The following is a 239,582-nucleotide window of genomic DNA, read 5'->3' as shown; positions in this document are numbered from 1 at the left end:
ACCCAGGCATTCGCTTTGCTTTGATCACAGAGATGGTCAGACTACCATTAGGATTATGCAGTTTATTAAGCAGCTTTTGAAGGGCACGGTTCAAGGTTAAGGAAACACATTTCTGGCCCAGCAACTGCAGGGGGAGCATATTTGTGTGTGTGTGTACACTGAGAAGCAGACCAAGGAGACGGTGCGAAGCAGAAGCAAACATTGTCTGGCACTTATTGTGTCATGCTGGAATCCGGCTAAGCAGCCCAAGGTGGATCTGTATTGAGCTTGGAAGGTGGAGCATGACGGCAGTCATTTCACATAACTGAGTAAAGTGAGGAGCAGATAAATACACACAAACGAAACAGACATTCTCAAGCTCTTTAAGCAAGCACAATATTTCTCAAGACAATATGCATGATATGACGAATAGCATGTGTCTCCTTGGTGGATTGATGTGTTTTCAAATGGTCAAATTTACAAAAATTGAGCTTGAAAGTCAGAAATCTAGACTAGTGCTTATACCTTTGTGAATAGCAAACACTTGTAAACATACACAAAAGAGTAGGTTTACTTTATTATAATCCGATTCATGGTCTTTACATACTCTTAAGTGCCTTTGTGAATCCGCCTTGAAAATTCTTACTCTCTATTAGTTAAAGTGGAAAGAGGGCACAATCCTTTCCATTTGTACTAACTGTAAATGAATATTCTCTTAATATTTTCAATGTAGATGTTTTTAAGCCAATTCACAAAGTCCTGTGAAAGAGGAGTTCTGCAGGCGTTAATGCATACTACTTTACTTTCTCTGAAATGATGTAGTGAATACGTCCAGCAGAAGTTAAGCCCTGAATTTGCATGGAAGGGAATGGACATACTGTTTCATAAGGCCTCTTCTTTGCCCCTTGATTCGAAGCATAAGAAACGTGGCCACTTTTTATACTTTGAATACTTTAAGAAGTTTATCTGTACATCAATATAGTAGCCCTTGCATATCAATATTGTTCTAAATATAGTAGGTACCGTTCTGTTTCTGCAAGTGTTTTCCACCATCTCATTTTTTCAATCCGTCTGTTGAATATTAACCCGTTTATAGAACAGTTATAAAAAATATTGAATTCGTGTTTTTAAAATGAGGAAAGGATACTTGATTTACACTAAGAAGAAAGGCTGCGATGCCCTTTAGCATGCAGCTCGCATGTGAAAGTTTCTTGTGCCAGTTATATCCAAAACTCACCAACCACTCAGGAAAATGAAGTAGGTGGGCGTCTTTCGCAGGTCCTTTGTGTATAAGACCTAAAAAATGATATCCTGGCAAGGATTACAAGGTGCATCGTGATGTTCAAGAATCCGAGCGTGCACCCCTCCAAGTAAAACACTGCTCAGTGTTTTTATTTTTTAACACAATTATTAAACAATGTTGACAAAGAAAAAACATCATATACGGGGACTCCCAAGGCCTGTGTGCATTGTCGTAGCAGTTCTATATGTGAGGGATGTATATCTTAGAAATTATCATCAGATATTTATTACAAATTTCATTTTAGTTGCACCACTATCATCGGTATCCACCATTGTGTAGGCAGTTTCTACTCCAATTATAGTTAGTAGAACTATTTTTGTTGTAACATTTTATCAGTTTTTCCAAATAATCCACACCATGAATTGTTCCTGGTCTTTATATCACAGTGCAGATAAATCCCATGATATTGCAACTTCTAAACAGCTTCCAACTAGGCACACACATCAGTGAAGGTTAGACCTCCGCTTAGACGCATCTGAGCATTGGCGTGAAAAGAACCCCCTCCCCACCACACCTTTCCGCTTCGCCCCTACTCTATAAAATCACATCTTAGTTTGCTCTTCTAGGCTTCAAAAAGTCCCAAAGCTCACAGTTTAGTCGGGAAATCCCACAGCAGAGGCAGTGACGCAAAGTATTGAATAACACCCCCCAAATAACTTCAAAGGTTTTCTGAGAGTGCTACATGTTGTGCCTTAGCTTTTCCAGGATCATGGTATTCCATACATCCACCACCATCAATGAGCTCAGTGGAGGGTCGTTTTGCTTCCTGAACCTAGCTAGTAGGTACTTGGCTGCACCCAGCATGTGACGTACCACCACCCATCGCTGCCCTGTCCTTCCCAGGGTTCCCAATGGTCCCAGATGTAGCAAGACCAAGTTCAAATGGTGGGGTATTCGTATCCCCACAATACTATCAAGTGCCTGAGCACTTCCTTTCAGAATATGTGGATTTTCTTGCAACTTCACCAAATACGATATGTTGTGGCAACACTCTTCCCACATCTACAATATTTATTCAGAAGCATTAGGAAACATGGAGTGATCTATCACATATTGGTGTGTCAGATACCATCTCATACATATTTTAGATTATTTCTCTATGAAGCAAGCTGCCTCTTTCCCGTGTTGCAGCCCCAAAACTCCTATCCTTTTGTGTAGGACTTTTTTGGGCTATAGTGTTAGCCCAGTAGAGCAGTAGTATTTGGTGTGGGTTTGTAGCCTCATGCTCCTTGTGTATGCCTTGCCACCTCCCTATCTACATCATTTACATGCCAACAACAGTACCCAAAAACCCTTCCTATCACAATACTGCTCCTGTAGAGGCTTCAATAGCACTGCACCATCCTAGCAATCACATCCGAATTAATCTTTATCCAACATAGTCATATTCTGAAAACTCACTTGCTGCCTCACAAAAACAATGTTGATATTGATTTTACCCACTCAAGCCCCTTGCACCTGACTACTCTCCAACAAGAAGATCTATCCTCAGCCAAAAAAGAAAAAAGAAATCTCAATAACAACAAGATGACTAACTTATCTGAAACTTCCTAATCCAACAGTGCCACACTCAAAAGATAAGTGCAAAAGACTGAGGGCTAGATTTAGTGTTTGGTAGATGGGTTACTTGGTCACAAACATGACAGATATCCCATCTACCTTATTACAAGTGTGTTATATCCTATGATACTTCATATTTTAGGCGAGTAACCTGTCTGCCAAACTTTCACTCAGGCCCTAAATCAATTCTTCCTGTAGAAATTGAACAAAATATGAAATTACTTGAATTCCATTAAATACATAGGCAGAGACTATTCGAAGCACTTACCATCTCAGACCTCAAAAACAATTACATCTCCCTCAAAGCAAGCACAAAGGAATTTCGGCGCTGTACTCCTTTTTTGGGAATATCAGATGAGACACTGTTCTTATAACTCTCTAGTATACCAAGGGTCCTCTTGGAATAGCGGGCGCGCCCTGCTTTACTAATACCCATTGCCAAGTCACAGCGCCCAAAGACGTGGTACTCTCCCGGCCTCCACTCAGACATAGATCAAGAGGATCTACTTCTTCATGGATGGCTCGCAGAGGTTTTAGCTGTGAGACTGTGTTATTTTTCTAATGTCCATGTCTAACAATACCTGTGCATTATAGAAGTAGCATTCTGAGTGTCAGATTAGCAAGCATGATGTGGCTTCAGAACTCCAGCAAGAACTGGATTGCTGTCACCAGACACTAAACTCCATCTCATCAGGAGGATGGTGAGAGTAGCACTGATACATTTCAAGGAGGAAGAAGAGGGTGGTGGGTGTAGGGTAAGAGCAAGCAAAGCAAATGTAGCTTTACATACAAGAGTTATATGTAAACCTGAATGACACCTGTGCTTGGGAGTGAGGGAGAGACACGTCCTTGAAGGCTGTCTTATGGTGGGGCAGCTCCCCTCCTCTGCGTTTTGTTACTTTACAACTTATTAGAGTTACAGAAGACCTAGAAGAAAGTATATATGGCAATGGTGTAACAAAACTTGAAGTGCCCCTAAAAAGTACATGGCGGGGTCCCTCACGCTCCGAACCTAGTCAGGAGGTCTCAGGCCAGGGGCCCGCCGCTCGTACAAAAGGGTGCCCCCTGGAGCTCGGCCCTCCCGCACTGCAGGGTTGCATGAGCTATTGTTAAGCCACTCGGTCTCCTTCACAAGTTATCCTGGAATACCACCTAGATATTTCGGCTCACAAAATTACTGATAACAAGGTATGTGTAAATCTGGAATGCTGGAATACTACTGCATTACAAACAGAAATGTGGAACTGGTGCAGGAATCATATATACCACACATAATTCACCATTTTCCAGTCCATTTTTATCTTGACATTTCACTAGCTTTAAGCTTGTGAATTCTGCAGATATGTGTTGGAGCGGTGAGGATGTGGTATTTTTGCCTTTATTGTAATTCCTATTTTAGCCGGAAATTAGATAGAACTCTTAATTAGATCCATAGTCTCCACTCTGTCAGTCAGTCAAATTAACTTTATTCGGCACACAGCCACAAAAGTTTCGACAATCAAGCAATACAAATTTAAAATAATTTTTTTTTCGAAATAATATAAAAAAGATAAAAGTTCCTTTATAAACTAAAATCGTACTTATACATAGATGTAATAATGGGAATAAAATTTGAACCAATTTGAGATAAAAACAAGGAATACAGATCATTTCATCTCCCCGCCCAATTATTGCACTTCATAGCATTTCCTAATGCCCATTGCTGTTCTAATAAAATTTTAAAAAACAGTGCAAATAACCGGATTGATCAGTGATTGCAGATATCTGTACCCCTCAATATATGTACATGGGCGAATATTCAATAGTAAGGGTATCAAAAATCTACTCTGGGCTCTTTATAAAGTGCACAAAAAACAAGTTAAGTGCAAGGTGCTCTGGGAAGTTCTGTTGTCGCATGGGCAAGCAATAAGGTTGTCCGTCCACCCAGATTGTTTGGGAAACGCTACCAAACAGTGCAAAGTGCTAAGGCGGAATCTTGTTAAAAGAAAACGCATTGCGCTGTTTGTTGTAAAGGATAGGTAATATTGCTGATGGGCATGAAAGGGCAGCTAGGGCCGGGTGCCTCCAATTGTAAATGACGCAAATTTGCCCAGACCCTATACTCCTCCTTAATTATACCCTTTCCATTTGAAGGAATACTCGACGGAGTGTCAAAGTACTCACCCAAACCGATCTCGAATAACCTATCCCTCACAAACCGAAGCCAGGGGATCTTCAGAGACTTATCCAAATTAATACAGTCTTCGATAATCTCCCTGGAAAACTGTAGCTCTTCTGAATCCCAGATTTTGGCCCACAAGAGCAAAGGGGCAGCAGCGATATGATCTTCTATGTATTCTATCCCCACTTCCCGATGAGAAAATGAGGTGACAGAGCTGCTTGGGATCATCAGCAGGCGTTTTATAAATTTGTTCTTCACTACTTGTAGTGAGTGACTTCTTTGATAGCCCCATAAACCCACCCCATATGATGCGACTGACAAGCATTTTGCATTATATAAGGTAACCAGCTCAGGCACTGGCTTGTGGCCTAACTTATAGGCGAACCTAAAGAGCCCCTCCACTACTCTACTTGTCTGCTGTGCCCTAGCCGTGATCAGGGAGTCCCATTTCAAGTCCTTGCTAAACATGTTCCCCAAGTATATAAACTGGTTGGCCCTTTCAGTGGACATGCCCCTCACATTGAAACTTCTGGTTTTAACCTTTTTTGGGCCGCATACCATTAAGTAAGAATTTGAGAAACTAACCCTCAAGTCTAGCGCCACCATAAAATTAGTAAAAGCGTCCAGGGTGATTTGGAGGCTATTGGCCGTCAACGCCATGAGTACAGTATCGTCCGCATATGAGAGCAGCGGAACTGGCTGACCATTGGTTCGGGGAAAATCGATTTTCCTGCCTAGTAAAAATGCTTCCAGACCATTCATGTAAATTAAAACCAAAAAAGGAGCTAAGATGCACCCCTGCCGAACTCCCTCGGTTGAGGCAATGGGCTTTGTCCTTTCCCAGTATGATTCATATCTTATAGAAACAGATGTATTAGTGTGTAGCCTTTTTAGGAGCATGATTAGTGCACTCTCAAAACCCATTTCTGTCATTAATGCCCACATTTTTCCCCTGTTCACAGTATCAAATGCACAGGACAAGTCCATGAAGGCAAGGTGGATAGAACCACTCTTTGCCCTCAAGTACTTGCCCGTGATCAGGGACAAATTTAGGCACTGCTCTGTTGTTCCCAATCCCCTCCGGAAACCATACTGTGTCTTTGAGATGATCCCCCTACTCGTTGCCCATGACTCTAGTCAAACAAGAATTACCGTACCCAATACTTTAGCGGTAGAGTCAATAAGAGAAATGGGCCTATAGCAGGCAGGGTCATTTCTATTCCCTTTTTTAAACACGGGTACAACTATAGCCCCTTTCCAAGATGCTGGAATTGGACCAATCACCACTGATTTAAAACTTGTGTTAGCAGGGGTGCCCAAAGATTTATGTTTAACTTAAAAAGATCTAGTGGAACTCCATCTGGGCCAGGAGCTTTACTACTAATTCCCTTTGCGAGTGCCTCCTTCACCTCAAACACCGTAAGTGAGGCACTAAGCTCAACTCCCTGCGCCATATCGGCCGGGGGCTCCTCAGCAAGCATTGACAGTTCCTTACCATTTGGGATAAAGATAGGTGCAAAATGTAGTTCCCATGTATCATCCAGGATTAATTACTCAATTTTTCCCGCTTCCTCAGTGAATTGGGGCCGATTAATGTTGGCCCACAAGCTTTTACTGTCTCTAAGAGCACTAGCTCTCTCCAGGTCATTCCATGCTTTTCGCCTCAGCTCCTCTTTTCTTTCACTGATGGTGGTTTTAAATAGGTGTCTTACGTATTTTATTTGATCTGTATTGCGGGGGTAAGTCTGGAGGGCAGTTTTTAGGATCTTATGGGCTCTAGAACATTCTGCATTAAACCAGCGGCTCTCACGATGCTGCTGGGGCCTAGCTGGGCATGTTAGTCTATTTGCTACGTTAATGCTGAGCTGTTCAAAGTTCTGCACGATCATAGATGAGGAAGAATCCTGCTTCAAACAATCCATGATCAGGTCGAAATTAGATCTAACTATTTCCTCCTCAAAAAGTGTTGGATTTATTTTTCCCCAGTTTGCTCAAACACCTTTATTTCGATTATAATCAGTCGGGCGACCATCCCCCCCTGTAGTTCTAGCTATTACTTTAAGTGAAACAATTAGTGGGTTTTGATCACTCGCTATTTCCGGTTCCACATGAAAATCGCCCACCAGTGAGGAGCACTCCCTGGAAATAAACATAAAATCGACTGAACTTTCCCTACCTCCACCAACAAAGGTAGGGAACTGGACTGAGAAACTATTAGACAGGCTGTCCAAATTATTCTCAATGATTATATTATTCAGTGCTTCTCCCTGCGAGGTATGAATAAAATGTGCCAAAGGCTGACCATCTGTGTCCAAGAGGCCACAAACTCTATCATTGCTGTATTCACAGGCTATACAGTTAAAATCCCCCACCCATAAAACACATAGAGGTTGCCACTTCCCAGAAACTTTAGCGATTTCCATTTGCAAGGCTTTATTAACATGGCAGTTCTTTGGGTCGAAAATATTATAATACCAGTTTACAAGAAGGACTTTCACCTGGAGCATAATAACAATCATATCTATTGAAACCATTGAGAGGATCCTACACAAAAAAATGTTTATGGAAGCAAATCTAACTGAGAATAAGGTTACCAACCCTCCCTATGCCCTCCCCGACGACGATGCTTTTGCCAGGACATCAAAGGCCTGATAGCCATCCATCTCTATACTTTCTTTAGCCCACTCTCCTGTAAGCAGATTACATCGAAACCCCTGATGTATTCCAGCCAAATCTCATCTGTTAGTTTCGAGCGAATACTTGCTATATTCCAGGAGATTAATTTAACTGGGGGTATGGGGAGGACCAAATCCGTGTCCGGTGATATGACTAGTGGGACCGGTGGACTGGACGCGGGCGTTTGAGGCAACCCATCCCCTAGACACCTATTTTCAAGGCTTGTATTTGCATCCACCATAAACAATGTCGGGTTATTTGTGTCCTCCTTTTCGGAGAGACCAGCGGAAGTTATAATATGGTCTTTGTGGGGCTTTATGTTGCCATATGCCTCATTAGTCTCACCTCCCCTACATCCCTGTATAGGTGTCCTATTATGTCATTGTCTGTATACCCACCAGATTGTATAGTTAGTCAATCAATCTCGGTTAGGTTTGAGAGTGTCTCATACCTATTAGGGTGAAAGGAGGAGGGGCACATAGGGGGATCACTGATGTTTCTTGGCCAGGTTGGCCGCATATTGGGGGGTAAAATCTGACTGGGGGGTAAAAGAAACCCAAGGTCGAGCCTTTATCTGTTCAGTGGGTGAATCTTTAAACTGGTTTAGTGCATCATAGACACACTTTGCGTCGCTAAAGTTAAGCACAACACCGTCCCCTCCAATGCTTTTCTTAGTGCCACCAATACAGCACACCCGTCTAGCCATAATAATATACTCAAACCAATTAAAATGAGGTGGGTTTTTTTTTTAGCACCAATGAGCTGCTTTATTTATGAGACTCTGGCAGTTTTCTTTTTGGTTGGGGGATTAACTCGGGACCCCCGTTAGGATCAAGGTATAGGGGGTACTTTTTGGGGGCATGTGTAACTGGTCTACAATTTGACTCCCGCCTCGGGTACCATGTAAGCGACTATGAGACTTTATGTCTTTAACGGGGGATCTACCCCCATCCCTTAAATTAGAAGTGTTAGGGTTCAGAACACCTTGCCTCAAATGATGGCTCTGCGGGAGGGAGTTATCATGGGGAACAGGATTCTCTGTCAGCTCCACTAGTGTACTAGCTTTTGTGGTTTCTTGTATGCGGCCACGGCTTGGTGGGATAACGCTAAGGGGCCGCCCTATTAGATGTAACCTCTGACCGTTTGCCTCCATTCCCTTCGGCAATACCCCTTGACGGTGAGCCCCTCTCTGTTAAAATATGTGGCGAAGTTACTCCTACTGATACTGGTACTAGGGCTTTATAAACCACAGTTCTCTGCTCCTCAATTTTAGTTAGTCTCTCCACAATTGGAGCCAGGGCCTCCAGGATTAGGTTACTCAGTTTTCCAGTTAAGATGTCAAGTGCATCCTGCCCACCACTGTCTATGTATGTATGTGTCTTGTAAAGCGCACTGCTGCCCTGAGGCGTCATGGCGCTGTAGACCGCTGGGGAACCCGTCCTGGCTATCCCTGTGAGATGGTCCCTCCTGGGTATCTCCAAGGTGAAACCAGGCATCCCCAGCGAATGTGGGGGGCCGTTGTGGAGATGAGGCAAGCTAATGCCCAGAGTTGCCGAGTGTGTTCCTGGTTAGAGTAGGTACCGAGGCGAGAATTATCGAGTCCGTTTTGACCCTGGTCCACAACCCTGCCGCGTCAGGAATTGAACCCTGGTCCCTGGCCGATTCTCTGCTTGCGGATCTGCCGCCTCTAACCAGTGAGCCACACCTCTCCCTCCAATAGATGACTTAACAACTTTTTCTGCAGTATGAATTTGTTTGGATCTTTTAGTTTTGGACGACTGAATGTTTGCCTTACGGGCAGTCCCCGCCCTCTCTGTTCGCTTTCTCTTTCCTCCTGTCACGGGCAATTTGGCCGGCTCCGTCGATGTTTTGTAAGGGCTTTCTTCATCATCCCGTAGCCCTCGAGTCTCGCCCTGTGATAGAACAATGACAGTGGGAACAATAGGGACTTAGGGCCTATCCTCCTAATACTTTCTACTGTACCGATATGGGGGTCGTGATTACCCACTCAAGCCTCTCGCACCTGACTACTCTCCAACAAGAAGATCTATCCTCTGCCAAAAAAGAAATCACACCAAACAACCAGATGACTAACTCATCTGAAGCTTTCTAACTCAACAGTGCCACCCTCAAAAGATAAGTGCAAAAGACTGAGGGCTAGATTTAGTGTTTGGTGGATGGGTTACTTGGTCAGAAACATGACACATATCCCATCTACCTTATTACAAGTGTGTTATATCCTATGATACTTCATATTTTTAGGCGAGTAACCTGTCTGCCAAACGTTAACTCAGGCCCTAAATCAATTCTTCCTATAGAAAGTGAACAAAATATGAAACAACTTGAATTCCATTAAATACATAGGCAGAGACTATTCGAAGCACTTACCATCTCAGACCTCAAGAACACTTACATCTCCCTCAAAGCAAGCACAAAGGAATTTCGGCGCTGTACTCCTTTTTTGGGAATATTAGATGAGACACTGTTCTTATAACTCTCTAGTATACCAAGGGTCCTCTTGGAATAGCGGGTGTGCCCTGCTTTACTTTTACCCATTGCCAAGTCACAGCGCCCAAAGACGTGGTACTCTCCCGGCCTCCACTCAGACATAGATCAAGAGGATCTACTTCTTCAAGGATGGCTCGCAGAGGTTTTAGCTGTGAGACTGTGTTATTTTTCTAAAGCCCATGTCTCACAATACCTGTGCATTATAGAAGTAGCATTCCGAGTGTCAGATTAGCAAGCATGATGTGGCTTCAGAACTCCAGCAAGAACTGGATTGCTGTCACCAGACACTAAACTCCATCTCATCAGGGCGATGGTGACAGCAGCGCTGATAAGTTTCAAGGAGGAAGAAGAGGGTGGTGGGTAAAGGGTAGGAGCAAGCACATCAAATGTAGCTTTACATACAAGAGTTATATGTAAACCTGAATGACAACTGTGCTTGGGAGTAAGGGAGTGACACGTACTTGAAGGCGGTGTTATGGTGGGGCAGCTTCCCTCCTCTGTGTTTTGTTACTTTACAACTTATTAGAATTACAGAAGACCTGGAAGAAAGTATATATGGCAATGGTGTAACAAAACTTCAAGTGCCCCCCTAAAAAGTACATGGAGGGGTCCCTCCTGCTCCGAACCTAGTTAGGAGGTCTCAGGCCAGCGGCCCCCTGCCCATGGGTTCCCCCTGGAGCTCGGCACTCCCGCATTGCAGGGTTGCATGGGCTGTTGTTAAGCCACTGATATATTTTATTAATCATTTAAACACTCAGTCTCCTTCACAAGTTATGCTGGAATATCACCTAGATATTTCAGCTCACGAAATTACTGATAACAAGGTATGTGTAAATCTGGGATGCTGGAATACTACTGCATTACAAACTGTAACTGGGAGTCCAAACAGAAATGTGGAACTGGTGCTGGAATCAAACATACCACACATAATTCCATGAGTCCATTTTTATCTTGACATTTCACTAGCTCAAAGCTTGAGAATTGTGCAGATATGTGTTGGAGCGGTGAGGTTGTGGTATTTTTTCCTTCATTGTAATTCCTATTGTAGCCGGAAATTAGATAGAACTCTTAATTAGATCCATAGTCTCAGAAGTGCCAGTATTGTACATTAACAGGACATGTCCATGAGTAGTAATCCCCTAACTGTAGTGTCCTCCCCAGCCCAGGTACGCGCTAATGACTACACCACACATGGAGCTTAGTATAACACGTCTTTATTCTTCTGCGTGTTACTGTGAACTCAAAATTATAAACCGGCATTCACTTCACTATGCTCTAACGCTTACATCACAGTTCTACGGAGTCCATCAGGAGCCAAAAGAGTTACGTCATTGCTAACTCATATAACACGACATCTCCCCCTTTGTTAAATAAAAAATGTTTTGTTTTTTACATATGTATACAATTATAACTCTTCAATGAGTCTTTGTTGCGCTCTGATCACACGTTCTGACTGTGTCTTCGGAAACTGGGGACAGGCAGTCGCAGTATCCATGATCTGCATTGGTAATGTAGGTACACCAGCAGTGAGGGGGTCTCCAATTGCCCTTTCAGACCCAGTCCCTACATTGACATCAGTGCCTGACGAGCAATGTACCACATGTCAGAAATGTGAGGAAGCTCGCCTGACAGACTTCCCTGGACGTTGGACAGTCACCATGTGTCCTTTGCTGATCACAATATGAAATGGCTCAGCATCGAAGGGAGTATCAGATATCTGTTTTCTGGGCTAAAGGACAAGCACTCAATCTCCTCTAGTGAAATTAATGTCCTTCGCATAGCGGCGCTTATCTGCATAGGCTTTCATTTTTCTTTTACCACCCAAGTCTCTTAAACGTGTTTCTTCCTCAGTACGTGATCTTTTGTTGGCCTATTTATGTAACTTGGTCATCAGGGATCTCCCAAATATCAAAGTTGCAGGGCTGACAATTGTGGTTGAGTGAGTGGGTCAAATGGTAAGCTAGAAGAGTAGAATTTAAAACAGTTTTAAGGTTTAGCTGTTCCGATACAGCACGCTGAACAGCTTTCTTGAGAGTACTCATGAAATGTTCGACAAGGCCACTGGCCTGTGGCCAAAGAGGTGTGCTCTTCTGATGCTTCACATTAAGATGACTGAGAAAGTCTCTGAATTCTCGACTGTTGAAAAGTGTGCTGCTGACAGATTTTATGATTCCAGGAACACCACGTCGTGAAGATTCTGTCTGATCTCTCAATGACTCTTTCTTGAGTGGTGGACGAGAGATCTTCTATCAATGGAAGGCGGGAATTTCATCAACAATCGCCATCAGGTGATGCCCATTTTCAAGAAGATCGAAGAAGTAAACGGCAATGCATGCTTTCACAACTCTGACATGTTTAAGGAGTGTTCTGTGGTGTTCAATTCAAGGCAGTTGCATAGATGACAGGTCTTCAACTCTCTTTCAACTCTCTCATCGAGATTGGGAAACCAGGATCGGTCTCTGAGAGCTTGTTTTGTGGAAATGATTCCATGATGTCCTTCATGGACCACTACAATTATCTGTTGTTGCAGACTCTCCTGAATAACAAATCTCGAACCTCTCAGGATAACGCCTTCTTGAATAACAGACAGTTCGTCTCTGGCATTTTTAAACTTCTGGTTTTCACTGACACTGGTAGGAGGTCAAGTGTGCTAGTTCAAAGAATGATGTGAAATAATGTCCTTCAGTTTTAACATGTCACTATCTTGGCTCATGGTAGTGATAATTTGTTCCAATGAAATGGTAGCTGGTGTGCTTGATTTCACAGCTTCCGCTGTCTTAGAAGGGGTACCGCAGCAATGTAAAGGCACTCACGAGAAGTACTCTGCAGGGTTTTGATCTTTCCCTGGAAGGTGCAAAATTGTGTAGTTGTATTCTTGTTCTGTAATAACCAAAGAGCGTCCATCCATGTTGTTTGGACTATCTTTTCATTCTTTCCATTAGTTAGAAAACAGAATGTTTTCTTAAAATAATCCTCACCCACCAAGATTTCTGTTGGTGGCATGCTTCATCAAAGGGTTCTTCTTGTCCCGCTGCGGAACAGGGCATACTGTGACCGACGAATAAGTGGCAGCACTTTTGATCATATATTATGAAGAATTGGAAGGTATAAGAGTGGGAGGGTTTTACCTAATGAGAAAATAAAATTCAAAATACCTGGCTAAATAGTAAAAACATGAATTATTCTGACCTCTCGCTGGTATGGTTAAAAAGGGGAAATGAAAGACACAAGGTTCTGTGCATGTATTTCAATGATCTAAATGTTTCAAGCCCTACCCCAAGGCTTTTCGTCAGGACCACCTAATGATCCCTTTTACCACTCCTCTTGATAAATGATTCTCATGCGATTATCCACAATGAGAAAGAATAAATATATATACTATACAATACACAATCAGTAGTATTTATTTTAGATCTGAAAGATACCAGAGAGAAACATTAATCCATCTGAGAAGGTTATGAAACACATCACCATGTGGAACACGTGATATATTTTTCTCTCTCACCCGTGTTGGTGAGAAATCTTTTTTAGATGCACCCAAAATCAGGCGTGATAATTAAACAAACAAAGAAACAACACACTCAGCTTATTTGATGCCAGCATCCTTATTCTTTGGCGCAGTTTAGGTAGTGAATGTGGGCTGACATCAGTCGTAATAGGCTCTAGCACAACACACACATAGACAAAGGATACACATGTGTATATCTCATAGTTAGGTCGATGCCAAACTCTATATTTAAGAGGTCTATGCTGTGACTCTTCGGCTGAATTGTTGGCCAAGTCCTCTGTTTCCTGACCTCTCTCTCCCCCTTCTCTTGGTTAATGTTGTATTCTTGTAGTCATAGACCCCAACATTCAATGCGAGGAGGCATCTTGGCCCAAGATGGTCAGCAACGCTTAATGATCTGCCACAAGCATGATAGGCTTTCCATATAAGAATACATGGAAATGTTCACAAGCCCACACCATTGCTAAACTTTCTTTCTCAGGTTGTGAATAAGCACCTTCAGTTTGGGACAAACTTCTGCTGGCAAAGGCCACAATATGCCTTAGAGCATTTGGGTGTCCGCTGTGCAAGGATTGCATCTAAGCCAACGGGGCTAGCGTCAACAACAACCTCTTTATAAAGCTTTGGATCAAAGTATGCCATTTCATTAGCATTTTCGATAGCTTGTTTGATTCTCTTGAAACTTTGCTTCCATTCACTTGACCAATGAAATGAAACATTCTTTTTTGTCAAGTTTATAAATGGAGCACAACAGTGGCAAACTCTATATATCTAGAACAGTAACTGGCCATGCCAAGGAATGAATGTAACATGGAAATATCTTGTTGGTGATTGGAAGTTGACAGCGCTTGCACTTTAGCTGGATCAGGCGTCATACCCCCATAAGAAATTATATGGCCAAAGAATTTTAGCTTTGTCTTATTGAACTCTAATTTGTCGGCATTCAAAGTCAATCCTGCTTACGCAAATAAAAGACACACTTGTGTGAGAGCTTTATCATGCTTCTTTTGTGTAGCTTTGAAAACCAATATGTCATCACTATAATTAAACACATTCATGACAGGCTGTATGATACATTGAATGAAATCTTGAAACAGCTCTGCAGCTGATGACACACCAAAACTTAGTCTCTTGTATCAAACCAGACCAATATGTGCACAAAAGCTTGCAATGTACCTGCAACTCTCTTCGAGTTCCAACTGGTGATATCCTTTATTCAAATCAAGGCGAGAGAAAACCTTTGCACCATTCAATTGAATTATCATGCCTGCGATGTTAGAACCAGGATGTCGTTCTCGCTCATTTGCCTTGTTCACTTCATGCAAGTCAACGCAGATACGCATAGCTCCTTCTTTGTCCTTTTTGGGCACTACCACTATGGGAGAATGTAAATGAAAGGCAGTCTGTCTGTGTCTTTGCGCAATCTGACGGGTGCCCTCATTAATGTGTAATTGTACTTTCATAGTCTTGAGTTTTCCTTACCCATGAAACAATTAAGGAAATTGACTGACTATTTTGTGATAACATTCATGTTATAGTTCACTGATATTAGTCTCATATCAGCAGTGGTGTGGAAGGTAAACAAACAGGCACTTGACTCTCTACCTTGAAGTACACAAATGGGTGCTTGTACTTTCGTTTTCTTATTTTTCATCATTGCTTCAAACGAACCTTGACTATTTAATGGCATCGATGCAGCCCATGTATACACAATGGTTTAAGTCGTGGCAATGGAGATAGTTTGTTTCTCCTCAGACATTATGTTTATCAATGCACCTGTGTCGATAATGAAAGCTATTGATCCACTGTTTATCTTAAGTGTCATCTTCAGACAATGTTTAAATGACTTTGGTGCTTTCTCATGTCAACTTTTCTTGGACTTGTATTTTTCTTCACAAGCCGCCAGTCCAACATGCACACATTTTCCTTAGGTAAACATAGAACATTGCACAACCATTGTCTTCACTTTCTGTTGATGTAGATATTGATTAACTCTTTAATGATGATTTAGATAAAGATCGACTTCGTTTGGGGTTGATTTGTCCCAGTTGTTCTGGTCGCTTGGCCTTGAGGGCGTGCGTTGAGCGTCGCTTCTGAAGTGTTCTGGGGGCCATTTTGTCTTCGCTCCGTGACAGACTTCTTTTTCCCTTCGCCTTGCAAACTTTCACAAAACAGTTCTTCCCACAGCCTTTGCACACCTGTCCAATGGTGAGACATTCACCTTCATGTGGAAACAAAAATCCGAACCTGATGCACAACTTCTGCTTCTGTGGAGACATCACTCTGTGTCCCTCTGTCTTATGTTTTGGTTTACTTTTTACGTGCATGACTGACTCACCCTGGGCACATGCGGCCTCCATATTAGCAGCTTGATGATCAGCACACTCCTCAGCTCTGACAGCCATGAGAACTCATTCCAGACTAAGAGTTTCTCTCAGCATTTGTCATCTGAATGAATCTGACATGCACCCGTCAATAACACTGAGACGTATTGCTTTCTGATCATTAAATTCATTGAACAGTGTTTGATGAGCGTATCCAGTCTCTCAACAAATTTGTAGATGGTTTCACCATCGCACTGTCATTCTTGACTGAAAATGTGCCTTTCATAGTCTGGCATTGGACTGAATTTTAAATTCAAGGCTTCTTTGATTGGACGATATGTAATGTTGTCAACTTGCGGCATTTTCTTTATGACTTCTTATATAACTTTACCAGCTAGATTCTTAAGGTATTTGATAATCTTCTTGTTATCTGTTCCTTCTAGCATATCAATGAAATCATCACATTTCTCTATCCAATCAGTCCATCTGTCACCAATATTCAGCTTTTTGACTGTATCGAATGGTGGTGGTGGATTCAGGAAGGGGGCGGCATTATAACCATTTGTGTGATCGGCTGACACTGAGATTGGCCCCTTGTACCCTCTGTTCCTATCGAGAGCCTTCCTTCTACTCTCATCTCTGGGTGGATTGTTACTCCTCTAGTCTCTTCTATCTGAACCAATGTCCCTTCTGGGACCTCTGGGTTATACGGAGGTGGTCTCTCTGACAACAATCTTTCCAATAGGTCATCATCTATATCACTATCATCCTCTTCTTCTGGCTTTACGTTCTTTACCCCCTCCGATGTGATCAATAAGGGATACAGTCTATCTCCCTCTATCGCCTGTACTCTCCACCTTTTCTCCGCTGCATCCCATCTGGCATCCTGGAAAGCCCTGATCGACTTTTTCACCCTTTCCTGATTCCTTCCTCTGTCCCTATCATGCGCTGCTCTAATCCACGCATGTAGTGCTTCAAATTGTGTTGGCCTTGGCAAAAGTCGTAACCCCGCCATCACAGATTTCAACTGGTACAACACTGCTAACCTGAATGAGCCATACCTCGGGAATGCTAATTCTCCTTCACTTTGAGTCATTTTATGCCAATTTTCAAGCCAAATTATCGTATGCAATCCCACATTCTTTGCCATGTAATGTGCTGGAGTATCCTCAGGAGGAGCTTCTTCTCCCTCCCGAGTAACCACATGTTTGTCACATCTACACAATTCTCGAAAAACCTTAAAACACTTCATGATTGACAAAAATCGATCTCGCACACTGTTTACCTCTTGATGTCGAACCCTCCAATAACAGTGCGACTAACACCAACCAGCCTATCACAGCGCTGCACTCTCTGACGTCACCTTTCTTCGTTCGCAGCAGTTCCCTTTCCTTACTGTTTACGTCTCACGCCTGCACTCGTCTCATTCATACACTGAAATAACCGTTTGACCCAAACAAGTTACTTCTCTGGCTGTCCGTCCACAGCCTCTGACTGTTCGTCCACAGTCTCTCGAAATTACCAGAGTTGAGTTTCAGGCAATTTTGGGCCATCCATCCCCCCACGGCTTTCAACCTTGCCGTGGTTTCTTGCATCTCTTCTGGTCGTAAAGTCACCACAATTTGGGTGTCGTCCGTGTAGGAAGTCAAAGAGAACCCAAAGGATTCAATTAGGGGTGCTAGCGATAACACTTACACATTGAAAAGTGTTGGGCTCAGCGACGACCCTTGCGGCACACCACAGGGTAAAGAGAAAGATTCAGCTTCAAATTCATCCAGGGCCAGCGTTTGCATTCTACAGAGAGAAAGGAGATTCCAGGCAATGCCCTTGACTCTTATCTCGTCCAAACGGTCCATCAGCAAAGCATGATGGACCGTGTCGAATGCTGCAGATAAGTCCAAAATGATCAGTACGGCCTTCCCCCCTTGGTCCAGAATGGTCCTGATCTCTTCTGTGGATTTCAGGGTCGCCGTTTCCGTACTGTGGCCCTTTCTAAACCTGTACTGAGTTGGGTTTAGGGCCTGGGAATCCTGCAGAAATTTATTGAGTTGAGCATTCATATATCTTTCTATGATTTTTGCCGGCAGTGGTAATCTGGATATTGGTCTAAAATTGTTTGGATCGTTAGTGTCCAGGCTGGGTTTCTTCAGTAGGGGCAACATTGATGTATGTTTCCAGTCTATGGGAAAGTATCCTTCTAAATACATTGTATTGATGATGGAGGTCAGTTTCTGAGAAACTGGCTCTGCAGCTAGTTTTACTACCGAACTCGGACAAGGATCATAGGGGAAGCCTGACTTCACTTTCTCCAATAGTTTGTAGGTGTCTGATTCTGTTAAGAAGGCAAAACTGTCTAATCGGGGAGCGTCAGGATTTGATTTCGTCTGATCTGTTGCCAAATCGTTGCTTTTTTGGATGGGAAGTCGGAAAAAGTTAGAAAAATATTATTAACTTTATCGAAAAAGAATTTGGCAATTTTATTACACAGCTCTTGACTAGCTGGAATAGTCGGTGCGCATGGGTGGGCTATGGAGTTTACTATTTTAAAAAGCTCTTTAGACGAGTTTTTGGCTGATTTGATTCTATTGGTAAAATAGTCTTGTTTTGTGCTTTCAAGCACCTGTTTGTAGTACGCCTGGCTAGCTTTATATTCCCTTTTATCTTTTTCTTGTAACCTTACCTCCAGTTTCTTTCCAGGAGTTTGCAGGCCAACTTTTGGTCCCTCAGCTCCTTCGAATACCAGGGGGAGGAAGGCTGCTGCCTGGTAAGGCTAAGGCGTTTTATAGGTGCTGGCTTATTCCCTGCAGCTTCTAACCATTTAGTATATGATCTGGTTGCCTCATCCAGATTACTAGGTGTAGAGGTAGTAGTAAAGGTTAACAATTGGTGTAATTCCTCTGCTTCTATTTTGTTCCATGCTCTTTTTTCTGTATATATTGTAGATAATTTTGGAACTGTACGGTCAGGCAAAGTGAGATCAAACAAAACTGCTGAGTGGTCTGACCAAACTAAAGGAAGAATGCCCGTGAAAGAAAGCTGCAAATTTTTGAAAAGATGCCGCCTAACGTATGGCCGGCCTGATGGGCACCCATCAGCGTTTGCTCTAGGTTTCCACCCTTTATCAGATCAAGCAGACTGATGGTATCTGGGTCCGAGGCGATTCAAGATGATAATTAAAATTTCCTAGAATGGTGTAGGAGTTTGTGCTAATCCCCCTTTCCAATATGCTGCCTGCTTGTATTAAAAATCATCCTCTTGGGCCCGGTGGCCTGTAAATGAGAACGCCTCTAAAAGTGCAGTGGTGTGAAAGCTTAAGACAAAACTCAAACGCTTCACATTCCTCAATGGCTAAAGGTTTGAAGGACACCGTAATCGATTTATGGTACATGACCGTTAAACCACCCCCTTTCCTCTGTAGTCTGTTTAACGTGTAACAGAGGTGCTCTGGGGGTGTGGCCTTTACAATATCTGGTCCGGACGCCTGATCTGTCCATGTCTCGGTGATAAATGAAACGTGTAATTTTTCATCTTTAATGAGAGAGGCAGTTTCTAGCGAGTGGAAGAAGAATAAATTTAGGGATTTTCCATTGGAGGGCGAAGAAGAGTTAGGGAAGCCTTCCAGACCGAAAAGATAAGAAATTGAACTTTGCTAGAGGTCCCCCCCGGTTGAAGAGAGCAGCTGAACGGAACATTGCTGGATGAGAAAGAGACTTGTGTCAACGGAGACTGTACTGAACATTGAGAACATTTCAAAGATGGCGGAACCTGGAAATACACACCGTAGAGCCAAAATAGTGATAGGCACATTGTTAGGGATAGTGATAGCCGTTATGTTTGCAGTAGTAGTAACTTCATACATGGTGGCCCATAGACAGGAGGGGGAGGTTCAGGGAACACCCACACGTACCACTCTGAGACAGGGAGGGGTCACTGGTAGAGATCAGAGAGCTCAGACGCTTGAGGGGAGTCGTATGTTTCATATAGATTTGTCTCGAGCTGATTTCAAACTCAATGCTTATGCGAAGCTGTTGTATGAGTATGTTGATGCGATGGATGCGAAGGATTGTTATGTGTGCATGCAGTTGCCTGCCTCAGTAGACGACGGTATTAGGTATCATCATCTTCCATTGACATATGGGATTTCTTGTAGCCTATTGCTTAGTTTGTTTTATGACAGGAGACAGTTTGAGTATTTCTTTTCAAACTATGATACAGTACTTCCTGAAGTTCCGGCATACAAGAATTTGAATAAGTATGATTATTACAAGTCAGAGGATAGACTTCGGAAGTATTTCATACCGACTGTGAAGCTAGACACAGCCTATGCTCATAGACATAATTTGACATGTTGGTTGTCCGAGACAGAAAAGAAGTTCATAGCTCAGATAGAGGATAGGTACAGAAAACTGACTCAGACACGAGATACAGGAGATAGTCCAGTGGATGGGACGGATGAGGAGAGATTGCATAAATCTAAGGGAAGTTATGGACCGATTGCATTAGATAAAGTACAGAAGGGGAAATTGTGTGTTGCTTGTCCTCAAACTCCTAAGGAGAAAGTTCCAGTGGGACAGAGTACGCGTGATCATACTTTTACCATGGAGGACTCTGCTAAGAATTTCTTGCAAGGTCCGGTACAGTTGATTCCGACTGTGTACTATGTATGTGGGAAGATTGCCTATGTGAGATTGCCTGCGAATTGGTATGGGTCATGTTACTTGGCTATCATCTTCCCAAAGATTTATCATGCTGAGGATCTGAAGATGCTAGAGACGGGACGTCATTCTAAAGTGCGTAGAGCTGTGAGTGCAGGAGTAGTGATTGGTGATATATACGGAGCGACTATACCTAGTTTGGGCGTGGTCCTGAATGATGTGAAAATAAGAAGGTTGGCGACAGTGGTGGATGAATTGTCAATGAATTCGGCGAGGTCCTTGTTGTTGGTGAATGGAGAAATGTTATCGATACGGAATATGGTTTTGCAGAATCGCCTTGCGTTAGACGTTTTATTGGCAAAAGAGGGCGGAGTCTGTAAATTGTTGAAGGTCCAAGAATGTTGCACGTATATTCCAGACAATAGTAAGGACCTGTAGAAATACATTGTCAATATTACCACAATTCACAAGGAAATACTAGATCTGACAGAAGAGAATGTGTGGGAAAAGATTGGTCAAGGGTTTGGTCGCGTGGGAACTTGGTTTGCGAATTTGGGAATGGGATTTCTGGGATCTGTGTTGAAGCCAATCATAATTGCAGTGGTATGTGTGATCTGTTTGTGAGGACTCTTAAGAGCCTGAAAGTGGTATAGAGGGAATCGGGCCGAAAGAGCCCTCAGAGCAAATGAGCAGAGAATGGCGAGATTGCAGGACCGTCAATATCAGAATCTTAAAAGGATGGAAGGGATCCGACATGGTAGGATGGTAGCAACTGCAGTTTAGATCAGCTTTAATTCCAGGAGGAATCAGAAGGATGGTGTGATGACAGTTGTCATCAAAGGGGGGAACGGATGTAGCGCCTAAAGGTTTGAAAATTGTAGGGTTGCATCATATTCACTGTTAGTTGGCACCCGCATATAATTAATGTATCTTTAGTTATGCTGTGCGAAGTGTATTAAGAAATGTATCAGTTATATCGTCATATAGAAGTGTTAGAGATGTGAAATCATATTGTGAATGTATTCAGTAAAATGCATAACGATTAGTTCCTGTTTAATGCAATGTATTAGGCTAAACGTTTAACCTGATTGAATTAACTCATGTATGTCGTTTATCCACGTATATGAAAGAAAAAGCACTAAGGTTAGAATGTAATTTAATAGTGTGTTTAACCTAGTAGAGGCCCGAATTCACATATATCGTTGAGAAGAAAGGCCTGGTATTTCTTATGTTAGCTGAATGCGGTAGGCCGCAAGTGATTTATTCTAGTAGAGGTTTTGGGCTGCAGTAAATTGTAGAGTTAAAAGATGCGAAGTATTTCTCCATCCCATGATCTCACCGCAGGTACAAGGATAGTTGGAGAATTGTGGTGTAGAAGACCACTGTGGTAGATTTTGTTGACCACCCAAAGGAGATCGTGAGGTACCATCGATCACCTGGACCGAGATAGGGGGAGCGAATGTGTGAGTGCATGACAACTCGACGCTGGTCGTGGGTTGTTGTATGCGGATTTGAGTATTTGTAACCTATCAGAGGCGAACTTTCTGCCCAGACGGGGACAGACAGTTGCCAACCGAGGTCAACAATTTCGCTCACAGCCTGATCTCACAATCACTCAACATTCACTCCAACTCCGCAAGACATCACACAACAAATCAACACCGCAATCTACAACATCTCATCCTATTCATACTCACTCTAAGGACTGCTGCTTCCTGCCGCACTGCTACTCGCCGTCAATGTTCATCATCTGCCATCGTCTGCTGCTCACCATCTGATGATTCACCATCATTTATCGTATATGGGTCTCAAGGATCACTTATCTTAATCTAATCGTCCCTCGCTATCGGAAGTAACCATCCTCTGCTACCAACTGCTGGGGCCCAATTTTCTTGTTTACCATTTGTCTCCAAGAACCCACTCTGGCCGATTGAACCTTTTTACTTGCCCAATAGCGTAGAGGGAGCAAACACAATTATCAGAGAATACTTTCCTCAATTTGACATAATTAAGGACTCGAAACCCAATCTCTATTGCTCTCGGGATTTTATTATCAACAAAAACATCTGCAGATATAAGCACCTTAATACAAGGCACAACAGGTAAATAGGCACTAACACAAATGCTACTCTACGAAGAATCCGCATACGACTAAATATAAACAAAAGTACAAATTCTAAAAGCATGAGGTAGATAACTACCAAGCCAATGTCGATATTAGGAATCATTAAACAAAAGCATCTCTGTCCCTAGTCTATGCTGGATGACATCCCTACTTAGCGTTCCCTTGAGACCCAAGAAATCATGAAAAGGTGTCAGAAGTGAAACTCCCTAAGAAGTCTTCACTTAGTGAGAGTTCGATCTAAAGTATTCCTTCTAGCTCCTCGCCCACCTCTTCTCTCTGCTCTGGGCTACTCTGTTCTGCTCAACCCTCGGGGCGCTGTCCCTAATACGAAACCCCAAATCATAGAACATGCCCTCTGGCACACCTCCTCGACCAGGTCTTCTTCCAGTACTTTTCCATCCGACGCTGTCCATCTTCCATCGTCCATCAGCTTGGCATTGAGTCCCAGACACCGTCCGCACTAGGAGTTGCGATTGGCACATTCCAAAGTACTCCCATGTCTGGCTTCCCCCATAATTCAACTCTTAGACAAAGACCTTTTTACTAACGAACCAACTGTCCTTGCACCTGCGGTGAGATCATGGGATGGAGAAATACTTCGCATCTTTTAACTCTACAATTTACTGCAGCCCAAAACCTCTACTAGAATAAATCACTTGCGGCCTACCGCATTCAGCTAACATAAGAAATACCAGGCCTTTCTTTTCAACGATATATGTGAATTCGGGCCTCTACTAGGTTAAACACACTATTAAATTACATTCTAACCTTAGTGCTTTTTCTTTCATATACGTGGATAAACGACATGCATGAGTTGATTCAATCAGGTTACACGTTTAGCCTAATACATTGCATTAAACAGGAACTAATCGTTATGCATTTTACTGAATACATTCACAATATGATTTCACATCTCTAACACTTCTATATTACGATATAACTGATACATTTCTTAATACACTTCGCTCAGCATAACTAAAGATACATTAATTATATGCGGGTGCCAACTAACAGTGAATATGATGCACCCCTACAATTTTCAAACCTTTAGGCGCTACATCACTGGCGTACAGGCGTTACTGTGGTCCAACTTGCTGGTGATTAGGCCGTGGATGACAGTTTTTCTAGTGAGCTATCACCGGAACTTGGTACAGTGCCTTCAACTGTACTCCAATGAAAGAAGTAAACTTGATTTTACAACTTACATTTATGATTTGGAATCAATGTATTGTGATCATTGTTGAATTAACAATATGTTTTTTTCTGGCAATAGTGAGGCATACCTAAATATCTGTATGTAATGAGAGATGGTCTTCTGAATACATTTTGTATTCCTTCTCTATAAAAAATGACAATGTAAAACATTTTTTTCAAAAGCTGTTCACACGTCTGTGCTTGAACCCAAGTGTTTTGAAAGAAGAATTTACTTGTTTTTCTTCTCCTCATAGTTTGCAAATAGTTAACATCGTGGCTTGTGAAGAGAACATTTTACACTATCTTATTTATTTCTACCAAGGTTTGTTTTTACTGTAGAAATCAAAGTGTAAATGTAAATCCATATATTTGGCGCGGAGGTTTCCATTTTGTGACTGCTAGTTCAGGTCGCTATGGTTTTCTGTTCTATTTTTATTACTTGTTTTACTTGTTCATACCTGCTCTATTGGACCTTGTGACGCGCGGTTTTGCAAATTGATTCACTCATGTTTTATTTCTCTGACACATGACATTTTTCAAAGATGTTGGCCTTTAACAGGTAAACTCTACTTTGTTTCCAGTCAGTCCAAATCTACTAGCATTGTACCAGAGTCTTTCGCAATAAGGGAGTTACATTTAATTCTGGCAAATAAGATAACATGGGGTGATCGGCCAGCCATTTTTTACCTCAGGTGCCATTTTCAGTAGCACTTGCCTACACAGACTGTAATGTCCACTTGTTTGTGGTTAGCTGGACAGTAAGGAACTATTCAGAACTAGAGCTGATTTCAAGTCTACTGTAGGTCGCCTGTCTTTTAGTCAACTCTAGTTCAGTTGTAGGTGGAAGGAGTATCAAACAAAATTACTGTGCATTTTACAATGCAACTCAAAACCACTTGTTGCAGTTACAACAACCCAGTATGACCAACGTCTGATTTAGAGTATAGTAAATATATTTTAATTGAAAAGCAGGACTGTCTGTAACAAGAATACTGCAAATTGTTCATACAATCGAACATAAAGGAAGTAGACACTTTTGGATGTTGGTAATCAAATCTGACTGACTCAATCAGGATGGGATCTGTGTTTATGAGTTGTATGGGGGCAGTGTCAAAATATCTACATTTTGTCAGACAAAATAGTACTACAAATCAGATGATTTCTTGATTAATATAAAGATTTTCAGAACTTTTGATCCAACCCTCTATAGATGAGATGTAGCATCAGAACATAAGGTGGTAACATTGTATATAGCGTAGGCCTGCTGACTTTGTCAAGGTGGCAGCACATCAACATATATGAGCCAGGTATAGTGGCTTTGTCAGGGTGTCACCACATAATTTAAAACAGTGATCCCAAGGCCCCCAAACCACATTTGCTCCTGCGCGCACTGTACTCCAGCGCATAGGAGCCGTCATCTTGATTACTGAGTTCCTGCCATGTGAGAACAACTTGCATGCACTCCCGCCTGCGCTGTCCTGCTTATGTTCTACAGTCTAAATCCTTTCACTCTTCTATCCTTCCACTATCCCTTCAATCAAAATAACAGACTAACGTGTCCACTTCTCAAACTTCATATTTCACTATACTAATTCACCACTAATCCTCTATGGGTCCCAGAGTAGCATGGTACTCGCCGAAAAAGCACTGCAACACCTCATCAGGGGTAGCAAGCACTATGTAAATGCAAACCTTTTTCCCTATCCTATATTTCCGCTACCCTTCTCAATCCAAATAACTTACTAACATATCCACCACTCAAATTATTTTATATTTCACTATACTAATTCAACACTAATCTTGTATGGGTCCTGGAGTAGCGTCCTGCTCGCCAAAAAAGCCCTTCCACACCCCATCAGGGGTAACAAGCGCTATATAAATGCAAACCTTTTCCCCTCATCTATTCCTCCGCTACCCTTCTCAATCAAAATAACTGATTAACATATCCACCACTCAAATTACTTTCATATTTCACTGCACTAATTCAACACTAATCCTCTGTGGGTCCCACAGTATCTATGGGTTCCGGAGTACTGTGGTACACGCCACAAAGTGCTTCAACACCCATCAGGGGCAACAAGCGCTATATAAGTGCAAACCTTTTTTCCCTCTTTTATCCGTCCGCTGTCCTTCTCAATCCAAATAACTGACTAACCTATCCACCACTCAAGTTACTTTCATATTTCACTATACTAATTCAACACTAATCCTTTATGGGTTCCGGAGAAGCGTGCTACTCGCCGAAAAGCAATTCAAAGCCTCGTCAGAGGTAGTAAGCGATATATAAATGCAATTACAATACAATACAATCTATTGGGTAACGCCCTGTCAAAACAAGCATCGCTAGAAAGCAATATCTGCTGTTTTCTGGATAAGAAACAGAACTTCAGTGGTCTTTCGGGAAAACAATTCGAAATATCTGGAAAGCCTGGTCAACTTCAGTCAGATTAACATATTTATTTGTTTGGGGTCTACTTTTTGCACGTTTTCTATTAATTTAATGCAACACTTTAATATTGTAAAACACTGTACGTTTAATTGTTGTACCATCTTTTAAAACTCAACAGAAACAGACTTCAAAGAATGCCGTGAAATGATCTAGTCTCACAATGCCCCCCTCTCCGAATGACAGTGGCATCATCCTCACGTCTTGCACTGCTACGTGAGGGAAACGGTCCTAGAAGTAGCCGGGCCTGTTTGGCGCCATTGTTGGTCCATAGACCAGGTTGTTACAGAGACAGGAATGCAGAAATACGAAACTTTGAGGGACAGGCAAACCCTCGAGGTAGGAACTTGGGTCTGCCTACTCAGTCAGGCCCAATCATTACTTTCAGCAGACAAGAAGACAAAGAGAGTGGGCGAGAGACGGCGATGAGGAATTTGGCTCTGTCTTAGAGGTGCGTCACATACCGTGAGCCACCAAGAGATAGAGCTGTGTCCAAAGGAGTTCAATCAGAGATTCAGAGACAGAGAGACGAAGGAAGAAGGCCAACTACCAACATGGCACTGCCCCTGCTATCGCTGCTGCTGGCCGTCGTCGCTGTTCATGGCATAGGTACGTCAATTTCCTTGTCCGTTTTCTCTAATAAAAGGTTTGTATTTGGCAGCCTTTGGTTGTACAAGAATGTTGTGGAAGGGGAACAACATCCCATCTCTTAATAACTGGACGGAGTATGGCACTGATTGAGGAGAAAAATAACACATGCAGGCAGGTAAGTATTCTACCACCTTTGTATTCCCTGGCTCAAACCGTAGGGTACGGGATTGCTCACGGTACGGCCCCCATGGAGACAACACAAAACAATTTCAGTTGTTTTTATAGGGGACACCCTTTTAATTTAGGGCAACAGTGAATTGGCACAAGGCGCCCATGCCACGCCAGCTCGAGGAGAGAGCAACAGCTGCTTTCATTATTGCACTGACTTATACCTGACCTTCGTTTCTCGAGAGCAAGTACTTTTAGCATATAATGCCTACCAATATGCATGACGTGATTACTACACCTTACTTATAGTTCTCGTTGTCTTAACTCATAGTTCCTTTTCATTGTTTTTCACACTTGTATGAGTCATTGCCTCTGTACTTTGTGACGTAAAGCGCTCTGACACTCTACAATGGGATGAGAAGGGCTATAACACTCAAGAGAGGGGCTAAGAAGAGATGGGGGTCGCCATTGGAGGGTGGTTGTGAGGGAATCTGGGAAGATAAGAAGGAGGTCTTGGGTGGGGAGGGGTGCCAACAAAAATTGTCACGCGGGGCGTCACCAACCCGAAAGCCAGCCCTATCCCCAGATGAGTTACACCTCAGATAACTGCAGCCTGTTAATATCAGAGATGGGTTGCTGGACAGCTATATACAGAAGCTTAATGTAGAAGGTGAGTTAATGTTCACCAGAGATACATTATGTGTATTGATATGAAGGTGAGTGGTACTACAGACTTACACAAAGTGTTTATCAACGTGTACATTAAAGCTTGGGCACATGAGCAGTGCTTACTTAGTAAAATAATGAGTTCTGGAGCCCAAAGCTCTCCTCAGAAGCCCGTGGCTGGGAGGACGCGGCGTACCAAATAACAAGCAGCAAAAAGACAATGTCTCAACTGGTAAATCATGTAAGAGAACCATTAAGTACCAGAATTAATCATATTGCACAGGAAAGGGACAAGGGAGACCAAGGAGAGGGTGAAGGGTTGTCATTTGTATATAGAAGCACAAAATACAACTAAATTACAGTAACCATAACAACCATATGTGCACTGGGGGTGTCGTGGTGAGTGAACGGCGCAGTGACACAAGTGTATAGGAAACAACGTGGGGCGGCGAAGGGCAATTAAACAATGGAGGTCAAACAAAGGTATTTACAAGGTATTTACAATTACAAACATGATTTCATTATTTGTGAATGACCCTTCTTAATGCCGCAAATGGCGTTGTAGAGTCGACGGCGTTTCAACCTCTTTAGCTTGAGGTCATCATCAGGACTATGGTTACACGATTCATAAGGTAATCTGGTGACAAGGAAGGGAGGGTAAGTCAATCACGGGGGCGCTGTGGCGTCAGAGAAACAGGAGTTGGGTTACTGTGGTGCGTATCAGTTAGTGATGGTTCAGGCACCTGTGAGGAGCTAGAGTGTGCATCGTACTTGGCGGCACTCAGAAGCGTTGGTTCAGGGATAAATGGAATCGAGTCCGGCTGTGGAAAGAGGTTGCGACAGTCCAGGACGAGGAAACCGGGATCAGTCCGGTAGTAAGGGGCAGATTGGACGAATGAAGCGTCTCGGGCATTCTGCGCGGCGATACCAAATAACAAGGCTGCATAGTCTGGAATCCACGTCGGGCCACTTTAATTCACTATCAGACATTCCCTGCCTTTTTATCTTACTCTTGCAGGTTCCTGCTTCCTCAAGTGGTGACTGTTTTTCCACCTTTTTCTTCACCCTTTTTTAGGTCGAAGTCTAACTACCAGACAGCACAGTCTGGTTGCGTAAAGACATCTTATGGGCATTCTGAAAGCTTCCATGGGAATGCAGTCCAATAATTGCATACCATTGGCCTTGCGGTTTGTTACTCACATTTCCTAGTTTTCAAGTTGCTGGCTTTATTTGTTTTAGGCTGTCCAGCATGTCTTCGTAGCTTCTGAGGAGCAAACCTTGTTCACCATCGCCCTTTGTATTCTTCCACGAGTCCCGCTTTCTCCAAACAAGCCGTTCAATTCTGTTCTTATCTTGTCACATTTGCAGTGCATTCAAAGCTAGAGGCCAAATGTCAGACTCTGTCTAATGAGGGAGCTTGGTGTTTATTTTTCTTTCTCTGACTTCAAAATGAGAGGCTTTATGTGACAATCTTGTAAAGCAGTGGGAAAGAAAATATTTTTCTCTAGCACACAACAAAATAAATGAATTGTGCCAATATTTCAGAAGTTATCAGAACTACGAAAGCACAAATTATGTACATTTTGTTTTGTAATTCGGAAGTGTGTTGGAAACAAATATTTCAGTACAATCAAAACAAATCAGTACACTTGGTGGTGCCATTTTCACACGTTATCATTTGTGCGCTGTATAGTTTTATTAGTCAACTGTATGTGCAAATGTTATTGTTATTTCAATTGAAAATGCGTTTTCTGTGATAGAAGTGTGCAACCAACCGTGCATACTTCACAATAAGCCACTCCACTCCACTCCACTCTACAACACTCTACTCCACTCTGTGTCTCTCCATTCTAAGCCACTCCATTATACACTTGTCTACTCCACGACACAACGCTCCACCACTCAACTCCACGCCCCTCTATGCCACTTTACACTAGGCAACTCTAATCCACTATAAGACACTGCACGCCACTCCACTCTACGAAACTCACCTCCACTCAATGACACTAGGCTCGATGACACACCATGCCACTCTAATCCACTTTACTGTACTCTTCTCTACTCCACTCTACCCTATACCACTCCAATCTACCTCATTCTACGCCACTCCACTCTATGGCACTATGCTCCACCCTACGCCACTCCACTCTATTCTACTCCACTCTATGCCACTCCACCCTACTGGACTCTCCTCTGCGCCACTAACCTTTAGTCATGCTAAACAGCAGCCGCACTGGTGTACAAGTTGGCTAAACATATTGGCATCTTTGCTCTCTGGATCGACGTGGGACTAACCAGTGACTTTCTTGCCTTTCCCGTGCCAGCAACTCGCCGGACCCGCTGCGCGGGTCCCGCAGCGTCCAGTGAACTTCGTAAGGGCGCCTAGACGGGGTTGCCTTCACTGGGGTGAGCGTATCTGTACAGGGCTGCGAGCAGCAGGGGACTCCATTGCCCAGGAGTCCCTGCGAGCCCCATTGCCTACACCTGGGCTGCTCTCCCTGCACGACACGCCCCCCTGCATAGCTGTGAGTAAAAGCGGAACACCGAGCTCCCATCCCTGGGATTCATCTTTGCTCTCTGGATCGACGTGGGACTAACCAGTGACTTTCTTGCCTTTCCGTGCCAGCAACTCGCCGGACCCGCTGCGCGGGTCCCGCAGCGTCCAGTGAACTTCGTAAGGGCGCCTGGACGGGGTTGCCTTCACTGGGGTGAGCGTATCTGTACAGGGCTGCGAGCAGCAGGGGACTCCATTGCCCAGGAGTCCCTGCGAGCCCCATTGCCTACACCTGGGCTGCTCTCCCTGCACGACACGCCCCTTTCACCTACGTAATTTCCAAATTTAAGCAGCCACTCCTCCGCTGCGCAGGAGCGCGCGGGAGCGCCCGGGGCTAAGCCCGGGCAAAGGGCGGGCCGTTTGAGGCCGTTCGAGGACGGAAGAGACCGGACCGGGCCACGTCCCTAAGCTATACTCACCATATTTACTAGTCTTCTTTTTCTTATGAAAAATAGAGAGTTGGTTAAAGTTATTTGTTCTTGTATGCCCTTTAAGTCTGAGCCTTAGTCCGATATTATCCTATAGGCTGTTAACTACTTGCCCTGGGTCCTAGAAACTATGGTTGTAACGAGAGGAAAAAAAAACCGAAATTAGGGGGGACAGAGGAAAGCTACTGGGACCGATGGATGAGTTTATTGTTAAGGCAAACACATTCATTGACCAAAGCATTAGTTTAATTGAGGGCAGGGTGTCTTTGGATCTAGAGTTGGCAAAAAGGTCATCTTTAGGAAATCTAAGGCACGCAAAAACTCCGGAGATGCTGGTTAAAAAAGCGCCGATCTGTGAGGGTAGGCGTAGCCTCCCAAACAATGTGGACCTGTCGGCCTCCCAACTTTCTGATTTCCAATTAAGCCTGGATCTAGAAAAAACACCAGAATTGATCCCCGAATTTACCCCAGAGGAAATTAGGCAAACAAGAGGGAGGAGGGAGGGTGCGATAAGGAAACGAAAGGAAAAAGTAAAAAGTCCTATCCATCACGACACTAGCGTCCATTATAAAGGGAAGGATATAGCACCTCTCCATGCTGATTGTTTAGCTGACTCCCCAGCCATCAATCACTTCTCTCAGGATAACGTAGATCTTATTAGTGTGGAAACTTCTACTCATTCTCTATCAAGTAAAACAATAAGGGACAAGGAAAATTCACAACTGATAAATAACATCACAGACCTCTTAAAAATTTTCATTGCTCCGATCGAAGTAAGATTGTCTCAGATGGAGCTCCAGTTACTGAATCTTGTGAATATTTTGAAACCCAAGCAAGTGCAGGGGGATAAAAAAAAGAGGGGAATCAAGCAACCTCCTCAAAAGACGCCGCTTAGACAAAATAAAAAAGATGAAAAAGTACCTCCAGAAGTTCAATCTAATTCACTATCCACTGTACGAATCATTGATAGGGTATCGGAACCCTCTGCTAATATCACGATAAACTCCCTCCAGGGTAATTCCTTGACCACAAAAACTGTAGGTCCTAAAAATTTTGCCCCTAATACATCATTGCCTAAAACTAAAACTAATACTTTGCTATTAAATAAACCGGTCCCAAAAATAGTAGCACCGGGAATCAACAGAGCCGATACGGGGGAATCTCCCGAAATTAGATTGGCGGCTGACTTGCCACCGGAAGCGTCTCCATTTGTTGTAATTATGACAGGTGTCCCTGAGTTGGCTGACCATAATGCTGAACCCACATGGTCGCTGAAAAATAAGGTCCAATATTGGTTAAACAATAATCGCCCCATTCCAGAACCTGGGTCTTCTAGAATCCTGATGGTACGCAGAACCCCCTGGGTGGGAAACAGTAGGAAAACGATACCGGGAGACTGTATCTTGATCACATTTGACGATCCTAGTGTCACGTGGTTTTAGGCCACTCCCTATTTACAGTGCTAAGTTAGCTTAATCACGTTAGCTGTTGGAAAACCATCTTGTTGCTTTCGCTGCCTTTGCACCCGACACTGTTGTTACATGTTATTACTTTGAGAAATGCAGACTCGCTCTTGTCTCAAGTGAATGTTATTAATACATCCTTAACAGTTGCTAGTGCCCTTGGTCTGTACATCGAGTAAAGAACTGTTCTAGGACACTAGACGGTGCCGGCTGATTATGTTCAGGGTGATCGTACCACTGTTTAGTCACAACATGCACGCAGCTGCAAATACCAGAAAGTCGAGGGCTTTAATAACACAGCGCAGCATATTGTTAGAGCATTCGATAGAAGAGCTGTTGCAGAGAACACTGAGCTGATCCTGTGATGTGATACACCTAAGCTGATCTATACGGTATGGGGTCCCCTATGCAAGCCTATGAGACCTTCTAATAGTCTAATAATATTTTATTAGTAACTAGAGAAAGGAGGGTGGTTATTTTCCACTGTCATTATAATATGATCGCTCCTTTTATATTCTATGGTATTGTAACAATGTTAATGGTAATGATCTTAACCATTTGTCTACTTATGTTAGCCAAAGTATTGTTTAACAGGACTCGAGGTTTATGAATAAATTCTTTAAACTTTACTGTGTCTTAGTTATTCTGTTGTGGACTGATATCTATGTGCAAACGGGTATTTCGGGTTCCCACCATTCCTGAGAATAACTAAGTCGCTTGTTCTGGGTTGTCTATACATTGGGACCGCCGAGCTAAATCTCGGATAACGAATGTGACACTAAGCTAGTCGGATAAGGGGTTCTTAGTTCTGAGGGGAGTTTCTGGTACACCACAATTCTCTAAGGTTCTGGTTTCCTGCGCATAGTTCTGAGCATACGCAGAATCCCTACAACACTAGGGTGGTGGATCATATTTGCTCATGGGAATTCCCGAATGTACCTGGCGAAATAGGAACCAGGCGACTTTCTTTCTTTTACCCCTCCAGGTTTTCTAGGGAGCCACCTAATAATAATTATGTTCCTCCTTGGGAAATAGGAGCCTCAGCCCATGGTCCTTGGGAAACAAGGACTCCAGTCCTTGGTAGACATCTCAACCAATGGCAATTAGTGGGCCCCCGTTTCCGTGAGCATGGGGGTCCTAGTTACAATCCAGGACCACGTTACTGGGACGGAGGTCGAGCTGAGTGGAGCTCTCACACGCACCGGTTGGTAAATAGAGAGCAGTCCCAAAGGGAACCCTGGTCTAGTATTCCAATGGATAATAGATTCAGCGTCCTTGAAACAGTCGACTGACCACTAACCCCGAATAATCTTAACAAATCCAAGATAGCGTATCCAGCCCTAAATGTCACAACGACTTGTTTGGTAAACGAAGTTGTGACAAACACAGATCCGCGGCCGCTCCCCATCCTCTTCTGGAACGTAGCGGGTCTTCGTACCATGATTTATGATGGCTCGGCCGCGAATTTCTTCGAGCAGGAAAAGATCATTTGCTTACAAGAGACATGGTCTATAACGGAGCTTCACCTCCCGGGTTTTCAAACATACTTTACGCCAGCTGTGGGTGGTGGTACAGGTAGACCCAAGGGCGGGCTGACTACCTATATTGCTAACACACTAAAACATCAAAAACTGTCTGTAATTGTATGTGACCCAAACTTTCAATTATTCAATCTTGTTCTCAACAAAAATGAGTCTATCCTCTTGCTTAATCTTTATAATAACTTAGAGGACGACCAATTTTTGTCCCTTCTTTCCAACATTAAAGAGAAACTGACTCATAGTCTTATGATAGGAAAAGGGACAGTTCATCTTATTTGGGGTGGAGATCTGAATCTTCACCCATGCCCACACGTAGGAAAAAATAGATGTGGGATCGTAGATGAATTTAATGCTCCCATCATGCACTTTGATCATAGCAAAGTGGGGACCGCTATGAACAATCTCCTATTAGATCTGGAACTTGTAATAGCAAATGAGATAACTCCGGGGTCAAATTTTCTACAACCAACCTATGCGGGTAGGGGCTATAACACGACAGTAGATTATATTCTCATCTCGACAGCTTTGTCCCCCCGAGTTAGGTCCTTCGAGGTTTTGTTAAACCTCTTAAGCGATCACTCTGCTCTCAGGCTGGAGTTGTGTCGAACTAAGTTTCAACCTGTAACCGATGCCATAGCGACAACTCTTGCACAAAACAACCTAGAGTTAGGCAGGCAAAATGGTTATACACTAAAATGGGGGGTGATAAATCCGGAAGAAATCACTGGGAAACTGGTCAAGGAGGCATATATAAACATAATTACGTGCCTTGATTTATCGGAATCGGATGAAGAAGTATTAAATAATTTCCTACAAATACTAGATAAAATCAAGGCTCTTCTTACTTTAACGCCAAAGACGTCGAATTCAACCATCAGAGGGTGGTTTGATCATAGCTGTACCACAGCCTTAACTAATCTAAAGAAGGCTTTGAAGAAAACAGATAGAGTGCCGGCCAAGATCCAACTATTGAGACGGCAATATGTTTGTGCACGTAAGCAAAGAATCAATCAATTGAAACAAAAATTATGGGATGACTTCCACACCAGTGCCGACTCAAAGAATAGTTGGTCTTTTGGCGAACTGTTAAATCCCCATATCTTCTAAACAAAGATAGTGCAAAGATTGAAGTAGCTATAGATGAAGATACTTGGGTGGCCCATTTCTCCAAGATTTTTAAAGAGACAGAAACATTAATAACAGGAACGGAACCCACACTTTCAAAAGTTGATTACCCTATTCCCCTGTATTTTGATATTGCTGAGGTCTTAGCGGCCTTAGAAGTAAGCAAAAATGGGAAAGCCCCAGGCCCTGATGGGGTCCCAGTAGATTTGTTTAAATTTAATCTGGATCTCTGGTCTCCCATCCTTACCAGAGTGTGTACTGCAGCGGCAAAGGTGGGTCTGATAAAATCCTGGACTAACTCAATTATGGTCCCAATCTTTAAAAAAGGAGATCGGAAGGACGTTAAATGTTATCGTCCTATCTCCTTATTGGACTCTTTAGGCAAGGTTGTTGGCAGAGTCGTACTAGAACGACTCCAGCAGTGGGCAGAGGAGGGAGACATAATCTCGGACCTCCAATTTGGATTTCGGGAGGGGTTTGGAACGGTGGAACAGGCCCTTAATCTCAGCTTGATTCTCGGAAAATATTTCCAAGCTAAGAAGGAAATGGTTTACATGGCCTATGTAGATCTGTCCGCCGCCTTTGATTGCGTCTCACACGCAAAACTTTGGAAAATTTTGACACATATGGGAGTGGACCCCCCTCTGTTAGATTTTTTGAGAGAGCTATACTCAAAGGCATCTGCAAGGGTGCGTTTTGGTATGAAGGGGGAATTGACCGCGTCCTTCGGAATAGAGCGAGGGGTTAGACAGGGGTGTGTCCTTGCCCCCTTCCTCTTTTCTCTGTATACAAACGGATTAGAGGTGGAGATGTTGAGGGGGGCTTTGGACCTACCACGAGTAAAACAGCGCTTGATACCTGCCTTGCTCTATGCGGATGACGCCGTCATTCTGGCGCGTACTCCACGTGAACTACAGAAGTCCCTGAACAGATATGTCGATTTTATGGGTGGCTTGGACCTTCAAGTAAATGTTAAAAAAACTTTCGTCATGGTAGCAGGCAGAGGGAAAAAACGAGTAAAAAACATCTACCTTAAAGAACAACAATTGGAGGTGACCACTCAGTACTGCTACCTGGGAATAATGATTGACGATAGACTAAATTGGAGGCCTGCAGTTGAGGCTAGATGCCACCTGTTCAAAAGAGCTATAATGTCCCTGCTGAGTTTTTCACAGAGATTAGGGAAAAGGCCCCCTGTGGAGCTATTAAAAATTTATTCAGCCAAATGCCAGGTAATTGCCCTTTATGGAGCGGGAGTCTGGGGTTTTGCAGATGTTGGTGCCCTTCAGGTGGCTGAAAATACTTTTCTTAGATTCCTTTTAACTGCACCATCGAGTACCTCAGTTTATGCCCTCCATCTGGAACTCGGAATCCCCTATCTTGAGGATCTCTTAAGGATTCAACCATTGTTGCTCTGGCGGCGCTTCTGGATCTCTGACAAAAACGTCCTACCTCTGGAAATCTTAACAGACTCTATGTCCATTGACCATTCATTGGAAATAAAGTGGCTCCGATACATTAGAAACTTCTTTGAGGATCTTGGCCTGGAGAAATATTACTCCGAACCTAAAACAATTATTGAGCTATCAAAGAAAGAGCTGAAAAAAACAGCTCTAACTCATTTAGAGTCTCTGAGGCTGACATCTGAGTCAAAAAAATCCTCTGTCCTTCATGCTAATATGATTCAGATTACCTACAGTATCCAACCATACTTAACATTACAGATCAGTACCTATCATAGAATGCTACTGACAAGATTCAGATTAGACTTGTTTTATAGACTAGTATCCTTCCCTGAGAGAAATAGATGGGACTTAACTCCCACCACTTGCCCATGTGATGAAGTGTCAACGCAGTCTAACTTGCATACAATTTTGTTTTGTAAGTTTTATCATTCACATAGGAAGGTCTGGCTACTACCTGTATTAAAACAATGGGGACTAAGACAATGTCGTCCGGCAATGCTACGTCTCCAATTCTTAGAATCCGAACTGATCTGTTATCATGTCCTTAACTTCTTAAAATGCATTGTAAAACATAGGAATAATCTGTAAAAGTTTTGCTGAACTTAGTTCCTGATGATGATATGAAATTTTTTAGAATTTTATATTAATATGTATTTTTAATATGTATTTGTTTGTTCAAACATGCTCCTTTTATGGTTTTCAAATGTGAAAAAAAACGAATAAAGAAGATATTATTATTATTATATTGGCAACGCCAATAAATTGAATAGGCAAGACTAGCGTTTTCCCTCTCTCGCTCTCACGAAATGTCCAATCTGGAAAAATAAGTGCTGGTCCCCTAAAATGAGTGCTGGTTACAGTTATGTGTAACCATTGGCTCAAATTAAGCACTGCACATGACCTGTTTAAATAATGTCCCCCTATTCTATGTTTTTAAGTATTCAGAAAGACTATAATTTAACTTAGTTAATATTCAAGTGGTAAAAATCATACACCTGCACAATACTGATTTTAATACCTGTTTAAACCCTGGTTGTAGTTTGTTTCTTTTTCTTCTAGACCATCAAAGTAGGCTAGCTTTTGGTAACTATTGCATGATTATATTCCACACATTTTTCACTGTTTTGCATCATCTGCAGGAAGTCATGTTCAGCCTTTTATTATTTGTGAGATAGCCAAACAGCTGCTAGATATATAGGTAATTTGAAAAAAGCAAACAATATTTTTAATTTTATTTATAAAACTTTTTGTTAGTTTCGATACATAAACAACAAACATATATGGCACTGCTTCACCCAAGCCCACACCAGTACATGCGGCCCATTCTAGTGGGTTGTAGTATATGAGGAACAAAAGACAAAATGTGGAAACCTTGTGGGGTTATAAGTAATGGAAAGGATAGCAAGGTCTTGCAGAGAAGAGTCAATATTTGAGGTTCACAACTTGTTGGAATACCAAAAACCAAGATACGTTAAATATTCTCCCCGTCCATAAACAACAATATATAACCGATCATCTGCACCCTGCTTGGGTGATTCACATTTGGCAGGCATGGGGAGGGGCCGTCTGCGTGCCCCAAGTGGAGGTCTGTTTGAATTGTTAGAAAAAAAGCATTCATGGATTCAAATCAATACATATTGCACGATGCTGTTGCCGTAAGGGCCAAATATGATAATGAAAGAGCACATATGGAAAATAAATAGTGGAGATAAATATCGTGATTCCTTATCAATTAAACTTTGAAAAATGTACTGACAGTTATCTATTGAGTGGTAATAATAACAACTCACCGTATACCTTATATGGAAACCAGGAAAGGTTTTAGGACCAATTTACAACAAATATTGAAAACTGAATTATGTAACAAATTGATAGCACAGTATACAGAAAACCCACTCTATTCTACCCCAACCTACTCCACTCATATCTACCCAATCCACCCTACCCCGCTCTTCCATAATCTACCCCACTCCACTCCAATCTAACCCAATATACCTCACTCCTCTATATCCTATCTACCCAACTCCGGTCCACCGCACTCCTACCTACCCCAGTCCACCCAAATCTACCCCACTCCACTCTTCCCCACCACATTCCACTCCAATCTACTCCACTCCATTCTACCCTACCACATTCCACTCTACCCCAATTCCACCACAATCTACTCCACTCCATTGCACCCTGGTCCAATACAGTCTACCCTAATCTACCCCAGTTAAATCTACCCCATTCCAAACTACCCTCTTCCAATCCTCCCCACTCCAATCTACCCCACCCCATTCCAATCTACCCCACTTCACGACTCTCACTGTAAGACGCTCTACGACACGTCTTGCCACTCCACTCTACTCTACTGTATGCCCCTCCCTTAATGCCCCTCCACTCCATACCACTTACCCCACTCCAATCCAATCTACCCCAACCCAATCTTCACCACTCCACTCCAGGCTTCCCAATCCACCCCACTCCACTACACTGCAATCTTCCTCAGTCTGCGCCATGCCAAACTATCCCACCCTGCTCCAATTACATTCCATTTCACTGCACCGAATCTACCCCCCTCAAATGCACCCAATCTAGCCAACTCCACTCTAACCTACCCCACTATACCCAATCTACTCCAGTCTACCCCATTCCATTCCAATTCACCCCACATCCCTTTACCCCGATCTGTCCCACTCCACTCCAATCTACAACACTCAACTCTAGCACAGGGCAAATCTACCCACCCCATCCCAATCTGCCCCACCCCACTCTAAACCCACTCAAATATACCCCAATCTACCCACTGCAGTCCAATCTACTCCACTCCAAACCACCCACTTCATTCTATCCCATTCCAATTGACCTCATTCTACCCCACCCCATTCCCGTCTACCCTACTGTAACCCACACAATCTACTCCACTCCAGTGTACCCCACTCCACATGAATCTCGCCATCCACTCCAATCTACACCACTGCACTGCAATCTCCACTTCAATCTATCTAACTCCAACCCACTCCAATCTGTCTCACTTCACTCTATGACAATTTATCCCACACCAGTCTAGCACAATCTACCCCACTCCACCTCTGTCTACCCCACTTCACTCTAATCTACCCCACTTCAATCGTCCAATCTACCCCAATCTACCCCAATCTACCCCACTGCAATTAACCCAGTGTACTCCACTCTACTCCTCTCCAGTCTAGCCCACTCCAGTCTCCACTCTATCCAACTCCACTCCACCCACTCCACTTTACCCCAGTCTACCCCACTCCACTCTACCCTTCTCCAATCCACCCAATCTACCCCACTCTACTCCACTTCAATCTAGCCCACCCCACTCTACCACACTCCATTCCAAACTAGCCCAATCCACCACAATTGTTACCCTACTCCAATCTACCCCACTCCAGTCTAGCCCAATCTACTCTACTCCAATCTTCTCCACTGCACTCTACCCCACTCTACCACCTCCCTCTACCCTACTCTAATCTTCCCCACCCCATTCCAATCTACCCCACTCCACTCCAATCTGCTCTACTCCACTCTACCCCCACTCCAGTCTATCCCACTGCAGTCTACCCGAGTCCACTCCAGTCTACCCCAATCAACTCTACCCTAATCCACCTAATCTGCCCCACTCCAAGTACCCCACTCCACTATAATCTATCCCACTTCACTCAAACCCACTCCATTCCAATCTCACATATTCTAAACGACCCAATCTACCCTACTTTACTCCTCTGTAATCTACCCCACTCCACTACAATTGGCCCACTCTACTCTACCCCACTCTACTCCAGCCCATCCAATCCACTCTTCCCCACTCTACCCCACTCCTCTCTAATCTACTGCAATATACCTAACTCCACTCTGTACAAGCCTACTCCATTCCTATTTACCCCACTCCGGTCTACCACACTCCTACCTACCCCAATCTACCCAAATCTGCCCCACTTCACTCTACCCCACCCCACCCCACTCCACACCATGCCTCCAACGTTTAGCCATGCATGCTGAACAGTAGCACACTGGGGTACAACAGGGCTAAAACACATTGCAAATGCCACTAGTTCTCACATAAGCACGAGCTATTGGCTTTGCCAATGTGTTAGACCTGTCAGCCCTTTGGGTGGTCCCTCCTCATCATTATTTATTTTGTCCCACTTTTGCCTCAAACCCTGTTTGAATTTTTCCTTTTTGGGAACCACCAGACTTTTTCGTGTTGCTACAGATTCAGGGAGCCATTTTAGCTACCCCTGAAACTTCTGTCTGAGGGCCTGAAGCACAAAATGGTGGCCACCTGTGACATCACCAGCATCCACTGGAACCTACCAGCACCTTCCAGAACATTCCAGGAGCTTCCAGAACCCTGTGACAGTTGGAGACCGTTTAGAATGTTGGGAGGATAAGAGAGGCAGTTGGCAGTTGGAGCTGGCAGTTGGCACCTGACTGGTGAAGAGAGAGGAGCACAACAGTGAAGGAGGAAGGAGTGAAGCAGCAGGGGTGGAAACTTGTGCCTGGAGTGGGGTCCATAAACCCACCCTTGATACTTGTCCCTACTGATGGATCCCAGCCTATAGCCCTGTGTGGGAAGAAGACAGAAGAAAACCATCCTAAGGACCTGGACAGCAGGAACAGGCCTTAGAACCAAGAAAGCAGCAAGATCCTGACCTGAGAACTGGTTTCCCTGGAGTCCGGCGTCGAGTAGCCTAAGACCTGGAGCCCGAGGTGGAGAAGCGGCGCTGACTGAAGTAGCAGACGTCGTACCCGGAGCCGCCTGAGGTCGTGAGAGGGCGCCGACGGGGGTCGAGAGGAATACCAGAGGTCGAGGAGGAAGTGAACCGAGGTCGAGCGAGCGGCGTCATCGGAGGAGTGAAGTCCGCCCTCCGGAGTCGTCGGAGACCGAGGTAGAGGAGCACCGGAGGTCGGGAGTGAGGATCGCACTCCGGAGTCGCCCGGAGCCTGTGAGGAGGAGCACCGGAGGTCGGGGGTGAGGATCGCACCCCGGAGTCGCCGGAAGTCGACATCGAGGCCAGGCCGGCCGACGTCATCGGAGCCGAGAGCGCCATCGGACCGGAGCCGCCCGAAGTCGACATCGTGAAGAGACTGCCCGACGCCGTCGAATCGGAGGTCGAGATTGAACCGAGGCCACCGACATCGGACCGGAGCCGCCTACCGGCGTCGTCAAAGAACTGACATTGTGCCGAGGCCGCCGAGACCGAACCGGAACCGCCTCACGGCGTCGACCCGACTCCAGCGGCGTCGGAACATCAGAAAAAGGGCAGTAAGTGGAGTAGAGGGCGCCTAAGGCCCTGTGGAGACCTGAGAGACTGCTCTAAGGGGCTAGGGAGGTGCTGAAACCCACCTGACTGTGCCTGGGGTGAACTGGGACTAACCTAGAGAGGTTGTGTGGAGAAGGAAAGCCAGGGCATTGGTATTCCCCCCCTTTGATCTACCTCAGTTTAGGCCTCAGCCTTGTCCCAGCCAGGGAGTAGCCTCCCCCCTCAAGCCTTCCACAACCCTACAAGCTGTGCCTGGGCCAAATCAGCCCTTAAGAAGTGAAGTGTCAACTGATTATATGAGGGGGGCTGTATACTTGTAATTATTTATTGGGGATACTGTATTTATTGAGTTTTTACCTATTTATTGCTGCACTATATTTATAGGTCCACAGGACTTGTTGGTGTACAATATTTATTGGTACAGTATTTATTGCCTCAAAGTATTTAATTGTCTGTATATATTGCACTTGTATTTATGCCCTGTTATTTATGATCACCCCTATTTATTTCATCAAACAGCCAATATTTATTTGACCTGCACTAATTGAAACTTGCATATTGTGATTGACCTAGGTCCATATGTACGACCACATTTTCCCATAGACACAGAATGGGTAAAACCCTTTGATACATCTGGCCCCTATTTATTTTTCCAATCAGCAACTAAGAGAAAAAGATAAAGAAGAATATTTTCATAATTTTTACGGTGTAGAGTCGTTTTTGGAACGGATGCACGCATGGTTATTGTATGGGTATATTGTATGCTTAGCACGGCGCCTGTTTCCTGACCACTCGAGCCAAGCTACCACAGTGTGTCCGGAAGACCACCACCACCCCTTCTAGTGTGGGAGTGGTTTTCCAACATAAATTGGTGTTCAGTGGTGGGATAGAGCTGTGCCTACATATACTCAACAATAACTGTGGGTAGTCCATAGGCCTACACCGGGAGTTTTCTCACAGCGGCCTTCCTAATTGTGGGTTTTTGTTTTTTCCAAATTTACTCTGGTGGTGGGAGGAGGTATTACTAAAGGTACCCCCCTACATTGCTACTGCACAAAACCTGTCCTCTAACCTGAGTGGGCAAGATGGAGTTTGTACTGGAAGATTTAGAAACGTACACTGTGGCCCAACTCAGGGAGTTTTGCCAGCGGGAGGGGGTGTACTGTCCCCCAGGAGCAAAGAAGGGTGCACTCCAAACCAGCTTAAGGGCTTGGGGGGAGGCACGCCGAGAAAGCAAGGCTGAGGAGGAAGACAGGGATGGAGAGCCTGACCCCGAGGGGGCTGAGATGTACCAACCTGAGGTGGGGAACCTGTCAGCAGGGCCCAGGACACTTTCTAGGAAGGGCAGCACTGTCTCTAGTGGGGGCTTATCCGAAGTGGAGTTAGCAGATCGGAGGGAGAAAAGACAGCTCACATGGGACTTAGCAAAGCTGGAGAAGGAGAAGGAGGAACAGAGGATGGCTCATGAGACGGAGAAACAGAAGATGGCTCATGAGATAAGACTGAAAGAGATAGAGCTTCAGATCTTAAGAATTGGGGCACCAACTGTTCCTAATGGTGGCAGCAAAGACCAAGAAATCACCAGGGAATCCAAACCTTACCTGCCAAAGGACATAGTAGCTAGCTATGGGGCGGGTGACGACATCGCCAAGTGGCTAGCAGCCTATGAGGTCTCGTTGAGGGCCCATGGGGTTCCAGTGAAGTATTGGGGAGGAGGATTGTATAGGTACATGCCTCCAGCTGGTAGGGATGCTTTATTGGCCCTCGAAGAGGATGAGCAGACCCACTACCCCACCATGAAACTGGCGCTCATCAGAAAGTTTGGACTAACACCTGAAAAGTACAGACAGAAGTTCAGGGGTAGTCACAAGCTGGGCACACAGAATTGGGTGGACTTCCTGGACTATGCAAAGAAGACACTGGAAGGTTGGATTCAGGGCAGTGAAGTAAGGAACTACGAGGAGCTGTTTGACCTAGTACTGAAGGAACACCTACTCGAGAAATGTTTCCCTGAACCGCGGCAACACCTGGTGGATAGCAAGCTGACCAGCCCCCGGAAGCTTGCTGAGGAGGCGGACATTTGGGCTAGTACCCGGGTGTCCACAAGGGGGACTGGAGGGGATACTCAAAAGGCCGGACAGGGCGCCCCCCAGAAGAAAGAAGGAGGGGAAAAGAAAAAGGAGTTCTCCAAAGGCCCCCAAAATAACTTCCAAGGGAAGGGAACAGGATTCACCTCTAAGGCTAACCCACCCAGAAACCCTAATCCTGGCCAGAGTCAGCAGCCAAGGGTTGTCCATTGCTATGAGTGCGGTGGCGTTGGACACTATAAAGGAGATCCGAAGTGTCAGAAACGAACACCCCCTCCCACTGGAGGAAAGCCCCCCGGAGTAGCTAGTGTAGTGCTCGGGGAGGAGATGCCCTTAACTAAGGGAAGGGAGTGGGCGGGTGTCACTTTAGTGTCCCTGGGAGAACGGGAGATGGTTCCTAAGATCCAGGTGCCCGCAAATACCGCAAAGTATGGGCAGTGGGTCACCATCAACGGCCAAAGAGGGGAGGCTCTGAGAGACACAGGAGCCAGTATGACTATGGTGCGTAGTCAACTGGTGTCTCCAGAGCAGGTAATTCCCGATGTACTCCACCCAGCCGCGATGGCTGACGGCAGAACAGGTCACTATCCAGTGGCCGAGGTTCCCTTTGAATGGGGGGGGGTTGCAGGTTCACTTCGAGTTGCCGTAAGCCCTGCCGTGCCAGTCGATTGTCTGCTGGGCAATGACATGGAGCACAACGCTTGGAAGGAGGTGGAATACCGGACTCACACCGAGATGCTGGGTACACCTGACTGGGCCTGTGTTAGCACAAGGTCCGAGACTACCCGAAGAGGGAGTTCATTCCGGCTGGAGCCTGGAACAAAGGCCCAGCCAGCTGCCAGTCAAGGGAAGAACCGAGGACAGGAGGAGCCTGCCTCGGCGTCTCCACCCCGTAGGACGGATAGGCCACCGGAGGTGGTGGGCCAGGAGTCTGCGGAGGGGGATGTTACCAACCTGGAGGACTTACCCATCCCGGCCGAGTGGCACGTGGAGGGAGGCCCGTCCAGGGAGGAATTCTGCCAGGGCCAGAGGGAGTGCCCTACCCTTGAGGGGCTGAGGCGACAGGCCGAAGCCCAGGCAGCAGGGAACGTTGAAGGGAACTACAGTGGTTACTGGGAGGATGGCCTCCTCTACAGTGAACCCAAGGCACCCCTACATGGATCGTCACGAGCCTTGGTAGTTCCTCAACGTTATCGAGCCTTCCTTTTGGAGTTGGCTCACGAGATACCATTGGCAGGACACCTGGGGCAAGACAAGACCTTCGCCCGTCTTGTCCCACACTTTTATTGGCCTCAGATGAAAGTGTCGTCCGATACCTACTGCCGGACATGTGTGTCTTGCCAAGCCAGTGGGAAAACAGGGGTGAAGCTGAAAGCTCCCCTGGAACCACTTCCTGTCGTTAGCACCCCCTTCGAAAGGGTGGGCATCGACATTGTGGGTCCATTAGATCCACCGACTACAGCTGGTCACAGGTTTATCCTGGTCCTGGTGGATCATGCCACACGGTACCCAGAGGCAATACCTCTGAGGACCATAACAGCACCTGTTGTGGCTAGGGCCCTGATGGGAATCTTTACCCGAGTGGGTTTTCCCAAGGAAGTTGTGTCCGACAGGGGGACCAACTTCATGTCAGCATATATGCGGGCAATGTGGAAGGAGTGTGGAGTGACCTACCGGTTCACGACTCCTTACCACCCCCAGACCAATGGTCTGGTGGAGAGGTTTAATAAAACCTTGAAAGGCATGATCAGAAGTCTGCCTGAAAGCCTGCGGAGGAAATGGGACGTCCTCCTACCCTGTTTACTTTTTTCATACAGGGAAGTGCCACAGAAGGGAGTGGGCTTCAGCCCCTTCGAGCTTCTGTATGGGCACCCTGTACGTGGACCTCTTAACCTGGTGAGAGACGGATGGGAAAGAACTCCCAGAAAGCTCTACCAGGATGTGGTGAGCTACATGCTGGCCTTCCGGAGCCAAATGGCTAAGTTGTGGAAGCAAGCTTCTGACAACTTGGAAGCCAGCCAAGCAGTAATGAAGGCGTGGTATGACCACAACGCTCACCCGGTGGAGTTGGAGCCTGGCCAGAAGGTGTGGGTGATCGAACCCGGAGAGCTTAGTGCCCTCCAGGATCGCTGGTCAGGACCCTTTGAGGTGTTGGAGAAGAAGGGTAAGGCTACCTACTTGGTGGACCTGAAGACCCCTCGTCAGCCCCTGCGGGTGCTGCATGCCAACCGCCTCAAACCCCACCACGAGAGGCCCGAAGTCATCTTGATGATGGTGACTGACGGAGGAGAGGACGTGGAAAGCGAGCCTCTCCCTGATCTGTTTGCGTCTCAAGAGAAGGATGGGTCGGTGGAGGGAGTGATTCTCTCCCCATCTCTCACTCCTGAACAGCAGGAGGACTGTCGCCAGGTCCTGGGGCAGTACTCTTCGTTGTTCTCCCTTGTCCCGGGTAGGACTCACCTGTGCGTCCATGACGTGGACACAGGAGACAGCCCACCTGTGAAGTCCAAGATCTACCGGATGTCAGACAAGGTGAAGGCCAGCATTCATAGTGAGGTCACTAAGATGCTGGAGCTAGGAGTGATTGAACCTTCTAGCAGCCCCTGGTCCAGTCCGGTGGTGTTAGTACCAAAAGCTGCACCACCGGGTGCCCAACCAGAACTGAGGTTCTGTGTGGACTACCGGGGACTGAATTCAGTGACAAAAACTGATGCTCATCCGATCCCTAGGGCGGATGAATTAATTGACCGGCTGGGAGCTGCCCAATATCTAAGTACCTTTGACCTTACTTCGGGGTACTGGCAGATCTCTTTGACTGATGGAGCAAGGGAAAGGTCAGCCTTCTCCACGCCCAATGGCCACTACCAGTTCTGTGTGATGCCCTTTGGGCTCAAGAACGCACCTGCCACGTTTCAGCGCCTGGTAAACCAGATCCTCACCGGGATGGAGAGTTTCTCTGCTGCTTATCTGGATGACATAGCCGTCTTCAGTAACAGCTGGGAGGATCACTTGCGTCACCTGCAAGCTGTTCTCCAGGCCCTGAGACAAGCTGGATTGACGATCAAGGCCAGCAAGTGCCAGATCGGGCAGGGGTCGGTAGTGTACCTTGAACACTTGGTGGGTAGGGGAACGGTGCAACCCCTCCAGGCGAAGATCGAGGCCATCATGGCCTGGGAACCCCCCAAGACACAGACTGAGGTCCGAGCATTTTTGGGCCTCACGGGATACTATCGCCGCTTCGTGAAGGGGTACGGTACCATCGTAGCCCCTCTCACGGAGCTCACGTCCAAGAAACAACCTCGACGGGTAGTCTGGACGGAGGCTTGTCAGCAAGCCTTTGAGAGATTGAAGAAAGCCATGTGCGAGGCCCCGGTCTTAAGGGCCCCAGACTTTTCCAAGAAGTTCATTGTCCAGACAGATGCATCAGAACATGGCATTGGGGCAGTGTTATCGCAACTCAACGAAGAGGGTCTGGATCAACCCGTGGTCTTCCTATCCAGGAGACTACTTCCCAGGGAACAGAAGTGGAGTGCAATAGAGCGTGAAGCCTTTGCAGTGGTATGGGCTCTGAAGAAGTTGCGGCCATACCTGTTTGGCTCGCACTTCCTAGTTCAGACCGACCACCGACCCCTTTGTTGGCTGATGCAAATGAAGGGGGAGAATCCCAAGTTGTTGAGGTGGTCTATTTCCCTACAGGGGATGGACTTTCAGGTGGAACATCGGCCTGGAGTGGACCACGCCAATGCAGACGGTCTCTCAAGGTATTTCCGCCTTAGTGATGAGAACTCCCAAGGGGTTGGGTAGCTCTCCCCACTTTCAGCTGGGGGGGACGCGTGTTAGACCTGTCAGCCCTTTGGGTGGTCCCTCCTCATCATTATTTATTTTGTCCCACTTTTGCCTCAAACCCTGTTTGAATTTTTCCTTTTTGGGAACCACCAGACTTTTTCGTGTTGCTACAGATTCAGGGAGCCATTTTAGCTACCCCTGAAACTTCTGTCTGAGGGCCTGAAGCACAAAATGGTGGCCACCTGTGACATCACCAGCATCCACTGGAACCTACCAGCACCTTCCAGAACATTCCAGGAGCTTCCAGAACCCTGTGACAGTTGGAGACCGTTTAGAATGTTGGGAGGATAAGAGAGGCAGTTGGCAGTTGGAGCTGGCAGTTGGCACCTGACTGGTGAAGAGAGAGGAGCACAACAGTGAAGGAGGAAGGAGTGAAGCAGCAGGGGTGGAAACTTGTGCCTGGAGTGGGGTCCATAAACCCACCCTTGATACTTGTCCCTACTGATGGATCCCAGCCTATAGCCCTGTGTGGGAAGAAGACAGAAGAAAACCATCCTAAGGACCTGGACAGCAGGAACAGGCCTTAGAACCAAGAAAGCAGCAAGATCCTGACCTGAGAACTGGTTTCCCTGGAGTCCGGCGTCGAGTAGCCTAAGACCTGGAGCCCGAGGTGGAGAAGCGGCGCTGACTGAAGTAGCAGACGTCGTACCCGGAGCCGCCTGAGGTCGTGAGAGGGCGCCGACGGGGGTCGAGAGGAATACCAGAGGTCGAGGAGGAAGTGAACCGAGGTCGAGCGAGCGGCGTCATCGGAGGAGTGAAGTCCGCCCTCCGGAGTCGTCGGAGACCGAGGTAGAGGAGCACCGGAGGTCGGGAGTGAGGATCGCACTCCGGAGTCGCCCGGAGCCTGTGAGGAGGAGCACCGGAGGTCGGGGGTGAGGATCGCACCCCGGAGTCGCCGGAAGTCGACATCGAGGCCAGGCCGGCCGACGTCATCGGAGCCGAGAGCGCCATCGGACCGGAGCCGCCCGAAGTCGACATCGTGAAGAGACTGCCCGACGCCGTCGAATCGGAGGTCGAGATCGAACCGAGGCCACCGACATCGGACCGGAGCCGCCTACCGGCGTCGTCAAAGAACTGACATTGTGCCGAGGCCGCCGAGACCGAACCGGAACCGCCTCACGGCGTCGACCCGACTCCAGCGGCGTCGGAACATCAGAAAAAGGGCAGTAAGTGGAGTAGAGGGCGCCTAAGGCCCTGTGGAGACCTGAGAGACTGCTCTAAGGGGCTAGGGAGGTGCTGAAACCCACCTGACTGTGCCTGGGGTGAACTGGGACTAACCTAGAGAGGTTGTGTGGAGAAGGAAAGCCAGGGCATTGGTATTCCCCCCCTTTGATCTACCTCAGTTTAGGCCTCAGCCTTGTCCCAGCCAGGGAGTAGCCTCCCCCCTCAAGCCTTCCACAACCCTACAAGCTGTGCCTGGGCCAAATCAGCCCTTAAGAAGTGAAGTGTCAACTGATTATATGAGGGGGGCTGTATACTTGTAATTATTTATTGGGGATACTGTATTTATTGAGTTTTTACCTATTTATTGCTGCACTATATTTATAGGTCCACAGGACTTGTTGGTGTACAATATTTATTGGTACAGTATTTATTGCCTCAAAGTATTTAATTGTCTGTATATATTGCACTTGTATTTATGCCCTGTTATTTATGATCACCCCTATTTATTTCATCAAACAGCCAATATTTATTTGACCTGCACTAATTGAAACTTGCATATTGTGATTGACCTATTTATTTTTCCAATCAGCAACTAAGAGAAAAAGATAAAGAAGAATATTTTCATAATTTTTACGGTGTAGAGTCGTTTTTGGAACGGATGCACGCATGGTTATTGTATGGGTATATTGTATGCTTAGCACGGCGCCTGTTTCCTGACCACTCGAGCCAAGCTACCACAGTGTGTCCGGAAGACCACCACCACCCCTTCTAGTGTGGGAGTGGTTTTCCAACACAATGCTTGTTGAAATGCATGCATGTTTGATTGGACCTGATACTGTTTGTGTGCTGTTCAGAATAAAATGAATACATGATGCTGTGTTTAGGTTTAATCTTTAAACTAGAGCAGAGATCGGGCAAGGAGAAGAGGAAGAGGGGGAGTTTAGAGAAGCCTCTTTTATGGTTTCCTCCTCAGTGCACATACCACATTAATGGAGAGGCTGGAGAGAGATGGAAAGGGTCCAACAAGGGAGTTAAGAAGCGACTTAATGCTGATCCCTGCTGAGAGTATATTAGTAAACAGACGTTTCTACGTGTCAGCAGGTGCCTCAGTGCACCAGATAGCCTATGTATAATATAATCTAGATTTACTTACCTGTCAATATTTGTTTTTAATTTTGTCGTCTGTATTCTGTCTCACTAATATTGTGGGTTCTATATTCAGGGTGCACGCCATTTAGGATGACACTTTCAAAATGCCAAGTTTAAGAGGGCTATTAATTATACAACAGCTGCAGAAATATAATGTAAAAAGTGCCTTCCATTTACAAAAATGTCGACAGTTTTGAGTACTGGGTGAGGCATAGCGACAGTTCTGTAACAAGTTTAGCCTGCAATTGAAAGACTTCATTGGCTTCAGAAATGCGCTGCTATGCAGACCTGTCAGATGTATTACATGTCTCTAGCTGGCACTCCCTGAACTTCTTAAACGTGTCAGTCCTCCAAAGATCTTAATACCCCAAAGAACATGTCATGTTTTACTAGGTAGGGCAGCGAAGAAGCAATAGTCAGTGTTCTAAGGTAGCCGAGGCTAATAGATGTCGGGTTGAGTTACTAACCTTTACGTATTTCATATAACAATCACATGTATAATGCTTCAATGCTACTGATTAAAGCGTTCCATAATTAGATATTTTGTATCTGAAGAGGAATGACACTTGTGAGTGGGTCAGAATAAAAAGTGTAGGCAGGCCCACTTAATTGTTCCTATTTATTTTCTATTAGCACAAGATAGACTAGTATTTTCCATTGTTTTCACAAATGACTTATCATTTCAGTTTCTTTATGAAAATTTGGCGAATGTTTTCGGTGTAGGGGGAACCCCCTCCCCAAACTGCATGAAGAAAGACCTTTGTTCAGAGCCTCTGCATTCAAAGTTCACAAACCGACGGCTATTAAACCAGTGGAATGGAATGATATCATTTTGGACAACCGACACCATAAACTTTGCAAACCCATAAAATTCAGTGAATCAGGCACTAGCAAAGCACTGCAATGTTGCAACTTAATTAAAATGATTGGAACACACAGTACCGAACAGGCACATTTAATTTACAGCCACAGCTGAGTGGACTATGAAGAATAATTTGTGAATCAATTACGTACTCATGATGTTTCTGAGTCACAATAAGTTATTCCTCAGAGCCTGCTAGAGGAGGTGGTGTGAGTTATTTGTGAAATGATCTGGAGCCTTGTAATTATGCACATAGATGTGTTATTTATCGAAACGGAGGAACATTCCCTCTCATCTTGCATCGTGCCTACTGGTAGGTGAGGAGAGTGGAGACACTGCTGTTTCTTTCTCATATATCATTCTGAAGAGCTGCCTTTCAGCTTGGTTTTAGGATATACAACAAGTCATTTTAATGGAAAGAAAATCCAAGGCTGTGCGCTCTGCTCCTGAAATCCAAAGCCAGAGTATGATTGAAAACATATCTGGAGCACAGTGGAGCACAAAGCCAGGCACTATTCTAAGTCACGAGGGTGTAACAGAACAGAAACAGGAGGTCTCAGAATCAGGAGCTATGTCCTTTTAAGTTCTTGCTACAGACACCTTCTCCAATTGGGCGAGGCTTGTGCCCAATACTTTACACAGTATATTCATTTTTTGTTTAAATCTGTTTTTATTAAATTTTCAAAAGATTACTTCTTCTTGAGAGCCAACATACATCATTTAAATCCGACCATACATTGAACCATCCATCAATCTCGAATAAACATTACGGTTGGGCAGAGATAGTTCGGATATGCATGTAGATGGCATTGTTGAGTTAGTTACTAGATAAATCTCAGCCAGTAGGTCATGCCATCAATGATAAAAGCCACCGTATATTGAGAATGTGGTTCCATTGGTGCATTGCACAGAGTCTTTACAGGTCATTCAGCTCGGCCAAGTATACAGATGTTATAAATAAAACAAACAAACAAAAAACTCAAAACCAACAACAGCAGCATAGACCAACTTCTGTGTGTACGCTCCTCACCTAGTCACCCCCACCTCCCCATCCCCGCCACCGCTCGCAGCTCCCCATAGGTCGCCATCTCCATCCACTGCCCACATCGATGCCCACCCCAGGCGTCAGTTGGCGTATGTGTACCTACGTGGCACTGACGGGCTACCCGTCGCTCACTGTAGGAACGCCCCCCCCGCTCTCAGGTCGCCCCTCGGGGCCATCTCTCTCAATGTGCGTCAAGGCCTGAAGTAGACCCTCCCATTGCGCTGCTATAGTACTTTACACAGTATATTCATATAAGTAACACAGAGATAGTGGCCTTAGGGTCACCCCCCTTCAGTCAATGGCTCTCGTGTATTTTTCGTGGTTTGCCATTGCTTGGATGGCTGTCCATCAAGCACAAGGCATTTTGTTACATTGTCCCATTACTGTTTCCACTAAGTTTTGGTGATGTCCCTCAAAGAGTAGTCCTACACAATGCTACACATTCCCACAGCCTCAACCTTCCTCACTCCATGTCCTCGCTAGGCCCCTCTACCTTCTCTTTCTAATCAACCCCTCACTTCCATCATCCCCGGATCTTTGAATTTTATCTGGCCACTTTTTCCAAATAGGAAATTTTTAGGTCTCGCGCCTAGCGATGCAGTGCGTAGCGCTGCTCGCGCAGCAAGAGACCTCTTGTAGGGGGTTCCAAAATCGAGCCAGGAATCGCACACGCTTGTGCGTGTGCTTTTCCTTTTGGCTTACACTATTGGGCTTTGCGTGCGTGTTTTTTACAAACAGAGTACGCAATAGGCCAAAGGCGGGTGCATTGCTCCGCCCATGGCCTATTGGTGTCTGTTACGGGCACCGCCGGGCATGTGGTTTCAATTACCCTGCCCAGACGTGGGCGCGATAATTGAAAGCACATGTTTCGCTGTGGTGCGCGCGCGCACACCACTCGCGGGCTTCTTCGTTTTTGGATCCATTTCACATGGAAGCAACTAAATGAAAGAAGGAAAGAGAGGTGGGCTGCTCGCGCGCACCACTCGTTTCCTTCGGCTGTTGCTAGGGGTTTTTTTTTATATCAGAAGCTACCTCCCTCAAAGAACATCCCCGGATTCCCTTCCGGGCACCTGATGGCACCCCCAGGCAACCCCGACAGCTACTTCAGATTTTCTCTGGCCATGCACCGGCAGTTGAAGCCGCAGGACCGACGAATGTAAGTCTGCCGGTGTGGTTTATGCTGCTAAGTTACTTGCATTTTTTGCCAAGTGTTTTGAAGGAGGGCTGGTGCTGAATATTCTTTTCCAGAGGCGCTGTGTGTGCCAACATGGGGCGAACCTTTCTGATAGTTGGTGCTACTTTTCAAAAGTCCCCTGCCCCATTGCCTGCCTTGCAGGGCTCCCCCAGCGGGGAGAATGAGAGCGAATGTTGGTGATGCCGGCGCACAGGTTGTAAAAGAAGTGGACGCTGATTTGAGTTTTGTATTCCTTCTTTTCGAGCGGGTTGAGTGAGGGTAGCGAGAAATCAGCTGTCTGGTTCTTAAGTGTATTCCGATTAATACTTGGTTGCGGACGGTACATCTGCGCCCCACTTAGTTCTAAGTGCTATATAAATGTTACTTTACGTAAGCGCTATATAAATGTTACAGTGCACAGGTATGCCAGCTAATGTATATGGCACGGGTCCTCGATGTACAGGTTGTTAAGGAGGATGGGGGCGGGGGCTTGGACTGTGGTATGCGAAACCCTGCACAAGGCATAGGCAGGGCAATAGCAGCCAACAGACTCCCACCGGGCGAGGTATGGATGACAACAAAAGGCCGAGGGCTCCCTTCACCCCCGGGCAAGGCTGCATTGTCTTCTGTCCGGGAAAGGCCCAGCCTTTCCAAAACCAAACTCCAAGCAAGGCCTTTCCACAGGGATTTCTTTGTGAGCTAGAGAAGCATCTGAGAGGCTCCGAGCATGTGCTTCCCTCCCCACCGGTGAGCTCTGCTCACAGTGCGTTAAAGCATCCACGGCTTAAAGTGTCTCTTCCGGGTGAGGACAGGGTTTCTAGCACACCAAACCTCCAATTTTGTGCAGGCTGTAGTCAAAATTTCCTAACTGAAGGAGGCAGCATGCATAACCCCAACCAGTGAAAAGCAAAGTGATGTTGAAGTCGGTTCAGAAATTCACGTCCCCAACTCCATTACAACTCAACCTTAAGAGTGCCAAAACCTCCTCTCATACTAAGTGTGTAGTTGTTGTTTTCTGTCTAGTTCTGTAGCGTGAGAGGCCCATCACCTGACAGAATCGTCAGGCCATTCATTAGCTGGAGACTGTCCGCAGCCTTTGGGTATTAGAATGTAGTTATTGGTGAGCTCGCGCGCGTGCCTTGGTGACAGGAACCTACTCTGTGAAGTAACACTGACTTTAGAAGGGTGAAGGCCGCATCTTGTTGGCTATCTGGAAGGTGATGTCAGTACAAAGGGGGCGGGGCTTTTTTATCTGACAGGCCAGTATTTTTAGCCTAGCACTACACCAGGTACTTGTGGTGGGAAGTGGCTTGCAATATGGGGAACCCACATCTCAACTGACAGCAGCATGCAACAAAACTGTGTTCTTACACTTCTGATCAGCATGCGTAGGGCGACCAGACGGCATTTGTCACAGGACACCCCACTTCCATCTTGGGCTTTTCTGCTACTAATCAAAATCATGTTCATCAAAACAATTATTTTAATTGAAATTAGCCAAGACTGCAACTTCCAGAGAGCTCTGTATTATTAAATCAAAGTCCAGGGTTGGAGAGGTCCCGATGGAATAGTCTTTTGGTCAGTTCACGTCTTGACGGATTCCTGGGTACATATTTAAGCGCTTGTTAATTGTCACAAGCACGCATACGTACTTTAGTCGTCAACACAGGGTGGCCACCCTTTTAGCTCTGGGGCATGATAGACACCCCTCGTCTAACGCACATGCTAAAGGTTGACAGTTTGTAAAAGCCTTTATAGTTGCCGAGACGTTATTTGGAGGCAGCTCGCTGGCTCCAGGTGTGCTCTGGACTTTGGACCCACGGGAGGGAGGGCGCGTGTGCGCACTCATCTGTCTGGGTAAATGATTAAACTCGGGAGTAACCTCCTGCGTAAACAACCAGTCCCAACGACCAGCGCATGCGTTCATCGCCGTGTGGCTCCAGATTACAGGGAACGCGCCTCGCTGTTTACAGTGCAATTTCACACCCTGGAGGGCCCTTGTGAAAGTTTACTTCACACCAATAGAATTCCGGAGCGCGCAGCTGTACCTACGGTGTGCCTGAGGGCGTCCACAGAAGTGTGGCGGCTGAACACGCAGTCGTGGTGCGCACATTCACTGTGTGTGCCCACCGGTTGATATCAGTGACGGTGCCGCGTTCAAGAGACATGCAGGCAGCTGCCCCATCAGCGGCAGCTTCGCTCCCTGTGTTCTCTTCAGCTGAGGGCGTCAGGTTTCTTGTGAATCTGCGTGCCCGTCCGTGTTGTGACTTGAAAGTGAGATGGAGCATTTTGCTGCATGTGCCAGCTGCGCATAGCTGTGCCATGCAGGCCCTCCGGGCGCCTTTTAACCGTGGCACAGCCACAAACTTTCAAGCATCCACGGACACATACCAACAGTCACACTTTGTGTGCAGATATACCATATTCACTGTGAATGGAAGCCTAGGTTGGTGTGCACATAGGTACCACTGGTGCCCTGCACATCAGGGGTGCACGGTGAAGTAAAACACAAACTGCAGGTTGATGTGTAGTGGATGGGCACATGGTGGTGCAAGTGAGGTTTAAAGTGGTCCCATGTCAGGTGTGAGTAGCTATTCCACTCAAGGATTTTTCTGAGACAAAACGTATCAAAGAGAGAGGAAACAAGCATTTGCAATGCAATAGGTCTCGCATTACTGAAAGTTTGAGCTATTGGCGTTGCATTATTGTTTGCAACAGCAATAGCTCAAACTTTCAGTAATGCGAGATCTATTGCATTGCAAATGCTTGTTTATCTTCTCCCTGAGGATTGGTGTGTATCGTCCCTCAAGGATTTGTAGCATCTCTCTTCTTGCTTATTGAATACATAGTCCCCGAGGGACCACCCCACTCAAATAAAATAAAAGACGTTATCTTTTGGGGTGTTGCGATCTCACTTAAGCCTGCAAGAGCCAGCGCTGGCCCATAGACTTCCATAGAAGTCCAATGAGTGCCAGCACTGGATTCTTGAACAATTATTATTATTTTTTTTTTAAGTGGATGTCCTTTGGGGTAAGGGGGTTTGGCTGCCACACATGGTGGGGTGGGAGCAGGGCCTGACTACAGACCAGGCATTGAGGCCAACCTCAACTCATGCATGACGAAAGGCCATGCTTGGCGGAGGGTTGGCATAGTTAGTTAACATAATACAATCTTACTTTAAGTAAAAAAAAAGGAAACTAGAAATTCACTGAACAAAACCAAATTAATGATTTAGTTAGGTGAAAATGTCAGTATGTCAGTAAAAATGTGACATTTTAACTAGCAAAAACACTGAAATTCAACAGTTATAATTAACTCAAGTAACTATGGTCTGTGCCTTCAACACACACTGCTTATGATCTCACATATTGCAATGCTAATGACATGTTCTGTGACATCATTGATAACATCACCGATAACAACTGAAATCATATCATTGATGCCATCACTTTGAATGGCGAGGGCGCAAGTTATATTTCCTTGAGTTAACTATAACTGATGAATGCCAGTATTTTTTTAGTTTAAATATGCATGTCTGCATATCTCACACCTCATCTCTTTCCTCTTCAGTATCCTATTTCACCTGTCCTGCATGTACTTCCTTGCATCTCTTTCACTTCACCTATCTCACCACACACCAAACACCCACTCATCTACATGCACTGATTCACACACTTTTGCATATAATCACAGTTACTATTAGCAAACCTCACTATTGCTGTGTGCGCTCTGCAGAGAGGCCAATGATTAGACGAGTATGTATTCCAAACCCCTTAATGACTCACAGACAGGCACAGTGAAAAATGTGCACTGCCTTTGGCTTGAACTCCACAGCTCTCAATCATGGCTTAATTTATTAGCCAGCCACAATCTGAAATCACACAGACACGTGGATGCTACTGCTTTCACAGTACACACTGAACACGAGTAATTTGCTGCTTGAAAGTTTTTTACAGAAACACACCATCCTGAAAAAAATTCAAATACTCTTCGGGAATGCAAGAGTAAGTATAACGTGAAATGTAAACAGGAACAACATTGCTGTTCCCAGGCTGAGAGGGCATTGCCTGGTTTTGCTGGCTGCAACTGTCATGGGTGGTGGGGCACAAGTGGGGGAGGGGTCAGTACGTTTACAAATGGGGCAGCGGCCCACCAACCCAACTAGTGATGCCACTGTGTAGGGATGGAAGGTAAAAAAGGGCATGGTTAACTGGGTAGGAGGAAAACAACAAAGTGAAGGGAACGCAATCCCAGACGAAATCTAATATGGTAGGGTATAGCAGAAACCATGGAAGTTGCATGTGAGATACTGATATAGTAGCTTTGCTTTGCTTACTCCAGAAGTCCTGCCCCTAACCTGGAAGAGTTAGGGGCCCCTAATGAGGCTGTAAACCCCGTCTGAAGATCAAATGACAATTGACCCATGTCCTTACTTCCTGTCACATCTTAATATTCCTGACAACATTGCTTCTTTACAGAATAGCCTGGACCTACTGGATTCATCTTTGATTTGTTACAGTCGCCACATACGTCATTCCAATATCTTGCTCTACATATCCTCTTCCAACACCTACTAATTTTATTGAGGGGTGGGTAGATGAGATTATTACTGGGAGCAAACATGTTCTATATTCAGCGGGGCAGAGTTACAAGCCCTTTGCGACACTTTTGCGCCACCGTTGCATCACTGTAGTGATGCAGCGGCGGCGTAAAAAATGCAGCCAATTTACAACGTGAAACATCTAGGGAGATGCGTCACGTTGTGAAGCCTCCATCACATTATACCTGCGTCTGGTATAATGTATGCAGGTTGGGCGTTCCCACGCAGGAAAGCCTCGCAAAAGTGACGCAGTAAAATCTACAAGATATCATTGCATCATTTCTAGAATGCCACTGAGTCAAATCCTTATGCCTAAGGAGTGATGCAGTGTAGTGAGAATAGGCCTCAAAATGCCTTGCTTGAGTTGCGTCGTGCTTGCGACACAACTCCAGAAATGCATGACTTTTGCCCCAACAGATGCGTCAGAATTTCTGACGCCTCTGTCAATCCTTGCGCCATGGTGCGTCGTTTTGTAAAGACGGCGCATCCATGGTGGAGCAAGGGTTTCTCAGGGTGGCACAGGGAAAGTGACGCATCTCTACAGATGTGTCACTTTCTTGTGGATCTGCCCCATAGTACTTACTACCCCTGACAAGGCGTGTGTAACTCTCAGACTATCATGCTCCTTTGGGTCATGCTAAGTGAGACCTTGTAGAGCCCGTGTACGTGGAAAGAAGGAAACATGTCTGTGTGGATCATGAAATGTACTAATCCTGAGGCTTGCCAGCACACAAGGGAGGGCCCTTACACTTCGGTAAGAAATCACACTCAATGGGGAACTACCAACTCCTCCCTACCCTGAAAGAAATCACCAACACAGTGACAGAGGCATTGGGGCATAGATAGTGGGAATGTATATAGATTCAGGGGGATTAGGCGGGGATCACACCTACGACGGGGCTGATGCAGTGGCATGAGATTCATGCATACGGGCAGGAAACACACCAGTAACTGAAAAGAGAATCCCTACGGGTCGAAACAATGTGTGCAGTCTTTAAACATTGTGCATTTTTGTTATGAAGGCAAGCTTGCTAGAGTGGGCATGATTTGATTGGGTGTCGAGACACTCTACACTTCTTGGGAATGTACAAATATTCATGTCTGTACTGCAGTATATGGCAACTAAATAAAGGAAATGCCTATTTTTAGGTTCATCTGTATGAAAAGACCAAAACTATAATTTGATTTTCGCAACGTACTTCCATTCTTACACATATCATTTTTATTATTGTCTGTCCGAATACCTACCAGTGTTCCAATGGTTTTCTATCAATATTTGTCTAAGTACGCAGTATCATGCAGCTCATCATTTTGCCTAGACAGTGCATGTGCTGTTGCTTTGAGATCTTTGGTTTTCTAACAGTGGGCGCAGAGGTTGGTCATTCATTGCTTACCATTGGTTGACTTCATTGTCACTCTCATTTGCTCACTTCTTATTAGTCAGCTGCCATTTCTTCCTTCTTCCTCGTGTTTGTCCCTCCATTTCTTTAGGCACTACTTTTTTTGTGTTTAAGTACCCCAGAGTGTGTCTTTTTCAGCTGGATTCCATAGTACTTCTACCCCCTCTGCGTTTCTCCTTCCCTTTCTCCTTGATCCATGTTGCTTGCCCCCACCTGAATCTCATCTGTGTTGTTTGCAACCACCAACCCACCCTTGACCGTGTTGATTGCCCCCACCTGCCCTCCATCCATTGTTGGCAGTGTTCTTGCTTGACCCCCACTTGCCCTCCCTCTCTCCTTCTATTGTCTGTGTTACTGCTTGCTCCCAATCCGTTCTCCCCATCCCTTGTTGTCCATGTTGCCAAAGACTCACCCTACCTCCCTCTGTGTTGCTTATCACTCTGTCATAAACAAACAAGCATTTGCAATGCAATAGGTCTCGCATTTACGTGAGTTTGAGCTATTGACATTGCAAATAACAATGCCTTTTATTTCTGTTTCCGTTTTTAAAACATAAATAAAAAGCATTGTCATTTACAACGCCAATAGCTGAAACTCGCATAAATGCGAGACCTATTGCATTGCACATGCTTGTTCGTTTAGTAGGGGTTAAAACTACATTGGGATTTTTTTTAAATATATACTTGCTACATTGTGTACTCAAACTACAGATAAATTGAAATGTGCATATCAGATCTGGAAAAAAATTAAATATGCCTTTGAAGATGCCAAAGTACACCAAACACGAACCCATTTGTACATTCAAGAACACAGTTGCCAGTCTACGTTATGGCTCAAACACCCAGCACTGCTCACAAAATCAATTACAGTGGCCTTGTGCAAAAATATAGCTGCACCAATAGGAGATTGGCAAAGTAATCATGAGAGAATACAGTATTTATGGTACTTCTGATTTACAAAATGTCGAGCTTTGGTATAACATTCGTCACCATTTGATTTTTACAGCTGTGTGCACCCTCGCCACAACATATGCAAGCTTTTAAATACAGCAAATACCCATCAGTGGAGCAATTGCACACCCAATATTCAATAACAGGCCTGCCCATGGTAACTCATGCTGCATGTTCACACATGACCAAGACCTGACAGGCACATCAAGATGTGTAGGTGTAGGCACACACAAGTACTTAGCTTGCCTAGAACATCAGATCTAGATTTCAACCTGAAAACTGAACTCATTTTAACTGTGTTGCCATAAAACGTGGCTTAGGCATCATTTCAGTACATTAATCCTATCAGCAAACCACGTGCCCTCACCCGAAATCGCAGGGATCCCAAGAAAGTAATTCAGAGGACACGTCGAAGGTTCGACTGCTTTTATGTCTCTAATCACATGGTAATGGGAGGTAAATGCAGCAACCGAGATTCATTTCGTTATCACAGTTCTGTCATAACACAAGGCCCTCTTTGTAACCGGTATCTTCAATCGGACACGGACAATAGGTTATGAGAAATGAATAAATAAATAAAACAGCCAAGGGGCATGTGATCATTGTTCCTAAGATCATATCAACGATTGTGGGAGGACTGCAGCATGTCACGTAAAAAATAAACTCATTTCATCAGGGTTTAAGTCTTGTACTTTTAAATCACAACTCCACAATAACTTCGAGTTTGGAGTCATGTAACTATAAAAACATCTATAATACACTAGAAGACGGGAACATTAAGCCCTTGCCACAAACTCACGTCTGCTATCAGAGGCTTGCAGCTGGGAAATGAAAAGCGCCCCTTGCCACATGCACCGCAGCAATCACTGACCTCTCACTGAAACCGAGTATTGCAATGTTGAAATGAGTCCCGATGCAGAGCATTACTGCACGCTGAAATCCTACCTCAAGCCTGACAAGTTAAAGATTGGATGCAGAATAGGGCATGCATACGTTAATGTACGTTCATAGCTGGTCAGCGCAGCTCGTCGTTCCTACCACAATCCTCTGATCTAAAAAAACGAACAGCAGGTCAATCTTTATAAGGTTTGCACTACAGTACACTTGCACAAGTAAATAGTACACCTTAAATTACAGGTGGATACAGTTAGTGGAATGTACTTATTAAAGTACAGCATGCCATTTCTAAATGGTCAGTCAATTAGGTCTATAGTTTGACCGAATATGTATGCCATGTAATTTTATTATTTTACGGAGTTTTATATAGCGCGAACTTGACAAAAGTAGACATTATGCAGCCTAAACCCAATGAATTGCAGTATGCAGCCAAGATTCCAAATGGAAGTTTGACTAAGTCACTTTGTTTGATGTAGACTGAAAATATGAAGCGAAAAAAATGTGAGCGAACGGCGATATCTCGTCGTACCTAATGGTTTAAGTGTAGTTTGATCATGACCAATGCCCAACAAGATGATGAAAGTGCTGTGTACTGTGTTCATAATTTAAGATGTTTGTTTTTTAGCTTAAATAATAAATAAAAAAAGCCCGTTTGGTAGGACACAAAAGAAGCACGTAAATTGATACGGGACAGCAGTCGAGCGTTGTAGTCCACTAGATGTGTCCAAATTCAGAAATAAATGCACCCAAATTCTTTTTTGTGTATAGTTACAATTCCAAAAGGAGAAGATTAAAAAGTGACGGGAGGAAAAGTGGGTGCATGGGGTGGTTTGCGCAATGTGGGGATATCCTGAGAAATTGCTTATTGTTAAAGAACACCAGCTTTGGCAAACTGCATCCGTTTGGGACAAGGCATGTGGCACAGAAGTATTCTGGTAAAAACAAACAAGAAGGGCCGGGCGAGAAGGGAGGGGAGAATGCGAGGAGCCTGAATACAAGTGAGACGAGGGTAAAGAGAATGTCTCCGTGAGCCTTGTGCTCGGCTGGCGCCTCGGGCATGTTTACTATGGGAACACATGGGAATGCAAAGCCATTAATCAAGCACGATGGCTCTGTCTCCACTTCACGCCCAGGGAGGAGGGAGATGCAAGCAGAGCATCAAAGGGCTGGGTGAGAAGGGAGGGGGGAATGCAAGGGTAAAAGCGGCGAAAGTGAAAGTAATCGAGCAGAGCATCAAGGGGCTGGGTGAGAAGGGAGGGGGGAATGCAATGAGCAGAGGAGCAGCTGTGCACATGCATGTGATCGTGCACTCAAGGTTTAGGCCAGCCAAAAGACTGTGGGTAGCACTTTGAAAATCCCACATATAAAATGTCTCTTCGAGCCTTTGGCTCGCGAGACCTAAAAAAGGATATGATGTGGACAGCACTGGCTACATCATAGTATTTTTTCTGACACCCTCTGTTGTCCATGGTGTCCCCCACTCTCTCCCTCCATGTTGTCTCCCCACACACCCCTCTTTTCCTCTGTATTGCCTCCTGTACAGCCAGCAATAAAAAAATAAAAAGTGCTATGACGCTGGCTGCGCCATAGTGCTTTTTTGTCTTTCAGGCATTCTTTACTGAAGCAGCCCAGCTGCACAACATGGATAGAAGACATTGACAAAGCCAATAGCTTTCCCACAGGTGAGACCTATTGGCTTAGCCAGTGCTTGTCTACTGTAGGTCTGAGATGACCTACCGTAGAACTGCTGTGCTAAGCTCGAACCTACAAAATTATTCTATACTAAACACAGAGGCTAGTGTTAGGATTGCCTCTGGGTGTTGTTGCTGACACGTGAGTGGATAGATTTGCTCACTGATGTCTTCTGAAGCAGAGGTATGAGACTAGAGTGCTCTGTAGAACATCCTGAGGGTGGGGAACCAGTGGAGCAGCAACGCCCTACAACAGCTTTTAAATGACTGGGCAGAACTGGCTGGTAGTAGGTGGAGCTGGAGAATGGGAAGGTATGCCTTGCTGAAAGGTCAAATCCATATTGAGTTCCCCTTACATAGATCTCCTCAGGGCCGGCTTTAGTGCTGGTGGCGCCCTGTGTGACAATGTCTGTTGGCACCCCCCAATGACCACCTCTGCCACGGATTCCCTCACTAGCACCCTTTAACAGTGCCTCTCAAGTCTACATAACCACTGTCTCTCAGATTCATTTAGTTTTATACCACCACTCATACCAGTGTAAGGTGTCTGAGCACTTTATACCACACACATTGCACAAAGACAATCATATGTGTGTAAAACACTGTATATGAAATGTTACATCAGACAGGACTACAAGGGATAGTGTAGGAGTGGCATGTCATCGATACTGGTAGGAAATATAGTTAAAGTTCTTATTCAGGGAAGGCACAAATTCAGAATTTAAAACACAACATCAATGTTAAGGGTTCTCTTTCATAATAAGAATTGTTTTCTACCCAAATGAACCCTTTTCACAAGATTAGGAAAATGAAAGACTGGGCAAAAAAAATATAGCTTTAACATATACCTTGCAGTTTGCAGCAGCTCTAGGGTGACAGTTAATAGCTCAATGTTCTATATTAGGATTTTGAGTTAGAAACAACAAGTTTCTAAAGGAGCTCTCTTACAGAATCAGTAACCCACTGACCTATATGCACTTCGTTATCTACATGGTATACTTTCTTAGCAGCAGGCATTTTAACCCACTGCGCTACCTAAGGATGTGTTAAAATTTCCACTTGGCAAACCTCCGGTCTCTTTCCAGGGAAGACGATTAACCACGGGACTTTTCTTAACATTCTAATTGATGTCTGAAAGTTGCTGGAGGCCAGGAACGCGGCAGCAGGTGCTTTTAAAATGATACAAATTTTCGAAAATGATGCCCCCACCCTAAGTCAACGCCCGGTGCGGTCGCACCGATCGCACCGCCCAGGAGCCGGCCCTGGATCTCATGTATATTTAGCTGCAAAAATACAGTATTCCAGAGCACGTATGAATCCCACAGTAGTGAAAGAAAGAGGGTGCACTAGTACCTCTATAACAATCTATGACTAATAAGTCGTACCGCCCTATTACACATTCCCCTTTTCTCCTTTCTTGTATTCTTGTGATGATTTTTTGTCCCACTTTCGTTTTTAAAAAAAAATCAATTTAACGAAAGAATTTCGGATAGGGTTTTTGCTATTTTGGAATTTTACCAAAATGAAGTTTCACCAACCAGGACACATTGGGCTGGTTTTCTCCATTTGAGCTTTTTGCTGAAATGTATGTAGGTAGTGGACATTCTAGAAAGCTGCTATTCGACTGATCCTCGGGGACCAATGCTGGACAACCCTGATAGACACAGTGTATTTGTAGCCTAAGGTACAGTGTGGCGATGGCGTTATCAAGGAAACTTTAAGGCAAAGATACCCTGCCAGTTATATGTCTGTGTCTTCTGAGGTTTAGAAGAGTGTTAAGTCATCCAATCCAGGAAAAGTCTAAACTTCCCACTTTTTTAAGACAATCAGAGTTTACAGAGATTTTGCATAACTGAGTGCAATTTTTAACTGTGTTGTCTCTAGTACAAATTCAAGAAGTACAACAAAGTTAAAAGTGTGTGATGCGGACATATGTTTGCAAAATTCATTGAATTAGAAGAGATTTGAGGTGAGAGGCTGTTCAGAATACTCGCAATGTAACTATGCTGCTAGCAGATGGACTCTTTATGTTCAAATTATAGGACCATGAAGAAGGAGCATCTAGATTTAATTTGAAGATGGGTACCATACTAGTAATGAAAATGAAAACAACTGCTATGATGAGGGAACGAGAATACAAAATGATGCTGAACAACATCTGTAAAATGCAAGAGGGTGAGGGTTAGTTTAGGGGGAGTTCTATTTTTTTGGGCTAAGCGGCTTGACACCAGCCGAGGCTAAGGACTGAGAGTCGAGCCTTGCACAATGTCCTGGTTCTTTAGCTCATTGTGAAAAGGATGTCTGCAGCAAATACAGTGTGGGCATGTCACATCCTGGACAGGACTTCTCCAGTCTCACCGGATAATTGTCTGCCTATCTTTCAGGCCCTGTTAGTAGTGGAAACAATGTTGGTATCAATGCTTGAAGACATCCTGGTGGCGGAGATCTAGGGGAACTGCGTTTGCTCATTGTGCATGTTTGATATGGTGAGCTATGAATTATTCCATAAACGACTGTGACCTGTGGCTAATGGGCTCGCCAAGTAAACAAGTCATTTCTTTCCGAAAGGAAGCAGTGTGCCAAAATTGGACTGTTCCAATTCTATTAAGCCACAGTCAAACCGGTGAGGGCCAAGGGTGAGTTAAGCACACAGCAGTGGAACTCTATGTAAGCCTGTAGGCCTCACTCCAGTGACACAGGTAAAAATGCCTTTTCACTCCTACTGATCACTACACAGTATGCTGCAAACGAACGCACTTGTGCTGCTTAACTCCTGGCAAAGGCAGTACCCTTTCATCAATATGAGGGTAACGCTTTGGACGCCCCTTCTGATCCAAATAGACTGCAATCTGGGAGACAGATCTATGTCATGGACCACGTTCATGATCCATGTTTACCCATGACTGCAAAAATCAGTATCAGGGGTCCAGACAGCATTACAGTTCAGGCACGGAGGGCAGCGGTGCATGACTGTTACCATGCAAGTAACTTTTTCATCCCAACAGGCAGGTTAAATCTAACCTTTTCACAATGGATATGTAGATTGATGATGTGATTTAATTTGTCAGTATAACTTGAAAGGATGTGTCACTGAGGGAGAAAACACTTAGACAACTGTGTGGCTCTGATCATTATTGTGTATATGATGGTGATATGAATTGTGACTAATGTGTAATATTGTTGTAGGATGATGTATAAATGTGGCTTGTGATTGATGTACTACTGATCTAGCAAATACTGACAACTGGATGACGTTTAAATGATTGACTGTCTGAGGAGCTGTCTCCTCACCCACTGGCATGTGACAGGGCACCACGACACAATGACTTGAAGGGAGATGACGCTAGAAAGGGTAAATGGAACCAGAGTAAGAGGATGAGAGACATCCTCAACACTCCCTCCATCATCCCACAGACAGCAGATGAACAGGGGCCTGTATGTAAATGCAAAAGGAAAAAAGCAAATGAGAGTAAAGTTTGCACAAGGATATCTGTAACAAAAACATGAATCCCTAAGCTATCTTAATTAAACCTCAAATATGAGAGCTAACATTACATATAATGCGATTATACAGATACATTTACCATCCAAGATACTTGGAACATTGGAGGGGTGAGGCCAACTGCACTGGAAAATGGCCGCACGTTAGCTTCGCTCCGTTGCGCCACTCCAGATAAATCCGTTTTATTTAGACTTTCCCCGGCCACAAACACCTGCTGCGGAGCTCGTTTGACCCCGATCCTATTCTCCACCACCATGCTGAAGATTGGCCTGATTTGCGGCGCCTGAGCGGCCGTGGGAGCAAGAAGCGGTGCCGTGGGACTAATAAGTGCTGGGCATGGCGAGTGCCGTTTCGCCAAGCTGAATGTGGAATCTGAGGGGAAGGTGTGGTTCTTTACTAGACCTGAGGACGCCTGGGACTGGCTTGAGGGTTGGAGAACAGTTGAAAAACGCCATCGCAGGCCTGCTGGTGACAGATCCAACGGCGACAGGTCAAGCTCGCGGACCGGGTCTCCGCCGGGTGATGCTTCGGCGACGCAGAGCCCAACCGGGTAAGGTTTGGTGGCTTGACATTTGTTTGATTGACCTTTGATTGCTGGGGTCTGCTGAGTCGAGTCTCGATGGACGCACTGTGCCTTGTTGACATTCCACCATGTTCTATCTTTCCTGTGCTGTACAAGGCTTCACATTGTTCTCTTTTGCATTTCTGACGGCCTCTGAGGGGGGTGAAATACTTACATTTGTCTTCAGGCGACACACCTTTCTGCCATTGGTCCCACAGACAAGATTGACAGTTGAGGGTGTAGTGAGCTGTTCCGTGGTCAAATTGCCTTTTTGAACAATGACCTGATCTGGCAGACTGATCTGGCAGACTGATCTGGCGCCGACAGCCCTCCACTTGCCCTCTAGCAGAATGCAGACTCCAAATGTCTAGCTTGCCGCTGTTGTTTGTCCCAGTGGTGTTGGCATTGTTGTTTCTTGTATTATTCTTTGATTACAGTTTATCATATTCGATTTGCACACCAGAGGGTCGTATGCTGGGAATGCGCATGCTCTTACAAGTTGATGCTCCAAGAGGTGGGGTTGGATCACGTCCCTAATTCTGTTGAGGGTGGGTGACAGGCACTCTGCAAGTTTGGGGTGGCGGATGGTTTTATGGCCGCTGTGCAGGGAGGCAGGGTGGGAGGTGCGTGTTGGGTGTTGGGGGATCAGGGGGGTACTTTTCCTTTTATTTTTTTATGATGCTTTTTCTTATTTTCCCTTTTGTTGTGGGGTCGTGTTATTTATTGCAGCAATTTTCTGTACCTATTGTACTGTATGTCCACAACACGACACCATGGGGAGCACAGGGAGCCCACAGGGTTGCAAGCACTAGATCAGCTGCAACGTTTCGGAGCATACGGCCCACCATATGGCCACACGATGGGCCATCTTGTGTGTCCCACCCTCAATGCATGAACATTGACATGTCCTCTGTCTCTCGGCTTTACACTGTCCATCCCTCTATCTATACATGGGGCCACACTTAAGATTTAAGTTCTTAACATGGAACGTTAATGGTTTAGGAGATAAAATTAAGCGGGGAGTAGTCCTCCAATACTTGAAACGGCCGGCGCCAGACATTGTTCTTCTTCAAGAGACACACTTAATTAGTAACTCCTGCGACGCACTGAATAGATGGGGATACCGTCTGGCTGCCCACTCTGGGTTTACATCGGGCTATCGAGGGACGGGGTACTCCTACGCAGGGGGTGTCCATAACTAATAAACACGGTCTGGTCGGATGAGCAGGGTCGATATGTGGTGCTCTCCGGCACCTGGGAGGGACAGACCATCAATGTTATATCCGTGTATGCCCCACCTGGGATGCAGCGTCTTCTGCTGCGAGACCTCAGAACGCTCTTGCTTGACCTACCCCTGGGGCTGCTGGTGCTGTGGGGGGATTTTAACCTTGCTGTAGACGGCGTCATTGAACGCCTTCCATCCCGCAGGGACCCCCAAGGGGGGTCTCCATTGCCAGAGTTCTTGTCGGCCGTGGGCCTGGTTGATATCTGGCGGCCAATAGACCACACAGACCTCACATTAACCGGATGAGAATGGACATCAAGAATGCAATCAAAAATATAATGTAAAATACTTTTTCACATATTTATTCAAAATAATCACATATATCACAAAATATGTAAAATATTACAGAGATATTTAATAAAAAACTGACAGTCTCTAGATTTTATACACATGGAAATAAAAAGAAATTACTATTTTTTTTTTTCATGATTCAAAAACAGGTAAGATCAAAAAATACACCAATATTCATACAAAACAGTGCATTTACAAATTGGGAAAGAAAGAAAGGACAAATTGATCCTTTTCAAGCAGGGAAATCGCCAAATAAAGGATTCATCGGTTGTGACCACAGTAAAACATAATCCTAATATACAAGTCACAAAACCATTGTCATCACAGATTTTGTATGATTTCCTCTCTTTCAAGCATCGACGCGTTTCGGTAGGCCCTAATACACAGCCAACACCTTCCTCAGGATTTTTTACATGAGATCCCAATTTATATATATTTAAAATCTGAAAAAAATATACATAAAGTATTGTAAGTAACTACCGAAGTACATTTCTTTGAACAATATTTGATACATTCTGATGTCCAAAACTCAGGGGAAATACTAGAGACTATGTACCTTTTTTAGACTCGCGCCCGAGGAGAGCACAGCGTTTCAATGGGAACTCGGGGAGGGGTCAAATGAACAGGGGTCCTCCACAACAACAGGAGTACATGCGCACGAGAAGTCAACGCTACTGGCGACAGACAGAGCACCAGTAATAAATCTGTCTGATAAATCTTTAAATGACATGGAAATTAGCATCCTCAGCAAGGGCTTTAGTTTTTTTCCATCCACAACTGTGGATAGGTTTCAGCTGGAGAAAGATTTACGCTCTTTTTTTCGAAAAGTGAGACTGAGGAGATTTTTTGAGAATCGGGAAACCCTTGAACGTATAAATCTGTCGGGCCTTAAACCCAAGTCATTATTTACTCCCACTCTGGCTATGGTTGGGAAGAATATCGAAGTCTTTGAGTGAGCGGTCGAGAGTGATATTTACAATATCCTTAGTAAACAGAACAAAATAAATCTTGGACATAATATTAATAGAAATGAGAGACAGGCCCTAAATTCCCTTAAAGCAGATAGGAGTTTAACAATCAAGCCTGCAGATAAGGGTGGTGGGGTAGTGGTCTTTAACACCCTGGACTACGAGTGTAGAATGCTTAAACTGCTCAATGTTGAGGAACACTACAAGCGAACTAATGCGAATAGCTTAGAAGCTGTGTCTAGAGAATGCCTTGATCTTTTAAGAGAAGCAAAGGAAAATTCCTGGATCTGTGAGGACGAGTTCAATTTTTTGAACAACTTGGAGCCTAGAACTCCTGCCATATACGGCCTACCCAAAATCCATAAGAATAACACTGATCCACCAATGAGACCAATAGTGAGTAGTATGATTCCCTTTTGGAACCTGTTAGCAAGTACGTTGACCACTTTCTACGTCCTATTGTCTGTAGCCTACGATCTTATGTGAGAGATTCTGCCCATATCATTTCCCTTACTGAGGGAAGACCGTTCTGTGGAGAGACCCAGTGTCTAGTTACTCTGGACATTGAGTCTCTCTACACGAACATCCCACAGGGTGACACGGTTGATGTCATTCGTGATATTCTTAGGGATCAGGATTTGGGCGGAGCTAATGTTGACTTCATTGTTAGTTGTGTTAACCTGATTTTGAAAAATAATATCTTCTTATTCAAAGACGAGTACTTTAAACAGCTGACAGGGACCAGTATGAGGGCTACCTGTGCTCCGAGTCTGGCCTGCCTCTATGTAGGCCAGTTCGAGACTAAGCACATTTATAACGAGGTGGCCCCCTTCTTTAAAAATGTAGCGGGCTGGTACCGCTACATAGATGATATCTTTTTTATCTGGGAGGGTGCCGTAGAGAAACTAGAAGAATTCCTAGATTGGTTGAATCTGGGTGACCCTAATTTGAAGTTTACATTTCATCACAGCAGAACCAAGGTTGACTTTTTAGATATCATAATTAAGGATTCAAATGGAATTTTGGAGGTTGAGTTGTTTACCAAACCCATTGCCAAAAACACTCTCCTCCATTTCTCTAGTTTTCATCCTAAGTCCCAGAGGGACAGTATTCCCTTCAGCCAATTCCTTCGACTTCGAAGGAATTGTTCTGACTTACAGGATTTTTATAAACATGCAGATGATTTGAAACGCAAGTTCAAGGACAGAGGCTATCCAAAAAAACTCTTATCTCACTCCCTCAAGCGCGCCAGGTTCTATGACCGTGATGTACTGGTCAATAAACCTGTAGCCAGAAAAGAACCACCTAATAAGGTAGTGTTTGTGAGAACATTTTCCAACTTGAGTAATCAGATTAAGAATATTGTCAACAAGAACTGGCATATTCTTAATCATGATGAAGTGGTGAAACAGGAAAGACCTCCTTATGCATTTAAGAAAAATAGCAACCTTAGGGATATGTTGGTGCATACATACCGTGAAGACAGCTCTGATACCCAAAGGACAATTACTAACATTCCAGCAATTGGTAATGTCAGATGTGGAACTTGCAATATATGTCCTCAATGTATACAAACCAAAGAAATTTCACACAATGGCTGTACAATCCAATCTAGAACTCTCAATAACTGTAGAAGTAAGAATGTTATCTACTTTCTCCGATGCCCCTGTGATCTGGGGTATGTAGGGGAAACAGGGAGAGAGGTGCGAGTTAGGCTACAAGAGCACAGGTCAGCCATAAAAACTAAAAAACTCACGGCACCTCTTGTGCCGCATTTTCTTGAATTTGGAAATGGAGAAAATTACTTCTTTTGGTTTATCCTGGAAAAAGTGAAACTAGATAGGAGAGGTGGGAATATCATTAGCAAACGGAGGGCACGTGAGCAATGGTACATTTCCCATCTCAACATGGTACGTAAAGGATTAAACTCAAGAGAGGAATGGGAACGCCTCTTAGTGGCATGATAAGCGATAGGTGTTTGCTCTTACTTACGGATATAGGGTCAGACAAATATCTTTGCCTATAGAGAGGATTGGTTTCCCTACTCCGTAGTTAGCTAAGACTGTTGGTAATAAATGCGATTAGTCTGGCATTTCAGTCATCTTTGTCAAGAGATGGCACGATCACCCATTTAGGCCTAGTCGAAATAAAATGCAGGTTGGTTGATGAAAACCTCCCCAATATATAAGTATTTGCCAGATTGTTTCGTTTTTTGAATAAAACTCTGCTGGCTAAGATGTGGAGACGCCTTTTTATATCTCAAGCGTATATGTGCTCTTACACACTGGGGCAGCGGTTAATGCAGTTATTTCCTTAATGTCAATATGGGGATTGAATTAATAGTGGTCTGTCAGTGCAGTCAGTTATAATGATAACGAAAATAAAGCTTTTATTTATTGCTCTACTGTAATTAGTAGTAGCGAAGCGGGCTTTTTTTCATTTTTTTCATAATTTTTTCATTTTTCCATTCCCCTCAATTTCTCTATATTCTTTTAGAAAGAGATGAGTAGTGGGATTCGGTAAATAAAATAAAATAATAATAGAGAGTGACACAATGGACAGAAAATCGTTTTCGCCTCTTGCTATCCTATCAAGAACCACTGGACTCGGCTTAAAGAGAGTGAACATAGGTAAAAGAGAGTAAGTTTCCCCAAATGTATTTTCTTAGTAGACCAAGTAGTATTTAAATAGCCCGCGTTAGGGTGTATTTATAGTCTAAAGATGGCGACTTATTTGTGGGATATGTTTTCTCCAGTTGGAGTCTGGGTCCCGTGAATGAGCTATATATTTTTCCAGGTTATGAGTTTATAGGTGTAGGTTTGGGTATGAAACAAATAAATAGGTATACTAGTAGTGGAAATCCGAACTAATGATCCCATAGAATGTTTAACCACACTCAAATCGTCTGCTCAAGTGGTTGTTGATACTTTCAAGATGGCGGCCCATTTGCGGTCAAATTCATCTCGGTTCCGTTTGGTATCTTTGCCCCGGAAGAACCTCTACATTTCTGGGTCACTGGTGATATGCCGGTGTGTATTTAAGGCTCATCGTTTTCTCGTACTTCGTTCAATTGGATCGGAGGAAGTTATTCCGCGGACCACACCGGGCGTCATTCAGGTATGTGTGCAGACAGGACGTTGAGTAGACCGCGGTTGCTGCGATAGCTAGATATATCTCTTAATGGACTTTTCTTGTTTGTCTTTTCTTCGGTGTAGTGAGAGAACAGATCCTAGATTTGGGACGTTTTTATCTCCACTATCCTTGCTGAAGATTGACTACATAAATATTTAAGATAAAGGGTGATCTGTTGTGGATATTCCTAAATATCGGACGATTAGTTCAGATATTTTGCATTCGCTTTCTGTGCAGAGAAGGCTATGCTAAATAAACACCACAATTGTAGCCGTCCGATAGAGGAAATAATAGAAATATGTAGATAGCTTATGTGCTAGCCTATCCCTAAAATATCGAGCATTGGAAACAGACAGTTGCATTCGCACAATTCGACGAGCAGTCCGTTTGTTGTACAGAGGGGGATGTGGCTATGTCACAGAAAAACCGAAATTGTTGCCGTACAACAGAGGTAACAATAGAGATAGGTCATGTGCTAACTACTGCCATTGTAAGAGTAAGGAAGTAGCAGAGCGTTTACTACGCCAATACTATGGTTTAATTAGGTCATCATAGTTTTCACTTTGTTTCAGAGATCGATTCAACTAGTACCTGGGGTGATCTCTGAAGAAATGGAGTGACGGCCTGAACATATAAAAGACATCTGCATCTAGCACACACTAGAGGTAAATACTAGCACCATTGAGCACCGATAGATAAATTGGGTGAACTAAAACCTAAAGGGATATTTAGTATTCTATGTGTTCCCTTCCTCTATTAGGTATCATATTCCCATGAGACAAATACCCATGAGGACATCAATTGAATGACCCGTGTGAGGCGTTATGATATAAGCCACCAAAAAACGTATACGAGGTAAATCTAAGAAAGCCCATATACAGTGCGAATATATTACAAATCCTATTACCAGTGGATTGTAGCGTTGTTATAGGATGCCATGTTTTTGTCTAAAACAGGCTTTTTTGTTGAAACAGACCATCTTTGGTGACTGTATGTGAAGATAACGGATCAGGCTCATGTAAGAGAAATCATGATAATATCTACAAGGAAACTGTCCTGCATATATCAACTGTGAGTTCAATAACTAGATAAAAAAATTCACCGTTTGGTGAACACTATATGCTATGAATTACTAGCCAAGAAAGGACATCTCTATAAGATGACTTAGTTAACATTATTACTGCCAAGTAGCTGTTAAACATGATTCATGTGCACTTCAACCATTTCCTGTGAGGGCTAAGTGAATTCTCACTAACCAACGAATAGTATTAATACTTACAGATTATTGAGTGTTTGTGTGTTTGTCTCATAATTTTTAATGCATGGGATGAGTTTTGGACATCAGAATGTATCAAATATTGTTCAAAGAAATGTACTTCGGTTGTTACTTACACTACTTTATGTATATTTTTTTCAGATTTTAAATATATATAAATTGGGATCTCATGTAAAAAATCCTGAGGAAGGTGTTGGCTGTGTATTAGGGCCTACCGAAACGTGTCGATGCTTGAATGAGAGGAAATCATACAAAATCTGTGATGACAATGGTTTTGTGACTTGTATATTAGGATTATGTTTTACTGTGGTCACAACCGATGAATCCTTGATTTGGCGATTTCCCTGCTGGAATAGGATCAATTTGTCCTTTCTTTCTTTCCCAATTTGTAAATGCACTGTTTTGTAGGAATATTGGTGTATTTTTTGATCTTACCTGTTTTTGAATCATGAAAAAAAAAAATTTAATTTATTTTTATTTCCATGTGTATAAAATCTAGAGACTGTCAGTTTTTTATTAAATATCTCTGTAATATTTTACATATTTTGTGATATATGCAATTATTTTGAATAAATTTGTGAAAAAGTATTTTACATTATCTTTTTGATTGCATTCTTGATGTCCATTCTCATCCGGTTAATGTGAGGTCTATTGGCTGGTGAAATACATAGATCCAAGGGAGGTCTGTTTTTCGACTAAGGTCTTTTTTTGGTACCCCTCTCCTTTGGTCTAGGGGTCCCTCTCTCTTTGTTACAAAAAGATATCTGGCGGCGACTAAATCCGACCGCCGTGCAGTTTACATTTCACTCTAGTGGAGAAGTGTGGCTCAATGGTTAGAGCAGCAGACCCTGATGCAGAGGTCTGGCCCGGGACCAGGGTTCAATTCCCCGACTCGGTGGGTCTTGGGCTCAAAATTCCACGGACCTGATAATTCTCGCCTCGGTGCCTATTCCAATCATGGAGTCCCACTCTGCAACTCTGGGCAATAGCTTGCTTAATCTCCACAATGGCCCCCACAACGCTAAGGATGCCTGACCTCCACCTTGGGGGTGCCCAGGAGTGGACACCTCCCAGGGAAAGCCAGGATGGGTTCCACAGCGGTATTCGTACAAGCGCCTTGAGACCCTTGCGGGTGAGTAGTGCGCTATACAAGTATCAATTTACATTACATTACATTACATCTAGTGCCCATAGCAGTCAATCGCACATCGACCACATGTTCACCCATGCTCAAGATATTTGCATGTTTACTGACTCTAGGTGCTTTGCCCGTGGAATCTCTGATCATTCCCCCATTCTCGCAACACTTTCGCTCGCCAGCCCAGGAATGCGCCACCTTTACTATATAAACCCATTGGCGCTCAAAGTACCCCACGCTAAGTTGACATTACTCAAAGAAGCTGACTATTATTTTCAAGAAAACGTGGGGTCAGTCACCTCAGCCAGCATCCTATGGGGGGCGTTTGGCACTGTGATGAAAGGCAGATCCTTATCTTTGAAGGTTGGCCATGAAAGAGAACTTACCAAGCGAATCATAGAGCTTGAGGAGGATATCCTATCCCCGGAAAAAGCCCTGGCAATTACCCCTTATTCGGAGATGCAGCACTCACGATGGTGCGTCTCGATTACAATCAGCTCCTGACGGAAGCGGTCAAAGCACGGTATACATCCACACGCCATAATATATATGAACATGGGGAACGAACGGTTAAACTCCTTGCTTGGCTAGAGAAAAAAGAGCAATCGTCAAGATGGGTTCTCTCAGTGCACGGGGCCAACGGGGATACAATCACAGATCCCCAACAGATCGCTGATGAGTTTGTTTCTTACTTTTCGTCGGTGTACGCGCCTTCTGAGACGTCCCAGTCGTACGCGGCCGTGAACCTCCTTTCGACCATTAAAGTTGCATGTCTGTCCACACAGGACTGGGACTCCCTGGAAAGTGCTTTCACAGATGATGAAATCCAGAAAGCGATACAAGACGTCCGCTCGGGTAAAGCTATGGGACCCAACAGGCTCCTGATCGAATTCCTGAAGCCACTGGCTTCCAAACTTTCCCCCTACTTGCTCCAAATGTACACTGTTAGTTTAGACGAAGGGGCACTACCTGCTAATGTTCGAACGGCCTCTATTGTGGTCATCCACAAATAGGGCAAACCATTAGATGACTGTAGGGCGTATCGTCCAATCTCACTCCTGAAAGTTGAGGTGAAGATTTTAGCTAAGCTATTGGCCAACAGGCTTATCCCCTGCATTACGGAGCTCGTGCACCCGGACCAATCTGGGTTTATGCCAGGGAGAAATACAGCTTTGAATTTGAGTTGACTCCACGGGGTCCTGGGTAGACGAGATACAATTAGGGAGGATGCCGCTTTATTATCGTTAGATGCATCCATGGCATTTGATACTATAGAGTGGGAGTTTCTCTTCGCAGTCATAGATAGGATGGGTTTTGGCCCAAACTTCATAAAGTCGATCCAATTGCTCTATGCCCAACCAACCGCACATGTGACAGTCAACAACCACGTCTCAAGACAATTCCCACTGGGGAGGGGTACTAGACAGGGGTGCCCTCTGTCACCCTTGTTATTTGCCCTAGTGTTGGAACTGTTGGCGGTCTGGATCAGGGGAGACCCAGAGATTAGGGGGCTGAAGTGGACTGAGGACGACGAAGATCGCATCGCCCTGTATGCCGATGATATCCTCTTATATTTGGCCTCGCCCTCACGGTCTCTCCGCCGGGTTCTCAGTATATTCCACATCTTTGGCTCCCACTCGGGCTATACTATCAATTGGACTAAGTCCCAGCTTTATGTGCTGTGGGGTACGCCGCCGTGCTGCCCCCGTGAATATGACATACCAGTGGCAACAAAGGGCTTCAAGTATCTTGTTATTTATATTACACCGGACCCAAATTTGTTCTATGAGTCCAACCTGCTTGCACCCCTGACTCACCTTCGGTCCGATGCTAAATATTGGCGATCCCTTTCTCTTACTCTTCTGGGGCGTGCAGCCCTCTTTAAGATGCTAGCACTGCAGCGGTTTCTCTATGTGTTGCAAAACACCCCTAACAAGGTTCCTGACAACTATTTCACCGGTATTGAAGGTGTTGTACGTGGGCTGGGGCCCCAAGAATAGCTATGACAAAGTTGACGATGGGGTGGTATGATGGGGGTATTGCTTTACCCGACATGAGGCTTTATTATCAGGCCTCTCAGCTGGTTCCAATCAATAAATGGGTACATTGGGAATATGGCGACCCGAATTTTCGTACGGACCAATGGCTTCTGGGTTGGGGGGCTACTCTAGAGCACTCTACACAAACCCTCGCAAGCTCAACCTCACAGGGCGCATGGCACGCACAGTAGAGGTCTGGCAAGGCGTGAATAGAAAATTGGGGTGGTATAACACGCTCACAAAGGCCACACCGCTTTGGGAACCGGACCGGTTGAGCCAGCTTAGTAAATGCCCTGGTTTTGACAAGTGGGATATGATAGGTATCTCGACAGTGGGTGACATGTGGATGGGGGGTAGATTAGCCATATTTGCAGATCTGACAGAACAAATACCAACTAGCACAGATCGAGGTCTATCGCTACCTGCAAATAAGTAACACAGTCAAAGCAGTTTTGCCCAAAGACGCCCCTCTCCCTGAGGCCTCTCCACTGGAGGACCGACTGATACTTGACCCCATGCACAAAAAGGCCATATCTCTCACATACAAAAAGCTAATAAACAATCGCCCAGACCCCTTAAAGCATCTGCGACAACTTTGGGAGGCAGATCTGGGAGACTTAGAAGACGAGGACTGGCGTGATGCTCTAGCCTCTCCCAAGGAAGTGGCTATCCCTATGAGATTGCGCCTGGTCCAACTGAAGATCCTGCATCGTGTATATTTAGACGCAGGGATTTTGGTCATGATAGGAAGGAGAACTGACCCCCTGTGCCTCCGGCAATGTCACCAACCGGGGTCCTTCTTTCATGTTCTTTGGGACTGCTTGATAGTGCAACAGTACTGGAACAGGGTCAGGCAACAAATGGAGAGGGCGGGTGGTAAATCCCTTAAGGCCTCCCCCCAATTATGCCTTCTACATATCTGGGAAGCTACTGACTTAATTCAAATAGAGCAAACATGGGCTTCGCATGGGTGGGCCATTGCAAAGCGTAATATTGCCCAGAAATGGGGAGTGGGGACGGTTCTGACCCTACGCGATTGGGCAGTCGACATGGACAGGGCAATGCTTGCTGAAAAAGATGTCTTCAAACATAGGGACTGCCCCAAGAAATGGGACTACAAATTGGGGGGGGGTGGAATAGATACAGGGGTACCATTTGCTTTTCCCCCACAGTAGAACAACAACGTGAATGGGATAGACTGCTAGATGTCCCCGAGGCGAATGGTATGCCTCCACCCAGTACTGAATAAGGCAGTCACCTACATGCCGGGTGTCGGAGGGTGTGCATCTCGGTTTGGCGAGTTTATCATGCTATGTGTGAATTACTTATTGTATATGCCTGAAAGTTTTGGTCTGACGGAATGGAAGGGTCTCTACTGTGTCTCCCTGGTATCAAATGTATTGAAAACTGTACACATATGCTGTGGACTTATATACTGTCTTATTGCTGCATTATGTTTTTCTTTTTCTTTCCTCAATATAAAATGTTTAAAAAAAAAAAAAAAGATACTTGGAACATGGACCATTGGACTGGCCAGTATTTTCATGTCAAGGTAGATAAAAAAAAATAACAGAAATATCTCAATCCAGTATTTTTCCCTTTAAAATATAAACATGAAGCAGCAACACGATGACCAATCCTAAAAAATATTTTGAGCTATTTAGCCTATGTCTAAATATGTTTGTAATGAAACAGAGGCTGAATCTGTTAGAGGGTTTGACTCAAACTTCTATTTGTGTACTATCTTCTGGCCCTTAAACAACCTCAGAATATAATAAAAATGCCCAGTGTTGTTTAATGAGGAAGGTGAGAACTATTTCAGCAAATCTTCAAACAAGATAGGGACACCCACTGGATGCTCACAGGCATGGTTTGACTCTACAGCCAGATGCACCCCAATGGCACCAACAGATAGGTACACAACAGTGGGTGTAATGCTTCCGAAACATGAGCGGCACCTTCAGTACAAGCTTTCCTCCCTTCCGTAGTAAGTACAGGGCAACATGCAACCACCACAAACATTGGCCCCATGACCCACTGTCACACTGCAGAGGCAGAGAAGTGACAGTCTACCAAGAGTGTAAGGTAAGCGGGTGGTGCAGTGCTGCGGCTTTGAATACACAAATTAGAATGTAAATCCTGTGTTTGAAACTTCTGATATACACAAAGGGATTCAAATAGAGGAAAACTGATGCTGCAGTGGGGTACTGGCTTCAGTTGCTGAAGCACCAACACTGTGCTTTGATTGGATCATTATAGTCATCAACTCAGGCAGCCAATCCTTTAAGTGGGATTGGCAAAAAAGTGTAACTAGGAATCCTTTGCAAGAGGTGTGTCCTATGCAATTCAGGGAGTAGCTTAAGAGTTGAAGGCTAAAATCCTATGCTTTACAAAGCATGCCACCTTGCCAGTGTGAGTTTGTGTTAGTTCACCCAGACATATAACACAAAATTGCCAATGCTTGTTAGCGGTATCAACATAATGAATTTGTTGTAATTATCAGAATTTTAATTGTTTTGATTATGAATCTTTGAGACTTAATAAACATTTCTAAGTTCTGTGTAAGGGAAGATGTTTCAATGAATGAATGAATGAGGGGATTTGTATAGCACGCAGCTATGACGAAAGTGTCCCAGCGCTCAGGAGAGCAGCCGTAGAGGAGGTTGACATAGTTAACCTTTGAACAGATGAGCTTTCAATCGTTTCCCTAACAGCTTTTCATCAAGAATGCATCTGAGGGGGGAAAAAAGATAGAACCAAAGTTTAGTGCCAGAACCGAGCAGGCTCAACCAGCTCACTTTTTCCTTTTGATGAAGGGGGTGGACAGAAGACGGGCCGACTGTGAGCGGAGAGATCTTCTAGGGCAGTACAAGGCTAGTCTTTTCTGTAGGTATGTGGGGCTGGCATCATAAAAAGCTGAGTGTGCTATGGGAGGGGCTTTAAAGATGACCCTTTTCTTCACTGGCAGCCAGTGAAACTGGTTGAGATAATGACTGATTGAGGCAGACTTTGGAAGGTTAAATAGTAGGCGGACTGCCATATTCCGAATCTTATGCAGTCTGTGAGTCTAATGTATAGGATGTTGGCCTAGTCCAATCACTTCTGTTCCACTTCATGCCACTCTCCTCTGTCATCTCTCTTTAGACACTTACTTCTTTTTTCTCCCTTTAATATCCTCCATCTGCATATCGCACTCATCATCATTTACTGTCTTGTCACTCTTTTTCTGCACTTACTTCAATCCATCGCCTCAGTCCTCACTTCAACAACACCCCACACAACCAACCCACCAATTCAGCTTTAATCACTTTGGTGCTGTCAATTTTTTGACAGCTGTCAACCTCTTTCTCACTCTTTCATAGAAGATCGCAGTTACAATTGGCACACACTTGAACATTGCTCTATGCAATCTGTCGAGAGGACAAGGATTGTATGTGCATGACTTCTAAACACCTTTCTGACCCACTGACTGGCACTGTGAGAAATTCCCACTAACGTTCAACTTAGCTCCAAAGATCTCACTCCTACTCTGTGATGAACACTCACAAACAGAGGGAACTCACCAATGCTTCTAGGGGTAAACAGTTCACATAAAAGGCATATGTTCCATGAAGAACCTACCGAAATAAGAATCCACATTTGAAAAGCGCGAACAATCACCCGTAAGGGTCTCTAGGCGCTGGGGGCCGTCGGGAAGATTAAGCAAGCTCTTGCCCAGAGTCACATGGTGCTGGGCTAATCTGCCGCCAGCGATCGAACCGTGAAACCATGAACAAAAACAAATACTCTTAAGGAATACAAGAGATATTTAAAATGAAATGTAATAAGGGGCTAAGTCACTGTATTGAATTACCTCAAACATTTGTAGGGTAAATGAGAATTAAAACATTGTTTTTACAGCCCAATAGGGACCCATTTCAAAAACAGTTTTTCTTTGCTGTTGTATTTGAGAACTGGCAGGATCCAACTAACTTAAAGCCATGCAGGTAGCACACTGATGTGGAGAGAGCGACAGGCAGGGGCACAATCCGATTCATGCCCTCAGCCCTGTCTGCACATCACACACATCCCGGGCCCTGTATTCGAGGTTCGTGAGCCACTGGCTCTGGTTCATCGCAAGGTCCTCTTGGACTCTTTCGCCCAGTTGGCTTCTACCTGTCCCCAAGTTCTAGCCACATGGGCCAAGAACCAAGACACTTTGCGTGATCCTAGGCAAATATATTTTTTCGCCGAGCCTTCTTTTTCTTCATGTTCACATATGAGTACCTTCTAATGTGCAAGGTCAGGAAGTGTGAGGGGATATGAATGTTTGTGACTTCATGTTTTCATAAATACCTCAGAATGTAGCGCTATAATCCAAATTGTTAAGGTGAAATGCTTCAGCATGTTAAAGAAATACTGTATTCGTATTTTAGAAGCAAAATGATCATATTTTTACATTATGTTTGTTCCACGATTTTAATGTCACATATTTGAAGGGAGCGTCTGGAGCCAGGTGCTTGGCCCGGCTCTGACTCAGCTCTCCCTGTTGGTTTTTTGGCTCAGCTCTGACTCAGCTCTCCCTGTTGGTTTGCTGGCTCGGCTCTGACTCAGCTCTCCCTGTTGGTTTGTTGGCTCGGCTCTGACTCAGCTCTCCCTGTTGGTTTGCTGGCTTGGCTCTGACTCAGCTCTCCCTGTTGGTTTGTTGGCTCGGCTCTGACTCAGCTCTCCCTGTTGGTTTGTTGGCTCGGCTCTGACTCAGCTCTCCCTGTTGGTTTTTTGGCTCGGCTCTGACTCAGCTCTCCCTGTTGGTTTGTAGGCTCGGCTCTGACTCAGCTCTCCCTGTTGGTTTGTAGGCTCGGCTCTGACTCAGCTCTCCCTGTTGGTTTGTTGGCTCGGCTCTGACTCAGCTCTCCCTGTTGGTTTGTTGGCTCGGCTCTGACTCAGCTCTCCCTGTTGGTTTGTTGGCTCGGCTCTGACTTAGCTCTCCCTGTTGGTTTGTAGGCTCGGCTCTGACTCAGCTCTCCCTGTTGGTTTGCTGGCTCGGCTCTGACTCAGCTCTCCCTGTTGGTTTGTAGGCTCGGCTCTGACTCAGCTCTCCCACACTCAGCTCTCCCTGTTGGTTTGTAGGCTCGGCTCAGACTCAGCTCTCCCTGTTGGTTTGTAGGCTCGGCTCTGACTCAGCTCTCCCTGTTGGTTTGTTGGCTCGGCTCTGACTCAGCTCTCCCTGTTGGTTTGCTGGCTCGGCTCTGACTCAGCCCTCCCTGTTGGTTTGTTGGCTCGGCTCTGACTCAGCTCTCCCTGTTGGTTTGCTGGCTCGGCTCTGACTCAGCTCTCCCTGTTGGTTTGTTGGCTCGGCTCTGACTCAGTTCTCCCTGTTGGTTTGCTGGCTTGGCTCTGACTCAGCTCTCCCTGTTGGTTTGTTGGCTCGGCTCTGACTCAGCTCTCCCTGTTGGTTTGTTGGCTCGGCTCTGACTCAGCTCTCCCTGTTGGTTTGTTGGCTCGGCTCTGACTCAGCTCTCCCTGTTGGTTTGTTGGCTCGCTCACCTCTGCTCAGTTTGCCGCAACAGTGAATTAATATCGTTGTTACTTCACAGCACTGATCTGACTGTTACTGCCAGGCTATGACCTGACTATAAAATTAATAGGGGGTGCCCCTCCCCATTCACGCCCCCTAACTCTACAACCCTGGATCCTTATTCTGCATCATCATAGAACATCACACCTTCCCTTTCAGGCCCTGCACAGTCACATCACTGCTGTCATTCAGCTCTTCACACAATCCTAATTTAGGTCTGGCTAGAGGCGGTTTCAGTTGCTTGCTAGAGCGAAGCAAAAAAGGGAGATAAAAAGCATAGAGAGGGTCTTTCATTTGTTGAATACCCTCTTTAAGAGAGATGAAGTTTGGTCGGCCTTCAATTGGAAGAGGTTGTCTAGGGAGAGAGGCATTTTCATTAAGCTCAAGCTAGAGACAGCTTTGACTGTTTGCCGGAGGCCATGTGATAAATAAAAAATAATTATTCATAGAGGTTCTTTGTGTGGGCCCCTTTCAACTCCTCAGCAGTAACATCATCTGTAAGCAGGTCAGGGGCCACAGCAGTACACACAGCTTCTACCATGGTAGGAACAAGAGCTGTGACCACTGATGCCCCACAGCTGAGACAGCAGCGGCAACAGCACCTGCGGCCCCAGCAGTAACTACCAAAACAGAGACCACAACAGTGATCCCAACTGCGTCCTCATCAGAAAATACAGCACCAAAATCAATTGCCACCTTGACAGCAACAAAAAAAGCAAAAATTGATTATACCTTCGTTAGAACCACAACCGCACCAACAGGAGTCTCAAAGGTAGACATTTGCGCTGAAGCAGCCACCGTCACAGTTGTGGCAGAAGATGCAACAGTAGTTACAAGCACGACAGGCACCACAAAACTGATGACAGTTCCACCACAGCTGTAACCAAAGCAGCGCTCTTAAAATTTGTAAGGGTGCATTATACTCATGGATGAACTGCACTCGCATATATTCTGTTGTTTTGCTGTAATTTGTGTTATTAGAATGAAGTTGGGGCGTGGCCAGCATGGGCAACATGGTGGACGTGTTGTGAGACCGCTCCGCCACTAATCCCCTTTTATCCAACATAATTCTACGTACCTACCAGGCATCCACAACGTAAGACACTAGCAAAGTATAGGGCAAGCCCTCTGGACATCGGGGGAGCGGCGATTCCACTAATCATGCCGCCATACGAGAGCGGGAATAGGTGCTGGGCCTCAGCTGGGTGCGGCCCTGAGTCTGTGGGATCGCTGCACCGCAACTTGACTGCCGCACATGAGTGAGCCCACTGCTTTTCCCCCCTGAAGCGGACTGGAGTCTGGACCGGAGCGGCGGTGCTGACCGGAGGAGACTGGAGTGGGTGACGCTGTTGCTGGAAGGCCCAACTGGGGTCCTGTGAGCGGCCTGTGCTTGGGCCTGCCTCTGGGCCCGCTGTGGAGACGGAGGAAGAGTAGCCTGCTCCGTGTGGGCTGCCGGACGGCGGACACCCTAGCCTGCATTGCCTCCTAACTGAAGATGCCGGCTGTGCTGACTGGATGACGTGGGCTGGGCCTATCAGGGTCACTGCCGCTGCTTGCTCTTGGCTTGGGCGGGTTGCGGGCCGACACCTCAGAAGCGACAGCCGTACTGGGGCCCAAGTGAAGTGCTAGATTTTGGCTAGACCGTGAGGCTACTGTGCCTGGACTCAGCCGCAACACACGAGGGAGTGGAGGAGCCCTTCCTCACCCCTGAGGCAGACCGGTTGGGAGATCGAGGCTGCGGTGCTGCCCTGAGATGGGCTAAGGCGAGTGATGCCACCATGGGAGAGATCTGCTGAAGCATAGTGTTGGTGACGGCGTAGGAAGGACCTGCTCTGGGTGAGATGCAAAGTGGGGGACGCTGGGACCTGCATTGCCCGTTCCCTGGGAGCACTAGCAGAACCGCACAGACCCGAGGCTTCCCTCGGTCATCGCTATGACTTGCTGGTGGCGTAGGAATACTGGAAGTCGGGCAGACGTGACGAGGAGGAGTGCCCATGGAGAGGTCGTAGGGCACAGCAAGACGCCCCTAAAGGAACCTTGGTGGGGTTGCCCATGCAGTTGTGCGTGGAGCCTGGTATGGACATGGGCGGACCAAAAGAGGCACTGGAAGCTACGAGTGGGGCTTGCCTCCTGCTGTGATGGTGATGCAGAGGTATGAACCATAAGAAGGGTATATGCATAAGCTCATGGGCTCCCGTGAGCCGCGGATGGACTGAAAACATAGCTGTGACTTGGGGCATGAGAGGTGAGCACACAGAAGCACGTGAGGAGAACAAGCGGGCGTGCAAGGGAGGCAAATCACTAACCAGAGCACTGGTGGGAGAGGTCTGTCGTTAACCGCAATAACCGGTCTGGTGGCAGCACACCCATAAAGTGGGAAGTAAGGTCAACACCTGGAGCTACAGCCGTGTTCAAGTGGCGAGGGGTCACTGTTGATGGCCTTTATCAAAAGCGAGAAGAATTGTCATAACTAGGGCCAGTCCGGGGCATAAGTCCGAAAACCACGATTCTGTGGTGTTGTGCGGTGAGGCAACCGCTGATATGTGACTGTGAGAAAGAAGCACAGGGTTGCTGCTGTAGGGTGCGGGACTACGATCGCAGGGCAGATATAGGATGGACACAAATTAAGACTGCTGCATGATTCATGAAGGGACGAAGAATACACTTCACATTGTAATGTTGCTGGGTAAATTGTGAGACCATACCCGATGCCTGGCCCTGTCCCGTTGGAGGTTTGAGGCAGCTGGAATATACTGGAGACCTCTGCTGGACAGATGGGTCGAACTAGGGGAGCCAGATTGAGAACCTCCTTAGAGCACACTGGTTCGGCAGAAATGGACCCAGCACACTCACTGATGCAACAAAACCCCCAGCAGGATCTGCTAGAGCGCTCTAGAGAGTCAGTTAATCTAAAATCGACAAAGTTGCGTTAGATCTCACACGGCTACATGCAGATCATCGGAAACTGTAGGACAGAGTTACCATTGTCGAACAGGACATCACTGAACAGAAACCTGCTGCAGAGATCCTGGAAAAACAACAAAATGCGCATGAAGCCAGGATAAGCCAGCTAGAGGAACGAGTGGAGGCTCCAGAGGGCCGCTCCAGAAGGAACAACATCCGTCTGATTGGGCTGCCGGAGGAACGGAAGGCCAGGACGCATTGGCCTTTCTTGAACGCTGGCTCAAGGATATAATATCTCCCGATGCATTCTCTCTCTTCTTTACTATAGAATGAGCACACTGTATTCGGGGCTGCAGACCAGCGCCTGCAGTGGGGCGTGCCCCCTTATATTCAAGCTGTTACATTTCAAGGACCATGATATGTTCCTGCGGGAGACCAGGAAGATGCCAGAGATTAAATATGAGAATGTGAAAGTCCTTTTTTTCCAGGATTATACACTAAAGGTTCAGCGTCAAAGAGGATCCTTTTTCCATGTCAAGCAGAAACTCTGAGAACTAGTCATTACATATTCGCTGTTTTATCCTGCAAGGCTTTGAGTGGTCTCTGATGGGAAGTCGAGGTTCTTTGATTCGCCCCAGGATGCATGGGACTGGCTTGAGGTAACGGGATGGTTCACGGGCCCAGGCCAATGGGTGTCCCAGGCGGCAAGAATAGGGAGAAAGATGGCATACAGGATCGTCGCCGGGGATCCAGGCAGTGGCACCGGGTCTTGTCAGTGGTGCCCGATCTTGAACTAATTAGACAGGAACAACAGACGGCGGTCCGAGTGTCAGAGAGAATTGAGGAGGCCACTGAGACTAACAGTAAGGAAGGGACTCCGGTTCACTCATCGGAAGATGAAGGCACGTTGGCGGCAGGCCTGTCGGATGTCATGTCTCTGTGGATTCCGGATGTGACGCCGCAGACCCCGGATGGTATTGTATAGCGGCTGAGCCCTTGATACTGCCTCCCCTTAAAAATTGGATGCAGAAATGTTTCCTAGCGACATTTGGTACTCTTAAATATTACATTGCCTAGCGTAAGGTGGGCCGCACTTGTAGAACTGTATGTCCAGATGCTTGGGTTGGAGATAGCTGGGGGCTTCTGGGTTGCAGGTTTAGAGTGGCTTTACACCCCCTCATACCTTTCTTTCTAAAGGTAACTAGTTAACTTTTACTAATGGGCTGTTTCTTCTTCAGGGTTTGGGTAGTACCTCTATCTTCATGGGGACTGCTCTAATAATGTTTTATGGTTGCTGGATAGTGTTTTTTTTTTTTTTTGCAATATCAAGTTCTCATATGGGAGGGCTGAGTGATGATACCATGTTTTGTCAATTTGCATATACAACTGCACACATGGGCCAGGCTGCACTAATCGTTCGCTCCTGGCACTGTAATGACTGATCACACTATACTCACTTGGAATGTGCGGGGTCTCTGTACACCATCTCACAGGTATGCGGTTTATACTTACATGAAACAACATAACACAGGCAATGCCTTGTTGCAGGAAATACACCTGAACAGAGTTGAAGCAACCTTGCTGCAAAGAAAATGACGGGGTACTGTATATGCCACTGACTACTCTCTGTTTGCGCATGGGGTCCTTGTCTGGATCCGCCCGGGCACGTCATTCGCAGCACAGGAGGTCCTTGTCGACAAGGACAGCAGATATGTTTTTTTGAAAGGTTGCTTAGATGGACGGTTTGTACTACTAGGCAATGTGTACGCCCTTAATATAGATCAAGGGCATTTTCTTAGCTCGCTCTCACTAGAACTGACGAAGTGGTGCAATATACCGTGGTTGATTGGTGGAGATTTTAATAGTATCTTGGACACAAGTCTGGCCAGATCCTTCCCCCCCTTAGGTGTACTGCAGTTTCAGCTAACTCAACAGTGCTAGGTGCCTGGGTGCAGGGGTGAGACCTGGTTGATGTCTGGAGACATCGGAATCCTGTTGGGAGAATATATTCATTTTATTCAGCACCCCATACTTAACATGTGCGCCTGGACAGGTGTCTATGTTCACCTCATCTTCTTCCTTACGTGAAGGGCTCGGACTATTGGGGTCGTACGCACTCCGACCATAATCCGCATTAGATTGCACTGGCATGGGAGGGTGGAACACCTGCTATCCCCTCATGGAGATTGCAACTGGCGATGTTAGAAGATCCCTTCTTTCGGTAATCTCTTGGGGAGGCCATTGATGATTATTTTACGCTTAATGCGGGGTCTGCCTCGTCCACTATGATTGAGTGGGATGCCATGAAATCTACAATATGGGGAAAGTGTCTGGGACTGGATGCTGGCCTTAAGAAGAAAATAGACTCAGAACTACTGGCACTGGAAAAGAAGTTACTGACATTAGAATCCCAGGTTGTGGTGGGCACACTGGACTTGGCTTGGCTCTCGGGGGCACGTGAGAAGCATGAAGAGCTTCTTGAACGCCAACGGTGCCTAAGATTCGCGGCACATTCAGCGTCGGTGCATGCTAAAGCCGATAGGTCTGGACCTTTATTGGCTTTGCTGATTAAACAGGATAAAGTCACGGGACCCATCACTGCACTCTCGTCGCCGGAAAGCAACATTAAATGCACACAGCACGAAATCCATAGTGTACTGACCACGCATTTAACAAGACTATATACGTCGGCCTTGGTCACCTCCGAAGCAGCAATAGGCTCTTTTCTAGATGGTCTTTCATTCCCCACCCTCACTGCTGAACAACGCAGGGAGTTGGAGACACCAATTTCGTTGGAGGAGGTTAAGGGTACAATGCGTCTCCTACCTACTGGAAAGGTCCCTGGACCAGACAGCTTCCCCTACGAATTTTATAAAGCATTTGATAACCTGTTAAGCCTCCACCTCTTAGAGGTATATACCGAAGCCTTAGAAGGGGCCCCTCTCCCACCCTCCCTGACAGAAGCGACATTGATTACACTCCCAAAACATGACAGAGATCCCACACAGACAGGCGCCTATCGTTCTCTGGCATTGCTGAACGGGGACTATAATATTTTGGCAGGCATTTTGGCAGACCGGTTGGTGCTCCTCACCCCTCATCTGGTTCATCCAGATCAAAATGGTTTCGTTCTGGCCTGTAACATTACTCTAAATATTTGCAGGCTCTTCAGGGTGATGTGTAGCGCAGCGACGACCTGGACAGCAGCAGGCTGTATGGTCCTAGACCTGAAGAAGGCCTTTGACACAGTGGAGTGGCCTTACATGTTTGCGGTGTTGCAGTGCTTCGGATTTGGTCCATATTTTCTCAGTCTTGTTAAATTATTGTACGGAGCTTCCTCAGTGCGCGGCAGCCTTGGAACCTTATTCTCTGGGCCAATACCGATAGGGAGAGGGGCCAGACAAGGGGGTCACCTTTCCCCATTGATCTTTTCCCTGGTCATGGAGCCATTTGCTATGGCGTTGCGCAGAACAGCAGAACATTGGGGTATACCACTATGTGATGAAACGCATGCTGTATCTGTTTATGCAGATGACATTCTGCTTTATATTAGGAATCTGCAGGTGATTCCCCCCCGGTCATACTGAACATACTTAAGCAGTTTGCCTCGGTGTCGGGCTTGGGCGTGAACTGGGGAAAGTCTTGCTTGTTCACTCCTCATGTGGATGCCCCCCCACCCCCCTTGGTGGTAGATGGCGTACTGGTGGCCTGGCAGCCAGTTGTGTTCCAGTATTTGGGAATCCGGATTTATCACACTGACTGGGACCTCCTGGATGGGAACCTATGCAGGCAATCACTGCTCTGCCCTCTCAGATAGGCTTTTGGAAGATACTCAACCTTTCGGTGGCAGATAGGGTGGCTCTGATCAAAATGATGATGCTGCCCAGATTGTTGTACTATTTGGCTAACCTCCCGTTGTATCTGCCAGTTTTGTTCTTTCGGCCACTAGAGGGCGTGATGAGAGCTCATATGGAACCATACGCACTGTAGGGTGGCTTAAGTTAAGCTGTATTTGCCAAGCGCGCATGGGCGATTGGCCCTACCCAACTTAGAACATAATTACCTGGCGTCTCAGATTCAATGGATTGCGAAATGGGTAGCAGAATTACATCTCACGGATATGGCGGAAGGTAATCCTCCATATACACTGGAGCAGCTCCTCTTTATTTTTCACCCGTGCCCCAGATCACATTCCTTTCTCCCCTTACTGTCATACCCTATGCGCTTACGCTTTCATTATTGGGAATGCCGAGGGAGGGGGTTAGGGTTCGTGTGGTGGACCTTGCGGACTGGCAGGATGCAGGCATATGCACATTAGGAGAGCTCCATGACAGAGGTGCATTACTACCCTTTCTATCCTTGATTGACGAAGAGGGTATCCAGCAGGGGCAGTTTCTGAGTCACGCTGCTTGGACAGCTACACTGGGGCGATACTGGGGTAGTATGTCACAAGAATTCCCGACGCATCTCCTGGTACAGTACATACACGTGATGGGCAGAGGGTGACACCTTACAAAATGGTTTGTTCGCGAACATACCATGATCGATCTAACACCACTGCATGGCAAATGGGAGGCGGACTTGTCACAACCTAAACTATCCCCAGAAATGCAAGGTTCAAGTTAATCCAATTCTACATAATTCACAGGGCGTATTTAGCCAGAGACAAACTTAATAGATATTTTGAAAGAACAGACGCTTGCTGTCCACGCTGCTAATTTATGAATGCGGACCTCCTGCATATGCTTTGGTCGTGTCTCCGTCTGCAAAAATACTGGCAGGGTGTGACTCTGTACTGCATACAAGCACTGATAGGGCGCTGACGCACACTTTGGAGGCTTGTATTGTGGGAATATTTCCCATAGATAATAAAAACAGAGCAATATCTCCCTTTCTGGATCTGGGGTTGGCAGCGGCCAAGCGGCTTGTCACGCGGCGATGGAAAAACAATGAACCCCCACCACGTAAAGCCTGGACACAATCTATGTTAAATTGGGCCAATGTCGAGGCTATCTCTCTACTAAAGGAGGATACACTTGGGCTGCGCAAATATCCAATCTCGTCCGCTTGGAGCACGATTTTGACGGCACTCCAAGTGGCTACAGCTCTGGAAGACCCGATAGACACTTCTAATGTTATGTAAATATGGGATGTATACATACTGTAATGTGCCCAATTATTGGAATACTAAGAAATATTTGTTATCAGTTACTGAATACTGGCCCTTTATGCTGCAGTTCACGACTCATATAGACATATCTGGATTTGTCGCATTGGCATTCTTATGGTAACTGTAGAATGTATATTGTCTTAATGTGCAGTTCCTGCCCTCCCTTCCTTTCTTATTTTCCTTTTCTTTTTATTGGTTTATTGTTCAATATGTAAGGGTAATTTATAAAGGAGTTTGATCAACAACCCTGAAGAAACGGCTAGGCCGACTATAGTCATTGGGAGAAATGTAAGTGTAATGTAACTGTTTATGGCACAAGGCCTGTAATTCTGTTAATTCAACAGTATGTGAATGATATTGATTGATATAACCTAGTCTTCCTGTACTGAATTTCACTCATTGTATGGTATACACATGGACAGCTCGGCTAAGTTTTACCTATATTACGATATATTGGTTGTAAACGATTTGATTGTTGTAAATGTACACTGGTTCCAAATAATTCATATGTGATAGATATATGTATATTACAAATATGAAACTCAATAAACAGATCAAACAAAAAAAAATTAGAATGAAGTTTATATCGCCATATTAAGACAGTAGAATGAAATTTGTAATATTATATGCAGGAATGATCAGGATTTCGCACATATTTAGAGCAATCATGTAATCATGTATGTGTATTATGAATGTTATGCAAGAATAAATGTATCCACTGTTTATAAATGATTTGTATAGAGACTTGTGTATTGGGTGTACATTAAAGAACATTATTAGGTTAGCCAATTTTGTAGCCCTAACTTTCGTTTTTCTTAAGTTTTGCTTCTCCTTGTTTGCTCTCAAGTTAAAAGTTGATTAGAATGTATGTGTGTGTAGAAAGTTCCCTTTTGCCCCTCCTGCAGGTGCAGAAATTCGACCTCGTTATTTTAGATTTAAGAAGATACATGGGAGGAGAGGAATGTCTTTGAAGAGCTTGAACAGAGAGAAGGGAGGATAACTTTCGTGCCTGGTGAAAGCTGGGAACCAAGGTCGTCAGAGAAGACTTCAAATTAATTGGAATCTGTGGAAAGTTACTCAGGGAAGGTGTTCACGGAATAACTTACCATGTGATCTGTTAGGGGTGTAACTTTGTCTTTTTGTATTAGGCTCATGGACAGATTGGTAGGACTTCCTCTTTTGTCTGAGGAAAGGGACCATCTTAGAACGAGCTCCGTAGCTTCACGCTACTTGACCCATTTAACGTGAGTGCAGTTCTTGGGAAGCCAACACATGCTGACACCTTTGAGAGAAATTCTTTTGGGAAATTAGGATGGGATGCCACTTTAGAAGTAGAGTAGGGACAGATTATTCTTTATTTCCGGAAATACAAATGAAAAGGAATTTGGATGCAGGTTCTATACTCAGTTCTGCAATTCATTGTTCTGTGCCTATTGTGCCGAATGAACTATATTCGTAGATTGGGCTCTATATTAGTATTCATGTATCTTTATACTCTGATTTTGAGGTGTGTCTATATTCTGTTATTTTTGGCTTTGTAATAAATTAACAAAACATGAATCTAGAGTCTGTGGTCCTTTAGTCAGACGTGGAGGGGAAATGTATAATTGGTAACTTGTTTTATCCCCTCTACATTTCTATAGCGAGCAATGAAGACCATCGGCCGGGGGTTGCTAAGTAAATCTCGGACATAGAATCTGGCCCCATCAATTGCAATAGCAACCACAGCTGCCAGCATAGAAGGGACTACAGTAGTGATAACTGCTGTTTCCATGCTATGCTATAACAGTTGGAAGCACAGAAGCGACCCCAAAATGATTGCAGCTTCCAGTACAGGTACAACCATAGCAGATACCACCAAAAAGAGCACAGTTGCTTTTACTTCAGGCAAACCCCTGCAGTGACTTTAGCTGTAACCACACCAAAAGCTTCTGCTGCCATGAATGCAGGGACCATTGCAGCAACCAAGGCTGTAATGACAGTGGTGCTCCCCCCCCAGCAGCAACCACAGCTATCGCCATAGCAGTGACCAAAAAAGTAAAACCAGCTTTTACAACTGAACAGCCCATCATTTCCACAACGTCAGTGACATCATTTTTGTGGTATTATTGTAAAGTGGGGTGCTGAAGTGCTTGTCTGTTTCGATAGCATGCAACAGTGTGTCGTCGGTGTGTGGTAGAAGTGATGCCTTTGAGTTGAGCCTATGCTATGTGCATTCTAGTCCATTTTTTTTTTTGCTCACTGGGTCACTACAGAAAGAGATGAACCATACACAAATCAGCTTTCATCCTCTCTAATAGAACCAATCCAGCTGATAAAAACAAACAAGCATTGGCAAAGCCAAATAGTCCTGTTTAAATGGCCTAAAGCATTTAAATGTAGGCGTGTTCAAATTATTACAGACTATTAGTGCCTTACCACGTACAGCCTGCCTCTTTCTATACCTTTGTATATGCCCTCTTTTTTATTCCTCTGGCGTGTGGTGCCATGTAGCAGGTTACACAGTTCTACACAAATAATTGTACTTTTGTGAATGTCTGTGTTTTCATGTTAAATATTGAAGCCAAACCTATTTGATTTCCCAATGTTTGTCTTTTTTTAATCAATCGTCTAACTTTTATTTTGATATTTCAGCAAAGCAATTTTCAGGTTATTGCATATTGCTTCTGGTTAAGTGGCATTCAAGGTCCTTTTGTGGTGGTGGGTTGGTGGGACTTTTGCTGTAGAATAATGTATTCTGGTCATTTTCATGCCAAAGTTTCTGTAGCACATTTAGCTTCACATATATGTTTATACAGGCACACATTATGTTCATCTTATATAATTTACTTTAATGGATGACAGCATATTTTCACATTCAAATGAAGGGATGACAGAATTACAGCCTAGATATTTTGCAATTTGTTACTTGTGAAGTGCTCAGTTGACCATGTGGCTAGATTCGTGGTATAGAAGTACCTGTTTTAAATAATACAAAATAAATACACTTTAAATTCCATTGGTACAGTTGACTTCCTAGAACGTGTCACAACAGATTCCCCTGTCCACTCTTATATAAAGCCACTGACCTAGAAATCCCAATAGGACCCAGATAGGATCAATGCAGCCTGTGCTTAATAGATTCCAGAGCAAGCACTTCAGTTTAGTTCAGTTTTCAGGAGTAGAATTACTCACGATCAGTGCTTTTATTATATTAGAGGACCTGTTTTCTAATATTGCTTAACAGTACTCTCAATCTAAAGTATTCCACCCCTCCTGAGAAGTGCAGGTGCTCCCCCTTCCAAATTCAATCAGTGCAGGTACTCAGTGCCGGACGGTACCTGAACATGTAAAACACTGCTCATGGTAGATCTGTTACGAGGGGCCTGAGGTACGTTATAGTCGATTTTCACGGCACAGTGTAGATTCTGCATGAAGAACTGGAAAAGTCTGGTTGATTATTGTATAAACAATGGGATTTTACCCTTGAGAATTTACTCATGGACAAGAAACCCAAAGTGATCATAAACTAGTGATCCCCTCAAGCACATTTTTAGGTCTCGCATAGGCAGCGCATGCGCTGCCTCTCCGAGGCATCAAGTAATCAGTATTAGTGGTGAAACTCCACCCATTGCGTTTCTATTTGATTTGTCGCTTGCCATTGGCTAAATCTGGCATTGCTCTTCTTATCTCGCTCATTGATTGGCTGGTGGTCCGATACCTCACTTCCGTTTTGAAGGAAGCAGCACCGACCAACTACAGTTTAGTTCCGCTGCTGGGCTGTTGTCTTTTTATTTAGGGACTGCTTCCTTGTTTTGTACTACTGCTCTTCTCTGCACTACAAGCCTATCTCATGTGTTCGGTGCCCCTGCTCATCAGCACCTAATCTCTCCGTTCGCTGTTTCTGCTCCTATCCACATTGCTGCAGCTGCGTGTCTTCGTGCCCCTGTTTGTTCTTACCCCTTCTCCGTGTGGAGCACTCCACCACCGTCTCCCGTTGCTGCGTCTATCCCCATCAGCTGTGCGCTGCGCTCACTGCTGGTTTATATGGCTCCTTGTTTATCAAATTTCTGAAAAACACTTTCTCATCTAGAAATGTCACAGACGCTGTTGGCAAAGAGTTGGACACGTTTGGAATTTTTCAGTCGGTGAGCGCATGATAAAATCAAAAGTTCCTTCCTAATCGCATTATCACGCAAGAAGGTCGTGTGTGCCAGCACGGTTATAGTTTAAACTAAGGAGCACCCTATGGTTACGATATACACGTATGTACTTGTATATCAAACCACAATTGCATGGTAAAGCAAGTGCTTGCGTTTGCTTTTCTTCCATTTCTAACCACTCATTCACGTGAAAGCATTATACATGACATCACCTATTTTAGAAGATAAGGGGCTCTAGCCAAGGGTTTATCTCCCCTCATCATCACTGTTTATTTGTTTGACGCCAGCATAACGAAGACACCAATGGAGATGTCCAGGATTAAAGTCCGCGAGCTACGTGTCTCCATGCCAGCCCAAGCTTCTGATGCCTCCGATGGCACCCGATTTTTTCTTGCACCCCTTTCTGCTTGTTTACCTTTTTTTATGTTTAACTGCTCCCTGGAGAATTATTTAGAGGTGCTATAACAAATATATAGAAGCACTTTGCTGCTGAGCTGACTGAAATGTTTTATTTGCTCTGGGAAGGCATGTCTGTTTTCGCAGTGGAATGCGTGAGACTTCAGTGTGGCAGTGAATTGTTTCCTACGTGCTTCTCCATTCATCCTGGTGGCAGGGCTCAGTCCATCACCCATTCTGTGTCTAAAAGGGGATCGGATATCAAAGGCTCTAGTGAGGTTTCTGATTCCCGCTGATTGAATGGAAACTGAAGTTCTGCCTGGCAGCATTTTGCTTTTCATTGAAAGTCCATCGGTGGCTGACATTAATGCAGTTCTCCGTCAGCAGCAGGGCGCATACATAACAAATGCTGTGCTCGCCTTTACTGTTCCAAACATATTTTAATTTCAACTTTTGATCCAGTGTTCGTTTAAAAGCAAACGATTTCCCATCCGCATTTATTTTATGTTTTCTCAATCCTCTGAGAGGGGTTTAATCGTGTTCAGGAGGCTGTGGGCCCAAATTTGTTCATTTCTTCAATGACGTAGACTGAACTGTTAAGAAAAGGAATTATTTTAAGAAAAGGAATTCGCAAAGGTATTTCTATACATACATGCATTCTTTAGTTCCGTTCCAGTTCTCTCTTCTCGCTCTTTCTCCCTCCCTCACTGCTCTACATTTCTCCCTGCAGTCCATTATGCAAAGGATGACGTCTTTTTTATCTCGTGAACGACGTCTTTTTTATCTCGTGAACTAGGTTCTAGCAGTACTGGGCTATGGGCTTGTTTTATTCAAAGCAGAAGCATTGTCGCTAAGGCGAATATAAAACTTTAATGCTAGCCAGCGCTCACCTAAAATATCACTTATTCCCAGAGAGTCTTAGCCAAGTCACATGAAAAGATTAACAGGGGCTTCAACCCAATGTCAGTATCAGTAGTAGGGCCTGTATTAGAAAGGATATTTCCAGTGTTTCATGTAGCGTTTGTATGCAGATTCGAAGTGCACACTATTGTCCATCAGCTAATGGACACAAGGCACAGTCACATGCTGTGATGTGCCCAGGACCCCTCCTTGCTAGCTGTTGATGTTTGTTAAGGATGGAATTCACATAACAGCCATTGGGGTCTCCTTTTCAATTATGTGCACCGGTGCTCTCTTTTCTGACTCCTCGTGTTCGAAGAAACTGGGGTGTTTGCCATGCTTCTTTCAGTAGCCTCGTTTTTGTCTTGCTTTGGCAGAGAGGGCTGGTCACCTCTGCAGCGCTGTTTCTCATTCAGTCCACTCTTAAAAAGTCAGCTTGCTGCATGCAGGGTTTCTAATGTCCTATGCAATGCAATCTGTGTTGCTTTTAGTATTGTAAGCAACATTGCTTTTTAATTTTTTTTAACGCATTGCCATTTACAATGCCAATACTCCAAAACTCACAGTTGCGAGACCTATTGCATTGTAAATGCTTGTTGAAAATATTGTTCCCCCTGTAGAAGACAGCCTCTTCAACCAGCGGGGTTTTCTCTTGCATTCTTTTTAGTGGAACCAAATTAATCAGACTGTAGTTCTGCCATTGATAAAGCCTAGTAATTAGAAAGAGCTAGGTGAGGAACTATCAGATACTGCTCATGATAAAGTACTTATGTTTCAAAGAGACACTTGTGCCAATGCAATGATTTCTCATTTAATCCACTAAAGCAGATAGAACATTTGTTTCAATTGTTTGTGTGCTAATCCCTCCTTGTGTAAAAATATTGATTGGGCTCCTTAAAGGAACATTATCTTCTCACATGTTCATCAGTGATGTTGAGTGCTGCTTGCATCGGATGGTAGCTTCAAATGCGTATTTTTGAGGCTAAAATCAAAGATATTCTGTGGTGCGTGCACCAACCCCCACCTTCTAGTGCTTTAGTGTAAAGAGATACCACCAGGGCATACCACATATGCAACAAGAGCAAAGCAAGGTGGACCTGACCTGGATGCTGGTTATCAGAGTAAGGCTGCACTGAGGGGTGGTGGTGCCACCAAGGGTTTGGTCCTTGACAGTCTTTTTGTCAGTGAAGGGGTAGGAGTAGGTGTGTTCTCAGTTATATTCCTGACCACCTTGATTTATGCTAGCATTTTGGTATCTGGTGTCACTGCCCAAGGGTATAACAAAATATGGGCTTGGATTAGGTCCATAGGAGAGATGGTATGTTTTATTGTTAATGTCTGTTGACATGAAAGAAGCTTTTATGGCTTTTTTGTTGGGATAGCCGGTTAATAACTGAAGATTAGTTCACGATTCTCCATTTCATGCAGGGGGATGTGTAGGTTACGCATCTGGTTATGGCAACCTGAGATATTAACTTTTCACCTGAGAGGAATTTTTGTGTTCTCTTATATACCGCTCCAGCATTCCTGCACCCAAAATTACTGATATCGAGGGTATACGTAAATCTGGGGTTCTGAAATTGCGTGTAGTTCAGAGTTTGTACCCGAGGGTCCCCTGAAAAGTGAAGAATACTTTCACCGGTAAAACCACATTTTTTGGCCCGTTCACATCTGGTAATGCACTGGGTTTGAAATATTTGTGGGTGATTACCAGGACTGTGATAGTCCCACATTCCTTGTATTTAAAGTTCGGCCAGAAGCTCAAATGTGTCTAAATCGGAAATGACACAGTACCTGCGATGGGGGACTAAAAAGTAACAAGAATAATGTATTTGTCCAGATGGGTATGTCTTCAGTAAAAAAAATAGTAGGTCAATGTTAATGGCGCTGAGTCTCAGAATATGGATTGATTGTATGAATACTGAGGGTAGATTGGACAGGTCGAGAGAATAGCATCTCTGAAGTGGTGTTTGTGCTTCCTGCGGTCTGATCTAATTTGGAGCTATTTGTTCTAGGTTTGGAGAGCATTATTCAATCGTGAAAAACACATTTGGTTTCCAACATGTTGAGTTGCAAAAAAATCATTGGTGCAACATAAAAATCACCTTTATGTGCAAAAAATCCTGCATGTGCAAACCACCCGTAGGTGCAAAATCACTTTTAGGTTCAAAACTATGTTTAGCAGCACTAACTCCGCAGTTGCAATATCAGCAGGAGTGTGTAGAGACTGTTAGGAGCAAGTATCACATTTAGTCAAAAAACACAGTTGGGTGCAAAATTACATTTTGGTGTAAAAGCCCATTTAGTGGCAAAATCATGCAACCCATGATGATGGTGCAACATCAACTGGAGCAATAGTCACATTTTGGAATGCAAACATATTTAAGAACACAATCAACTTTGAAGCAAGAGCGAACAGGAGACACATTAGCTGTAATAGGGTGCATCAGTATCCCATCATGTTTGGTTGATAGCACACTGAAGTGAAATCACCCTTGGTTCAGATTCAGAATAAGTGTGTAAAATGTTTGAGTGCCAATCACGTTTCGGTAGAAAATAATTTTTAGGTACAAAATAAATTTAAGGTGCACAATCACTTTAACGTAAAATAAACAAACCACATTTGATGCAAAGAAAGTAGTATTTTAGTTTCACATTTAGGCCCAATAGCGTATTAAGTTGCAAAGGCACATGATGATGCAAACTATCCTGCAACCTACCATCTTCTACTTGTTTTACCCAATTCATCCATTTCATTGGTGTTCAGAAGATGTGGTCCGGCCACTTGCAGCGATGCGGTTCCCCTGAGCGACCGAACACAGTGCTGCTTTGTACAGCACACAGTGGCTTTCTACATCTGGGCAGCTTGGAAACATAGAAGTCGGCCACTGACTGCACAAACTTAACTGAATCATAATTGATACTACAAATAAATAGCTCTTGGATCCCGATTTAAACCTTATTTGCTATTCATATTTTAATTATATTGTCATATTTGATTTGATGTTTAATTGTGCATATTTATTGGTATATTGCTTTTTGATTTTTACGGCTGATGCAATAAGTGTGACTTGAAAGCTAGCACCTCTAGAGATTTACCTGTTGAAAGGGTGTAGGGAGATATACATTTTATTATAATCCTCATTCCGCCACAGGAAAGAATAAAAGCACCCGTGAAGGATGTAATCGTACCTATAGAATAGGATACACCCCACTGCAACCATTAAGAGAAGAACCTGGGTAGCTGACACCCAAGAGCATTCAATTAGGGCACGGTTTGGAAAGCCATCGCCTGAAGAGCCAGGCATGCCACACCAATGGTCCATTAGAGGGTATGGAGAAGGTCAAAAGCCGTGACAGAGGGCAATGCAGGTGGCCACATTATTAAGTTCCCTGCAGTTTTGCAGACTGAACTTTCAATTCTCATGATTTCCTTCTAATTTTCCAGCCCCGGGACTCTACCAGCCGCAGATCACGTCACAGGTGTATGGCGGACGGATGACAACTACCACCTTTGCCCTGGACACGCCGACCTGTGTCTTTAATGTGACAGATACCATCTATTTGCTGGTCTCCAATAACAACGGTAAGGCCTGTAAACTCTTCTGTGTCCTTAGTTTTGGAAGCTCTCAGTAGCACCCGCCAGAGTGCTGCTTAGCATTTTACTTCTGGAGTCTTTTGTGAGCATGCGCTTTGGTTCTCATAAAGCAAGCAGCCATACATGGTGTAGAGTGCATTGGTTTCAGGGACACTCTAAGGAGGATGAACACAGATTGCCCGCTAGGAGCATGCGGGCTGTGCTTCAAGCCTTGCTCCGCATCACCCCTTTTCTCAAGCTTCCCTCCTCCCTTGAGAATGCCCTTGTGTCTATGTCACAGTGCTATTTCCCGCTTCCATACAAAAATGGCCTTGTGAACAGGAATGGTGCAAGTGTTTCCAGAGTCGAGGCTAAACACGGAGCATTTTCGGGCCTTTGTTCATTCATTTGCCACCTGCACCAAGTGCCTCTTCCTGAATCCCCCTTTAATTCAGAATGTCTGGTAGCGGCTGTTATCAGTCCTATTGGAAAGCCAGGGCCTGCGCTACATCTTCAGACCTGGTGACTTTCACCAGGAGACGTTGGCCCGAGTCTGCTGGTGAAATTTCAGAGGAAAATCAAGAATTATCAGGAGAACCAGAACCTGGATTAATGATTCTTTTGGTGATCACTAATTTGAAAGGACCCCTCAGGTAGTGTGACCCCCTACTTCCAAGCTATTACAGACAACGTTTCCAGTCCTGCACTTGTGTGTGAACCTAATGCATTCTGTGTGTTGGAGTCTTGGCTTTCTTCCATTAAACTAAGTAGACTAACACACCTGATAACAGTGGGTCTTATTGCGATGTCGGTGGGATTGGGAACCGCCCAAACTTAGGTCGGCGGTTCTGACCGCAGTATTTGAATGCGACTGCTCATAGGGCGATCGGAAATATCAATTTTTCAATGGAAGCTTGTGCGGCGGGGGAAAAGGCCTGCAGCACAAGTTTCCATTGAAAAATAGTTTTTTTCGAACATCCATGCACCATGTGTGGCAGACACCTAAGCGGAGGGCCAGGAGGGAAGGGTGCCCTTCTAGGGGCCCCCAATGTCTCTTTCCAACAGCCTTTCGATGTCGGTTTACATGGAGAACGCATCCTTGCTGTGTTTGTTCTCCCTCCATCATTTGACCATATTGGTGGAGGAAGTGTTCTGACCAAAAGCTCAGTAAATTTATATAGGACTATACTTTAGGGTACAAAGAGTGTGGTTACATAAGCTGATTATGGCAGTGGCTCTGAATGGTGAGGCAAGATCTATATTATAATTCCTGTAATATTCTTTACAGATAGGAAGTTAATGTTAGTTCATATTTGACCAAGGTAAGTGCTGGGTGGCTGATGGGGAAGTTTCCACTCAGTTATGTGTCAGCTTCGGAGAGCCATACAGGCCACATGTTCATATCCTTGGAGGTGAGTCTAAATTGAACACTTTTAAAATAACCTGTGCTATGTACAGCGTAGTCTGAAAAGTGTGTACTATACTATCTTACATTCAGTGCGCAAGTGGACTATCTATTAGTAAATCAAACATGGCTATCAGATGACAGACAGAGCCGCCATCATGCATGAAGGAAATACCACCAGTATATGAAATTATCATGAAGAACAATAGGGCGTGAGGAATCACTCATATGTATGAGGACTCCTTAAACATGTTGGACCTGCATGACTACTCCGCACCCTGAATGCACATTCCTCCTATTAAAATAACCCTTGTTCCCGAACAAATTATCTTTCTACCACACCAAAGTACCTCATTCACATCACATTTCTGTGACTGTCAACAGCCTTAGTCTAAAGTACACACATCTCGTTTTTCTGAGTGCCTTCAATGCACCGGACCTCAACTTTGGGACTAGACAACTCATTATTGGCCTACACAGGATACCTGGTAACAGAGTTTTCAACAACAGGCAACATAACCACATCCTATCTTCTGCCCCTAATGTGGAGGGATCACCAAAATGCACACATGCAAAGTCAGAAAAGAAAGGAGAAGTAACACAATTTTTCCTTTTAATACCTGGTTTCAAAAGCGTTAATCAAAACCCTATCTCACATTTTATGTAGATAGGATTTTGTTTTAAAATGTGTGGGTAGTTGTATGGGAACACCTATGTAACACCCCTTGACGCTAAGTAGTCTCTGCACTGCCTTGCATGACTGTTAGTTAATTTTCAGAGTAAAACAAGCTTTGGTCTGGAAAGTAAATAATAATAAAATTAATTGTGCTGGTTTTCTCACTTTTATGGTGCAAAGCCATTGCAAAATGTTAGTAAATCACCCCTTGAATGTATTATCACCATGGCTTAACTAATGCTTGCTTCCTTACCGATAGCCAATGTAGCTGACTCAAGACAGGTGAAATGTGCTGGAACCTCAAGCGCCTTTCATTAAATGGACTTATTTCTTATTGTCAGACACTGACCTACAGCAAGAAAGATAAAGACAGAAAAGGGAAAAGAAGGAAGAAGCTACAGATAAAAAAAATGACAAAGGGAGAAAACAGCAATACAAAAGAAACTGCAAGAGTGAGATAAAAAGACCGGTGCGAAGGTTGGTGGAAGGAGACGAGTATGGAATCAAGTCTGGGCTGCCTTGGTATTCAGCATCGTGGCATTCAACAGCACTGTGAAGATGGGCTCCTGGGAAAAGCTTTAGGCCCCTGCACTTACGTTTAATTATTTATTTATTTTTACAAATGAAGAACCCAGTGGCCCATGCCAAAGCCTTTACAGTCCTGCCCTAGAACAGACTCTTTGTCTCTGATCCTCTTTCTATCTTTCTATTTAGTTCTTGTCTTCTTGGCCCTGAAATACCAGCTTCATGACCCTGTGCCCATAATTGTCCACCTGATACTTTAAGGAAATCAATATCACAGGTTTTCAATATTTTATATCCAAGTTGTTCTGTCTTCAAATATTCAAGTTTTAATTTATTTTGTCAGGATTTCATTTCATAGGAGATATGGGATCAGGTTTAGGATAAGCTGGGTTGGAGACTTTGGAGAACAAGGTTATGAAAAGTTGTGACACTACCTTGGTGCTGGCTTACAAGGTTTACCCACTTCCTGATTTAAAGACGGTTCCATGGCAGAAAGGGTGAAGCAGGCATTTAAGGGATTAACAAATATGAAAATGAGGCCTCGCAACATATCAGTAGTTGTTGTAACACTCCATATTGTACTAGTTCCCACCTGTTTTTACAACCCTAAAGTTTCTAGTTTTTTTCCCTTTCAGTTCCCTTGCATCCATAGGTTTGCTTACTCTGTTCTGTTGTTGTCTATATGGTTGCAGATATCCTCTCTCGCTTTTGCTTCTTCAGCTCTGGTCTGGTTTAGGTTGAGGTGGTGTCCAGGGATCTCTACGTGGTTTCCTTATCCCAAGGAGGTTTGTCACAGCCACTTCCACCACTTAAACTGCTAAGCCTGAGTCTTATTTGAACTGCTGCTGTATTCCCTCAAACAGTACTCCATACTCACCTGTGGCTTCTTCAGTACAGCATCAAATTCCCAAACTCATGTCATCAAGGCCTTCAATACCGCTCCTGAACCACTCAGAGACCAGTCCATAGTGAACTATCTCCCTTCGCCATCCGTCCCTGGATCACTACTGCTGGCGAGTAGTTCCCCCATCTCTGTACATGGAGATCATAAAGAAGACCGGATCCAAAGTGTTAGCTTCCATTCCACCACAAATCTCTTACCCTCCAATTTATTTGTGTTTTCCAATTATATATATAGAGGTATTTAAATGGCATGCATCTCGCTAGGGTATCATTTAGTACTGAACAACTGGCAAGAGCCTAGGAACCCCATTCAAGATTGTTTTTAATATCGGGCATAATATGAAGGTTCCTATTGTGTAGGGTCATACTGGTCTTCAAAGACCTATGTTTTCGATTACCTTTTAATTGCAGGATAGAAGGTGCAATTCCATCAATGGGGTTGCTGCTACAGACCCTAAGGGGTCCATTAGGATGTAGGGCGGTGGCACCTCCGCGGCGCTGGCGGTGCGGAAAATGCCTTTTTCCGCCCACGAGCAGCGGACATCACACCCGCCATATTAGTATGGTCAAACATAGGCCATTTCCAGACCACCGCGGTGCGACGTGCAATGCCAACAAAGTGTGACCGCCACCGCTGCGGTGGGAGCCAATGGAGACTCACCGCCGTGCAGAATGACGTCCTCCCCGCTCCACAAATTAGGATGACTCAAGCAAGCTGACACACCGCAGCGGAGACACCGCCCAACCAGAGACGGCGGAAGCTCGACAGCGGAGCAGGAAAGCAAAGTCCCGGTCACGACTGCCATGGTCCTAGCTCTACACGTCTTTCCGGTGCTGTACCTGCTACAACACCAGGAACTCATGGACTACCGCGGACGCCGCCGCAGGTACGCAACAACACAAACACAACACACAACACATGGGCTGACACAGGGTCCAAATCCACATCAGACACCCTAGGGGGACAGGGACACATCCACCAGGGCACCCACACATCACCTACCTGCCACAAAGTCACCCCGCTGGATCCTGGACACACAGCTACCGCCACCATGCAGCAATGTCCCGGCCACGTCACCGCAGCGGCGAACACAAGCAAATACATGCGCCCAATGCAGAAGACAGGGACAGTGCCAGGCATGGGCAGGGCACAAAGACCACAGGGCCACACCCCCTCCCACCACACACTAGCACACCCCATGAAGGCACATGCCATGTGCCCCTCCTGTGCACCCCATGCACAACAAGCCAGGGTAATACACACCCTGCACCACACAACAAACAATCATGGAGACACACACTGCAGGAGTGGCTGCACAGGAACACACAACATACAGCACAGTAGCACAGGGCCAGGGAAACGCACACAACGCCACACTCAGAGTAAAATCAATGAGGACAAGCAACAAATGAACACATACAAGGAATTAACATCCAAATGGACACACAGCCTGCACAGTCACACATACATACCACAGACTGACACACACACATACACACCCCACATGCCAACAGCAATGGAGCACAACACATATGGAAACCAAGGTGGCCTGCACACAAATGGAAGGCCATGGAGACACACAAAAAGCATGTGTGCATCACATCAACACAAGGAACAGAGCACAACACCCTCACACCATCAAAGCACACATGGCTGGCACAGTCTGTGAACACAAACCACAGACAGCTCAGTGCAACAACACAGGAAGACAGCAAGGCAAACCACGTATAGGCACAAGGATGAAAGGAAGGCCCTGAAGTCAAACTGTGAACAGCCACACATCCATACAACTACTTCACAGGAGTACACCGGCAGCACTACACACAGGGACCATCTACACACCTCAGGACTGACAAACACCAGTAAGAATCTACACACATACCCCCCTCACACCAGCAGCACACAACACCAGTGCCAACACACTGAAGGCTGGCAATACTTGACAGTCAATACACACACAAACACACACCCTGGGCTCAGCCACAAACATCACACACACAAACAACCACACACCCTGGGCTCAGCCACAAACATCACACACACACACACACATACACACACACACACGCCACCACAAATGTGGAAATAAATACAACAGACAAACACATAGCCCAACAGAAACACACACAGAGACACAACAACAACAGACATGCCCTGTGCAGCTAAACTGGGTAAAGGCAATGGGACCACAGACACAACAGGAGTTTACAACCTCCTCGCTCAGGAACAATGCACAGACAACACACCACAACACACACAAGAAGGGCACCCTCACAGAACAACACAGCCACAGCAAACAAACATTAGATGCACAGGCAGAACAATCACATAGCAAACACAGTAGGACATCGGGGGATGCACACCAGGCAATCACAAGGCAAGATACACACACAGGACAGTATGCACAACAAGCTGTGTGTGCGCACACCAAGCATACCAGACACACACAGACTTCAGTGACAGAACAGCAACCCACACAACACCATACAGCACAGCACAAAGACAACAGCACACCCAGGAAGTGAAGCAAAAACACAAACAGCACACATACATCCAACACAACACCCAGTAGATGCACAAGTCTGGGACACAAAGGTGGAAACAACTTGACCACAGGACTGGTCAGCACACACAGTTGAACTGCATATGACCAACCATGACTGACAAACAGCACCAGAACATCACACATGACCCATTGGGGAAATACCCTGAGTGACACATAGACCCTGGCCAAAGAACTGCACCACAAAGCACAGTATCACAAATGAAGTCATGGGGAGGCACACACACATACAAACCAAGGGGACAGCTCACACCAAAGTGAAGTGTACTGCATGTCAGTAGGGGACATGGCAGGAGTGTACCATACCCAAAGAGAGGGAGTGCAAACCCACAATGGGTAGGCAGCTGAAGCACAGATAGGGGATGGCATGACAACACACACAACATGCCACACAGGAGGCAAGAAGGCACCATGTGACAGCAAGGCATGAGAAAACACAACCACAATGGCAGTTTGGAGCAGCATGTCTGCACAGTCCTCACAAACAGCCACCAGACACATGGATGTGCAACAAAACACAACACTGACTTGCCAGTAACACTATCAGCATACTCACAAGTGACAAAAACAACAAGTAGGAGTCAGACAGAACTGCAAGGACACACCAACACACTACCCAGTGCACAACATCCAACTCACACATGGGCATACAACCACATCCACAGGGATGAACAATCAAAACAACAGACACACAACTCCTGGGTGACACATGTGTGTAGTTGACATTGCAGAGGCATGTACACATCAACACTTCCCACAAACTCACCCCCTTCACACAGCACACTACCTGGCCATCCAAGAGCACAAATGGAAAGTAAGCCATAGGACTAGGATGACTGGCCATCACAAGATGACCACCCACATACCCCACTGGGCACACATAAAGGAAGAACACACATACATGATGACCCTGGACAGCCTGCCTGCAATACTGTGTGCAGAAACCCATTCTGTGCTGGCAGTGACCCCCCCTGACATGTGTACAATAGAGCCAACATGAACTAATCAAGTAAATGACTACTGCTAACCATTCGAAATTGACACCATTGCCACCACAAGTATCTGGGTCAAGAAGAAATGAAGACCCTGTCACCCCTGAAAAAAAGAGAGTAAGTGAGCCCAAACATTGACCATGTTGAAGTGCCACACAGACCATGTGGCACGGTAAACCATTTACACGCAGTAAGGACACTGACAAAATAGACAACAGGAGAAACTGTCTTTATTCACATATTGCACAGATAGGTACAATGAAAAGAGAAGAGCAAGGCACAAGATGCAGAGCATTTCCATGAGAAGCTGCACGGGCAGGGGGCACACAGCAGTGAACGACAAGGCCAGTGGCCAGGACAAAGAGCAGACTGAGTCGATGAGAAGCTGCACAGGCAGGGGGCACACAGCAGTGAACGACAAGGCCAGTGGCCAGGACAAAGTGCAGACTGAGTCCATGAGAAGCTGCACAGGCAGGGGGCACACAGCAGTGAACGACAAGGCCAGTGGCCCGGACAAAGTTCAGACTGAGTCCATGAGAAACTGCACAGGCAGGGGGCACACAGCAGTGAACGACAAGGCCAGTGGCCAGGACAGAGTGCAGACTGAGTCCATGAGAAACTGCACAGGCAGGGGGCACACAGCAGTGAACAACAAGGCCAGTGGCCAGGACAAAGTGCAGACTGAGTCCATCCATGAGAAGCTGCACAGGCAAGGGGCACACAGTAGTGAACGACTAGGCCAGTGGGCAGGGCAAAGTGCAGACTGAGTTCATGAGAAGCTGCACAGGGAAGAGTTCAACACAGCAAAGAGCAACAAGGCCAGTGGCCAGTTCAGGGTGCAGACTGAATCCATGAGAAGCTGCACAGGGAAGAGTCCAATACAGCAAAGAGCAACAGGGCCAGTGGCCAGTCCAGGGTGCAGCCTGAGTCCATGAGAAGCTGCACAGGCAGGGGGTACACAGCAGTGAACGACAATGCCAGTGGCCAGGACAATGTGCAGACTGAGTCCATGAGAAGCTGCACAGGCAGGGGGCACACAGCAGTGAACGACAAGGCCAGTGGCCAGGACAAAGTGCAGACTGAGTCCATGACAAACTGCACAGGCTGGGGGCAAAACACAAGGCCAGTGGCCAGTTCAGGGTGCAGAGTATGTCCATGAGAAGCTGCACAGGGAATGTGTGCAACTGTACCTTTCCATGGTCAGCAACACAGTCAGGGGGCAACAATGTGCAATACAGGTCCACCTGTGTGAAAGAAAGGTGTGTGAGGGTGACTAACACTCAGACTTGGCTGTCAGGCGGACTGGGAGCTGGCTGTGTCTCGGGGACTGTCAGGGCACTTGACGGGGGAGAGAGTGGAACAGCTGAGGTAGAGCTATCAGTGGCTTGGCAAGACAGAGGGCTGCTTGGACCAGGTGGTGTAGTGGCACTTGGAGGTGGAGTCATGCAGACGGGAGACATGGTGTGGCTGGGAGATTGTGGAGGGGTGCCCTTCCACTTTTTGGGGATCCTAAATGGCTTACCTGACTTTGGATCAATGGCAAGTCACTCACCACCACAGCTGCAGCAGGTGCAGGTGCTGGCAGCCCCTCTGGTGATGTGCTGGACCCAGCGCAATGCTTTGCCTGGCTTCGCCTCTGCCCCCCTTCCCCTGTTTACTAGGTGTTACCCCTACAGTGCCCTCCGGCCCCTGCTTCACTAGGCTTGGAATGGGAGTTGAGGTGGTTGGTGATTCTGCCTTGGAGCCCTTCCTTAGTAAGTGCAGCAGTAGGGAAGGTGTTGGATAGCGGAGGGGTAGAAATTACTATTCTCATTCCAGTGAATGCAACAGTAGGGAAAGTGTTGGATAGCGGAGGGGTAGAAATTACTGTTCCCACTCTAGTGAGTGTAATAGTAGGAAAAATGTGGGATAGCGGAGGGGTAAAAATTACTGTTCCCACTCCAGTGAGTGCAACAGTAGGGAAAGTGTTGGATAGCGGAGAGGTAAAAATTACTATTCCCACTCCAGTGAGTGCAACAGTAGGGAAAGTGTTGGACAGTGGATGGGTAGTGAGTGCAACAGTAGAGAAAGTTTTGGATAGTGGCGGGATAAAATTTACTATTCCCACTCCAATAATTGTAAAAGTAGGGAAAGTGTTGGATAGTGGAGGGGTACAATATTACTATTCCCACTCCAGTGAGTGCAACAGTAGGGAAAGTGTTGAATTGCAGAGGACTCATTATCAATATTCTCACTCCAGTCAGTTCAAAATTAAAAACAAACAACATTCTAACAGCAATAAAAATATTTAAAAAATAAAAGACATTAAAAACATATATAAATATGTTAAACATTCAAATATAAATATATTTAATATTTAAAAAAAATAAAAAAACATATAGGTGCCGATTCCGATCCGTTAGAAAAAATTTGCGTACGACTCGTATCCGTATATTTTTACGTACGAATCGGACAAGTGCCCTACAAACGGCGAAGTACGATTCGTACGTTAAAAATACATACGAATAGCGTCGGGAAAAGTGTACGAGAGGGAGACGGACATTTTTACGTGCAAATCGTAAAACAGAAGTCCGAGCGCGCAAGTACGATCCGTACCGCCCGTCCGAATACACAACCGCATTTAAAAGGCCCCGTACGGAGCGAACGCAGTAGCACACATGTACACGGGTAAACTTGTGCCCGGATACGAGTCGTGCAGCCCCCCCTCCCCCCGCATATGTCAGCACCGTACCCCCCGTATGTCAGCACCGTACTCCCCCTCCGCACCGTACCCCAGGACCGTACCCCAGCGCCGCACCTGTACGCGCCATACCCCAGGCCCGTACCCCAGCCCCCCCACCTGTACGCGGCGCACCCCAGGCGCGTACCCCAGCCCCGTACCTGTACACACCATACCCCAGGACCGTACCCCAGCCCCGCACCTGTACGCGGCGCACCACAGGCCCATCTCCCAGCCCCGTACCTGTACGCACCGTACCCTAGGCCCGTACCCCAGCCTCCCAAATGTACGCGCCGCACCTCAGGCACGTACCCCAGCCCCGTACCTGTACGCACCGTACCCCAGCCCCGCAACTGTATGCGCTGCAGCCCAGGCCCGTCTCCCAGGCCCCGTACCTGTACGCACCGTACCCAAGGCCCGTACCCTAGCCCCACACCTGTACGCGCCGCACCCCAGGCGCGTACCCCAGCCCCGTACCTGTACGCACCGTACCCCAGGCCCGTACCCTGCCCCGCACCTGTACGCGCCGCACCCCAGGCGCATACCCCAGCCCCGTACCTGTATGCACCGTACCCCAGCCCCGCACCTGTACGCGCCGCACCCCAGGCCCGTCTCCCAGCCCCGCACCTGTACGCACCGTACCCCAGGCCCGTACCCCAGCCCCCCACCTGTACGCACCGCACCCCAGGCCCGTATCCCAGCCCTGTACCTGTACGCACCGTACCCCAGGACCGTAGTGCCTGTACGCGCCGCACCCCAGGCCCATACCCCAGCCCCGTACCTGTACGCACCGTACCCCAACACCGTACCCCAGCACCCTCACCCAGCATCGCATATGTACAGACCTTACCTACGCGAAAAAGACTCGTACAGAACCAGGACACTGTAAAACAGCACAAGGAGGGTCAATTCGACTCGCACAACACCACAAAACACGTCTACATGACAAAATACATCTCAATGACTGACCTGGCACATCCAAACAGGCAAACAGAGGCCCAAAATCACAACCACCTCTTATAACACACCCACCAAAAATTCAAACCCAGCCACACCCACAAATGGACCAATAAAAAGGGCCCACACACACAACCCATTAACCTTTGCAACAGACCCACTGCTGCCAGACCCCACAGACAAACAACTGCACCTTACTTACACCTTAACTACACCTTAACTTACATACCTTCACACAACCTCCTTCACAAACACCCCCTCTTCACATTCACACACACACTGTCACATTCACACCCACACACCCACAACCATCCACATCCACACCCTACACCATGCCCACAGACAAGAATCCAAAGTTCACAAGGGTGGAGCTGGACCTCCTTGTCAACGAAGTCATCAGAGTCGAGCCACAGCTGTTTGGAACATTGGTCAGACAGACCAGCATAGCCCAAAAAACTAGCCTGTGGCAGAGGATTGTCGATAAGGTGAATGCTGTTGCGCCCATCCGAAGGACCAGGCATGAATGCCAAGCCAGTTGGTACGATCTGCGCAGGGCAGTCAAGCGGAAAATGAACGAGGAATACGCCCAGAGCAACATCACTGGAGGTGGGCTGCCCCGCAGACCCGTACATTACCATCTGGGAGGAGAAGGTGATGGCCCTGCTTCCACCGGTGGGAGTACACGGAGTCGAAGGAGTCGCAGAGCCTGGTGAGTACACAAACTACTTACGTAACATGGGGGCAATGGCATCCACACCCCAAATACACCAAATGCACGCAACTACCCCCAAACCCTCCCCGGACACAACCACACTCAAAAAGCACGCTCATGCCACTAACATGTCCATGCCTCATTCACAAAGCAAGGCCATGCCATGTCCCAGGCTACACGAACCACAAACCCAAGAATGGATGTCCGGGATGCTGGGAGTGTGGGCCTCACAAAACACATTGTGACACTCAGAAACAGACACCAATGCCCTCAGCCCATATGGCCTAGGTACATACCCATGCACCATGCCCAAGGCACAGGGACGGGCAAAGTACTGACAAGGTAGCTGACACTTGGCCCTGCTGTATGCAGCACAAGGCCCTCCTGTGACCACTGTACACTCAAACACCAACTCCACTAGCTCAGATATCTAGCACAGGAACTCACACTCACTGTCATGCCAGCATGCACCATGAGGGGACAGACACATCACCTGAGAGACCCAATGACAAATCACACTACACACAACAGCAGGCCCGGTTACAACCCCCCTTACACAAACACACACCACTGGGGCAGGCAACGGATTCATCCTCTGTCACAATGGACATGTGACACAACAAGATCAATCCATAGCCAAAAAAGCATCCTAGCCACAATTCTACAGGTCAAACACTCAGGAGAACATATCAATCTGTCCCCCGCAACATACCCACCCACAAGTGGACATTGAGAGGAATGCTAGGCACATCCAACTACCTGGAGGAACTGTGCCAACTTGAATATGTCTGAAACATGGATGTCGCATGAAACAGCATTGACATTGTCTCTCTCTTACACACAGGGCAACGTCATGGATCTCCCTCCAACAATGGGGGGAACAATCACAGTCCCAGGCTCGGCGTGAAGATGATCCCACCGGCAGCGACGACTCTCACCACTCCGTGGATGACCCCGACCAACCTGGACCCTCTGGTGCCCAAGCCCCTGCAGCACCTGCTTCAGGTACATCTGTGCCAACCACCACCCCCATTCCTGCCATATCCCAGGAGACACCCAGGAGCCCTGCTCGCACTGAACAACAGAGCCAGTCTGACCAGGAGGGACAAGGTTCTCCGGGCACCCAGGAGGAGGCAAGCAACCCCGCAAATGCCATCCCTCAGGGGTCCCGTAGACCCGATGTGCCCACAACGGCAGGCCAGGCTCGTGTGGGCAGGGGTGGTGGGAGTGGAGGCAGGCGGAGGCGCAAACCTGACCAGCCAGCTGAGGGAACCGGTATGTCACACATACGACACATCCTGGACACATACCGGCGTGACACCAGGGGCATCAGCCAGGTAGTGGGGAGCCTCACAGAGATGAAGGGGACCCTCGACGAGATGAAGAACCTGCAGGCCGAGCAACATGCCAGTCAGCAACAACACCAAGGACGGATGGAGGCAAGACTGGGTGAGCTCCTGGCGGTGCAAAGGGACATAAGCCATTCACTCCGTCGGATCGCCGACAACATGGGCAACCCTCCCTGTGACACCAGGCGCAGACCAGCACCAGCCACAGGGAGGGAGGAGGAGGATTCGTCCGACGGAGCGTCCTAAACATCGTCAAGGCCTGCATCTGAGGGTCCCCGGAGGAAGGTGGGTCGTCCACGGAAAAGACCGTGAGAGGCAGCGGACCATCCATATCTCTCAGGTCACGTGGCCTGGCACCTGGCCCTCTGGCGCAACAGCAGCACCAAATCCAATGACATTCTCTGCCACATGGACTTGCTGGTCACAGTCTGACCAACACTGTGGTCTGGACTCTGATGACTTCAAATGCCAAGGATACCATCTCCCTTTGTGAACTTTGGATTCCATGCACCCGGTAGAGCACCTTATTTTATCTACCAAAACACGTACCCCACCGCAAATAAAAAGATTTATTTTGTATTATGAGATGTTGCAGTCATTTTGCATTAGTCCACAACATATGTGTGTGTAAATGTCAAACTATGCCTGAGTGTTGAACTAACTCCACTTATCCATGCCCTTGGATCTGAGTCTGGTACAGGACACACATGGGTCACAATGTATCATTCAATGCAGATATGGAGCACACTACTCACCTGTGATGGCCTCAAGCTGCTGAGGGGGGGGCTTGCAATACTGTGCGGACAGACCTATTTGGAAGAGTATCATTAAGGCGTAGAGGTCATGGCTCATGTGGAGGTTCCCGGGGAGGGAGTCCCAGGTATGTTTTCCCAGGTGGGAGAACTATGTCCTGCATGCTGGAGTACGGTGGATGTGAAGAATGGTGGCCAGGGCAAGGTTGGATGCACGGAGATGGCCCAACGGGGTCTCGGATGACAGTGGTACAAGGTTGGTTTTGGGTCGGGTTGTGGCCTGCCTCCTGAGTGTGGGTGGGGAGTCTGAAGGTCATCCTGCAGCACACAGTGATCCATTGCAGCTATCTCTGCTGGACGGTGATGTGGCTGTGGCGCGGGATGTTGAAGCTGAGGTGTGCAGATGCACCCTGGATGTGTACTAGTTTCCCGGGAGTTTGGATGTACTTGCTCCGTAGAGGGCAGGGCAGTATTTGACACGGATGTTGTCGTGGACCTGGGGGATGGTCTGTCTTTCCTTGGAGTGGATCTATCTGTGGATCATGTGCATAATGCAGAGGGTGTTGCAGCCTGAGGTACAGATGCTGGTGATTACCATGGCAAATGTGAGCGAGCAATACATGATGCACACCATCTTGTGTGCGTGCCCACTGGGTGCTTGTGCAGGGCTCTTTCGGGTGGGACACAAGCAGTTGACCCAGCTGTAAGGGGACAATCCGCAGATGATTACCTCAGTCCTGTACAAGTCCAGCCTCAGGTGGCTGATGTTCAGCCATTCATCAATGGATCTCATGCATTCTTGATTATTGGAACTGGCAATGTCGGCGTCTTTGGTGAGGAGCACCTGGCTGTCAATGGCATACGAGCTGATGATGAGGTGCTGTGCGCATGTGATGGTGGTGAGGGGGGTCCTGGACACATTGTAGATTGACACGCTGAGAGATGATACCTGTGCCATGTGACAGATGACGACACCATACTACATGCAGAAGCCTTGAGTCCCATGCACATGACCTTGCTGGGGTACAGAGCCGGTGGGGAGTAGGAGGGACATGACCTGGTTGGTGTGACAGGGCCTGGAAGGCGTGGCAGCGCTGTGGAGGCAGTCGGAGTTGCACACTCATCATGCAAAGGTGTTGTGTGTGCGCTTAGTGTATGCCTGAGAGCAGGCGGTAGATATGCGGATGGACATTGCATGGAGGGTGGCTGCAACATCAGACTGTAGTGTGATGTGGGTCATGCAAGGACATGAGGGTTGTGCAATGTGCACGTTGCATGTGCAGACGGTCCAGCCATTGGCACCGCGTGGCCGCAACAGTGGCACAGACAAGCTGATGACAGCCAAATGAATGGGTGGAGGGAGGAAGGGAGGAGCATCTTTGAGGCGTGTGTGTTGCCAAATCCGAAAACTCTGTGTGCCCTTACTGCAGGGGCTGCAGCAGCAGGCGGCATGTCCTGGAAAATATGCCACAAGTTGCACACAAAGACAAGGATGTCAGAAAGGCCAACTGCAACAGGCGTATGTAAAGGAAGGAGTGTCCGGTTTTCCATGGCACACCCAGAGACAATGGATGCACAATCACCGAAGATGACTGACACCGGATCAGGAAACTGAAGGCCGAGCTGCGCACAGGAAACACACCCTCAACAGGTGTTGAGGGCCCGTTGTGGGGACCAACATGCCCAAATACATACACAACCATGGACTTCATGTACAATAGAGATTCTAATCCATGAAGAACAGCATGCATGTTGCTAATCTACACATAGACTCATATGCACAATCTTTGACAACTATGCCAGAGATGCCGCATGCACAGTGGCAAGAGACCTGCATTGACAGAGATGAGGCACCTTGGAGGGTGAGGAACACCTTTATTACTCAGGCCCACACTAAGGGAAATGCATCAATATGAACAGACTCACAGGTCATTTGGCTGAACATGTGGGACCTACACTGGACACCCCCTTCACACCACAGATGCTGTAAATCCATTGAACTGGCACACAAGTGAAGGGAGTGAGCCAAACAACCCCTGCTGCACACGGAGAGGCAGCAATTCCCCATTGAGCCTCTTATGGGGATGTCCCACACTATGTCCACCCGTAGCCTCCCGTATGTTTCAGAGGGAAGTTTCACACACATTGATGCCTTCCTCACAATCCACAATCCCATTACAGATGACTGTCACGAAGGGTGACTATCAATTCATGGGAGTCATGCTACATGTCAGGTGCCCCATGGTGAGTCGACATGTATGCATAGTAACAAAACATGCACAGGAGCAGTGCCCACACATTCCAAACAACTACCACACCCAAAATGCCTTGCTGCAATCCTACCCAAAGGAGACTTTTCACCATGTCCGTGCATGTAACGCTGATTCAGCACACGTTGCAATACTCATGAGGAATAGCAGGAGCCCAACGATGCCACGAGCAGACAGCATGCACAACTACCTGGGGATGACAGACACACAAGAAGTCACCGAAAAGATAGTCAACCGCATGCATGGTCATTGACTCTACAGGAATAAGGTTGTCACCATGCTAGTTTTAAATTTACTGTCTCAGCTACTGTTAGACGGACCGGGAGGGTCGGCCGAGGACAAGGGGAGAGGTCTCCGGGGAGAGCCGTCTCCAGCGATCGTACAGATAAATAACTTCCCCCCCACAGACAGACACCGCACAAGGAGAAGATTCAGCGTTCTTTATAGGCAATTTCTTAAGGTACGATGAAATGGTACAAGGAGGTCTGGACTCAGGGGTCCCCTCGATTCAGGTCTCTCAAGATGGGGAAGAGGGGGTAGCGGGACAGTCTGGTTACCAGTCTGGTAGTTGAGGTGGTATGGGGGATAGCTCACAATCCTCGAGCTTGGTGTTCTAGCTGGGACGGGCCGCGGCAGCGCCAGCAGGTCCCGGTGGAGATGGTCGATACACGGTCCGCGGCAGCGCCAGCAGGTCCCGGGAAGATGGTCGATACACGGTCCGCGGCAGCGCCAGCAGGTCCCGGTGAAGATGGTCGTTACAACGGACCGCGGCAGCGCCAGCAGGTCCCGACGAGGATGGATGTTGCAGAAGGCCGCGGCAGCGCCAGCAGGCAGGACGATAGTTCACAAGGTAGGGCTACGGCAGCGCCAGTAGTCCGTCAAGGCTGAGTTCTCTCGGTGTCTCTCGACTCCAGGATACAACTCCCGTCCTGCTCCGGAGCTGCCCTAGTTATAGGTCTGGCGCCCTTTGATGTCCGGACCCTCGCACTTGGAGGTCGGAGGGTCCGGGATGAAGGTGTCCAGACACCCAGCAGGGGGTGGAGCCAGCGCCTGGGGGAGCTGGAGGCGATCGGCACCTGGCGGGGGAGAGCCCTTGACGCTTCGTTCTCCCATTGACCTGCCAAGTGGTCCGCTCACCTCCTGGGTGGATGGTGGTGCCGGGATGTCGGGGCCGGCCAGGCCCAGGGTTAGGGTCGGGTGGAGGCCACGCGGCCTCGTGGCGCAGGGCCCAAGATGGCGGCTTGATCCGGCCGGGGGAGCCGGTGGTGGCTTGGTCCCGTGATACATGGAGGTCCGGGGGCAGGAGTTCCGTCGGGAGACGGGGTGCGGGTGATTCTTGTGGGTCACGCCTGGCGGGCCGGGGCTTGGGCCCTGCCGTGCGGGGAGGGAGCAAGCCCTTCGGGTGGCCTGTCCAACATGCGTCCCCCCCAGCTGAAGGCGGGGAGAGTCACCCACCTTCCTGGGGACTCTCCTCGTCGAGGCGGAAAAAGCGTGACAGGCCATCTGCGTTGGCGTGGTCTTGGCCCGGTCGATGTTCCACGGTGAAGTCCATTCCCTGCAGGGAGATGGACCAGCGCAATAGTTTTGGGTTCTCCCCCCGCATCTGCATCAGCCACTGCAGGGGTCGATGGTCGGTTTGTACCCGGAAGTGGGTACCGAAGAGATAGGGCCGGAGCTTTTTGAGGGCCCACACCACTGCGAAGGCCTCCCTCTCGATTGTGCTCCAGCGCTGTTCTCGGACCAGGAGACGTCTGCTGATGAAGGCCACCGGCTGGTCATGACCCTCGGGGTTCAGTTGGGAAAGAACCGCTCCGATGCCGTGATCGGAGGCGTCCGTCTGTACAATGAATTCCCGACTGTAATCGGGGGCCTGGAGCACAGGGGCGGTGCACAGGGCGGCCTTCAGCTTTTCGAAGGCCGCTTGGCAGTCGGGGGTCCAGTTGATCCGCTTCGGCTGGTTTTTGGACGTGAGACCCGTGAGGGGCCCCACAATGCTGCCGTAGTCCCTCACAAACCGCCGGTAGTAGCCGGTGAGCCCCAAGAAGGCTCGGACCTCGGTCTGGGTGACGGGGGGCTGCCAGGACTGGATGGCAGCAATTTTAAGTTGCAGCGGGGCCACCAGCCCGCTTCCCACCTGGTGCCCGAGGTAGGTCACGGACCCTTGACCAATTTGGCATTTGCCGGCCTTAATCGTGAGGCCGGCCCGCTGGAGGGCCTGCAGGACCTCTTGGAGGTGGAGGAGGTGGTCGGACCAGTGGCGGCTGTACACAGCGATATCGTCCAGGTAGGCGGCGCTGAACTCTTCGAGCCCCGCCAAGACCTGGTTCACTAGACGTTGAAAAGTAGCGGGGGCATTCTTCATGCCGAAGGGCATGACCTTGAAGTGGTAGCGGCCATCGGGGGTAGAGAAGGCGGACCGTTCCTGAGCCCGGGGTGTGAGACCGATCTGCCAGTAGCCTGCTGTTAGGTCGAAGATGCTGAGGTAGCGGGCGGCCCCCAGCCGGTCGATCAATTCATCCGCTCGGGGGATAGGATGAGCGTCGGTCCGGGTGACAGCGTTCAAGCCCCGGTAGTCGACGCAGAATCTCAGTTCAGGTGTGGTGCCGGGGGCAGCGGCTTTGGGGACCAGTACAACCGGGCTGGCCCAGGGGCTGTCCGAGGGCTCGATGACCCCGATCGTGAGCATTTTGGCCACTTCCTCCTGGATGCAGGCCCGTACCCGATCTGACACGCGGTAGGCCCGGTGTCGGATAGGGGGACTGTCCCCGGTGTCCACGTCGTGCAGGCACCAAGGGGTGATCCCGGGGGTGAGGGAGAACAGTGTAGCGAACCGCAGCAGGAGGTCCCGGCAGCCCTGGCGTTGCTCTGGGGTGAGGGCATCGGAGAGCCGGACCCCGTCCACGGAACCGTCGTTCTCCTGAGTCTTCAGGAGATCCGGGAGGGGTTCGGAGTCCTCCTCTGCCCCACTGTCCGTAGCCATCAGGAGGCTGAGTTCTGAGCGCACAAAGTGTGGTTTGAGTCTGTTGGTGTGGAGGACCCGAAGGGGGTTCCGGGGGGTCCCCATGTCGATGAGGTAAGTGACGGGGCTTTTGCGCTCGACCACTTTGAAGGGCCCCGTCCACTTATCTTGCAAGGCACATGGTTCGGTGGGGGACATCACCCACACTTGTTGACCAGGTTCGAACTCGACGGAGGAGGCATTGTGATCGTACCATTTTTTCATGTCCTCCTGACTGGCCTCGAGGTTCGCCTTGGCCATCTCCCTGAAGCGCCGGGTCTGATTGCGTAGGGCCAGGAGGTACTTGAAGATGTCTGGAGGGGTCTTTAGAGGGGCCATCTCCCAACCTTCTTTGACGAGGCTGAGGGGCCCTCGCACAGGGTGCCCGTACAGGAGTTCGAAAGGGCTAAAGCCGAGGGACTTCTGGGGAACTTCTCGATAGGCGAAGAGGAGGCACGGGAGTAGTACATCCCACTGGCGACGGAGGGGTTCTTCTAATCCCCCAATCATCCCCTTGAGGGTGCGGTTGAATCGCTCCACTAGTCCGTTCCCCTGGGGGTGATAGGGGGTCGTGAATCGGTAGGTGACCCCGCACTGTTGCCAGAGGGACTTCATATATTTTGAGATAAAGTTTGTTCCTCGGTCGCTGACGACTTCCCGGGGGAAGCCCACCCGGGAGAAGATCCCCATTAGGGCCCGGCCAACCACCGGAGCTGTTACAGTTCATAGGGGTACCGCCTCGGGGTAGCGGGTGGCGTGGTCCACCAGTACCAGGATGAACCTATGTCCTTGTGCCGTGCGGGGGTCCAGGGGCCCCACAATGTCTATTCCTACCCTCTCGAACGGGGTGGTGACCACTGGGAAGGGTTGCAGAGGGGCTTTCAGCTTACGGCCGCTCTTCCCACTGGCCTGGCACGTGGGGCAGGACCGGCAGTGGTTAAGGACGTCGTTCCGCATCTTCGGCCAAAAAAAGTGAGTCACTAGGCGACTGTAGGTTTTGTCCTGGCCCAGGTGTCCAGCCAGGGGGACATCGTGGGCCAGAGTTAGTAGGAAGTCTCTGAAGCGGAGAGGTACCACCAGCACTCGACTGGCCCCTAGCTCTGCGATTCTTTGTTCGCTGTATAGCAGGTCGTTATCCCAATAGACCCAATGAGTTCCGGTGGAGTCCCCTGCGCTCTGGGCGCTGGCTTGCTGGCGGAGTCCCTCGAGGGAGGGGCAGGTCTTTTGCTCCTGGCGGAACTGTTCTTGGGTGGGCCCCCCTTCTTGACGCCACTGAGCCAGGCCGGGAAGGTCCTGGGGTTGCGCGACCCCTTCGGCCGTTGGTTCTGGGGGGTTGGCCTCGTCGTTGTCCTCTACTGGGGCGACCGGGGGTGGAGGTGCTGGCCATTCTGGTTCTTCTGATCGGGGGACGGCACGGGCGGCCATGGACCGGGTGGTTACGCAGGCCCAGTCCGGGAGGCCCAGCATCCCCAGGTGCTCTCTTCTTTCGACGGTGGCCCACGGGGAACTCTCAAGGTCATTCCCCAGGAGGCAGTCCACGGGGGCATCATCCCGGACCGTCACTTTCAACAGGCCGGAGACCCCTCCCCATTCGAAGGGGACGCAGGCCATTTGACACAGACTTTCGGAATTGTCGGCTGAGCGGACGGGGCAGAGAATGTTCGGCAGGATCTGCTCGGGCTTCACCAGGTGACAGCGGACGGCCGTCACACTGGCGCCTGTGTCACGTAAGGCCTCGGCCCGACGCCCATTAATGGTCACCCACTGGCCGTATTTCCGGGTGTTGGCGGGTAGGGGAGCCCGCGGGACCATGTCTTCTCCCCCTAGGCACGCTAGAACCATGGCGGCCGGTTCCCACTCTTGCTGGGCCGGCTCATATTCTTCCTGTTCCTCTGATAGTCGTTCTTCCCCCAGGGCGGCGGCAGCTACCTGGCGGGGCTTTGGTGTTTGGTTCTGCGGGCAGCTCGGGTCATTGGCGTAGTGGCCGACTCGCTGGCATCGGTGGCACGTGACGTTGGCTCGGAACCCCGGGCGCATCGGGGGGTTGCCCCGGCCGGCCGGGGGTGGGGTGCTGGCCACGGGGGTTGCCGGGATGGTGTCTCTCCCCCGCCCCTGGCCTCCTCCTCCTCCCCGGGGACGGTGCTGGCCTTGGTTGTTTCGGTTTTGCTCGTGTGGTCTTTCCCATCGGTCAGCTTCGGCGGCGAGTTGCCGGGGGTCAGTCAATTTACTGTCGAGGAGGTGCTGCCTGAGCTCGACGAAACAGTTGTTCGACAGGTGCTCTCATACCATAAGGTTAAAGAGTTGCTCGTAGGTCGTTACATGGCTCCCCTTGATCCAACCCTCGAAGGCTCGGCTGAAATAGTTGACGTACTCCACCCAAGTTGTACCTGGGATCCGGGTGCAGTCTCTGAACCTCTGGCGGTACATCTCGGGTGTGAGGCCGTAGCGGTTGAGGAGGGCAGCCTTCATGTGGTCGTAGGACGACATCTGGTGATCTGGGAGCTGCAATAGGGCATCGCGGCCTTCGTTGACGAACCTCCCCCATAGTCCGGCTCCCCAATCACTCCGGTCGATCCGGTGGGAGGTCATGGCGATCTCGTAGGCTTTGAACCACTGTTGTATGTCGTCTTCTCGGACATACTCTCGGACAACATCCTTGGGGATGTGGACTTTTTTCTCGGTTGCTCCCGGGGTGTGCGGTCGCTCAGGCACCCCCGGTTCTTTATTCTGTTTCCGAAGTTCTATTTCCGCCAGTTTGCGCTCGTGTTCAAGTGTTATTCTTTTTTCCTCGAGCTCTCTTTGTCTCTGTTTTTCTTCTCGCTCTTCTCGGAGCCGCAGATGTTCTAGATTTAGTTTCTGCTCGGCTAACTTTAGTTCACCGTCCATCTTGAGTCGTGCCATCTCTAACTCATGTAATCTGGTTCTTTCTCTTTCTTGGATATCCTCCTGCGAGAGGCTCGTTCTCCGCTCCTCGGGAGCCGTGGCGTTCCCCTCTGGTGCGACACTGTTTTGGTCGGGGGATCCGGTGACCCCAGTTTCTGCCCACGACTCAAGGGCGTGCTTCAAATCGTCTTTGGTACTCAGGCCGGTGGTAGCAATGCCTAGTTCCATGCAGAATTGTTTAAGTTCGCGGTGGCTATATTCCTCCAACTTATCCATTTGGAACTTTTCAGTGGGACCGCTATCTTTGGCTGACATCGTGGTTTTGTCGTGGGGTGAGCTACTCTCTGTACGATTACGCGTTGATTCGGATCGCGCCGCTGGCCACCAATGTTAGACGGACCGGGAGGGTCGGCCGAGGACAAGGGGAGAGGTCTCCGGGGAGAGCCGTCTCCAGCGATCGTACAGATAAATAACTTCCCCCCCACAGACAGACACCGCACAAGGAGAAGATTCAGCGTTCTTTATAGGCAATTTCTTAAGGTACGATGAAATGGTACAAGGAGGTCTGGACTCAGGGGTCCCCTCGATTCAGGTCTCTCAAGATGGGGAAGAGGGGGTAGCGGGACAGTCTGGTTACCAGTCTGGTAGTTGAGGTGGTATGGGGGATAGCTCACAATCCTCGAGCTTGGTGTTCTAGCTGGGACGGGCCGCGGCAGCGCCAGCAGGTCCCGGTGGAGATGGTCGATACACGGTCCGCGGCAGCGCCAGCAGGTCCCGGGAAGATGGTCGATACACGGTCCGCGGCAGCGCCAGCAGGTCCCGGTGAAGATGGTCGTTACAACGGACCGCGGCAGCGCCAGCAGGTCCCGACGAAGATGGATGTTGCAGAAGGCCGCGGCAGCGCCAGCAGGCAGGACGATAGTTCACAAGGTAGGGCTACGGCAGCGCCAGTAGTCCGTCAAGGCTGAGTTCTCTCGGTGTCTCTCGACTCCAGGATACAACTCCCGTCCTGCTCCGGAGCTGCCCTAGTTATAGGTCTGGCGCCCTTTGATGTCCGGACCCTCGCACTTGGAGGTCGGAGGGTCCGGGATGAAGGTGTCCAGACACCCAGCAGGGGGTGGAGCCAGCGCCTGGGGGAGCTGGAGGCGATCGGCACCTGGCGGGGGAGAGCCCTTGACGCTTCGTTCTCCCATTGACCTGCCAAGTGGTCCGCTCACCTCCTGGGTGGATGGTGGTGCCGGGATGTCGGGGCCGGCCAGGCCCAGGGTTAGGGTCGGGTGGAGGCCACGCGGCCTCGTGGCGCAGGGCCCAAGATGGCGGCTTGATCCGGCCGGGGGAGCCGGTGGTGGCTTGGTCCCGTGATACATGGAGGTCCGGGGGCAGGAGTTCCGTCGGGAGACGGGGTGCGGGTGATTCTTGTGGGTCACGCCTGGCGGGCCGGGGCTTGGGCCCTGCCGTGCGGGGAGGGAGCAAGCCCTTCGGGTGGCCTGTCCAACAGCTACAATGTGTGGAATAACATCATCACTCAAGTGACACAGAAGAAGTTGCGTATGAGCTGACTCCGGATGTCCTCCTCCTCCTCCTCCTCACTTGCCTCGTGACCAAGCCCTTCATCCTCCACGGGTGGATGTTCCTGCTCATCCGTATCCAGGATGAGTGGCACAACTTTCTCCACTGCTATGTTGTGCAGCATGCAGCCCACGATGAAGATTTTGCAGACCTTCACCGGTGCATATGGGATGGATCCGCCTGTCTTGTGAAGGCACCGGAATCGGCTCTTCAGGAGGCCAAAAGTCCTCTCAATCACTCGCCTGGTCTGCCCATGGGTGTTGTTGTAACGGTGATCTGCAGCTGTTCTGTGTTGCGGAGAGGCGTCAGCCGCCATGGCATGTTGGGATAGCCAGAGTCCCTTACATGGAAACATCATGTAAAGAAGTGGGTCAGGAGATGCAGTAAGATACAAAGATACCGCTAAATACAGGACAAACAAAGTATACCCACCAACAAGACATGCTCATTCGTTGTGCAGCCGCATCATCATTTCTGGCACCCTGCTACGCCTCATGATGTAGGCATCGTGTGCTGACCCTGGAAAACGTGCACAGACATGGGAAATCAGCATGTTAGGTAGACACACCACAAGGGTATTAATGGAGTGATAATGTTTTCGGTTTCAGTAGGCTACCTCCTGTGCCTGTGGTGGTACCAAAGCCACATGTGTCCCATCAATGGACCCAATTACATGGGGCATTCCTCCCAGGGCATTGAAATCACCCTTGACACCAGTCAACTGCTCACGAGTCGGAAAATGGATGAATTCATCCAGGTGCTCCAACATGGCTTCTAAAACATCATGCAGGACACGGCTGAAAATGGTCTGGGACATGCCACCCACATCAGCTATGGTGAATTGAAACGTACCGGTGGCAAAATAATGTAGGGCTGCCATCACCTTCATCTTGGGGGTCAGCGCAGTAGGATACCTGTGTACCGGTTGGAGGTGTGGTTCCAGCCGGGCGGTCAAGTGCTCAATCAACTCTTGCAAGAAGCGGTAGCGTCTTATGCAGTCACGTTCCCTCATGGCACCCAAGTCTGGCACTGGTCGGGGGAGAGGCGGTGCCCTGCAGAAATTTGGAAGGAATAACGAAGAGTGAGGACATCACAACACCAACCAATGTCAATAAACTGAGCACATGTTCAACAGCTAATACACATCTGCGAAATACAGAGTCTGGTCTGTGCAATACATCCAGGACACGTATGCCAGCCAGATGAGACTCCTACGAAGAGCCAGCTACAACCGTTGATTGTCAAGTTCTACATTACATGCCCTGAAACAAGCTGTGGGCCAGTGTAAGTGAACAGCCAGAGACATCACAGGAGTGACATACATCCACATATCTGCATTTGAAGGATGTCATCTCATACAGACAGCTGGCAGCAAGCTAGACGCACAGGGCACATGTCATTAAAAATTAGCAGCTCACACACATTGCGATGAAGGGGTACACGTGAAAAAAGAAAACACAGACATGGAGACAACGCAGATATGTCCTCATGTCAAAAGAACATGTTCGAAGCATACAGACACACGTAACGTGTGAATCCACATGTGGCATGGTGTGCGTATATGTGTGCCATGGCCATCTACGCACAGACACATGTTGGATGCAGCAACAGCAGATGCAGTTGACGGAACACCAACAGCTAGCTCATGGGAACACATGACACACACGACATAGTCACATTGGGCCACACTGGTAGTGAGGTGTTAGTGTCCCTGGCACCAGGGGAGAGTTGCGGGTGTTGGTGACTGTGCCATTCCAGTGATGCAGTGCTTGACACGTTTGTACTAAGGGCACACATGTGCAAAATGTGAAGGGGAAGTGTGCCACATAGTGCCCCATCACACATGCCATCTGTACACAGGTCATCACACATCTATTGTGCAAAAACGTGAGGAGACATGTGCCATATCACTGCCTGACACACATAGGCCCTGCACAAGAAGGACTGCACTGACAATGACTTGATGTACAGCCTTGTGCAAGTCTGAGACCTCCATTCCTGTCCTGTGCACATCCTATCACCAGTGGAAGATGTGAAACGCACCGTGCACACGCTCTGAGGGCGTGTGTATGGTACGTATCACTATATTGGTGTTGGCGTAGGAGTACGCATGTGTGTAAGGACCGTACACACGTACGTGTATGACCAGTGTGTACACGTACGTGTACTACTGTAGTACACATCCGTGTATGTGTACTACAGTAGTACACGTACGTGTACACACTGGTCGTACACGTACGTGTCAAACGCACTGTGCAACTGGTGCCGTAGGGGTACGTGTGAAACGCACCGTACCTGTGTGTGGATTGTAAAATTACATAGGGGACACATGAGGGACAAGTATTATGGCCTAAATGCATGCTGGTTGTCATGGAGACCGAGTTTCCAGTTCAAATTTTTTCATCAGGTGGCCAGCAAAAGTCGGTTGGAGACAATATACAATGTTGCAAAGTGGTTGTTGACTTGACATGATGCTCAAATTTTGAACCATGCAAAGGCACTCACTGGTGTATGTTTAAAGGGATTGGAGGAAACGTAGGATGCAAATGAGTCTGACCAATCACTCTGTACTCCTGTAAATGAAACAGCCCAGCAAGGCAGATATAAGGCAGCCAGAACCCATGAGAGGGCACTTGCCTGCACAACACGTCATTGGACACCACTGCTGCTGTCATTGCTTCTTCTGTCACCATGTCCAGGTCTGTGGAGAGGGCCCAGCCATTCACCCAGGAGGAGAATGAGGCGTAGCTGGACGTCATCCTCCCACAGTACCCCAGCCTGTATGGGAGACCAGGGGAGCAGGTGAGTGCTGACTCCACTAGCTTTGACTGTGCACCTTTGTTGTGACTGTCACTTCTGGCATTGAGTCCAGGTGTGACAGACATGCAATGTCGTTTAGAGTGTGTCCCGGGGGGGGGGGGTATGCCTTATGTCTCTCATGCAGAGCATGATGTAGTTCATGTCTGCACTCCTCACTTGCATTGTGCTTACTGTGACAATCACTGCGTGGTGCATGGCACATTCAGCCTGGCTAATCCTCTTGGGCATTTTTGTTCAATAGTCCTGATGTGATTCAGTGGTCCCCCCGGTGTGACAGGTGACTGTACCCACAGATGTGTGTGAGTTGAGTGGAGCTGTGGTGAGAGTGTCCAAATGATGTGTACGCCCCCTGGGCATTGATGTGTGTGAATGTTCTTTGTCATGTGGGTGAGTGTCTATGTGGAGTGTTGCACCACACCTGCATGGAGGAGGCAAATGCTCTACCCATCTGATGTGAGAAGGAAGCCGTGCTGTGTGTCTGACGTACTGAGCTAGCCCCACACCTGTGACACCCCCCAGGCAAGTGGCACATGTGCAGACTGAGGTTTGTATCCGCTGTTGCCAATGGCAGGTGATTGATCTGTGCCTGTGTGTGTCTGTCTACTCTGCTGAGGTTGCGTCAGTGGCCTGGGGCATGTGACTGCTTTGAGGTGCTGTCCATCAGCCTTGTGTTGCTTGTGATGCACAGTGTGAGCCATGATCAGGGAGTAGTCGCACCCCTCATGCCACCTGTGTACTTTCAATGCCATGTAGTGCATTGGGGCTTCCCCAGAGGCTAATGTCCCTATGACAAAGGTGCTATTAGTTGGCAGCATACTATGCCCTGTTCAAAAAAGCAAAGATGTTCAAATGTGTGTCTCGGTGACATGGAGCAGGTGTAGTGATGTTGTCTCACTTTGTCATCCTCACAGGTAACCGCCTACGAGAAGGGGAGAATTTGGAAGCGGGCCGTCAGGTCGGTGGAGGGTCGGTGTCGGCGCCAACCCCAAGTGAGGAAACGCTGGCAGGACATCCGGTGGTGGACCAGGAGGATCGCCCGGGTCCTGCTGGGGGACTCACCTCCACGCCCCCACATCGGGCGTCGACGATTGACCCACCAGATGAAGCGTGTCCTGGCGGTGGTCTTCCCTGACATGGATAGGCGGTTACAGGAGGGACAGCAGCAAGGAGGGGGTAGGTACATGTGTGTTTGTTGTGTGTCACCAGCTTTAGGAACTGCTCAGTCGCATGGATACACTGCCAGGGTTTATATGTGCAGTGCATATCCTGTTGCCCCAAGTCAACCGGGGATGTTCTTCCTCCCTTCCCCTCCTTGACATGTGTTCCCTGGTCTGTGTGTAATCACTCTTGCACATGGTCATCTAGGCTGCCAGTTAATCCAAGTGCACAATGCTTGCTGCATCATGTGTGGGGGTGGTCTGTGACATGTGTTGGTACCTTGCCTGTGCCCTGTCCTGCATGCATGACCGATGTTGTGGCCTCAGACATGATGTGCATGAGTGGGAGATATGCATAGTGCCGGGACGGTTGCTCCTGTTACAGTCAGATCATTCCAGGACCATGGAGCAGTGTGCCTACTACAGTCTCCTGAGACACCTTTTCCTAGGAATCATGTGTGTCATCCAACACTGTGGACATTCTCGGTGTGTTCAGCATAGGTTGGCCTCTGTGGCATTGTTCCCTGGCCTCATTTGTATTTACGTAAAGTGTGCTACATGTGTCCACTGTACAGGGTGACCCCATTTGGCTTGTGCATACTCACACTGGCCAGTGCCTGTGTGTCTATGTACAACTATCTGATGATGGTTGTTTGTCACTTTGTCACTAATATGTGTGGTCAGCCTCACGAGGTGATGTTGAGTACATTTAGGAGTTCTTGATGCACATTTTAGTAAACCCAGATTAAGAGGTGTAAGTACTTGCTCTGTCTCAATCACATTGTCTCCGGTAGGGGGGGTTTGTGCGGGCAAGGCCTACATGTCCAAAACTTATGTCTCCTTGCCAGGTCTGACATGTGTGTGATAATTGTCTGGACAGACACTCAACATGCAGTGACCCAGTCATGTTGTGCAGGCTTTAATGTTTGTGCTTTGCAGCATGTGTCAAAAATTAAAAGACATGGTTCCTGCTCATCCTTTTTTGGCAACGGTGTGTGGTCCAGATGCTACATAGTTTGGTCTGTGTGTGCTGACATCTGTGTGGACAATCTTGGTTCCCAGGAGGGTGTCTCCTCAGTGCAGGTGCTCCTTATTCCGACACAATTGCAGGGCCATTAGCTAATGCATTGTCCTGTGTTTGGACATGTGTGCCACTCCACATGACAGGTAGTGGGTCAGATGTGTTGCCAAATGTGTAATGATGGTACGGATGGCCATGTGACAGGTGGCATGATTCAAGTTGTTAGTTGTTAGTCAAGAAGTCTTGTACGTTGGCACTCACTACACTTGTCAACATGTCTCAATAGTTGATATGCATGACTTTGATGTTTTGTGGTGAATGACAATAATGTGCCTGCATGACAGATGTCTCCCAAGGAAGTGCACAAGACACCACCTTTACACTTTTCTGGGACACGCTGGCACATTAAAAACAAAGGGACAGTTTTGAAAAATATTTGTTTAGAGATTATACATATACATGTTCCCACTGTGTGGTTGCATTTGGGTAAGTCCTTGGTTGTTGATGATACCAACTTATGAGTGTCAAGTCATCCAGACCACCATGGTGCCATGTATATGTACTTACTGATACCCCATTTCTTCTTTACAGTGGCTTATTTGATTTAGGCTGCCAGCTCATACAATGACTGTGTAAATGTAGTTTTGTGTGCACCTCCTTGTGTCTTCTGTTATACAGGCACATTTATGTTCTGATCAAAAAGTGGCACATTCACACATTCCAAACACGTCGATTGTGTAAAGTGTTGTGATTCCCAAGGGTTCACAATGTATTTCTTTTGGCTTTCCAAATTACTCACAGGTCTCCGAGTGTGGGGACACCTTCAGCATTGGCGTCTGTTATTTGCCCTTGGGTGCACCAATACTGTTTCTTTCACAGTGAACAAGAGGTGGCATGCATTCATAGTCTGGCTGTGCTCAACAATTCCCAGACACCACATCCTCTGTCTAATTTGATATCGAGTTATTTGCGGTTGTGTCCTGATTTTCATTGTTTCCAAGTGGCATGATGGGTCAACCAACTGGGGAGTGCAGGGCTTACATGTGTGCGGAGTATTCTAGATGTTACTCATGATCCATTGCCTGATATGCACTGTGACCTATTTTGTTTGGACTCATGTGTCATATGTATACAGGTGTCTGATTATTTTCTGTCTCTTCACCTTGCCCACAGCATCATCGGGGGACACCGAGGGAGACACCTGCACGGACGTGGAGGAGGGATCCAGCACCGGTGCCACCAGTGCTGGCGAGTCTGACGCAGCAAGTGGCACGGAGGGCGAGGGGAGTCAGGCGGAGGACCTGTCTAGTACCAACACCGACTACGATGCTGACGGGTCCGAGGCTGAACTCCCAGAGGGGGTGAAGGCTGCTCCAGCAGCTGGCAGCAGCACTACATCTGTCACCGCCCCCTCCATTCCCATCACCGCCCTCCCAGTTGCTCCGGTCCCTTCTGTCCGTGTAGGGCAACAACATGTCTCCTTCGTGCCAGGCACCGCACCCCCTGCCCCTGTCTCCCCTGCTGCCCTCACTGCTGAGTCTGTGGACATTCAGCGGCAGTTGCAGGTTGGTCAGACATCGCTGCTGAGTGTCCTCCATGGCCACACCAGACTGCTGATACAGATGGTGTCGTACATGGAGGGCATGTCATCAGCGATGTCTGACCAACGGATGTTGCTGAGGTCCATGGACTCGTCACTGACAGCAGCAGTCTCCTGCAGCGCTTCGTCCCCCCCTACCCCTGCACCATCCACACTTTCCACTCCCATGCCTGTCCCAAGCACACCCAGACATTCCCAGGCACGCACCCCTCCAAACACAGGCACCACACCAACACGGAAGGGCAAGCGCACACCTCCTGTCATGCACACTCAGGGGGAAGAAGGCACACCCACTGGGTCTGGGGCACACAGGCAGACACGCAGCCACAGTCGGAGTCCGCATTCCTCACTCCCCAGTCCCTCCAATGTCACTCCCCTCGGCTCCCCTGTCCCACAATCTGAGAAGGAGACCTACTTGGCTGTGCTGGGCCTCAGCCCCACTGGTTCACCAGCCCGCAAACGGGCAAGGCACTCCACGGGTAGGGGAGTTGAGTCCCCCCCTGTCCACCACCTTCCCCAGTAGCGCTGCAACCCATCCCTCCGACCCCCCCCCCCATCCATGGGGCCTGTGGTTTCTTCGGGTGCAGGGGAGACGCTGGACGAGTTTGCGGAAGTGTGCAGCGCCCTGCTAACCACCACCTTTGGCGCTTCCCCACCCCCTGTGGTGGAGTTGTCCGTCCCTGCACCCACAACACCTACCCTTCGCCCTCCTGTCCCTGCGGTGCCTGGTCCTTCCCCACATGATGCCCCCCCCCAGTGGATGAACATGAAGTGTCTAATGTGCAGGCAAGCTAGGGGAGACGCGTGGCCATGTGTCCCCCCCCAGGACTTCGCATCTGGACTGGCCCATGGCCTTTGTAAATAGTGTCCTTTTATACGTTTTAATTTAATGCTGAATAAAGCATTTTGTTTTTCCTTTGAACACTATTGCTTTTCTGGTATTGATGTTGGTGCTGATGCTCCATGAGTTGGGGTGGTGATAATGTGTTAGGTGTCTGGGAAATGTTGTAGTCTGCTGCTCATGGGGTGGACCCTGGTATCTGCGTGCCATCACAAGGTCTCTGCAAAGATTCTTTGTTCGTGTATGCTCTTTTTGTTTGGAGACATTGTCCCAAGGAGTGTTCCTTCCTCTGTGGCACCTGACATCTTCCCTGCAGGGAGTTGCACAATTGTTGTGCCGACCTGTGTCTACACTTCCTTGGTGGGTGACGGATACCTTCAACTATGGCCATGCCTGCTGAGCAATGTCTCCGCCTGCATCGTCTGTGCCATCCTTGGTAGTCGCTGTACTTGTGTATAGAGTATGTTGCCATGCCTTCATGTAGAAATGGTCCCTTAAACGCACTATGCATGTGTGTACTCCCAGCCTAGCACACATGTTACTTGTTCTGCAGGGTATTTGGGCACCTGACTCACAATTGTGGGCATCGTATCTGTGGGAACTCCACCCTATTCCTTCCATGGGAGACAACAACTTGGTGGCTGTCCCAGCACCTGTCTATTCCTATCAGTCCTGGAATGTGCATGGCTCTCTTAGTTTAGTAGGCTTCAACAGGACTATATAGTCTTGTGGCATGATCTCAGTGTGTGTATTGTGCTGCATATGCCAGGGGTGGGTATGCATGTGTCATTTGTCATCACACACACATGTGGTGTGTCATGCAGTGGGGGAAGGGCATCCATCCTCATGGGAGTGGGACACTGCTGTCAGTGATGTGTTGTTATGGTACTCTCAACATAGTCGTACATTGGGGATGCGTTCATACACCCATGGAGTTGTGGTCATCTGAGGATGATGTACACACCCCCATGTCTCTGTCCACTGCTGGTATTCCTCTGCACCCACCCCCATGTCTCTGTCCACTGCTGGGAGTCCTCTGCACCCACCCCTCATATGTCTGTCCACTGCTGGGAGTGATTGGCACCCACTCCTCACATGTTTATGCCCACTGCTGGGAGTGATAGGCACCCACCCCTCACATGTCTCTGTCCACTGCTGGTATTCCTCTGCACCCACCCCCATGTCTCTGTCCACTGCTGGGAGTGATAGGCACCCACCCCTCATATGTCTGGGCACTGCTGGGAGTGATATGCACCCACCCCTCGTATGTCTGGGCACTGCTGGGAGTGATATGCACCCACCCCTCATATGTCTGGGCACTGCTGGGAGTGATATGCACCCACCCCTCACATATCTCTGTCCACTGCTGGGAGTGATAGGCACCCACCCCTCACATGTCTCTGTCCACTGCTGGTATTCCTCTGCACCCACACCCATGTCTCTGTCCACTGCTGAGAGTGATAGGCACCCACCCCTCATATGTCTGACCACTGCTGGGAGTGATATGCACCCACCCCTCATATGTCTGGGCACTGCTGGGAGTCCCCTGCACCCACCCCCATGTCTCTGTCCACTGCTGGGAGTGATGGGCACCCACCCCCATGTCTCTGTCCACTGCTGGGAGTCCTCTGAACCCACCCCCATGTCTCTGTCCACTGCTGGGAGTGATGGGCACCCACCCCCATGTCTCTGTCCACTGCTGGGAGTGATGGGCACCCACCCCCATGTCTCTGTCCACTGCTGGTATTCCTCTGCACCCACCCCCATGTCTCTGTCCACTGCTGGGAGTGATATGCACCCACCCCTCATTTGTCTGGGAACTGCTGGGAGTGATATGCACCCACCCCTCACATATCTCTGTCCACTGCTGGAAGTGATAGGCACCCACCCCTCACATGTCTCTGTCCACTGCTGGGAGTGATAGGCACCCACCCCTCACATGTTTATGTCCACTGCTGGGAGTGATAGGCACCAACCCCTCACATGTCTCTGTCCACTGTTGGTATTCCTCTGCAACCACCCCTCACATGGCTCTGTCCACTGCTGGGAGTGATAGACACCCACCCCTCACATGTTTATGTCCACTGCTGGGAGTGATAGGCACCCACCCCTGACATGTCTCTGTCCACTGCTGGTATTCCTCTGCACCCACCCCCATGTCTCTGTCCACTGCTGGGAGTGATAGGCACCCACCCCTCATATGTCTGGGCACTGCTGGGAGTGATATGCACCCACCCCTCATATGTCTGGGCACTGCTGGGAGTGATATGCACCCACCCCTCATATGTCTGGGGCTGGGAGTGATATGCACCCACCCCTCATGTGTCTGGGCACTGCTGGGAGTCCTCTGCACCCACCCCTCATATGTCTGGGCACTGCTAGGAGTGATATGCACCCACCCCTCATATGTCTGGGCACTGCTGGGAGTGATATGCACCCACCCCTCATATGTCTGGGCACTGCAGGGAGTCCTCTGCACCCCCCCTCATATGTCTGGGCACTGCTGGGAGTGATATGCACCCACCCCTCATATGTCTGGGCACTGCTGGGAGTAATATGCACCCACCCCTCATATGTCTTGGCACTGCTGGGAGTGATATGCACCCACCCCTCATATGTCTGGGCACTGCTGGGAGTCCTCTGCACCCACCCCCATGTCTCTGTCCACTGCTGGTATTCCTTTGCACCCACCCCCATGTCTCTGTCCACTGCTGGGAGTGATAGGCACCCACCCCTCATATGTCTGGGCACTGCTGGGAGTGATAAGCACCCACCCCTCATATGTCTGGGGCTGGGAGTGATATGCACCCACCCCTCATGTGTCTGGGCACTGCTGGGAGTCCTCTGCACCCACCCCTCATATGTCTGGGCACTGCTAGGAGTGATATGCACCCACCCCTCATATGTCTGGGCACTGCTGGGAGTGATATGCACCCACCCCTCATATGTCTGGGCACTGCTGGGAGTCCTCTGCACCCCCCCCCCTCATATGTCTGGGCACTGCTGGGAGTGATATGCACCCACCCCTCATATGTCTGGGCACTGCTGGGAGTAATATGCACCCACCCCTCATATGTCTTGGCACTGCTGGGAGTGATATGCACCCACCCCTCATATGTCTGGGCACTGCTGGGAGTCCTCTGCACCCACCCCCATGTCTCTGTCCACTGCTGGGAGTGATAGGCACCCACCCCTCATATGTCTGGGCACTGCTGGGAGTGATATGCACCCACCCCTCATATGTCTGGGCACTGCTGGGAGTGATATGCACCCACCCCTCACATGTCTGGGCACTGCTGGGAGTGATATGCACCCACCCCTCACATATCTCTGTCCACTGCTGGGAGTGATAGGCACCCACCCCTCACATGTCTCTGTCCACTGCTGGGAGTGATAGGCACCCACCCCTCACATGTCTCTGTCCACTGCTGGGAGTGATAGGCACCCACCCCTCACATGTCTCTGTCCACTGCTGGTATTCCTCTGCAACCACCCCTCACATGGCTCTGTCCACTGCTGGGAGTGATAGTCACCCACCCCTCACATGTTTATGTCCACTGCTGGGAGTGATAGGCACCCACCCCTCACATGTCTCTGTCCACTGCTGGTATTCCTCTGCACCCACCCCCATGTCTCTGTCCACTGCTGGGAGTGATAGGCACCACCCCTCATATGTCTGGGCACTGCTGGGAGTGATATGCACCCACCCCTCATATGTCTGGCCACTGCTGGGAGTGATATGCACCCACCCCTCATGTGTCTGGGCACTGCTGGGAGTCCTCTGTACCCACCCCTTATATGTCTGGGCACTGCTGGGAGTGATATGCACCCACCCCTCATATGTCTGGGCACTGCTGGGAGTGATATGCACCCACCCCTCATATGTCTGGGCACTGCTGGGAGTCCTCTGCACCCACCCCTCATATGTCTGGGCACTGCTGGGAGTGATATGCACCCACCCCTCATATGTCTGGGCACTTCTTGGAGTGATATGCACCCACCCCTCATGTCTCTGTCCACTGCTGGTATTCCTCTGCACCCACCCCCATGTCTCTGTCCACTGCAGGGAGTGATAGGCACCCACCCCTCATATGTCTGGGCACTGCTGGGAGTGATATGCACCCACCCCTCATATGTCTGGGCACTGCTGGGAGTGATCTGCACCCACCCCTCACATATCTCTGTCCACTGCTGGGAGTGATAGGCACCCACCCCTCATAGGTCTGGGCACTGCTGGAAATGATATGCACCCACCCCTCATATGTCTGGTGTTGGACCCGGCCTCGTGGCGTGGTCCCGAACCCTCCTACCCGACCCGACAGGAACAGCCCCCACCCTTCGGGGTCCCGCCGGATTGTACTTTGCCGCCCGCGCCAGCCTACGCGACCCGGCTCGCCCCGACATCAGCCCCAGCGAAGCCCCGACATCGAGGCACCAAGATCCGGCCAGGGGGTACCAAGTGGCCACTCCACCGATCCCGGAGGAGGGGAGTTTCGATGGGACCCCCAACCGTCCCTCAACGCCTGGGTTCAATCGCCCTCCGGCCCTCCTGGGCGCGGGCGCCTCTCCCGCTGGGTGTCTGGCCTCTCCCATCTCAGCTCCTCCGCCCCCCAGGCGCAAGGGTCCGGACATCAAAGGGGTCCAGACCTATATCTGGGGCAGCCTCCCGCCAGGACGGTAGTTGTATCCTGGAGTCAAGAGCCCTGCTGATCGGATCGCGGCTGACCCTACGGAGAAAGACTCATTACCTGGAACTTGGACCTCTGAGCCCTGCTGACTGCGTCGCGGCTCCCCCCTCTTGCTAAGAAGAAAACGCTGCCGAACCATCGGAGCCCTGCTGACCTCGTCGCGGCTCGACCTCGCAAAAGTAACCCATCGGAGCCCTGCTGACCTCGTCGCGGCTCGACCTCGCAGAAAGAAACCATCGGAGCCCTGCTGACCTCGTCGCGGCTCGACCTCGCCGCAGCAATCCCCCTGAACCGTACGGAACCCCCCGGCTCGAGGATTGAGAGCTAGGCGCAGGGTGTCCAGTACCAGGCTAAGACTGAGACTGTCCCGCTACCCCATCCCAACCAGACTTTGAGACTCTTTTGGATCTCTCGATCCACCTGTAAATATTGCCACAGAAATCTGCCTTGCTTACCGATAAAAACGTATAAGAATAGATACCCTGGTTGTGTCCCTTTGTGGTGGTGGGGTTGCTTGGCTGTTACGAAACTAGGAGAAGGACCTCGCCCAGGAGGCTTCTCAGCGGCGCTCGGCTACTCGCCTACGGAACGGTGATCCTCGGGGTGGTCAGTCCGATACCATCGGGCACCCGGAGGGCGCCCTTCTAAAATTGGTGGCCAGCGGTGCGATCCGAGCCCGACGCAGTTCGTACAGCAAGTAACTCACCCACTACCTACCTAGACACAGGGTAACCATGAACGACCAGCAGACCACCCCAACCGCGGAGTTCCGACAAGAACGGTTGGAGGAATATACACATAAGGAACTAAAACAGTTTTGTAAAGACAAAGACATCGCGACCACCGGATTAAACACAAAAGAGGACCTGCAGAAAGCCCTAAAGACCTGGGCAGAGTCCGAAGCGGCCTCCCCCCAAACCGAAGAAAACCCGGGGCCAAACGTACCCCTGCAACCAACCGCAGCCCCGGCAGAGAGGAGAACAACCAGCCCGGAGACCGGCCTCTCCCCGGAGGAGATACGAGAACGGGAGAGGGCCAGGACCCACGAGTTAGAGCTCGCCCGGCTCCGCCTGGACGGCGAACTCCTACTAGCCGAAAAGAAGTTGGCCCTAGAGCAACTGCGGTTGCAAGAAGAAATAGAGGAGAAAAAGCGGCACCGAGAACTGGAGGAGAGGAGGCTAACCCTCGAGCATGAGCGGGGGCTTAAGGAACTCGAAATCAAGTCCAGAAATGGAGAGACCGGCACCCCCGGAAACCGAGACACCCCCCCGCCGGTCTAGGCGAAAGTACATATCCCCAAGGATGTCGTCAAAAAGTACTACAAGAACGACGACATCCAACAATGGTTTAAGGCCTACGAGGTAGCCATGACCGCCCATCGGGTGCCCCGGATGATTGGGGTGCCGGCCTATGGGGACGGTTCCTCAGCGAAGGCAGCGACACCCTGCTACAGCTCCCCGACGTAGTGATGACCTCCTATGACCCTATGAAGGAGGCCCTGCTCACCCGCTACGGGCTCACCCCAGAGATGTACCGCCAACGCTTCCGGGACTGCAAGAAGCTCCCCGGTACCACCTGGGTGGAATACGTAGACTTTTTTAGCAGAGCCCTGGAAGGTTGGATCAAGGGCAGCAAGGTCACCTCCTACGAACAACTGTTCGACCTCATTGTATGGGAGCACCTCTCCAACAACTGCTTCATCGAGCTGAGACAGCACCTCCTCGACAGCAAGCTGACCGAGCCGCGGAAGCTCGCCGCCGAGGCCGATCGATGGGTAAACACCCGGGTCCCAAGAAACTCGATGGGGGAGTACCAACGGAACCCCACGGGGCCCCCCTGCCAGCGGGGTGGAGGAGGAGGAGGATCGAACAGGAACAGAGACTTTCCAGCGGGGCCACCCCGGAGTCCTCCCCGGGGACCGCCCTCCAACCGCACGTCCCCGTCCCTCGCACGAAGAGGGGCACCTCCAGCCCGACCAGGGCCTCGACCAACGGTAACGTGCTACAACTGCCAACAACCCGGGCACTATGCCAGTGACCCTGCCTGCCCCGTGAACCGACGGGCGGGGACCACCGGACCACCCCCCCGCCAGTTGGCGGCCGCTGCCCTGGGGGAAGGGGGAGAAGAGGAAGAAAACTACGACGCCAGACCAACCGAGTGGGAACCCGCCGCCATGACATTAGTCTGCCTGGGCAGTCGGGAGATGGTACCCCGGGCTCCCATCCCGAGCAACACCCAGAAGTACCAACAGTGGGTCACCATTAATGGACGCCGGGCCGAAGCCCTCCGAGACACCGGAGCCAGCGTGACAGCCGTCCGCTGCCACTTGGTGACCCCCGAACAGATCTTGCCTAACGTACTGTGCCCCGTCCGGTCGGCAGACAACACTGAGAGCTTGTGCCAGATGGCCCGGATTCCCTTCGAGTGGGGGGGAGTGTCGGGCATGCTGAAGGTCACCGTCCGCGACGACGCCCCCGTGGACTGCCTCCTCGGGAACGACCTGGAAAGTTCCCCCTGGGCCCACGTTGAGCGCCGAGAGCATCTGGGGATGCTGGGACTGCCCGAATGGGTCTGCGCAACCACCCGGTCCACGACCGCCCGGGCCATCCAACCGAGCGTCGAGGCTCCCCCCGAAGAGCAGGAATGGCCCGAACCACCAGCCCCCTCCGTCGAAGAAGAAGCCGACACCGAGGCCGGGCCGCCAGAACCCGCCCCGGACGAGGTCGCCGCACTCGGCGACCTCCCCGAACTCGCTCAATGGCGCCAAGAAGGTGCCCCCACACGGGAGCAGTTCCGCCAAGAACAAAATACCTGCCCCTCCCTCGAAGGAACCCGACAGCAAGCAGCCGCCCAGGCCGCCGGAGACCAGGCGGGGACCCACTGGGTCTATTGGGACAACGACCTCCTCTACAGCGAGCAGAAGACCGCGGAATTGGTGGCCAGCCGCGTGCTGGTGGTCCCCCTCAGGTTCCGGGACTTCCTACTCAATCTGGCGCATGATGTGCCCCTCGCCGGGCACCTGGGGCAGGACAAAACATACAGCCGCCTGGTGACCCACTTCTACTGGCCCCGAATGCGGAAGGACGTGGACAATCATTGCCGGACCTGCCCGACCTGCCAAGCCAGCGGGAAGAGCGGGGAAGGGTCAAAGCCCCTCTCCAGCCCTTCCCCGTAGTCAACACCCCGTTCGAGCGAGTGGGGATCGACATCGTGGGGCCCCTGGACCCCCGAACCTCCCAGGGGCATTGCTTCATCCTCGTCCTGGTCGACCATGCCACCCGATACCCCGAGGCCATCCCTCTCCGGACAGTGACGGCCCCCGTGGTGGGCCGGGCCTTGATGGGAATCTTCTCCCGAGTAGGATTCCCCCGGGAGGTTGTGAGCGACCGAGGCACCAACTTTATCTCGAAGTATATGCGGTCCCTGTGGCAACAATGCGGGGTCACCTACAAATTCACCACCCCATACCACCCCCAGGGGAACGGTCTAGTTGAACGATTCAACCGAACATTGAAAGGGATGATCAAAGGCCTGGAGGAACCCCTGAGACGCAAGTGGGACGTCCTGCTGCCCTGCCTCCTGTTTGCCTATCGGGAGGTCCCGCAAAAATCTCTGGGGTTCAGCCCCTTCGAACTCTTGTACGGACACCCTGTCCGAGGCCCTCTCAGCCTGGTCAAAGAAGGCTGGGAGACCACCATCCAAGATGCTCCCCCGGACGTCTACCGGTACCTCCTGACCCTGCGAAACCAGACACGGAAATTCAGGGAACTGGCCGAAGCCAACCTCGAGGCCAGCCAGGAAGAGATGAAACGCTGGTATGACCAGAACGCCTCCTCCATCGAGTTCGAGCCCGGCCAGCAGGTCTGGGTCATGTCGCCCGTCGACCCCTGTGCCCTCCAAGACAAGTGGACCGGGCCCTTCAAGGTGGTCGAGAAGAAAAGCCCCGTCACTTACCTGGTCGACCTGGAATCCCCCAGGAACCCTCTCTGGGTCCTCCACGCCAACAGACTCAAACCCCACTTTGCCCGAACCGAACTTAGTCTGTTGATGGCTACGGACGATGGGGCCGAGGACGACTCCGAGCCCCTACCCGACCTCCTGAAAACCTCCGAAAAGGACGGCTCCGTGGAAGGAGTCATCCTCTCTGCTACCCTGACTCCCGATCAGCGCCGAGACTGTCAAGGACTGCTGCACCGCTTCGCTGCTCTCTTCTCCCTCACTCCCGGAGTCACCCGATGGTGCGTCCACGACGTCGACACCGGGGACAGTCCCCCTGTGTGACACCGAGCCTACCGGGTCCCCGAGCGAGTGCGGGCCTGCATCCACGCTGAGGTCACCAAGATGTTGGCCCTGCGGGTCATCGAGCCCTCCGACAGCCCCTGGGCCAGCCCGGTGGTCCTGGTGCCGAAAGCTGCCACCCCCGGCGCCACCCCAGAGCTCCGGTTTTGTGTGGACTATCGGGGATTGAATGCCGTCACCAAAACCGATGCCCATCCCATTCCCCGGGCAGATGAACTGATCGACCGCCTAGGGGCAGCCCGCTACCTTAGCACCTTCGACCTCACCGCCGGATACTGGCAGATCGGGCTCACTCCCAGCGCCCAGGAGCGTTCCGCTTTCTCCACACCCGATGGCCATTACCACTTCTGCGTGATGCCCTTCGGCATGAAAAATGCCCCGGCGACCTTCCAGAGGCTAGTAAATAAGGTACTGGCCGGCCTAGAAGCGTTCAGCGCCGCCTATCTGGACGATATTGCGGTGTTCAGCAGCCACTGGGCCGAGCACCTGAGGCACCTCGGGGAGGTCCTGACCGCCCTCCAAAGGGCCGGACTTACCATAAAAGCCAGCAAGTGTCAGATAGGCCAAGGGTCCGTAACCTATCTGGGACACCAAGTGGGGTTCGGCCAAGTGGCTCCCCTCCAGCCAAAGATCGACGCCATCGTGGCCTGGGAGCCCCCAACCACTCAAACAGCCGTGAGGGCCTTCCTGGGACTCACGGGCTACTACCGGCGGTTCATCCAGAACTATGGAAGCATTGTGGGCCCCCTCACGGAGCTCACATCAAAGAAGCAGCCCAAGAAGGTGCACTGGACGCCCCGCTGTCAGGCGGCCTTCGAGACCCTCAAGACAGCAATGTGTACCGCTCCCGTGCTGCAGGCCCCCGACTACAGCAAGGAGTTTGTAGTGCAGACGGATGCCTCAGATTACGGAATCGGGGCCGTCTTGTCCCAGGTAAACCCTGAGGGGGTTGACCAGCCGGTGGCCTTCATCAGCCGGCGCCTGCTGCCCAGGGAGCAGAGATGGAGCACCATCGAACGGGAGGCCTTCGCCGTATTGTGGGCCCTCAAGAAGCTCCGGCCCTACCTCTTTGGCACCCACTTTCGGGTCCAAACCGACCACCGACCCTTGCGGTGGTTGATGCAGATGAGAGGCGAGAACCCGAAATTGTTGCGATGGTCTATCTCTCTGCAGGGGATGGATTTCACTGTAGATCATCGGCCCGGCAACGACCACACCAACGCAGACGGCCTGTCCCGCTTCTTCCGCCTCGGCGAGGAGAACCCCCAAGACGATGGGTGACTCTCCCTGCCTTCAGCTGGGGGGGACGCCTGTTGGACCCGGCCTCGTGGCGTGGTCCCGAACCCTCCTACCCGACCCTACGGGGGCAGCCCCCACCCTTCGGGGTCCCGCCGGATTGTACTTTGCCGCCCGCGCCAGCCTACGCGACCCGGCTCGCCCCGACATCAGCCCCAGCGAAGCCCCGACATCGAGGCACCAAGATCCGGCAAGGGGGTACCAAGTGGCCACTCCACCGATCCCGGAGGATGGGAGTTTCGATGGGACCCCCAACCGTCCCTCAACGCCTGGGTTCAATCGCCCTCCGGCCCTCCTGGGCGCGGGCGCCTCTCCCGCTGGATGTCTGGCCTCTCCCATCTCGGCTCCTCCGCCCCCCAGGCGCAAGGGTCCGGACATCAAAGGGGTCCAGACCTATATCTGGGGCAGCCTCCCGCCAGGACGGTAGTTGTATCCTGGAGTCAAGAGCCCTGCTGATCGGATCGCGGCTGACCCTACGGAGAAAGACTCATTACCTGGAACTTGGACCTCTGAGCCCTGCTGACTGCGTCGCGGCTCCCCCCTCTTGCTAAGAAGAAAACGCTCCCGAACCATCGGAGCCCTGCTGACCTCGTTGCGGCTCGACCTCGCAGAAGTAACCCATCGGAGCCCTGCTGACCTCGTCGCGGCTCGACCTCGCAGAAAGAAACCATCGGAGCCCTGCTGACCTCGTCGCGGCTCGACCTCGCCGCAGCAATCTCCCTGAACCGTACGGAACCCCCCGGCTCGAGGATTGAGAGCTAGGCGCAGGGTGTCCAGTACCAGGCTAAGACTGAGACTGTCCCGCTACCCCATCCCAACCAGACTTTGAGACTCTTTTGGATCTCTCGATCCACCTGTAAATATTGCCACAGAAATCTGCCTTGCTTACCGATAAAAACGTATAAGAATTGATACCCTGGTTGTGTCCCTTTGTGGTGGTGGGGTTGCTTGGCTGTTACGAAACTAGGAGAAGGACCTCACCCAGGAGGCTTCTCAGCGGCGCTCGGCTACTCGCCTACGGAACGGTGATCCTCGGGGTGGTCAGTCCGATACCATCGGGCACCCGGAGGGCGCCCTTCTAACATCTGGGCACTGCTGGGAGTGATATGCACCCACCCCTCATGTGTCTGGGCACTGCTGGGAGTCCTCTGTACCCACCCCTCATATGTCTGGGCACTGCTGGGAGTGATATGCACCCACACCTCATATGTCTGGGCACTGCTGGGAGTGATATGCACCCACCCCTCATATGTCTGGGCACTGCTGGGAGTCCTCTGCACCCACCCCTCATATGTCTGGGCACTGCTGGGAGTGATATGCACCCACCCCTCATATGTCTGGGCACTGCTGGGAGTGATATGCACCCACCCCTCATGTCTCTGTCCACTGCTGGTATTCCTCTGCACCCACCCCCATGTCTCTGTCCACTGCAGGGAGTGATAGGCACCCACCCCTCATATGTCTGGGCACTGCTGGGAGTGATAAGCACCCACCCCTCATATGTCTGGGCACTGCTGGGAGTGATATGCACCCACCCCTCATATGTCTGGGCACTGCTGGGAGTGATCTGCACCCACCCTCACATATCTCTGTCCACTGCTGGGAGTGATAGGCACCCACCCCTCACATGTCTCTCTCCACTGCTGGGAGTGATAGGCACCCACCCCTCACATGTTTCTGTCCACTGCTGGTATTCCTCTGCACCAACCCCCATGTCTCTGTCCACTGCTGGAAGTGATAGGCGCCCACCCCTCATATGTCTGGGCACTGCTGGGAGTGATATGCACCCACCCCTCATATGTCTGGGCACTGCTGGGAGGGATATGCACCCACCCCTCATATGTCTGGGCACTGCTGGGAGTGATATGCACCCACCCCTCATATGTCTGGGCACTGCTGGGAGTGATATGCACCCACCCCTCATATGTCTGGGCACTGCTGGGAGTGATATATGCACCCACCCCTCATATGTCTGGGCACTGCTGGGAGTGATATGCACCCACCCCTCATGTGTCTGGGCACTGCTGGGAGTCCTCTGCACCCACCCCTCATATGTCTGGGCACTGCTGGGAGTGATATGCACCCACCCCTCATGTCTGGGCACTGCTGGGAGTGATATGCACCCACCCCTCATATGTCTGGGCGGGCACTGCTGGGAGTGATATGCACCCACCCCTCATGTGTCTGGGCACTGCTGGGAGTCCTCTGCACCCACTCCTCATATGTCTGGGCACTGCTGGGAGTGATATGCACCCACCCCTCATATGTCTGAGCACTGCTCGGAGTGATATGCACCCACCCCTCATATGTCTGGGCACTGCTGGGAGTGATATGCACCCACCCCTCATATGTCTGGGCACTGCTGGGAGTGATATGCACCCACCCCTCATATGTCTGAGCACTGCTGGAAGTCCTCTGCACCCACCCCTCATATGTCTGGGCACTGCTGGGAGTGATATGCACCCACCCCTCATATGTCTGGGCACTGCTGGGAGTGATATGCACACACCCCTCATATGTCTGGGCACTGCTGAGAGAGATATGCACCCACCCCTGATATGTCTGGGCACTGCTGGGAGTCCTCTGCACCCACCCCCATGTATCTGTCCACTGCTGGGAGTGTTAGGCACCCACCCCTCACATGTTTATGTCCACTGCTGAGAGTGATAGGCACCCACCCCTCACATGTCTCTGTCCACTGATGTGAATCCTAGGCAGACGCCCACCCACCCGCCTGCACCCTTGGTGCAGTACACTGCTCTGCTGGGCATAAACACCCCCCAATATACTGGTTAGATGCTGCACCAGGCCCTATGACAACATTCGTGGCGTGTGTACGCCTTGTATCACTAATGTACTGGTGCACTAGGGGTACGCGTGATGCGATCCGTACCCACGCTCTCAGAGCGTGGGTATGGGCCGTACCCCTACGTCACCCCAACAATGGTGGTACAGTCCGTACACACGCTCTGAGGGCGTGGGTACGGGTCGTACCACGCATACCCCTACGTTACCCCAACAATGGTGGTACGGCCCGTACCCACGCTCTGAGGGCGTGGGTACGGGCCGTACCACTATTGTTAGGGTGACGTAGGGGTACGGCCCGTACCCACGCTCTGAGGGCGTGGGTACAGGCCGTACCCCTACGTCACCCCAACAATGGTGGTACACTTCCGTTGTGGCGGGATGCAGGGCTTGGTGGACACGCCCCCCGAAGTGACCAGACCCTGGAGGCACTGTATGTACATGATATATGTGGTATAATTTGGGTAGGGGTTAAGTTGCATGCCCCTCGCCCCCCCCCTTTGACCATGGGTGTTGTTCTGACCTTCTGCGGCGTCTGCGTCGGTTTCTGTGCACCAGGTCATAGGCTAGGAGGGCTGGGATTACATGTAGGATGGGGTCCATGGCTGTCCATCGCGTACAGGTGCGCCTTCTTCGCGTCGTCCTCAATTTCCCGGGAGTTTTTGGCTGCCGTAAAAAATGGGCCGTGCGGAGTGACGTAGGCACGAATCGTACTTGCTGGTCCGTAAAACGCTGCCTGACTCTGTCCGGACGTCACTTACGCGATGTCCCGGATCGGAATTGTGGGTATTTTTTAGCCGCACGTAGTTTTGTACGAATCGTACGGAAATGGTATTTCTGTACGAATCGTACTTGCTGGTTTGTAAGGAGGATTTCCCGGGTACGAGTCATACGGAGAAAACGCTTCGTACGACCATTCGTACCCGGGTTTTACAGGATTGGAATCGGCACCATAATGTTAAATACATATAACAAATACCTACAATTATATTAAATACAATACAAAATATTTTCCAAACAAATACATATTTTAATGAAAAATTATTTAGAAACAAAAACATTAATTATTACATAAATTTACTTTTGTTATTTTCTACCATATAACACCACACAATTCACAACACACATCTAAATTAAAGAAATACTTCCTCAACTAACTCAATTAATTACCAAATAAAGAAATATTATTTATTAAGAAAACAAATCAAAACCCATAAAAAGTATTTAACTTCCCACACTTAGCCCTATAATCCCCACAAGCCACAGCTAAAATTAAACTGTAAACAAATTAATTACACAATTAAAACTTGTTTTCAATGAAAAAACTAATAGTATTTCACAACTAATTATAAAGTAAGGAAAATTAATTTACTCCCCACACTGCACCCCTATAACAATAAAATCCACACACAAAAAATATAAACAAATACTCTAATTAAATATAAATTATTTAATTAATTTTAATGATCAACTAGTGTTTAATTAATTAAACACAATTACTTCACACCCTTTACCCTTATAAACCAACAACCTACACCTAAAATTAATTACAAAAATTCCATATTTAATTTTCAATTAATTAATATTAATTAACAGTTAATTATTAATTAAACATACATTACTTCTCACCCTTTACCCCATTAACCCCACAACATACACCTAAAAGAATTTACACAATTACCATAAGTAATTATCAATTAATGAATTAATATTAATTAACAACCAATTAATAATTAATTACGTCCCACAATTAACGCTATAACATCGAAATTAAATAAATAAAAGATGCCATTTGAGATGTCAGCAGTTATAGCATCAATGATGTCCTTTAACATGTCATAAGCGATGTAATATATGAGCTCATAAGCAGTGCATGGGGGAGGTGCAAGTTATAGTTGGTTCACTAAACTATAACTGGAGAATTCCAGTGATTTTCTAGTTTTTAAATTAATGTTTCACCTAACTATAACATCATTTTAACGTTTGCTTATTTAAGTGAATTTCAGTTTTTTTTAAATGCAAGTTAAGATCTTATTATCATACCTAACTACAACGTCACTTAACCTTTGCTTTTTGTCAGTGAATTTCTGAGGTTTTGCGGGGTAGTACAGTTCCAGGTGCTGGAACCATATATTTTTAAATTTATTTTATCTTAAGGTATGTTCCCTATGCAACCGTCTCCCTCCTCCACATAGGCCATTGGATTGGGGGTCAGGGTGTGCTAACCCGGATATCATCAATGATGTAATTTGATATGTCATCAGTAATGTCATAAAAGATGTCATTTAAGATATTGAGAATGAATACCATTCCAAAACAGCTTTCGATCATTATTTACCTCAATGAGATATGCTTGTTAAATATCTCCTCTGTCCCCTCCCAGTAGCTACCAACAGTCTGGTGTTCATGGCCTTTGGTACAGTCATTGGCCCCAGGGCCAGGGCTGCGACCAAGCCCTGCCCCAAACCCCCCATTAGCAACTACCCTCTGTGAACCCTTATCCCAAATCTTTCCCATTTATTTAGTTTTTTTTAATTTTCTCACAGGAATCATGACCAAGTGTCCTCTCCATGGTACTGCGGGACAGTGCTGGCTTTACACACTGAAGCTTGCATGATCCGGCAGTATGAATCCGGCACTAATGGTACAACTCTGGTGACTAGGTCCCAAAAGCTATTTTCACTGTAGAAAGGCTGGTTGGAACATACAGAAATACCAGGGAGCAATTTAAAATCTTAATTCTGCTTTCTCAAGTTAGGAACCAGCTAGAAAAAATATTAAATTACTATTCTTAATATTTATTAAAAGCCCAACTTAAAGGTAAAGTCAGGGGGGGTAAATCTTATTTATTGAATAAACAAACTGTAAACAAAAAACAAAATTACAGTGCAAGATCATTGATGTCAAACGAGCACAGTGCATTTGTACAGTATTAAGCATGCCATTACATAGGACCAGCTTCTTTACATCGTGACTTATAGTCTCTACAGCGTTTTTGGCTTCAATCTCCCAAGTGTTCTCCTTCCTGTGGGAGAGAATCATTAAACGGTGTGCATATCATCCCTCTATGTTTGTTTCATGCTCCCCAGATCATGTACCATTTTTGCGACCATCCTCTCCCCTCATATATCACCCTCTCCGCCTGCATGCACCAGTTCATGTCTGTCTCCCAATCCCTGAATTTGAGCCCGGTAATTCCTTTCCAAGTACTTGCTATATTACGCTTCACTACCACACATCCGAGGGAGACCCACGTTCTCTCAGCTGTTGACAGGTCAGTTGCATCCCATATATTAAGAAGGCACCATTGGGGGCGAGACCTCCATTTATTTTTGACAGGTTGCTAACAATGTCATTATTACTTTCCCCCCAATATGTCTGGAGTGTCAGACATTCCCACCACTGATGTATGTATGTCCCCACCTGGCCGCACCCTCTAGGACATAGTGAGGAGTTTAGGGTACCCATTTTGACCAGTGCTAGACTTGTGTAGTATGCTCTATGTAGGATCTTAAGTTGGATTAGTTGAAATCGAGAACGAATCGCAACTTCCCGGGGGAATGCCAGTCTTCATCACTAATATCTCCCACTTCCTCTGCCCATTTTACACGTGTTTTCCCCATTGTGTCAGGCGTGTTGTTTAATATTTTCCTGTAAGTTAGAGAAATAGCCTTCTCCTGAAGGTCGTCATCAAGGAGTCTGTCTTCCAGGGACGTGGAGGCCGGGAGATCAGTTCCTCTGGGTAGCGCCCTGTACAATGCGTTGCGGACCTGAAGGTATCGAAAAGTTTCCCCTACACTTAGTTCATAGTCCTGTTGGAGGTCACTGAAGGGGACCACCTTCCCTCCTGCCCATACCTCACCCACACTTGACAGCCCTATCAAGTGCCATTTGTCAAATCCTGGGCATTTTGCTAACACCCCCAATTGATCTGTCTTTAACAGAGGGGTTACCTGTGTGATCTTGTTTTTCCACCCCAGGGTGGTCGTTGCTGTGTGCCATAACTTGACAGTAGTTGAGGTTGGTGTGTATTTTGGTCAATCCCCCCCCCCCTCCGTATACTGCTCTCAGGTAATTATCAGTGTCATAGTGTATCTGTCCATCCTATAGCCTGGTTCTGTTCCTGGCCGGTGTACCCAGTGGTTGGTAACTACTAATTGAGAGGCACAATAATAGCTTTTAATTGCTGGGAGGGCTATTCCTCCATCATACCAGCTTTTCATAAGTTTGGTCAATTCTATGCGATGGATGCCATTGTCCCAGAGAATTGCACTTACTTCTGATTCTATTGTTTGGAATTATTTAGCTGGGACAGGATATGGTGTGTTTTGTAAAACATAAACAAAGCGGGGGAGTGCCATCATTTTATACAAGGCGGCCTTACCTAGCAGCGTGAGGGCAGGGTTTCCCAATGCTGCACGTCCTCCTGTAATCGACGTAAAGGAGGAGACACATGTGTTCATATAATACAGTTGGGTTAGTCGAGATAAAAATCCCCAAATTTCGAAAACCCTCAGTAACTTTCCTAACTCCACAGCCGCTGGGCAGGTTGGGACATTCCCAGCGCAGGGTGTATATAAGCGATTTATCCCAGTTGATAGTGTACCCTGAATACTTTTGGAAGAGGGCAAATATGTGTACAATTCTGTGTACTGAAAAGTATGGTTTGGCCAAATAGAGCAAAATGTCATCGGCATAGAGGGAGATCTTATCCTCCCACTCTGCCATCCAGTTGAGTGCTCTGATACGGGGGTCTCCTCTGATCCAAATTGTCAGATGTTCAAGGACCAATGCAAAAATCAATGGAGAAAGTGGACAGCTCTGTCTCGTCCCTTTCTGCAATTTAAACGTTGCTGACCACCCACCATTCACTGTAACTCGAGCCAGGGGCTCCGAGTAGTAGAGCCGTACCCATGATAAGAATCTCCCTCCAAACCCAAATCGTTCAAGAGCCTTAAATCAGAAAGGCCATTCGATCATGTCGAATGCCATTTTAGCGTTGAGGGACATTATCACTGCCTCTTCTCTAATCGTCTCTAACCTGCCTATGACACCATTAAGATGCCGTAAATTGAGTGCGGTATTCCTGCCTGGCTTAAAAACGGATTGGTCCGGATGGATCAATTTGTGGTGTAGCGGTGACAAACGTGTAGCAAGTATTTTGGTTAGTATTTTCACTTCTGGATTTAGTGGGAAGATAGGCCGATAAGAGCCACAATGCTCGGGATTTCCCTTTTTTGTGTATTACCACAATATTAGCCAGTCTCTGAGTTTCAGGCAGGATATGTTATAGTGTTCAATTGGAAGACCACTCAGACCCATGGCTTTCCCGTATTGTAGCGCCCCAATTGCCTTGGTCACTTCCTCTTTAGTCAAGGCTGAATCTTACTCCTTCACATCTGAGCTTTCAAGGGCAGGTAGTTTGAGAGTGGCCAACAATTCCTGTGCCTTGTTATAAGTAGAGGCCCCTGTTGGCGTATAGGTCTGTTTAAAGTGTTCTGCAAAAACCTCCACTACCCTCAGTCTGTCCTTGAGCCTCATACCGTATCGGGCCTCGATCTCAAACACCCATCTATTGGCCTTTTCTCATTTGTCCAGCCATTCTAGCAATTTACCTGCCTTATCACTAGCCTCGTATTTGCGATGTTGAGTAGCGTGGTATTGAGCTTTAGCTGCGTCCTTGGTAATATCTCTATATTCTTTTTCCTTCAGAAACAATCTGTGTTTAGTTTCAGGGGCGGTTGCTATTATTAGTTCGCGTTCAAGTTGGTTAATATCATACTCTATTTCTTGTAGTTGCTTTAATTTTTCATTCCTATTCCTCGCAATCGCTGAAACACCCTGCACCCTTACCACCATCTTGTAAGCCTACCATAACACTGTGGCCGAGTATGCATACCCTTCATTTTCTTTAAAATAGTTATTGGTAACCTCTACGAGCACCTCTCGTATAGTCGGCACCTTTAAGTACTAAGGGTTAAATGCCATCTCATATTGCTTGGCAAACGGAGTACCTCCATAATTTGCAGTTACTGGGGAAAGGTCGGAGATACCCCTAGGGAGATGTACCACTGCCCCAAACATTGGGGGCTGGTCGGCTCTGCCAAATATATAGTCAATCCCGGACAAGTTCTCGTAGAGTCAGATTTTTGATAAATATTAAGGAAAAATGACTTTTCAAAACTTAAACTTCCCCTGCCTAAAAACTCCTGAAGACTAATAATTCACATTAGCCTCCAGCTGTCACCCAACTAGTGACTATCCCTGATAAGGTGTGAAAATTGATCTCAGAGCAGTGATAATGGCCTACTGTGGGAAGGTGTTTTTATTCCACTGGCCCAATGACCAGCCGGGGTGTGCCCAGGAACTTAATTCATTTCATATTAGCCTCCCCTGTCACAAGCAGATGTCATCGGACCAGGCCCCTTCCTTTGTCCTCCCAGTCAACCAGGCACCAAACCCAGTGGGGACAAAGCTGCCCTCAGAGCTGTTTTGGAGTATCCATAGAGGAGGGGCTGCTCATTACCCAGACACACCACTGGGAGGGCACACAGGTTCTGCAAAAGGGTAGAAGGATTCTCCATCTTGGATTTAGTGAGTGAGGGACGCTGTGGGATTGGTTGCAGTAGGGTGCACTGGAACTGCTGCAAACATGGGTAGAAATCCCCCTGGGAATGTTTTACCCTATTGGTTAGGGAGAGGCCAGGAGTCACTCCCACCCAGAAGCTATTGCCATGAATAAATGTGGCCACCCAAAACACCTTCTTCAGAACACCTTGGACCTGTGGAAGAAGAACTGAAGGGCGGGGCCTGGTCTCGCTTCTACCCAGGACAAAGAAGGGGACTCTAAGGGGAATTGACTGACCTCCAGTGTAAGCTGCAGGGCCACCGCATTATGCAAGAAGTCTTTTTCCTGAAGTGCCCAGCTGACCAGTGCCATAGTCTTCACCCTTAAGTTCTATTCCTGAGGTCATGTGTACCTTAGCTATGTCTAACTGGGCTTCTCCTATCATGCCTGAAAACCTGGGACTTAGAAAATGTTTTGGACTTCAAGACCTCCTGGGGGAGGTGGACAAACCTGCCAAGCCATCTGCCCAAGGTGCAGCCTTTCTGGGCTAAAGAAACAGGTTTCGACTGATTGGAGCTTCTCTGCAGTAGTAAATGCCTTTTTATGGGACCTTGGCAAGAATGTTTCCAGCTCTGTGGAGAACTATCTGGACATAGCTCTCAGCCTTGCACCTCTTGAGGATTCCAAGCTCTGAAAAAGAGACTAAGTCCAATGGTAAAAATCTTAACCGGGCGAAGGCACCAAAAGTATCTGGCCGGCGAAAGAACTTCCCTGAGTGCAAAATTAGAATTTTCCCACCAAAAGCAACAGATTCACTGGAACTCCGTCCAATGCCTGTCTGACAGTTGCATGTGATTTCATAGAAAAATAATTTTATGGAACATCATTACTGAGAAACCATTTCATCCAAACTGTTTAATGGAAATTTTCAGAATGAATGGCATTTACCTTTTTGTAAAAAACAATTTATAGAATGTGTTTTTGGTCACCCTTGTCCTTTGAATGTTTAATTTTGAAGTGTAGCTGCAATGGTTGAATGTCCTACTTTGAGAAACAGTTTTGTTGGAGATATGTATTTCATTGCTTTACTTCAGGAGTCATTATTTCACATATATATATTTTACATTGTGAAACAATTACTTCTGATGCTTTTAATTTGATGACCTATCACCACCCGTCAACACCATCCATCGCTGACCCCTTACAACCCCTAAACACCATCAATCCTTGCCCCCAAAACCTCTCACTCAAAACCCCACCTATCCTTTGCCACATAAAACATCTCAGCAGCCCAAACTTCACCTACCCCTGAACCCTAAAAACCCTCACCACCCTTAAACACTAGCCATCTATGAGACATAAGAATTCCATAACACCCTAACCTACTCATCCCTGAACCTTAAAACCCCTTTCTACTTCTAAACTCCACACATCCTTAATCCTTATAACCCTCAACACACAAAACTCCACCCCATCCTGAACCCTAAAAACGCTTCACCACCCTAGCTGCTACCTATAGTTGAACCTTAAAAACCCTAAATCCATTAACCTTAAAACTCCTCTGCACCCTTACACTGCACCATCCTTGAAACCTAAAAACACCTCACACACCTAAACACACCATGTCCGTAAACCCTCAAAACACTTCAACCCCCTACACTCCACCCATCCCTGAACTCTAAAAACCTTTCACACCCTTAAAACCTAACCATCCATGACCCATAACATCTCCTCATCACCCTGAACTACTCATCCCTGAACCCTAAAACCCATTTCTACATCTAAACTCCACCTATTATGGAATCCCTAAAAAACCCTCACCGCCCTAAACTCCACCCCATCCTGAACCCTAGAAACTCTTCACTACCCCAGCTGCTAATTGAACCTTAAAAACCCTCACTAGTCCTAAATTCATGAACCCTAAAACTCCTCTTTACGCTTACACTCCACTCATCACTGAAAGCTAAAATTACCTTCTATGTATAACCACTCATCCGTAAACCCTAAAAACTCCTCATATCCCTACACTCCAACCATCTCTGAACCCTAAAAACCTGTTCCTTGCCTGAACGTTAATTATTCCTGACCCCTAATAAACACTCACCACCCTAAACATTAACCATCCCTAGACCCACAGTAGTCCTAAATTACATACAATTTTAATGTCATTTTGGATATTTTGCATAAAACTATTTTCCCTTTAGAATATTTCCTTCAATTTTTTTGTATTTCCCTAAATTCATTTTCCTTGATTTCGTTTCTTCCAATGTGTTTTCTCAGTTTTCATTTTCTATTAATTCACACACATGACTAGCTGACATAGTGGTGCCCCCCTTGGATACAGTCTGCTGCTTTGCCCTGCTGAAGGATTTTGACTTCCATTTTTGAGACTAGTGGGCCCATTACGAAGGTGGGCGGGTGGACCGTAACGGTAAACGGGACCAACCGCCAGAAGTGCGGCGGTCCTCCTGTGCCCATTAGGATGCGCCCGCCACTATGGCGGTCGCATCCCGCATATTTAACATTGTCGTGGGCGGTGCTGTAGGCAGCACCCGCCACAATGTTGAAAATACATGTTGTGCATTGGCATGCACAACGTGACAGGCACCGCGCGGTGCCTGCCACCTTGTAAATGCCAATGTAGGGGGTACCAAGTGCAGCACAAGGGGGCCCGCAACAGGCCCCCAAAGTAAACTCTGCATACCTTTCCATGGCGGAGTCTCCGCCATTGAAAGGCATTCCACTGCACACATCATAATATGGATGGCGGTGCCTGCAAGGCACCACCACCATATTATGGGCCTTTTCCGCCCGCAGGCAATTGTGACGATTGCCTGCTGGTGGAAAAGCGGCGGATGGTCTTTCCATCCACCGCGGTACCCCCGCCACACTAATTTGGCAGGGAGTAAATGGCCGTCCGGCCGGGTGTTTTGGCGGGAGGATCGCCACCGCCTGACCGCCATGATAATAGGCCTCTAAGTTTGAAGGTAACACCTCCGACCATTTCAAACACAGTTGGTGGTGCATCTGACCTGCACTCTGTCTTGGTCAACATGAAATCGCACCTGGTCCTTCTTTACCGTAATCAGTTGAACTGCATTGACACTTAGTGCTTTCTCTAGTTCCCCTTAGTCGATTTTTGTTGTTTTGGTGTCATTTTACTCATTAAATTAATCTCTACTTTTATAAATTGGAATGGGATTTTTATTGTGTTGTGTGTGGTTTTGTCTTTGTAACTGTTTCTGTCTTTCTACATGCTATTCACATTTTCTCTAAATTAAGCCTGTCTGCTCTGTGCCAAACCTACCAACGGTTGCTCAGGTTTAAATTACTGAAACCTTTTACATGACCAAACAAGTGCCATTATTACTTGTGGTGGACCTCAATACCTCCAACCCATAAACCACTTTTGCACACATGAATACTATGCTTATGTGGCATTGAGGACCAATCTATGCACCAAGGCCTTTACAAATTATTCATCACATTTTCCAACTGTTCATCTATTTTAGATGAAAACAACACTTCTGGTTGAAATATGCAAAGCTTGCAAATTATGTGGCATAGGCCATAAACCCATAATTATACGGTAAACATTGCAGCCACAGAATCACCTACATCCACTTACCTTCAAAATTGTTTATTGTTATATTAACTATTCAAGAAATATAAACAAAACCTAAACCATCTAAATCCAATAAGTGCCCATTCTTAGCTACACTTTGAAGAAATCAGATTTCCAAACTAACTATCCCAAAATAACCATGTAATATAAAGAGTATGTAAACAGCAGTTCCAGTACATTAAGCGTTCCCTGTGTAATATGGTCCTATATTGCATTCTTGGGGTTTGGTTACATTTGCAAACCCATCAGTTTTTAGCTTTGTGATGTTAAAAGAACTCCATGATGGCAATATGATATTTCACACTTGTGCTGGCCAATTGTGTTTTTGTTAGGTCATAGTTTCTATTGAAAAATACCTTTTTGATTACTTAGTAACTATGGTGCTGTTTAATGAACTATGCAAAAGAAACAATTGATGGACAGAATGCTAAACAATGCAAACATTTACCCCCAGTCACAAAGATCTGGGTTAAATCCATCATTCTTTTGCTCACCACACCACCCCAGATTGGACCCAGCTATATGCAAATCAGTCATGACCCTGTTCCTTGTGGGAAAAGTCCAGCCCAAACTGCCAAGCCAGGTCCTCCCTGGACTGGAAACAAGCATCCTGGGACCGGTTTCAGGGCATCACCCTTCATCAGCCAGGCTAGCTTGAATCCAGTGGTGTAGTGAGCACGGGACCCACGTCTGGGCGTACCCTTCCCACTTAGGGCGACATATGCAAAAGAAACAATTGATGGACGGAATGCTGGACAATGCAAATATTCACCCCCAGTCACAAGGATCTGGGTTAAATCCATCAGTTTAATGAACTGTCAAAAGTGGGCAACCCCCTTTTAACAGTGGCGGCTTGCAAAGGTAACTCTGTGGGGCGGTTAGTTGGGGCGGGGGCGGGGCTGGGTGAGGGGGCAGTGGAGTCCGACATACAATGGCAAAGGTGAACATACATAAATGTCAGACTCCACTACCTCCCACCCAGCACCGTCCCCGCCCCGCCTCACCGCCTCACAGCATTACCTTTGTGAGCCGCCACTGCCTTTTAATGAATCCGTACAAAAGTTTCCAATAAAAGGTTCATCCAATTTGCGTTGAGCAAAACTATCTTCATGCACATCCATCAATCAGGAGATAAGAAAGGGCAGCGGAGGTCAGTAAAGAGACATTTCCAATTTTAATTCCGATAGGTTTCTTGTCTATCTGATATAGAAAAAATACCTTTATGGAATAACACCAAACGTAGATGGAAAGTAAATTGTTTTGCACAGAAGTGCCTTTGAATAATATTGTATACATCCTTTCAGTAGTTTTTGAGAAAATGGTATTTAAAACATTTTTCTGTTTGAAATGGTTAAAAATAGAGCTAGTCTTACAGTTAAGAGGTGTATTTTTGATTTGTCTGTAACTTTTGCATTTTTTGATGATTTACATTTAAATGTGGCTGATCTTTAGCATATTTAGCTTACTCTAGGTATGTATACATTTGTGCAGATTTGTCAAGGGGTCAGAGTTAATAGGAGGGAGAACCAAAAATGTTTATTTGCTAAAAATAATTTGACAAATCCATGTGATATTTGACAGACATCTGTCAAGCTTAGTCTTGTGTGGGTATGGCAAGTTAATTGGGGAATTTCTATGGTTTTTTACGAGTGAAATGTCCAACTAACCATAATGCCCCTGAAACCTATGGTTTTTTCAGTGAATTTCGAAGGTTTTTTAAATGCTAATTTCTAACTATAACGTGCTTGAAACCTATGTTTTTTTCAGTGAATTTCAAAGGTTTTTTAAATGCTAATTTCTAACTATAGCGTGCCTGAAACCTATGGTTTTTTCAGTGAATTTCAAAGGTTTTTTAAATGCTAATTTCTAATTATGCCTACAGAAGTAGGACTTGTGAAGAAAGAAGAAAAAACGCACAGAAAGAAGCAAAATAAATGCAAAAAGAAGCAACAGAAGTCCACAAAGACAAAGAAAAGTGCAGGAATAAGCAAGACATGTGCAGAAAGGACCAACAGAGGAGCAGAAAGAGGCCTTGTTGGAAAATCATCCAGCGCCCACAACATTTTCTGACGGGTACTGGTGGTAACTGACTCTGACTAACCAGACCTAGAGCCAGTGCTATGCTAAAAGACACTTAGAATACAGTGAAAACACCTACATACACTAGGGAACACTATGCGTTGGGGTACCCCTGTGATTAGCATGACCTCCTCTGTAAGCTCCTAGTAAATAATAGGGCAAGGGGATTAAAATTACCTCTAAATCAGAGGAGCAGAAATATGCTAATTTAACTAGTAGTCATGTTTGCAGAGTGGTGGAGAAAGGGTGCTGGGCGTCGAACCAATGCTCAAGAATTCCGCTGCGTAGGACTTATAGGAGGTACCAGGAGGGATTCTTGGCCCCTAAACTCCCTCAGGACTAAATTGGACTTCATCCCCATCCCGTAGTCTGCCACAAGGCATGTTTGCCAAGTGGTAGAGAAAGGGGGCATCCTTGGGAGCCAACTTCCCAAACTATTACCTCCAGTCAGTCCCACACAGCAGCATTGTTAAGTACTCGTACCAGGCCATGCCCACTTTGCCAACCACTCTACAAACGCACTCCCTGGCACGCTCTTGGATGTGGATTGAAGTCCCCTTCACTGCTGGGGGTCTTTTAGGGGCCAACTAGCCTACCTTTTACCTCCAGTAAGCCCCACGCAGTGGGATTGGTGAGAGGTAGACACAGGCCATGCCCCCTTTCTCCACCACACTGCAAACACGCCCCCGGTGCGTTGTAAGTTGGGGGATTAAGTCCCCTTGAATCCTGAGGGTCCCTGTGGTCCAACTAGCCCTCCAGGTACCTCCAGTAAGCGCCACAGAGCTGCGTTGCAGAGAGGTGTAAAAAAGGGCTTTGCCTGGACCACCACTTTGCAACGCAGCGCAGTGGCGCTTACTGGAGGTACCTGGTGGGCTAGTTGACCCCCAGGAACCCTCAGGATTGAAGAGGAATTTATTCCCCAACTTAAAACGCGCCACAGGGCGTGTTTGCACAAGTCACCTCAGGCCCCGCCCCCTCCCTTTACCACTGTTCGAACGTGCCCGTGGCACGTTTTAAGTTGGGGGATGAAGTCCCCTTGAATCCTGAGGGTCCCTGGGGTCCAACTAGCCCACCAGGTACCTCCAGTAAGCGCCACAGAGCTGCGTTGCAGAAAGGTGTAAAAAGGGGCGTGGCCTGGACCCCCACTCTGCAAAGCAGCCCTGTGGCGCTTACTGGAGGTACCTGGTGGGCTAGTTGGCCCACAGGGACCCCCAGTATTGAAGGCGAATTAATTCCCCAACTTAAAACGTGCCACGGGGTGCATTTGCAGAGTGTTGCTGGAGGAGGGGAGGCCTCGGCACGATCGCGTGTAAATTTCTTTTTTAAAAAGCCCCCCCCACACAGGTGTTTTAATTTTTTTTAAAAGCCCCAGGGGTTGGCGGTCGCCGCGGCAGCGGGGGGGCCGTGTGCCCCCGCTAATTAATTAATAAAAGCCCTGGCGGGTGGCGGTCCCGGGGCTTGGGGAGACCTCAAAGGCCCCCACGCAGATTAAAAAACACGGTCCCTGGGGCTGCTGTGTGCCCCCCGCAAATATTTTTTGAAAAGCCCCAGGGGGTGGCGGTATCCGGGGCAGTGTGGGGGGGATTGGGATCCCCCACACACATTTTTTAACTGCCCCGGGGCCTGGCCCACCCGGGGGCTTCAATTAAACGAAGCGCAGGATAATGCTTTTTGGGGCCCTGGGGGTCCTTGTGGGACCACCTGAGCAGGCCTAGGGAGTCAGGGTGTTTCTACCCTGCCCCCTTTTCTTGTTTTGCGTGTTTCTTTTTCTCTTTTCTTGTGCCTCGGTTCTACCGAGGCACAAGATGGCTGCCAACACTTCCTGGTTTGAAGTGTTGACAGCAAATTAGAATGCAGCTTGTGGTCGGGAGGGTGCGCGGATCCACCGCGCCTCTATGTATTAAAACTTTTATTTTTGGATTTCCTCAGCAACTACTAAACGGATTTACTCCATTTAAAAAAAAGGTCTCTTTCGGAACCAAGGGCTACCTTTTTGCCAAATTTGGTGTAATTCCGTTCAGCAGTTCGGGCTGTAGTCGTGTCTAAAGTTTCCTATGGAAAATAACATGGAGAAAACGGGTTTTGGGACCCCCCTTTTTTCTCAGCCCCCGCTTGGCGAATCACCCCGAAACTTTAAGGATAGGAGCTGACCGGAGCGCCCCACGAGTTTTGAATATTTCGCGAACACTCGTCATCTGGTGCTAAAGTTATTGGGAAAACAATAAACGCTTTTTCTATGGAAACTAGGTCCTAACTATAACTACCTACTGGCGACCGCCAGTAGGTAATATATATATATATACCTTCAATGTACACAGATGTGGAGGTGACAATAGCAAATCTATACTTCCCTCTTTGCACTTACATTTCAATATTTTGTCCACAGTGCTCAACAGTTCCCGAAAGGCAAGCAATAATATTTGTCCAATGTAGTGCTTATTTATTTCTTTTTTTTTACAAATTAGAAGTATTTTATTAAACTAAAACAAAATACCACACAAAGGGATATACTTATTGGCACAGGGCTATATAAGTTAAAAGTTCTCTTTGGGTACAATGACTGGGCTCCTTTTTGGCAGTCTCCTCCTGCAGGGTTAACTACTAATTCCCTCTCTCAACAGGCCAGAGAGGCTCTTGTATAGTGGCAGTCCCACAGCTTCTCCAGGGACTCCTTGCAGACTTTCCAGGTGAATTCCCCTCACGTCTGAAATACTAGCTGTTGGTAGCAGCAATCCTGGATCTCAGGACTTCCTCTGGTACTCTGAAGAGTGACACCTCTTTAATTAGCGAGACACCTGACACCAAGAGAGGAAGTTTCAGTCCCATTTTAATAGTCATGTTGCACAGAGGGATGTTAAATCCACAGTCTGGGTGCTGGAACCGGTTCAGAGATGTTCCTTCCCCTTGTAAATCTCTTGTGCAGGCTCTGTCTGGACAATTCCCTTTGCACAACAAATCTGCATTTCCGCCATCATTACAAATTGTGGTTCCTAGGAAGCTACAATCCTCTCACATCTTACTTACTATCTAATACTAAAGCCAAAGCTCAAGAATACCAGCAATTCGCCAAGGTTGCAAGGCGTAAACTCACCGTGTGCTCCCAGCATTTATGATGGGTGAGCTGGATATTGCTTGAGAATCCTCCCGCTTGTGAATCCTGACGAGGAGAAGGCGGGGCTCGGCAATGGACTGATGCATTGGAGCAGAGAAGGGAATATTTCAAAGTAGTTGTTGCCCCAGAGAGCTCAATGAAATTTGGGGGCCATCGAAGGGGTATTAGGGGCTAGATGTGGAAGCGCCAGAGCATTCCCAAGTGTAGGGACTTTCAGATGGAGAAATACCAGAAGCGTATAGCTTGTAGGTATTGTAGCATTAGGACTTGACGGAGACTATACGTTGCTACTGTTTACATTGTAAAGTAGGGTCTTAAGCTCTTCAAGTAGAGAGGAAGTTGCTTGGCACATTCAAACTCTCCTACAGCCATACCCCAAATCCTTACATCTGTGACTGTCACTTGCACCTATCTTCACAAAATCACATCATTTACATGAGTGGCAAGCAAGGGAACAGCCAGAAAATTAATACCTCCCACTGTGATCCGTACCTCGAATGCCATTCGATGAGGGAAGTGACTAAACCCTTCCCACAATCTTTGAGTTCCTTTCATCACAACTCCTGTCCATCCATCTCAATATCATTTGAGCCTTTCGCGCATCCCCATATTTTCTTGCTTCCATCTGTCCTTCCTTTACCATTCATCAATACTCTTCCCCATCCTTCAATTCTTCCACTCACAATACCATGTATTCATCCTTTTCCCTTCCATACATCCCTTTGTCATCCATACATCACTTCACTCTCCTATTATGAATTAATCCTTCAATCCAAACTTCTATTCATCCATCCACCCATTCGTCCAGCCTTTCAGTATTCCAGCCATTCTTTCTTTACCCACCCATTGAATGTTGTTTTACATTTCACTCGTCAGTCTATTCGCCCTTTCATCCATCTTTTCAGGCATTCAGCTCTTCCTTCTTGTCACAGTTACTTTCTTTTTTTTATATGTTCTTCATTTCTCCCTTCCGTTCAGCCTCCTCTCTCACGCGCTCAGTAGCATTGCCAGTGCAATGTTTGTTCTAGTGCAAGGAAGGAAATGGTCCCGCGGCTGCTATTTGAAAGATACATTACAGAAATAGACAGGGTTTGATGCGCAGCTTAGGTCCCTGGGCCCTGGTGCCAATACACCTGCTGCACCAATTGAAGCTACGCCCCTGCACACTCCTTCCTTGTCTTTCTCTCATCCTCTCACCTTTTGGGCGTCTTGTACTGCGATTGGCTGCCCATCCCTGACCTTATTTATAGTCCTCCATTTGTGTTTTTTAAGAGGCACCGGCCCCAGGAATATTTCAAGCTCATATTACCCCCATGCCTAGGCTAGGTTTAAAAAAAATCCGCTGATATAAGATGAGTTTCTTTCGGAGAGATTACGTATGCATGTGCATTTTTTAAGTGTATGTTACACAAATTGTTTGATAATCTTTTGCCTAGGGGGGGTGCACTGGCAGTCTGAGCTTCATGGAAAAAGACAAAATGATGTTCGCCAGTCCACTATTGCAAGAGATGTATTCAAATTTGGTGCCTACAGATTTATGATTTTTGATGGTAATCAATAATCCTGCCTGTGTACTGACTTCGCTATACATTTTAGCAGTTTCTCCCCGTTTCTTTTTTGACAGCTATAGCTTCAGCAAATACCTGGCTTAACGGCAGCATTACAAAAGACACAGCTGACAAACAGCCATACAGACAACTTGCAACTAAAGGGTACTACATCGCCTTGAGAACCACAGGAGACGCCTACAAATGCCCTGGCCCAAACGACAACTTCTCTCTGCTGCGTATTGGCAACAACGCCTCTTGCGCGCAAGACCCAAGCGTGGACTTCTGCAATGGCCCCTTGCCGCCAGGTGTCTCTTACAGGTACGTATCACTTCGGCTCTAAACTAACTGCGGCGATTCAATACACAACACCTATATCCATGGGTGCATGATGGGAACGCTGTGCTCCGCCAGCTCGCTAGAGGCTGGTAGTACAGTGCGCTGCCAGAGCTTTGCATGGACCTCTAGACCGGAAGACATGCTTAGAGGCGCATAACAATTGTAATGAGATTGGCCAATGTCTGTAAGCCAGCGGCAGGCATGAAAAAGTTGTGTGAATGGTCCATAAAATCCAATCGGTAAGTGCTAGGAAGAGCTAAAAAGGGATTGCTTACCACATAAATTAGGGTGGCTCATAACATCAGTGTATCACTTGACAACATTACAAAGATATAGGTTTTTTCTGGTTAATAGATAGTATTAGTATAAATCATGCTGCACAACTGTTGCCCTCATTATGGGAGCAAATTCCACAACTGCATGAGAATGGCAACCACTCCTCCCTGTGGAACGACACCTGGTGGCCCACCGCACTCGGACCCACCTCTACACCGCAATATCACGCCCACAAACTTGGCATCATCCTGGACAGCAAATTCACCATGAAATGACAGATCAACACAGTCTCTGATTCCTGCTTCCACACTCTCCGCTTGCTCTATAGAATTTTCAAATGGCTCCCCGCAAGCACGAGAAAAACAGTTACGCAAGCCCTAATCACCAGGCGGCTGGACTACAGCAACACACTGTACGCAGGAACCACCACTGAAATCATGAGAAGACTCCTGACAATACAGAACTCAGCAGGCAGGTTGATCCTCAATCTGCCCAAACGGACCCACATCACCCAACACCTGAGGAACCTCCAGTGGCTCCCATCCAGAAAAGTTTGCAATTCAAGTTACTGACACACACCTACAAAGCCCTTCACGATCTAGGACCAGCATTCATGAACCACCTCCTGAACTTCCACCAACCATCCAGAAATCTTCGCTCCGCCGCCCTTGCACAGACGCCGTGCATCCGCCACAGTCACTGTGGAGGCTGTTCCTACCCCTGTGTCACCGTCAAGTCCAGGAATGTCCTCCCTCTCCACATCTCCCTTGCTGTCGGACTTCACGAAGAGGCTCAAGACCTGGCTCTTCGACTAGCCCAGCAACCCAGCACCTGGATACCCTCACAGGTAATTAGCAGCCTCTCCAATTAATGAATGATTGATTGGTTGATTGACTATTGCAATAGGCTGTTAACCCCACGCCTCAGAATGACCATACTATGTGGTGGCAGAAAGTCCAGGTGTGTCTGGTCTTTAAATACTGAGTCAACAAGTCAAACAAACTGGCTTTCACCTTTTTCTTGAAGATCGTAATTAAGGGAAAATGTAGATTTTCCACAGTCTGTTGAGTAGAAAATCTGGATTTTATTAAGGGCATGGAGGCTAAGATTATGCAATCTCCTTTTATTGCCAGCTAACACAGCAGTATCAATTAAAAATAATTTAGAACTTTTAAAACATTCTAATAATCTAAAAGGTAAAGCAACAAGCAGACATCTACCTTCTTTATGCGCTGCGAACAAGATAAACTTTAAGTCCAATAAACTTCTAGTTGAATGTATCCAGAAGAATAAACATAAGTGGAAATCGAAATCCAAAGTGTGTTACTCTGAAAGGAAGTATAATTTACCCGAGCGGGTATCAGTGGTGGGATAATCTTAGCCTCTGTGTCCTTAATAAAATCCAGATTTTCTGCTGAACAGGCTGTGAGAAATCTACATTTTATGGCATGAAACGGAGGCCAATATTATGCAAGTTCAAAGCGCATTTAATACGTTATCAATTACATTAGATATTGGTTTAAAATAACAACTTTGAACATGCTCTCGTTGGACCAATCGGCCACTCTTGAAATATCTTGTAAACCTTCTCCCAAGATGAAAACTTTCTGAGGCACCTCTAAGTGAATGTGCTCCAAAAATAGAGATGTCCACACCCCCTTCATTCATCACACCTTTCACCCATCTAGCTACGGTAGGGGGGAAACGGCTTTATGAAGTCTTTTATGAGAAATTAATAGTTGAGTAACACCGTTTCTCAGATTATGAGTTCTCCTTTCATATTCTTTTAAAGCACTCTACCACACACAGTCATGGGTTTCCCGTGAAATAAGGGTAAAAAATTGTTGAGGAAAGAGTCTTAATTCTTCTTTTAATATAGAAACACACTCCCTCAGGTTGATATGCTTTACTGGAGACATCTAGAGCTCTAATGTCAGATGTACGTCTAAATGAAACCAGACACAAGAGGGTTGTGAGTTTGTAAGAGAGATGTTTTAGCGATAAAGACTAGTTATCACCCCAGTTCTTTAATACTTGTAGAATCAGTTTAACATCCCAAAGAGAGATGTACTTTTGTATGGGTGGCTTCAGGACCCTAAGCTTCTCATTATCTTCCTTGTTAATACATTCTGGCCAACAGGTAGTCCATCTATCAAACAGTTACCAGCGTAAATGGCTGATCTCCAGACATTTATCGTCCTGTATAAGCCTGACTCAAATAGTCCTGTTAGATAATTAATTATATGGACTAGATCAGTTGAAATGAGATTGATACCCCATTGAACACACCAACAAATCCATTTATTCCACACCAGTCTATATGCTGTTCTTGTGCCAGATGCCCATGACTCACATATGAGTCTGAAAGCATCTGTCGAAAGGCCAGGGATTTTCCATTGTCTTCCGAAATCTTCCATGCCATCATTGTGAGGGAGCCTTCTTCCATTATAGGTTGAATTACCCCTTGAGGGCCTAGAATTAGGGTTTGGAAATGCGGTATTAGGAAGGGGAAGTCTATTGACATTTCCAGAATTATTAGGAACCATGCTTGGGATCTCCAAAGTGGGGTTATTACTACTACTGTTTCCCTGAATCTGCGTGTTTGCAGAAGGAATCTGGGTAGCATGGCAAAGTGTGGGAAGGCATATGGCCCTTAGACCTCTCCAGTTCTGTAGGAAGGCGTCTACTCCAGCAGCTTAAGGAGCTGGTTTCCAGCTGAAAAAAGGAGATTGCATAACATTGGCCTCTGTGTCATGCCATAAAATCCAAATGTCTAGTCAAAAGGAACCACCGCAAATGTTGAGGTTGAACTCTGATGCCACCAACAGTGGTTTGTTTTTGCTTTGTAAATAGCAAATAGGGGCATCTCTTGTAGTGAGGGCTGCAATTTATATACGTACATTGCTAAGTTAGCATAACCGCGTTAGATGTTAGAAAGCCATCTTGCCACTTTTGCTGCTTTTGCACACGTCACTGCAGTTACATGTTATTATTTGAGAAATGCTTGTTCGCCTTTTCTTCACATGAGAACTGTCTGTTGTTCACATCCCTAGCAGTGAGCTGCGACCTTGGTCTGAACATTGTGTAAAGAAACAGTCTGGGTCGCTAGACGGGGCATGTTTTTGGATTCAGGTTGATCGGCCCACTATTTAGCCATAACACGCACACAGCTGCAAATACCTGAGAGTCGAGCGCTTTTAATATTGCAGGCTGCTTGCTTGATTCATGCATTCGGAAGAAGAGCTTTCCCAGGAGCAGAGTACACCTGATCCTGTGATGTGATTCCACTAAGCTGATCTTTACGGTATGGGGTTCCCCATTCAAGCCTAGAGACCTTCTATTAGTCTAATAATATTAGTTTACTAGCGAAAGGAAGGTGGCTGTATTCCACTGTCATTTTATTATGATTTCTCCTTTCATTTTCTATGGTATTGTAACTATGCTGATGATTTTGATTTTAATCATTTGTCTGCTTATGTTAGCCAAAGATCTGCATCTTAGGACACGAGGTTTATAAAATAAACTCTTTAAACTTTACCGTGTCTCTGTTTACTCTTGTTGTGGACTGATATGAGAATAATAACGAACAGGTATTTCTGATTCCCACCATTCCTGAGAATACACTAAGTTGCTTGTTCTGGGTTGTCTATACATTGGGACCGCCGAGATAAATACGGATAACGAATGGGACACTGATGCTGGTCGGATAGGGGTTCTGGGTTCTGAGGTGAGTTTTTGGTACACCACAATTCACTGAGGTCCTGGTTTCCTGCGCATAGTTCTGTGCATGAGCAGAATCCCTGCAACATGGCGCACCTAACGTTTGGTCTATTGATTGGAAACGCCTTAGTAGTGCTTATATTAGTCCACGACTCCCTCACTCTTGTTTCCGGAGAACGGGAGTGACGGATTTAAACCTACCTGTTACTCGCCTAATAGGTTCTTTCAAGCTTGATCATTAAAAAGGTTTCTTCTATATCTGAACCCTAGTGCTACTGATTAAACTCGTTGTTGATCTTTTGTGTGTCCTTATGGCGGTTGAAATTGCTGCACATAGCCGTACACCTCTACGACATCATTTGACGACGTATGGGGTGCCGGACGATGGGATGGCTGTTATTTTTGTGGTGAGCGCTGATGCGTCATATCCTTACGAGTTATTTTACTCTTGGGTGACTTTGCCGGCGGTGGATGCAGACGATGATACGTTTCACTCCTATACTCCCACGCAGCTACCTGCAAACTATACGCCATATTGGACACAAGAAATTCCTATTTCTGCCTGGCAGCATAGCATTTGGTTTAATGGTGCCTTTCCCCATGCGGTTACACCGGCTAGAATGGGCCCTTTGTCAATTCCAGGGGCCACATGGCCGGTGCTGGCCGGATTTACGCCTCATCCCCGCTATCTGACGGTAGCGGTGGCTGAGTTGCATGTACTTCACACAGCCCTTATGATAGTGCATAGGGCTTTAGTGCAGTACGTGTCACGCCACGTGCAGGTGGGGGCACCTGCTGTTGCGGGACAACCAGCTGAACACCACGCAGTGGTTATTAGTCCTGTTATGGTTAATTCGGTAATGGGCAAGCGCCCCCAAAATAAGGATGACTTACCTTATTGGCTTCCTGAGAAATTTGACCAACTGAAAGCAGTTTTTCCGCATACTACTCCTGTGGAGAAACACAGGATACTCACCATTAGTTTGCCGAAAGACTTAGTCCCAGATATGGCCGATTGTGACCTCTGGGTCAAGGTCTTTGCCGCGACATACTTGAAGTGCTTCGGCACTCCGTCTATGTCTGTGCTTCTCTCCGTCATTAAACGTGTTCAAGATAATCACGGTGCGGAGGCAGCTGTAGAATTAGGAATGCGGCTTGTCGGAGTGTTCGATGTGGTTGCTTCCATGGTAATGGGCAACCTCAAAGGCGATGCTATGCAGTTCCAAGTGGCTAATAAATTGGACCGCGTGGACGAACTCGACAGGCCTAAGGAGTTTGCTAAGATTATTGCGGAAGCCTATAGCACCATTGGCCGCAGTGCCTTAGGTGTTAAACCAACTGTAATAATTCCTGATTTGATACAGCAAACTAAGGTAAGCTCGTCTGGTAAGGACGAACGCCCAAATTTTCCAAAACAAAATTGGCGGGCGAAGAAACAGGGGAAGCAGCAACAGAAACAGGGGTCTCGTCCTGCCTCACCCGTACAGTCGACTAGTGAATGCACATATGATCTGTGCGATCGCTCTAGTATTGTCACCTGATAGATTTCAGGTTTCTGAACAAAGTTCTCCTCGTTCTTCACAGGAAACATCGGCTTCACAGTCCGGTGGCGGAGACCGTGGGAAAGGACGGGGTGCCCAACAAGGACGTGAGCAACCCCGTCAGACTGACGGTAAAGGCAAGCAGGACGAGTCTGCACGTCAACGACCCCCGTTTCAAAAGAAGAAGGTTGCTGCGCCAACAGCGAGGTATGCCACAGATAGTGCGGACGCAGCTTCGGAACCTGACAGCTCGGTGGAAGTTACAGTAGTGCGACAAGCACTGCGTCCATATCTGGAGGCGACAGCAACTGACACGTTCATTACTGTAGAAACTGCTGACACTAGAGTGGCTCCCCCTGACAGACTATATAATATAGTCCTCCTAATTGAAAGTGACATACAACGTACAATTCAGGGGATTTTTTGGGATAATCTGACCTCTTCGTACGATATTCTATTGGCAGAGGCAGACTGACCCCCGGCTTTCATTTTGGATGCTCCTAGAGGGGAGGAGGTGATCCTCCCGTCCTTTGCGCACACAGTGCCAAAGGACCAAGCTAAGAAGTTCGCCAAGGAGTGGGCTCTGGTGCTAGCACCGGCTTTGTATCTTACTCAGGTAGGCTGGGATAAATTGTCCCCCAGCCATGAGATTCCGTTGCGGTCTATGCCCCAGCCACAACCCCAATATCCCATGCGTCGCGAAGCAAGACCTCACGTCGCGGCAATCCTTGAACAATTGGAATATCAAGGTGTTATTGAAACATGTGTGTCACCAATGAATAATCCTTTATTCACTGTGACGAAGCCTGATGGGTCGTACCGCCTAGTTTTAGATTACCGGCATTTAAACTCTCATTGCCGGACATGCGCAGTACAGAATACCCACAGTTCTGCTCTCGTCGATAGTCTTGTGAGAAAACGGTTTAAGACCACACTTGACATTTCCAATGGCTTTTACAGCCATAACCTGTCCTCTCTTAGTAGTCAATGGACAGCGTTTACTTCAGGCGGCAAACAAAAACATTTTAAAAGATTAGCCATGGGCTATAAAAACAGCCCTGGCGTCTTTGCCGCTCGTGAAGTCTCTCTGTTAGAGAGCATTGACCCTGATGCAGACTCGTATGTGGATGATATTTATCTCACAGATGACGAGTTGTGGCCGCATCTGTGTCGCGTTGATCGCATTATTGTTATGTTTGCAGACTTCGGTTACAAATTCAACTTTGCGAAGTCTCACATTGCAGAGTATACAGTGTTGTTTTTGGGATACGAACTCAACAATGAGGGTCGAGGATTGGCTCCGCACTTCCTGGAAAAGTGCGCATGCCTGCGTGCTCCTACAACACTGAAAAAATTACTGTCTTTGCTGGGCTTTCTGAATTTCGGTCGCACGTACATTCCTGATTATGCCCAGCGTATCAAGCCGCTTTATGCCTTGATACAACCTACTTTTTCCAAATCATGCTGGCTGCCGGCGCATTCAGCTATTTTGCAATCTTTGCAAGCTGTTCTTCTTGCTTCAAAATACTTACTGACGCGTGATAATCGCACTAACCTGGTAATAAGAATTGTGCCAGGCGCAGTGGGTTTCACGTACTTAACGTTCAATGAGGGCGACACCGTCCCCATTGCCTACAAATCACACCTGTACACTTCGGCTGAACTGCGCTTTTCCTCTGTCGAGAAAGTTTTGACGGCAGTACAGATGGCGATCTTAAAGAACGAGCGCTGTCGCAAGGAAAACGCATGTTGGTGGTCACACCATATCCTGCCCTTGAGGCAGTGACCAAAGCGAGCGTACCAAATTCTAAAGCTTTGCATCCCCGGTGGATACAATGGGCCACTTCCTTGACATCGCCCGACGTCACCTATATCTTTGACGCCTCATTACAGACTCAGGAGTACCTACAGTATGAATTCGTTCATCCGGCTCCTCTGTCTTTGCGCCCGCTCGAGGATTACCATTGTGTCATTTACACTGACGGTTCTGCGCAACCGGCGACTGGATCGAAGCTTGCCTATTCACCGGCCTGCGCAATTGTGGTGGGTACTTTCGTGAATGGTGAATTCCAATCTGATGTCGTGCATACGCAGTCATTGGGTGATTGTACCGCACAGTTGGCAGAGCTCCGTGCTCTGGTGCTCGCACTGGAGTTTGCCGATTCTCGGGTCTCTACTCTTATAGTGAGTGACTCGTTTTATTGTGTTCAATCTTACAATGACAATCTACATGGTCTCAAAATGAATACCGTGATTCCAAAGGTAGCACAATTAAGCATAAAATGCTTTGGGTTCGAGTGGCAGAACTTAAAGAACATCTGCCTCTCGTGAATGTTATTCACACTCTCGGTCACCAACGAGTTGGTGTCCATGCTGTCGGCAACAGCTTAGCTGACGAGGCAGCAAAAACAGCTGTGGCAACATACTTAGTGGCAGCAGTTACAAGATCCAAAAGTAAGATCGATGATGACATCTTGGCAGCTATTGCTGCTACAGAGAAGGGAACTAGTTACCCGAGAGGCTTCCCTTCTCTTTACCATTAACACTTAAGTCCTGATAACGTCCCGTTAGTGAGGATTGACGTTGGTGACAGATTGATTCCCAACGCGGACTGCAGACCATCTTTGATATTAGCGGCTCACAAGGGTATGGCCTCTGCCCACGCCGGTGTTGCAGCTACTGTATCTCTGTTACAACAACGCTACTGGTGGTGCGGTTTATATAAACAAGCTCGCGCTTATGTTCTCGATTGTGACATTTGCCAGCAGATTAAACCTTCAACTGCTGCACGCCCACCACAAACTCAGTTGTACATATCTAAGAAACCACTAGGGTGTGTTTATCTAGATCACTGCTGTCCATTCATCTCTGATACTGCGTACAAGTACATCTTGGTTGCAGTGGATTCGTGCACACGTTTTCTGTGGGTATGGCCACAAAGGAGTGCTGATGCCCGTACTGTCGTCAGGGATTTGTGTGTCTTTGTGGGAAGTTTTGCGTGTGGTACCTTTCATTCTGATCAAGGCCCTGCGTTCGCCTCTAAGGCGTACAAAGAAGCCATGAGAAATTTGGGGGTCCAAGTCAAATTTTTGTCTCCCTACCGACCTGAGGGTAATAGTGTGGTTGAGCGAATGAACCGTGACTTAAAGCAATCTTTGACAGCTAGGGTTTTAGGCACTGGCCGGAACTGGCTAGCCCATTTGTATAACGTCCAACGGTCACTTAATAATCTCCCTAGAAGGTCTCTGGGTGGGCGGACCCCATACATGATGCTCTTTGGCATACAAATGTTTGTCCCGGACCTTGATGGTCTAGACATGGCGGCGTCAACCGCACCCTTTGACGTAGATGACCACTGTGCTGTATTGCAGACTCTACAAGAAGCCAGAGACAGTCTAGCGAAGGAACACATGCCCTCCACATCTGATGCTGCGCTTCAGATTCCGGTAGTCGGCTGGCTACCTCGAGTTGGTGATCTGGTCCGTGAGAAGGTGGAGAACAAGAAGGAGTTCGGCCCCTCTTATCGTGCACCGGTTCCAGTGCTTGGCGTGCAGGGTACACAAACAGTCATTTTACCTCCACTTCCTGGTCGCAAGGATAACAGGTACATCTCTATTGACAATGTCAAGCTACAGCGAGTGGCCGATTCTTCTTAGTATGACTCCAGCGGTTTCTTGCCCTGCGATGCTGAGAAATTCTGTTTTGGCTCCAGCTTCTAACACCTTGCCTGATGTTGCCAAGGAGATGCATACATTTACTGGTCCTTTGTTGCCACCAACAGCTGGTGGTCTACCTGAAGATACTGAGTATGCTTATCCTGCAGATGTACTGTTGCCTGTTTTACAATCCACCGCAGTTAACCAGTCACGCTTCTACTTTGACACTAACTCAATGACTTCCAAGGACCCATCAAAAGTTTCAATCTTTGCGGTCTGGTTTAAAAGACATTTTTTAATTCCACCTTGGACTTACATTTGGCTGGTGCTCATATCTATTTTTTTGTTCATGTCCATTGGATTTGTGGTGGTGTTTTTTCGTCTTGTGAATGGACACTACCTAAGAGAAAGATCTACAATTAGACTAATTGATGGAACTTTGGTCCCCCACTCCTCATCACATACCATGAAAAGGGACCAGACTTTTGTGAATATTACTGCCTGGCCTGTGTTGGATGGGATTGCGTGGGATGCTGTTAAATTTCAAATTCATGGTCCCACTGAAGTAATCAATGTGCCAAATGTATTTCGTGTTTCTATGGATGATGTAGTTAAGCAAAGCATCCGCTCAGATGATTGGGATGTTCAAGCCATAGAAGCACTGTTTTCTGATTTGAAATATTATGCTGCGTTTGATGCTGAGGATTTGTATTTAGATACTGCTAATTATGATGAGCAGTTTTGCTATCAACATTATGGCAATCATTTCCTTCACAAAGCCAATACGTTTAGAAATTTTGTAAATTATACGCAATGGGAACACTGTCCAGCGCCTAGGCTGGGCAGCTCCACCACGTTGGTTAACAAATTCACATATTTTTATGATTTCAGTGTGTCAAATCCTGCCTCCTTTTACTTTAAAGTGGCAGCTGAGTCTGCCTCGAAAGTTAGGCTGACACACACGAAATTGTTATATTCCAAATCCTTTATGGATGATTTGGCAATCAGAGGTTATGATCTGTGGAAAGCTACTATTGATCTTAAATCGGTTTGGGGTCCTAAACCGTGGCAGGTACAGGGAACAGAAGCTTTGCATCGTACCTGCCTCATCCCGAACCACATGTTATTTTTGAATTCGTCAATTTTTCAGACCAACTGTTTTGGATTGGCTACTTATAAAAAAATTAATTCTCCCTCTATCTGGGTGCTTATCCTAATTGGTATAATCATACAGATCTGTCCCTTGCTGCATTGCAGTCATACATTTATAACACATCCTTCAATATTTCCAAATTAAATCCGGAAGGATGGTTAATATGGCAATCGAGCTCAGATTCCTGTCAACATCGGTTTCTGGATTTAAATCCAGGGTACACACAAGTTCGTGTGGACCCCGGTTTTGAATCCTCTCATACTGTAACTACCTACTCAGTAGGGAAGTTATGCCAATCTTGGCTGCAACATTCCACCTTAGCATCTGTTAAACTTCATTTATCACAATTACACAACAAAATAGATTTGAATGATTTTGTTAAGGGTCCTGCGGTTGGCAGGTCCAAAAGATGGGTATATGCTGTTTATAACGAAGTTTGGAAGCTATCACAAATTGAAGCTGCGTCCAGATTACGGGCTATTGATCAAGCCAACATGGAGAAGGTATTGACTGTTATAGATAATAGCATGAACACCCTGTCTTCCAGAATTTATACGTTAGATAATATCGTTTCATCTGTTGTTGACATTGTGCAGGATGATGTATCTGTTTTATATCATGGTCAAAATCAATTGCGTTCTATAATGCAGTTTGCATGGACATTGCAAACGTTAAAAAGCTGGGAAAGTCCCTTGGGACTACATGAATACTTCATCTTTGTTCCTTCCTTTTAATTTAACTGCAAATCAACAGTTCATGTCCATGAAAGATGCAACATACTCATTGCTGCACATTGAAAAGTTAGAACCTTTGCCTTTCTCTGTTGCCGAATTAAACTCCGCTGTGTGGCTTATCCACGGGTTAATCACATTACCATTTCCCCTGTTTAAGTTCAGTTCCTGTATGAAACATTATGCGCTAGGCAGATATGAACAACTAGGTATTGCCTTCCTGCATGAAGTTTGGTCACTCCCATTCACGTACAGGTGCGTGAGGGACGGTAAAGAGGTTTACTCAAAAGGTGAAGAATGCACTTCCACTCCGGATCACTCTGTGGTGTGTCGGCACATTCAATTGCATGGTGCGTGTAATGTGCACGCTCCTAATTTAGCTTGCATCCTGAAAGGGATTCCAGTGCCAGTCATAACACCGTCATTTACGCTGCTGGCTAACGGTAGTTCTTTGCTATTAATTAATGAAGCTTGCTGTGGGATGTTAGTGAGAATTCCCTACATAGTGACTGTATCACAGAGAGTAGTCTGCTGTAACAACGTCCTTTTCCCACCTCCGCATGGACAGCTCGATGTATCCATCTGGCCTTCCATTCCAACCTTGAAAGCAGAGTTCAACAAGATGAGCAGAATAAGGGCTCTATTGTCTCAAAAAGAAGTCGCGTTGACTTTATCCTGGGAAACATTTGTCCTTCACCTAGCAAACACGCGCACAGAGGTGCAAGCGCTTTTGAATACTGATCTCCCACTTCATTTTGGTGCCCTGATTCAGACTATATTTAATGCCTCGTCAACAAGTGGCCTGGCACATTTTTTCTAAATTGTGGGCTCCGGCCTCGTGATCCCGGCATTTTTTCATTCTATTTTTTCCAGCGTCTTTGGAGGTCTCCCGTTGATTCTCGCCCTCGTGGCTGGGGTGCTGTTGTTGGTCTGCTTGCTACGCAATGGATGCACAATTTGTGTCACACGACAGCCTGTCCCGGCTGCTCCATCTTCGTAAACGGATGCTTGAATATTATGGAACACTACCACTGGCAACCTTGAGCTTAGCCTATGGATTGTCCTTCCGGTTTCCTTACTTTACATGCGTACAACCTGTCTTTCATTGCCTAGAGTGTCCGTTCCAATGGGCTCTGGATTTGTGCTTGTCGAACTCGGTGTCTCTCGCCCTGGATTATGATCGACTAATGAGCCCCTTAGTGGCTCTTGAGTTGGACTGTTCTGGTGTCAGGATTATGGCCTGTGGAGCAGCACATGGAGTCCTAGGGAATTGGGACATCGGTACGGCTGCAGATGACATCCTGGCAAGAAGTTATCTTGAAGAACACGCCAGTTGTCCTCTAATGGTACTAGAGGCTCCAGTTGTCGAAGAACATGTGTGTTCATTCCCCTTGCTGAACTGGATGGCAGATAATTTTGCAGGACTTTCCAATGATTTCCTCTTGGAAGCCGTTGCTACTTACTGTGCTTATACATTGATGGATTAACTTGGATGTCAACCAACATTCCTTTGGAAGAATTTTTGCCTTTTCGTTCAATATCCATCGATAATATTTTTTTCCTTTAAATGTTTTTTTTTCTCTTTCTTCTCTTCGAACGTACACTGCCCTTATATGGATTTCCAATTTGTGCCCTTAGTTCCGTTCTATCGAACTTGAACTCTGCGTTCCTTAATTGTACCCCTATTGGTTAGTGGTCCGATCAAGGGGGGGTGTAGTGAGGGCTGCAATTTATATACGTACATTGCTAAGTTAGCATAACCACGTTAGATGTTAGAAAGCCATCTTGCCACTTTTGCACACGGCACTGCAGTTACATGTTATTATTTGAGAAATGCTTGTTCGCCTTTTCTTCACATGAGAACTGTCTGTTGTTCACATCCCTAGCAGTGAGCTGCGACCTTGGTCTGAACATTGTGTAAAGAAACAGTCTGGGTCGCTAGACGGTGCATGTTTTTGGGTTCAGGTTGATCGGACCACTATTTAGCCATAACATGCACACAGCTGCAAATACCTGAGAGTCGAGCGCTTTTAATATTGCAGGCTGCTTGCTTGATTCATGCAGTCGGAAGAAGAACTTTCCCAGGAGCAGAGTACACCTGATCCTGTGATGTGATTCCACTAAGCTGATCTTTACGGTATGGGGTTCCCCATTCATGCCTAGAGAACTTCTATTAGTCTAATAATATTAGTTTACTAGCGAAAGGAAGGTGGCTGTATTCCACTGTCATTTTATTATGATTTCAACTTTCATTTTCTATGGTATTGTAACTATGCTGATGGTTTTGATTTTAATAATTTGTCTGCTTATGTTAGCCAAAGTACTGCATCTTAGGACACGAGGTTTATAAAATAAACTGTTTAAACTTTACCGTGTCTCTGTTTACTCTTGTTGTGGACTGATATGAGAATAATAACGAACAGGTATTTCTGATTCCCACCATTCCTGAGAATACACTAAGTCGCTTGTTCTGGGTTGTCTATACATTGGGACCGCCGAGATAAATACGGATAACGAATGGAACACTGATGCTGGTCAGATAGGGGTTCTGGGTTCTGAGGTGAGTTTTTGGTACACCACAATTCACTGAGGTCCTGGTTTCCTGCGCATAGTTCTGTGCATGAGCAGAATCCCTGCAACGCTCTTTGTGGACCACCCAGTCCGAGCCAGGTGGCTTTCACATTTATAAGTAAAGGATGCAGTACTGAACTGAATACAGCCAGTGTAGAATCCCAAATGTGGTCTTTTTTGCTTAGCCAAGTTATAGCATTGATAGCTCTATTCTGTGCTTAGAGATATACCACAATAAAGCACATTGCAGTGGTCCAGTAAGGAAAGTACATGTCTCTCACCACATAATGTTCTCTGTCTGGTATGGAAATTGATATTGGCTTGCTTAGTTGATGGAAGCAGCTCCTGAAACTGCGTATACATCAAACAATAAGAAGGGTTCTGCATCAATCACTACACCAAGTTTCAGACTGTCTTTGTGAACTGCACATCTAAGCAAAGAACTATGGATGGCTTAAGTGTAGGCCTCCCTTTAGTACTACTGTTAGTGCTGATCTTAGTTTCAGAGCTGTTCAGCTGGAAGGAATTTGTGATCATCTAGGTTTGAATGTAACCTAGGATAGGTCAGCAAGAGCCTAATAAAGACCTGGGTGTTTTCAGTTGAACCTGGACTTCCCTTGAAAAGACTGAAAATTGACTAAAGGTATGGATTAAATAAAGTAAAAAATTAAGAGGATCTCGTAGGGAACACAAAATCTAGACTTCTGATCTCTGAAGTGAAGGAACCATTGGCTCTACTAGGACCATTTTTCTGAGAATGATTGAAATCATCTTTACCATGGGTTCCGAAGTTCCTAGTTCTAATGTAGCGGACAAATGCACCAGTAAAATGCGATGGTCCACCCTGTCATATGACCGTAATAGTTCGAAGAGAAGATGCAGAATGCTACATTTCAAAAGAGTCAAGAGCACAAGAGATGTGGATTCATACCTCATGGACCTTAGATTACATTTTGTAACTAAGGGCCCCATTTATATTTAGGAAGTCGGCCGGTCCTCCTTCAGGGCAACGTACTAAATGCCTGAGCTGAACTTTGCTGGGCTGAGGAAGTCACAGCTCCTGTGGGTGTAACATACTCAGCTTAGCAAAGGTCCCTGAGGCCCTCCCCTCAGTGATGAGGGGTAGTGTCACTGATTGTCTCACACTGAAGCCCTGAAGCACCCAGGGTCGAGTGTCAATCAGTGACACTTCATCACAGAGTGGGGTGGGGTCAGCAGTCTCACTGACCCCATCCCACTCTGTGATAACGATGGGACTGCTGCCTTCCCTCATTGGCTGACCTTAGTCTCAAGCCTTCTGGAACCTGCGAGGCGAAGCTGGCTGCAGGTAAGTGTTTTTTTTTTCTTTTAAACTGTTTGGCGCATGCGTGCGTGTATCTATGAATGTTTGGTGAAGAGTGTTGTGAATGGATGTGTTTGTGTGCGTACGTGTATGTATGAATGTTTGGTGAAGAGTGTTGTTTGTGCACGTGTGTGAATACATTGCTTTGAGTGTTATGTGTATGTGTATGTGTGCGTGTGCGTGAGAGTGTGTCCTGTCCGCCCCCTCCCTCCAAAACGTACCGGCCGCCACTGCATTCCACGTACCTGCCAGACAACTGGAATCCTCCGAACTCGCCCTTGCCTCCGTCCCCAGGATTTATAAGACCAGAACAGGAGGTCTCGCCACCAAGAACTGGAACACCCTGCCCCTACACCTCAGGCAAACTGCATCACACCCAATTCAGGAAGACCTCAAAACCTGACTCTTCGAATGATCCTCCACCCAGTCTGACAAGTAGCCAACCTCTCCCAGCGCTTTAAGACCCTCACGGGTGAGTAGCCGTGCTATACAAGTCCCTGATTGATTGATTGATTGAGAGAGGAGTGGAAGAGAGTGGAGTAGAGTGTCTTAGAATGGGGTGGTACAGAGTGGAGTGAAATGTTATAGAGTGGAGTATCATAGAGACTAATGGAGTGGCGCAGAGTGGAGTGGCGTTGAGTGTCATAGAGTAGAGTGGCACAGAGTAGAGTGGTGTTGAATGGTGTAGAGTGGAGTGGCATAGAGTGGAGTAGCATAGAGTGGAGTATAGTGGAATGGCATAGAGTGGAGTGTCATAGAGTGGAATGGAGTGACATGGAGTGTTGTCACACTGGAGAGAGGTAGAGTGGAGTAGATTGGAGTGGCATAGAGTGTAGAGGCATAGCTTGAAGTGGAATAGAGTGTCCTAGAGTGGAGTGTCCTAGAGTGTATTGTAGTAGATTGTCATAAAGTAGAGTGCTGTAGAGTGTAGTGTAGTAGAGTGGAGTAAAGTAGAGTGGAGTTGACTGTAGTGTAGTAGAGCGGAGTGGCATTTAGTGACGTAGTGCGTAGAGTAGAGTGTCGTAGAGTGCAGTGGCATAGAGTGGAGTTGTGTTGTGGAGTGGTGTAGAGTGGAGAAGTGTCATAGAGTGGAGTATAGTGACGTAGAGAGGAATGGAAGAGAGTGGAGTAGAGTGTCTTAGAGTGGGGTGGCATAGAGTGGAGTGGAATGTCGTAAAGTGGAGTATCGTAGAGTAAAATGGAGTGGAGTAGAATGGCCTTGAGTGGAGAAGAGTGGAGTGGCATAGAGTGGAGTACAGTGGAGTGTTGTAGAGTGTAGTGTCATAGAAAGGAGAGCCATAGAGTGGAATTGGGTGGTATGGAGTGTCATAGAGTGGAGAGAAGAAGAGTGGAGTAGTGGTGTACAGTGGAGTGGCATAGAGTGTAGTGGCTTAGATTGGAGTGGAATAGAGTTGAATAAAGTTGAGTATCCTTGAGTGTAGTGTAGTAGAGTGTTGTAGAGTAGAATGGAGTAGAGTGGTGTAGAGTGCAGTAGACAGTCTTAAAGTAGAGTGTTGTGGAGAGGAGTAGAGTGGAGTTTCATAGAGTGGAGTGCAGTAGTGTGTCTTATAGTGGAGTATCGTAGAATGTAGTGTTGTAGAGTTGAGTGGAGTAGAGTGTCAGAGTGGAGTGTAATAGAGTTTAGCAGAGTGGAGTGGTGTGGTAGAGTGTCGTTGTAGTAGAGTGACGTAGCCTAGAGTTGTATTGAAGAGAGTAGAGTGTCGTAGAGCAAAATGGTGAAGAGGGGAGTAAAGTAGCATGTAGTGGGGTAGTGTGGAGTGGCATGGAGCGTCAGAGTGGGGTGACGTAGAGTGGAATAGAGTGGAGTAGAGTGTTGTGGAGTGGCTGTGGCTGCAATAGTTTAGTCAGCTGTGTGGATTTTCACTTTATGAACAAAAGCACAGTAAAGCATTGCGTTGCTGCTTACCCATTCCTGTACTTTAGTGGGTCTTTGCCTTTTGTTGCAAAACTTTACTGTTCGATTCAGCAACCCTTTGCCCTCACAGCCTTTGTCAGTTTGGAAGACAGTGTTCGATAATTTTCTCTCCATTCGTTATCCTTTGTTTTTTTAATTCATCCTTGTCTTTTTAAACTATGCCATCAAATGAAAGTAATTAATTCAAAACCAACTATATTTTCTTTTCCTCGAGTCATAAATTCTTGTGATGTACATTAAAACTAAAATGGGTTTCTAGGAAGCACCCGTATTATTCTATTAAAATTGTATGCAATTGTGATTTTTTTTTTTAAATGTAAAAATATGTATTGCACGCATATGGACACTAGGGTGTAGGCAGGAGCATTTGTTTTTCTTCTATTTCGCTTTTGTGACATATGTTTGCAATAAAAAATAAAAAGAAATCAACGATGGTTTGTCAAGGCCAGACTTACCGGCTTTGCCAATGCTTGTTGGAAAAGATGTGTGACCATAACAAACTTTGTCAGAAGTACATCAGTTGCCAGCCACTGCCCTCTGCATCACGTGTCCTGGCAGATTGGCTCTTTTCTGATCATCACAACATAATTTACACTGATGTCATCACTGTGAACAATGTCATGTGAAATCATTTCCGGTGATGTCATCACTGTGCTAATCAGCAATTTCAAAACCTAAAACGCCCTACTCGTTTTGGGTCACAGAATGTTGGCAGTGGCGTAACGAAACTTGAAGGGGCCCCCTGCAAAGCACATGGAGGGGCCCCCCTGCACCCCGTCCCTCGGCGGCCCGGCCCACCACCTACCACTTTGCCCTACCACCCAGAAATCTAGTATATTTTAATTTGAAACCTCCAACATTTAAATGAAATGCCTCTATATTGTCTCTCTAAGTTCTAATGAGAAAGTGGGAAACACTTAACATACAAGCTATGCCATTTGTAATAATACTGTCAAAGCAGATTATTTAACTGAGCCAGCAATCAGAACACTGCCAAGGAGCGATCCTATTGTCTCAGGAACTGCCTATGGCTGAAGAACAAAGAACAACTATGAAAGGTCTGAAATAGAATTGACATTAATGGACAATAACTTGAAACTTTGAAAGACACACCCAAACCTGCAATTCCATAAAAAGCTTGACTGACAATATACATGAGAAGTACACCACAAGATACAACTCAGTATCGTGCGAAAGGCAAGAGAAACAGACTGGTGAATTATTTGCATGCCACACCTTAGCGACTGTCAAGGGCTGTGCATGATAATAACGTGAACTGAGGAAGCAATTTCTACCATCACGTCTTTATTAGTAAGCATTGCAAAACAGGCAGGCAAACAAGGCCGCGTAAAAAAACTGTTTGAATGCTTCAGAATATTGATGCAGATGTTTGTCTGTTTTAATGTATCATTTCTGTAGTGTAAACAATGCTAAATTCAAGATTTAAGGCACAAACATTGCAGACAACTGCAAGCAACACCATAAATAATACTGCATGTAGAATAAAAACAAACCATATCAGCAAGTACCTAATGACAATCTATACAAACTGTAGTTGGTAAAGCAAAAGAAAAAGTGCAATGGTTTCAAAGTGCATAATAAAGCATTCACCAGTCCAGTTATATACAAAAACCAAGCATATTTTTGTAAAACAATCCAACTTTCTTCTTGCATCAAGGTGGAAATACTTTCAAAGTGCATGATAAAAACAAGTCCAGCAGTATGCAAAAACAAAGCTAGGTTAGTCAAACAATTCCCCGTTTGGTGTGTGCATAAAGGCACATATATTTCAAAACAACTGGTTAACAACAACTACAGCACCATACCATAATCAAACCAGTTTAAACTAACAATTCCCTTTTTGAAGCCTCAAATATTTCAAAGTGACTAGCAAAACAGTAACAAATACAGCAGGCCGTAGCAAACAAAAATCAAACCACTTTAGTCAACCAATGCCCTTTTGGTTTGTGCATGAAGGTGCAAATATTTCAAAGTGACTGGTAAAACAATAACAAGTTTAGCAAGCAGCAGCATACATAAATCAAACCTATTTAGTCAGACTAATGTCCCTTTTGTTTGTGCATGAAGGCATAAATATTTCAAAGTGCCTGGTAAAGTAATAATTTAGCAGTGTAAACATCAAACCTGTCCAATCAAATAATGCCCCTTTTATTTGTGCATAAAGGTGCAAATATTTCAATGTGAGTGGTAAAAACGATAAGAGGTTTAGCAGCATGGACATTAAACCAGTCTCGACAAAGTATGCCCCTTTAGTTTGTGCATAAAGGTGCAAATATTTAAGTGACACGCAAAACAATAGTAAGCTCGGCAGCAAAATAAACAAAGCTGTTTACTCAAATGATGGCCCTTTTGTCTGTGCAAAAGGAAGTGCCAAGGGGGTGCATATATGTCATGTTAAACTGAATACATTTCTTCTTGCCTCTATAAACGTATATATTCAGAAAATTGAGGTAGCCTTTATATAAGCGAACAATATTTAAAGTATGATATACTGGCAGAATACCATATTACTTACTGCTTCCTCATGTGATTCAAAGGACAGATACATTTAGAAAAACAGACTATGAGTAGGAACAGTACTTGCAGGAGCCTGATGAAATTAATTGCAGAGTTTGAAGGCTGCTACAGCAGTAAAAAATACTTAAAGAGTGGACACAGGGAAGACTGCTTACACCAGGAAGAGTGACTGGCAAATTAGACTGGTGGCTGAAGGCTACTACTACCTGGTTCACTGAATTGGAGCGATGTGCTTGGCTGAAAGAATGCTTGCCTCTTTGCCTTTCTTCATGCAAATTCTTCTGTTAGAGTTTTCACATTTAATTTTTTTGTCAGATCAGTCTCAGTGCTTAAAGTTGCCAGCCCCGACAGCCTTTCCTGCGTCATTGTGCTTCGTAGATAGTTCTTGATTAATTTTAACTTTGAAAATGACCTTTCCGCACTGGCTACAGTAACTGGAATTGTAAGAAAAAGTTTCAGTGCTTTTGCAACATCCAAAACACTGGGAAGAATTGCATGGTTTCTCAAAAATAACAGGTCATGCAGATCCTTTTTAGTGCCACCTGAGATAAGTGGTATTTGTCCTTTCAACACTGCTTTGAAAGCGATGAGTTGTTGTGGAAACTCTAGGGACAAGTCTTTTTGGTAATGAGCTGCCAGGGTCATGGCTGCTTCAACCAACTCCTCCTCACTAGCTCTGAGGATTTCTGAAGGCATCATGAAATGAAAGCATTGGATTATGGTATTCATACCAGCAAATCAAGTTTTCATCTGATGGAATAGATGCAAGAAGGTGAGTACTCAAGGGAGAGATACAAGAAGGAAATAGCAGACGGGATGGGATTGAGAGGAGGTAATCACTCAACAGTTGGATGAGGATGGTGAAACCAAGAATGCAGGAGTTGAAGGCAGATGTAAGAAGGTATGAACTAAATGGGTGGCTGCAAGGAGGCAGGAGCTAAAGGACAGAGCCAGGGAATGGAGCAGTCTTGAATGTACTGTATTGTTATATTTATAGAGGGCCTACTATCCCTACGTGGAGCACTGACGCGCTTGCCTACATGAGTAGCAAGCTACAATATGTGTAGGGTGTGTGGTTGGAAGGGCGTTGCATTTGTTTTGATGCTATTTTGGAAGTGTTCCCATTCCATGTTGTGCATGAGGACCACTGGCTGGGGTGCATGCAGCTTATTGTGCAATAGGATGCAGCGCTTAGCAATGGCTTAAGAGGTGAGAGATATGCACACTATTTTGTTTTTCATCTCTCTGCAGGTCCCTTTATGGGATTTCTTTTGTTCATAATCCCACCTTGGTGAATACTGCACGGAGTCGTCCATTCTGAAAATACTGTGCCTACTGTTTAACATCAATGGTCCTAAGTAGGCATAGATTAAAGAGTGCACGGTGAGTGATGCAACAGTGTGAGAGTAGGGTAAGAGGAGCGACTGCAGAGTGAGTGAGGTGACCATATGAATTTGGCTGCGGATGCAAGTGCAGAGTTGGACAAAAGAATGCATGGTTAGTGATGGGCTTATTTGAGTGAGATTGCAGATTGAGCAGTGAGGGGGGACAGGTTAGTGAAGTGTGACATGAGTGCAGGGTGAGTAGTGTACTCGTATGACTGCAGGGTGAACAGCGCAAGTGCATTGCAAGTGCAGAGTGATGACTGAGTGCAGGGTGAGCGGGTGAATGGTGTGAGTGCATGGTGGTCAGTGTTAGTGCATGGTGGTCAGTGTGAGTGCATGGTGGTTAGTGTGTGTGCAGGGTGAGCGTAAAAGTGAAGGGCGAGAATGAGGAGTGAGTTGTCTGAATGCAGGGTGCATGCCCGGACACTTGAAGTATCTCAGCAAGCATCCTATTGACGGTGGCGTAGGATTTCAGGGAAAAGTTAAACTATTGTTATTTTTGCATTAATAGGGATCGATTGAGGGTGTAGGAAATAATGTGCTGATTCTGCAACAAACTTCCAGTTTTATGATTAGGGTTGCCAGCTCATTATTTTGATGCCCCATACAGGACAAAAATAAGCAGTTACCTAAAGCTGTATTTTCAGCACTTATCTGTGCATACTTTGAACAGCAAATATAAATAGAAAACACTTTTAATTGTGTTCTAGAGCTGCCTAAATGATCCATGACTGATAATTAAAGGGAACAAAGACAGAAAAATCACATTACAAATAATATATACATTTTTATTTATAACCCTATTTAGTGTCAAGACGAGGTCTTTCAGAGTCTTTAAACAACACATGGCTGGCATTTTTCTTTTGGCAACCCTCCTTTATATTCCTTATCATGAAATGCATTCTCACACTACAGCAGTAAACGTAAATCTTAAATGTAAGGAATAGGCAGAGTGGGGGCCCAGGGGCTACTGGAACCAGAAAAAAACTAAGCCTCTGTAACCAGTTTACAAAGGTATGTAAATATGCAAATGCTCTCTGGCCTCGAGGCAGTTGCCTTCAACCCCATTGCTTCTGGGCCTGAATGCTCAGGTCACCTGCAACCACTGCATGTGGCACGCACCATTTAATATACGAGGTAGGACTGTTATGAGGCAACTCACTGGTGCAACCAACGCAGGCGAGATAGTGTAGTGCTGCCTGTGTGCTTACAGCGCTTATTGGGCCCTGGAGGCTGAAAAACACGGACTGCTGGGGGCATAGCTGCCAAGGTTTCAGATTGCCATGTGTGACATTTTCATAATTTCAGTGTAATTATGAGGGACATTTCAACAACTATGATTGACACTTTCTTGTGAGCAAAATTAAGCAATGAAGACGATCAACACAAATAAATATCAGAAATAACACCACGGAGAGCGTTCCGGTCTAAACACGTCAGTCTTTTGAATAAACTACTACGGCAACTATATCTCAGAATGCGAGCTTTCCTCTGTGTGTGACCACGACGCAGTGCTGTTTGCATTTTTATAGTGGTACATGCTCCCACTGCTGTGCCCCAACCCCGACAGGTGGATGCAATCAGAAGACTGTAGTCCTTTCGTATACACATATTTATAGCCTTTCTTTCATGCATCCATCAATCATAATATCCATGGATCAATCTACACATTAAACTATTCATCCTTCACTCTTCCCAATCTATCTATACTTCACCCTTCAATTCATTCACCCTTTAACTTGATCTTTCACTCTTCCATCCAACATTTCAATATTCCCTCTATCAATTCTTCCACTACTCCATTAATTCTTTCATCATTCCTTTCACCCTTCCATCCTGCCTTTTCTCTTATTTCCTTTCATGTTTCTTTCCTTCCAGTCTTTCTTTCTGTCTTTACTTTATATACCCCTCTTCTATCATTTCACATCCATAATTTTTCTTTCGCTCATAATCACTTTTTCTATTTGTCCCTTTATCAAGTTGTTTCTCCTAATTTCTCTTTCTCTATTTCCTTGCTCCATGTCAGCCTACCACCTACACCCCTCTCTCATGATATTGCCTAACAGTATTATTCATGAGCACCTTGTATGCAGGGGTGAGAGAAGAGGCCCAGAAACACAGGAGTAGATTGTTAGTCAGAGGAGATGTAGGGCGGGGCAGGAATGCTGGCACAAACGGATTTTAGGGTTTGAAATAGTATAACATTTTCAGAATGACAGTCATAGTGAAATTGCTAACTGGACCCCAAGTTTATAAGATTAACTAAAATGTTCATGTCACTTTTATTTGCCAGTTAAATATAGGCTGGAAAAAATATTGCTAGAAACAAAGTTGTACTGAGGTACAGCAATGGCGTAATAGTTATCTGGTGACATACTAGTGTGTGAGTTATACACACAGGCATTTTTATGCATTAAAGTATTTTACGCTATTACAACTACGATTCCAAACCCATAAAGTATTTGAGGTTGCAAACTTTAGTCATTAACAAATTCGATTTATGGGCATTGCTTGGCTAAAAACCCAACATCCGAAATCATCCGTTTATCTGAATGTTGCCACTTTTTTCCAAGCTTTAACTGCTAAAAGGTAATCCTTGACATCTGTCCCGTTGCTCCCTCCTTGCCGTACATTGGCAATTTTCAAATGGTAGGAATACACATTACCTTGTTACTTTTAGCGAATGCGTTGGCATGAGTGTTCCGCATAAACGAAGTATAACAAATCAGCAAGTTGCTCCTCCATCTGAACTAGGAAGGAGTGCATTGCTGTACAGCCTCGCTCTTTGACTCAGCTAGGGGGCATATGTATCAACAGCAGCATTTGCGATTCTCAAATAGCGATTTTTAAAGAATCGCTATTTGAGAATTGCAAAACGGGATGTATTTAAAAAATTGCTAATTTTTTGCGATTTCTTAAAATTCCTTAATTGCGATTAGCAAATTGCGAAATCGCAATTAAGGAATACCTGCCCATTCATTTCTATGGGCCAGGAGACCCATAGGAATGAATGGGAAGTAATTCTCAAATAGCGAATCGCAATTTGCTAATCGCAATTTGAGAATAATTTCAAAGGTGCAAGGGTGTCATGATGACACCCTGATGCACCCCTGAAATGAGCATGTGTGTGCATATGGCGCACATACATGCCCTGAGTGCATGTATGAGCACCACATGGCACTTCGTAAAATTAAAAAAAGTGCATTTTGAAAGGAAATCGCAAATTACCACCAACTGGAAGTTGGTGGTAATTTGCGATTTCTTAAGGATAATTCGCACAACTTGGGTGCTTTTTACATATCATTTAAGAAATCGCAATTTGCGATTTCTTAAATGCTTACGCAAAATTAAGAAATCGCTAAATTAGCAATTCCTTAATTTTGCGATGGGATTTGGCTCATACATCCCGATTACCGATTTTTTAATCGCAAATGCTGTTATTTTGCGAATCACAGCGTTTGCGATTAAAAAATCGTTTGATACATATGCCCCCTAGTTTCCAGGCAGCTGCAAGCTGGGGCAGTGGGTTGATTACCACAAAGGCGGCCCGGCCGAGCCCGGTCGCTCGCCTCCTCAGTTTCCAGTCCTGGCCTGCAATATGTTACTAATCCCTTGCAATATACCGCCGTGGGGGTGAGTTATCCAGAATAAGATTTTTTCATTGCAGCCACCACGAGACGGTGCACAACTGCCATCCTCTCACAAACAGGTGCAATCATCTCCCGCAGAACCTACCGGGCCTATATTTTGTTTAATTTTACTCCCGGACGGCAGGCAGCCGCATGGCCCACAGATGCCCGTATTATGTATGATCTTCTCATCCCAGATCCCACCCCACCACCTCTGAGGCTCGCCTCGGAGTCAGACCACTCTTGACTGGGGCACTCACCTAAGGCCTGGCCTGTTGCTTAAGTGGCAGGCAGGCGCGAGCAGGCAGCAGAAGGCAAGGCTAGCCAGGAAGGCAGGGGATAGTAATATTTAAATTATGGCCGGCGCCGCACGGTCCGTTAGTCTCTGGCTTTGTCCTGGGATGTCTCACCGGTCACGCGCACATTTAATTGCGCTGCGCAATGCGCATGACTAACAATGGTCACCACCCCCACCCTGTGGATTGCGCAGAGGTGGAGACATCTGCGCGCACCATTTATTTAATGAAGAGGAGAGCCTCAGAGGCCGGGCGTATTTAATTAAGAGGCCGGGCGTGGGCACATTTATTCAATGAAGAGGTTGTGGTCTGAGCACACTGGCATTTAACCATTTAAATAATGACGAGGCCCTGCGCAGTGTGCACCATTTAATTGATGAAGAGAAGAGGCTTGCTGGCTCTGCTGAGTGAGGGGGCCCCTGCAGCGCGCCCCCCCCCCGCAATGCGGGGGCTGCGGGGGGCCTGTGCTACGCCCCTGAATGTTGGCATGGAATGCTGTAGTGGGTTAGTTGCAGCAGGCCCATTAACATTACAATTTTCTTACCAAGATGGGTTTCTGGGTTCTGTGAACAAAATAAACACCTCCGCGCAGGCGCATTAACCCCTTAACTGCTGGGACTACCTCCCTCCCCCCAGTGTGAGCCCTTTTTAGGTCTCGCCTGAGCCAGCGCTTTAGCGCTGCTCTGGCGAGAGCTATAGAAAACGGGGATTTGGAAGTGCAAACGAGTGCTTTTCAGGTCCCCAACTACAGTGCATGTGCGCCGGGCGTGCGCACCAGTTGGCACCCTGCGTGTACATTTCGCGGGCGCTTTGATGTTCTCAGTGAGCCGCGCGGCCACTGCGAACATCAAAGCGCCCGCGAAATGATTACTTTCACTTTAACGTTCGCACCTACTTGGCAGATTGGTTCTCTGCTGCTCTTTCCTCCTCTGCTCTCTCTCCTCAGAGTCCGTCCCTCCCCCTGTTGCAGCAGCTGGCATTACACGGGGAGGGTGGCTCTTCATGCCTACCAAAAAACAAGCATTGGCATAGCCAATAGGTCTCGCTTTTGGGACCTTATAAGTATTTAGTTATGCAACTGTTGCATAGTTATACACTTATAAGGTCCCAAAAGCGAGACCTATTGGCTATGGCTATGCCAATGCTTCTTTGGCAATGTGGGGTGGTTTCCCACATACTATCCATGCCCAATTTTCATTCTATTTTTTACAACATCCCTGGGATTCTAAAGGTACCCAGGGTTTGTGGATTCCCCTCGAGGGGAGCGAAAAATTAACCAAAATAGAGCAAAAGTTTGTTTTTGGGGGGGTGGGGGGGAATTGGAAAAAAGTGCTGAAGAAGAAAGCGTCTGTTTTTTCCTTGCACATGGTATCAACCAAGGGTTTGTTGTGGTTAAATCACCATCTTTCCAGCTTTCAGGAACAGACAGACTTTTGACAGAAAACCAACATTTTCTTAACAATTTTGGCATTTTAGTGGGACATAGCCTATTTTTCCTATTTTTTTGCTTTCAACCTCCTTCCAGTTAATGGTAGAAATTGCCATGAAACCAATAATGGATCCCAGAAATCTATACATTTCTAAAAAGTAGACAGAATTCTGAATTTAGCAAGGTGTCATTTGTTTAGATCTTTCAAGGTTTTCCTATAGAAAGTAACAGTTGAAATACAAAAATATTGAAAACAAGTTGAAAAAAGCTGCCATACGTGCCTGTATTTTCACCTGTAAGTTCTTCTAAGTATGGCAGATGTTTAAAAGCAATATAAAGTTATGTCCACTGGACCCTTCTCGCTGCGGGGGTATAAAAGACTTGTAGGTTCACCCGAGGTGCCCAGAGCCATCAACTGAGCTGCACCTTGCATTGTTTTTTCATTGTGTCCCAGGTATAAAGAAATTCACTTTCTAAAATATAAAGAGTGAAAAATAGGTATCAAGAAAACATAGGTATTTCAGAAATGGGAACAACATATGGAGTTTAGAAGCAGTGGTTATTTGCACAACTCTGAATATGTAGTTACCTATACTTGCATGTGAATTAGAGGGCATTTTTGAAAATTACTTCTTTTTTACACACTGTCTTACATTTGGCTGAAATGCATAGGAAGTCAATTGATAATACGCTTGTTCTACTATTCTGTGTTCCCCTAAGTCTCCCAATAAAAATGGTACTTCACTTGTGTGGGTAGGCCTAGTGGCCACGACAAGAAATGTCCCAAAACACAACGTGGACACATCACATTTTTTCCAGTGAAAACATACCCTTTTTTTTGCAAAGTGCCTAGCTGTGGATTTTGAAACCAGAGTGCAGCCGGCACTTCAGGAAACCTAGTAAACCTATACATTTTTTAAAACTAGACATCCAGGGAAATTCTGGATGGGGTGACTTGTGTGGCTCTCATAGGGTTCTGTTAACCAGAATCCCTTGCAAAACTTAAACTTTGTCTAAAAAATATATTTTCCTCACATTTTTGTGATGGTAAGTTCTGGAACCTTTTGGGAGCATTAAACTTCCTTCCACCCAGCATTCTCCCAAGTCTCCCGATGAAAAAAAAATGGTACCTCACTTGTGTGGGTAGGCCTGGTGCCTGCGACAGGAAACGCCCAAAATGCAACGTGTGCGCATCACATTTTTTTCTGTGAAAACTGACCCTTTTTTGCAAAGTGCCTCGCTGTGGATTTTGGACCCTAGCTCAGTCGGCATGTAGGGAAACCTAGAAAACCTATACATTTTTTAAAACAAGACACCTAAGGGAAGTCAGGATGTGGTGGCTTGTGTGGTTCTCACAGGGTTCTGTTACCCAGAATCCCTTGCAAACATCACACTTTGTCCAAAAAACACATTTTGCACACATTTCTTTGATGGAAAGTTCTAGAATCTGTTGGGAGCCACAAACTTCTTTCCTCCCAGCACTCTCTCAAGTCTCTCGATAAAAATGGTACCTCATTTGTGTGGGCAGGCCTAGTGCCCGTGACAGGAAACGGCCGAAACGCAACGTGGGCACATCACATTTTTCCAGTGAAAACTTACCTTTTTTTTGCAATGTGCCTAGCTGTGATTTTTGGAACCCTGCTCAGCTGGCACATAGGGATACCTAGCAAACCTGTAAAAAAATGTAAACTAGAAACCCAGGGGAATCCAGGATGGGGTGACTTCTGTGGCTTTCACCAGGTTCTGTTACCCAGAATCCGCTGCAAACTTCAAACTTTGTTGAAAAAAATAAATTTTCCTAACATTTCTGTGATGAAAAGGTCTGGAATCTATGGGGAGCTACAAACTTCCACCCACCCAACATTCCCCTATGTTTCTTGATAAAAATGGTACCTCACTTGAGTGGTTAGTCCTAGTGTGTGCGACAGGAAACGGGCCAAAACGCAACATGGACACATCACATTTTTCCAGTGAAAACTGACCCTTTTTTTGCAATGTGGCTAGCTTTGGTTTTTGGACCCTAGCTCAGCTGGCACCTAGAGAAACCTAGCAAAACTGTACATTTTTTAAAGCTAGACACCCAGGGGAATCTAGGCTGGGGAGACTTCTGTGGCTCTCACCAGATTCTGTTACCCAGAATCTCTTGCAAACCTCAAACTTTGTAAAAAAACAAACATATTTTCCTCACATTTCTGTGATGGAAAGTCCTGGAAACTGCAGGGAGCCACAATCTTCCACCCACCCATCATCCCCCCAAGTGTCCCAATAAAAATGGTTCCTCGCTTGTCTGGGTAGCCCTTGTGCCCGCGATAAGAAATGGCCCAAAACGAACTGTGGAGACTTCAAACTTATCAATTACAAAAAGACCTTGTTTTGCGAGGGAGTCACCTGCGTCGGCAGCCATCTAGGAAGGCCTACCAATCCAGGACATTTCCAGAAGTCCCTCCGGTGTCTAGTTTTCAGAAATGTCTGGGTTTGGTAGGTTTGCCTCGATGGCTGCCGAGCCCGGGACCAAAAACACAGGTGCCCCTTTTGTAAAACCAGGTTGTTTTGTGATAGATAATTTTGATGTCTCCAAAATACGTTTTGAGCCCTTCACAGCCGCGGGTACTTGGCCCACCCACAAAAGTGAGGTACCATTTTTATTGGGAGACCTGGGGGAACGCTGGGTGGTAGGAAATTTGTGTCAGCCTGGTGATCCCACAACTTTCCCACACAGAAATGTGAGGAAAAATTTAAAAAGATTCAGCTAAATTTAAGGCATACAGGGGATTCTGGGTAGGAAAACATTGGGGGAAATCCACGCAAGCCACACCTCCCTGGACTCCTCAGGGTGTCTAGTGTTCAGAAATGTCTTGATGTGGTAGGTTTCCCTAGATGCCCACAGAGCCCGGGACCAAAAACGCAGGGGACTCCCTCCCAAAACCAAGTAATTTTGTGATCGATAATTTTGAAGTCTCCACAGTACGTTTTGGGCCATTCCTTGTCACGGTCACAAGTTCTACCCACACAAGTGAGGTAACGTTTTTATCGGTAGACTTGGGAGAATGCGGGGTGGGTGGAAATTTCCGACTCCTCGCAGATTCCAGAACTTTCAGTCACAGAAATATGAAGATGATGTGTCTTGTTTTTACAAAGTTTGAAGTTTGCAAGGGATTCTGGGTAACAGAACCTAGTGAGAGCCACGCACGTCACCCCATCCTGGATTCCCCTGGGTGTGTAGGTTTCAAGCGAGTACAGGTTTGCTAGGTTTCCCAAGGTGCCGGCTGCACTAGGGCCCAAAATCCACAGCTAGGCACATTGCAAAAAAAGGTCAGTGCCTAGTTGGCTTTCTGCGGCCCAGGGTGGGGGGTGGCAGATCGAGGGCTATTGTCCCACTATGCCCCCAAGGGGGTGTGGAAAGACTGTGGCCATTTCTTTTGGGGGGTGGGAAGCCCCCACCCCTATGTATTAAACCAATAGCATAATCCCTGGTGCCTAGTTGGCTTTCTACCCCCCGGAGAGCAGATCACGGGCTGTTGTCTCCATCTGCCTCCTGGGGGGGGATAGACAGACTTTGGCATTTTTTTGGGGGGTGGGGGCATTGGCATGACTATTTGGTGCAGCCCACCCCTATAAACATGAATAAAATAAATCCCTGGGGCCTAGTGTGCTTTCTGCCCCCGAAGAGGGCAGAAAGACTGAAATTGCACAAAAATTTTAGGGAGGAGCAAAAGCCCTTGCCCAAGGTGCTGCTCCCCCTTCCTGGTGCCTAGTGGGTGGATCCCTGCTTGGGGAGTGCCCCCCTGCAGCGGTCCCCAAGCAGGAATCCAGTAGGGATACCATTGGAAAGGGGTGATTCTCCCCTTTCCAATGATACCTCTCCTGCCTGCCTACATGCTCGGGGGACTGAGATAGCCCCTTGAGCACGTAGGTAGTGAAACTGAAACAAATCTGTTGGTTTCATAGATATACCTATATTTATATAAAGAGAAAGAGACTCTCTCTCTCTCTCTCTCTTTATATATATATATATATACATATGTAAATATATATATTACCTACTGGCGGTCGCCAGTAGGTAGTTATAGTTAGGACCCTGTTTCCATAGGAAAACCGCAACATTCTATTTTGAATAACTTTGGCGCCGGTCGACGAATCCTCGCGAAATTTTCAAAACTAATGGGGCGCTACGCTACGCTCCTACCCTGAAAGTCTCGGGGGGATTCGTCAAGCGGGGGCTGAGATAAAAGGGGGGTCCCAAAACGCGTTTTTCCCATGCATTTTTCCATAGGACCTTTAGACACAGCTACAGCCCGAACGGCTGACCAGAGTTCCTTGAAATTTGGCAGAGAGGTAGTCTACAGGTCAAGGAAGTGCCTTTTGTAGGTTTGGTGTAAATCTGATCAGTAGATTCTGAGAAAATAGCCTTTAAATCAATATATATATCTGAGCCAGCTTACGGTGCGCTTACGGTGCGCTTACCGTACGCGTACGGTGACGTGCGCGAGCGCGATTCTGATTGGCTGTTAGATCTTAGTAAACATTCGAATCGGTCGAAACCAGGAAGTGGCGGCCGCCATTTTCTCTCTCGCACTCTGAGAGGGGGTAACAAACAAAGGCCAAAAACATGTAAAAGGGCTGTTTAGACAGCTCCTATGCACCTAGCCATGTTGAGGGAGTCCTCAAAGATCCCCCAAGGTAAAAAACGGAATTTTAAATTTTTCGATAATTTCGCCGATTATGCTTACCGTACGCGTACGGTAAAAATTAAGAAAAAAAAAAAAAATCCATACTCTCCCCACCCCATGTGCAAATGGTGCCCGAAGGGCTCCATTTGTGCATGCCATATTCCACGTGTTAAAAAACAAAAATATTACCTTTCACAACGAAGCGCATCATATGTCCTCCATGTGCGCACGGTGCGCGAAGCGCATCGTGCGTACATGGCCCATCTAGCGTAACGTGGCCACGGGGTGCGCGTAGCGCACCGCGTGCCCACCGTGCGTGCACGGCACTAACTGCGTAAAGTGGGCGCGCGGTGCGCAAAGCGCACCGCGTGCTCACTGTGCGTGCACGGTGCGCGAAGCGCACCGTGCGCGCATGGAACGAACTGCGTTAAGTGGGCGCGCACGCCACGAATGGCGTAAAGTAACTTAGCATTTAAAAAAACATACAAATTCACTGAAAAAACCATAGGTTTCACACACGTTATAGTTAGGAATTAGCATTTAAAAAACCTTGCAAATTCAGTGAAAAAACCATAGGTTTCACACATGTTATAGTTAGCTGGAAATTTTACTGATAAAAAACCAATGAAATTCCCCCGTTATAGTTAGTGCAGGCAACTATAACTCACGCGACCGCAATCTTCTGCTGATGCTAATACTGTATTTATACACTTATTTGCCCATGTCTTCTTCCATTAAATTTTAGCTATACATATATTACAAATATTTTTTTTTCATAAAGACACATATGTCATCAGCAGAGGATTGCGGTCGCGTGAGTTATAGTTGCCTGCACTAACTATAACGGGGGAATTTCATTGGTTTTTTATCAGTAAAATTTCCAGCTAACTATAACATGTGTGAAACCTATGGTTTTTTCACTGATATATATATATATATATATATATATATATATATATATATATATATATATATATATATATATATATATAAATATATATATTATCTACTGGCGGTCGCCAGTAGATAGTTATAGTTAGGACCGTGTTTCCATAGGAAATCCGCAACATTCTATTTGGAATAACTTTGGCGCCGGTTGACGAATCCTCGCGAATTTTTCAAAACTAATGGGGCGCTACGCTCCGCTCCTACCCTGAAAGTCTCGGGGGGATTCGTCAAGCGGGGGCTGAGAAAAAAGGGGGGTCCCAAAACGCGTTTTCCCCATGCATTTTCCGATAGGACCTTTAGTCCGAGCTACAGCACGAACGGCTGAACAGAATTACTTGAAATTGGGCAGAGAGGTAGTCCTCACGTCAGGGATGTGCCTTTTGCAGGTCTGGTGTAAATCTGTTCAGTAGGTCCTGAGAAAATAGCATTTAAAACAATATATATATCTGTAAGCGCGCTCCGTGCGCTTACGGTAAGCTTACCGTACGCGTACGGTGCCGTGCGCGAGCTCAATTCTGATTGGTGGTTACATGACTGTAAACATTCGAATCGGTCGAAATCAGAAAGTATCGGCCGCCATTTTCTGTCTCTCGCACTGAAAAACAAAGGTTGATAACATGGAAAAGGGGCAACGAAGAGAGGTGCAGACCCCCTAGCGTTCGTCAGGGGGTTCACGAAGGGCCAAAAAGTATGAAAAATAAATTTAATAATTTTAAAAAAAAATCGCGGAGTGCACGTACGGTAAGCTTACCGTACGCGTACGGTAAAAAAAAATAAAAAAACCCAAAAAGAATTAACAATCACATTTAATATATAAATCAAAGGACCCCCAAGGGAGAAAAAAACAATTGATATTTTGTAAAAAATGGCGAGGCGTGCACGGTACGAAATGCGCCGCTCGGTGCGCGAAGAGCACCGAGTGCCCACAGCGCGCGCACGGCGCGCACGGCGCGCGAAGCGCACCGTGCGCGCAAAAATTAAAAAGAAATACATAACTTAGCATTTAAAAAAACGTACAAATTCACTGAAAAAACCATAGGTTTCACATACGTTATAGTTAAGAATTAGCATTTAAAAAACCTTGCAAATTCACTTAAAAAACCATAGGTTTCACACAAGTTATAGTTAGTTGTACATTTCACTCGTAAAAAACCAATGAAATTCCACGTTATAGTTAGATCAGGTAACTATAACTTGCGCGACCGCAATGCACAATGTGTCATTTCAGATGTCATCATTGATGTCATGAGTGATGTCACTGACCATGTCATGAGTGATGTAATATGTGACGTCATCAGCAGTTTATTGTGGGCGCGCAAGTTATAGTTACCTGATCTAACTATAACGTGGAATTTCATTGGTTTTTTACGAGTGAAATGTACAGCTAACTATAACTTGTGTGAAACCTATGGTTTTTTAAGTGAATATAGATATATATAAGACCTACACAAAGAAAAAGAGTCTCTCTCTCTCCATTCCTGTCTTGGAGCCCGCCCTGCAGAGTTGGAGGCCCCCGGTAATGTGGAGGAAGATGCGTATATTTAATTGAGGGGGCATGACTCGCGCTTTGTCACACCAGCCAAAATGGACTTCCAAGCTATTTGATTTGGATATGAGTGAAAGGGATAACGAAGGAGGAGTTGTTCCTCTTTCTGACGGACTTCGTGCTTTCAATTCAAGCAAGTACCCTTTTGTGTGGCAGCGAAGTGCACTATGCTGTTTTAATAATTTTCCTGAAATGCAGTGTGAAAAGAGTGCATATAATTGGACTTTGACTATATTACAACGCTACTAAATGCAAAATATGATACAATGTCAAGCCCAGCTTTAACATTTGAATAAGAATGCATTATGGGAATTGTGGTCGGAACTATGGATCACATGACCACTTGGAGACATAAAGTAAGAATCCAACTCACCTGTGAGCAAGACGCTGTGTGTCGAAACGCGTAAGGTGTTGAGAGTTGTTTGCTGCAACGCTACCGAGAGAAATAAAAGTCTCAGCATGAAATGAGGCCGAAGCTGTGGGCTCCGTTTTTTCGTGTGTTTTCAAATAACAGGAATCTCATTCCTGTCTGGGAGCCCGCCCTGCAGAGTTGGAGGCCCCCGGTAAAGTGGAGGAAGATGCCATATATACACAGAGAGAGAGAGAGAGATCTCTTTGAGTAGATCTTTTTTAGGTCTTTTTTAGGTCTAGCATTCGAGACCTCTTGTATATACTTTAGTATATACTTATAGGTGTATGTACTTTTTGGGGTCTGGAGATCAGCACTAGGACTTGTCTGCTTCCGCTTCGGGACTTTTTGTTCTGTTCAACTTCCTCTATTTAACTGTATTATTAGAAAACAACCAACAGAGGTCAGTAAAATCCCCCAAATTGCTTTCTGCTTATTATTATTATTATTAAGGGAGGCTTATAAAGCGCTTGGTTACGCTAGGAAGCGTGTCCCCACGCTACAACTGAAAAACTCAGAGCAGTAGTGAGGAGTGAGCCCGATTATCTTGAAAATAGATGTGTTTTTAAGTTCTTCCGGAAGCTGGATTCCGATGGGTCTAGGCGGAGATTAAGAGGCAGGGCGTTCCAGCGCTTCGCTGCCAAATGGCGAAAAGAGCGTCCACCCATGTGGGCCCTTCTGACCCTAGGGACCACAAGTAGACCTCCGTGTGAAGAGCGCAGAGCGCGTAATGGTACATACTTGGTAACTAGGTTCTGAAGCGGTGTAGGCGCTTTCCTAGCAAGAATACGGTGACAGGTACAGAGGGCTTTAAATTCCACTCTGCTTCTCACTGGCAACCAGTGGAGAGTCTGAGGGCAGCTTTAGAATCCGATCTTTTTGGGGTTTTTAGGATGAGGCGGGCTGCCGCATTCTGCAATACCTGGAGGCGGTTTATTGCCTCGCAGGTGGCTCCCAAGTACAATAGGTTGCCATAGTCCAGGCGCGATGTCACGAGGGCATGTACCAGCGTTCTCCGGGCGGACATAGGAAGGAGAGCAAGGACCTTCCGTAGGATTTTTAAAACGCTGAAACAGACACCCGCCACTCGGTCTATTTGGGGTCCAAAAGACAGGTCAGCATCGAGCCATACACCAAGGTTTTTGACTTCCTGACGGGGCATAGGTGCCTCACCTAGACATGGAGGCCACCATGCTGACGACCAAACAGATGGACTCCCCCCCACCACGAGCACCTCGGTCTTGTTGCCGTTTAATTTAAGGCAGTTGGTGGACATCCAGGTTGCAAGATCTTGCATGCAAGCCCTGAAACTGTCCATAGCAAGTCCGGGTGCACGTGAGAGGGAGATAACCAACTGCGTGTCATCGGCGTATGACACGATGTTCAATCCATGACTCACGGCAACCGAAGCCACTGGAGAGACATAAAGATTAAACAAAGTTGGGCTCAGGGACGATCCCTGGGGAACGCCCTGTCCCAATCCTATGTCTCTAGAGTAGTGATCACCCTGGCGGACTTGGAAGCTTCTCCCAGTCAGGAAGGATTGGATCCATTGGAGTGCAGCTTCAGGTATTCCTCCGTTATTCATACACTGTAGCAAGTTGGCGTGAGCTACAGTGTCGAATGCTGCACTCAGGTCCAATAGGATGAGGGTCATCCGCCCCCTGACGTAGGGTCTCCACCGCTGTTAGGAGTGCAGACTCTGTAGAATGACGGGGACGGAAGCCGAATTGAGTATCGTGTAATAAGGCAGCTTTTTCCACGAAGTCCATCAATTGCAGATTGACCGTTTTTTCGGCTACTTTGGCCAGGTATGGTAGGAGTGAGATTGGACGCAGGTTCTCTAGTTTCTCAAAACTGATGGTTGGTTTCTTCCTTAGAGGTAGAACCACCGCTTTTTTCCAGTCTTTAGGTACTGTCATGGTACTAAAAGACACGTCTAATAGATGTCTGATGTAAGGTTCTAATACCACCAGACTATCTGCCAGACGTTTAGGTGTGGTAGGGTCCCGTGGAGAACCCGACCTCACGGATCTACACATTTTTAGGAGATCTTCTGGGGGCGGGATAACAAAGTGGGTCAGTCTGTGTCTATCTCTCCATTCCCTAGGGCTTTCGACAAATTCTGTCCCAGTTATGGGCTGCGTTGGGAACGCCGAGTAGATTTTGGCTATTTTCTCTGAAAAAAAGTCTGCGATTTTATTGCACGATTCGGGGGAACAATCGTCAGGGACAGTGGCTGATTTTCCGCTCGAAAGAGTTTTGTAGAGCGAAAACAGCTCTTTCATTGAATTACCAGCTTCACTGATTCTAGACATATAGTATGCTGTTTTGGACTTTCTAATTAGGCCATGGTAAAGTCGCCTCTCGGTCAAGTAGGTGACTCTAGATTCTTTGGAGAAAGTCCTGCGCCATTCTCTTTCGGTTCTCTTCAGTGCGGTTTTCAAGGCTCTTAATTCATCGTTGAACCATGGGGCAGTTTTTTGAACACGGCCCCCAGATTTGGTTTTTAGAAGAGGAGCTGTACAATCCAGTGCCTCATTGATACGTTTGCAAAGATTAGTATTGGCCGTGTCAGCGTCATCCCCCCCAGGGCTCCCCCCTTTAGTCAGTGCCTCGCAGAATTTAGGCTGGGAGAAAGTAGCCCATTTCCGCCTGAGGTGATACAATACTGTTGGCTGCGGGGGTCTACTTCCAGGAATACGAATAGTGAAAGGGACTAAATAGTGATCCGACCAGGGGATGGGTATAGGGGTCGTGGCTTCTACTTCCCCCCAGTTGACAAATATGGGATCCAGCAGGTGACCCAACTGATGAGTTGGACCGCTAACAATTTGATTCAGTTGGAGGGCTCCTAATGCCTGACTGAAATTCTTACTAACGCTGTCTAAGGGGTTATTAAGATGTAAATTAAGGTCTCCAAGTACCAAAAATTTGTCTTTGCATAAAGCGGTCTCCATAATGCCTTCAACCAGACTTTCCTCAAACTTGGCTATAGGGCCTGGGGGTCTGTAGATTAGCATGCCCTTTAGCGTGTAGCTATTATTCACTTTAATAGTGAAGCTCCCTGCCTCACTATCCAGGATAGGAGAGCTGTCAAGTTGGCATCGCAAGCTTTCCCGGATTACAATTGCAATGCCCCCTTCTCTGCCTATGGGTCTGTCCTGTCTGTGTATTGTATATCCTACTGGAAGTGCCTCAAGGGCATCAGATGTAGAATCATTATCTAACCACGTTTCTGTTAGAAACACAAGATCCCATTTTCTCTCAGTGAGTAGATCATATAGGTCTAACTTGTGTTTCCTTAATGATCGTACATTAAGCAGTCCGCAGTGCATAATGTAGTCCGTACTGTTCGTGTTCCTACCAAGGTCATAGGAGAAGTGACAGTGTTCGCAGCCTATGTTGTCTTCTACTCGTAGATTATGCTTGCATGACTCATCAACATTGCGGCGTAAGGTAAGTAATTCCTGCTTACTCCACCGTATGTGGTCATCCCGAGGGGCATGGGGTATGGCCCTGGACCGCGTACGATCGCGGACGGGCGCAGACGGGCTTGACTTAGGCGCGACTTCGGCGCGATGACGGCGCGCCCGCTGCGCTCACCCGCTGCGCGTCCGGGAAGGGCACATTGATATAGGGGCGGAAGGCGTGGCCTCGAAAGTGGGCGTGGCTTGAGGGTCGAGCGCGCGATGGCAGCAGCGCGGTTCCCCACTTGCAACAGCGCTAGAATCCGCTGTGCTAGTGCTTCCGCAGCTGCAACCAGGTCAGAAAGGTGCTCAAGTAAGTGCAAAGTGCTTTTAAAATACACAAAGTACAAAATTACAGTTTTAAAATTATTGAGCAGAGTTCTCCCGGCTTTCCGCCTCAGGAGTGTTTCAGAATGTTAGGCGCGCTAGTGAGTCAGCTCGACTATATAGGTCAGGGGAGTGGGCGTGGCCTCGAAGTGGGCGTGGCCTCGAAAGTGGGCGTTGCTTGAGGGTCGAGCGCGCGATGGCGGCAGCGCGGTTCCCCACCTGCAACAGCGCTAGAATCCGCTGTGCTAGTGCTTCCCCAGCTGCAACCAGGTCAGAAAGGTGCTCAAGTAAGTGCAAAGTGCTTTTAAAATACACAAAGTACAAAATTACAATTTTTAAATTATCGAGCAGAGTTCTCCCGGCTTTCCGCCTCAGGAGTGTTTCAGAATGTTGGGACTTTCTTTTTTATTTTTTTCTGGCAACTGCCTCTATTTAACTTTTTTTGATAGAAAACGACCAGCAGAGGTCAGTAAAATACCAGAATCACTTTAGCCATCTCTAGATTTCAGTCCATGGAAATGGTCTTCCATGAGCACCCGTAGACAATAATATTTTTTTCAAATCTTGTATTTTCAGTGATATGACCACCGAAGGCCCTGATTTTATATTAAAAACAGAGCTTTGACTATACTATTTTCCATTGGAAGGCAATATTTCTCTCCATGTGTTCCCATACCTGGCGTGTCATGTAGTTTGGTGCTAATTTTCCTTCCATGTTAAAGAACAGGTGATGTTTCAGCACCTAGGCTAATGTTCTGCATAGCTAAATACAGTTAAGGTCCCAAAGGCGAGACCAATTGCATTGCAAATGGTTGTTTTATAGGTGAAACCACACATCCCTAAAAAAGAAATGCCCCTACAAGGGGTCGGCCAGTGAGACAGAGGGCTGACCCCCTGTCAATTTCGCCGAATTCTTTTACATTTTTATGTTTTCTTAAATTTATTATACCGGGGGGTGGGGCGGCCGAACACGCCTGCTCAGGGAAAAACAACACTTTATTAAAAAAATATATGCCCCTGGGGAGGGGGGGGCCATTCCCACGAGGGCCGCCCCCCCTAAGACAGCCCTGGTGTCTGGTAGGGATTCCTGGCTTTGGATCGCAGCATGGCCATGATCCACGGCTAGGGAACCCTTTCAGGAAGGCCTAGTTTAAAAAAGGGGAGACGCTCCCCTTTCAAACAAGGTCTCCCTGAAAGCTGGGGAAGCCGTTTTCGGCCTGTTTTCCCTAACGGTGTTGAGCGTGGCCTTACCTGCGGCTGTCCTCAGCTATGGTGGGGAAAACTATAACGTCAGAGTACCTCCTGGCTCGCTGACATCACAGATGGGCGGGAAGGGGGTAGAGGAGACACACGGAAAACAAAGAAACCGGAGGATTAAGGGGGCCCTCCCTGGGGTCAGCCAGTGGGCGTGCACCACACCAGGGTGGTACTAATGGCAGACGCATGCTGCAAACAGGTTAAACAACTAAACTAGAGTTTCTGGAAAGGCTATAGGCTGGAGCAGTGGCAATCAAATGTAAGATGCACGTATTGGTGACTGACATTTTCCCAGACCTATTGGAGAATCGAATGACTTTCAAATATGGTATTCTGGAGATTTCCTTAAAGGACATTGCTTCTGAAAACATAGTGGAATTGTCAGCCGTGTGCGTATCAGGCATAAAAGGTGCTGACGTGAGAGCACCATGACTTAATATCAAGCTACAGTATCGCAATCCTTTGACAAGGGAAATTTTCATTAATCTTCCCAATTTCTTAAAGGTGAGACTGCCCATTCATTTCTCTTCTTCTCAATTTTGACTGTTAACTGTTGCTGGTAATATGTCAATACAAATTCATCTGCCTCCGTGACAAGTGCTCTTGAAGAGACTATGGGCCAGATGTACGACCATGTCATTTAGCGACTCGCAAATTGCACTCAATTGCGAGTCGCAATTTGTGAGTTGCTAAATGCCATGTACAACAGTGTCTGGAGCCACTGTTAGCGATTCCTACTGAGGTTGCAAATTGCATGCCTCATGCATATTAATGAGGCACTCGCAATTTGCGACCCCATTAGGAATGGCTGGCCCTCCCAGGTATGGTGGCCTGCTGGCCTCAGCAGACTTCCAAGTCTGGGACTGCTTTTAAATAAAGCAGGGGCATATCATCAAGGGCAATATCACCGCTTTAGCGGCACTTTTTGCTGCTAAAGCTGCAATATTTTTATCGCCCTATCAGCAAGCTGTCGCTAACAGCTGTTAGCGACAGTTTACTGGCAATAGCGCCCCTTGTCAGCACGCCTCCCATCGCATCGCTAATGAGATGCAAAGGAGGCATGCCTGTCAAGACTCCCTTGGAAAAATATCGCTAACCCAGCTTCGTCATATTGACAACGAGGGTTAGCGATATTTAAAATCACGTTAAGTATGCCTTAACGCAGGAATTTAACGTCTGTTGAATTCCTGACTAACGCATACCTAACATGGGGGGTGGATTGTGTGGCTAAGACCACAGGCCCTATCATCTAGGATATCGCAATTTTCCACCATGGAAAATGGCGATATCCCCACTATCTCTGGAATTTTAATCGCCTTGGCGATGCGCGTTGTTGATAACGCACTAACCGGGCGATACATTCCAGAGATAGCCAGCGATAAATATGTAAGCGCGAAGCGCGCTTTGCGATATTTATCGCCGGTTGTTGATAATATGTAAAAAATTTGAACGGGGTATTCAATAGTTAGGAAGAAATGGCGCTCTGCAGGTAGACGTGGGTAATATGAGCTTAGATGTCTGTTATAGTGCAAACAGGGAGGGGAGACCCCAGAAACCCCTCAAGTTGTATAGGAAAAACCTACAACCAAGCAATAAGAACAATCCTGTGCACACATACAGTTAATTAAATCAAAATTGACATGAGTAAGTACAAATTGACAAAAGAAGCATCCGCATATGGACTAGTGATTCTGTTTAATAGGCGTAACCAGCCGACACGTGTTTCGTCATGGGAAGAGTAGACCACGACTCTTCAGGGCTGTAGCTTTAGCCAAAAGGACAGTGGATGCCCTCAACCGGTGATAATTCCAACCCGGCTGGGTAACGCAATAAGTTGATATAGTTGATAATATGCCCTGCAGTTTTAAAAAAAAATGTAGCCCGTTTTCCTTAAAGGAAAATGGGATGCATTTAAAAAAAGAAAACTGAAAAGATTTTGTTTCATTCTCTGGTCCCTCTGACCACTGCCTGCCCCTAAAAAATATTGTCCCCTGTATTCGCAAAGGGGAATGGGTTAACTCCCATTTGGGAGTGCTTTACCACCCTCTTGAAGAGGGCGGAAAATTGCGAGTGTTTTGCGAGCGCAATTGAGGTCGCAAAACATTCTTACATAGGCCTCTGACTCTCTATTAGGAAGGGACGCCCTTGGAACACCCCTTCCTAATAGCAGCTCGCAATTCCTATTTTGCGAGTCGCAAAAGAAATTGCGACCCGCTAAATAGGGATTGTACATGACCCTATTAGATTTTGCATGCGCAAACGGGTCACAAACCTGTTTGCGCATGCAAAGTAGGGTCGTACATCTGGCCCTATTGCTCCGAAAGAAAGACACCTGCTGAAAAATTGCGAAGTGTTTAGTAGGACGGTGCTAAATATAGCAGTCGTGCTCCGAGGCATACTGTTGTATTATTTATATGTACGTTTTTGTATGCATATAATTTGTTGTATGTACACACTTTTTTATGTCGTGTTTAACACTATGTAAATAGAAAGCAATTTTCTGATAATGTTTATATAGATACAAAAATTCATTTATATAAAATATTGGATGTTCAATGATATTCATTGAACCCACAACCAAATGTGAGTGTATTTTTTCGAATTAATATCATTGGTTTTTTAGAGAATAATTTCTCTTTGATGGATTAATTTGGGTGTCCATTACCTTTACAAATAAGTATTGTTATATTCATTCCACTGCATTATCATTTTTTTCTTTGGTCTTTCTAGCCCAGATGCAAGTGGAGTATTAGGGCAAACCCCCTTTTTTGAAAAGAAGTTTGTATTGCACTTGTTTAAGTGTGAGGGTCCATGTAGACAGGCTGTTTGAAGAAATTGAAACAGTCGACGAATTGATATAGATTAGTACATCACTGAAGTTGTGGGAATATATGTTTAATGACCAGAAATCACCCCCACACACCCTTTCCCCACGAATTGAGATAAATTAAATTCAGGAAATGCCCGAACACCAAATAGTAAGTTACACAGAGGAAGAAATTGAGAAATTGCGTCAGATCCCATCATTGTTAAGCGGAGATCAACCCGCACCTAAAGTAATCAACATAGATAAAGTTGAAAAGCTTAAACAATTGAAAAAGAAGAACACCAGAACTCAACTACATGCGCAAGTGCTAATTGAACATCTTAAAAATAACACCATACCGGCTGGATTACAAGTGAAAAATATTCCAGTTATTTTTGTCTTTGACAAACTTTATCTTCATAAATTCAGCGGAGTAGGCACAAAGTGCTCCCGAGATTGGATAGCATTATCTATAGAAACTGCATTAAGGGTGAATGAAGTCGAATTGAAAGAAGTAAGGGAACTAGAGGAGGAAATATTAGGAGACGCTAGTATTACAGATGCTAAAGCATTGTTAGAGACAGTAGAAAAAACCATTGCTGAGTTTAAAGTGAATGCTACGAATCTAAAAACTACTAAAGTAGCCAAAGACATCAAGAACTTTAATATTGAGCAGGTTTATCCTTTCCTCCAGGAAGATTTTTTCCTGAACAATAACCCTAGCTCCCTTAATCTACAATATAGAGGCCGCTCCCGCAGAAGATTTATTACATTTTTGGATACTTCTTCTGACTCTGACTCAGGCCCGTATATTAGTCATCAACCATACTTCCAGCACTCAAGAGCTCAACAGTCTTTTTTAGGCCAAGGCAGAAACAGGGGGAGAGGAGAAAGAATAGTATGGAGAGGGCAGAATCAGAATCCCAATCAATATCCAACTCAAGATTCGGGAATTATCAGAACAAGGAGACGAGCATACAGGCGTTAAGAAACAGCTGCCCTACCAATATTAATATGGAATGTATACCTGTATATAATTTATCCAGATATACTCCTACCAAGACTGAAATGAATCTTTTATCTAAAGGATTGTCATTCGTCCCCACCACTCTTCTGAATCCGGTAGATTCCAAAACCGAGGTTTTGGATTTTCTACGAAAGATAAGATTAAAAACATTTTTCTTAGAAAGAAATACCGAAGAAACAACTAACATTAGTGGACTTAAAAAGAAGTCCAGTTTTTGCCCTGAAACCTCTATGATGCCATCAGAAATACTACATTTTGAAGACCAGGTATTGCGAGAATTAGATCTTCTGAATGCAAAAAAGATCTTTTACAATAATAACTGTCCAAAAGATGAATTGTTAGCACTTAAAAGCCTCTCTACCAATCAGGCGTTAGTCATCAAGCCAGCAGACAAAGGGGTTGGTAGCCTTCTCTGGGATAAAGAGAAATACAAACAAGAAGTCATGAGACAACTATCAAATACTAACCACTATCGACCATTAGACACCGACCCGACTGAGAGATTGAGAATCCAGATATAACATTTGACTACTGAAGCTCTGGATGAAGGATGGATCTGCAAGAAGGAATTTAATTTTCTTAATGCAGACCAATACAAAACACCTAATATTTACGTACTGCCCAAAGTACATAAGAATTTAGATAATCCCCCAGGAAGGCCGATTATTTCGGCATGTGGTTCCTTACTTGAACCTTTAGCTAAATATATCGATACCTTCTTGATTGATTTTGTTAAAGAAACAGATTCATACGTACGTGATACCATGGATTTTATTAACAAAATTTAGGATCTTCCCTTTGATCATGAGAAACAGATATTGGTATGCTTTGACATTGAGTCATTGTATACCAATATACCATTGGATGAAGCATTAATCGTATTAAGGAACACCCTCAATCAAAGAGAACGACCACATGAGGTATCTACTGACTTCATAGTTACTCTAGCTACTCTTTGTTCGAGGAACAACTTCTTTGCATTTAAGGAAACCCTGTACTTACAAGTAAAAGGCGTAGATATGGGGTGTAGCTTCGCCCCAGAAATAGCTAATTTGGTTATGCATGAATTTGAGAAATATTGGATATATAGCGACACCAATCCTTATAAAAATTGTATTCAGCATTGGTGTAGCTATATAGATGACATCTTTATGATATGGCAGGGCACTGACGACACGCTTACCCTTTTTCATAACTGGTTGAATATGAGATCGGCTGGAGGAGCCTAGCGCGCATCCAAGATGGTCGCGTGAGCACAGGGCTCCCCGGACCCTCTCTGCTCCTCGGAATCTATCCTGAGAATATCCTGACGTGGCTTATGGAATCTGGGAGATAAAGACCAGCTGAGCATATATCTCTTTTCAAAACTCAAATCGGACCTGGGAATCCTGAGTTGTCGCCGTCGGAACTTTTGGGACCCACCCGACGGAGGTGACCGGGGTGAAGGTGACCCGAGGGGCCGGGCTGCAATTGAACAACAGCGGCTTCAGCGCGGTGCCAGTTGCCGATCCACCACTTTCGGTTTCGGTTTTGCACTTCAGGAGACCGGCAGGGGGGTGCGCTCGGGGTGGCGAGGTGCTTCCTGGGCCTCTGAATGAGGTTTTCTTTCACCTGCTACTAGAGTGCCTATCGCCTCGGACCCCCTCTACCGACATTTTGTGGTGTTCTTGCTGGTGCCCTTACACCTCTTGATTGGGTGTCCCCTTGAGTGACCGTGTTCACATGGGGGGCAAAGGGGGTCCCGAGGGCCGCAAGACCAAGGCTTCCCTCCGCGGGGGAGCAGTCCAGAGCAATAACATGGACCGATACACCCAGGGCAGGGGGCCCTCTGGCGCTGCTGGCCCCCCCTCGGATACTGCGGAGGGAGGCGCGACCGTCTCTACGGAACTATCCCTGCAGGACATTATGGGCGCCATTGAGGGCATTAGGGAAACCATCGCGACGCAATATGAGGCCCTGGCCCGTAAGATTGACACTGTCGCGATTGATGTCACCCTGATCCGGGCCGACCTCTCCAAAACTAACGAGAGGGTCCAGGCTCTCGACACACGGACCTCCACCCTCGGTGCGGAGGTGTCGGATCTGCGGGCCGCGCTTGGAGACATCGGGGTGGTCAACGATCATATGGCCCGGCGGCTTGAGGACTTCGAGGGACGGGCCCGACGCAACAACATCCGCGTCATAGGTGTACCGGAGTCCTCTGACGGCCGCCCGGTTGACCTCGTGGTCGAGGAACTTATCCTGAAACAGTTGTCCCCGGCTGGCCTAAGTAAGTTCTTTGCCGTGGAGCGGGCCCATCGAGTTCCGGGCGGTCGGCCACGGCCGGGGGCCCCCCCGAGGCCTATCGTGGCCAAACTGTTCTACTACAGGGACCGCGACGCTATTCTGCAGGCCTCACGGACCCACGGCCCGGTTCGTCATGAGAACTCGACCATCAATTTTTATCCGGACTTCACGCAACTGGTCCAGAAACAACGGATGGGATTCCAAGGGGTGAAGCGTCGTCTCCGCGAGCTGGGCCTAAAGTATTCGATGCTCTACCCTGCAAAACTCCGAGTGGAACATGGGGATCGGACAGCCTTTTTTGACTCTCCCGTGGCTGCAAGTGACTGGCTGGACTCTCTGCCGGACGGAGGTGGCCGTCCCGGACCCTCTGCGGGCACCGCGGGTGACGGGTCCCCTTTAGAATGACTTTTGGTCCTTGATTTTGCCGTTTTGCACTGTACAGTCGGGTCTTATTTCACTTGCATATTGTGTTTAACCAGGACCAGTGAGGGGGGCGGGCGGGGACGGGTCCCTTACCTCCTCTGGGGTCTTTTCGTAGAATGGGGTTAGAGGGGCGACAGGCACACTGCAAGTTGGGGGGGTTTTTTGGCCCGCAGGGGTGCAGGGTGGGGGGAGTTGGTCCTGGGGTGGGGTTGGGGGGGAGGTGGGGTTGTTTTGCTGTGTGTTTTTTGTTTACAGGGCGAGGTACTGATTTTTGTCCACATTTGGGAACTGTGCTGCAGGCTGGGGGACCCTTGATCTATTGGGGGGGATGGGGGGGACGGGTTGAGGCTTATGTCATGGAACGTCAATGGGTTGGGGGACCGTATCAAGCGGGGTGTAGTACTGCAATATTTGCGTCGTTTGACTCCTGATGTGGTGTTTCTCCAGGAGACGCATCTGGTTGGTAATGTTTGTCATGCAATGAACAGGGGGGGATACCGCCTCGTGGCCCATTCTGGCTTCACAACTGGTTCCAGGGGGGTGGGCATTCTCCTGCGAACCTCACTTCCGGTGGAGATCACTAAGATAGTCTCGGATGACAGAGGGCGCTATGTGTGCTTGATTGGGAGGTGGGAGGGGCAGCCCCTTGCCCTGGTTTCAGTTTACGTCCCCCCGGGCCTCCAGAACTCCACCTTCACTGACTTGGGTCGAATGCTGCTTGACCTTCCGGACAGCCTCCTGCTCATGGGCGGGGACTTTAATTCTGTGGTTTCGGGTGAACTGGATCGTCACCCACCAAGGACCCTCCCCGCTGCCCAGGCATGGCTGGGTGGGATGCTGGATACCTTCGGCCTGGTGGATAGTTGGAGATTAATGCATCCGACCCAATGTCAATTCACCTTTCACTCGGGGGCGCATGGGAGTCTCTCTAGGTTAGACTACTTCCTTATGCCCGCGGCGCAGACTGGTCGGATTCGTGAGGTCAGGCACCTGGCGCGGGGTATCTCCGACCATTCTCCGCTGTGGCTTCTTTTCGACACCGGGCCGCGGTCTGCAGGGCGGATCGCTCCCATTAACCCATGGTACCTGCGAGACCCTACGACTCGTGACAGCCTGGTCAAGGCTATGGACCAATACTTCCTGGATAACGAGGGGTCGGTGTCGTCTGCAATGTCCCTGTGGGAAGCCTTTAAAACCGTGATCCGCGGACACGCCCTTTCCCAGATAGTGGTGGCTAAGAGGGTCAAGAGTGAGGCAGTGGTGAGGCTGGAGACTGACATAGTGGGGCTGGAGTCGGCCTTGGAGGCGAATGTCACTCCGGACGGGCTCCATGCCCTCAGCCTGAAACAGTTTGAGTATAGGTCCCTGGTCACTGACGCGGCCAAAACTATGTATAGGGAGCAGCAGGGTCGACTGTACGATGCCGGGGACAAGGCGGGAAAGTTGATCGCGTGGCTGGACAGGAAGGAGAGAGTGAATCGTGTGGTCCCGGAGTTGCGTGCTGCGGATGGTGTGTGTGTGACGGAGCCTGACGAAATTGTGGAATGTTTTGCCGACCACCTCCGGGCTGTGTACTCCCCAGTGACTGACAGGGATGAGGACGACTCTCGCCTTCTTTTGAGGGATATCGCCTTGCCCGGCCTGTCCGTTGACGACCGTGAGCGGCTGGACGCCCCCTTGTCGGCGGATGAAATAGCGACCGCGATCCGCTCCCTTCGCTCGGGCAAGGCTATGGGTCCCAACGGTCTGCCCATTGAGCTATATAAATTGCGCCCTGACAAGCTTGCGCCCTTCCTCAGTCGCATGTTCCGTGAGTCTCTGGCGGCGGGTTCCCTCCCGGCCGACCAGCGTTTGGCCACGATAGTCGTTATCCCCAAGGAGGACAAGCCGCGAGACCGCTGTACTTCTTACCGGCCTATTTCACTGCTAAATGCGGAGCCTAAGGTCCTGGCGAAAGTCCTTGCCAATCGTCTGTTGAGCGTCGTGTGCGATCTTATTCATCCGGACCAATGCGGATTCATCCCGCATCGTAACACCGCTCTTAACTTGCGGCGTCTTCACGGCGCCCTTGCCAGGGCGGAGCTCCTCTCCGAACCGGCCGTGCTGGTTTCTTTGGATGCCACGATGGCTTTTGACACCATCGAGTGGCCATTCCTCTGGGCTGTCTTGGCTAAGTTTGGCTTTGGGGAAGGATTTATTGGCTGGGTGAAGCTTCTTTACACGGGACCCATGGCTCAGGTGGTGGTGAATGGGCGGGTCTCTCGGCCCTTTGCCCTCGGCAGGGGCACGAGGCAGGGATGCCCTTTGTCCCCTTTGCTCTTTGCTCTCGCCCTGGAGCCACTCGCGGCTTGGCTCCGCTGGGAGCCCTCGCTTAGAGGGATCCGGTGGGCCCCGGGCTTTGAGGATCGGGTTTCGCTGTATGCGGACGATATTCTCCTATATCTCACCTCACCGCGGCAGTCGCTCAACGTCCTCTTTGACGTTTTGACTTCCTTTGGGAATAATTCGGGCCTCACGATCAATTGGTCTAAATCCTGCGTCTATCCGATCTCCGGTGGTCCTCCTCTCCTGCCGCCTCGGCTTCCGATCCAGGTATCTCTGAGCGGCTTTAAGTACCTGGGGATATACGTTTCGCTGGACCCGGTGGCTCGCTATGAGCAGAATCTCCTGCGTCCGCTTCGGCGATTGCGAGAGGACACGGCCCGGTGGTGCAGGCTGCCCCTGTCCCCGCTGGGTCGGGCCGCACTGTTCAAAATGATGTCCCTTCCCAGGTTCCTCTATGCACTCCAGAATTCCTTCGACGTCATCCCAGTGGCCTACTTTCGGGAGGTGGAGAGCCTGCAGAGGAGATTGGTGTGGGACGGGCGGGCGCGTATTGCTCTTGCTAAGCTTACTCTCCCCTGGTACGACGGGGGCATCGCGCTTCCCGACATTCGCAGGTATTATTGGGCCGCGCAGCTTTCGGCCATCAACCATGCCACGTATGCGCCTGGCCTGAATCCGGCGTATGAGATGGACAAGTTCCTGCTTCCCGGCGGGGACTATAACAGGGCGCTTTACTCCCGCTCGGCTGGCCGGACCCTTACGGGTCCTACTAAGATTGCGGTGCGGACCTGGAGGGCTGCCACTGCGGCCACGGGCTGGAGTGAGCGACTGACATGTGCTACTCCTTTGTTTGCCTCCGATCGCCTGGGGAGCCTCTGGACTACGAAGGGGTTTGACCAGTGGGATACGATTGGTATCAGCAAAGTGGGAGACCTGTGGCATAAGGGCGCGGTTAAGACTTTCGCGGCTCTTCAGGCCGAATATGAGCTTACGGACAGGGAGTTCTTCCGCTATGCCCAAGTTCGACACGCCCTGCTTTCAGTCTTTGGAGAGGGGACCAAGATCCCGGTTTCTTCGCCCCTCGAGGACCGCATACTTGACGGACATGTCCCTGACAGTACTATTTCTTTAATTTATAAGAAACTGATTAATCATCGGGCTGACCTCTTGGTGCGCCTTCGGGAGGCTTGGACGGGGGATGGGGTGGAATTGGACGACGAGGACTGGCAGTCTGCACTGTCGTCCCCCAAGGAGGTCGCCATTCCGGCCCGTCTCCGGTTGGTACAGCTTAAGATTCTTCACCGGGTGTATGTGACGGGTCCTCGCTTAGTCTCGATGGGATATTCCGATGATGGGCTCTGTAAGCGGGGTTGTGGGCTCAGCGCCACCTTTCTCCATATCCTGTGGGAGTGCCGCGAGGTGGCGGACTACTGGCGCCGGGTACATACGGTTATGGGACAGGTCACTGGGGTTGTGCTGCTGCCGGAGGTGCGTCGCTGTGTCCTGAATGTGTGGGAGCCCAATGATTATAGCGCAGCTCAGACTCGGTGGGCGGCCCTGGGGAACATGATTGCCAAGAGAGATATAGCGCAGCTTTGGGGTGCCCAGCGGCCGCCCACCGTGTCAGTATGGAAAGAGAATATGGACTGGTGTATGTTCAGGGAGAAGACTGTGTATGTTGCCCGTGGTAAGCCGGGGGCATGGGGCAGAATCTGGGGGCAATGGAATGCATATCGCGGGGGTATCTGTACGCCCCCCCTGGTGGACACCGATATCGCCATGTCCCCCTGACCCTTGACGGTTCCGGGCACCTTTTGGAATGACTACATATGGACGTTCGTTTCCCTTGGCCCCCCCCCCCGTCCCCAGCCTCCCGATACTCCTTCCTTTCGCGTGCTGCTTAAGGGTCTGAACTGGAGTTCCCCGGAGGAAGCCTGACCTGCACTGTTTGTCTTTATGCCTCGCCTTTTGTTTTTCTTTTAGTTTTTTGTGTTTGTTGGACTTAAGTCTCCTGTTCCTTTAGAACTATCCGGAGTCACTACGGGGCCGAGCCCCGGGAACCGACTGCAGCTTTGATAAATGTATATTTTATTCTGTACTTAGCGGCCGGCCCTGGTGGTTGTAGGCCCGTGCTTGTAATCGAATTATTGTTCAATAAAAACTTTAAAAAAAAAAAAAAAAAAAAAAAAAAAAAAGAATATGAGATCGGCTGATCTTAAATTTACTGTGGCAAGTAACAAAGAGAAAATACATTTTCTTGACATTTGGGTACAAAATAGTGACAGCAAGTTGGAAGTAAATCTATATACCAAGCCAACTGACAGAAACACGTTGTTACACTTTTCAAGTAGCCATCCCCGTAGTCTTAAAGAAAATTTGCCATACGGGCAATTTTTAAGAATAACACGAAATTGCACCAACAAAATTGATTATTTCTCAAATGCAGAAGAACTTAAAAACAAATTGATAAATAGAGGATATCTCGTAAATTGGTTAAAACTGCATTAAAAAGAGCATGGTACACACCAAGACAGGAGCTTCTTACACCTAAAGAAAGAACCGAAAGCACGCCCCTCACATGTGTACTAACATATAATCCTAAAGCTAATAAAATCAAAAAGATCATTTTAAATAACTGGAGAGTGGTGAGCCACCTACTATTACCTAAACCATTGTTTGCTTTCCGTAAAGGCAGGAACCTCAAACAACAACTTGTGAGGGCTGCACATTCCCCGGATAAGAAACAAAATTTGAGAGGAATGTTGGGCCTTCCGCCTGTGGTAGGACACTTCAGGTGCCAACAGTGTGCTGCATGTGCACTGACTAAAGACTCTAAAGAAGTGATGATTAATGGACAACGACACATCCAGAAAACATTTACTAATTGCAATACAAGAAATGTTATTTACTGTGTATCTTGCCCATGCAATATGTACTATATTGGCCAAACCACTCAACCGATAAAGAATCGAATCCTACAACACAAATCTCGAATAAAATGTAAAAAAACTGGAGCTCCTTTAGTAGAGCATTTTTTGAGCCATGGCCATAATGAACTCAACTTCAGTTGGACAGTCTTGCTTGCGTTGCAAAACAACGTACACGATAACATACAGATGAGGCTCAATAGATTAGAGGCGAGACTGATCGAGAAATAACATACAGCACCCACAGGCCTTAACGATAGAGATGAAATCTGGGCCTTGATACAATGAAAATTCACTTTGCCTGTACTGAATCCTTAGAGAGAAATACAGTATTATACTGCGCAAAATCTTATGAGTTGTGTAATTTAGTCACTTGTGTTAAGCTTAGCTGACAAAATATGTAGACTATGAAATATAATCACCCTGACCTTGAAAATGGTTTTACAAGATTTGATTCAATGATAGTTGTTTTTGTCGCAATTCCATTTTAGACATGTACTCTTCCCGGAGTCATTAATAATTGTTATGGTACAATGCTCCTTTGCATAATTTTGGAATTATACAGATATTCTAAAAAATATATATTGTGAGGGACAACAGAGAGCAGCCACTATATCGGGTGAAGTGATATTGATAAAATTCACATATATCTTTTTTCCTTGGTGATGGTTTTATCTTGTAAGAGAACACTCGATCTGGTGAGTCGTTTGAATTCGGTACCCTATTGATTTGTTGATTTAATCATCAGTTATTGTATATAACAGTGCTCGTTAAAAGAGTGATATTTCCTTTCCCCTTTCTCTATCTACGAGCATTAGAGTGCCCGAGTGCATCACGCATAAAAGAGCATTGAGTAGTCCTTTTTTAGTGTCACCATTTATGTAAGGTATTTTCCCTTTACTCTGCGAGCATTCTAGTATTTCCAGCTATTTAGTAATACTACATTTAAAAGAAGGCCGAGTAGTCCTTTCTGATTTTCGATCATCTATGCGAGGTATTTCACGTAGCGTCGTCTACGTGGCGTTCTGCAATTCCAGAAGCAAGGACTGCACGTTAGGAAGCACTTCTTCAGAGGTAAGCGGTTACCGGCAATAAGTGTTAGAATCTGCCTGTAGTAAGTGTTTACGGATATATTTAGCCAAAGGATACGAACATTTGTATTGGGATTTCCCTCTATCCCTTGTAGATTGTTCTCCCACTAGTTTGTACCAGGGTGAAGAACCCCGATTAATCGGTAACGCGTGAATAAAGAGTGAAGTTAACTGCTTGTACGTGCTGCCGTCTATCATGTAAGTCAGTATTTGGACCTTGTAATTGATTGTAAATAGAGTACACCATTTTGTTATATTCAGACTTGAAGGAATATATGCGTCGCTCCACAGAGACGCTGAGTAAATATTCAGTAGCAATCAGCTCGGTTGTGCCCGGAGACCTCCACCTACACCTCGAAGTAGGCAGTAGTGCAAGGTACATTTGCAAAGGGTTTCCACTGTATGGACTTCTGATAGAGTTTTTATTATTATTTTCTCGGCACATCTACATAGTTGGGCTTAGTTGGCCTTTGACCTTTCCTCTTGCACAGACATTTGTCTTTCACTCGAGTAGCAGGGAATTGTAAGGAATGTTTTACAAATGTACGTTTTGTAGCAATTTTTTTTTGATGGGTTAGCACCTTTGGGTTTTTCCCTGTCTTTTCTTTGTGGCTCTACAGTTGCCCACAGTTTGATTACAGTAATATTTGTATTGGGGAGAATGTGTTGCGGTCGATTTCTACGAGTTTGTTGCAATGTAAATATTGTAAAAAATATATATACATATATATAGATGTGAACGCGCTGGGACGCCCCGTTGCTGGGGCAGCCATGCGCGTTACAAATTGAACTAATAATAATAACACGCACTTACTTGTGTCTTAGGTCCTCTTTGGCCCCCAGTCCTGATGAGGCCCCAATTAGATGGGCTGAAACACGTTGACTCGCTACAGAAAGAAGCCCTGCCTAAATTGAATTTATTTACAAAGGATATATTGCAACTCCAGGAAATAGTAGGGTTTAATGACAAATACCCTAAGAGTTGCTGACTTAAGGGCGACCTGAATGTTTGTGGACTGCGAATTGTAATTTTGGTGCTTATAATCTTTTTTCGCAGCACATTTAAAACCAGGGCTAAAAGGATCCTGTTTTTTGTGTTTGTTTCCAGACATACTGTTGTATTATTTATATGTAAGTTTTTGTATGCATATAATTTGTTGTATGTACACACTTTTTTATGTCGTGTTTAACACTATGTAAATAGAAAGCAATTTTCTGATAATGTTTATATAGATACAAAGATTCATATATATAAAAAATTGGATGTTCAATGATATTCATTGAACCCACAACCAAATGTGAGTGTATTTTTTCGAATTAATATAATTGGTTTTTTAGAGAATAAATTCTCTTTGATGGATTAATTTGGGTGTCCATTACCTTTATAAATAAGAATTGTTATATTGATTCCACTGCATTATCATTTTTTTCTTTGCTCCGAGGCACTGGCATTGCGTATTGAAAAGTATAATGGCTTAGTATGGAAGTACTGATAATAACCTATAAAACATATACGAAGAGAAGCCCTGCAAAGATGTGTTGTTTGCTTTCCCACTCCCAATCAGCATGCTTCTGGACTATCTAGGAATGTAAAGTGGGGATGGAGATGACATACCCACATACCCATACAATCCTTGGCTTCTCTAGCTAAAACTGGTGAAAAGTATGTTTCTAAGCACTCTGTAGGTCTGATTCACAAAGCCATTTTTAGCTGTAAAGCCATGGCTAAAAATGGCTCCATTTACGCCTGGCCCTTTGACAGCTGTCCCCAAAAGTTTACCGGTCAAGCATAAATGGTTTTGATACTGCATACCTGTGCACCAGAGACTACGACTGCACAGGAGTAAATTCAGTGCAAAGGCTGGGGAAAGACTGTATTAGCCAGTACAGTTCTCCCTGTTGTATTTTATAGCACTTCATGGCTCTGCAGCGCCTCTGGGTGTTGGAGTAAGAGGATGGTCCGTTTGTTATGCATGGTTGGCAGAGTGTGAATTTATGGTGTGACCCCAGTGGGAAGGAGTGAGGTTGTGCATGATGTCATGCCCAGACCAGGGGCACTAGGACCCTGGGACACAAGGGCAGAGGCCAAAGGACACTGGACACCAGTTCCGGTGAGGGGAGGGGGCAAGGGGAACAAAGGGCATTCCAGGGCAGGACTTGAGGGCGAGAGGTCAGGGCCCACTGGTGGGACGACGAACAAAGAATAAAGAATACCTGAAAGCTCTGGTGTGTCTCGCGTGGTCTGTGGGATCGGGAACACGACAACTGGCGACGAAGGTGCGTGATCGAGTGCCCAGCAGAAGATCGAAGTGCGGCGGTCTGTCGCGTCGAAAGACACCGTAATCGAGACCAGGAGCCCACCCTGGCTCGTGTGTGCAGCCACTGAAGAAGACACGGCGCGGGAGCCCACCCCGACTGTAATCGAGCGCAAGAAGACTGCCCTGCATCACCCGGTAAGGAGACTGAAAAGCCGAGGGAGCGCGCGCTGTTTGAAGCGCGAAATATCGCGAGACGAGGGCAGGGTCAGGCAGAAAAAAGGACATTAAGCATTTAGAAGCAGCGGGCGGCCATTTTGAAGTCAGGCAGCGCCCCGATTGGAGGAAAAGTATCGCGAGATCACCGGCGGCCATTTTGAGGTCAAGCAAACAGACCAATAGGAAGAGAGAACAGCGAGGCGGCCATTTTGAAGTCAGGCGATGATAAAGAAGTGCCAAATAGAACAGCAAAAGGAGGAAACAAGCATTGGTAACGGCAAACAAGCACCAGAAGTGACTAAAGAAGCACTGGCAAAGGCAAATAAATAAGCACCATAAGTGAGAAACAAGCATTGGCAAGGACAAACACAGAAACACCAGAAATAGAAAACAAGCTTTGTCAAAGGCAAATAAAGAGGCAGCACTAAAAGGAAAGGATGGCAGAAAGACAAAATGCGCAATATCGGAGACCATTACCATTTAACCCATCAGAGACACAAGCAGGAATACGGTGGGAGAAATGGATCAGGCGTTTTGAAAGATACATGGAAGCGACTGACGTGACAGCAGCGAAGCAACTAGGCCTATTCCTAAACCTAGCAGGGGATGAGGTTGAAGACCTACTAGTGACACTGCCAAAAGAGGAGACTACCACCTACGACAAACTCGGGAACACGACACATGAGATTCGGAGTGGTGCTGCAGCGATGCTGTGGTGGACATATAGTTGTAGTGCAGCAGACAGCTGTAGATAATGATATTTTTGCAGAAATGTACTACCATCCTCTCGTCTCCTGGATACACTGAAGCCCTCATTATTCGCTGCCCATTAAATTGTGGTCCCTGTGCAAGCACCGTTTTGCTCAGGGGGTGCAACTATACGTTTGTCGAAATTCACAACACCTGGTATTTATGAGGTTAGAGATAGGCCCCTGGAGTTACATTTCAGGAGGTCAAACCTGCAAATATTACAAATTCGCAATAAACCGCAGAACATGCAGGAGCACTAAAATCGACATGTTATTCCCCATTTTGTTTAAGGAAAACTAGTGACAGGTCCTGTTTCCCCACCCTGATAAATAACGACCCCGGCCTACAGGGAGCTGTCAGGGCAGATAAATAGCATATGCCCCGCCGGGCCACCTTGAACGGAGGGCTTCAGAAGGTATCAGTTAATTCACTCTGTCAATATTGCTTTGCAAGAATTCCTTTTAGAGTGCTGCTGTTTTGTATTTAATTATGCATATGAGCATGGAACCCACTACATTAACAGCCTCACAAATACGTCATAATATCTTTTTCCAGATAATACACAAACTGCTGAGCAGTAGTGCATGACGCCTTCTGTGAGTTACAGTTTGATGAACATTCTGCTAATGTAGAGTTTTGCGATGAGGCATTATTATGACTTTTGGGACCTCAGTTCCTGCACAGCACTGCTAACAGTATTTAATGCTAGTCACAACTGTCGTTACTTCACTTCTCATCCCACAGTGTTAAAATGGACATCATTTCTGCTTTGCATCGGTGTTTCAGACTTCCCAAACCTCTTTCGTTGCACAGGCATTTTACTTGTGTATTTATAGTTATGTTTGGGCACAACATGTTTCTGATGAACATCAGCATCTTCTTAGAGTGCATAAGACTAATGCAGCAGGTGACAGAGCCCCATTATAAGTGCAACAGTCTTTTGAATACTACTTAGGTTTGTGCTGCATAGTTCCCCAACATACATACAAATGACCTGGCACAACTGGTACTATAATCAAGGTGTGCGGGGTACACACATACACGCAGTCATGCTTGAAGCACTGTATTAATATTGTACACACGCATCAAAAATCACTACTAATTTATTTCAACTTCATCCGACTTGACAGACAGTAATAGATCATCAAACCAGCCAACATATGTTACGTCCCTCCAATGACTCAATGACTGGCCTTCTTCAGGGCTGCGGAACACTAGCCTACTTCTAGAGAATACAGCAAGCATACTAGCCTTGAGAATTTGCTACCGCTTTCTTCACTTTCTAAATCCAGGTCAAATGGCCATTACTCCAATGGCCACTTGTTACGAGGCCTAGGTATCCGTTAGGGTAAATAATGTTACTTTGTTACTTAATACTGCTCCTGCCACTAAATACAGCTAACAATAATTGAGTTAGTCACATAGGACAGAAATCAGAAAGTTATCATAGCTGTTTCCAAATAAGAAGCCCTGTGGTTCTAAGTAAGAGTTTGCAGCATATAGACTATAAGCTGGTCCACGCATACATCTGGTACCGATCTATGCGTAGGTCCTGCTTTATTGTCTCTAAGTCATTACTTATTCTGATTTCCTGTGTCCAAGTAATTACTTATCCTGATTGTTTGCAAACCTTTGCTGATGCCGATCCCCTGTGTCCACATCAATAGATGCCCAAGTGTCCTTGGTCGTGGTTGGTAGGCGCCCTGATCTGGTGAGTCTGTGCTACTAGAGGTCTTGATCTGCTGTGTCCAGATGAGTAGAGAGTTTGATCTCCAGTGTCTGTGTCAATTGATCTCTTCTGTGCATGTAAGTCAGCTCCCGTGGTCAGTGGAGGTTCTGATGTTTGTGATTCAGTAGAAGCCTATTCATCTGTCTCCAGGCCATTGCTAATCCTGCTCTCCTGTGTTTGAGTCGAGAGGGGTCCTGATCTCTTTTATTAGGCTCAACAAAGTTCCCAGGCTCCTGATTTCAGATCATCAGTGGTCCTGACCTCCTGTGTCCAGTCACAGTTCTCTCTCTCATAGTCTGTGTTTGGGTCAACAGTGGTTCCAAGGGATCCTGGTCTGCTGCGCCCTGGAGTGCTGCATCCTGCTCAGTAAAGTTTCTGACCTCCTGTGTTCAGGGTTAGTAAAGATTCTGATCTTCCTGTCTGCGTCAATAGAGGTTCTGACTTTCAGACCCAAAGCCAGCATCAGTGCTAATCCCCAGGTCACAGGTCACGGCTCACTGCCCAGGGATGAACTTTTCTAACTAGCTTTGACAATCCTGTTGGTTCTACAGACAGTTTTCTACCTCCATATGCCCTCACCGAAACATTTGTGTGCAGCGGTCCTCGTCATGAGTTTAATTATTTTATTTGTATTTTTTTATTTAGACCTTTTTGTAGCACCCCTAAACCACTTTTGAGCGTGAGGGACAAGAATGAACACGTTTCATAGCCATTTACATATGTACTGTGGAGCTTTCATCATTTCGAACTTATTTCTGGGAGTGTCTGAAGTTGTGAACCTTCCATTTCATCTTATTTTCTGAACTTTCAATTACAGGGTAATTTTTATCGTATTTCAAATAAACGGAGTCTCAACGCGTACAAGGTGGTCAGATGTAATCAACCTAAATTCAGGTAAAGGATACTATGGCAGTAATATGGTGAGGGTACCTGGGGTTCAGGGCGGGGTGAGAGTATGGACAAAGGGCATTTCTTTCCATGAGAAAAAGATGGGTATCCCTGCTCCTCCCCGAACTCTAAGGGTGCTGGGATGAAGGCAAATCCCGATGGTCTGGAACTGAAGAGGGCAAAAGGAACTGGACATTGGGCAGGCGTGTACCAGGGATGACCTGATAAAATTGCCTGGACATGAGATTAATCAGGAGCAAAAGAGGATGAAGCTAAGGGCCTGTGAATGTGGCATCCGGTGCTGGTGCAGGAAAGACTTCGGTGTGTGACAGTCTTGCGCTAAAGATCAGAGGGGCTTGGGCCGGTGGCAGTCTAGCACAGGGACCCAAGAGACTTGGGTATATGGAATCCGTCACATAGGGGGGTAGATTTACTAACCAGTGGTGCACGTGCACCTCAGTGCAGCCAAGCAACGTTGAGGTGCTGCTTTATGGCACCTCGTGAGAACAGAGCGGCACCATATCTTCAAAGAAAGGGCACTGTTCTGTTCTGTTCTCCTCATGCACTGGTGCACTTTGCACTGCATATTGCCAATGCAGACACCCTTGGGCCATAGCGCAATGGTGTCTGTGTTGTGGTCAGTATCATATTTTTTTCCTACGCAAAAGCTATCCTTCGAGGCTATTTTCTCTTTCCACGTGTGCTGCCTAGTTCAGCATACATGCAAAGAGGAGACAAGAGGGAGAAATAAAGATATTTCTCCTCGTTACACCTGCTTCAGGTAGGCCCAGGATTTTTGCGCAAATCCATATCCATAATTCTTTGCAGATATGGTTTTGCATCAAAATCCATGGGTGGATGCAAGGCAATGCCCGTGCACCACCCTTGGATTTTCTTTTTTTTTTTTTAAACCAACGCAAAATGCTATTTGCAATGCTTAGAAAATACCAAAAAGAATTTTGTGTTGGGTCTCTGTTAAAAAATAACGATAACCGGACATAAAACGTTTGTCAAGCTAGGCTGTATCATAGGAACATTTATATGTGTCAGTGCAGCACATCAGGAGAAGGAACTTGCGTATGTAACACTGTAGTATTGGAAGTATTGACTCGAATGGGCTTGGGTGTGTGATAACTCATGGTGTAGGAAAGAGGGACTTCAGCATGTGACAGTCTGGCCTTGGGACCCTAGAGGCTTGGGTTTACTACAGTCTGGCTTGGGAGGGTATAGACAGGGGTTTGTGACAGTCTGGGCTCGGACTGTAGGGACTTAGGTTTATGATGGTCTGTGCTGGGGCAGTGCTGAGGCAGTAGAGACTTGGGTTTATGGCAGTCTACACCGGGGCAGGGGGGCTTGAGTTTGTGACAGTCTATGCCGGCCCAGTATGTATCTCAGTTTGTTCAAGTGCAGTTCTCAGGGGCCGAATAGACCCCGGTTACTAAAAGGCTGACTCTATAATCAGTGCTCATTCAGGCATGTGGCAATCTGGAGCTGGGATGGAAGGGGCTTGGATATGCGACTGTGTATTGTGCTGGGCCACAGTGACCTTGGCCTGTGCAGCCAGGATCTCTTGCACCAGGGTCTTTGGTCTATGGCACGCTGTTAGTGGCCCCAGAAGGGGCTTGATTTGTCACAGTCTGTTGCTGAAGCAGTAGGGTATGTGCACTAGGGCATCCGATGATCTGTGCTGTGGATAGAGGATCGTGGAATGGGACAGTCTGCTCCTGGGACAGTAGTGAGAACAGTGGGGACAGTCTTGTGCTATGGGCATGAGGGGCATGGCTAAGTAATACCAAGTTACCACAGTCGCCCATAATGAGGCATTGTGGGTTTGGTAGTTATTAACTGTTGGCGACTGTGGTAACTTGATATAAATACGGTGAAACAAAAAACGGACTTGTATTACTACCGTGATCAAGAGCTGTGTGCAGCTCGAAACGCGAAGGAGGAGAGAAGAGAAGTCAATAAAAACGAGTTGATTACTTCCAAAAGGGGTGCGGTGTATTCTTAAAAAATTGCATTGAATTACCTTTGCGAGGACAAGTCCTTTTCTCGCCGCCCGCACCAGCTAGAAGCTGTTCCCCCCCATAAGGACGATTTGCTATATTAATATATATATATATATATATATATATTACCTACTGGCGGTCGCCAGTAGGTAGTTATAGTTAGGACCACGTTTCCATAGGAAATCCGCAACATTCTATTTTGAATAACTTTGGCGCCGGTCGACGAATCCTCGCGAATTTTTCTAAATAGGTGGGGCGCTACGCTCCGCTCCTACCCTGAAAGTCTCGGGGGGATTCGTCAAGCGGGGGCTGAGATAAAAGGGGGGTCCCAAAACGCGTTTTTCCCATGCATTTTTCCATAGGACCTTTAGACAGGGCTACAGCCCGAACGGCTGAACAGAATTACTAGAAATTTGGCAGAGAGGTAGTCCTCAGGTCAAGGAAGTGCCTTTTGTGGGTTTGGTGTAAATCTGTTCAGTAGATTCTGAGAAAATAGCCTTTAAATCAATATATATATCTGAGCCAGCTTACGGTGCGCTTACGGTACGCTTACCGTACGCGTACGGTGGCGTGCGCGAGCGCGATTCTGATTGGCTCTTAGATCTTAGTAAACATTCGAATCGGCCGAAACCAGGAAGCGGCGGCCGCCATTTTCTCTCTCGCCCTGAGAGAGATGTTTAAAATATAAAGCACAAGAACATGTAAAGGGGCTGTTTAGACAGCTCCCACACACATAGCCATGTTGAGGGAGTCCCCAAAGATCCCCCAAGGCCAAAAACGGAATTTTTATTTTTTCGCTAATTTCGCCGATTACGCTTACCGTAAAAAATTATAAAAAAAAAAAAATTATCCACACTCTCCCCACCCCGTGTGCAATTGGTGGCCTAAGGCCACCAATTGGTGAATTGGTTATTACAACTGAGATAAACTATAATATTTAAATAAAAAATAATAAAAAAAAAAATTATCCACACTCTCTCCACCCCGTGTGCAAATGGTGCCCGAAGGGCACCATTTGTGCATGGCTTATAAAAATTACGAAAAATTAAAATATTACCTTTCAAAACGAAGTGCATCATATGTCCTCCATGTGCGCACGGTGCGCGAAGCGCATCGTGCGTACATGGCCCATCTAGCGTAACGTGGGCACGCGGTGCGCATAGCGCACCGCGTGCCCACCGTGCGTGCACGGCACTAACTGCGTAAAGTGGGCGCGCGGTGCGCACCGCATGCTTACTGTGCGCGCACGGTGCGCGAAGCGCACCGTGCGCGCATGGAACGAACTGCGTTAAGTGGGCGCGCACGCCACGAATGGCGTAAAGTAACTTAGCATTTAAAAAACCGTACAAATTCACTGAAAAAACCATAGGTTTCACACACGTTATAGTTAGGAATTAGCATTTAAAAAACCTTGCAAATTCACTGAAAAAACCATAGATTTCACACATGTTATAGTTAGCGGAAATTTTACTGATAAAAAACCAATGAAATTCCCCCGTTATAGTTAGTGCAGGCAACTATAACTCACGCGACCGCAATCTTCTGCTGATGACATATGTGTCTTTATGAAAAAAAAAATATTTGCAATATATGTATAGCTAAAAATGTATGGAAGAAGACATGGGCAAATAAGTGTCTAAATACAGTATTAGCATCAGCAGAGGATTGCGGTCGCGTGAGTTATAGTTGCCTGCACTAACTATAACGGGGGAATTTCATTGGTTTTTTATCAGTAAAATTTCCGCTAACTATAACATGTGTGAAACCTATGGTTTTTTCAGTGAATATATATATATATTTGCTCTATACTTATATAGAGCAAATGTAGCTCAGGGGAAAAGGGGTGCTAAAGTGGTCGCACAGAACAGACTTCTGTATGTTACAATATGGTGATGGGACAGAAGAGGCATCAGTAGGTGACAGTCAAATATGTGCCAGAATGGAATTTGGAATAGTAGAGTCTGTGAAATGACAGCTGTGCCATGGAGGTGTTGTATTCTAGTGACTCAACTAAACTCTACCTCTGCATTTTCTTTTTCTCTTCCTCGCTCTCTTCTTCTCCTCCCACTCGCCTTCCACTTTTCATGTTTCTCTCCGGCTTCTCGCTTTTTGATTTTCACTGTCACTATCTCTTATTATCTCTTCCCTTTCCACTCCCCTTCCACTTTTCCTGTTTCTCACTTCTTGATCTTCACTGTTTCTACTCTTCCGTTTCCATTCCTCTTCTACTTCTTCTGTTTCTCTCCTGTTACTCACTTCTTGATCTTTGCGGTCCCTACCTCTCAGCTTCTCTACGCTTCTTGCTTCTCTTCCACTTTCTCTGTTACTCTCCAGTTTCTTTTTTCTTGTTCTCCCTGTCTCCTATTCCCTTCTTCACTTACCTTCCCACCCTTTCCACTTTTCATGCTCCTCTGCATGTTCACAGTTCTGCATTTTGCTGTCTCTCCTCTCCCCTGTCTACCCTGCATCGTCTTGCTCACCTCTCATGCATCTCCTGTCCCCTCTTTTGCTCATCTATCTCTGCTGCTTCTTCTGTATTCTCTGCTCTCTTTCCACATGCACACATCGTCTCCACTTCTGTTCTCTCTCTGCAGCGAAGGACTCCTCTACCATTGATACCTGGATTGGCAGGCGCAGCGGCGGGATGATTGTCATCACCACCATCCTCTCGGTGCTCCTTGCCATCTTGCTGGCTTGCCTGATTGCTGCTTTAGCCGTTGGAAGGTAAGGCGCATTACTTTATACAATAAGGTTGTGGGCATGCTGAGGCTGGACGGGCAGCTGGTACCAGAGACATTGCCGGCTCCATGGCAGCAAGCTATTAGGAACACAAGCGCATCTCTGTTGCTTCCTTTCCCAGCAACGAAACTTATGTTATCAACATAAAATCATCACAAATGTTCCCAGTAATAAACCACAGTTTAATCTCACAACAACATTGTAAAATGTGGCCCCCTTTTGCCCCCTATTGCCCCCTTTTGGAAAATCTCTGTTAACATGCTAGTTTGGATACCCGATTTTAAATTTTGTAAAGTTACCTCAGCAGCATGTAGCAATATAGTTTAAACTTCATTCATTCACTTATTCATTCATCCATCACTCTCTCCTTTGCTTCCTCTTGCCCATACATCCCTCTCCTGTACTTCCCATTTTTCCAACTATCTCCCATCCTAAACCACCACATTCCAAGACCCGCTGTCCGATAAGCCTGCACCTCCATTGGTCCTCCCTCTGACTAACCAACTATCTGCCTAGAGTCAAACTTGCCTCCATCTATAACTGTACACACTGGGACAAGAATCGTAGACTAACTCTCAGCTGTGGTTCACATGACATCTTGAAGTCACTTTGTTATATACCTCACTTAGGAAGCTTGTCTTTGTGGCCAGGCTTTCTGAAAATGTTCACGTCATGTTGTTGCCTGCATAGCACTTAACACCACCACAGGGTACATGAAGTGCTTCTGTGAAGAGGAGGGGAAAGGGATTGTCGTGAGAGTAGAGAAGAAAACAGGAAAGTGTGAGAAGCTGAGAGGTTGAGTGATATGAAGGAACTTGGCTTAAATTATGATATATATGTATATATAAATGTTAGCCTCAAAGCATCAGTCCGTCTTCCACCACAAAACCCCTTCAAAAACGTACATTTTACCAGTGACACCATAACGTTCTGAGAACCATAGAACTCCACTTAAAGAGACACTTCACTGGAACGAACTTCCCCTGCATATTTGCACCTCACGTGACCACCCCAAGTTTAAAAAACTCCTAAAAACGTGGTTGTTTTAATTCCACTTTGCCGCTGTTCTGTAGCAAGCGCTCAGATACTCCTTTGGGAGTGAGTCGCTGCGCTATATAAGAGCCTTTAACTTAACAAAACATTTTCAACATTTCTACTTCACGGTATCAACATAAGAGGTGGATGTATAATAACGTTCTTCCGATGCTCGTGCCTGGAGAGTAATCGAGACAAATGCACCACGGTCACAAAATGCCGAGGCCACACCTGCTTCTATAGGAAGGGGGATCACCTGTGCCCAACGGGGGATCCTGCTGGTGGAAGGACGGTTTGGAACACCATACTGTATGATTAAACTAGCATTGGGTATTAGGAGAAGCTCCTTTAGCAACACATAAGACACAATAGAGTGCAATACCTGATTGATGTGATCCTCTTTGTCACGCTATGGCAACCCAAGAAGGTCAATGTAGGTGATTGCAAGCGGAATGTCACTTGGCCCCTGCCGCACTGCTCTGAATGGCGTTTATATTGCTAAATACAATTACATTCAACTCTGCAATCAACAATTTTAACAATAATTATCCTGAAAGTATCATTGCATGTTCCTTTTGTTTATTGCAAACATTATATGCAAAAAGCATTTTCACTGCTAACACATTTTCCTAGTGTCGTACATGAATTTCAAAATATACAATTTACTAAATATTAATAATATGTATCGATGTGATTCTCAGGTTTTGCAACGAATAACTCTCACGGAACTGTTCCGTGCCCATTGCATTTCGGGATATACAAGTCCCTTCTTCCGGGATGCTGTCAAGAAATAATCCTAAAATGCAAGCTGTTTAAATGGTAACACGGAGAGGATCACTAATATGTTCAATGACATGCGTACCAACCACGCGGCAGTAATCCCTTCACTCCAACCATGGTGCCTTTGCCTGTTTACGAAATTCTGGGAAATTAATAATGTACATGCATAGTACTGGTCTATGCAATCAATGCTGTTGTAAATGAGTATTCATGTTTCACCACACCATTGCTACGGTGGTCCATTCCTATATGCAGATGCTGGTGCAACATTAATCTGTGCGCATGCTCAGGTATGCAATTTGATCAAAAGCAAAATCAACAAGCATTGAAAATACAGTAGGTCTCGCCTTTGATTAAGTTAAAGCCATTTGCTTTGCTAATGGTATTGTATTCTAGCTTTGCATTATTTAGTGTATATTTGTGATATTTTGTAGTTGTATGTAGTTAGAATTGTGTTGTTAGCTGTGTAGTAGTTTAAAGCATAGCGTTAGTAGGAAAAGAGCAGTGTTTCAGATTTGGAAGGTAAATGAATAGAAGAATAGCATGTGTGTTAATTTTGTATAATGAGGACTACAATAGCATGAGGCAGACGAAAGGGGAGAGGGGAGAACAAATATATGCACATATCACAAATATACACTAAATAATGCAAAGCTAGAATACAATACCATTAGCAAAGCAAATGGCTTTAACTTAATCAAAGGCGAGGCCTATTGCATTTTCAGTGGGGGGGAGGGGCGTTCTCCAGAAGGAAAGCACATTTCCTTCTGCCCAGGATACACCAAGAACAGACGGGCAGCGGTGGCCCGGAAGGCACTCACCCACAGGACTTTAAACACAGCTATAAGTAAATGCAGTGGAGTGGAGGGTAGGGGTCTGTTGCACCGGTCCCCCAACACTGAAAGAGTGCACTGTTCACACACTGCTGACTGACAAACACATAGCATACACACACACACAACAGACACCAACGGACTAACCCACACAACAGACACCCCCCACCCACACAGTTATTATTACACAGTGGACAGACACCCTCTGCCCGAGAGGATTCCACACATCCCAGCTTATCTGTTCTGGAGCCTGGAAGGGCGCCCCCTACCGGAGCTGGGTTGGAGGTGCCTAGGAAGAGCCCACGCCCAGCTGCCATGTCAGGGCCCCGAGGTTGCCGCCCAGCTGTGCACCTAAATGTTACACAAGTTTTAATATTTTTCATGCAAACATATGGCAGCCTCATTTAGGCCTTATTTTCCTTTCAGTAGCATTCACTTGCGATAAATAAACAAATAATTTACTATTGTAAAGGTTGCCGGAGCAATGCATATGGATTTTACCAATGCTCGTTTTGAAAGGGCGTAGAAGATTAAAAAAACGCTTGATCAAAGATAAACCCCAATTTCTTACCCACCGCAAAATAGAACAAATGCAAACAAATGGAACGAGCGCCCAGTGTCTCTTTGTCTAAGAGAACTGAGGCATAATGGCAGTACGGGGCTATTTACACAAGAACAAAAGTACCACTTGCAGACCAGCTTTTTCCAAATAATGGCATGGGGTAGATGGGTGGAGAGAAAGGAAAGGATGTTGCACACGATGGAACAGGATGCTAAACGTAGCTCGATACAGAAGATTGACAGGCAGGGTAAAGGCAAAAAAAGTGTATGGACATAAACAGTTTGAAAAAAATGCATGGTCCTAAAAGGGTGTAGATGGTGACGGGCAGCATGAGAAAAAGCGGAAACAGTGTAGCTAACACAAAAGGAAGACTTGAGGGCGGGGGAAGGAGGGATTAGATTTCAGTTCAGTAAAGTAGAGAAAAAAGATTACAGCAAGATGAGACGCAGAGAAAGTTAAATAATTAAATAAACAAGCCACGGTAGGCAGAGCAAGTGAGGTTAAAGCAAATCGTGCAGCAAATCGTAATTAAATAAACAAGCGCGGTCCTCAGCGAGACCTAAAAAGCTGTCGCCACGCCATTGTGCCAATGAAAAAAAAGAAAGTGCTCACCCAGCAATTAGAAGGCACTGTGTTACGCTGCGGAGTAAAAGATCCAGTCCTGGTGGGCGGGGCCAAAAGTGGACAGGGTGGTAACCAGGAGGGACTAAAAAGTCTCCGGTACAATCAACAAAGTATGTTCAGCAGAATCACTGATGACAAACGACGCACGCCAATGAAAATTAGAGGTGGAGCAGAGACACAACTTCTGAAACCGTATTGATTCCAAGAAGCCCTCGCAGAGCGAGCAGCGCAAGCGCTGCAATGCCAGGCAAGACCTAAAAATATAGAGGCCAACTGGGAGTGAATTCCAGTCCACTCGAGCGTGTTGAATTAGTATCCAATTGCCTTCTCTCTAAAATAATAGTGCAAAACAAATCTTTATAACCATTGCAATAAGAGTACCTGAATTCAGTCGTGACGTATCGTGTTTTTATTTTCCTGGCTTGTAAACCGCGAAACCTCTATTCATTGTATTCAATACTACCGAACACAAAAGTACTCGGTCAAAATTCATATATCACGAACCAAACCGATACGCACGCAAAACCTGTTTTGCAGTTGTCAACGCTCACCTTCTCAGTTGTAAAGTCCCCCGGAGTATTACGTGTGCTTTCAGTAAATCCACTTGAACTCTCCCGAGTCTCGCCACTGCGTGAAATACTAGTTTGAAACAGACACAAAAGTAGGACTCTGTAGTCTATCATTCAAACTGACACTGGTAAAACAGCACAGCCATTTTGTAATAGGAAACATGCACTCAGTGCTCAGATAAAATACTTGATGTTTACTTAATATGGCGAATCGTATACAAACTTAGTGCCATGCTAGAGACACCTGCTCCACGAAATATGGTAGCCTGCACAAATTAACAGTGCTGAAACATTGTGAAGACTTAATGCCCACTGAAACAATTCTTCATCTCAAGTGCTACCATAGAATGACGTACTGTCAAGAATTGTCCGCTCAAAGGTTGACTTCACCACCTCTTAAATAAACCATATGTAGGTAAAAGACATGCACTAAGCAGCTTCAACGCCGATGCCCCACCCGAATACGACGGACACTCGATCGATCGATTGCTATGCAGCAGCTGTCATGAAGTGCAGCATGCTTGAATTAGTATTGTGCTCACCTCTCTGTGGAAAAGACCAGCTGAAACCATACTGCATAGATGTCCCTGACTGGATGATTATTCTTACAATGTAAACAATAGGTGCGCTCCTGTTTTAGTTTATATCGTTTGAAGTTTCACAGTTTATTGATGTTGTGTCATCTGTAAACAGACAGTGTATTACTGGTGGATTGGAGATGTTTGGATTACAAGTGGCAGCTCATGTCCAATTTATCATTTAATCCTGATGGCATCATGGTATTAAAATTCTTGATCTACCCTATTTCTCTTTGTGACAACAGTTTTGCATTGTCCCTATCTACTGACATTTCAAATTGCTCTAAAATGAGAAATCTCAGTTGTGGAATATTGTGATTTTTCTCCCCCGATGTGTTGCCAGGTTAGAATTGGTATTTTTGTTGTGAATCAAGCTTTTGTGTTCTGTGATTCTTATTTTTCTCTCAGTTTTCCCAATAAAATCAGGCCACAAGGGCATTTAATATCGTAAATCACAAATGATGAGTCACAATCTGTAGTGTGTTGGAGTTTAATGGATTCACCTGAATGGGGGGACGTGATAGAATCCCCTGTGATGATGTTGTTGCAGTGAACGCAATTGTAACGTTTTCTCATGCCAGTTCCTGTCAACCTTGTTTTTGGTTTTGCACTAGATAACAGTTCTTTATTATTGCGACTACGAGTATTAGCAAAAAGTGGCTGTTGTGAAAACAAGTCATTGAAGTCTGGCTCGTATTGTAAAAGTTCCCAACATCGAACAATCACTTTTCTGATAGCCATTGATTTAGTTGAATATTTAGACACGAAAACCATTCAATTTTGAGTGTTCTTCTGCCCAGTTTTCAGTAAGTCACTTCTTTGAATGGCTTCTGCTCTGATGATGACATTGTTGATAAGCGGTTCTGGATAACCTCTTTGTTGAAATTTAGTCAGCTGTTGTTAAAGTGTTGTTGTGAAGTCCTCAGGTGATGCTGATATTCTTTTGGTCCTCAAGATTTGCGAAAAAAGGTAAATTCCGTATTAAGTTGGGAGAATGAAAGCTGATGTACAATAGCAAGTTATTGCGGTCCTTCTTTTTGTGGTAAGTTGAAGTATTCAGAGCCTCACTGGTTTTGACGATGAGTACATATAAGAATGAAATTTGAGTGTTACTGATTTGATAAGTGAATTGGATCCGATTGTTTTTGGTATTTAATTCTGTGATTTTGGTTACTAGTTTCTCATGAGAACTATTCCAGATCAGGAAGATAACATCAATAAAACGGCTATAGAAGATAAGTTTAGTCTTCCATTCTACGTCATTCAATATGTGGTCTACCTCAAATTTTGACATAAAATTATTCACATATGCTGGAGCTCCAGCGAAACCCATTGATGTGCCGCTGATCTGAAGAAAAAACGGATCATTCCAGGTCTTTATGTATCTTGGGCAACATGTAGAGCTTGGGGCGTGTAGGGTATAATGTATTACAAAAACTATAGGTGTTGTAAGTTCATGACAGCCAAATCTTTTTTAACTAGCATTTCAAACGCATCAAGTACTTCGTGCAAAATTGGAGCCATATAAGTACTGCGTGGTTTGAATTCCTTGTATTCAGAGATTACATGTTCTTTTGAACTTGTGAATCCTTGTGGTAATGTTGGTACAATGTTGGTGAAAAAGTGACGTAATCATAGATTGCGCATACATTAAAAAAATTGCTATATCTACTTCGATTTGGTTGGAGTGGTAGGTGGGTACAAAGGATGTAACCTTCAATGAGAACTCCAATCTGTTGTTTGTTCAAAGTCATTGATGGAATGTTGATTATCAAGGTTTCGTCTTGCTGTGCAAGTTCTTGTTGATGGTGTCTTTTTCTCTGTCCTCTACTGATCTTTATCTTTTTGAATAACCTGGGTCTGGTGGTCGGCCCGTGGCTTGTCCTACCTCTAAAAAAGAAGTGTGTTGGACATTAGATGTGCCTGATGCGCCTGGTGTCTCTGTCTGAGATTCTGGATCTGTTTGAACAAGTAAAGGTTGTCTATTGGCTGCCTGTTCATGATCTGACACTATGCTTATAACTGGGTTTCTCCTCTGCCCAGGTATAGACCTCATTCAATTTGTTATCTATTGTATCTCACTTGTATTTCCGGAGTTTGCGTTCCTGAGTATCTTTGCCATATCTGTCTAGTTTTTCGTTTAAATCTTTAAAAGTGTTGTTACAGAATTCAGTTCGACAATGGGAGCTCATGTTCATTTTGATGGTGGTTATCTCTTCTTCAAGCTCTTTAATTGATTTGGATAACCCTTCCACTAAGAGTAAGATCAAGTCCAAGGAACATTTGTTTAAAATGGCGTTCCATTTTTCCATAATTTGTTTATTACATTAAAACCTATACAACATTGGTTTAATAGGTAAGCATAGGCCCCTTGGCATTCTCTGTACGTTGTGTTACTGTATTAGAGTTGAAGCATGTAATGTTTGATTCAAGACTCTTCGAGATAAAAATTTGAGTTGTCTAAGTTGATGTGTCACAGATCCTCCCTTAGAATTGAATGCCTGGGTATCCTAAATCAGTGCGTATACATCTGTTGCTTGAGCTTGGGTACAGGTCTTGGTGTCAGCCCGATTGTCCGTTAAACTTGAAATTTAATCAAACGACATATTTGAGGGTAGTGGGCGCAGCAACAATCAAATGTGGCTCAAGTATCAAATTATGAATATGGATTGTTGCGCACTCCAGAGGAGTGCGCAACAATCCATATTCATAACCCAAGAAGGTCGCCACATGGTCAACTTTGTGTACAAATTATTACGGCTCCTTTGAGCTAACGGGCTGACGAGCATTGGATCTGCACCTGCGCGCCATGAGAGGTACTTGACTTGTTTTTAATTACATTTTGGCAGTCCACACGGCACCCCTTTACACTGTCCTACTCCCTGCTGACGAGAGGCAACTACCTCGAAACACGTGTCCAGGGATGGCCAAATGCAACACATACTGTTCTCTTTACACATCGTGGCATAGGCGTACCCGCCGTCGCCACTTCATTTACCACAGTCCTTTGGGGCAACTTGCTGGTGTGACGAGCAGTGTGCGACCAATTTGTGTACAAATTATTACGGCTCCTTTGAGCTAACGGGCTGACGAGCCTTGGATCTGCACCTGCGCGCCATGAGAGGTACTTGACCTGTTTTTAATTACATTTTGGCAGTCCACACGGCACCCCTTTACACTGTCCTACTCCCTGCTGACGAGAGGCAACTACCTCGAAACACGTGTCCAGGGATGGCTAAATGCAACACATACTGTTCTCTTTACACATCGTGGCATAGGCGTACCCGCCGTCGCCACTTCATTTACCACAGTCCTTTGGGGCAACTTGCTGGTGTGACGAGCAGTGTGCGACCAATTTGTGTACAAATTATTACGGCTCCTTTGAGCTAACGGGCTGACGAGCCTTGGAACTGCACCTGCGCGCCATGAGAGGTACTTGACCTGTTTTTAATTACATTTTGGCAGTCCACACGGCACCCCTTTACACTGTCCTACTCCCTGCTGACGAGAGGCAACTACCTCGAAACACGTGTCCAGGGATGGCTAAATGCAACACATACTGTTCTCTTTACACATCGTGGCATAGGCGTACCCGCCGTCGCCACTTCATTTACCACAGTCCTTTGGGGCAACTTGCTGGTGTGACGAGCAGTGTGCGACCAATTTGTGTACAAATTATTACGGCTCCTTTGAGCTAACGGGCTGACGAGCTTTGGATCTGCACCTGCGCGCCATGAGAGGTACTTGACCTGTTTTTAATTACATTTTGGCAGTCCACACGGCACCCCTTTACACTGTCCTACTCCCTGCTGACGAGAGGCAACTACCTCGAAACACGTGTCCAGGGATGGCTAAATGCAACACATACTGTTCTCTTTACACATCGTGGCATAGGCGTACCCGCCGTCGCCACTTCATTTACCACAGTCCTTTGGGGCAACTTGCTGGTGTGACGAGCAGTGTGCGACCAATTTGTGTACAAATTATTACGGCTCCTTTGAGCTAACGAGCTGACGAGCCTTGGATATGCACCTGCGCGCCATGAGAGGTACTTGACCTGTTTTTAATTACATTTTGGCAGTCCACACGGCACCCCTTTACACTGTCCTACTCCCTGCTGACGAGAGGCAACTACCTCGAAACACGTGTCCAGGGATGGCTAAATGCAACACATACTGTTCTCTTTACACATCTTGGCATAGGCGTACCCGCCGTCGCCACTTCATTTACCACAGTCCTTTGGGGCAACTTGCTGGTGTGACGAGCAGTGTGCGACCAATTTGTGTACAAATTATTACGGCTCCTTTGAGCTAACGGACTGACGAGCCTTGGATCTGCACCTGCGCGCCATGAGAGGTACTTGACCTGTTTTTAATTACATTTTGGCAGTCCACACGGCACCCCTTTACACTGTCCTACTCCCTGCTGACGAGAGGCAACTACCTCGAAACACGTGTCCAGGGATGGCTAAATGCAACACATACTGTTCTCTTTACACATCGTGGCATAGGCGTACCCGCCGTCGCCACTTCATTTACCACAGTCCTTTGGGGCAACTTGCTGGTGTGACGAGCAGTGTGCGACCAATTTGTGTACAAATTATTACGGCTCCTTTGAGCTAACGGGCTGACGAGCCTTGGATCTGCACCTGCGCGCCATGAGAGGTACTTGACCTGTTTTTAATTACATTTTGGCAGTCCACACGGCACCCCTTTACACTGTCCTACTCCCTGCTGACGAGAGGCAACTACCTCGAAACACGTGTCCAGGGATGGCTAAATGCAACACATACTGTTCTCTTTACACATCGTGGCATAGGCGTACCCGCCGTCGCCACTTCATTTACCACAGTCCTTTGGGGCAACTTGCTGGTGTGACGAGCAGTGTGCGACCAATTTGTGTACAAATTATTTCGGCTCCTTTGAGCTAACGAGCTGACGAGCCTTGGATCTGCACCTGCGCGCCATGAGAGGTACTTGACCTGTTTTTAATTACATTTTGGCAGTCCACACGGCACCCCTTTACACTGTCCTACTCCCTGCTGACGAGAGGCAACTACCTCGAAACACGTGTCCAGGGATGGCTAAATGCAACACATACTGTTCTCTTTACACATCTTGGCATAGGCGTACCCGCCGTCGCCACTTCATTTACCACAGTCCTTTGGGGCAACTTGCTGGTGTGACGAGCAGTGTGCGACCAATTTGTGTACAAATTATTACGGCTCCTTTGAGCTAACGGGCTGACGAGCCTTGGATCTGCACCTGCGCGCCATGAGAGGTACTTGACCTGTTTTTAATTACATTTTGGCAGTCCACACGGCACCCCTTTACACTGTCCTACTCCCTGCTGACGAGAGGCAACTACCTCGAAACACGTGTCCGGGGATGGCTAAATGCAACACATACTGTTCTCTTTACACATCGTGGCATAGGCGTACCCGCCGTCGCCACTTCATTTACCACAGTCCTTTGGGGCAACTTGCTGGTGTGACGAGCAGTGTGCGACCAATTTGTGTACAAATTATTACGGCTCCTTTGAGCTAACGGGCTGACGAGCCTTGAATCTGCACCTGCGCGCCATGAGAGGTACTTGACCTGTTTTTAATTACATTTTGGCAGTCCACACGGCACCCCTTTACACTGTCCTACTCCCTGCTGACGAGAGGCAACTACCTCGAAACACGTGTCCAGGGATGGCTAAATGCAACACATACTGTTCTCTTTACACATCGTGGCATAGGCGTACCCGCCGTCGCCACTTCATTTACCACAGTCCTTTGGGGCAACTTGCTGGTGTGACGAGCAGTGTGCGACCAATTTGTGTACACATGGTCAACTACTAGATGGAACAAGATCGTTGGTGTCAAGACGACTTGGTTATTTCAACATCATCAACATAGTATACCAACATAAAGGAATTAGACATATTCCAAGAATAAAAAACAAACCATGCAGACCATGCCTCAAACTGAGAACAAAACACCCTCATTAAAGACGTCACAAACCCCTGGCAGAACGGACAATCAATTACAGATCCCTGCGCACCTGTCACAAACCAGACAGGAAAAACAGCAGAGTACCAAATGAACCAGCACTATGTTTCTGCACATAGTCTGGCATCCAGCACTTTCAGGGCAATATGTCAAGTTAGACTGAGGCAGAATGAACACAGACGAAATCAGTCAAGGTGCCTGCGATTCCTGAATTCTCACCCACGAACAATCTGCCCCTGCCTACCTATCTTTAGGAATAGCCTGAAACTGCCCCTATCAAGACATCCTTCCCCAGACAGATCAAATGCACATGGACTACCTCTTTCTAACTAGCTATTAAACTGAACTACTTAAATAACTTCTCATCTGGCAAGGATTCCACAGAAGAGAACTCTGGACCAACAAAATAAACACACCATAAGAACATCAATGGGTGAACATAGTTCAGCAAAGTGGTGACTGAATGACATTAAATATTGTTGTGTCGTTCCTATAAGAAGTATACCAGATCTGCACGTTTAGACTACATACATTGTAGGATTGGTGTCAGACAAACTCTGATCACCCCCACCGGGTATGTTGGCCTTTTGTACCAACTAGCTCACAGTGCCACTAGAATCTCCTCTTACCAAGGAGAGAATAGTTCCTGGCAACCATCAAACATGACAACCCTGATCCCTCAGGATCGTGGAAACAATATACTACCTTTCGCTCAGTCACTCGTGTTTAAAAAGTCTGTCTCAGAGAAATACACAGTATAAACAGGCTGGGCGTTTTCAATAAGAATTTCTTGAACAGTTGTTATTCTGGTGTAAAATAGATGAGCTGCAACAACCGTTAGGCAGTATAAGATATAAATGATTAGCAGTACTATAAAGGTAAATGAATGGTATAGCTCTACCATCTTACAATAATCATGAATACATCTGAGTATACAAAACACATGATAAAAGATGCGTACTCCTACAATGCTTCCCTAACTATATGTACCTAAATGTACCTAGCATGGTGGTAGGTGTTCAGCCAAGAATCCCTCTAGGATTTAGTCAACCCCATTACCTGAAGTAAGAGACTGTGGGACCCCGTCCTGGTCTCGAGTTGGACACCCCGCGAGGGATGTTTTAGGCCACTGCGAGCTGGAGTGTCTGCATGCAGGAACCTCAGCGTCTCTGGTCAGTGTGTCAGCCGGGAAGTCTCGGTCTCCTCTGTCTAATCTTAGCAAGATGTGATGTATATATAACCATAGGTCTCCCCAGGTGTCCTACCTTGCTGTGTTACTTGGTTCGCCTAAGGATGACGTTGGGCATGAACTTTGTACATAGATTTTATTCAGGAGATGGTAATCCTGCTGTGCTTCCAAGAATCATCATGCATAATGTATGAGATTTCAAACTAGGGAAAACCTGCATTTTGAATGCAGTGTAGTATCTAGGTAAAAGGTCTGTCCCTGTAAACCGTGACAAGTGTAATGTAGGGAAGAATATAAGTGAAGGGTAATGAAGTTACTGAGGCCTATATTATGGTACCAATATGGCATATAACAATATCATCCAACCAACAACTACTGAATTCATCATGGGTAGGAAAGAGATGTATTCTATATCTTATTACAGTGTTGATTAATTATTTGCTTATCTTTAATCTGCTGCAATGATACCAGAACACCAAGAAGACGTTATCTCTTTTACTAAGTTACTGAACTTCAACATGTTATAATAAGTGGCTATACCGTGCTGCAAAAAAAGTCCATAAAAAGTGGTGATTCCCTGAACCCCATCCTTAAACATTTCTTACTCAAGAGAGGAAGGAAATGTTCTTATATTAGTTCCTAAAGGAATGATAATGCTTATAAAGTGCTAATGCAGAACTTTAGTTTTCCGTAGTTCACGGATTGCTAGATCCATGCCAGAATTTCAGGAGATCCACCAAAGTTTAATTTGTATGCAAATAATGGAAACGAAATCATTTGCATTCAATGGATATTCTGAAAACCTAATATCATGTCTCTTTGATCCTAATACCTTTATATTCAACACCATCACACAATCTTGTAAAAAACACAGCTATGGGTGGTTTATTTGCTACAGGCACATTTCTTGCAGATTACTAAACAGTCACACTAAAGGTAGGGATTTTTCTGTAAACAGACCTGAGGTATGGCCATACGGGAAACATCCTTTATTACGCAACCATTACAACGCGGTATGGTTACATCGTGGTTTTAACAACGCAAGTCGTTACACCGACTTGCACTGGAGGGCGCTGTAGGATAAGGAATAGTGTGAATTACTTTCCAACACCTTCCCTACTGTACGTAGACTGGAGTTGGAATAGTAATTCACACTATTCCTATGTCCAGCTCCCTCCAACGCAAGTCGATGTAACGACTTGCGTTGTTAAAACCGCGATGTAACATACCGCGTTGTAATGGTACGCGTTGTTACATCATACATCCGGCCATACACTTCGTCTGTCTGTGTCCTGGGTCGATATGTCATTATGTCTCTGGTAAACACTGCTTAATATACATACATACAGCAATAAAATTACATTAGGAAATAATACAATGATAAGTTAAACAAGCTTATTCTGGACTCTATCTGTATTCGGTGCCCGGGTGAAGTAGAAGCACATTTTGTTTAGAAAAAAGATAGGTCTAGCCAAGACTGTACCAGAATCCGATCCACATGTTCAATAGGACAGCACACTTTTGGGCCTGATATACCAACAGATATCAAGGTGGTCACAGGAAGAGGTTGTGTCTGAGAGGTGACCACTAGGAACTCTGAGGCATTCTCTTGCAAGTGTAAAGTTCTGTTACAGATTTGAAAGTTTTGTGGGAGGGAACAATATGTCTTTAAAAGAATAAGTGGGTGCATTGATAATAGAGAAAGGAGCAGTTCCGAGCAAGGTTGCAGGGTGGATGCAGGAGAGAAGGTAGTTCATATTAGGGAATTAGATGCAACGCCAGTGATATGGGTGGTGGAGCAGCAAGTGTTGTATGTTCGCAGAATGAAGGATGTAAATTGTTGTAAATGTGAGGATTTTGTTGTTAATGCTTTTGTGGGTGTGTCACCAGTGGATACTGGTGTAAGGCACTTCCATAGCCGTCATTTACCATTAATTCCCTTTTCATCTGTTTTGCAGCAAAGACATTTGCTGGCGTAAGAAGCTTGATAACAAACCTTATGAGGATCCTGACATCAATAAACTGAAGCGATACACCTTTCATCCTGCACCGGCCACACCTCAATACCGTATCTGAGTACAGACGCGCCAGAAATTTAACCCATGGCTAAGTCACCTGATAGACCCAGCTTGTCTCGTCACACTGAAAGACACACATCAGTCCATCCATGTGCTGGTTCTGAGTTCCACTTATCATGTCATGAGTTTGCATGTCTCTTCCATAGAATCCAAAGAAACCTTTGCTGACATCTAGCCTGTCCGTGGTGAATGATGTTCTTATTAAAACAATGACCACACAGCCATGTTACAGTGTAAATGACAGTGACATCATGTACAAGCCTTCACAATATCATATAATTGGTTAGTATGAGACCATATATCAAATGATAATGAAGGATCCCTGAACCATCATGCCTATCTCTTGATTCTGATGAAGGAACAGCCTATGCCTTGCTATATGTTGAGGAATATTCTAGACTACTCTTTACTGATGAATTTAAGTACATTATAATATTGCATAATAAATACCGTAATATTATGTAAATGGTAAAGTTATGTGATTCAATACGAGGCTGTTTTGTAGGCCACACATACATCTCAAGGGTCTTAGCTGAACTGCTCTTTAAAACTAAAAGAAGGGTCAGTCAACCAAGAACAGGTTGCCCCCACAGCCTTTCAGTTATCATTCGACCCATGCTTGACTTGGGTTGTGGAGTGAGTGTAGAAAGTGTAACGCTTGTCAGTGGAATACTCCAAAGTGGAGGAGTTCTAGGTCAAGAGATTAATATCCATATATAAGGCCTCTCATTTACTTATCCATTGGAAAATCTGTTGGACTGGAAAACAGAGGTAACTTTCCTTAATTCTGCGAACAACTGGAGATACTTCCTGGAGACTGTCCTGGAAAGGCATTGATTGTTCTGATTTTACAACATGATACAATGGGTATGGAGGAGAATAAGGTCATAGTCATACTTTCAGGCAGCGGGAGATGAGCTGGGAAATATTAGCCAATGGGTAGAGCCAGTGCGTGAAGAAATCCCAATCGAAAAAATGGAAGTTGACTCCTTGTAAGAGGTCACATTCATTCAGTTTGGAGGGAGGATATTGTATTTTATAACCCTGTTACATCTTTGACTCTAAGGGTCCTATTCACAACAGAAGTCCTAAAAGTACGGGTGAAGGTTTGCATCTCAGCCTGAGTGTACTTTTAGGAGTTTTCTCAACTTGCAAACATTTCTAGAAATATGCCTAGAATGTTGTGCCAGGTTCAGCTTTCCAGACATATTTGTGGCAATGTCCTGTAACCTTTCCTTACACGCTCTTTTCCCTCTGTGCTGAGTTCTCTGCAGATGCATCTTTTTGTCAGCAGGGAAAACATTTTCCTCATGGAGATAACCACCAGGGGATGCTCCACTCCCCTTTCCATCCTGGTCAATTTATGACCTTTTCCAAAGAGGAAAGGGGTGGAAGAGGAGTTCAGGAATGTAATATCCTTCCTAAGCAAACCACACCTTCGAACGCCCACTTTAAACACCTTGGGGCAGATTTATGAGCCCCTTGCGCCACTTTTGCGTCACTTTTAACATGGGAAAAGTGACGCAAAAGTGGCGCAAGGGGCTCATAAATCTGCCCCCTTGTTTAGGATGTACTACTGTGGACTTCCCTGCACACATGAGAGTGAAAACTACTGTAGTAAATACCTTTATGCCTACAGGGAATCCCACTGTGAATTCTTTACAGGCATGAAAAGGGACATTTTAGCTATTAGCGTATGATTGCCTTTGTGAATAGGGGCCTACAAGTTTTATAATATCACATGTTTATCAGAATATATATACATTAAATGTTTGCTTCCAATAGGAATTATTGCTGACTTTAGATATTTGCTTTTTATATTGTAAAATATTCAGTAAATGTAAGAGTGGAACGGTTTGCTCCACTCCAATGAATAAAGAAATTGATTTCCAATGAGTGTCATTTTCGAGGGCGAGGTTCATAAGGCTGTTTAAATCATTTAATTTAATTACTTTTCTTAATAAACTATTCTAATGATAAAGGTTCATTACCCATTCATTCTGTGTGCCATGTTCCTTTCAAATGTGCCCCATATGAGGGGGCCCGGTGTTCAAAAGGATCGTACCTTACATACCAACATTGGTGCCTGAAGCTGCAAACAGAAGCTGCACAATTTACATTTGAAATGGGGAATGCTGCCTTTGCAGGTGTTATCGCTCAAAATTGGGGGGGAAGGATGGGGGGGCAATTGATGACCACTGCAAAACCAAAGCACTTACAACAAAGGGCTCACATTTATGGTTTCCCTCCGTCTTCAGGCCAATGGATCTTGGCCGCCGTTATAGAATGAATCTATAATCAAATGCATTTCAAACATAATCATCAACTTTCAGTATTTTAATGTTCAGTCAACGATGAGAGATTTGAGTAGTCTTAAAGGGTTTTATTTCTAATTAAAGTTTTAGATTTTTCTGATTATTTATTTATTAGTCAAATATCAATCAGTTTACAGAATTGATAATAGAAAAATATAGTTAGTGTAGATCATATTATAATGTGCAAAGAGCACGTTACTTAAAGGAAAAGTCCGTATTCTAGGCAATGGT

General features: G+C 46.7%; 1 protein-coding gene and 1 long non-coding RNA gene across 3 annotated transcripts; both read left to right on the top strand.

Annotated features, from left to right (window-relative positions):
• The first annotated feature begins 26,848 nt into the window (after positions 1-26,848).
• On the top strand, positions 26,849-239,017 carry LOC146858952 (uroplakin-3b-like). The gene is made up of 6 exons (XM_085649603.1): positions 26,849-27,048; positions 99,290-99,427; positions 160,228-160,471; positions 217,975-218,051; positions 222,649-222,778; positions 236,917-239,017. The coding sequence occupies exons 1-6, from the start codon at positions 26,994-26,996 to the stop codon at positions 237,032-237,034; spliced, it is 762 nt and encodes a 253-aa protein (XP_085505729.1). The 5' UTR covers positions 26,849-26,993; the 3' UTR covers positions 237,035-239,017.
• LOC146858953 (uncharacterized) lies at positions 72,187-74,193 on the top strand. 2 transcript variants are annotated; one of them, XR_014979713.1, is made up of 5 exons: positions 72,187-72,304; positions 72,892-72,984; positions 73,080-73,174; positions 73,294-73,390; positions 73,737-74,193. It is a non-coding gene; the product is annotated as an uncharacterized LOC146858953 (long non-coding RNA). The 2 variants fall into 2 exon arrangements; XR_014979714.1 differs by having other exon boundaries at positions 73,276-73,390.
• Positions 239,018-239,582: the final 565 nt, after the last annotated feature.

This window comes from Triturus cristatus, chromosome 3_2 (genome assembly GCF_964204655.1).
Source record: "Triturus cristatus chromosome 3_2, aTriCri1.1, whole genome shotgun sequence".
Classification (NCBI taxonomy): domain Eukaryota; kingdom Metazoa; phylum Chordata; class Amphibia; order Caudata; family Salamandridae; genus Triturus; species Triturus cristatus.
Note: the sequence above shows the minus strand (reverse complement) of the source record. Positions and strands in the feature narration are given on the sequence as shown.

Bases quoted from the DNA above. Each gene is read 5' to 3' on its own strand.
- LOC146858952 (XM_085649603.1), top strand. From the start codon at position 26,994: ATGGCACTGCCCCTGCTATCGCTGCTGCTGGCCGTCGTCGCTGTTCAT. The intron at 27,049-99,289 runs GTACGTCAATTT...CTAATTTTCCAG, and splicing joins CGTCGCTGTTCATGGCATAG to CCCCGGGACTCTACCAGCCG. The intron at 222,779-236,916 runs GTAAGGCGCATT...TCTGTTTTGCAG, and splicing joins GCTGCTTTAGCCGTTGGAAG to CAAAGACATTTGCTGGCGTA.